Source organism: Diplotaxodon limnothrissa, linkage group LG4 (assembly GCF_057381915.1).
Source record: "Diplotaxodon limnothrissa isolate DT_005_m linkage group LG4, D_limnothrissa_male_GT1.1, whole genome shotgun sequence".
Lineage (NCBI taxonomy): Eukaryota > Metazoa > Chordata > Actinopteri > Cichliformes > Cichlidae > Diplotaxodon > Diplotaxodon limnothrissa.
In genome coordinates this window covers 11383993-11672350 of record NC_140599.1, presented here as the reverse complement: position 1 = coordinate 11672350, position 288358 = coordinate 11383993, and the positions used below count along the sequence as shown (strand labels likewise).

The 288358-nt window shown below is 41.4% G+C and overlaps 11 protein-coding genes across 12 annotated transcripts in view; 4 read left to right on the top strand and 7 right to left on the bottom strand.

Annotated features, from left to right (window-relative positions):
* LOC146633359 (protein shisa-8) overlaps nt 1–7944 on the top strand; it is a 132494-nt gene extending 124550 nt beyond the window's left edge. Inside the window, exon 4 of the mRNA XM_085351451.1 lies at nt 7448–7944. Within this exon, the coding sequence (XP_085207577.1) occupies nt 7448–7944 (497 nt within the window). The remainder of the gene's footprint in view (nt 1–7447) is intronic.
* Nucleotides 7945–52609: 44665 nt separating this feature from the next.
* Nucleotides 52610–56969, bottom strand: desi1a (desumoylating isopeptidase 1a). The gene is made up of 6 exons (XM_085352185.1): nt 56811–56969; nt 56491–56512; nt 55959–56028; nt 54540–54649; nt 54291–54413; nt 52610–53614 (listed from the first exon to the last, which is right to left on the bottom strand). Exons 1-6 carry the CDS (start codon nt 56899–56901, stop codon nt 53524–53526), a joined length of 507 nt encoding a protein of 168 aa, XP_085208311.1. The 5' UTR covers nt 56902–56969; the 3' UTR covers nt 52610–53523.
* A 4348-nt stretch (nt 56970–61317) lies between these two features.
* Nucleotides 61318–73657, top strand: flii (FLII actin remodeling protein). The gene is made up of 31 exons (XM_085351450.1): nt 61318–61408; nt 62463–62573; nt 63075–63146; nt 63305–63385; nt 63514–63761; nt 63918–64021; nt 64105–64280; nt 64473–64630; nt 64762–64846; nt 65212–65359; nt 65487–65617; nt 66638–66745; nt 67107–67211; nt 67350–67529; nt 67618–67700; nt 67892–67966; nt 68147–68230; nt 68325–68496; nt 68829–68936; nt 69052–69243; nt 69369–69467; nt 69549–69638; nt 69746–69885; nt 69978–70197; nt 70319–70473; nt 70612–70672; nt 70770–70898; nt 71659–71765; nt 71888–71993; nt 72072–72137; nt 72216–73657. The coding sequence occupies exons 1-31, from the start codon at nt 61346–61348 to the stop codon at nt 72348–72350; spliced, it is 3792 nt and encodes a 1263-aa protein (XP_085207576.1). The 5' UTR covers nt 61318–61345; the 3' UTR covers nt 72351–73657.
* Nucleotides 73658–73860: 203 nt separating this feature from the next.
* On the bottom strand, nt 73861–108599 carry llgl1 (LLGL scribble cell polarity complex component 1). The gene is made up of 24 exons (XM_085351449.1): nt 108308–108599; nt 104288–104385; nt 90588–90669; nt 90298–90458; nt 89995–90141; nt 86976–87138; nt 86734–86869; nt 85632–85686; nt 85090–85244; nt 84774–84994; nt 84077–84144; nt 82232–82409; nt 80793–80897; nt 80241–80533; nt 79941–80091; nt 79718–79856; nt 79238–79551; nt 78897–79088; nt 78732–78804; nt 78336–78450; nt 77803–77867; nt 76947–77082; nt 76775–76857; nt 73861–75654 (listed from the first exon to the last, which is right to left on the bottom strand). Exons 1-23 carry the CDS (start codon nt 108386–108388, stop codon nt 76779–76781), a joined length of 3207 nt encoding a protein of 1068 aa, XP_085207575.1. The 5' UTR covers nt 108389–108599; the 3' UTR covers nt 73861–75654; nt 76775–76778.
* Nucleotides 108600–110829: 2230 nt separating this feature from the next.
* Nucleotides 110830–158133, bottom strand: myo15aa (myosin XVAa). Its single transcript, XM_085351847.1, has 67 exons — nt 156173–158133; nt 155550–155659; nt 152527–154358; nt 152085–152167; nt 151669–151732; nt 146676–146785; nt 146385–146459; nt 144098–144188; nt 143934–143939; nt 143590–143693; nt 143398–143461; nt 143198–143311; nt 142920–143081; nt 142562–142675; nt 138694–138752; nt 138289–138412; nt 137074–137169; nt 136515–136646; nt 136300–136425; nt 136104–136181; nt 135855–136009; nt 135719–135764; nt 135511–135635; nt 134256–134373; nt 133869–134044; nt 133434–133518; nt 133145–133198; nt 132902–132987; nt 132461–132584; nt 132172–132267; nt 131164–131399; nt 130832–131022; nt 130321–130393; nt 130001–130192; nt 129795–129907; nt 128030–128121; nt 126769–126904; nt 123535–123599; nt 122173–122310; nt 122002–122062; nt 120992–121139; nt 120806–120899; nt 120584–120704; nt 120363–120478; nt 120184–120243; nt 119844–119919; nt 119616–119731; nt 119399–119517; nt 119044–119185; nt 117376–117487; nt 117194–117268; nt 116839–117041; nt 116448–116572; nt 116259–116322; nt 116057–116129; nt 115792–115865; nt 115607–115689; nt 115381–115511; nt 115206–115300; nt 114821–114898; nt 114548–114644; nt 114270–114430; nt 113869–114002; nt 112552–112685; nt 112045–112178; nt 111611–111751; nt 110830–110931 (listed from the first exon to the last, which is right to left on the bottom strand). The coding sequence occupies exons 1-67, from the start codon at nt 158131–158133 to the stop codon at nt 110830–110832; spliced, it is 10875 nt and encodes a 3624-aa protein (XP_085207973.1).
* Nucleotides 158134–171524: 13391 nt separating this feature from the next.
* On the bottom strand, nt 171525–179451 carry drg2 (developmentally regulated GTP binding protein 2). Of its 2 annotated transcripts, XM_085352183.1 has the most exons (14): nt 179388–179451; nt 179079–179174; nt 178675–178835; nt 177270–177359; nt 177122–177182; nt 176736–176826; nt 176558–176630; nt 175599–175689; nt 175389–175486; nt 175128–175204; nt 174083–174171; nt 173908–173966; nt 172138–172191; nt 171525–171845 (listed from the first exon to the last, which is right to left on the bottom strand). In XM_085352183.1, exons 2-14 carry the CDS (start codon nt 179140–179142, stop codon nt 171759–171761), a joined length of 1095 nt encoding a protein of 364 aa, XP_085208309.1. In that variant the 5' UTR covers nt 179143–179174; nt 179388–179451; the 3' UTR covers nt 171525–171758. The 2 variants fall into 2 exon arrangements, with proteins under 2 accessions (XP_085208309.1, XP_085208310.1); XM_085352184.1 differs by lacking the exon at nt 179388–179451 and having other exon boundaries at nt 179079–179375.
* A 59-nt stretch (nt 179452–179510) lies between these two features.
* gfer (growth factor, augmenter of liver regeneration (ERV1 homolog, S. cerevisiae)) lies at nt 179511–180783 on the top strand. The gene is made up of 3 exons (XM_085352180.1): nt 179511–179910; nt 180150–180361; nt 180556–180783. The coding sequence occupies exons 1-3, from the start codon at nt 179692–179694 to the stop codon at nt 180716–180718; spliced, it is 594 nt and encodes a 197-aa protein (XP_085208306.1). The 5' UTR covers nt 179511–179691; the 3' UTR covers nt 180719–180783.
* A 2926-nt stretch (nt 180784–183709) lies between these two features.
* Nucleotides 183710–188905, top strand: syngr3a (synaptogyrin 3a). Its single transcript, XM_085352179.1, has 4 exons — nt 183710–183811; nt 185681–185915; nt 187812–187957; nt 188690–188905. The coding sequence occupies exons 1-4, from the start codon at nt 183710–183712 to the stop codon at nt 188903–188905; spliced, it is 699 nt and encodes a 232-aa protein (XP_085208305.1).
* Nucleotides 188906–194010: 5105 nt separating this feature from the next.
* On the bottom strand, nt 194011–202870 carry znf598 (zinc finger protein 598). Its single transcript, XM_085352178.1, has 12 exons — nt 202622–202870; nt 201193–201305; nt 200507–200636; nt 199646–199857; nt 199322–199539; nt 199134–199227; nt 198566–198753; nt 198385–198463; nt 197397–198283; nt 196387–196552; nt 196143–196290; nt 194011–195185 (listed from the first exon to the last, which is right to left on the bottom strand). The coding sequence occupies exons 1-12, from the start codon at nt 202793–202795 to the stop codon at nt 194811–194813; spliced, it is 2784 nt and encodes a 927-aa protein (XP_085208304.1). The 5' UTR covers nt 202796–202870; the 3' UTR covers nt 194011–194810.
* A 1170-nt stretch (nt 202871–204040) lies between these two features.
* On the bottom strand, nt 204041–207426 carry slc25a17 (solute carrier family 25 member 17). The gene is made up of 9 exons (XM_085352177.1): nt 207249–207426; nt 206762–206822; nt 206601–206667; nt 206297–206448; nt 205983–206099; nt 205720–205868; nt 205322–205417; nt 205097–205185; nt 204041–204349 (listed from the first exon to the last, which is right to left on the bottom strand). The coding sequence occupies exons 1-9, from the start codon at nt 207300–207302 to the stop codon at nt 204196–204198; spliced, it is 939 nt and encodes a 312-aa protein (XP_085208303.1). The 5' UTR covers nt 207303–207426; the 3' UTR covers nt 204041–204195.
* Nucleotides 207427–224514: 17088 nt separating this feature from the next.
* On the bottom strand, nt 224515–229173 carry LOC146633349 (PHD finger protein 12-like). Its single transcript, XM_085351448.1, has 5 exons — nt 229056–229173; nt 228846–228941; nt 227052–227134; nt 226736–226874; nt 224515–224987 (listed from the first exon to the last, which is right to left on the bottom strand). Exons 1-5 carry the CDS (start codon nt 229171–229173, stop codon nt 224515–224517), a joined length of 909 nt encoding a protein of 302 aa, XP_085207574.1.
* Nucleotides 229174–288358: the final 59185 nt, after the last annotated feature.

Genomic DNA, 288358 nt, shown 5'->3' with positions numbered 1-288358 from the left:
GTTCATCTTCTACATTTGAAATGCGTTTCTCCGTTTGCTCTACTCTCCCCACACAGTCAGATAATTTTTTCTGCATTTCGTTCATGGCTGCCACAACCTCATCTGCCTTGCTGGAAAACTTGGCCACAGCGCCCTCCAGCTTGTCCCAAAGTGCAGTTTGCGCGTTTGCAAGCTTGTTTTCAATACCTGCAAACTCCTCTCGTATGGCACGCTGCAACCTCTCCTCCATGTTGCCACTATCCGTGGGGTCGTGTTCGCTCATGGTGGCTGGCTTGTTAACTGCGCAGGTCTCAGACGCGCTAGCTTCACCGCCAAACACCGATATCTTGGTTTGCGTGGTTGACTTAGTCTTCTCCTTGGTAGTTTTACCGGGTCCAGGCATCGTGGGTCTATAATGTATTTCGTTTTCGTGTTTCGGAGCGTTTTTCCTTAATTTTAAGGATTTAGCAAAGTTTCTTGCAGGAGCAGTTCAGAGCTCGACCGATCACTACGGTGACGTCATCGGAAGTCCCCATTTTTGACTTTTCTGAGCCTGTCAAGTCCTTCTTTTGACCCATTTTGCCAAAGGAAAGGACATTAATAATTATGCACACCTGATATAGGGTGTTGATGTCATTAGACCACACCCCTTCTCATTACAGAGATGCACATCACCTAATATGCTTAATTGGTAGTAGGCTTTCGAGCCTATACAGCTTGGAGTAAGACAACATGCATGAAGAGGATGATGTGGACAAAATACTCATTTGCCTAATAATTCTGCACTCCCTGTAGTGGGTATAGGACAGGGGTGTCAAACTCAAATACGCAGTGGGCCAAAATTCAAAACTGGAACAAAGTCGCGGGCTAACATTAATATTTATTGAAAAAAAAATCTTCCTCCAGATATAAGAATGAATCTTTTCTTATGGACTCAAATAAGTTTTGCTGGAAAACTGAATATGGAACAAGCAAAGCTTAATACTAAACAATATATATACTAGCTGTATAATAGGTAATAGGTAGTAGGCCAGCTCTAATAGTAATTTGGTATGGCTTCGCGGGCCAAATGTAATTAGGCTGCGGGCCAAATTTGGCCCGTGGACCAGAGTTTGACACCTATGGTATAGGAGATGTTCAGCGAGACTGGACCGCACCAGAGAAAAAGGGCCCTCTCGTGGCTGCTTGCAGCTTTAATTAAATATGAAATTGAATACAGACAAACCAAACAGGTCCAACAAATTATTGAGCTAAGTGTGTGAATCCACACATACAGTTCACACTTGTGCATATTTGCAGACAGAGACACAGAAATGCAGACTAATCCTCATTTGTATCGTGCCAAAGTTAAATAAAAGCAGAACTCTTCTGCTAATCATTTGTTATAAATAGCCCCCAGTGCCTGTACTTTACTCATTTCTTGTTGGCGGCGCGGCAGTAGCACGCAGCGGCCACTCCGGAGCCAAAACTGGTGCTGCATTGTTTATTGTTTACGTTTTTGTGTGTAGCGTGCTTATTTTGCACTATGTATGGATAACGTCGCAACTGGTGTCGGTGTTCGTGCATACAACAGCCAGACACTTTTCAACCTAAATAACCTAGTTGACGACATCCAGGAGGGGCTGCGGGAAACGCTGCGTGAACTCGGCTTGCTCCGCGAACCAGGCCTCGAAGCCTCGGCGTTGCCTGATGCCGGCGGACGGAGGTGGAGACATCGGAAGCGTTGCGCGAGGAAGCGGAAGCGCGGCAAGCGGGCGGGAGTCTGTGCTAGGCTAAAAACAAACCCTAGCCGGCCGGCTCTACCGTCCATCATCTTATCCAACGTCTGCTCCCTGGATAACAAACTGGATTACATCCGACTCCAGCAGGCCACACAGCGTGAGATTAGAGACTGCTGTGTCTTTGTTTTCACAGAAACATGGCTCAGCGAAAGAGTACCGGACGCCGCTATTCAGCTAAACGGGCTGGCCTCGTTTCGCGCCGACAGAAATGCAGCTCTGTGCGGTAAGACTCGCGGTGGCGGCTTGTGTGTTTACATCAACGAGAAATGGTGCAAGAACTCTGTGCTAGTCTCTAGTTATTGCTCATCGCTGGTGGAGTTTGTGACTGTTAGATGCAGACCTTTTTACTTACCACGGGAATTCACCACTGTTTTCATTATCGGAGTGTACATTCCACCTAGCGCTAATGCTAAGGAAGCGCTATGGGAATTGTATACAAAGATCAGTGAACTGCAAAATACACACCCGGATGGACTGTTTATTGTTGCTGGGGACTTCAACCATGCAAATCTCAAGTCAGTGCTTCCTAGATTCCATCAGTATGTGGACTTTGCAACGAGGGGAGAAAACACGCTGGATCTTGTTTACACAAACATCCCCGGCGCATATCGGGCAGAGCCCCGCCCCCACCTCGGCTACTCAGACCACATCTCTGTTATGCTAATTCCAGCATACAGACCACTCGTCAGGCGATCAAAACCGGTTCTGAAGCAGGTGAAAACCTGGCCAGCAGGAGCCATCTCTGCTCTTCAGGACTGTTTTGAGAGCACTGACTGGAACATGTTTAGAGAGGCTGCAACTTACGGCGACTTCACTGACTTGGAGGAGTACACATCATCAGTGTCCAGCTATATCAACAAGTGCACCGATGACGTCACTGTCTCCAAGATCATCATCTCACGACCCAACCAGAAACCGTGGATTACTGCGGAAGTGCGTGCACTTCTAAGGACCCGAGACTCTGCCTTCAAAGAGGGAGATAAGGTGGCGCTTAGAAGAGCGAGGGCTGAACTTTCTCGGGCCATCAGAGAGGCGAAGCGCGCACACGCCCAGAGAATCCACAACCACTTTAAGGACAGCGGCGACACACGACGCATGTGGCAGGGCTTACAAGCCATCGCTAACTACAGGACGACACCACCTGCCTGTGACAGTGACGGCTCCCTCCCAGATGTGCTTAACAACTTCTATGCTCGGTTCGACAGGCAGAACGACGTGGCGGCGAGGAAGACCACCCCTCCTCCGAACGACCAGGTCCTGTGTCTCACTACAGCTGAGGTGAGGAAAACTCTACGCAGAGTCAATCCACGTAAAGCTGCTGGACCAGACAACATCCCAGGCAGAGTGCTCAGAGAATGTGCTGATCAGCTGGCAAATGTTCTCACCGACATCTTCAACATCTCTCTGAGCAGTGCCGTTGTCCCCACGTGCTTCAAGGCCACCACCATCGTCCCCGTGCCCAAGAAGTCTTCTGTGTCCTGTCTCAATGACTACCGCCCTATCGCACTTACACCCACCATCATGAAGTGCTTCGAACGGCTCGTCATGAGACACATCAAGACCCTGCTGCCCCCCTCACTGGACCCAATGCAATTTGCATACCGCCATAACCGCTCAACGGACGACGCCATCTCCACTGCACTCCATCTTGCCCTGACACACTTGGACAAGAAGGACTCACACGTCCAAATGCTGTACATAGATTTCAGCTCAGCATTTAACACGATCATCCCCCAACAACTGATCGGAAAGCTGAGCCTGTTAGGCCTGAACACCTCCCTCTGCAACTGGATCCTGGACTTTCTGACCGGAAGGCCTCAGTCAGTACGGATTGGGAACTGCACCTCCAGCACCACCACACTGAGCACTGGGGCCCCACAAGGCTGTGTGCTCAGTCCTCTGCTGTTCACACTGCTGACTCATGACTGTGTAGCAACACACAGTTCAAATCACATCATTAAATTCGCTGATGACACGACCGTGGTGGGTCTCATTAGCAAGAACGACGAGTCAGCGTACAGAGAGGAAGTGCAGAGACTAACGGACTGGTGTAAGGACAACAACCTGTCTCTGAATGTTGACAAGACAAAAGAGATGGTTGTTGACTTTAGGAGGACACGAGGCGACCACTCACCGCTGAGCATCAACGGCTCCTCTGTGGAGATCGTTGACAGCACCAAATTCCTGGGCGTACACCTGGAGAAGGACCTCGGCTGGTCCCTCAACACCAGCTCCCTGCACAAGAAAGCCCAACAGCGTCTCTTCTTTCTGAGAAGACTGAGAAAGGCCCGGCTTCCACCACCGATCCTGACCACCTTCTATAGAGGAACTATTGAGAGCATCCTGAGCGGCTGCATCACTGTCTGGTTTGGGAGCTGTGCCATATCAGACCGCAAGACCCTACAGCGGATAGTGGGAACAGCAGAGAAGATCATCGGGGTCTCTCTACCCTCTATTGAGGACATCTACACCACACACTGCATTCGCAAAGCCACCAGCATTGTGGCTGATCGGACACACCCCTCTCACACACTCTTTACACTCCTGCCATCTGGAAAAAGGTACCGAAGCATTCGGGCATGCACATCCAGACTGTGCAACAGCTTTTTTCCACAAGCCATCCGTCTCCTCAGCAAAAAGGGACTGACTGATAAACACGCACATACACACACATACACTAACATTATCACTCAGCTTAACTCAAATACCTCAAAACATTGAGACTGGACTGACTAACCAACACAAAGCGCAAACACACTGACCTACACCACCAAACCATCGCACACACCAACCTGTAAATGCTCTTTTGCACAATATTATTACTAGATATATTATATATTTTATTTTTTTTTGCACTAACTTGTCTTGTAGCACCTTGGTTCCTGGAGGAACGTTGTTTCGCCTCACTGTGTATTTTTAAACTGTATATGGTTGAAGTGACAATAAAGTTGAACTTGAACTTGAACTTGAAGTATTTTCTGTTCCTCTACAGAATTAACAGACTGAAAATGGCTGTAGTGCTGTTGGAATACTTGATGGTGCACTGAGAAATGCTAGAACCTGCTTAAATCCTTGAGCCAGCATGGAGAATTTTTCTGAGGGAGTAGATAATTTCCTGTAACTCTGTCTTCGTCGCCAACAGCTGCTGTTGAAGTACCCTAGAGTTACACAATGGACGCACAAAAGGGTTCAATAAGCAATTACAGCACTGTGATAGTGCTGGACAGCTTCCTGACATGTGTGAATGTGAGACTCGCCCTCTAGGTGTTTTTCTGGAAAGGCAAACATAAGGAAATGGTTTTAGTCATCTTGGCTAGAATATATTATTGAAATTGACAGATTTAGCTATGGAGCAGAAAAGTGGCCCTTGGCTAAACTTTTCATACAGTAAATAAATCAATAAATTTGGGGTCTGCAGCCACAAACGCCCACACACAGCCATCCACTGTCAAATTCAACAGTATAACGAGAAAAACAGATGCACAAGACTAACTTGATACAACAGGGGCTGAAAGCATGATGTTACGTCACGAGGAAATGAAATGTACATTTAAGAGAGGCTGATTTAGAGCAATGAAGTCAGAAAAGGTGAAGGGGCAAGAAAAAATAATAAAAATCATACAGCAGAATATTTTTCAAATATTTTTTTCTCTCCAGGAAAAGGGACCGATAAAATAGGGCCAAGCAAACAAGGTTGTAAGTGTCTTTAGGGCAGAGCATGTATGAGGGAAGTGGTGGCGGTGGTGGTGGTGTTGGGGGCGGTGGTGATGACCAAACAGCAGAGTCGAGTTCCACTCAGAGAGCTCACACTAATCTGACTCGACATGCTGAACCGGGTCTATTTTTATTCCTTACAAATCACTCCTTTTGCTCGGGACTCGCTCATGCCACTTTTTCCCCATAGTTTGTTGCTTGTATTTTTATTTTTCTCTTCTGCCTTACATCTATGGTCAGCGGGCACACAGATCAAAGAGCAAAGAGCAAATAGCAATCATACAAATGCTCACAAATTCTTTCTTTTTATTGGCTACCTGTTAATTTATCTGGAATTTGGTGACTGATAATAAAAAGATATTCTCTGACATTACAAACCATATAGCTTCTTTAAAAAAATTGCAAAAAATGAATAAATATTTGAATGCTCAAAGTATAAAAATATATGAGGTGGGTGGTGGTCTGGTGGTGGGGGTCCACATTCATATATCAAACCAAAAACAGTCTATATTTGACATTTGTTCATTGTTAGGACCACCTTTGAATCATCTATATCCACACATGAATAATCACTATATTTACTGGAAAATTATATGTTGTTACATGGGCACAGTTACATAGTGAGTGAGTCTAAAGAGAAACTTGATGACAATCAGGGTTAATTTGATCATTTCCATATGTCCATGTCTACTTTTGCACATAGTGAAGTGACTGTAATAAAGCGCCTTGTAAACAGTATAGATCAGTAATGAATGTATCAGTCTTTGATTTACTTTTGTTGCCGTTACTGATCAATTGGACAGCCTGATACAAATGTTTAGGATAGTACAGCACTATCCGGTCTTTAAGTCTAACGTCATTAGCCATGTCTGGGCCCAAACTCCGCTGCAGGTCTCAAAGTCAAACAATCACTGCGACATCACTAAGAGTTGAAGAACTGTCTAAATTCTTTCATCTGTAATAAAATGTGGCTTGTCTACCAGGTGTAACAATTAAGTTTAACATCCAAGCATCATTGAAAGCAGAATTTATTAAATTTAACAGAGATAGAAGTTAGCAGGAAATTAGCTCGCTAGTTTCCACCTAAACATGATATACCATGTTCTGACTCAGGGATTTCAGAAAAATAATTAAACATACAGCTCTGCTATCAAACTTCTGACACAAATGAAGATAGAAAACTACGGGTCGCGGGGGCAGCAGCCTAAGCAACAATTAAGTTTAATATCCAGGCATCCATGAAAACAGAATTTACTAAATTTAAGTTAGCTCGCTCGTTTCCACCTAAACATGACATACCATGTTCTGACTGAGAGATTTCTTAAAATTTTAAAACATACAGCTCTGCTATCACTTCCAACATAAATGAAGACAGAAAACTAAACAGCAGTGTCGTTTTGTAGGATTACTGAAATTTGGCTAGCTGGTATGTAATGACGTGCTATGTGATCGCTAGCAACACAGCTATGTTAGCATAACATAAACACAGTGAAGCTGGAGGACGAACGCTAACTTTTTCCACTGGATAAAAGTTGGGGGTTCCCGATGGTTAGGGACAAATGCAATTGCATGGCAGGGTGCTGTAAACGGACCGAACTTCAGTCAGGAGAACAACTGAGATAATCCATCCACAATACGAGGTTAGCCATTAATATACTGCTGGCATGGGCTGGGCTGTAGTTACATCATAAGGTTTTAAAAACTGAGCTTTAAAATGAATAGCGGTAATAGAAACCAAAAGAGGCCGACAGTGATGACTGTTTTAGGGGCTTGTTGAGATTAAATAGAACAAGATACAAACCATGAAAACATGTTCAAAACACAACAGCCTTATTAAACGCAGAGTTGGTTGGGCCCAGAAGCAAGATCATGTCATCACTTAAAGACCGGATAGAACTGAATATGGTAATATTGTAATTATATAATATCAAAATATAACCACCTCTTTGTCTTGTTCTGTCCTTTTCATCTAGACACAACTCCAAGAGACTACTACAAGAGCTACCCAATGGTAGACTACACCCACCGCCAGTCTCCTCCCACCTTCCAGCCTATCAACTTCCACCCCAAGGACAAGCCCTTCCTCCCACCACCAGATGTCCATGCACCTTTAGCCATTACCATCAACGCCTCCCAGATCCCCAAACCTAAGATCTCCAAGACCAACACTCACCCACTCACCTCCAGCTCAGCCTTCAAAGCATGGGACCCAAGTAAGAGCCACATTCAGCACCCGGCAGCCTCCCACATGGGCCTTGGCGGGCAACAGCATCACCCTATCCAACAGCAGCAGCACCAGACACTGCACCAACAGAACAGCAGGCGCCAGGCCTACTCCAACAAGAGGCAGTTCAGCATTGAAACGCTGCCCGAGCTCTTCTCGCAGCCGCTGGGCTACGGCCATTCGCCGCATATGCACCCCAAGCACAAGGGACTGGCCACTAACAGCAAAACAGAGGTCACTGTGTGAACATGGGGCAGGATTGATGAACAGACAGAAGACAAAAATGGAGCAGTTGAGGGGAAATGTTCTAATATCTTTTATATCCTCAGTTATAATGGTGTGCTGGAGCAAGCAAATATCGTATCTGGAATTTTTTTAACTCTGCATTTTCCTTGTCATTGTTACCAAGAATAACAATAATGTGAGTGATATTTGTGTACTTTTATGACCACTAAAGCAAAACAGATAAGTTGCAGATAAGCTGTGAAGGTGGTGGATTAGTGGATTATTTGCTTTGACTCTTTGAACCCAGCAGCATCTCTAAATAATTGAGTGGCAGTTGGCACAGCTCTCTCCTCCGTCTCCTCTCAAGCCCCTTGTACCTCGGTGACATTTTGCTCAGGTGCCGAGTGCCCTTCCACTATGTACAAATGTTCAAATTCAACTCATACACGCTTTACCCCTCAAACTGGCCCAGACTCTAACACTGACAGGAGAGGAGGGTAGAGGAGTGTGTCCCCCAAGACTCTAGCTTCCCATCAGTAGACACAATGCCATTGTGTTGTCACCACTCATTGCCCTCCAGCCCTCCAAAGAATGAGATATCAGCCTCGCAATTCATACTAGAGTGGAGGGCAGGATAGTGTGGGAGGGATTCATCTCATTCCAGGCGCAAGTGAGATGAGAAAGATAAGAATAAATGAGGAATGCATACACATGTACATACTACACACTTGTCAAAAATTATACAAGGTTCCCAGCAGTGTCAAGGGACCACAGAAAACCCCACCTCCATCCGAAAAACTGGGCAAATGAACAGGCTGGCCCTTTAGTTATTTGTGGCAGCATGTTGAACAGCAAATTTCAGTCACAGTCTCTTGTGACGTGGTGGATATTTTTACCTCTACATGAAGCCGAGGATGTGTTACAATACCTAGAAAAGGGGCAAAGGGATCATCCCGAAATGTCATTGCAAAGTCAGTGAATTCTTTCCATTTCACAAATGCATCACAGAAAAGTCAGTTAATCCTGCACATTAGTACAGACATGGATTTTCTCTGACCCCAGAATTTCGCTTTGTTATTTTTGGTGCCATACATTTGCAAAGATACATTTTCATAATTAGACACTAATGATTAACATAATTCTGGATGTAGGAAGAGAGTGATGTGATGCATTCAGAAACCTTTTTCCCTGCTGTTTGATGCATGGAGATATTTCTGCAAAACTAACATAATCTGAAAGGCTGAAACCAACTGTACATAGTACACTGCAGTTTACTTCACTTCCTCTTAACAAAGTGCTCAAACACTATAAGTTAATAACTGCTTCCACGTGCATACACAGCAGCATAAATCAGTGGATTTCTGGGAGATAACGCTTCAAACTGTTGAATACTGACATAAAAAATTAACCAGGTATAAATCGAGAGATTTATACCAAGGGCCAAAAGTAGAAATTAATACCCATTGATAATACCCATTGATAATCATAATAATACCCATAATCATTAATACCCATTGATAATCATACGTGGTAACGTAACAACCCGTAACAACCCGTCGATGCTCATTCTACATTTTAATAAATAAATTATATCTTTTTATCTTAGAAAAAATCCCTTTTTGTTTCAATTTGGTTTGCTGTCTCTCTATGTTTGGTGAACACAGGAGTTCTGCACCAGCTAATTGTTAATTTATCTTATTTATAGGTTGTGTCTTCTTAGCTAGCTTGCTAGCCATGAATAATAGCATTTAAAAAAAATACATTAAACAAAACAAATGTTAGTTATCAGCTTTATCATGAGTGTAGTTAGCCATCAACTCTTTTTTCACTTTTAGTTAATCTTAGAAAAACCTTTTTGAAGATTTTCACCAAATTCTTGCAACAATGTCAGCTAGCATAAATTTGGCATGACCCTTACAGGCACAATAGCTAAACACAAGGAAATAATGGAAATTTGCCCATGTTAAAAGTTCCAACCATAAAAGGCACCTTTTGTACCTTTACCTAATTGCTATTCCAGAGGAGTAACTAGAAATACTGTTTTTTTAAAGTAGAATTTCTTGAGTAGTTTGCCAAATAGCAGTTTTTTGATAGCTTAAGTATAAAAAAATGCAATAATGCTTTCATCCTTCAAAATCCCTTACCATCCCACCACTTATTTCCAATTCCTCCTCCTCAATATAGACCAATCCAACAGCCAGTCTGACTCACTGATTGAATTCACCTTCATTTGTTATCACTGGGACACCAGCTATTCCGCAGTGCATATGCCTGGCTCATGCTACAGCGCATCCGGCAGGTGGTGGAACCTCATCAAACAGCACCGCTTAACAGAGTCGCACATTATTTGGCACTTTTTCTCTCTTTCCCTCCCTTTCTGTCTCTCCATCTATCTCTCTTCTTTCACTCTGTATCTCACTTGCTTTCTCTTACTTGTAGTGTCCTAGCAGACTTTCTTCTACTGCCCGACCTCCCTTTGTGCATCCATATCCAGGAAGGGTTGAGCAGTGGGTACGAAGCACTCTCCCTGATGTTTGGTACCCACTGCTCCAAGCTGTTGTAAACGTGATAGCCTCACTGGGTCTTCATAGTGTGTTTGAGCATGTACAAGGAGAAAACTATAATTAATGACAGAGCCAGTCAAAGCATGGCAGGCTCCAGATTCATCCTCACTACACCACACCGCACAAGCGCTCACACAAAAACGATTACATTCATACGCACATGCACAAGCTAGCATCCACAAACACAAGCTGTGGCATCAATGACCAAATGCTTTGCAATATATTATTCATATCTGGAGATTTGCTGATGCCAAGCTTAAAGAAGTAAAGTGGATTTTATGTAAGACAGATTTAAATTTTTAAGAAGATTTTGTTTGTTTGTTTTACTTGCCAGCAGAAATGTCAGTCAGCCAAATTCCCCAATTTGCATCTCAATTTTATTGGAGCTGTGAATGTGCACAAGCAAATAAAATGAGCAGCAGGGTAAAACTTTAACGAGCAAGAATCAAGTAGCAGTATAATGCTCGCTTGTAATGCTGCAATGGCTTCTCCACTTTACCTCTCCAAGATGTGAAAAACCTGTTAGGCAAGCTGTTGGACTGGTGGTAGGGGATGGCATGCTTTTATAATAGGGGATCAGTAGAGAATGGGGATCATGAATACAAAAGCATCAATGGGATATGCATGCTGTGAATATGCATCAAACACATCTGTGCTTATGCTTTCGCCAGCACTGCACAGTATTCAGTGCACCACAGTGCCGCAGCTTCTCTTGCGTGGCTTCACCATCTCTTTGACTTTTATTTTCTCGAGGTGCCACATTTTTTAGTGGGTCACTTCATATGAAAAGCTTTCTGGCCTCTAAAATCCCTACCAAACCGTTCTGTGGGCTCTCTCCCTAATCAGTCGGAATGCATAAGAGGTTGAGAATAAATAAGGAATGACAGCGAGTAAACAAGCAATATGCATCAGTGAAGCAATAAGCGCTAAACCTCCCTCGCCCTATCTCTCTCTTTCTGTTTGCCTATTTGGAAGCCTCCTCAGAGTTTAAGGCTGGGTGCTAATAAGGGCACGGGTGTCAAAAACGACGCAGAGCTGAGTGAAAGAATGAGCTGTGCAGAGGGCTTGAGACAAAAAAATGAAGGCGATGAGATGAGAAAAGAGAAACGTGGCTGTACGAACACAGCCGATATCGCGATGGTTGTTTTTCATTCTGACTTGTCTGGGTGGTCTAAAAACATTCATTCTGGGTCTTATCTCTGTGCATTCAAGCAACCAGCTATCAAAAACGCTTTGTGACTGTAGCTGGGAGTCGAATATGGTGTTTACTCTGATTTGCACAACAACAAAATCAGGAACTGGACCTTGTACTCACTGCCTGGCCTCAGAGGGCGTGAAGCTTGTGCTACCCAACAACTCGGAGGTTGAACAGAATGCCAACACAGGCTCCAGGATTTGCAATTAAGGAGCAGAGTTAGTCCTTCAGGACAAGCAAAGCCTGAGGACAGGCTACCAGCAAAGTGAAAGAGACTGGCAACTTGAAAGCTTTGCTCGGATTTTGTTAGCTGTCATGTCTCGCGGAGATGGCTGACAGCGAGCGCTGTGAACGCCTGCTTCTTGAATTGTTCATTTTGTGAGATCCGTATCACAGCTGCAATCTTGCTGATGTACTGGAAAACAATGGCACCTTTCAGTGTTAATTTCCCAATGGACAGCGAATGGACAGTGAAGGATGTGTTTTTACATCAACGATGGATGAACCTTAATGACTCCCTTCAAGCAAATGACATACATGTACCAACATCCACACACAGCTGAAACAAGACACAAGAGCCACAGACGTATAACGCTACTTATATCCTAAACACAAAGTCTCCAACTTTGTGATATGAAGCAGGACCAAAAGCCTTGAATCAGGAGAAACTGAGTACACCTAACTGATGCTTAAACATCCAAAACGGTGAGAATGCTGGGACTGCTTTGGATCATCAGCTTAGAGTGAATTTACTCAATCTCTCCTGATTACGACAGACTGTGGCATTGCTCGCTCGAGTCAGAGCTAACTGACTGTTGTTTGTAAAACTTCCTCTCTATAAAAGAATCATCAAGTATTCTACGGCAGGTTATCTGAATGCAACCTGGTAGACATACTTGGGCTCCATGATCCCGAGCAATATATAGATTATGTTGTATGGTTCGATTGTTTCTTTGTTTTCTGTCCGTTTTTGTACGGTGTTTTTCAATGATTGACCAACGGAAAAATTTTGAAGAGCTTCCAGATTTCATGGCCGCACCCCTTGCCCCCGCCCCTCGCAATCACCTAGCACATGCCATACAATGTAACGTCAAGCAGATGAATTACATTATATGCCATGTGTTTGAAGCTTGTACGGTATACATGCACTCATATATTTAATGTTAAATGATATTGCATTGTATCCAAGTGCTTTGCCAACACATTCGCTGAAAGTGAAAGGAAGACTCAGCGGTTTCTTGTACAGCTTTTGCATCTGCAAAAAAAAAAAAAAAGACAAAGACAAAAAAAAAAGTAATGCGTCGTCTCATAATAATTTGTAATAGGCAGCAATAGGCTGCCTTGGATTGCTATGTAATACTTGTGTTTATATGTATCCTATACCATTTGTCTGCTGTGAAATTCGTTGACTACTCAGCTTACATAAGGGCTTTTTATAGATATATAAAAGCAGACTGGGCAATCTGACGTCACTCTGTAACTCAAGACAAATTTCTCCAGATTTTTTGTTTTTATGTTTGTTTTTTTAGGGATGAAGGGATATGAACAGAATTTTCACGCATACAAAATGCTATATAATAAAGTTTTGACTGCCAAACTACAATGTCTATAGGCACTCATACTGCATTGGCCCATGTGTCTTGTTTGAATAAATCTTTCAAGAAATATAGCATTTGTTAATCGTACCTGTGTCTGCTGGCTGTTTCTTTCTAAGAGTCATGTTGCTTTAGGAAACTGTTTATCTCACACCTTTTAGCAACATTATTTGCCTAAATCTCAGGGGGAGATGAGACTGCATACAGAGCTGAAGTTCAGAGGCTGTCAGATTGGTGTGCAGACAACAACCTGGACCTCAATACCACCAAAACAAAAGAACTGGTAGTTGACTTCAGAAGGAGGAAGTCCGAGCTGCAGCCTGTCAGCATCAACGGGGAGTGCGTGGAAAGGGTCTCCAGTTTCAAGTTTCTGGGTGTGCACATAGACACAGACCTCCAATGGAGCTCTAACACCTCTGCGGTCTTAAAGAAGGCCCAACAGCGTCTCCACTTTCTGAGAATCCTCAGAAAAATGGACCTGAAGAAGGAGCTGCTGACCGTCTTCTACCGCTGCTCCATTGAAAGTGTGCTGACATATTGCATCGGTGTGTGGTTCTCCAGCTGCACCACAGCACACAGAAAGGCACTCCAGAGGGTCATCAACATGGCCCAAAAAATCATTGGACATCCTCTTCCCTCCCTGAAGGACCTGTACAGCACTCGCTGTCTCAAGAGGGCACGCAGCATCCTACGGGACTGCACACACCCAGGACACCGGGTGTTTAAGCTGCTGCCGTCTGGCAGGAGGTTCAGGCTGCTGAGGTCCCGAACAAATAGACTCAAGGACAGCTTTTACAACAGGGCAATAGCCCTGATCAATGTAAATAGCTGACCTGACTGGATACCTCCCTGGACTTTTTAGGGGGAGTTTACAATGTTTAAAACGATAACAATAATATTTATATTTATAACAAGGTGCAATAATAATTAATGTGCAATAATAACAGTGTGCAATACACATACACTTATTCTTCTTTTTTATACTAAGTTAATATACTGTGTTGTGTTGTTTGTTACGTTGTGATGTGTCATATCGTGTCGTGTTGTGTTATATGTAGTGCCGACGTAGGACAGTTTTTCCAATTTCATTGTACTACTGTACTATGTATGACTGTGCAATGACAATAAAGAGTTATCTTATCTTATCTTATCTAAATGATATAGCAGGCATGGTAAACAGACAGTTAATTCTAAAGTTTTACCTAATGGGATGTAATAAAAATCATCTGGTCCTTAAAAAAGTACAACCTCTAATGAATTATGGACTTTCTAATACTTGAAAATGCCCATTTAACCTTTCCCAGATTGATGGGTAGTAGACTGCCTCCTTAGGATCATTGCTAATTTCTTCCCTCCTTGGCATAAAGCTCAATGCTCCCGCAAACTGCCAAAACTTCTGCTTTTATAGACGTGCTCACACTTGCTGATGATCAATTAATCAAGTCCACTTCACTAGCAGCATCTGGCTGCTATTTAGCCTCTAAATTCCTATGGAAGTAGTGAGGATATTCTTGGTTCTTTACACACTGATTCTACATCTTGATGACACAGTGTAATATGTTTTGTATTTACCTAATTTAGATGATTTCTTTTCTGTCCTTATACATAAAACTGAAAGAGCATGTAGTTTTCTTTTTTTAACTTTGACATATGGAGTATGTACTACAGTATAAAAAACTCAGCAGCAATTTAGCTTAACTTTGCATGAAGACAGGAAAAAGTCTGCCTTTGCACAAAAGTTAGAAAATCCAATATCTACCACTGACCCTTACGGTGTGTTCACACCGAACGCGATAGACGCGAACAGAGCGTCAGGTTTACATGTAAAGTCAATGGGAAAGCGCAATGACCCGCGATTGCGGCTCCCGCGAAAATTCGGAAGCAGATTTGCGTCGCCAAAACGCCTGAAACGCACGTCAGTCTAGTGCGTTTGGAGCGTTTGACTCGCGAAAAAAACCACGCGCGTGAGTTTTTGTGTTGCATTTTGTGCATACGCGCGTTACGCGTCTACCGCTCGAGTTGGAAAAATCTGAACTCCAGCGTCAAACCGCGCTGCGACAACCAATCAGGAGCCTGGTGACGTGGCTGTGACTTAAGTCAAAGGGGCAGATCCAGCCAAAGCCCTTCATTCTTCAATGGAAGGAAGGCTAATCAACGCCGTAGCAAACGTAGCTGTACGACACCAGCTGCTTTCTGTACCGAGACAGGAATATAAAGGACCGAGCTTGGAGGAAGATATGTAAAGAGATCGGGCAACCTGGTAAGTTCATTCATTTCTCTTTTGAAAGTTTTCGCTGACCCGGGGAAGCCGCACAAAAGGTAGCAAGCCACCGCTATTTTCCTACTGACGTACAAATACCGTTCTGCTTTTATGCATGTTGTCATATAGGAATATATTTTGTTTATTAATAAACAGCACACAGTGGTCCCGCTCATCCGTCACTGCTTCGCTTTTTCGCTGATTTTCTTTTTCTTTTCTTACACTGTACAGCATTGCATTCTGCAGCCTGATTGACAAATCTCCGCGCTTGCCAAATTCATCAAGTTTGATTTTGATAACCATCACGTCCAATAGAAAAAACAGCACAAAAATACCCATAACTATGACCCTCATTCGGAAATAGACACCTGTAACGGTGTGTTCACACCGAACGCAATAGACGCGAACGAAAACGCCCCAAACGCCCCTAATTTGACGCGTGCACATTCGCACCTCAACGTGTGTCCAAGAAAAATCCATCGCGCCTCAAAATTGCATATTTTGACGCGCGTGAACCGGAAATGTGGGATGGATGTGGGAGGAAGTTGTGCCAGACCGGTATCTTCGCGATTCAAACGCTTCAAACGCGCTAGACTGACGCGCGTTTCAGGCATTTTCGCAACGCAATCGCGGGTCATCGTGCTTTTCCATTGACTTTACATGTAAACCTGACGCTCTGTTTGCGTCTATCGCGTTCGGTGTGAACACACCGTTAAGCATGTTTATTAGCAGTTATAGCATGTTTGTTTACTTGTACACACTTGTATGTTTGTAACATATAAAATCCTCATTTTTTACATTTATTTTGGTACTGCAAATGATTGCACAGAGTCCATGAAAGATACTGCGATGCCATCAAATAGTTGGTAGATTCCCATATTGTATCCTTGAGTTCGACATTTTGGCTGTCAGCACCTTGGGTTTGAAACCTGATGTATGAGGGGTTGATCCACTGCATATTCATCAGGCAGACACTACTGACTCATCAGTATCAAAGCAGTCACACAAATTAAGTATACTTTTAGTAAGTAATTTTACCGAAATTTTGACCACAATTTATGAAATTAAGTAAGTAAATTAAGCAATTAACTAACAACACAGATTTATTAGGAATGTGTTTACTTATTTCATAGTGAGCAACACTGTTTTTTTTCTCAGCAGCAAGAATGAAGATTGAAGATACGTCCACATTTTTCACAACCAGAGTCTACATCCATCTTTTGTTTGGTCAGAATAGAGCAGGAGCTTTCAAAAACTAATGTCCTAGTCTAACAGTATCTAAGGTAGCCCAGGCACAACAATCCATAAGGACACAGAATGTGCCAAAGATCAAAAACTAGCCACAGTAGCTTAAAACAGTAGCCTATCCCAGCTGTCTTAGGGCAAGAGGCAGGGTACACCCTGGACAGGTCGCCAATCTGTCGCAGGGCTATGCCATTAGACAGTTCCTGCAGTTTTGTAATTAAAATGGAACTTGCTTCTAGTACCTGTCAATTCACAGGATGAAGCATTTCACTAACGTCACACCTCAAACAGACCAGTAGCTGTGACCTTACTCCCCAGTTTAAGCTGGACAAGATAGATTGATTTGTGACTGTGATCTTGGAATTCTTGACAGAATCAGTACATTCATCAGGCAGCTCAAACTGACCAGCACCAGACTCTTGGTGTATAGCTTACTGTAACCATCCATCCATTTTCTTAACCACTTGTCCAATTCAAATAACACGGTGGGCTGGAAGCTATCCCATCATAGGGCAAGAGACGGGCTCATCCTTGACTTGCTGCCAGCCTCCAGTCTATTGCAACTGCTGCAGCTAATCTATCGGAAAACTGAACAAGGTCATAGTTGGTGCAGGTGTCAGAAAACATCCTGGGATTTGCAAAAACTAAGTCACTTAAAGGAGAAGGGAGGGAAATGGGTTCAAGAGCAGGGTAAATTATAGCACTGAGTGTCACAAACTGATGATGAAAATAAGTACAGGATTACACAAGAATTAAGGTTTCCCCCAAAATTTCCTGCTTAATTAGTTTTGACAACAACACTCATGGCAGCTCTAGCAAGGAAACTGCCAAAAGATCTGCTTCAAGCTTTCATATGACCCAGTTTAGAGTTCCCAAGCATGAATCCCTGCAGAATATTCTCTCAGGTTTATTGGTAAATGACACATTCAAACCTCCAAATACAGAAAGTCAGAAAATCTAACAAAAACACATACCAGCAGGACAGAATGTAAAAAAAGAGTAAAAAATCTTTACCCCATCCTTTCACATATCTGTATTTTCTGCCTCTCTTCTCTGCTTTCTTGTCTCACACAACAACAAAGTCTGGGTCTCCCAAAGAAGCGTGTTGCCATTTAATTTGTTCTGACATTGTTTGGGATCTGACTATGTTTGCCGTGGGTTATAACCGAGCTGGCAGTGCTGTGTTTTAAGTGTGCAATGTCCTCTGACTGCATGTGAAACTGTTTGCGTTGTCTCGTCTCTTTAAAAGATCAATTCTTTTTGAGAGCAAATCTCGATTTTTAATACAAACTACTCACTTAGGCCATTATCTTCAATTACTAAAAGCTAAGTATGGCTGTATGGGAAAAGCAAAAGGTGAAAAGCAGCTATTCAAGGTTGCGCCAGTGCTTTGGCTCACCTGGAGGTAATATCAATGTCTTTACCACATCAGGTCCTATTTCAGTTAGAGCAACTCGGATAGGATGACCTGTCACAGGGTTTAACACAAAACAAACAGAACAAAAGAGACTTGCTGTCAAAACAGGAAAGCGACGCTGTTTCTGAGAAGAAGACAACAAAAAAACACACAGCAGGGGTGTCATGCAAACAGTTACAAACTAAGTTTTGCTCATAAAAGAGTTGTAGAAATATCCCAGGCAGGGCAAAAAAGGGGCATTACTAAATTAAGGGTTTATCTTTTCTTTAATTTATGGATTTAAATAAGGCCGACTTCTGAGGAGTAGTGAACCCTTTGTTTTTAAACTACTGCTCTATGATTGTTTTGAATCTTTAAATCGAGCAACACCCTGTTAAACATACAGTGTTTTCATTAAATATTTAATTGGAAATATTCATAAAAGGTGTTTAATGCAGTGAGGTGAACAGAAAATAATCCATATATGCAAAAATAATCCAAGTCTGCACTTTGATCAACGATTCAAGATATTTTATTGTCATCATGCAGTCGCATTACGAAATTCTGTGCAGTAGTTCTCAACTTAAAATATCAACTAAACACAATAAAAAAAATACACAATAATGGTAAATGGCCTGTATTTGTATAGCGCTTTACTAGTCCCTAAGGACCCCAAAGCGCTTTACATATCCAGTCATCCACCCAGTCACACACTGGTGATGGCAAGCTACATTGTAGCCACAGCCACCTTGGGGTGCACTGACAGAGGCGAGGCTGCCGGACACTGGCGCCACCGGGCCCTCTGACCACCACCAGTAGGCAACGGGTGAAGTGTCTTGCCCAAGGACACAACGACCGAGACTGTCCAAGCCGGGGCTCGAACCGGCAACCTTCCGATTCCAAGGAAAACTCCCAACTCTTGAGCCACGATCGCCCTGAGATGTGTCGAAGCATGCAAAGAAATGGCTTAACTGTTTGTCACACTTATAGTCACTTATTGTTATTGTTATTATTCATTGCGCTTTTGTTGTCAGTGTTCCTGAATGTGCTGTTTGTATTTGTGTTTAAATGAATAATTCAGTAGGAATAACTGATGAGAGGAAACATAAAATTAGGAAAAGAGCAAATATTTATTTAACTAATGACCACTGAAGATGGTTTTCCCTAGACAAGACAGTGTGTGTGTGTGTGTGTGTGTGTGTGTGTGTGTGTGTGTGTGAGAGAGAGAGAGAGAGAGAGAGAACGCCACTGATGAAGGCTCTAACAGGAAAGGTCAAAACCCTGTGTTCTTCACATCTGTCACCCACCTACTACTACTGAGCCACTGGACCAAAGGTAATAAACAGGTCAACACAAATACACTGAAAAGTTTTGTTTTCACTGTTACTTATTGAATTTTGGTTTGAGTGTTTGTAAGTATTACACATTTTGGTGTACAGAGCCGATACTCTTTGTTTATTTTTATATTAGGCAATGTCTTGAAATCAGAATGACACAAAACTGTTACTCTGACAGTTTCACATGGTTCGACTGTTTGGTGGGCAGCATAAAGAAGCAGGGGAGGACAAGCCAGTCATGGTAACAGACAATCACTGTAATCGACACATCAACGGCATTAAATAAAATACTTCATATGGGGTTATTAAATCATCACTTGTAAGAATTCAGTGTTTGAAATGGGTCCATTATGTTGACACACGTGTAAACCTTATGTCCCTTGTAATAGATTTTTCACATCAAACCAATTGCTTTGTATCACTAATAAACCCTAATGCTATAATATCCATACAATATAGGATCTACTTTCTGGGCATAGCATGCCAGGAAAATGAATGTCATGCCAGAGGAACAGCTCCAAAGGCGACGAGGGAGTAAGACAAGGAGGGAAAGGTTGCTTACTGTAGCTGCCTGGTTGTGGAACTAGTGCCTTAAGCGCAGAGCTTTGACCTTTAACAGTGGATCAATCACTGACAGTATGGTACATTATTTCAAAGAATATCACTTTAATTATTCCATATTTTATTTGCTTTACCTTTTTATTTTTTGGGGAGAAAATGTATTATTATGTCTTATAATATGAGTGAAAAGGTTTTTATTCCTATTAGAGTGTCCTGGATTACTCTCTGAGGCCTATACTCTAAGACTTCCATAACTCAGAAATGGCAAACCAGATTTAGTTGAAAAAATAAATGTCGGTTACATAATTATATTAATTACAATGATGGTTTTCTTTCTAATTGCTAATAGTTGGGGGTATTAGCAAGTAAAAACAAAATTATCTTTTCTGATTGTCTGGGGTTGGAGTTTGGTTAAGGGCTGAGGCTGACACTAATGATGACTCACAGCTCAGGGGGTGCTGATATATTCTAGCATACCTGTGTTTATGTGACCACCATTTATATATGTCCAAATTGCATTAATGGAATATGGTAGCGATTAATTCTTATGATGTTATAGCCATGTCAAAATTGAGCAACTGTATAAGCTGCCTTTATTTATTTGTGGTACCTTAGAGATATTATGACTTTACACATTTTCAGTAGCCTGCATGCATTCTATCAGATATCGATCAAAACATTAGACACACGCTGCAGCTCTGTCACATTCAGCAGGCACGTTAGGGAGGATTCCACCTTTCACGGTAGGCTGCCTGATGCTTCTGCGAGGAATGGTTTTACCGTGTCCGTCACAGTGACAACAACCAAACACTCACAGGACAAGCTAACCGAATTTCAATTAGTAATTTGCATGAACTGTCTGTTAGCTATGGTCAAATAAAACAGAATGATTCTGCACTCCAATAACCAATTTTTTTCTTCATTTTGAAGAACTCCAGAGTGACCAACTCACTTTGTTTTATATATATATATACCATATTTTTTGGACCATAAGGCGCACTGTTGATCAACGGGTCTGTTTTCATACATAACGTGCACCAGGTTATAAGGCGCATTAAGCGAAACAAAACAGTCAGATAAGTCAAAATTTACTCAACTCATTCTTCTTGCTTCCTCCACTTCTGAACCATTGATTCATTAATGCCGAATTCTCTCATAGCTGCTCTATTCCCATGTTGTTGCAGTATATTAATGACTAACCTTGTATTGTGGATGGATTATCTCAGTTGTTCTCCTGACTGAAGTTTGGTCCGTTTACAGCATCCTGCCATGCGATTGCATTTGTCCCTAACCATCGGGAACCCTCACGTTAACTTTTATCGAGTGGAACAAAGTTAGCATTCATCCTCCAGCTTCACTGTGTTTATGTTATGCTAACATAGCTGTGTCACTAGCGATCACGTAGCACATCATTATATACCAGCTAGCCCAACTTCAGTAACCCTACAAAAGTCACTGCTGTTTAGTTTTCTGTCTTCATTTATGTTGGAAGTGATAGCAGAGCTGTACGTTTTAAAATTTTAAGAAATCTTGCAGTCAGAACATGGTATGTCATGTTTAGGTGGAAACGAGCGAGCTAACTTAAATTTAGTAAATTCTGTTTTCATGGATGCCTGGATATTAAACTTAATTGTTGCACCTAGTAAAGCAGCAATGCTGATCATTTTATTAAAGTTGAAAGAATTTAGACAGTTTTTAACTCTCAGTGATGTCGCAGTGTCCGTTTAACTTTGGGAACTGAAGCGGATGGCGTTTTGGACCCAGATTACTCCGTGAGCCATAATGCTCCGACAATCCATCAAGCGGTGTGACGTCGTAGCTTACCAAAGTCGTAGTAAAACATTTTTTGACAGCTTTTTGAGCGCCGTGTACCACATAAAATCAGTTCGAGGTCAGTAAGCACAACCAAAATTCATACATAAGGCGCACCGGATTATAAGGCGCACTGTCGATTGTTGAGAAACAGGATTTGAAGTGCCTCCTATAGTGCGGAAAATACGGTATTTTTACAACTTGGTTTGACTGCTCCGTGAATCGCTACCTTATTGTGGTGGAGGGGTTTGTGTGTCCCGGGGATCCCAGGGGCTATGTTATCGGGGGACTTCCACCCCCTGGTAGGGTCTCCCATGGAAAATTGGTACCTGGGTGAGGGACCCAGGGACCTTGGGTGGGGAAGGAGCCAGAGCTAGTGCGTGAGATTGAGAGGTACAATAGAACAAAAAACATAATTACAGATTCAACAGCACTTCTTCCTATAGTTACTTGGATTCAGTCCTCACTATATTTAACTGAAAAACTGTAACTAATTGCTTCTACAGTAGGTTATGTCCTTACATCCTCAAATCCAGTTAAGAATGTCTGATTCAATTTATTTTCAACCCAAAGCACCCACTGAACATCTTTTAAATTAACAACTTAATTAATTTTGACAGTGATAATACGATCGCACATTTATCCTGGGAAAAAAGGACATAATGTAGATTAAACCTTTCATTATTTTCGACCTGAAGAAATGTGTTACGGTACATAAAGAGGATTAAAGTGACTTAGAGAAAAACAAGATTATGACGACATATGGTGGGCAATACTCTAACAAGATTTTGTATTCATAATGTTGCCCCGTGTGCATACAAACATTCAGCTAATGTTGTCCTTTATGTTCAAGGCCAAAAGAAATGGAGGAAAATAAGCATATCAAATGTGCAAGTAGCAAAACAGACAATCAATTCCTGCACCAAGTAACCCAGCCGAGAGGTACAGCAGGATGTAGATAAGTTACTGAGGGACAGCTAGTCTTATAAAATAAATGAAGTTTTAACAAAGCACTCTCCACAGAAATAAATGACTTCCACCTCCTGGTATTGCAAAAAGGCTTAAAAAATTTAGTTGTAATTTATTTACATTAAGTGCTGTTAACCCTTGTGTGGTTTTTGGGTGCAATGAACTCTTTGTTTAGTAAGCAAAAATGGCTGGTTTGTTCAGATACACAAACCAAGCATACCTAATAAGCTAGATTTCAATAAAGGTAAATATTTGGGGTACTTGGGAAAAAGTCAAGTGTTTGATGTGGGCATTTTTTCTGTGCAGCCCTCAGTCTTGGCGTGTGAAACTGGAACCCAGTCCTAAAAAACTGACACTCCCTGTTTAAATCTTCATTTGTCAAATCATTTTTTTAATGTTTTTTAATGTTTGTCCCTGTATATAATCACGTAAACTCAATCCCCCTTTGACTGATTTTACGTGACTATGATGGTTTTTTCCCTTACAAATGTAACAAATCAAACAAATTTGACTTTTATTTATACATGTGAAAAAATGGAAGTTATAGGAAACTTTCATATTAATGAAATCGGAGACACCACATCTGTGAATATGACAACACAATAATAACTCTATACAACTGCAATCACAAATAATAATTCACATACAATATAGGCACTCAGTGGATGTCTGTCATCGATATTGCTACTAAATAAAGATAAACATTAGAAACATTAAAAACACCACTGTCACATGGCCAAGTTAAACTCGGGGTTTTGAATTAGTCTTAGAAATTGAAAACAGCTGTCCAGAGATAAAATATAGTGTGTGTGTGTGTGTGTGTGTGTGTGTGTGTGTGTGTGTGTGCGTGCGTGCGTGCGTGTGTGTGTGCGTGTGTGTGTGAGTAAGCTGGCAGGGCAGTGGGCATCATCTCCAGCTGTCATAGGTGTCACAGTTCATTTGTGTGTCTCAAGGGTTTGGACCAAATCCATCACAGAGAGCAAAAAGCCAAATGCCACAAACCATGTCCACAATCTTTCTCTCTCTCTCTCTCTCTCACCTCTCCTGCTCTTTCTTTCGGCCTCTCTTGCCCCTGGCAGTCATCCTGGGGCTCAGTACCAGTATATAAATGTTCTTATTCAGGTCAGAGGATGCTGGAATATTACATTACCATTACTTATTCAGCCGCACTGCTAATGCTAATGCAGGGACTCTGCACTCTAGCAGCAAAAGCGAAACTGTGCAGCGACCCTTTTTCCACAGCAGACGTTCAGAGTGGTCACAGTCGGTAAAAGTACGGGTGTTACAAATATTCTGCTCAGTTCAAGTGTCCCATGTAAGCCACAGTGAGGCAGCATGCACAGCGTAAGGACAGCAAAACAGAAGCTATCGTTAAGTTTGTTTTCTGTGAAAAAGGACACTTACTTTAAGTTTAGTTACAGAAGTTGTTGGGCACGTTTGTAAAGAAAGGTGCATTGCACTTGCTACCGGGTGCTCCAAAAGCAAAGATTGCTAGCTCAACAGCAAGCAACCATAAGTATCTTAGTAACATGGTTAACAGCTTTTCAAGCTGAACGAGTAAGTACTGTTAGGCTTATTGTTTTTACCTTTACACTCCACAGCAGCACTGTTTTGGCTGTTAATGTTGCTACTGTCATCGATTAGCAGGCAATAAGCAAAATGTTAGCAACAACACGATGATTATCTTTGAACATTTGGAGACCAAAGTTTCCGTGACTTACATTTGTCATATATTTACCAGAGACATGGCTGAAAAGCAATGCAAATATTCTTAAGACCCAGCAAAAATATGTTGTGTTAAACTTGCATTTTGTCAACAAACTATTAGTTCGTGCTGGTTAGCTGCTGTAGAGCTTTCACACTGATTGGTTTTATCTAGGAAAGCCAATGTAGCATTCATATTTTTACATTTATGGGTAAACTTAAAATAAAGGAATGCCTAAGAGCACATCAGCAGGGATACAGTAACAGTCTAAGAATTGATAGTCAACTAAAAACGACTGAAACTGAAATAGAAAAAATAAAGGCACGTTTAGTGCAGTATGTCCAGCCAAAATAGTCTTCCCATTGCAATATGGAGGCGGCACATGGCATTTTACCAGCTCACCTTTGTGCATCCCACCAGAGAATGGATTTTAACCAGCACCTGAAAGAACCTGATAAGACAGGAACTGTCACTCACCACAGCTGATAATGACTGGACAGAAAACCAAATGAATGAAGGAGGGGAAAAAAACATCAAAAGGGCAGAGGAGGTGGAGAGAAGGGTGGGAGGAGGAAGTAGAATGGGTGGAAATACTCCCTCTCTGGAGAAATATTGTTAAAAAAGAGAATGATCTCAGGAATGAAACTGCGTCAGATAATAGCAGGAGACGAAAGGAAGGACAAAAGAAATGTGAGAGAAAAGGGAGATGACATTTCCAGCTCTGTAGAGGGGAAAAAGGCAAAGAGGCATGCAGAACTAACAGAATGTAACCTTAGAAAGGCAGACATGAGAAGAAACAGAGGAAAGATTTAAGTCTGGTGCTGCAGGAGAGAGACAGACAGCAGGAGTGTGTAGGTTAATCCAGCTAATGCTGTGGTTTAGTGGGGAGTACGCAGCTGGAAATAGGGCCATGGAGATCTGAGGAAGTGCTGAGCCTGGTGATTCCGTAGGCTAAGTGAGAGCCAAAAGCATGTGGGTTTTAGTGCCTTTCATTTCCAATCAGTGGGCAGTCAACAAAGCTGTTTCATAACACCTTCAGACCCATGCTACTTATTTCATTTTTTTACTCCCACTATTCTGTTTTATCATTAGGAGCACAATTATGATAATTGTGCCTTTTTTGTTTTGACTGCTCTTCACTGTTTTGTAAGACCCAATGAAGCAAAGTTTAGGTTTGAATGAATGCATATTGGCAACTGCTTTATCAAAGCAAATGTATGCAGAGCGGGCCCTATAATCACATGAGCAGCAGTGCTATACTGTATATCATCATCTGTCAATTCATGTGCACAAACAAAAAGAAAGACACTCAGGGCAGAAACGTTGGCATTTCACACATACATACACACATTTCCAGCTCTTTTATTCATGCAATATGCACTCATTAGCATATCATTTTCCCTCTTTCTGGCCCAAACATACATTTCTTTTTCCTTCTTTTTCTTAAGTCAATCCATTTTTCTCTTGTAAAAGCCCACACACAGCCTAATCAGTCACACACACACACACACAAGCATCTGCAGCTCTGCAGGCCTGTCCAGTAAGTGCTCCGTCAATCTGGTGTGTCTGCAACCAGCTGGAAACACACAGTCTGGAGGGTAACAAGCTGACAAAATAAGTTCAAGTGTGCGTGGGTGTTGCATGGATTTGTAATATTACTGCAAAACAATACAGAATAAAATATGGCAGTTATTCAGTACATGTGTTAAACAATACAATAATGAAAATACCTAATGGAGACCTATACCGAAAAAAGAAAGAGGAGGCATTTATGTATTTAAAAATTACTTTGAAATTTCCCTGTAAGTGGACTGTTAATTATTGACTAGCTATTTTATAATTACTATAATTAAGTATAGTAAGACCAGATCAGACAATATTGAAATGGGTTGAGAGGGCTAATTGTGCTTTGGACTAATTAAATAAAAATAAGATATTTCTGATTTTTGAGCAGATGTAATGGCACAGCATTTTAGTGAGAACCTAAACCTAAAAAGACAAATTAGTACAGCTTCAGCTTTACTGAATCATTGTTATAAGGTTGTGTTTTTGTTTTAAATCTCTTATTAATGGTTTTGAATAACATAAGAATGTCTGTTTGATAGTACTTAAGGAAGGGAAGGAGGGAGAAAATGCTGATGTATGCTAAATGACACGAGAACTGAAGTGAAAATCAGTGGCAACAGATAAATCCAAATGTAAAATTTTTAAACAAATTAATGTCGATTTAGGTTCAAATCATCATCAGCATGTACGGGGGAGGTCAGGAGAGAGGTAGGTACAAGAGTAAGTTTCTACAGCCATCTGTGAAGATGGAGGCTTATCGTGACAGAGAACAAAACAAAATTACAAATATATGGAATATGTAGCTCTGGTTAATCTGCTGTATTTACACTGATGTAAATATCATCAAGGAAATCTTTTGTGATTACACGTTACACCAGTATACAAGTTTCACAGTACGTTGAGTGTCATTATACGTGATAATAAAAATGGTAAAATTCTGTAATATCATGCGTAAAATCAAATACTAAGACTGTTACTTTACCATAAAAATTGTATACCTATAAAAAAAAGATTACTTTTACTACAGATTATAAAGAGAGGACCTTTGATAGTCAAGAGCGCAGCTGGTTGAAAAAGTATAAAAATCGAATGCACTGTTATGTGTGTATCTGAATCCATACAAAGGACACGAATAAAGCTTGACAGATATACACAAAACTTCAAAATCTGCACTAAAAAAAGGCAGGACAGTAAATGAGATGAATAGTGCTAGAAAAGGGAAAGTTAGCAAAAAAAGATCAGGTGAAGGATGGAAAGTGAGGGATCAGAGGTCTCTTAGATAGATGTCCCCCATCAATCTGCTCCATCCACTGCTTCATAAACTCAATTAAACTGCAGGCCTCCTGAGGTGGAACGATCTCTTACTCCATCTATCTAAATCTCACTCTCCAGCCATCGCTCTGCTCTAACGGGGAAATCTACCGTGCTTTGCCACTAATTCGCTGCCCTATCCCTCTTCAATGCCACACCATGCTTAAATTGTCAGAGGGACTATAAGATAAGGGATTAAAAACATCACTAGATCATCTGTTCGATACTAATTATCAAATATTAGATCCTGTTTGTGCAGCAGTTCAGTTCTGATGTATGACCGTTTCATGTCTTTAATTGTCACATTAAGGAGTTTATATTACGGAAGCTGGATTTTTATTTCCACTATGAAAGGTCAGATTAAATTTGTATTCAGGAGCTGATTAAAAGCAATATAAAAGAAAAATAGAGACAAGCTCTCATGACGACTGGATAAAAGGTTTAAAAAAAAGAAGAAGCTAGAATCTATACATGTCCTTTAAAGGAGAAATGATAGGAGATGGAGAGGTGGGCAAAGGCAGCACATAAAACCTGATGGATTGATAGAGTCAAGACTTACTGCACAAAATTAATTAACCTTAAGGAAATTCATGGCGATTGGACACATCCATAATTGCTCTGGCTGGATCAGCAAATGAGCCAGCAATGGTGGAGGCTTTATCACAGATACAGTGTAAGAGGGTTTGTGTGTGTTTTTGTGTGTCTCTCTGATGGATGCTGTTTTAAATCAGCTCTCCAAAGTGCCTTATTTCCAGTCAGTCAGTCAGTAAACCACCAGGGAACAGCCCGCTCTCTGGGACCTGATTGTCAGCTGGAGGGGTTCTTCCCATATGTTACCGGTTATTCTTCCAGTAAGTAGCTTTTTTGCTAGCCACTCTTACTTCACACTCATATTGTGTGACTTCCTGCTGACTAGCTGGGAGTTCTGTCCTGGCATCCTTGAAGTTGCTGGTAAATCTCCAGCTTCTGACTTCTACTTGACCTTCATGACTTGCTTTGCGGCAACGTGGCTTTAGGGATGTGAGTCTGGTCCCAGAGGATGAATCCTATTCATTTCGGATTCTTCTAGTATCCACATTATGTCCACTTTTTTTCCTCTAGATGAAGCTGCCCGGACAGAATTTTATTTTGCTGTATGTACCCAACTACCTGCCATGCCTCATTATATGCCGGTGTGCATAAGTACAGCATCAGCCACAAAAACAGTTGTATCCTCATGTATTCTCTTATTTCTTCACCTAAACACTTGCCTCAGTACAAAACGTACAGCATAAAAATGTATTTGATACATCTCATTTACTTTACTGCTAATCCTTAAGTAAAGAAAAAATAAGGAAAAGGCCAGAAAAGTTCATTTTGACATCACTGCCTGACTGCAGAGGTTCTTATTACTAATGTTAGCAAAAACTGGAAACTGGAAACAGAAAGAATATCTCAGATTTAATCTAAATGTCTTACTTCCTTAGATTTAATTTAAAGAGAGACTCGTCTAACCGACAGAGCAATTCAATACATTCAACAACAAGTAAAGACAATGCAATCATAATTGAATCCTGCCAATCTCCGCAGTCTCTTTGTATATTAGTCTCCTGGTGAACTGATATCCCACCACTACAGCTCCTCAGTATTGCAGGAGCAGTGACTTTTCCACTCAATTGCCACCATTTATCAGCCTCATCTGAAGCTTTTATGTTCCTTCTCCACAACAGCTAACCTGTCTCCTATAGTGATTAGTTAAAACTGCTCTTTTTAAAGACTAAAGTGCAAATTACAGTTGACTGAATGAATACATTTAAAAAACAAGTCAGTTTACAAGTGTAATGGGGAAGTCTTTAGGACCCAGGGGACCCAATGGAGGGTATAAAAGAGGAAGTAGCAGCAGGTGCTCTTCATTTCCACTGACGAGCGGCTGTGAACAATGGTTGTGTGAGTAGGTGAAGAGCCTGAGAAGTTTTAATTGTCTGCTACACAAACAGTTGTTGTAAACCTCTACAGCAGAGGTTCGAGGTACAGGCTGTTTTTCTTTTAAATTTGTTGAAATGTATTTGATGTTTTAGTAGTGATTTTCACAAGATAAGCCAAGATAAGCCAGGTGTGCAGCAAACACAGTTGTCTGCTGGAGGTATGTTAACTTAATATATTTGACATTAAAAAAAGTATATTGATGCACTATAATCTAATTTATATTGTATTGCCTCCTGCAGGGCAGGCTGCACATGTGAATTTGTCGCTGTTTTTTTTTTTTCCCTCCTTCTCCTTGTTGTTGTGTTTTTGGTTTTGGTAGGGTCACCTTTTAAAACTGTTTTTTTTTATGCCGGGTTTGTTTTTATTTCTACTGGGCTGGTGCAATATTAGTCGGGCAATGTGCAATCCCTGAGTGGGACTCTTACCTTAGGGGAATTAGGATCTTTAGAGGTGCTCTGTGTGGATTTGCAGTGAATAAGTTTTTATTAAGAGTGATTTTTAGTGCCACCGATTATTGCCTGAACTAGCACTTAGTGCATGCGATAAGTGTTCTGTTGGGCTCGTATTTATTTGGGGTGGATTTGTTTCTTTTAAAGCAACGAGCATCTGGGACCGCCAAGGGAGAGCAAGCCCTCAGGTGATAGTGTTATTGGTGCAACCTGCCAGCAATGCAACTATCTTGTGGTCGTTAGTGACCTTTTTACCATTTTGATGTTTTAGGCCTTTTGCAAACCCTTTGTGTTCTTTTAAAATAATAAATTTTAACATATCTGACTGATATTGACCCTCTTGTCCTGTTTATTCTGGGCTCGTTCCTGTGAGAGCTTTGGGCCTGAAAGTTTGCACAAGTAGTATAGAGGCCCTTAGCGGTTACTCGGTGGCTTTCGCTCGCTACACAAGTCAGGGGTCAAAAACACCCAGTTTTCTTTTTTCCCCCTTCTTTTTCTTTTCTCTCACTAATGATTTTCTGAGACCACCAATTTCAGCATATCAAGGTTGTAATTAAATGAAGTGAAAATAAGTGTGCGCATATAATGTTAATTATCTTTTTAACTACCAATGAAATGTACCATATCATACATTTATCTTCTTTTCCTTTGATCTTAAAAGGTATTTAACGAATACAGCGATTAAATGTGTCCTTCACATTTGTCCAAAATGTGTAAGTTATAGAAAAACAAATAAAAGTATTAAAAATAATCATGATCATAAATAAGTGTTTTTGCTTCACGTCATCATTTAATGTCACATTTAGAGACATAGCCATATTCCTATTTGTACTTTAAAAGATAATTAAAATTCAACTTAAACAAATCAATATTTCCATAAATACTAATTCTATCACTGTTTATTACTAACATTTGTGTTAACACAAAAAAATGTAATTTTGTACACTTAAAAACATATTTTTTCAGTATTCTTCACAATATTATTTCCATTTATGTTCAATAAAGAAAACAAAGAAAAGTAAACACAATCAACTTTGTGCAAGTTTTAAAAAAAAAAAAACATATGTTATCAAAGCCAAAAAGCCCAAAAGTGTGGAAAAATGTCTCATTTTAACAGCTAAAGAAACTGATCAAGACAAAACACAGTTGTAAGAGTTTGTACTTGTGTCTTGGAGTATGTCTCTTTCGTGGTCTCGTGTTTGTATAACGCAGAGGTTTGGTTTCTGCTTTGATTTTATCGTTTTACCTTATTGTGTTTCTAGTTCTGTCAGTGTTTCGAGTCACTCAGTTTAAGATAAGATAACCTTTATTAGTCCCACACATGGGAAATTTGTTTTGTCACAGCAGGAAGTGGACAGTGCAAAAGTTGAGGCAAAAATTAGAATACAATAAGAATAAATACAGTACACAACTGTACAGAATAGAATAAAATAAAATACTATATACAGTAGAATAAAATAAAATAAATATACAATAAGATAAAAATAGAATACAAATACTATATACAACTGAGTAAAAATACAACGATGACAGAAAGGATTATTGCACTTAGTATTATTGCACATGTATGGATGTGTGTGCTTGATCAGTTAAAGTCTTTATTATGGAGTCTGACAGCAGTGGGGAGGAAAGACCTGCGAAATCTCTCCGTCCCACACCGTGGGTGCCGCAGTCTCCCACTGAAGGAGCTGCTCAGTGCTGTCACAGTCTGCTGCATGGGGTGGGAGATGTTGTCCATCAGGGATGACAGCTTAGCCGCCGTTCTCCTGTCACTCACCACCTCCACTGGGTCCAGAGGGCATCCTAGAACAGAGCTGGCCCTTCGGATCACCCTGTTCAGTCTCTTCCTGTCCCCAGCAGAGATGCTGCCGCCCCAGCAGACCACGCCATAAAAGATAGCAGAAGCCACAACAGAGTCATAGAATTTCTTCAGGAGTGGGCCCTCCACTCCAAACGACCTGAGTCTCCGCAGCAGGTACAGCCTGCTCTGCCCTTTCCTGTAGAGGGCGTCTGAGTTATGAGTCCAGTCCAGTCTATTGTTCAGATGAACACCAAGGTACCTGTAGCTGTCCACAGCCTCAATGTCCATACCCTGGATGTTCAGTGGTTGCAGTGGAGAATGCTTGTGCCTGCGGAAGTCTACCACCAGTTCCTTGGTTTTACTGGCGTTGATCTGGAGGTAGTTCAGCTGGCACCAGTCCACAAAGTCTTGGGTCAGACCTCTGTACTCCTTGTCGTCCCCATCAGTGATTAGATTAGGTAAGATTAGATAAGTGATAAGATTAGAGGTACGAAATCACAGACGGCTGTCATCACTCCTGGAACATTCACTTTCTTTCTGGATTTCATACATTACAATAACTTGTGAATTGGAATTGATTATGAGCCAGATGAACATTCAGGCGCTCAACCTGACTCTGTGCCTAAGTTCTTGCATTAGACTTCATGAGGGTCTCCACCAAACAATGGTCTAAAGCAGCAACTACAACCCACTGCAACAAGTTTCAAAAGCCAACAGGGAAGTCACAAAAGCTACGGGTCATCCATATTGGCTCAAATAGTCAAGGAAAAAGGTCTGCTTGGTAAATAGAAAGGCCAAAGTATGTGGAGGCGGACTCAGCAGGTTCCTAAACCATTCCATGCATTTCTAGTGGTTTTATTTTTAACAGTTAGCAAGTAAGTTAACTATAACTTGGTATTTAGCAGTACAAATACCACACTCAAAGCATTATTGAAAAGACATTTCCTAGAATGACATTACAATTGCTTTCACATCTACTCTTCCCTGCTACACCAGCACAAGTACGCAATAAAAACGTCTGCATGAACATTAGAAATCAGTAACTTCAGTAAAGAAGCAAAAAAATCAACTAATCAAGAGTTCTGAGAGACTGCAGGCTCATAATAAACCATCTGTCACGTTTCTCCCACACATTTTTCACTCAGAGCGCTATCTGTTTTTAATGGTACGTCAGATTAGATTTACATTTAGATTTACAAAGTGCCGTTGCTCTGATTTCCCATGCAGGTCCCACCTTTTAATCAGCCACACCTGACAATACATTTGGCACCTGTGAACAGCTGAATTCATTTATTACACTCAGCGTTGCCATTAGTTGGCCTGTCGCTCCCTCTGTGACACAATGAACAATCCAATCCAATTCACCAGACTTTAAATCAATTCAGGCCAACTGTCTTTGTGATTGCTAAATGGGAAACAATATTGCCAAGGCTTTCAAGCACATAATTATCATTGTTTTAGAAAATAAATGGATGCCACCCCCTCTCATAGTTGTTGATTGGGGCTCAGAACACTTTAATACTTGATGCTTTAGAAAATGGATGGATGAATGGATGGAACATGCCGTTATATAAGTCGAAGTCGGGCCAATACTATTGGAGCAGTCATCTAAAACACGGAGAGCTAGCAGTGAGTTGAGTGAAGGTAACGAATGTAGCCATCAAATGTAGCCATCATCTTATCAGCTGGTAAATCCTGCAATACGTTTGAGTTTTTTCCAACTTTCTCTCTTCGTTTCCATCTTTCTTGACTTCTCCGCCTCTTCTGGAGCGCGTGAGTGCAGGAGTGTGGGGGCGGCTACGTGTACAGGCTGAGAGAGTGAGTGTCTGCTGTTTTGGGGTCAGATTGAGAAGAGCCGGCTGCTGTGTTTGGCTTATTTCAGTTCCAATTAAAGCAGCAGCATTTGACAGCAGCAGAATACAAAGTCAGAGATACTGCAGCTCACTGCCAGTCGTATTAACCCTGCCATCAGATTCTCTGTTTGTTTGTTTTTCTTCTCCACCCTCTGTCCCTGTAGGAAGATCGGTCTTGCATGATCTTGGCTTTGGCGAGGTGGGGGGGAGAGAACGCCACAATGCAGCAGCAACGAGGAAATGACTAACGCGACTAAAGCGTGAACATTGTTAGAAACGTTTAAAGCAGGGAGCCACGTTGATTAAGGCTTTGGGGAAAATACCAAAATGACAAAGAAATGTGAAGATGTGCGGGGCGATGACAGAGCCATGCAGCGTGCGGGAAGCCTTGCATAATTACAGACAGCCAAACATAGCATGAAGACTTGAATCTGTGCAACACTGGCTGTGTTTTTTTTTTACATATGCATCTGCCCCCTCAAGTCTGTTTGTATGTGCGTCTCTCTTTAATTCTGTTTGTGTGTCCCCCTCTTCTTGTTCTCTTGACTCAGCTCCCTTTTTGCCTCTCTCTCTCACTCCCTGTGTGTGGCTCTGTATCTTTTGCTTGCTGGGCTGACACTTAGTTGCTCAGGGCTACTTGTTACAGCTCATAAGGAAAGTCAACTGTACAGCACAGGCGCGCTCTCTGTGGCTCCCTGGCTCTTTGCTCACATTTGAGAAAACATCACACATCTCCACGGAGCCGGTTTAAAGTTTCATACATTCTGGGTAACCACACCACAGTTTCAATTACCTTGCTCAGCTGTCTAAAGTGATGGCTTTCAAATCCCTTTCCTTAACCAGTGATTCTGCAGTCATGGATCGGTAATTAAGAGATGCTTCATTTTTACCAGTGCATAGTGCAGTGTGGTCTTGGACGCTTCTACGGGGATAATGTTCGGGGTTCTAACCTTGCAAAATGTTCTCTGTAGCTTATCTAAAGGTGGCAGATATCTTAACCGTAACAAAACATTGGAGATATTCCTAAACAATCATATTTTGGTGATGAAACTGTTTGAGAGGAATAATTAATGGAGGATTCAATAAAAGCATATGCAATTTGGTCTGCATTCTTCATATAATGATATTCCTAATGTGATTTGTGCGGAAATTTTGAGTAACTACCCGATTTGCACTTCTCTTTCATTGATAGTTTATGTGAGAAAAAATGCTTTTTAGGCCATCATACATCTTGAGATGAATGCAGTCAGCAGCCACTGCCCTTAAATCACTTCAAAGCCCAGTTTTATTCCTTGGGGCTTTGTTGTCATGCAAGAATGAGAAGCTAAAGATGCCAAACAGAGTTTGCATTCGTCTTGACTAAAGGAGAATGTCTTCAAAAAGATCAAAGTGGTTGCGAGATCATCATCACTCATTCATGACTGCTGGAAGCCTGTCTGAGACTTTTTCAAATGATATACGGTACTTTGGATTAACGCCTGTGCGGTTTCCTGTGGTAAGACGACTGCGGCTTGTAGCACAAGAAGATACATATGAGACTCCAACTTTTCTAACCATATTGTTTTGGAGTTTATACTCAAGAAATTTAGGATTCAGAAGAATGTCGATTATCCATTGGGAACAGATGTTCTCAAAAGTTGTTTTTTTAATATTACAACTTGTCTTTACACTATTTTGGGAACATACTTTGCCTCCAACAGCCAGGACTTCTCCTCCTGCTTCTCACTTTTGCTTTTTTGTGCATTCTTTTTTTTCTTGTCATAAGGACATTTCTTTATTATGAATTGTTTTCAGGTGATCTTTTTAATGTTCTTGTGATCAGTCTCTACTGCTTTTTAGAATTAGTTGCCTACCACTGCAACCCATGTGGCACCCATTTTTGCTCATTGTCTTCTTTGCTTTTTCAATTTTTCTTCCATATTGTTTAACCTTTCAACTCAACACCAGGACTCTCTGTAATTGTTTCTCAAAGGTCAGAAAACGCAGTTTGCTTGAGTAGTCAAATGCTGCACTTATAATCCTCATTCCACCTGCTGGAAATGCAGAGCACCAACCTAGCAGCCTCTCACCCTGACTCCAGGATGGGAGAGCTTTTCAGTTCTCTGTTGACCCGGTGAAACAAATTCTGTCAGGATGTTGTTGCGTGTCATGCCCTCATCTCTCCAATGGACAGGCTCCAAAATGATCCACTGCCCACCTGCCCATGCAAATGATTACCTTTGGTCCCAACTCGAGCTACCTGTAACAGAAATTGTGTGTGTTAGCTCTGAGTGAGAGCGTGTTCAATGGCTATAACACTTCAGTTAGCAATGATGTTGAAGGAAATTGCCTTCCCGGGTTTCCTCCGTGGCGTGAGCGATAAGCAGAGTTCTGTCCTTTCCTTCTAAGATTCCTAATTATTTAAAGTAACACTCAGGTATGCCATTCAGCTGGGTTAGTTACGACGTCGGGAGCAGCTTGGGAGAACAAGGAAACACAGACTGCTTCAGGTTGTCTTCCCAAATCGACTCAAAGGTTTATTTGATACACAGCAGTTTATATAGAGGAAAAAAGGTTCGTGTGTCAGCAAGTTCTCAGTTCAAACCAGTACAGACCAAATAAGGAAACGTCTTCCTGCCTTGTGAGCAAAGAAGTATCCTGTGTGTAGTTTATCAGTTCAGCTACAATTTATGATCATCCCAGCAAAATACACAGAATACAGAGTTCTTTCATTAGTGAATTCTGAAACGAACCACCTGGCCTTTAACGAGCCTCCTTCTAAGAGATAAGGAAGGGAGGATGGGAGTAAGGAAGTGGTCTCATCTCTGTGGTGTTTTCGACCTTGAGGTACCAGCTTGTGAGTCTTACACCTTAATTCTTGGGTCACAGAGAAAGAGAAAAACAACTAGTAGATGGGCCTTATTGAGTAACAGAGTTTTCCTGCATAATGTCACTATAAAACAATATCCAGTAAATGCTACCATGGTACTAAAATACCTAACAGATGTTATTGTCTTTGTCGGGTTGACACTTTCTCTGTGTGTATGTGTGTACTCGTACACTCTACTAGACTTGTAGTGAAGACCACCTAAACCAAGACCAAGACAATACCAAGACCAGAGGGTATTGAGACCAAGACAAGACAAAAAAGTCTTTAAACTGCAGTCAGATGCTGCTTCGTTTACGGGTGTCAGGCATATTTATGTGTTGTTGCTTTCGCACAGCCCTCCTCACCGCTGTCTACTGCCTTACTCACTTACTGAGAGGACAGACACACGCTCCACTTGACTGTCGCGTCTCTCACCCTCTCTGTTTTTCACATAATGATGTTGTCCTATATCCTCGCATGTGATTGGCCACAATATGGAGGGATTGGAGCATAGCTGAGCCACTGTGTGAGAGCTGAGCAGCGAAAGGAAATTAAGTGAGGAGCCGGCTCTCACTCAATGGGCGTCGACTCTTCTGATTCACTACAAAGCACTCTGTAAGCACGGCTCTTAGAGCTGATGCTTTTGAAATGAATGAAAGATTTATTAGGCTGTGTTTAGAGTTTTGTTAAAAAAAATGACTTCATATAGGAAAATATATATATCACATATGCAGGACACCTTAAACTAGTTGTTTTAATTAAGCAGCAAGGCAGAACAAAGTTGGGGCTGTATCAAGACACGAGGACTAAACCCCAATTCAACCAGACCCAGAACTGATCCGGAATTAAAACAGGACTACAACAGTAACCAAGACAGAACCAGAATCAGAACTAGATGATAGTAGCACTAAAAATCATCATAGACCTGACCAACACTTACCGGTATTTTTTAATTCTACCAAAGTACAATATTTAGATTGAGAAAAGTTTATATAATTATTTAGCCTTGTTGTGCAAACAAGCCTGCATAACTTAATAAATGTAGAATTTGAAAAGTAACAAATGGTATCTAAAAAGAAACACTAGGTACGAGATACATGTTCTGATGAGTTTTGGCAAACAACCATTTGACTAACATGTGTCTCACCTGCTCTTGTTTCCTGTCTGTTCCTCTCTCCCTTTCTCTCTGTGCTGACAATCAAGCCAAACACCAACATCATCAAATATACAGTTGAAACCAGATATTTACAAACTCTTCAGATAAAAACACAAACACTTTTTTAATTGTAACATTAAATCAGACTAAATGTTTTTTTTTGATTGATAAATATAAAAAACATGTTTGTTAACTTTAAGAGTAAAGAGAGAAACTATCTGTATTTCTTAATTGTAAATGGCACCAAATTGTATTCAAAACTGAGCCACACTTATGGAGGTCTACAATTCTTTTTCTGGTGTTTTGGTTGAAATCTCTTGATTTTCCCATGTCAAAGAACCAGGCTCTGTGTTTTGCCTTATATGCATCCAAAGGTGTGCCACCAATTTACTCACATGGACTCTACTAACCAATCAGAAGCTTCTTCAGCTCAGAGTGGAATCGTCTGGAGTTTTCTTATTAATTAACAATAAGCTTAGTGTACAGGGAGTGCAGAATTATTAGTCAAGTTGTATTTTTGAGGAATAATGTTATTATTGAACAACAACCATGTTCTCAGTGAACCCAAAAAACTCATTAATATCAAAGCTGAATGTTTTTGGAAGTAGTTTTTAGTTTGTTTTTAGTTTTAGCTATTTTAGGGGGATATCTGTGTGTGCAGGTGACTATTACTGTGCATAATTATTAGGCAACTTAACAAAAAACAAATATATACCCATTTCAATTATTTATTTTTACCAGTGAAACCAATATAACATCTCCACATTCACAAAATATACATTTCTGACATTCAAAAACAAAACAAAAACAAATCAGCGACCAATATAGCCACCTTTCTTTGCAAGGACACTCAAAAGCCTGCCATCCATGGATTCTGTCAGTGTTTTGATCTGTTCACCATCAACATTGCGTGCAGCAGCAACCACAGCCTCCCAGACACTGTTCAGAGAGGTGTACTGTTTTCCCTCCTTGTAAATCTCACATTTGATGATGGACCACAGGTTCTCAATGGGGTTCAGATCAGGTGAACAAGGTGGCCATGTCATTGGTGGCAAGTGGCATCTTGGCAGCTGCACGCTTGACTTTTCTCAGTTCATGGGCAGTTATTTTGCGCCTTGGTTTTTCCACACGCTTCTTGCGACCCTGTTGACTATTTTGAATGAAACGCTTGATTGTTCGATGATCACGCTTCAGAAGCTTTGCAATTTTGAGACTGCTGCATCCCTCTGCAAGATATCTCACTATTTTTGACTTTTCTGAGCCTGTCAAGTCCTTCTTTTGACCCATTTTGCCAAAGGAAAGGACGTTGCCTAATAATTATGCACACCTGATATAGGGTGTTGATGTCATTAGACCACACCCCTTCTCATTACAGAGTTGCACATCACCTAATATGCTTAATTGGTAGTAGGCTTTCGAGCCCACAGCTTGGAGTAAGACAACATGCATGAAGATGATGATGTGGACAAAATACTCATTTGCCTAATAATTCTGCACTCCCTGTATATGTGCTCTTAAATTTGATGAAAGTGATAAAAAAAAAATAGACAGCTCTCTCTTTTTAGTCGCTTTTTAGAAAAAAAGTTGCTGAGGGGGTCTGAAAACTCGCTAAATATAGCAACAAAGTCGCTAAGTTGGCAACACTGCACATGCTAAGTGCTGTGCTCAGTCGCCTAGTGCCTGAGCTCGGATCATACCAAAATTAGGGAGAATTTACGACTGTGCGCTATGTGCTTCGAATAATGTGTGCAGTTTTTGTTTTATACAGTTGTCAGTAAGGCATCTAACTATGAAACAAATTACACTCCAAAAGACCCCGGGCTTCTAAAAAAATGACCCCGGCTTAAGCCCAGTAAGCCTGAATCTAGGACCTTCTTGCTATGAGGCAACAGCACTAACCACCATGCCACCAATCCAGGCTGAATGAAAGTAGGAAAGCTATGATTTCTGTATGTTTTTGTCCTTGACAGGTTAAACCACAATAAATACCAATAGCATACATTTGGTGTGTGTGTAGTTGTCTGCGTCTTGACTTCAGTGATTTTCTTACAGTTTAAAATCTCATGTGATCTTTTGAATTTCATGAGTCCAGCAACTAACCACTCTTACTAGATTGTATCACGTTATCTCAACAAGAACAAATTAAGTTATTGAATTTCTTACAGATCCTACATGATTTGATTACGTTCACCATAGAAACATGAAATTATTTTATTCAAATTACAAGTTAGACTTTTGTAAATGTAACAACCACCTCTACCAGCCATCTCTACCTTTTTCGGTATACTGAAAAACGTAGAGGCGGCTGCTCGACTCGACTGAGATGGATGCCTTCCTCAAACCACGATCCAAAGCGCACAAGACAAAATCACATTAGATCCAGCAGTGTTTGATCTATCAACGTTATGAATGCAGTTTCAACACAGTTAGATGTGCAGATTTTAAATAACGTAAGCGTTCAGCATGCGCAGATACTCTGAGCTGAGGCATTAGGGTTGGCTCTGTATGTTCCCATTTGGGTTCATGATATGAATGACGCTACGGGTCATCAAGAGCAGTGAAGTCCCAGAATCAACCCCTCGAGAGTTAATTATAAGACCACTGGGTTGTGTCATGTTGTGATGTGGATGCAAAATCCTCTCAGCTAAATGTAATGGAGGGAAAACTCGTGATATCATCTTTTAATGTTTTACAGCAATAACATAGTGACTCCCATTCATATATATATATATATATATATATACATGCATACACACAAACAGTTGGTACAAAGTTTGTTTGAAAAGTTTCCATTACCCGCAGCCGTTTCTGTCTTTGATTGTTTTGACAGTTCGGCATGACAGTGATATCTTTTGTTACTGAGGCTGCAACTCACACTACCACTTACAGAAGAAAGAAGAGCAGCGAAAAAGTGTCAGCGTGGATGGTTTTTATTTTCTACTTTTCTGCTTTTTTTAGTTGGTGATGACAAGCACAATTACATATCTGAAGTCGCAGCGTATATGAAAAAAGTGTCTTTGTATTCTTCATAGAGGATCTGAAATGTAAATACGCTCTATCACTGACAGCGACAGACAGTCTATCTTTCATTCTGTTTCCAGTCTCGGTGCTGAGGTGTATTATGTGAGCTGTCAGATTCTGTGACCTCATTTTGGAATTAAAGCTTTATTGCCTCCAAAATATCTTTCACACACCGGCGAATCGACTCTGACGCAGCAATGCATAATTTATTCCTTAAAAGTGCGTGCTAATCCGTACGCCCGTGTTGGCACCTTCCATAAAGTGTGGTAATTACAGGTTGGGGACTTCTACGCATTTGTAGGCAGTATTTATGTAGCGGATGCTGCAGGACAAAAGGAAACACAGTGTGCAATTTTTCATCCTTATTCTATTTTCAGTGACAATTTTTTCCAACCCTTCTCAAGGTTTTTTCATATGCGGGGTTGCAGAGATTGTCCTCAAGAGGACTCCTACCCTACTGAACAGCTCATCATGTCTCCAAAATCTTGTAAATTCTGTCTTTTTGACTCTGGGATGTTCTTCCTGTCAGAGATTCACTTGTCTTCGGCTGTTTTTCAAACCTCAGGGCTCAGGGAACATTTTCTACAGCTCCTTCACTGTATTTCATATATTTTTACCAGTCATTACAGGATGACTCATCAAACTCTCTACATGTTTTTGTGGTAATCCACCAGTCCACAGCTAACTGTGGAGAGACAGCTGGATCAGGTGGCCAAGTATATGAAACCATGCTTAATGTCCTGCATTAGTTACTGGTTCTTATTTGCACATTAGCCTTCCCTGTGTGGTATGATTCAGTTCAACTTTGCCTGTTTTTGGTAGTAATGGCAGCAATTTTCTCTATATTCCTTCTGCTGCAGACACTACCCCCTCAGTGTAGGTGGGAATCTTAGCTGATCGTCACTGCAGCACTGTTCGAAAATGTCGTGACATAAACACAATCCAGACAGGAAAAGTGAAGGTTATTGAACAGGTGGTGTTCCTGATTCGCGGTCTATGGCTGTTTATCACAGTAAACAAACAAGAAAGGGTGAAGGCAGGAAAACACAAACACAGGAGTTTGATTTCGCATATCACACATCCCACACATTTAACAGCAGTCCACTTCTGAATGACGATTCTTTTTGTCCTGCCGATGGTCTGCAGCTGCATCTAAAAGCTGAACTATAGTGGTGCCAAAAAACAAGAACAAAAATGAGGGAGGAAGCAAGCCAGCAAGTAGATATGAGGCAAAACTATGTAAGCTACAATGCTACAAATGTGATTATTTTATAGCAAAGCTGCTGTCAAATTTCTCCTGTTTTGCCTTCTCTGGCCCAACCTAACATCATGTTTTACCAGGACTACTTCTACATTCAGAGTGCTGCTTCTTCTTCTCCCATCAAATAAAGCATCTTCACAGCTGACTCTCCAGTGTGCATTCATCCGATGCATTCAAGTTGAGGGTACATGTGTCACATCTTTTCACGGGGTCTAAAATTTGTACTGACATCCCTAGTTACAGGTTGCATGAGTGCAAAGAGATCTTTCTCAGCCTCTCTGGCTGCGTCCACATCAGTGAGCACAAGGCATGAATGCTGTTGATGTGTCAGGTTATGGCGTTGCTTTAGAATGTAAGTAAGAAAGTCGGCCGACTTAAATGAATAAATACTGTGCTCTTCCAAATTTAATGCACACACGTATAGAACTGTTGTACTGTCCTCTCTTAAAAGAACAGGTTGGCATTTCTGGAGACCTTTTCCCCTTTTTGCCAAGAATTAGACAATAATGTTCAAATTACATTTAGGTCTATGGGAAAAGTGTTTTCAATTTCAGGCTCCAGCTGTAATACAAACATTACCCTGCCGGGTTGTTCTGTCCTATAAATCTGCCTCCAAAAGCATTCAGTGGCCCTTATCAAAGTAGAGATTTTTTTTTACAAATCCCGAGGACACATCGCATCTTATAATGATACCATAAAAACACAACCCTGTTCTAATGTAACGATGACTATAGCAGCTGCAACGTCTGTGCCCAGAACATTACATGTGGGAGCTACTGCTCTGAGCTGGTGCCATCAAGTGGAAAATGAGAGTAATGAAAAATGATCTGCTGCTCTAATCCTACAAAGTTACTCTGTGGATTAAAGCACATTATTACTGGGTCGACATGGCTGATACAGTCTTGTTATTTTATTTTTATTTTTTATCTCTATTTAACTACATAAAACAAGTCGTTATGTATTGTTGGTTAATTACAAGGCAAGTCTCAGATACTGTTATGCTTTCTTTTTTGAACTGCATTGGAAGTTACACTGTATATTTTCAAAATAAATTTTCTTTTCTTTTCAAAATAAAATTAGCTATGTACTATATTTAAGTATAGACTGCACATAAAAAACTGACCCAACGTTTGTGGATTTTACTCTAAATGATAACTGAGGTTATAAATTAAGTGAGCAGTAGGGTCATTTAACTTCCATTCTTTTAGATGTTTCCAGCCTGTAGTAGCCTCTTGCTGGATGTGCAGAAGCATGCAGGTTTAAAGCACTTTCACATCTTTGAAAGTTATCCATCTTTTATATGCAGTCGATGACTGACTGAGTGTTTATTCTGCCCTGGAGCATTTCCCTCTTGCTCTCTGTCTACTTTCCTACTATTCTGCCAAATAGAGGCAATGAATATGTTTGACATAGTGGGAAATTGGTGCAGAGCTACATGAAGACATGCTTGCCCATTTATTAGGAAGTCTGTTGGGGTAGCTTAGCATAAATAGTGGAAACAAATAGTGCTCAAATGTATCAAGCTTCACTAACCATCATATCCAATGCCCTCTTATTAGCACATTTATGTTTTATCTGTAGAAGTACGGAGCAGCAGCTGACTGGCTCCTGGCTGAAGCACGTTATCAGTGATTGCATCAGTGTTATTTCTTAAAGCAAGATTATGATGATCAAATTTCAAGATGGCAAAATAGGACACAAAGCACACAGAATTAATCTCTTGCACACACAGATGGGTATACAGGTAAAAACACCTGAGTTCATACCCATTTTCCACTTGGGACCAACCAAGGGCGTTCAAGGAACCTGACTGATGCAGCAGAAGGCCTTGAGGACACTTCACGTGTCCACGCCTTTATGCATCTATGTATTTATGCGAGGACATGGCACTTATCCTGGCCTTGGTTTTACATAGACAAGGAGCACACAGATGCTGTTGACCCAAGTGATTTCAAATCCGTGACCTGGCCAGCTGGTGGGCCTCCCCCCTTTGGCTGCCCTCAGAGGGAGATGACAAGGTGGTTAAGGAAATAGAGAAGGTGGATAGAGGTGGATTCAAGAAAACCTAGAGACAAACAGCATCAGAGCATGATGGGTAAAAAGCAAAAGGGTCACACGTGTTATTTGGCTTTCCTGTGGAACACTGTGTCAAACTCTGGCAACATGCTTTCATTTCAGTGTTATTCTAACAAAAAAAATTTATGTCTTAGAGCATTATGCAAACACATAAGACGCAATTTTGTGCAGGACTCAGAAATGAGCTAACTCTGCATTTGACCATGCAACAGCCATAAACCCAATGACATTCAGAAACTCTCGACCTTAAATGCTTGCACTTTGCATAACTGCATTTCTCAGAGTTTTCTTTTAAAAATGGTGTACTCGAGTACTTTGTAATGGCTGAAAAGTCTTAGGCCATTAGAGCTACAAACCAAAATGGATAATAGAAAATGATACAGGTTGAGGAACAAGGTCAAGGAAGTTAGAGGAGGAGAAGGAGGCAAGTAGAGAAATGAGAGGAGGCTCAGAAAGCGAAGGAGGTGCAGCGAGGCAGAAACTCATAGGTAATTAAGGATTTTGAGAAAAAGTCAACTAGGATGGAAAAAGAATGGAGTTGGGGAAACAAAGCAAAGGAAGGGAATGAAGGTCTGAAGAGAAACAGGCAAGAAATAAAGACTAAGAAGGTAAGTAATCCACTGTTTGCTAAAGGTATGTTATTGAAAAAAAGATGCCGGTAATAAATAGATGACTGATGAGATGCTGAAGAGCGAATTCAGAGGGAGACTGTTGTAAACACAGGGATGTATGGTAGAAAGAAAAGAATTGGAAAAGTGGAAAGAGGGACTACAGGGGCTGCGACAAACTGACAGTCATTTAAAGTGACACTTACAGCAAAGATGAAACCATGTCTGGTCAAGCGTGGCCAGACAAGAATAATCATCGCACTTACTGATGTGGCTACAGCATTTAGCCTGATCCCTCTGAGAACAGCCTAATAAATGTGGAGAAAGCTGTTGTAACCACACAATAAAGTACCTACAAGCAATACACATTTTAATGAATAATTTCAACGCCAGACACATTTATTCTACTGCCTCAGTTGTGTGTAAGTAATTTGGTCCAGTAATGCAATATTTTGTTGTAGGTGTCCGGAAATACTTGAGCCTGTTGCTGGAATGTGATGAATCAGAGACTCAAAGCTGCGCTGTGCAGACGATTTTGCAACACGTTGTGTTTTTTAAGTGCTCCAGATAAGATTTGGATTGCCTTCCTGCAAAACACCACATTCAGTTACCCCCAAAACCAGGAACTTGGTATTCCGCTGCTATGTTCATTAATTATTTCTTGCAGGGTAACCTTCAAAAATGGTACATGAATCCCTTAATTATGCACACCAGTGCTAAATGAAACATTAGGCCATGGGGATCTCCCCTGCAAAACCTTCAGGAGAGCTTTTACAAACTAGTTCCCTGTCTCTTACTTTTGCTCACACCCTGATGCAGACATCAGCTCTCATGTATACTTGGTAGAGCAAATCAGGGCCCTGTACTACAGAGTGAGTTCACCATATCCTGTTATGGATAAGCAGTCACAACTCCCAACTTAGATTAGAGATCTGATCTAGATTGTCATATTAAAATTTTTAGTTTTCTACAGTTTATTTTCTTCTATCTATTCACTGCAACTGAGAAGTAATACTTACCTCTTTAACATTCATGGAGCCTCACTTCTTCAAAGGGATAGAATAGATGATAGAGAGAAGTAAGACAAAGAGGACAAGATAGGAGAGAGCAGAGAGGAGAGCCGGATCTGGCTTCCCACACCTCCCCCTGGATCGGGCTGTACGCCCTACCTCCCCACTGGCTCCCAGAAAAGGGAAGAAGAGCAGAGGGGAGAAGAGCGGAACATTTTTCTTTTCTTTTCTTTTATTCCTCCTTTTAGTTTCACTACCATGAGGTTAACTGCACAGTCCCCAGGAGGCCCTGAGACAGCTGTATCAGTCAACCAGCAAAACTTCTAATGTTGTGTTTTACCCTTTTGACGCCCCCTTGAGGCAGACCAGCCACGGGTTGATCAATCCTGGGCGGGTGTTTCGCGGTTAGCTGACTGCCTTAGCTGCCCAAGTGATGTCAGCCTTTTTTAGCCATAGCCAGTGACTGGTCCTCTCAGCAGTGTTAGCTAATTCTCTTATAGCCTGCCGTTGCACCTGTCCTCTGATCCCAATCTCTCTAAGCTTAAACATCACAGATCATTACAGATCTGTGATGTTTAAGTCTATGCAAAATCAGTTTGTGTAGTTTTACATCTTACATGTTTCATTTGCACTTTACACCTCAAACTGTCAAAAAAGCAATTGAGAAAATAGCGTCATTATATCTAAATAACTTTATTTGATCAGCGAGATTAAACGCCGTCCTCCTCTCATGCTGAAAAAGAAAACCATTACCAATCAGGCATTTCAAATCTAATGGAACTACAATTTAAAATCAGTCTTCTGCTAAGTTTTCTGTTATATGATATAACATTGGTTCATCCCTTGAGTTAGTTGCCTTTTTTTAATGCATGAATCATTCATAGATTGCTGTTAAGTGGCAACCAGAAAATGATCAGGTACAAAGATTGGACTGAAAATAAGTGAAAAAGAAAATCAACCGATGTTCAAAGGAACACTTTGAAAGAGCTTCAGAAAGCCTGGAGAACTATTGCTGAAGACGACTTTAAAAAGTGACAAAGTTTTGATCCTTGGATGCATATTCTGAGAAAGGAGGGGTGGCTCAAGTCTTTTGTGCAGTACTATATAATGTGTTACTGTATTATAAGTCATATTTTCTTTCTTTTTTTTATTTTATCAGCCACATTAAATATATTAACTTGTTTGGCTTAAAATCTTCAGCCTTATCATTTCATATTTTAATGATAATGGTAAAATGAACAACTCACAGTTATAAGAGACCCTAAAGAAAGAAAAGCCAAGTCACCTCTGTATGCCATGGAAGGATGTGTCACCACAGCAGGAGGTTTGGTGTGACTCACCAGCTTTTATCACACAGGTGCCATGCTTACAACTTTGGCCCTGCCTGAGAGTATCCTTGAAGTAAAAGAGAAGGTTAACGTTTGTCAAATGTCACACGCTCTCTTATAATCGTGTCACTAACTCAACTGATTCAGATACCCAGCCGCAGGGAGCAAGGACGGGCTAGGTCTGCATGCATTTATTTTCCTCTCACTTAGGAGGGATGCTGGTCGAAAGGCCATTGAGAAAGTCTGCTGCACATCTGTTTGCACAACAGTTTTGCTCCACAGCGAGAAGTCGGCCATCTGGAAAAGTGATATCTTTTTTGCCATCGTAACACGCAGCACAGGGGTTAGCTGACAAACTGACAGCACAGTACAGAGGAGGTCTTGTATATTTTTGTGCTGGTTAAATTGCTGAAGAATGATGAACTTTAATTGTTGCATATGAGTTTTGTTTAAAAGTTAAAAGTAAATTACCGTAGCGCTTTAGGTGTATAAAGCTCACACATTAATGTGTGTTCTGTGCATTTTCCCTTTTTTACTCTGCGTTTTCCAAGAAATGACCCACAATTGCTGAGGATCACTGACCTTCAAAGCTCACACTTATGATGGAGCACTTGCTCAGTAGGACATCAGTCATTTGTTAGTGGTTGAGGGCCTTTTACGGCAATTAGCAGTTTAATTGCCATGCTCACCCCAATGCTAATTCACTTGGCAGATGCTTGCATAACTGCAATGAATTGCAAGAAAGCAATTTACTTTAAAAGTCAGTTCATTTATTAAATATATAATATGTCCAAAAATCATCAGCATCACACCTGGGAGCTTTAGGAAATAAGTGTATAGCGATATCTCGCAGTACTGTTAGGTCAGTGGGGGTCCAGTAACTGCTGGGGGTCTCCATGGAAGTTGATCCCACCATGATGATGATTGTGGGTGAAGAGAAATGGACAGGAATCCAATGAAATATTTAGATGAACTCAAACATTTTAATAATGGATTGCATTTATATAGCGCTTTTCTAGGCACCCAAAGCTTTACAGTTCCACTCTCACGTTCACACACTGGTGCAGGCAAACCACAGCCACACTAGTAGGCGGTAGGGTAAAGTGTCTTGTTGGGGGATCGGACTGACAACCTTCCGGTTACAGATGAGCTTCCCAACCTCCTGAATCACGGTCGCCCCAATTTTACAACACAAACTGAACCATCACTGAATGACTTTGATAAGCACTGGCATAGATGGTTTTAAAATAACTGAAACTCAGGTTGTTTAATCTAAACAAATACACTTGATTCTTTTAACTCATGATTACGGTTTCTACAAAAATATTTCCTCTAAATCTTGTGGGTGGCTGTCCGAGTGCAGCTACACCTGCTTGAGATCAGCTCCTCCTCTGTCTCAACAGCAAGTTCCACTCATGGTTGCTCCCATCACTATGCTGCCATCTCACATGTACAGGCAGGCAGGCACAGAGAGCCAGGGACAGGTGAGACACTTGGAGGTAGTGACAGGTGTAATTAGACTTTTATTGATAAAGGTGCTTGAAACTGTTGGATGCTTCAGGCCAAATGAAAGAAAAACTTCTTTTTGAGTCTAAAAATCAATCTGCTGTTATCTTCTTTGTAGTTTACCTTTGTGTAACTGTGCTGTGAGGCTTTGCTGATCAGTGAACTTAAATCACTTCCAGTGAATCATAATTCCAAAGACTCAGGCGAGCAAAGTGCAAGTAAAGACCAAATGCTTCATTAGGAAATTATCTCCAGAGGAACTGTTAGTGTTTGTTCATGCCATTATACACTATATTAGTATTTGCTGCTGTACCGTCACACGTATATGAACTTGAGTCACATCCCATTCTTATTCCCTAGGGTTTAATATGCCAGCTCAGCTCTTCTGGGAAGGCTTTCCACAAGGTTTAGAAATTTCTTACAGAAGCACATTTTGATGTCAGACAATGACGTTGGACTAGAAGCCTGGCTCGCATGTGCAGTCAGGTTCCCAAACTGTTCCCACAAAGTTGGGAGCATGAAATTGTCCAAAATGGTATGCTGAAGCATTAAGAGTTCCTTTCACTGGAACTAAGGGCCTGAGCCCAACTCTTGAAAAACAACCCGAGACCACAAACCTCCCTCCACCAAACTTTACACTTGGTACGATGCAGTCAAGTACTGTTCTCCTGGCAACCACCAGAGCGTCATCCCTCCAGTGAACGCATGTCCCCTGCTCTACTGTCCAGTGGTAGCGTGCTTTGCAAACAATGATAGGTAGTGAGGAAATTTCCCGACTGGACTTGTTGCACAGGTGGACCTATCCTGGTATCATCCTGGATTTCAATGATCTCCTGAAAGCGACCCATTCTTTCACAAAATGTTTGTAGAAGCAGTCTGCATGCCTGATTTTATACACCTGTGGCCATTAAAGTAATTGGAACACCTGAATTTAATGATTTGGATGGGTGAGTGAATACTTTAGGCGATATAGTACATCTTTGCTGTGAAGCAAACTGAACAGTCTGTGTAGCACGTCTTAATAGAAACTTAAATGAATGTAGTTTCTGCACATGTTCACTCTACTTTGCATAGTTCATGCAAAGAGATTACCAAAGGTTTAATCACTCCACACTTTCATGTTTCTGTGCTGTTTATCATTATTAGTCTTTGAAATGCCAGCCTAAGTGTCAGTATTACGGTTTTATGCACAGCGGCAACAACAGCAACTGTTCTTTCTGCTACTCCTTCAAACCCAGTAAGCTCCTGTTCGCACACTGCAGTCTCCCAGCATTCACGTGAATGTATATTATCGCCGCACACATTCAATTTTTATATGTAAAAGAGGGCAAATTCTACCACCTACTGAATAGATGGTAGCATTGCAGCTTGTCTGATAGCCATCATCATCATCTCAAGCATAATGTGCTGAAGATTGCTGACGACATGGTCCAGTACCTGCATCCTGTTAGAGAACTGTACGTAAAACACAAACACACGAGCGAACACAGCTGCTGAACATCTGTATATTCATAAACTCTTTGTTATCTTCTCCCATCTGTGTCTCTGCATGTGTATAGTCAGAGTCTGATGCTGTCTGATTTTGCCACTCTGGCTCCTCCATTCACACACATTCAGTTTTACAGCGTTAATCGTGTTTTTTTTAAAGCACTTTCCTCACAGATGTACACAGTGGTATCACGTGCTCTCACTCTGGGTTTTATTCCTGTTGAAACAGAAAGCATCAAACTGAATAGGGTAAAGACCAGGCTTACATTAAGAAGCCCCCAGAGGCCAAAGGTCAAAGCTGAAATGAACATCAGCGGCAGTGCAGCTGTGGGAGAGAAAGGTCCTATGGATCTATGTATGCCTATGAAAAAGTATAAAAAAAAAGGCAAAATGCTACATTTATGGGGTAAAATAATTAAAAAGAAAATACAACTAGTATTTGCAGTCAATGGCTTTATGTATAGGTAGAATTACAAAAAAACAATCACACAAACAATACAAACAATATGCATAAATATATCTATCATAGTTATTAGTTAAATCAGGAAATAATATCCATAAACATCTGTTGCAAGTTCACATTACAGGTAGCAGCCAGCAACAACAAAAATCAGAGCAACGAAGGGTGACTTTTAAAAACATTTCAGCGGTCGGGTTATTATATGAGTTAGTTGATTAGTAGAAGGCAGATTTACAGAACTCAGAATCACCTGAGTTTTTCAAAAGTTCACTGAAGAGAAATATTCCAAACGTGTACGGTTAAAGCTTTGCAAAGGTCAGCTTAAACTCTAAAAGAAAGTTTTAAAAAGCTTGCAGGTCCAGTTAGCTTGTGCGCGTGCAACAAAGAAAGAGTCGAGCCACAGGTGCCGTGCCAAAGTGATGGAGATAGTGTGTGCAGGGTTTGTTTATCACAGGAACACGTGAGGAGAGTTAATGCTGGTTTAATCACTCGGTGAGAATTTGTTTTTTCTGTGCTTCTTTCACCCATCACTCTGTTTAAGCAGAGAAAAGTTAGTAAGTTCAAATGTGGGTTACGTGTTTAACATCGGCTTAACAGATTGACACCTACTAAATGCATTATATTGAAGTTAGCTGTGTGTGCACTTACTGATATTAAATCTGAATATTTCTGATAGTTTACGGTAAATGTTCTAATGAGTGTTGCTTCTTACTACTTTTAGTTCCTTTCTCTTCACGTAGGATCAGATGCTTATAACGCAGCCTGCACGGCGCATTACCTTGCGTGCTATATGGAAACCACGTCACCTGCCAACAGTGTAACTACAGCCAAGCAGAGGGGAATGAAGGCACAGAGGTGTATTGTATTTTTAAACACACTCTGGTGGTTGTTAAAGGACTCGAGCGGGAAGTTATTAAGAGTACAGGTCAACTTTGCCTGCAAATGTGGATGTGCTATCGTTTGGAATTACTGTCATGGCATCTGGATCACAGGCAGTTGTAAAAATATATCTATATAAGAAAATGTATCTATGATCAGCATCTATTTCTAGAGTTAATTCAGACCACGAAGCACCTATGACAACTTTCTGTCAAAGCGGGACTGAGATGCGCATCGCTTTCAGTAGACTCGACACCAAAACAAGGTTATTTCTCAAAATGTTTCGGCCTAATCGGAAACAGCCAAACGCACTGCTTTGTTCTTTGTTTTTAAGAAGACAGAGAGAGACTGTGTGGAAAGTTAGTTTACAGCACTGTGGAACTCTGCTGCCTGTAATCATCTCTGCAATTAACTATTGAAAGCCAGGGATTACTTGCATATACAGAGAATTTACAGTCCTGCTGTAGATGTGCACACATAAGAACAAGTTTAAGCAGTAGTCAACTCCATAGACTGTATATAAAAACAGATGTAGCCTCCAGATCTGACGACTGAAGCAGAACTGCATTTCTTTTCTAATCGCCAGCAGGAGGCGACTCATAGGCTACGTTCACACTGCAGGCGAAAGCGCATCAAATCCGATTTTTTTGACCCTATGCGACCCATATCCGATCATGGTATGACAGTGTGAACGGCACAAATCCGATATTTTCAAATCCGACCTCACTTTCGTATGTAGTACTGAATCCGATACATATCCGATGTTTTAGAAAGCGACTGCTGTTTGAACGGTCAGGTCGAATTAAATCCGTCTTTTACGTCACTGACACAAGACAGACGCCAATTATCAGCTCCGGAGTAGCGCCCGAGAACACATCGTGAACGCTTCCTGGCCATCCAGTGTAGATGTTAGTGAAACTGTTGGGAAGACAACGTGAACATTTTATTTGTACTGTATAATCTGCACATTCTGACAGAAATCTGCAGCTATCCTTTGAAGCACCGCTCCTCTAAAACAGCAATAAGGATCATTATTAGGTTATTTACATTATTATGTAAATAACAAAATAACTTAAAGCAAAAATTGGGAAACGTAAAGTCCGAAGTCTTTATATTAACGGCCATCAGTCAAACAATACTGTTTGCTCTGGGTCTAAACAGAGCGAGTTGTGTGTGACGTCTTCTTTTGCGCATGCGGGCCGCTTTGAGGGTTCACAGTAGAGCGCGTTTGCTGTCGCATTTTAGTTGTAGTGTGAACAAGCAGACAAAAAAAAAAAAAAAAAAAAAAAAATTGGCTTTGATCAAAAAATCGGAATTGAGCATTAAGACCTGCAGTGTGAACGTAGCCATAGTCAGGTAAAAGAAGCCTGACTGTGTAGAATTATAGTACTGATCACATCATCTATTATCACAGTAAACACTGTCTGAGGAGTTTATAGTCTCATTTACGGTCTTTTTAAAAAAAAAAAAAAAAAAAACACGGAATTTAACTGTTAACAAGTCTGGGTACAAAAAAGGGTGTGGCCAAAACGCGCAATTGGAGGCTTCTACTGGTGACCTCTCAAGCCAATCCACCACCACGGCTACAATCATATTTTATATACAGTCTATACACTCTAGTCTTACAACCTTGGCGTGGTATAGACAATCAATCACCTGCTGTATGTTACATCGCACTCTGTGACAAATGGAGCGATCATGTAAGTAGGCATCCACATTAGTTGACCTAAATACAAACAAAGACAAAGATTACAGGTACAAAAGAACAGAAGATGGAAAATTAACAACATAAAAGTGCAAAATCAAAACATGATTGACCAAAATGGAAAAAAAAAAAAAAAAAAACCTCTCCATTAATCAGCCATTGTGTTCATGTCAGTCTTTATCCACTGGAAATTGATATGCTGAGATTTCAATCCACTGTAGTCAGCAGCAGAAGATCCTCAGAGGTGAGTGTTATTAAAAATATTAGTCGTGCAAACGGAGCGAGAAAATTGTGATCAAACATGTGACCAAATGAATTTCAGCTTTAAGATAAAAGAGCATTTTGTACCTCAGTACAAAACTAAGTTATATCGTAGGTGGATTAGTTACAGCTACCACATGAGCTGTTCTTAATACTACAAAGTCTGTTTTTTTAAAGTCAAAACAATGTTTCAGTGCTTCAAACCTCTTCTATACAAAACATGACTCAACATACTCGACGGCTTTTCACTCCTGAAAAGCTAAAGTGTCAAATAATACCCCCCCAATCCCAAGTCATTCATTATATTATATATTAGTGATGTATATGAAGAAAGAAAAAAAGAACGATTGAGACTTCACACTGCCTGACTACACTGGAATACCTCGAGATTACTCTGCACTCTCTCAGGTTACATGTTTCGTCCCCCGTTGATGACGTTTCCTCCCGGAGGGGCGATGTGAATAGAGTCCAGGATGGGCCGCAGTATTTGTCCAAATGGTCTAAAGATGGAGAGATTTCATTTGACATTTTAAAAACACATAAGCACAATGACTGCCCCATTTTTAACCCAATAACTCCCTCCAACATATTTACTTTTATGCATCAGCAGATGTGAAGCAAATCTCTGCAGGGATGTTTAAAGTATAGGAGCAATAGCAACAGCCTAAGGTAGTGCTGCCTGTTCCCTTTTCATGCAGTCACACTGAATTTGTGGTAAAAGCTTGTGCCTCTGCTATGACTGCCCTTGTTGTTGGCTAAAAAAGGCTCAAACTGAGCTTTCATAATAATTAAATACCACAAAAAGTTCAACCAGGGCAAAGTACAAACAACTCCACTGCAGGCTGCACTATATTAACATTTAGTGGGCAAATTTAAAATCTCTTCCTCTTCATCCAAGACTGTATGGCAACATATCAAAGCTACACTGTAGTTTATAATTAATGCTTAATAATAAACAACATTTCATAATTTAGCTGCGATCATGACTAATAGTACATAACTTCACTGCAATTGGAGGTCTAGACGACTAATGTGGCGTTCAAAGACTTGCCGCCTTGTTCAGATTTCAATGGGACACATTCACAGTCATGGGGTGAGCAGTGGTGAGCAGGGACATTATTAATACCACAGACTCAAATGAAGCGAATGTAAGCTGACAGCCCGAGTTTCACTCACGTAGAGAGGACTTCAGATGGAAGGTCGGTGATGTAGGACGGGATAGGCCTGCCAGTCAGGAACTGAGCCACCTCGTTGGTGAAAGTGTTGCAGTTGTGCTCAAACAGACGATACCTGTCACCTCTGAACAACAACAACAAAAAAACTCAGTAACATGGAAAGTTCAAATAATAAACCTGACTATCTCCTGATTATACATTACTTATGTAAGGAGCTTGGAGCTTTTCTGTATGCGGGAAAGAAACTGACCTGTATGTGCTTTCTCCCAGGGAAGAGAGGTAATCCATGAAGATCTCCTCAGAGACTTCAGTCTCACCGAGCTCCACCACTGTGTCAGGAGGCCCCAGCATAGTCCCACCCTGCCAAAAACAAAGAAAATGTGTCATAAAACAGAAACATGATTAAAGAGTAAATCAGTGATGGTCTGAGGAAGCTGCTGCACTATTAGCTTCTATTGTTTTAATTTTATTATGCATGTCTAAAACAACTCTCGCTAGTAAGCATAAAATGGGATTACCTGCATAAAGAAATGTTAGATAAATAAAAAAAATAAAGAGGTCTTCTTGAGTCAATTTTCTGTATTTGTGATACACGCTTAAGTTAGTTAGCAAGCCACAGAGCCAATGCTAACTTGGCCAACTTTACTAGCTACCTTACCGTGTTACCTTACTTCCAAGGTGGGAAAAATGCTAAGCTAATAAGCTAATTGTTATGACTGAGGTTTTGTTTTTTGTTTTTTTGGGGGAAAAAAATAAATTAAAAAAAAAAAAAAAATCAGGAAAAGATGATTGAATTCACATCATTTATTTGGTCTTGGAAAAAAGTAAAATACTTCAACTTACAGGTAAGAATATGCAATCAGCCAAAACATTAAAACAACCCATTTATATTATTTTTAACTAATTTATTATTTTTAATAGGTGGACTTTTGTCATGATAATAAAGCTGTGGTAGCAGACCATAGATGTATGAAATGTATATTATACGATATACTATGATCTAAATTATTAGGCAAATTTGAACATTTCTTTACTGATAGTATGTGTGTGTGTGTGTGTATGTATATGTATATATATATATAAAATGGTATGTACTACTTTCATATGTATGAGTAGTACATATAGATATAGTTAAATTCTATGTAGGTATGGAGCGTCTCTCTGTGTTAGCGTTGTGCAGGCTGGTGACCTGCTTCTCACCCAACAGCAGTTGGTATAGGTTCCTCAACCCATCACCCCACGAATAAATAAAGAAAATGGATAGAACTTCATTTCTTGAGTTCTTTTGTAGAATATCACCTACCCAATTGTACTTTTTCTTTCTTGACAAGTGTCACACTGGTCTCAGGCGTTGTGATTTGCCTTCTTTGCACAGCTTTTGTTTGTTTCTTTGTTTCCCCCTGCTCGCTATCATGACATCACAAACATCTGGTCGATTCATTTGTGGCCCCAAGGGACAAACATACAAATGTTTGTTTCGGGACAACAACCATTTCAAAACTCAGGGTATACTTTGTAAGTCCTGCAAAAATGAAAGGTACTGCAGAAATGAGAGGCAGCCGACACACGTCTAAAACACCTTCAAAAATTATTTTCCACATGTGTGCAGCAGTCTGGGAGAAGGCTGAGGTGTTTGGTGATATAAGTGAAATGGACGTCACATCCTTACCGGAGAACAGCTGGAGATCCCCTCCCCTCCAAAGAAGAACTCATCACCATATGCCACTATAGCTGTGTGCCTGCAAAATTATTACATTGGTAAATCCAGGTCAGAGCATCTCAGTGGCATAACAGCATATTTAAAATTACATTAGCACCATTCATGACGCTTAATCCACTTTGGCACACCAAATAACACAATACAGTCACGGTGCATTTTACAAACTACCGAATACAACAATTATAAGGACTAAAAATCCATCCATAGACAGACGAGTGGATGAGTGAGCAACTAGCTGTTTATTTAGTGTTAAAATATCATATGTATCTGCCTAATCTTTTTAATTATAGCTCACTTGGTCAGTTCACATACATCCCCAGACACCTTCATTAATAAATACAAACAGGCAGACCACCAGGAGGTGTTTTGACCATTTTTAATGCCACTGCCGTCTTCCCTGGGACCAGAATTAGGTCAGTGGCCTACACCTGATGTATCTACAGTAAAAGCTGTGTTTTCGTGATAAGGAGGTTACACTTACCATATCCCATCCAGCTGCTTTCCTGCAATAGAAAAGGGGGGGGATTAATGCATGCAAGGCAGGAGATGGTCGCTAATGCAAGAAGCCGGTAAAACAAGAGATGAGCCATTTCTAATGATGTACGGGTGCAAGTCGATTAAGTTCGCCATTTATTTTAAACCAAACAATATTTATAAAAGTCCCTTGACCTTGATATTTTAACCAGAGAACAGCAACATCTACTTTAGACGACCGTCAAAGAAGGCTTCTCCAGTCGGTTATCATCACTTATTTGTCCCCCAAGGCCAGACTGCATCAGTATTTGTCTGCAGGCTACTTACCCAACATTATAGGACTAAGGCTCCGAGCCATTCCTCTGGACAAATCATAAATATACAGTTGTACATTGTATCGCGTAGGATTCTTGTCCATAACTCAAACTCAGAAATTTTATTTTTCTATTTTTCCTTAGCTAGCTAAGCCACAGAGCTTTCTCAACATACGCTCCTGCGAGGTTCTAAACGAAAGGAATGATGTCAGGCCTTTAAATAGCCCAAGCACTTCCGCTTTCACTGCTTTCAAAATAAGAACGGCTGGCGAGAATCTTTAATGAAAGGTCGACTGTTTTCTTGTGAGATTGCTTTATTTTGAAGGATCTCTGTGGCTCTTCCGATTTTAGTTCGCTGTCTGTGAATGACTTGACAGAATTTTAATTTGATAACACAAAGCTTGTGTTTTTATTTCGAATAGAAAATAATTACAAGGTTTATCAAGATTAAATAAACGCTTCGGTAGCCTGATAGCTGACACTAATATCACCCAGAAAAGGGAGCCATTTTTAAAAATATATTTAATATATTTAAAAATATATTTTTAAAAATATATTTTTAAAAATTCGTTTATTTATTTAAACAAAAATAAGGACCACAATATATAAATATATCACCTCTATACAGAGATTTCTACAGGTTTTGGCTTGTTAGCGAGAAAAATGTAGAAAAAGTGGGACACAAGTGAGTCCTTGGATTTGTTATGATCAGTGGTAACCACTGGAGGGCGCTGTATTCCGAGACAAGATATGAGACAATGGCCGTGTGTGCAAAGGAAATGATGATAGATAAGAAGTTTAGCCCCGAGGGAGCTGTAATTTGTTTACATTTTTTAGCAGACCATATTAGTTTAAATCCAGCAGAAATAAAAGGAGATAACTGACTGGTGGATATTTTTCTCCATAATGTAGAGAATACAGCTTGTTGGAGGTTGCTGCGTCCTTACCCCCTTTTTTTTTTTTTGAGAAAGCAGGTGAAATTATACAAAAAAAAGTGCTGCAATTAGGAGGAAGAAATTATGAAGGTTCTCTCTAGAAAATTCGACCTGGTTAAGAAGAGAGGCAATGTGGGATTCCTGGCAGAAGAAGTGGGACACAGATATTAAACAAGGGCAACAAACTGCAGGAACTGGGATGAAGGGTCGAAAAAAGAAATTAGATGAGAGCAAATGTTTTATTTTCACTCTGCACTAAAGACTGTAAAGAAAAAATGTACTTTTGTGGGTTACAGTGAGCCATTTTTATGTTGACTGATATTTGCCATGCTTGGTTTTAATTGAATACACCAAGTATTATATATATTTTTTTAAAAACACCCAGCACGCCCCTGCGGGCGGTTTATCCTTCAAGCTCGGGTCCTCTACCAGAGGCCCGGGAGCTTGAGGGTCCTGCGCAGTATCTTAGCTGTTCCCAGGACTGCGCTCTTCTGGACAGAGATCTCCAATGTTGTTCCCGGGATCTGCTGGAGCCACCCGCCTAGCTTGGGAGTCACCGCACCTAGTGCTCCGATTACCACCGTTACCTTCACCCTCCACAGAGAAGAGCTCGAGAGGATATATATATATATATATATATATATATATATATATATATATATATATATATATATATATATATATATATATATATATGGTCTTGCAGCTGAGACTGCAAGACCAGACTGACCAACCTGTGCACTGCCTGGATTGATTACAAGAAGGCCTATGACTCAATGCCCCACAGCTGGATACTGGAATGCCTAGAATTGTACAAGATCAATAGGACCCTAAGAGCCTTCATCAGGAACTCAATGGGGATGTGGCGTACAACACTAGAGGCCAACTCCAAGCCCATAGCACAAGTCACCATCAATTGCGGGATCTACCAAGGAGATGCTCTGTCCCCACTGCTGTTCTGCATAGGCCTGAACCCCCTCAGTGAGATCATTAACAAGACTGGCTACGGATACCGACTACAGAACGAAGCAGTTGTCAGCCACCTCCTGTACATGGATGACATCAAGCTGTATGCCAAGAGTGAACGAGACATCGATTCACTGATCCACACTACCAGGCTATACAGCAATGACATTGGAATGTCATTCGGACTGGAGAAGTGTAGTCGGATGGTAACAAAGAGAGGGAAGGTAGTCAGAACAGGGGGGATTGAACTACCAGAAGGCAAAATTGCAGACATAGAGGACAGTTACAAGTACCTGGGGATCCCGCAGGCGAATGGGAACCATGAAGAGGCCGCTAGAAAGGCTGCAACCACCAAGTACCTGCAGAGGGTCAGGCAAGTCCTGAGGAGTCAGCTGAATGGTAAGAACAAGATCCGGGCCATCAACACGTACGCCCTGCCCGTGATCAGGTACCCTGCTGGGGTAATAGGCTGGCCAAAGGAGGAGATAGAAACCACTGACATAAAGACAAGAAAGCTCCTTACCATGCATGGAGGGTTTCACCCCAAGTCCAGCACCCTGAGGCTGTACGCTAAGCGGAAGGAAGGGGGCCGGGGACTGGTGAGTGTCAGCACCACAGTCCAGGATGAGACAAGGAACATCCAAGAATACATTGGGAAGATGGCCCCAACTGACCGAGTGCTCAGTGAATACCTCAGGCAGCAGAAACCCAAGAAAGAGGAGGGAGACGAGGAACCATCATGGAAGGACAGGCCCCTGCACGGTATGTACCACCGGCAGATAGAGGAGGTGGCTGATATCCAGAAATCCTACCAGTGGCTGGACAAAGCTGGACTGAAAGACAGCACAGAGGCACTAATCATGGCAGCACAAGAACAAGCTCTGAGCACAAGATCCATAGAGGCTGGGGTCTATCACACCAGGCAAGACCCCAGGTGCAGGCTGTGTAAAGATGCCCCAGAGACAATCCAGCACATAACAGCAGGGTGCAAGATGCTAGCAGGCAAGGCATACATGGAACGCCATAACCAAGTGGCCGGCATAGTGTACAGGAACATCTGTGCCGAGTATAATCTGGAAGTCCCGAGGTCAAAATGGGAGATGCCCCCAAGGGTGGTGGAGAATGACCGAGCTAAGATCCTGTGGGACTTCCAGATACAGACGGACAAAATGGTGGTGGCTAACCAACCGGACATAGTGGTGGTAGACAAACAGAAGAAGACGGCCGTAGTGATCGATGTAGCGGTTCCGAATGACAGCAATATCAGGAAGAAGGAACACGAGAAGCTGGAGAAATACCAAGGGCTCAGAGAAGAGCTCGAGAGGATGTGGAGGGTGAAGGTAACGGTGGTCCCCGTGGTAATCGGAGCACTAGGTGCAGCTAGGCGAGTGGCTCCAGCAGATCCCGGGAATAACATCGGAGATCTCTGTCCAGAAGAGCGCAGTCCTGGGAACAGCTAAGATACAGCGCAGGACCCTCAAGCTCCCAGGCCTCTGGTAGAGGACCCGAGCTTGAAGGATAAACCGCCCGCAGGGGCGTGCTGGGTGTTTTTTATATAAACACCCAGCACGCCCCTGCGGGCGGTTTATCCTTCAAGCTCGGGTCCTCTACCAGAGGCCTGGGAGCTTGAGGGTCCTGCGCAGTATCTTAGCTGTTCCCAGGACTGCGCTCTTCTGGACAGAGATTTCCGATGTTGTTCCCGGGATCTGCTGGAGCCACTCGCCTAGCTTGGGAGTCACCGCACCTAGTGCTCCGATTACCACGGGGACCACCGTTACCTTCACCCTCCACATCCTCTCGAGCTCTTCTCTGAGCCCTTGGTATTTCTCCAGCTTCTCGTGTTCCTTCTTCCTGATATTGCTGTCATTCGGAACCGCTACATCGATCACTACGGCCGCCTTCTTCTGTTTGTCTACCACCACTATGTCCGGTTGGTTAGCCACCACCATTTTGTCCGTCTGTATCTGGAAGTCCCACAGGATCTTAGCTCGGTCATTCTCCACCACCCTTGGGGGCATCTCCCATTTTGACCTCGGGACTTCCAGGTTGTACTCAGCACAGATGTTCCTGTACACTATGCCGGCCACTTGGTTATGGCGTTCCATGTATGCCTTGCCTGCTAGCATCTTGCACCCTGCTGTTATGTGCTGGATTGTCTCTGGGGCATCTTTACACAGCCTGCACCTGGGGTCTTGCCTGGTGTGATAGACCCCTGGTGTGATATATATATATATATATATATATATATATATATATATATATATATATATATATATATATATATATATATATATGTATTGTTTTTAGATTTTTACTTTTTAATTGTTGACCTTCTTATGTATTTATTGGGGTTGTGTTTGACTTTTTTTTTTACTGTTTTTGCAGCAAATTCACAATTTTGGGGATTTAATCATTTGATGATCCGCGTATTAGATTTGGAGTAGATTTTCCCCTGGATGCCCTTCCTGGTACTCCACTCATCCATGCTTGGGACAGCTGTTACTCAGTGGGTGTACGTTAGGTGGCGACATGCCACTCATCGCGTTGGTTTGCGACACGGAAAAAGAATAAGAAAAAGAAACGGCAGTCTTTTCAGCCACAACCCTCTTTTGACCAAAATAGAGCAGCAGACATCAAATAGTTAGAAATGGCTGCCACCGGAGTTCTTCCCTTTATACGGGGGGTAGACCTCAGTGGAAACGACTTTAAAGTAAGGATTTTTAAACAGCATTCACTGATTTTCACACCCTCCGATGTTTAGTAAATACGACGTTAGCGTGGCTGGAGCGACTTCAGTCATTCTCAGAGCAACAAACGGCAGGGCTAGCTATAAACTAGCTTAGCTTAACGTTACTAGCATTGGGCGTTAGCCAGTTGTCAGAGTGACACAGTCTGCTCTCAGCCACCACCGCCCAGTTTGGTGGTTAACACAGTTCTTATTTGACGTGTTGGTTTGCGAATGATATATATTTTTAGCTCGTCAGCTAGCGTTAATATTATTTTTGTGAAGTTGTTGATGAGCCAGGTCTTCTTTTCACCGTCATGTTAGCTAAGTAATCTAGCCACACTTATGGCTAACTAAATGTCTGTTACAGAAGCTCAAGCTCCGTGTTGTAACTTGTCAGAAAGTGAAGTTGACAAACAGCGTCAGCTAACTAATAGAGCCTGCTGTTGATTTTAGGTTGCGACACCCTTTTGTGAGCTTATTTTGGGAGAGTGGAAAAAACAGCCCGATTGACAGCTGCGATCACCTGGCATGTATTTGTCCTGACACAACTATTTACGTATCCCCGTCAAAGTATTGGAAATATGCTGCTTAAACAACTGAGTTATCTGTTAGTCGATCGGTGGCTTTTGATTGAAATCTGCCAGTACATGAAGAGATCATTTCCTTATATTCCAAATGCTTTAGCATATGTAGACCTAGCATTTCTCTTCCTTGATGTGTGCACTTTTCATCTGTTAAAAAAAATCAAGATTAATGCTATCTGCCCATTTGTATGAAAATGTGCCACTGTCACTTTTTATGCAACCTGAACATGCGTGCAGTTCGTTCCTATAATTGGCAATGAGATTGTTAGAGTATATTTTGGGGGAAGTTGTTTAAAAATATAATCTTTCTCTGGTAGCATGTCTGCGATTTTGTTTCAGGTGTTTCAGTGCTTTGGTAAATCCTGAAAAATTCAGCCCCCCTGCGCTATAACAAAGTAAGTTCTTGCATTGTTGCTGTCAAAAGTCATGTATTTTTGTGTCATCTCATTCAGGGTGGATACTTCCCAGAGCACGTTAAGTGTATGAGCAGCCTGCGATGGCTGAAACTGAACAGGACAGGACTGTGTTACCTCCCAGAGGAGCTGGCCTCTCTGCAGAAGCTGGTGAGACATCCTGACTAGTTAGGAGCATCCTCATACATGAAGTCATTTATGTCATTATATGTGTGTATGTGCATCTAAAATTCAATTAGATAAGAATTTTTTGTGAGTAGACCTCGTTGTAATGGCCACAGTCTTTTTGTTTTACATCTGTACTGTGCAGTTTTCCAAAGATAAAAGGATCAAGGAACTGTTTATTTTATCAAGTGAGGTAGATATTCGTGCAAGAAAATTATTTATACAGGAGATGAGACAGATCAAAGCTCAATATATTTTCATTTTGTCCTTGCTGGATTCAACTTTGTATTTGTGGTCACATGAACAAGTTTAAACTGTGTTTGAAGTCAAAACATAGAAGTATTTAATCTGATAGCAGGTAACTACAAGGGCGCAATCAGCAGATTGATTTGCTTGTGAAACACGCACACATACCCTGTATTCTCATGACTTGTGAAGACCAAAGTATAGCAGTGACATGTGTCTGTGTGTATTTTCCCTTTTTAGGAGCACCTTTCAGTGAGTCACAACAACCTGACCACTTTACATGGGGAACTGTCCAGCTTACCGAATCTACGGGTAACTAAAAAAACATAAAAACCGCATGCCTTTAAAAAAAAATAGAAAAAATGGAAATGATGTTCCACCCATACATTAAAAAACAGAGCTCCTGCCACATGATTGCTTCTTTCTTTGTACACCAGTGTGTAATCTAGTATTCTAAATTTTGTCTGCAGGCAGTGGTAGCCAGAGCCAACAATCTGAAAAATTCTGGAGTCCCAGATGACATCTTTCAGCTCGATGACCTCTCTGTGCTGGTACACAAACGTCTCTTAACTCTCATACTTTCAACATACCCTTAAATTTAACACTAACATTTTGAGCATGAATCGGTTTCTTCCAGTCCACTACTTTTTCTTTATTTATTCACATTCTCCTCCACCAGGACCTGAGCTACAATCAGCTGACAGAGATCCCCAGGGACCTGGAGAACAGCAAGAACATGCTGGTGCTCAATCTGAGCCACAACAGCATCGACTCCATCCCCAACCAGTTGTTCATCAATCTGACAGACCTGCTGTATCTGGACCTGAGTGACAACAAACTGGACAGCTTGCCACCCCAGATGAGACGCCTGGTGCACCTGCAGACTCTGATTCTAAACAACAACCCGCTGATGCATGCCCAGTTGCGGTAAAAAAAAAAAGATTTAATATTGCATCATTTTTTGCCAACCTCTGTTCAATTTAACAGTCACCTTATACCTTTAAACAAACATCCAGAAAGGATGATTTTATCTTTTAAACCTCCTTACTGATTTTAGTGCTTCTTCTTTTATTGTCTGAGCAGTCAGCTCCCAGCAATGGTGGCATTACAGACTCTGCACCTGAGGAACACCCAGAGAACACAGAGCAACATGCCCACCAGCCTGGAGGGACTAACACAATTAGCAGGTAACACCATAAACACACACACCTATCGGCGTTTTGCAAACATGTGTTCTCTGTTTCATATTCTATTCTTTTCTCCCTCCAAGATGTTGACCTTTCATGTAATGACCTGACTCGAGTACCAGAGTGCCTGTATTCACTGAGCAGTCTGAAGAGGCTGAACCTGAGCAGTAATCAGATTTCTGAGCTCTCGCTCTGCATCGACCAGTGGACCCAGCTGGAGACGCTTAACCTAAGCCGCAACCAGCTCACCTCACTGCCTGTAAGGACCATGAGCAGGCAGCTGCCATTTTTATATTCTATTCTATTCTGTTAACTAACATTAGAAGCACAAGCAGAAACAAATTTGTTGCTTTAGTATCCTGCAGAGGGGAAGCGGAGACACAGGAAAAAGAAATGTATTTCATGTGGAATTTCCCATAATATAAAGTTTGGTTTTGTTTTCTCCAACCAGTCTGCCATCTGCAAGCTGTCCAAACTGAAGAAGCTGTACCTCAACTCCAACAAACTGGACTTTGATGGGGTTCCACCCGGAGTGGGCAAACTGTCCAACCTCACTGAATTCATGGCTGCTAACAACAACCTGGAACTCATCCCTGAGGGACTCTGCAGGTCAGTTTAACCCATAAACAAACACACAGTTTTTGGGCAATCAGCTGACACTTAAAATAATTTAGTTTACATTGCTCATTCCAGTTTACACCAAGAAATATTAAAGCTTCTTGTGTTTTTGTGTTGTCCAGGTGTGGCAAGCTGAAGAAGCTGGTGCTGAATAAAAACCGTCTGGTTACATTACCTGAGGCTATCCACTTCTTGACAGACTTAGAGGTACAGTACTCTAGTAAAGTAATCAGATTATATTAAAATTAAAATACCTTTACACACAATGTTTGTAATATTTGGCTAAATGGAGCATAACCGTGGTTGTGATCCTTTTATTGGCGGAAAAAACCCCAGCAAGCTTGAGTCATGACTGAAGAGACAGTCCAGGAAGAAGTTTGAGCAGTGAATGTAATGAGATGGAACTATGTAATGATATTTTTCTTAAACAAATTAGAATCGTGATTGACCTTGTAACAAACAAATGGTTTATTAAATATGCCTTGGTTTTTTTTTTTTTCCCCTGCTGTAATTTAGGAAAAGAATCTCTGCCTGAAACGCACTCACAAACACACTCCCGTCTCTCTCTGTAGGTGCTTGATGTGCGTGAGAACCCCAACCTCGTGATGCCTCCTAAACCAGTCGACCGCGCAGCAGAGTGGTACAACATTGACTTCTCCCTACAGAACCAGCTCCGTCTGGCCGGAGCCTCCCCTGCTACCGTTGCAGCCGCAGGAGGAGGTAAGACAGCTTCTAAATATGAATGAATGTATTGGTAACAACAGTATGTTTTGTTGTTTCCTTCTTTGCATACATCTTGATCATTTCCTGGAGGCTCAGATCTGCATCTTTGTACACATTTGTCCAGGAGCCAGCCCCCGGGATCCCATGGCAAGGAGGATGCGACTGAGGAGGAGGAAGGACTGTTCTCAGGATGATCAAGCAAAGCAAGTGCTGAAGGGCATGAGTGATGTCGCACATGAGAAGAAGAATTTGGAGGTAAGGCAAAAGACAAGTTAAGGACATCAAACAGATCCTGGAACTTCACACAGAAGAAATAGGGATTTAAGTTCTGCATGACAGTTATTATTCATGTTATTGGAAGCTGTTGGAATTAAATTTACTAGTAATGCTTCAGGATTATTTGGCCTGTGAGTTTAGTCATTAATCATCAGTTGTTAGGTGGTTGCTAGGCAACATGATGGCGTCTTAATATATTATGTAACATGCAAGTATTGTGGATATAAATTAATTTCATTTGTTAAATATGTGTAAAATGTGCTATTTAGGTTAGCAATAAATGTTTTGCAGGTGCATAAATATTATAAATGAGTTGTTTTAGCCCTTTGGTAGGTTGTTACTAAGCAACATGATTGCATCAGAATAACATTAGGTGGTTATGACTTAGATTTTATTGTTGGAAGGTTATACAGTGTTATACAGGATAAGTAAATACAACAGAAGGGTATTTTAAACCTATTGATAGGTGGTTGTTAGGTAATGTGATGACATCATGATGTGTGATATAGATAACAACCCACAGTGGTTCCCTCAGATTACTGCAGCCCTGTGGTGTAAACACACCTAAAGCTGGGGTTGTGCTTCACACGTCCACAGGTCCACTCAGATCCACGTGATTTAAATGTAATCATCAGACAGTGAGCGCAATGGTCAGTATGGATGTCTGTTTTTTGGACTTATCTGCAAAGAATTTAATGACACTGTACCAACTATACATGTGGTCCAGGCGGTGGACTTCGTATGGTAGGAATGACTGCTCAGCTGCTGGGTCTCCAACTGTTTGTCTGTGTGCACAGCAGAGTATAATCAAGGCCTAAGGTTTACAGTAATCTGATAAGTGAGTAAGTTCAGCCTACTCCAACTTAAAGTCAGGTTATTCGGCTATATTAAGTAATTGTTGTCGTGTGAATGTCTTTATATTTCATCTAAACATAATCTAAACGACTGGTAGAAGAAATGGCTGCGTAATCCTTACAAAGAAATCCTTTAATTTTGCAGGAAAACGGGGATTTGAAATATGGTGATTTAAAAGTCCGGCGCTGGGACAAGAGCCTAGAGAAGCCTCAGCTGGACTACTCGGAGTTCTATATGGAGGATGTGGGGCAGGTAATGTGTGTGTGTGTGTGTATATATAAACACCTAACTCCAACAATCAGCAACTCCTACTTCCTATTTGTGTTTAAATGACTGTTTACAGTCTGCATCACATGGAGTCCTGCTGGCTCCTCAGAGTGCTGTATGCTGCACTTCACATTCTCTCAGAAGGCTTTCTCTCCACACTCCGACACAGCTGGGGGCAGTTTTAGGCTGGGTTTCTTGCCAAGGACATGCAGACTGGGCGAACTGGGGATCAAACCCCCTGTTGAGCCACATCCTCCCTTAAATGGGACAGAAAAGTGGTCAGTCGACAGTTTAGAGGTCTAAACTAAATGTAACCTTACATATTTCTGTTGTTGTTCTTCTCCAGATTCCAGGTGTGACAGTGTGGCAGATAGAGAACTTCATTCCCCTACAAGTGGACGAAGCTTTGCACGGCAAGTTCTACGAGGCCGACTGTTACATCATCCTCAAGGTAACGTGTCATTTAAGTGTGTTTGCCTCAGAGGAGTCTGATCAGCAAAACAAAGCGGGATAAACTCGTCTGTTTGGTCACGATAATGTGCAATATAAACAATATTCCAGTCATTAATCTTACAATTTTCAATTACAGACATATCTGGATGACAATGGGGCATTAAACTGGCAGATCTTCTACTGGATTGGTCAGGAAGCCACCCTGGACAAGAAGGCCGGCTCTGCAATCCATGCAGTCAACCTCAGAAATTTCCTGGGAGCAGAGTGCAGGACGATAAGGGAAGAGATGGGAGACGAGAGCGACGAGTTTACTGCCGTATGTAGAAACATTAAAACAACTACACGTACCTGTGTGAGCAGTTATTCGCTTTGTGCTGTCATAAAGGACCTTCTCTTGTGTTCAGGTTTTTAACAATGACATCTCTTACATCGAGGGAGGAACAGCCAGTGGATTTTACACTGTGGAAGAGACACAGTATCCACTAAGGTAGGCTGGAGCACCTTTTTACTTAGAAAATGACTCATTGCAATGTGCAGAAACACGTTAGCTTTAAACAGCTGCTCATATCTTTATGTTGAGCCTAATTTTGTGAGTGTATCAGCGGTAAATTCAAAGTACTGCGTCTGCTCAGGCTCAGAGCACTTTAACAGGCTCGAATGCTTTCATGTGTTTATCAGGTTGTACAGAGTCTACGGCAAGAAAAACATCAAACTGGAGTCTGTTCCTGTAAAGGCCTCGTCCCTCGATCCACGGTGACTTTGAACACACTCTTGCTGCAACACTCTCTGACACCCACCAGCTCTCTACACATTCCAGCACAGTTGACACACAATCATCATCCTCTTTATATCCTTAATCTTCAAGCTTTAATTTCTCCTATTGGAACTCGGAGCATTGTGTCCATAACATTCTGCGTTTTTCCTTATCGGCAGCTTCGTCTTCCTGTTGGATTCAGGCCTGGAAATCTTTATCTGGAGAGGAGCCAACGCTACTCTCAGCGCCACCACCAAGGCCAGGTGAGACGCTAACCGACGGTGTTAGAGACACTGTACCGATTATTACAGCCCAGAAAGTTGGTGAAATGTCATGTGATTTGTTGTCATCCTCCAGGTTATTTGCTGAAAAGATAAATAAGAACGAACGTAAGGGGAAGTCAGAGATCATCACCCTCATGCACAACCAGGAGCCTCCAGGATTCTGGGAGACGCTGGGAGGGCAGCCAGAGGAGATCAAGAAACACGTGCCAGATGACTTCACTCCAATAAGACCTAAACTATATAAAGTAAATATTTATTGATGTTTACATGCTGTGCATATCTTTTAGTTGAACTTCACATTAAGTTTTAAGGTGGCACAAGTGTAAAGTGTGTTGGTCAGTGTTGTAGGGGATGCAGACCTGAAGCTGCATGTGGGGTTTTTTTTTTGTTTGTTTGGTTTTTTGGAGGGGGGGTTGTTTGTTTGTTTACATCAGTTAACCGTAACCCTTCTGTAGCCTGAAAAATCATCTGCATGACAGCCCATATTTAATTTACAGCTCTTAGACATTACTCGGATATGAGAAAGACTCAAAGCAAAGATTCATCAGTGGCTTTTACTTTTTAATCTCTCTTTTAGGTGGGCTTGGGTCTTGGCTACCTGGAGCTGCCTCAGATTAACTACAAGCTCTCAGTCGAGCACAAAGATCACAAGGTCAAACTGGACGTCCTACCAGAGCTCAGACTGGTACGTCCATCTGCTGCAAATGAGCAGCAGTAAAGTCCTGTTTCACCTTTCTTCCCTTCATGGTGCACTCCATAAATTCACCCTCCTTTCCTTCTATGTCTGCCCCTTTCCTCAGTTGCAGTCCCTGCTGGACACAAAGTGCGTTTACATCCTGGACTGCTGGTCTGACGTCTTCATCTGGATCGGGAGGAAGTCTCCCCGTCTCGTCCGAGCCGCCGCGTTAAAGCTTGGTCAGGAGCTGTGCTCCATGCTGCACCGGCCCAAACACGCATGTGTCACCCGCAACCTGGAGGGCACAGAGTGCCAGGTAAACGTCTACTGAAGCCACTGCAGTTGAATACGGTTTAAATATCATTGTCACTTTTTAATCTACACTCTTTAAAACTATTTTCTTCCTGCTTAACCTCTCCTCTGCTTCATCCTCTTCCTCAGGTTTTCAAGTCCAAGTTTAAGAATTGGGATGATGTGCTGAAGGTGGACTACACCAGAGCAGCGGAGACTGTGCAACAGAAGGATAATCTGCAGGGCAAGGTCAGTGACACATGCTGACCAGCATCAGACTGTTTTTTGTTTTGTTTTTAATGCACAAGTTAAACTGTGCTCTTCTTTCAGGTGAAGAAGGATGCAGAGCAGAAAGACCAGATGAAAGCTGACCTCACAGCTCTCTTCCTTCCCAGACAGCCACCCATGCCCCTCACTGAGGTAACAACGCAGTGCAGTTGATTTCTACCTTTGATTGTTGTTGACTTTGTAAAGCACAGTAAAACAACATATTTACATCTCACATATTTACTGTATTACCTGTGTAGGCTGAACAGCTGATGGAGGAGTGGAACGAGGACCTGGATGGCATGGAAGGATTTGTGTTGGAGGGAAAGAAGTTTGCTCGCCTCCCCGAGGAGGAGTTTGGGCACTTCTACACCCAAGATTGTTATGTCTTCCTCTGCAGGTAGACAAGTCTTTCTGGGGCTGTAATGCTGGAATTGATTTCAAAGATGAAGAAAAACCTCATTTTACTGGTGACTTTCTGTGCTTTGTTAGATACTGGGTGCCTGTGGAGTACGAGGATGAAGAGAAGGAAAAGAAGGAGGGTGAGCAAGGAGCAGGGGGAGATGGGGAGGAGGAGGACAAACAGCCTGAGGAGGACTTCCAGTGTGTAGTTTATTTCTGGCAGGGCAGGCAGGCCTCCAACATGGGCTGGCTCACCTTCACCTTCTCCCTGCAGAAGAAGTTTGAGAGTCTTTTCCCTGGAAAACTGCAAGTACGAGCAAAGAGTTTAATCTAGTTTCTGGAATTTTGTTTTTCCAAAATAAGAAAAAAATGTTTACCACACTACATCCATCAGCATCACAATGACAGTCACGTCCTGTTTTGTTGTTTAGGTGGTGCGTATGACTCAGCAGCAGGAGAACCTCAAGTTCCTGTCCCACTTTAAGAGGAAGTTCATCATCCACAAAGGGAAGAGGAAACAGAACACCGACTCTGCCCAGCCCTCCCTCTACCACATACGCACCAATGGCAGCGCACTTTGCACCAGGCATGCAAAACCTGCTTCTTTTGTCCTCAGAAAAGTTTGAATGTTTTGACGCATGCCAGCTTCCACTCCCCCAGAAAGATCTTTTTTTTTTTTTTTTTTTTTTTAAAGCTAAACATGTTCCCTCCATCTCTCTCTTAGAACCATCCAGATTGGTACAGATTCCGGCAATCTCAACTCTGAGTTCTGCTACATACTCAAGGTTTGGATATAAAAAAAGAACATCTGTCATTCAAGCAACTTAATAAAGACAAAGCATGATTTCATGTGGATCCAATCCCAAAATGTGCTTTCTGCAGGTACCGTTTGAGAGCACAGATAATCAGGGCATCGTTTACACCTGGGTGGGCAGAGCCGCCGATCCCGATGAAGGAAAGCTGGCCGAGGACATCATGAACAGCATGTTCGACGACACGTACAGCAAGCAGGTGAGATCATGTGCAAGCATGGATCTTCACGGGTATTGTCGTCACCCTTCCAGACAGACAGGCGGTGTAGGCACCCAAGTTTGTGACTGCGGTAACTCAAGAGAAAGGCAAAATAGGAGTTTGAAATTGACACCGTAGGTGTGTCTACTGGGAGGCTGAGGGGGACCACTGGTACCCGCCAGTGTTTATTTATTTATTCTGCATACAGCTAATACAGTCAAGTAGAAACCTCTGCACACTTAACCTTTAACTTTGAGTTCAAGTGCTTTCATCCTTTACTACAGCTGCTCAGTGCTTACACAGCAGATACCTTTTTATAAATTCTTGATTTATTACATGTTCCATTACATTATAGAACATGATTTAATTTCAATTTAGTCTTTAATTCTTCGTAACCTGGCTGATATTTGTTATTTATCTGTATCAGCATCTGTAGAAGTGAGAAAGACGCAGGAGGAACACCCTTCAGCCATGTTACGGGTGCTGATGTTGCATAGTTTGTCCACCAGAGGGCACTCTATAACTTCCCGTGTTAGCAAAATCTGTATACTATATACTGTAACATTATCTTATTAAGGACTCACAAATAACTACACCCAGCAGTTGCTATGGAAACCTATTTGCGTGTCGTGTGTTTGAAAGAGGAAAACAAAAAGTCAGGCCTTTACCAGATTTGACAAATCTCTTTTAAACTCTCTAAAGAAGATTGTGTGCCTTCAGCAGTGGAAATGCAGTCACAGATCATTAATGTGTCTCCTAGGTGATTAATGAAGGGGAGGAGCCAGAGAACTTCTTCTGGGTCGGCATTGGTTCTCAGAAACCTTATGATGAAGACGCAGAGTACATGAAACACGCTCGTCTCTTCCGGTGAGTAACTGTTCGTGTTTTTACACATTACAGTATGAAACAGCTGCTTTTCTCTTTCACTCATCACATTGGTTCTATCTTTGTGGCGTTTTCCTCCTTTCCCCTCTACTCTTCTGCTTCAGGTGTTCAAACGAGAAAGGTTATTTCTCTGTGTCAGAGAAGTGCTCAGACTTCTGCCAGGATGACTTGGCTGATGATGACATCATGTTGCTGGATAACGGCAAAGAGGTAGAGACGATTAAGGATTGGTGTGTTGATGGACTTTGTTAGGTTTTATCATCATACTTGATATCATTTTTCCTTCAGGTGTACATGTGGGTTGGTACCCAGACTAGCCAGGTGGAGATCAAACTCAGTCTGAAAGCCTGCCAGGTGAGTAGGGGGAGTGCACTTTCTGTGTGCGTGCTTTGTGTTATCCACATCTTTGTAACTACTCCTCCTCCCTCTCAGGTTTACATCCAGCACATGCGCGCCAAGGAAACCGAACAACCGAGGAAGCTTCGGCTGGTGAGGAAGGGCAACGAGCCTCACTGCTTCACGCGCTGCTTCCACGCCTGGGGACCCTTCAAAACTCCCCCTGCATAGGCCAAACACTATCCCAATCACACACACTGCCAGAGAGTTCTCTACAGAAATCTATCCCAGCTTTACCCGAGACCCTTCCCCTCCATCCATGCTCAGCAGCCTTTTTGGTCAAGCGGCTGCTGGCTGCTAAGTATCTGATATAGACTGCAAATTACCCCCTCCCCTTTTTCCCCCAAGCTTTTTTATTTTCTTAGCAAGTCTGAATTAAAGAATTATGTTTTGAGATAAAAATGGGCTTTATGAAAACCTAAGGGAGCTGCACCATCTAACATATCGATCTGTTCTGCTGCTTTCACGTGGCTCGTGCTGCATGGTCGACGGTCGTCAGCGGGGAGGGCTAGGCGCTCCTTCACGCAGCTTAAGGCAGGGACTAGTGTGTATTCTCGTCGTCATTGAGGGACTGAACACGAAACAGCACTATAATAGTTTTTCTGAGGAATGTCATTTTATATATTATATATTTTTCATGAAGTGTGAGTGTCTACCCTGTGCGCCTTTGCTGAAATGGGGTCATCCCCTTTCCTGTCATCATATTAGTATACTTTTGCGCTCACCTCCTGATCCTGTTAAGAGCATGATGGACAGTAATTGAAGTAAAGTAACACAGTCACGTTTATTTGGCCAAAGAAATCTTGTCAAGGTCAGAGCAAAGTCTTGTTTTGGTTTTTTTGTAATGTTTGAGGACTGATGTTTGTGCAATTGGTGAAGATCGGGAGTTTCTGAAACTGAACAATACTGTATTCTTCATCACAGGCTGCTTTTAACTTGTCAAATGTTTATTTTCTGGAGAGAATCCGAAGAAAGAAGATTTCTTTCCAAATTTAAAAAAAAAAAAAAAAAAATAGAATGTGTACCTACATTTGAAAAAGTAAATGCATGATATTTAAAATGCTACAGGTTTAAAACTTTAGGCGCATGTTTGCTTTTCAAATAGCTTCCTTATTGGGACAGAACTCTGAAATGGGAGAGCTCGAGCATTGTATCGTGACTTCTGGTTCTGCTAATCTTTGAGTTGTTAAAGCACTTTTTAAAAATCATTGCAGCCGGCGCCGTCAAACTAAACTGCTGCAGTGCTTCTAATGATCATGTGACCTGTGTTGGATGTTGGCACTGGTGCAGGCAAAACCCAGTCTGTGTTCCCAGATGGCTGCAACTTCCATCATTTTGGTTAATATTGTGTGGGGTGTATGCCTGTCTGTGTGTTTGAGTCCTGCACACATACATGTGTGTATCTGAAAATTTGCACATGCTCCTGATGCCACCTGCAGATGCTTTATTTATGTATTTTATATAAAAATAAAATTTCACATCACATCTTTGTCCATCTGGTCTTTTCTTTTTTTAAAGCATCAGCTCTTCAAACTGAGGCATTTTCAAGCAAGGTGTCAAACCTCTTAAGCGCTCTAATAAAGCAGAGGTGATTTGTAAGCACAAACCAAACTTGAGTTTGAGTGTAAATAATTTTATTAACATTCAATTCTTCATCAGCCAAACTGCTAAATGACCCGATTAATAAATTCCTACACACGAAACTGACAAAAATAGAAACAGATTCATCTTAAATGTGGATTAAGAAGGTAAATCGTGCCAGCTGTAGCATGAAAGGGTTAATTATGTGCATCAACCAGTACGCCGAGAGGGGGGAAAAAGCTAACATTTTAAAAAGGCATTAACATGACTCCTACCTGCTGAGCTAAATTAGTTAGTGGTGACGTGTGTTAAAGTGAGGGAACAGAGTGGTTTTAAGGTTATGACAGTTTCAAATACTTCCCTCTTTTCTTGTGTGAACCCAGATATAGATGCTGTATACATTTGTTTCTATATACAGTAAAACGTCTTTTAAAAAAAACACAAGGGGGGTAAAAATACTAGCAATCAAAGCTCTGTGTGTAACCAACACTATGCAGAATGCACCAACTCAGAGACCCCCCCTCCAAAAAAGTAGTCCCACTCCACTTCCACGCTAACTTTGCTTAGCTTGCAACACTTCCCTGAGTCCCGCCCGAAGGTTTCTGCATGCTGCGATGAAGGAGGAGGGTTCAGGAGAGAGACCCACTTTCCACCTTCATCCACATGTTTGAATTATTGACAAAATATATTTTAAATTTCAAACAGGCTGACACTGCACAGTAACCTCACATCACATGGCCCCGCTGACTCCCACTGTAGTCGGGGACAGTGATGCCACGGGGGTCCTTTATAAGAGGTGTTAACGTGGGAGGGAAAGCAGATGTTCTGCCACAGTCACTAACACGAGGATGGTAATTCTGTGTTTATTACCCCTGTGACATCACTGCCCGGCTCTTTAGCAATAAAGATATTTCAAAAGTTAAAAAATAAATCACCAAAATCTGCCCTCTGCCCCAGCTGGTTCCCTTTGTAGTCACAGTATGAATTTTTAATATTTCCTCACTTCATTCATCAATGAAAATATCTTCACTTTCTCCAAAAGCCATAGAAAAGTTTGCAATACAAAAACACCTCCACTGTCCCACACTCAGCTTCCTCTTCAGTACCCACAGAGTGGAGAGAGCTTCTCAGAGCCTGCTGCCGATTTCAGCGCTGCCTCGACCCCCACAGGTGAAAAAGTCAGCTGCCTTTGTTGGCACCTATAGAGAAATGCTACAACTTTAAGACTCATACTCAAAATACTTCATTTGCTATTCTGTCTTCAACACTACAGTGCTCTCCTTCAGGCTTTGCTGGACAATCTCGGTTCTTTTTAAACGGGTTATTCACAGGACGCGTCAGGAAGAGCGGTCCATCGCATCCGCTCATGTGCTGAAGATCAAGAAGGGAATTTGGCAACTGCAAAACCTCAGGCCGAGCCAGGCGCGCCACAGGCTGCAGGTGGAGGGAAAAAAGTGACCATCGAGTCTCCGCTGTAGACTGTGACGGCTCTTTCCTCGAATGCTGAGCTGAAGGGCCGATAACAGATGAACACAAAGACCTCAAAGACGGACGTTTCAGTTTGAGCTCTTGAAATCAGAACCATCAGCTCCAAGGCCGACCCCACGCCACACTGTGCCCACTTTGTGTCTCCACATCGGAGGAAACGACATGTTTCCAAAGGGGTTCCAGAAGAAGACAATAGAGAATTTGTTCTTCCAGCAGGAGGAACCACAACAAGTGTTTTTAACGTTGGATTCTGTGTCTGGAGTAAGACTTTCATCCCAGCTTGTGCCAGGTAAACAAGAGAGTGCAGAGTGCTGGCAGGGGGCTCCACTGTGGGCTGATGGGAGATGTTTGTGGTCCAGCACTGAAATCCAATCCATCACGACCACCTGAGCCCCTCCCTGTAATACTGAAATAAACAAATACATAATTACAAGCAAATTCACAATAAATCGGCTCAACTAACAAACCAAACACACAACACATTGAGCTCCATGAAGCTAACTCCTAATTCAGAACAAGCTAATGACTTAGTCACACAAGGAAAAAAATGAATTAAAAAATAAATACTGAACAGCAGCCGTCTCACATCCACAAAAGAAGAAAAGATTTCCAAATGTTTACTTATGTAATGTTTCTGTCTGTGTACACCGCAACACGTGATTTTCAATGATTTATCAGTTATTTGCTGTAATATCTGAAACAGACTGCAACTGAATGGGGTCAAGTTGGCAATTACATGCAGTGTAACACCGTCTTATGGCAACATTTACAGCAGTTTTCAGTCACACTGTTAGTACGACTGACAATCTTGCTTTGCACAAAAAACAAAAAAAAACCTGAAGTCATATTTATTTATTTTGGGAGGGGTGACGACAGATGTTGAGTTTCCTTTGTCAAATCTGTGCAAAGATATTTTTTGAGCACCACAAGAGGGAAGCAGAGACTTAAAATAAATACTATCCTGTCATAAATAATAAGCTTATAATCTAAATCAAGTAAACGAGCTCTTATTTGTGAAACCCCAGTGTCTTAAGGAAACCCGCTGAGGACACTCGTGTTGGTCACAGCTGCAGAAAATCTGATTGATGTGAAGTAAAAGTTGCAAATGTTTGAAATAATAACCAGAACAGTGAGGAAAAAAGAAAAAAGTTCATGAGCCCGTTCCGTGTACTTTATAATGACAGTAACCAAAAATACTGAGCTACAGCTTGAAGCTTCAGTGCGCCTCGGTGCAAAGGTTTTCAGCTCGACTGGCTTTCAGAGACACATAGTTTGGGTGGAAACAGTGTGGACGGCTCGTTATTGGAATGCAGCGCTCAGACAGAGCGGCTCTTTGAAGTTTGCACAGTCTGGATGCGCTCCATTAGAAACAGGTGTGTGTGTGTGTGTGTGTGTGTGTGTGTGTGTGTGTGTGTGTGTGTGTGTGTGTGTGTGTGTGTGTGTGTGTGTCCACTCGCTCTGATACCCTCACCATAGAGGTGGACGGGCTTCAAGGACTATGAGGTTAATAAACCAATGTTTCTCACCTGTTCAGTTGATGAGGATGCCAGTCGATCGTCCTTCCTCTTCTTTGATATTCTTCAGGTTATTTTCTGCCTCGTCCACACTTCTGTAGCACGGACACGCAAATTATTTATCGTCTTTGCCGATAATACATTTAATAAGTGTGTGTGTGTGTGTGTGTGTGTGTGTACCTACGTTAGGAAATCCCTGACGTCTTCCACGGTGAGTTCTGCTGTCGAGTCGAGGGTGAGGTCAGCACAGCTAAGGGGGGAGTCCAGTGGGGTGTCCAGGATTGGCGAGGACAAGCAGCTGGGAGGCTCTTCTGTTTGCCCTGCAAGGGACAAATCCAGAGATTCATCTACGTCCGATAGAGAGTGACAGAGAGTGACTGATTGGTCGCCCCAGAAAACAAATGATTTAAATATGGCGAACAGATTGATATTTATAAAGCACTTTACTGTATTCTGTAGACTTGTAACCACAAGCCACATCTGAACAGCCGGAAACAAACCACCACCACTCTCTCCTCCAGTAACTTGCTCATTATTGTGTGTTGAGCTGGATTTTACTGTTTTCTCCTCATTAGAAATATTTGCATGTGATCAAAACATTTAAACATCTGCGCCCTGCTACACTGTCTGAAGACACTGGAGCTGCTCTGATGTGCCAAAATTGACATTGTCTTGTACAAAGACAGTAAAAATTGCCCCAATGTATCATAATCTAGGATAATGTGTTGGTGCCTGCGTGTAAAGTTCTTAATGACCTAGTCCCAGGTGAAAGGCCTGCTGGTCTCCACAGCAACCACAGTTTCCTGCTGTGGAAGGTGGTTTTGGATAGGAGAGGCGAGTGGGGCATACTGAATGGTTACCGTGGAGACCAGAGGGGGGGGGACCCCTGCTAAGGCACGGTCAGGGTTGTAAGAGGTTTACAGAAAGAAGAGAGAGTGATGAAGAGGAAGAATAAGCGAGAGGAGAAAGAAAAAAAAAAGGAGAGAAGGGCAGGAGGAAGAAGTGTGTGTGTGTGTGTGTGTGTGTGTCCCCAGACCTACCCTCAGCCTGACCCATCTGGTTCTTGTGGGTTCCGTTGGCCTGAGGCTGCACTGTCGTACCATCGCTGTGGACACACACACACAAGCATGCACCATTTACTTTGGCAGTCGATGGAATAATACAGCAATAACAATAAAATGATCATTTCTTTGGTTTCACATGAGAAATCATAATGAACAGTCACAGCTTAGTGGTTTTCAGTGCGGTGTCCAGAGACCTCCCAGGGACTTACACTGGTCCTGGGAAATGTTGCAAATCAGTAACAATGACACTGAATTTTTTAATTTTTTTTATTATTTATGATATATTTATTAGCACGTATATTCTGATAAAGGATTAATCCATATAGCCAACCCTAGTTTAACTGGATCCTCAGATCTAGAACCAAATTTCAGCAAAGAAGGATCTGCTTCCCTTTCGCCTTTTCATAACACACCCGTTAAAGTTTTGAACACACTCGCTCATAATCACAGAGTAAAAGCAGCCTGAGATTTAATGATGCTTACAATCGGAGTGTGTGTGTGTGTGTTACCTGGTGGGTGTGGGCTCTAATGGTCGGTCGAGCTGAACGAAGCAGAGCGGTTCAGTGAGGACCTTGGCGGAGAGAGAGAACCTCTCGTATTCTGAAGGAGAGATCAGGTAAAACCCTGCAGAGAAGAACAATTTTTTTATATTAGTGAGTGAAACCATCCTTTTAGTCATACGCTGACCTTTCTGAACATACATAGCTTTCATTTTATGTTGCCTCCACATTTAATTTAATTTTTTCCTGCACTACCTCATGTGTGTGTATATCAGAGACAAGGAGGCAAATGTTATCGTGATGAAAATCTAAAAGCAAAAAATAATAATGAAAGAAATCCCACTCTGCTCTTTAGGTGTCTTGAAATAACTTCTTTCACTTTAAATTCAAGCATATTCTTCTCACCCTGTCCATTCCTGGTAAAGACACATGATGCAATGCCACTGATGTCTTCCTTACGGATGCAGTCATAACGCACCTGAGGACACATAAAACACAGTTATGACTCACAAAAACACATTTGAAAGCACACGCTGCTGTCAAGCTCTTGATCAAACCCTGAGGCTGCACCTGTGGTCGGAGGGCAGGAATACTAAAGAGGTGCATGTCCCCGAGGTTGGTCAGACAGACGAGTGTGTGTTCGCTGTAATCCTCCTGAGCTGTGGAGCTGAAGACCACCATGGCAACCTTCCTCACCCGACAGCCTTCATGTGCAGTCAGCTTAAACTTAGTCTTAGCGCTGACTTTGGGAAGAGAGAACACCTGGAATTAAGCAGAGGAGGAAGAAAGGTACGATTTAAAACAATATACAAGTAACAGACCACGTTTTAAGCCCAGATCCATTACAAACTTAAAAAAAATGACGATAAAAATGTAAATACAGACTTTGTGATGTTGTTTCCAGACGATACCTTGAGCTGCTCCTCCGAAGCGATCAGGACAGAGTGAGCGTTGGTCATATCAGGCGCGATGGCGAGGTCTTGAGAGGCTTCGTACGGGTCTGGTAAAGGTTTCCCCCGACCGTCCAGCACGCAGATCGACACCACAGGCGCTCTGTGCATCAGCTGAATCTCTTTACCCAGCACTGCCTCCACGCACACACTGCTCTCACTCGCACCGCCACGCTCACACACTCGCCCCGAACCCACACCGGGCACCTCCAGAGCGTAGGCGTACACACTGCCCGAGTTGGTGCCTGCCCATAGCGTGGGGCCGTGGTGTGTACCTAAGTAAGACCGAGCGTGTTGTTAGCGCGGCACAAACGATAAACGACAACCTTCCTTAGCTCAATCCTGACATTTTCTCCAACAAACAAATGCAGTTCAAACAGTTTAAGAAAAAGTGAATGAAGTAAAGAGAGTGGAAATATGTTGAAAAGTAAGTAAACGCACCATCACGTAGAAATGTGTCTGCAAAGCAGACACACCGGACCACTCCAGAGAGCGAGTCATCTGCTGACCGCGGCTCTATCCGCCTCTGCACCGGAGCTACTTCCTCCTGCTCCGCTAGAGCAGCATTTGCCTCTTGAACCTATACACACATACAATACATAGTATAAATAGTATAGACAGTGTTCTTTTTGGACAGTTTACTCTCAGACACACAGTCTCTCACCTTGCTGGTGGGCGTAGTGATGGTGCGTTTCTTTCCTGAAACCCTGCTTTTGCGGATGCGTCTGAAGCTCTGTCGTAGGGACTTCTTCAAGGACTTGACTCTTGACAGGGGACCCTCCATTGCTAAGGAGTCATTAGGGTGTAAGGTACACCTAGGAGAGCATAAAGAGCACCAGAATGAATGTAAAGACAGCGGGAAAATGGGTTAAGCAGGGACTAAGTAGATCTTCATTATGCCAAAAATACTCAGGCTTTGCCCGATAACCAAAGAATACAAATCACATGACTGTGTGCGCCTAACCTTGCCAGCACAGCATTTCGTCTGTGGTAGTCAAAAAGGCCAAAACCATGACTCGTCCCAAAGGCGATCAGGTTCCACTCGGCATGCAGTGCCACTGCCGTCACAGAGGCCGGGGGCAAGCACTGCACCACCACCAGCGGCTGAAAGCCCGGGGGGAAAGGTGCGGGTTTAGAGCGCGGTTCCAGCCTGTCGTGGCCCTTCCAGGTGAAGCCCTCCCTGTCGTACAGCAGATCAACCACTGACACGTCGACCAAGTGGTCCGAACGCTCATCACTCAGACCCAGCACGATCACCTAGAAACAGTAAAGAAACACCGTGGCTCATTTTGGGGTTTTTTTTTTTTTTCAAGCAATTCAGTTTTGTTTACATATCCCCAATTCACAATAATAAAAAGAAATAAACCAACAATCACACAAGGCCCTATAAGCAAACACTTGGAAAATGACTAAAATTAGATTTCAGTTTTTCTATGATATAATTAATGAAACAAACTTACTTAATGTTGGTTTTATTTTTTTTAATAACTTGTGACAGTGTGTTTTTGATCTTCACCTGTCCGGCGGTTCCGGCCACCACCAGCTTGTTGCTGTACTTGCACAGACTTATCTTCTGGATGCCAAGCCTGGGGTCGTCACTGTAGGGGTCAAAACAGCCCACCTAAACACACACACATTGGATTTAATTCATTTGAATATAAAACCACTTTCTTGTAAGTTGTTAACATTAAACCATTTTGAATACTGTGCCTTTCTAGATGATCAAAGCAAAACTGAACTATGCAGTGAGTGACACTAAGCCACGCAAAGTTACACTGAAGATTACTTCCCACACACTTCAAGTTCATCATAAATATCCCCATGGAAAAGTGCTAGGAAGTGAGCTGCAAATCAGTTAATGAAATGTACCTATGTCAGAAATTATCTTATAAACTCTACCTGACTTCACAAGCAGACCTTTTTTGGAAACTTGTAAAAACTGCATCATCAATGTAAAACATTTTGTCTTAATGGCCCAATTACAAATTTAGTTTAATGCCAAAATGCCCTCCTGATGGTTTCCTCCTCCTTTAAAGGCCTCTCTCCTCTTACTATCAACCAAATGCCAGGACAGTCCCTACTTTACCCTGACAGTCTCTGCAAATGCGCATTAATCTGTCCGTCACACACGCACACAGTAGGAATCCCTCTCACATTGGAGTTTTGTCTTAGCAAAACAAGGAGTAAGAGAAGCTTGTCACACACACACAGCAGAAAGAGTGGGATGATGGGTCTGGTTTTCATTACAGAGCAGAAAAAAGGGAAAGGCTCTTCATCCCATATGAGGGCCACATTCCTGAACATGCAGCTCTGTTACCACAGGATACACGAGGAGATGTGTTTGTAAGGCAGTTAAAGAGCGAAGAGGAAGAAAAGAAGTGAGCAGAAGGAACTTGCCATTCTGTCTATCAGCATGTACAAATACTTCATCTATTTTCTACTGGTGTGATGCCTCTATTTTTTTTCTCCATTCATATCAAATCCCAGATATAATGTGCTCTTATCCTGATCACATGCCCGAGCACTGAGAAACATTTCTGACTGTAGAAACCGTTTCTTTAAAATCTCCCGTCTCCGTTTCCTGACTAATGAAGCCAAACAGCTCAGCTAGATTCCCCTTGACACAAAATTCTGCCTCCAGACTGTGAATCACTTCATTTGAATGTATTTCTGCACAGAAAACTGTCCATTAAACCAGAAACAGACTGCGGTTTACGCTGGAGTCGAGTTTTAATAAGAGGAACAATGGGGTGGGTCAGTCTCAAATCCAAACACATGAAAACAATCAGAAAATTAGGGCCACAGATGCAGCATTACAGGGCTGCATGTGTGCGAAAGACAGATTGCTTTTATTCCCTCAGCTTGTAAAACCAGACCCTGTGTCTGAACTCTGAGGAGAGACTTATATTTATGTCCATTTCACCTCCTTTCGTGAAAAGCCTCATTGCTTCTCACCTTCCTGAACGGAGGCCATTCTTCCTCCTCTTGCTGCATATCGGGGTCGTTGCTGGGGTCCTGCGGGTCATCGCTAGGGTCGCAGTCGGTGTGGAAGACGTTGGCTGTGCTGAGTTTGTACAGCGGAGTGAGGGCGACACCCGAAGCATCCCAGAATCGCACCGTGCCATCCTCATGGCTGTAATCACAACAGATTTAAAATAAATAACAATCACAGAAAATTCAACAACTGCTCCCTTTAACAGCCATCTATAACAGCTAGTGACCAGTTTAAACTATTAGTCTATTATGTCCAGCTAGTCAGGTGCCATGTTCAAAGTGATGTTGGTGCATCAAGACAGCAATAAAAAGGCAATAAGATAGCAGATTCACCTGATTCCATCAGTTTATGACTGAATGGGATCACGTGATAATGTGGCGATTGACTGGGAAAAACTGGCATAGAAATGACTACATAAGTTGCCGTGTTCATACAGAGACAATCAAATCATGGGTCAGTCACACTGCAGTAAAAATTAGATGGCAACCTCATTATCACTAGTGAAAAAAATAAAATAAAATAAAAAAATAAAAATCAGTGTCTGCTCAATGACTGAATTTGTTCCACTTTTACTGGCTGGATACGTAGTTGCTAGTTTTCAGGTTGCCTGCTATGGCAGTTGAAGCACTCGTGGTCTGACGTGAATCGATTGGAATCACTCTCAGACTGACTGGCAAAAGTTTGCAAATAATCACCATCTAATTTATAAATGCAGACAGACTGTCAACACATTGCAATCAGTCAGAGAAAATCCTCCACACGTAGTGGTACAGTTGTTGCAGAATAACACAAGCACTCAGTAACTTGCTTTTATATATGAAAATAACCAAAATACAACCAGCTGGCAACTGGCTGAGTCGAGTACCCTGCAGCAAAGCAGCGCAGCCCAGACGAGTTGCGCTCATTAATCAAATTGATCGCAACATGTTGGCAATCCTTCCGTGCTTGTAAATTGGTCAGCATTTATTTGATTGCCTTCACCGAACTGTATGAGAGTGACTGCAGTCAGTCCCAGTCAGAGCATGATGGTTTGCAGACATGTTATTTCTCAACGACCTGTGCAACCACATTGCAATCCAAAAAAGTTACCCAGAGGTTGAGAGTGTTGCAAGCTCAACCTCTGCATGACCAGCTGGTCACTATGCTAAACAAACTTGTAAGTAATAATTTCCTTTTTAATTCTGAATTTTAGGTCGCTATATAAAATGTTTAATAGATACACTAACCAATTTATCCACTACCCACTTCAACAGTTATTTATACTCTTAGCTAGCTATTCAAACCTGTCACTTTCTGACCATCAAGTTTTTAAAATCATATAAGTGTTTATCTGCTGCAATCCATTGCTTTTAGTTAACTCATCTTTGGTGATGGAAACAAGTTCCTGTACTTTAAACAATGGAGAGAAACACAAAGGACAAAGAAAGAGAAAAACAAGGATAACGTCAGTCAGTTTGTTGCTAACAAAACTAACAGCGGCATCAAAATTCTCCTCCTGCTTTCACGCTATTCTCAGTTTTCAAATTGTCTTTAAACCACTTCTATTACATAACTCTTTTTATTGCACTTTAGGCCAATGCAAGCTCTGTCAAGTGTGCGGTTGGCAACACCAACAGTTTCACGGGATTTCCCCTTCACCATTTTTTTGAATGCAGGATATCCTTTCTTCACGCTGCTTTTAGTGACCTAATCTTACTAGAAAGCATCAGATTTACGTTATGGGAAAAAACAAGAGACCTGAATTCACTTGCAGGGTAGACATGTGCAAAGAGTGTATGTGTGTGTGCGTGTGTGTGTGTAAATACCCTGTCAATAGCAGTTCTTGTTGTTTAGGTGGAGGTGCCAGATTTTTCCCCCCACATATCGGCCAGCTCTGTACACACAAACAATAAATAAATAATCATTCTGAACCAAGCTAGGACTCATCATTTTTCACATCAACATATTTTCTCATGAACTCGTCTTAAAAGTTAGAGCAGAAAAATGTACCATAGAGATTCACACTCTCATAAAGGATCTGCCAATCTGATTTGGCCTCACATAGACAAACAAAGAGCCATGATGAAGAGCGTAACAGCTGTGTGTCCGTGTGTGTTGCTAATCTCCCACTGATCGCACAACCGATCTAAGCCACAGAGCTTTTGAAAAGCCTTTAACTGTCTACACCTGCTCTTAAAGCTCACACACTACCAGTGGCTCATGGTTACATTCCTGATTGTTTCCTCTTCTCATTGCTGGGCTGAGAGCCTGTGACTTATTACTTCCATTTACATGCAAATAGCCTCCTCTGATCAATTTACAACTGTTCTTGCCTTTGAGATTTGAAACAAGCAATTTTAATATAAATCCAAGTAAAACGTCAGCTGATGGGTCAGACTTTGTCTAAGGTGTTTTCAGGTTAAGCCTCTTATGAGGATCTCGGATTTCCTGCGACTGAATATCCCGTGTATAAACCAATTTGCTAAATAATCCTGTCATTCACAGTGCCAATGAGCTTCTTACCCTGTGTGTGTGCTGCCGGCTTTGCTGTGCTTTGCCAGCGTTGACCAGCCTCTCCCAGAGTTTAGGAGGGACGCTGGAGATGTGGCAGGAGCAGGTGATGGCTGACGAGTGAAGAGGAGCAAGATAGGGAGTGGGCATAGAGGGCCATCCGGGGGTCTGGAGGTCAATTACAACCAGTTCTTCTTCTAGTAACACCACTACAGCAGATGGCTCATCAAACTCTATAAGAAGAAAAGATCACACAGGGGATAAAGGATTGATACTCGTGAAAATGTTACCTTACATACACCATCTTTAACACAGGTCAGATTCTGACCTCTCTCTTGCTCCACACTGTGGACGGTGAAGAAATCAATCACTCGAGATGTGAAATCGAGGGTGACGTGATCTTTGTCCTGTTGGATCGTTAGACAGTGGCGGTCACCATAACTGGCTCTGGGCATCCCTCCACTGTATAAAAGCACTGGAGAACTACAGTGAGAAACACAGATTAGCTACTTTTCTACCGCACAATTTTTTTCTATTTTCACTCTGCATCACTGCATTCTTTTACATTAACTTGCAAACAAAAAGTTAACTTCTCTCTTTATTATGTTTTAATAGTATTTTTCTCACCACAGATAATAGTTACATGATGTGGTAAATTATACCTTTTAGATTTACAAAACTAGGAAAATAATCAGCAATTGCATAAATATAGGGATGCAAAAGAAAAGACCAATAAAAATAAAATGAAAATGAATCTGAGAAAACAGTCATAAGTGAAAATTCGCCAGCGCTGATTCCAAATGACCTGTTTGATAGAAGGACTCAAACACACTTTAACAGGAAGGTTGCAAAACGAGGTTTAACACTCACCCTGCTTGTGTTGTCCTCCAAAGGATTTTGCTGATGGCTTTACAGGGAAATGGACCTGTGATAGACAATTACAAAAGAAAGAAGAAAAAGAAGACTATTAAAAGCTACCAGAGATCCTTTTTAGTCCAAGAGAGGGCAAATGAAAGGGGCCGTCTGTTAGACAGCACTCAGGGTACTCCACGGGAATATTAAATAATTTACAGCCAACACAGACAGAAACCGTGTAAATGGTAAATGGTAAATGGCCTGTATTTGTATAGCGCTTTTCTAGTCCCTAAGGACCCCAAAGCGCTTTACACAACCTGTCATCCACCCATTCACACACACATTCACACACTGGTGATGGCAAGCTACAATGTAGCCACAGCCACCCTGGGGCGCACTGACAGAGGCGAGGCTGCCGGACACTGGCGCCACCGGGCCCTCTGACCACCACCACTAGTAGTGGTCTGTTCTTAACATAGTATCAAATCTTAAGCAGCAAAACCATTACAGAATCCACCACAACTCGAGGAAGCTGTAACACTTTCCAGGAAGGGTTCTTCCGAGTTCATAACTGTAATAGAAGTACGAGTTCAGCATTCACACCCAAAGTAATTTAGGTGCGAAGTTCTCTCAGGTTCTCTTTAAAGTGAAGTTTTAGTCCATTTTATTTCAATGCTTCTGTTACTACAGGAAAAATAAAAGGGTAAGCATGAAAAGTCTCTATATGGTTTGTGGCTCTTCATCTATTCTCTACACGTCTGCAGCGTGGTAGAGAGAATTAACTAAGATGCAGAACAGAGTTTTATCACGTTAGAGCTCATTACTGAACAAAAGTTAAATGCTTTAGAAATGTTTATGATCATGAAAGAAATGTAAAATGACAGGTAAAAAGATTCTGAAAACAATTTGCATGACTGGGAAAAATGCATCTAACACAGCCTGTGTGTGGAGCCACAGCGAGCTCTCAGCTGAAGCACTTATTCTCATCACTGTGGAGTCCACTGTCCGTCACTGGTTCCACTCTGTCCTCCAGACCTGAGAATGTTTCACTCCTACACTTGAAATGCAAATGTGTGGAGTGTGTGACATGTGATGTATGCATGTGTGCATTTCTCACCGTAGGGGATAGTGGAGGACACTGGCTGGTGATTGCAGGTGCTGCCACTGGTAACAGCCCAAACTGAATAGCCTCCATCGTTATGGGAACAGACAAATAAGTTTCCAGAGCGTTCCCATACCAGACTCTCCAGTTGCTGGGGGGAGGGTCATAGACACACAGTCATCACTGCAGGTCATCTAGCTATAACATCACCCTGAAAACTGGGAGCAAGAACAATGAGCACCAACTGTAACAGGTACCTGTTTGCCCAGGAAGAGCTGCTCAGCGTGACGAATGCTCAGATCCCACAGGACCACCAGGCCTCGGCTGTAGCCAATCAGAATCTTCCCTGACTGTTGAGGGTGTTCCTGAAGAGCTTCCACCGGCCCCAGAGATTTCCCACATCTGTAGTCATCTGGCAGACTGGGTAAATGAAAACAAACATTATCCATTATCCCACATCTGTAGCTTCCCGCTTTACTGTGATCCACACGGCTGTAAATTACATTTATCTACACATCCTGACGAGGTCAGACATCTGTCTGATGAAACAATTATCCAATGACACGAGAGATACCAGAGGACAGAGTCACCTGGTTCCATGCGAGAGAAATTCTGTGTTTTGGTTACACTGTACAGACACAGTAAACAGCTGAGTTTGAAAAACAAAACAACAACAGCTACATCCTCAAACTGGTTTAGTGTTTGTTATCATCTGAAATTATGGTGTGTGGAGGGAGAGGGTAAATAATGCAGTACACATACGGCGCAACAGAGTTTCGGAAACAGTGCAAGGAGATTATACAAAATGTTGAAGTCACTGCAGCAAATACACAAAGCTGTTCTTTGCACCGAAACACCCCAAAGCAAAAGTGCTAAAACATGTATAATCAGCACAGAGCAAAGACCCAAGTTGCTGAAGTTTGAGAACAAGACATTCCTCTGAGCCAGAGCAGGAATGTAGAGCAGGACACACCCTTGAGATGTCAGAGGATTCCCTCAGCGAAGGAAGAAGAAAGGAGACGAAACAGCCAAGACAGAGAGAGAAAATGAAGTGATAAAGAAAGAAAGTACTGCAGCTTTATGGACTTTAATGCAGATGAAACAAGGATCAATGAACAGCAGCGCCGGGTGAAGCGTACACACACACACACATATATAACTTCTGTCTGCTGTTGTAGGCTTCACTGAGGAAGATCCTCTCCGGAAGCACAGCGGCAGAAACATTCCCAACAAAGCATTCCATTGTCTCTGTCGCCCTGTTCATAAGTATTTTTAGGGAATCCAGCATCCTGCCATAGAGTCCTAGAGATGATCCTGTGTACGCTTGTGTGTGTGTGTGTGTGTGTGTGTGTGTGTGTGTGTTGAAACACTTCCCCAACCGGAATACTGTGTTTTGGCATTTGGTACAAAGCTTTACTGTCTAAAACCTCCCCTCCTTTGCGCACAAACACACTCTCTCACACACACACACACACGCACGCACGCACGCACGCACGCACGCACGCACGCACGCACGCACGCACGCACGCCTTATCAGCGCCCTCGTTAGGCTTCAGTTCTGCTTACTTCCCTCGACAAGCCTGGTTAATGAGGGGTTTGGCCAAGCAGTCACACAGTCACAGCAGAATGAAAAAGAAACAACAGTAGTACTGATACACAGCCAGTGTGGCAGCACAGCAAAGCTCAAACATGAACCACAAAGTAGTCTGTGGTATGTAGGGAGGCAAAAAAAATCACGTTTGTTTTCTGTCAGATATCATACAACATTCTGCATTTCCTTTCTTCTATGATAACAATTGAATTCCTTTACGTGCGTGATGATCGGTGTTTGTGCTCCACTCTCACTGTGTTTTGTTCTAGTTCACTGCTGAGCTCTCACATCACTGCTTGCCACAGTGAGGCTCCACCATCATTAAGGGGGAGGGGGTAAAAACACCTTACAAATAACAGCCCTGAAGTAACATAGCCGTCTTTCAGGTGTCTGTATATCTAGTTAACACTGCTTTGTTAGCAAGTTCCTTTGCAGCCTTTACAACTGATATCATGGTGCAACCCCCAGTCTGAAACAAGGCGTTTTTAGCTTTTCTTTAAGGCCACCCTTCCTCTAAACCTTTCTAATTCTAATGGTTGGCTGCTATTAGCATAGAGAAGGTTTTCATCAGCAGGTGGTTGGAGCTACTGTGCTCACAGCCACAGCCTGAGAGGACCAATATTAACGTTATTCCCCTCACTCTGATATCTTAGACAAAAGAAGAAAAAAAAAACCCACAAAAATGAGGCTCAACTTTGGCCATATTTAATACCACTGTAATAATATTATATTATATAAACCACTGTCATAATATGGCAGAAAATGAAGAATTAAAGCTGAAAACCCTCACACATAATTAAAGAAGGTTTTCTAATCTGCACTGGTTTAAAACAAACAAACAAAAAATCCATTATGTGACATTACCTTTGTTCAAATGAACTCTACACACACAAACCTCCTATGTGAAAACAAAAGCGCTGAAGGGAAAAAACACACGTACATTTTTAATAAGCTTCACAGAACATGTCTGTTAAAAAACTGTGCAAGTGAGTTACCGGAACAAAGCCAAAATTAGGTAATAGGCTGCTTTGTTAGGTCAACTTTACTGTCATGACTGATTTGATCATTTTATTCTGCAAGTAAAAGCAGCCATATCTTCATTTTTAGTGCTCCTCACTCACACTACGGTGTGTAATTATTTTTGACTTGTCGGTTTTTTTTGGGTTTTTTTAAAAGCTAAATAAATTAATATATAAAACATCTGACAGCGTTTAATGGAGCCTGAACCCAGTGAACCTGACCTGCCTGCTGCTGCTAGGGTCAGTGGGGATATTTGTATCCGCATGTGTGTGAGCTGCTCAGCTGGAGCTGTGAGTGGAGGAAGCTGAAGTGTTTAATGTTTACAGGAACGCTCACTGTGATGGAGGACGGAGAAGAGTGGAGAACAAGGATGGTGAAGAAAAGTCAAAAGATTTAAGCATGTGAAGCTATTTACAAGGATAATTTCATATTCTCTAATAAATATCTGCAAAATAAAAAATATAACCCTTCCACATGTGTTGACAGTTAGACAATAAGGCTATGTATTCCATTCCAATATCAGCTTAGCTGCTGTATCCACCAGATTCTTTTGTTTAACAGTGTAAGTTAACAAAAAAAGACACAGATTTATTGCTTGATCTGTACTTGGGTTGTCTCTTTGTTCATGTTTTTTTGTATTAATTCCTTTTGTGTAACAATCTCACCTGTGTGTGATCTGATCCTGGAGCAGTGTCTGGTTATCTTTCAGCGAGAGGCTGGGCACCTCTAGGAAGTAGACGCCTCCTCCCTCTGTTCCAACGCAGAGGAGGTCACATGACTTCAGCAAGAGGAGGACAGTCACCCGAGTGGCACTGAGAGAAAGGAAATTAGGAAAATTTATGATACTCAAAATTCTAACAGGCACAACCAACAACAAGTTGGGGTGTGAAAGAAGGCGAGACATGATTACAGACTTTCAAAAGTTCCCAATTTTCATTCAGGTTTCTGTAAAGAGGACTCTTGTGTACCTGCAGCTCTCGATGCCAGGTCTGCCGGGCAGATTGTAGGTGTTCACTTCCTGTAGAGAAACCACGCCCTCTTTCTTAACCCCACCGACCTCTCTCAGGGGTCCGGCCACCAGCTCCCACAGGTGGATTGTGTTGTCATCCAACAGTGACAGCAGACGACCCTTGGGAGAAAAGAATTAATATATGATGTGTGCCATGACTCACTGCCGAAACCTTAACTTAATTTTTAATGTTTTGGAGGGGTTTTTTTTTTTAACATTTTTAAACATTCAGGAGAAAATTGAGCTCACCTGTCCAGGCAGGAAGTGGATTTGTGTGACAGCAGTGGTGTCATTGTGCAGACCTGTGAACTCCACACCAGGCGCCCCATAGCTGCAGGTATCCCATTAAAGAAATACACAACTTGGCATTCAGACATTTAGACTGGCATGAGCAGTGGGCTAAAGTTAAGATGTCACAAAGCAGCATACTTACTGTCTAGAGCTACAGACACGGAGGGGAAAAAAAAAAGATTGGAAGGAGGGAATCTCTGTTCTTCTGTATAATTTGTGTCCACTACTCCCTTTAAAGAGAAGATTCACTGCAAATCAATAAATGTTTGGAACAATGGTCCTTCATCCCTCCAGAGACGTGCACTGAGGCTGTTCTGGCTGCACACCTTACCAAGACACTTCATATACTACAAGTTTCCACCTTAATCCAAACTAAACTTTCTGCTTCCACCAGTCAGTAAAGTTGCATTTTACCTCTTTGTCATTCCAGGCTTGGCTTTTTCCATGTATAATGTTTTCTTTTAGACCAGGAGTGTCAAACATATTGCCAGGGGGTCCCGGCTGCTCCTGGTCTTTCAAAAATATGGTCATTTCAAACGGAGGAGGATAAAATTTGAACCTTTAACGGCAATTTCATCAGTCTTACAATCGTCTTGCTGACAAAGACATAACCCATGGCGTGTCATTGCATAAAAGACAAATTGTCATCATTTTATTTTTCGTGTTCAAACTCATAGAAAATCAGAAAAGTACATTTTTTCAGTATCCTGAGATATCACATTATAGAGAAGATGCCTCTGGCCACAGCTGGTGCAGCAAGACATAATATAATTTCTGCAGGCAAAAAACTTGCATGAATTATTAGACACTGAGTGGTCTCAGCAGAGAGACGGGCAAAAGCACATTTTATTTTTTAAGTCAATGGCTAGTTATACACAAGAAGAACACTCCTAAAACAAAGCTTGAGAGGTTTAAAAACATAAACCTGGATATATCTGCCTCTCTGTCACATGCCCAAATTAACATTCCTGTTTAAAATATCATTCTTTTACTCCTTCCCATTTCCCTGCACATCAGTATAACACTGTGCACCAAGCGTGGCGCCAACTCTGCCAGGGCAAGCAATTAGACTCCCATCATGGTTTAAAAATATGCATGACTGGTACGGAACACCAGTGCTGTTAAAAGCAGATAACCAAACTGTGGATATTTTTAGTTTTTCAGAAAGGTCACGAGATAGAGGGGACCATAACATAGTCGTCTGTGTCCTCCTGTCTGTTTAGATGCATATATTCTGTAACAAAATTCAGCGTCCTCAGATACTACAAGACAATGTGAATACACAAAACAATCACGGCACAAAAAAAAAAAAAAAAAAAAGATGCACGTACACACCAGCAGGCAGAGGGGAGTACCTTAAAGTATCTCACTTTATTTAAAAAAAACTAAACAAACAAACAAAACTAGTGAGTAAGAGGACAGAGTGCTATAATTCTGAGCTGTAAACTAGACGCACACAGTTTAGGTGTAATAGAGGGGTGGAATTAGAACACTATAACAAAGCTCATAGCAATTATCAAAACCAGATGACGCAGATGCCTGAAACCACCACTGTGTACATATATGTACGTCTGAGCGTGTGTGTAATCAGCGGCAATCTCCGCAGTCACCCCTTTGTTAGCCCAGGAAATGAAGCCGAGCTGATAAAATAAAGATTACTCTCAAGATCTGTGACGACAACTGCACTAAATAGGACTAAATTGTGAGTTAGCGCGCATACACACACACACTCCTCACTAGAAGCTGCACACATATACACACACACGTGGTGCTTGGAAGCAATATCGACACACTTCAGCACACTGCTTACATAAGCCTGTAGGAATGTGGATTAAAAATGCAGAAAAATAAGAGGAAATCTGGGGAGTGCATGTTTGTATTCTACTGTGTGCACAGCGGGTTTTCTACATTCCTGTTTTATCTGAGGAAAAAGAAAAGATCAATATTATAATTACATTAATTTATACGTTTCTTTCCCTCACTTCCTATTCCCAGGACTCCAAATCCCCATAGTCAGGAATTTGTTAAGAAAGTCACAGATATTCGATCATCATCATTCTCACTGCTTTACTGCTCTATTGTCAGACGAGGGGGTGCAAAAAACAAACAAAACAAAAACAAAAAAAATCCTCCTACAACTTTCATAACTGTAAGTTCCATCCTCTTGTTTATGGAAGCTGTCTTCTTCCATCAGGAAGAACTTAAATCCCTCTTTTTCATTCCCTCACGACGCCGATCCCCTGGAGACCAAGCTGGGTGTTATACTGGCATTCCTGAGTGCTGTCACTTCCTGTCCCTGTGTTTTATACACGGCAGTAACAAGTCTCAGACAGCTGGAGGTGGAGGTGTGAGGAGGGCTTTCATTTGTGGGTCATGAACTGCCAGTGCAGATTTTTTTTTTTTTTTTTTAAGCCAAAGCTGTGAGTCAATTTGTGCGTGGCACAACAGCATGTGTGCTAAAATATTAAAAGGACTGAATTGCTGCATTACAACATCTGTGTTAAAAGCAGATTCAATGAGCAGAGTAGGCATCACGATCTAAAGAGGAGCAATAATGGAAAAAAGGTACAGAACCGCATTACCGCCAATGGGGAGAGGAAAAAAAATAATAACTTTAAATTTAAAGTTAGCTCTCCCAATCAGGAAGGTCTATGAAGATATGTCATCTCCTTGCCATCTGGAAGCAGGTAACAAGGAGGTGGCTGACAGTATTCGCTGCCCAACAGTTTGACATGAACACACTCATCCTGGTCTTTGTTCACGTTCACTGGTAGCTCTCTGATGCTTTTGAGTGTGCATGCTGCTCCATCTGCTTTCCTTTGTGAAGCTTCCGGATTGAATTTTGTGTTAGCTCTGTCAATCTTACTAAATTAAACTTGTGAGATACCCAAATTTTAAGTTATGGATGGCATTTTGTTCCCCTCCAGCAGCAGAAATAAGCTTCCACAGAAAGGTAAATTACCGAGGGACAAATTAAAAGTGCTCTGTTGTAACTTAAAGGTAAAAGTGAAAAAGCCGACAGGAGAATAAGTGAACGGAGAAAAATCACAGCTGTGTGGGAAAGATGAGAGGGACTGAAAAACAGACAGACAGCAGCGGTTTGTGCATATATTCCAGCTATGTCATGGTGACCACAGCTCATTCATCACAAATCTCGCAGCTCCCACACATTTAGGTTGGCTACGCAAAAACGAGTGCAAAGAAAGCTGTCAGCACATTGAGGGGGAAAAAAAAAAAAAAAAAAAAGAAGACCACTAATATTTAGGACTCTGTCAGAGACTTGACTTTTGGCTGGTCTGTAGCAGCTCAGACAGAAACCAGCCCAACACCACATAACCAGGAATAAAAACGTTTATCAATCAGGAGCAGTTAGAAAAATTAATAAGTAAAAATGTGTACACACACACACACACACACACACACACACACACACTTCCTGCTCCTGGTGTGTCAGCAGACAGCTGGTAGAGGGATTCCCAGGGATGATGTCACCCTGTTGCTTTGACCTCATTAAAAGTTTATGTGCATGTCTGAATTAAGCTCCCTCCCCCAAGAGGTCTGCTCATTGGCCAATAATACAAGCCCCCAAAAGCTGTGGGGTCATAATAAGTGAGTAAATGTGTCACCCTTCCTGCCTCTACAACTATGTGCCTGTGCTCACAGCTTTGTCATCTTCATTCCAGTAAACTCTGATTAATGACGAAACTTAAAATAAACATTAAGAAGTTTTAGCATAAGAGTCTACAGGCATGGTGGCACCTCTGAGTACTAGCCAAAAGCTAACAGGCTCACAATTTCTGATGTCTAGCAGGTATAATGTTCACCATGATCATAGTCTTACTTTAGCCTGTTAACATGCAAATGTTTGTCAAGAAGCACAAACCACAAGTGTGACTAAGGCTGATTGGGAATGTCGTTAGATTATTATTCAGAAGAGCTGGACCATTAAAATGTTGAGAAATCGCACTTAAAAAAACAAAAAAACAAAAACAAAGCACTGACGGTAAAAACAAAACAAAAAAAACAGGTGAGCTGAAAAGAAAATATTAAAAACCTACATATATTATTGATTTCAATAAAAGTTTCTTTAAAATGTGTTTGAATTCAATTTCCCCATCAACTCTAGTCCTGATCCCTTCAGAAGCATCAGGTAATTTGATATCCAATACCTTCATTTCCAGCAAGACAAAAGATAAAGCAATGCCAACAGGAATAAAGTGATCAGAGGGGAACTGATTAAACATTTATAGGAATAATGTACACACACACACACACACACACACACACACACACACACACACACACACTGAAGGCTCACTAGATATCCCTGGAGCTGCAGTGTTGATCCTCAAATGGTTTTGTATTCTGGGAAGCACAAATGTGCTCAACAGATCGAAGACATGGCAATCTGCCCATTATACGCACACATTTTATTTTTATACCCATGACTTGATATTGATGCTGATACACAAATAAGTAGGATTGTAATAAAATATGTAAGGATTTATCCTCTGGGGACCAGGAACATGTGCTGTAAAAGGTCATTTGGAAAGTGCTTCCTTTATCATGTACAAAATACGCTTCTGAGGCTCAGCTCTTTACCTCCTGAAAGCTCTTTTTTGAAATGAGCAGCATCAGAAGTTGGTGAGGGTGGTCTCTGCTTATGGAGGTACCCTTGGAAAACCTGAACCATGTCTTTATTGATCTATTACTGAGGTGTCAAAGCTTGTCATTAAGAGTACAGGTGGAGGACATCAAACGGCATCTTTATGGAGGAAAGAGTTAAACTATGTGCCTACCAAACGCAGGATAAGGTAAAGAGGAACGCCTGCAAAGTCTCAGGGTGCCTCACCAGATAAGGCAGAAGTTTCATCGACACTTCGAACACACACAAGGCTCTAACAGCAAAAACTAAAGGGAGTCAGACTTTAATACTCGTAAACAGAATGAAACGCTGACTCAAAGCAGAAACTTAAAGTCCTCCTCCATCCAGTCTGGAAAAAAAGTATAAACAGACACTCCAGCTGTGTAAAACCACTCCTAAACAGCATGCCAAGGGTTTAGAGAAAATTTTAAAGAAAAAGAACGACACCTGTTGAATGACAGACTGGTTGAACTGATCTATATGTTCTGTTTGTAGCATGCAAAGGTTTGCTTCACTGCTCACCAGAGGACAGAAAAGCACACAATGGAGGCCTACAGTAACTTATAATCACTGAATCACTGTCTCGTCCTCACACACGCATGCGCGCACACACACACGCACGCACAATTGCCCGCTGATGCAGAGAGAGTGCGTTAGCAAGGATAAAGCGATTTCACGGTCTGAATACAGACAAACAGAAGGCATTGTCTTCCATGTGGACACACAGGTAGCAGCAAACACACACCCACACCCACCCACAAACAGTGACAGAAGACATGTTCTTACTTCCTGCCTGACCCCATCACTAGACCTAAAGATGAAGTACAAATTAATCACACACAGAAAGAGAATTAAGGCCCTAAAAAAGGTTTAAAAAATATATTCCTAAAAGTTTCAGACTTTCAGGGAAGCTGAACTGATGAAAGACATCATTTATGTGCATTTTCTAACTCCTTCACCTCCCTACATGCATAGCAACACATGCACAAACTCTTCGTCTGGCAAAAGTCTACAACAAGACAAGCCAAACAACTCCACCCACCCACTAGAGAAACAATCTTGTCTCATTTGCATCCTTTCCCTCTGCTAGTACCTCTCCACCTCCCACACTCCCCTTTCTGTGCAGCCCCCTCAGTGCACGTTCTGTCACACCGAGGCAGTCAAACCTGAAGGAGTGGATGTACATGTACATTGGAGAATCACTACAAAACAGTACACGGTTTATTTTAACACTGCAAACATTAATGGTCCCAAGAAGATCAGCTGAACAAAATAACATCATTAGCAGGAACAAACAGCACAAGTCCAGCAATTCGAGTAGAGCATTTCTACCTAAGCCAGGTCTAGCTAGAGAAAACCCTCTACTAAAAGTAACATCAAAAAGAAATAGAAAAGGATGTTATTTATATGTACAACATATTGAGGGCTTTTGTTTTGCAACAATCCCACCTTTAAAAAGAACGCAAGTTTAAGGCAAAAGCCAACAAGATACATTAGCAAAGCTAACGTACAGAAAACCTAAAATAAACTTAACTAAAAATTGTACAATTCCTGATGTTTAGGTGATGCAGGTCACCAGGTTTGCAGTACACTGACTGAAACTTTACACTACTCTATTGTAAATAACACCTGATTTCGGACATAGTGACTATGGGCATGTTAATGTTGTCATTAGTCTTTTTTTTGGCTGAAATTACAGCCTCAAACCCAGAAGCATAGCTGCTGATTAATTCACAAAAGAAAAAACAAAAAAGGAAAGGAAATTTTAAAAAAAATTAATAAAAATTGTGCTTTGAGTGTTACTTATGTAAAGATGTAAACATAGCTTTAACAGGTTTATTATCTGCAATGCCAGAGCCAGTAACACTGGGAGGTAATGGCTTACAAATACAACTCAAAGTAAAGCTACCAAGTAGCTAATGCTGCCATAATGCTCTCTTTAATTCAGTCACCTTACCCTGCTCATTCAGCAAATCAGACAACTTTGATTTGTCAGTTCAGATAAATGTTTTCCTTTTCATGCCTCAACTCTATTATAGAACCCATCCAATCTGCTCTACTTGGTAAGCCCGCACAGTCTTTATCCCCGCAGACAGACTCCTGCAACTTGTTGCCAACTGGGCGAGCGAGTGTGTGCACATTAATTCATGTGTGTGGGTGTAAAAGCAGGCAGGGACTAAAAGCAGAGAATGAGGCGTGAGGAGGGTGAAGGCAGAGAGAGCAGAAGGGGTGGGGTTAAAAGGTCCTGCAATTCTTCAGGAATATCAATGAGGAGCTAGGAATAGTCGGGAAACCAAGTGACACAGAAAGTGAAAAAGAAAAAACAAAGACAAAAGTATGATAGGAGGAGGGAGAAACTAAAAATATTGTAGAGAGAAAAGTACTTTATAAGACATCCGTATAAGCAAGCAGAGAGTAGGCTGTGTGTGGGTGATTGGGGGAGGAGAAGGTAGGAGGTAAAGGATAGGAGGAGTGTTCCAGATTAAATCAAAGTCTAACTTGATCTCAACTATACCAATGAATATTTGCATTGATTTGTTCAACACAAACAAAAATAATGCAGCTTACATAAAATGGTATACCCTCTCTGCAGACTCCCCTGCAACACAGACCACACAGTTGTGCATAAAAACACAAATGCATATAACTTGATCAAAAGCTGGAGACTGATGATGGGGAAATGGCAGGAGAAGCTGAAGCTGTACTACAATTAGAAGGGAAACTGATGGCACCAACAAGCACAAAGGAAATGCACCGTTTTCACCACCAACTACACAGACATGAGCACTCGCATTAAACTAAAACAGCTGTCAGAATAAAATCAACTCATCATGAGAAGAAATTAAGAAAACAGGGATTTTATTTTATTTTTATTTTTTTTTAAAATCCAGTCAGTGTGACATTGCAACAGTGCATGACTCATGGTGTTAAAGACAGATTTCTCTTGAATTCCCGAAAAAAGAAAAAAAATAATCAGTGAACAACCCTGTGGTCTAAACTAAGCTGGACTATGGTGACTTCAGTACAGATAAAAATACTGAATAAAGATGCAAATATAAAGTGTCAGATAGGAACTGATGAATCAGAACAACAACAGGCAATTGACCAGCAGGATGTCAGCGAGACAGATGCAGAGCCATCAGCTGAAGCACACTCACAAACACACAGATCAAAGCTCTGCTGCCCGAGTGTGTAAATATTAGCTCGTCCTGGCTGCTAGATGGCCGGTCCTTTTGATAAATGGTCAGAGTGTCTGTGCGACTGAGCACGTACCACATTGTCTAGAAGTAATCAGAGCCCTGGCTTGTCATTCTGAAATAAATGTGTTCATCGCAAAGAGGTTCTGTAATACTGTAGGTAGCATTTTCTGACCTTTTTACCTTTAACCGATGCATTTCTTACCAAACTCTAATGTCTGATGTGCTTAGCTGCAGACTTTTAAACCCCTCCAGTGTGCAAGTACTTCTCATCCCAGGCAACTGCAATGGTCGTCTTGGAAACCATTTCAAAAGCGCCCTTTATTAAGACTCGACTCAGCAACAAAGCTCTTACTCACCCGATCTGCACACACGCACACACACAATGAGGGAGGGTTAACCCAGGGCAACGCAACATGCATTCCATGACAGGAGACAGACTCCTAAGTCGCCCCACCACCCCCACAGATGATAGGGGGGGAAAAAAAACCAACAAAAAAAAACCCCTCCACGCTACATTGTCCCCTTCCCTCTGCTGAGCCCCAGTCTGTGGTCGAAGCAGAAACTCTGAGGGTGTAATATGACCCTGCCTTTATAAACACAGAACGAGAGAAGGAGAAAAGGAGAGGGAGCAAGTGAGAAACTTGAACGAGAGGCTGAATGTGAACAAGAGGAGAGGAGGAGACGTGGTGCCAGGACGGAGAGCATGAGTTCAAATGAAACGAGTACCTCAAATTTAGCAATTTTCTACTCTTCTTTTGTGAATACTCTCTAGTCCTACTACTCAGCACGCTCTCTGCACAGTTCAGGCATCAGCGTCAGAAAGGAGGACTGCACATCTGGCTCTACAGGGCTGTGAATGCGTACTACAGTACAGGTATGCTGGCAACCACTTCTAGGTCAAACCAAAGTCAGTGAGCCTGTCAGATTAACAAGGAATGTGGACACTCACTCACATACACAAACCTGAAACTCATTCTCACTGCTTGTCTGTCTAGTTTACCCCCAACCTTGAATTCGGAAGTGGAATAAAACGGTGTTGCTTTCTTCAAGTTTATTATTTGTTGTATATCACTGTAAATGTTAAAACAAACAAGTAGTAGGCTTTGAGAGATTAAAGGGAAATTCCAATGAATTTCCCACTAAAGTGGCTGTTGTGGCTCAAAGTGTCATGCAGATCCCTGTAGTGTCTACAGAGATTTGGGGAAATGAAGAGTTTCTGGGGAAAACCATAAGATGACCTTAACACCAGTGTATTCATTAGTAAACAGCAGTTTGTTTCACTCATAATTCTCTGAAGAAACCAGATCTTAGACACGCAGTTAAAATCAAACAGAAAACAAGATGCAGATGACCGGAGGCTGAGACTCAAAGACAACAGGACACTCACGAAAAACAACAAACCTAAGGAAACTGGTGCTGCTGCTCTCACATTGTTCTTATTGATACCAAATGTGGTGGATCTACAGATAGGAACACCACCAGATGGAAATCTACAAATAATTAACCTGCCACTTTGTTAAAAAAATACCAGCTGGACATGGTGTTTCACCTCCACACAAAAAAAAGCTCCTGCTCAGCTTCTCACGGTCTAAATAAAAGCATTTACAACTAAACCTACACTATTAAAACACCACACTCAAATTCAGCGAGCTCTTAAGAACCACCCATTCTTTCACAAATGTTTGTAAAGCCAGACTGCATGACTTGGGTGATTGAATTTATACACCTGTGGCAACGAAACTGAAAACACCTGAATTCAAAGACTGAGGTGTGGCCCAATACTTTTGTCCTTGTAGTGTATGGTTTGGCTCTTTTTTCTCTTGCTTGAATGGAAAGCAGTGATTAGCCAGCGGGTTGGCCAAGTTTTCTGTGACCCCTCATTTCTAAGAATCTCTACTGAAGATCAAACGTCATCCAACACCAAAAGTCACAGCTGCCACATTACTGTAACTCCATCAGCTTAATATAAAAATCATTAGCTGCAGCTCTTTGTGACAAACATTCTTCCAAGGGAAAAAACAAACAAACATCTCACTGCCATCAAGTGTTTAGTTTTTTAACATTTAGGAGAACTCTCAGATTTGGGCACCATAAAACTTTTTTTAAACAACTTACAACTTTAGCTCAGGGGTCGGCAATTAATTCGCCCAAGGGGCCACATGAGAAACTGGGATGTTGTAGAGGACTGCACCAAAAAGCTGACCTCAATATTAATTTTATATCTTTATTAGCTTATTGGTCCAGCCCTCTAAAACAGTGTCTCGTGTAACTACCTGGGAAAGTTAACCAGCTTTAGGTGGTCCTGAGCCACAGGCTGAAGTTCTAATGCAATGTAGGTAAATGTTCTCCAGCAGCTGGAATCTTGTTAAAAGGCAGGGTGAGGGCAGGTTCGTTTTGCTAGATACAGACATTTCGCCGTGGACTGGAGTTATTTTTGCCTCCCCCCCCACTGTCTGTTTCACACTCCCTTGTCTTCACTGCTGCCGTTTATCTCCATCTCACCATTCCCCCCTCGATCCATCCCTCTCTGCAGTGCAAGTGCCTGGTACCACCAGTTTCTCTCTCTCTCCTCCCATCTGAATGTGAAAGAGTCGATTCTCCAGCATAATGCACACACAGCCGGCAGCCTCCCTTCACACACACACACACACACACACACACACACACACACACACACACACACACACACACACACTATAATCTGCGCAGAAACACCTTTAATGCAAGTTTTAACATATCCCAGCGTTTCGTTTTCCACCTAAGGTCTTACTCTGGTGAAGTTCACCTGTCTGATCGATGAAAGGGAGGAAAGCCCAACTCTGGGCAATCCTGAATACAACACCGCAGCAGCAGACTGCTACTCACTCTAGAAGCTACGGCATAAATACGGCAGAGTTGAATGCCACAGAGATAACAGACATCAACAACATGTCACGGAGCTGCTGGTGTGGATGAAGCACTAGCCTCAGAGCTGCTGGAATTTCTGACACAACCGACACACTGAGCCAGATTATGGCTTTGTCATAATGCATATCATGAGCCAAACCCGATACAGATTCCCAGCACAGCTTCACTCGGCTCATCCGGCATTACTCAAACAGAGTGAACGTCACACTGCCACTCCCTGGGTCGGGGGGTTAAGATTCCCCCACTGACCGCACACCAAGAAATGCATTTAAGGTATTCTAAGCCTCTGAGGATGAAATCCTCTTCAAGCATCTAAATTCTGTTGCAACAAAGATGATGTTGTTTATCAGTTTTTCTTTTCCAGGCTTTGTGTCAGTCTCATACTTCTTGTTGACCATCCTTTTGGCTGTGATTAGAGCAGGGCGATATGGCCAAAAATATTTATCACGATATATATTTGAAAATTTGCGATAACGATATAACTGACGATATAATTGATGCGAGACAAAATACAACTCCACAACATTACTAGCGCAAAAAGACAACCTTCCATTTATTTTCACTTAAACAAGAAGCTGGTTTTTATGTACATTAAAGCTTTATAAAAATGTAACAGTGCAAATGCAAATTCCTTGCTGAAAGTTTAACCAAAAGGCATTTCCAGTAGAAATGGGCTGACATATCCTGAGCATAACCATGTATAATATCCACTGAAGTTAAAAAGAGGTGCTTTGCAACATTAAACTGCAGTGTGCAGTACGCATTTTTCGGACCATAAGGTGCACGGGATTATAAGGCACATTAAGCGAAACAAAGCAGTCAGATAAATCAAACTTTATTAAACTCATTCTTCTTGCTTCCTCCACTTCTGTACCATTGATTCATTAATGTTGAATTCTCTGGCAGCTGCTCTATTCCCATGTTGTTGCAGTATATTAATGACTAACCTCGTATTGTGGATGGATTATCTCAGTTGTTCTCCTGACTGAAGTTTGGTCCGTTTACAGTATCCTGCCATGCGATTGCATTTGTCTCTAACCATGAAGAACCTTCACGTTAACTTTTATAAGTGGAAAAGTGTTAGTGTTCGTCCTCCAGCTTCACTGTTTATGTTATGCTAACATAGCTGTGTCGCTAGCGATCACGTAGCACATCATTATATACCAGCTAGCCCAACTTCAGTAACCCTACAAACGTCACTGCTGTTTAGTTTCCTGTCTTCATTTATGTTGGAAGTGATAGCAGAGCTGTACGTTTGATTTTTTTCAGAAATCTCTCAGTCAGAACATGCTATATCATGCTTAGGTAACTAGCGAAACTAGCGAGCTAACTTCCGCTAGCTTCCTGCTAACTTCTAACTCCGTTAAATGTAATAACTTTTGTTTTCATGGATGCCTGGAAGTTAAACTTTATAGTTACACCTGGTAAAGCAGCAATGCTGATCGTTTTATTAAAGATGAAAGAATTTAGACAGTTTTTAACTCTAAGTGATGCTGCAGTGTTGTTTGACCTGAAGCATACGGAGTTTAGGACCCAGATTACTCCCAGATTTAAGAGCATCTTAGAACGGCCGCTTGCATGTTCTGCAAAAAAATGTGCTTTGTTGTGTATCTGACGGACAAACACCAAACCAGTTCCACATCACGGAAGTTGCACCATTTTTACAAACCAATTCTGGTTCATCTGTTTCACTCAACAATCGGCCATGTGCGTATGAAAACAAAGGCACTGCGCATGCGCGTTTTACTCCCATTCTATCGCGATATTTCATTTTCCTATCGTTGCCTAACATTATACCGGTATTACCGTGAACGGTATAATATGGCCCAGCCCTAGCTGTGATGACATTTTTTGCCAGCAACTTACTTGGGGATGCAAGTACATGTGACCAGATGATGCTACTGATGGTAAATAACCCCCCCCACTTCAATCATATCTTATAACCCACTTGTCAGAATGTGAGTGCAAGTAAAATTTCAGTTATTTAGAGAAATAATTATAGTAAAATTGAGGGTTTCTTCACAACCTCTCTGGTCACAGGCTGCGTCACATGGTAGGCTTCTTTCTAGAAACACAGTTGGCGTGGTAAATATATGTGACTAATGTCACAACTTAAAAAAAAAACAAAAAAAACAAAAACATGGAACATGAAAATCTAGAGACACACTGGTCCACCCACCCACCCACCCACCCACACTTCTACCAAACTGATGTTATGTAAACAGCTCTTCTGCAAATCCCGACTGATCAGACATTCCTCCACATTTAAAAAAAAAAAAAAAAAAAGTGGAGCTTGAGAAAGACAGACCATAAGATATAGTTCTATTGAAAAGCAATGAAGAGTATGATCACTGTAGACCTGGTGTAATAACAGCAGCTGAAAGAATGACTAGCTGTCATCCCACAACATGTGCATTTTCACTAAAGAGCATGAAAAAAAAGACACATCCATGAAACACTTCTGCCACAAACCCACAGCTAAAGCAAAACGGTATCTGCACTGCAGCGAGATAAGCAGAGCAGCACTTCAAAAGATGTAAACTGACAGCAGTGAAAAAGAAACAGTCTCTGTAATCTTATCCGAGGTACTCCTAGATCTTTTCCTGTCCCCAAAATCTTTATCAGCTTCATGACACAACCTAAAATATGATAAATTATAATCTGTTTGACACAAACACAAGTCAGTCACCTCAGCTTTGTGTTAGATCACTTGTAGTATGCATGCCTTGACTAATACAGCATGACCACTTTGAGACTTGGACTACAATATGATCTGTTAATCTAGTCTAATGCGATGTATTCATTTAAAAAGTGTGATGCTGTTGTTTCTTATTTGAAAATGTCAATCCTTACCAAGCCCCCAAAACAACTTCTGCAGATGCATGAGCTCACTGACAGAAGGATACATTTTGATGGCTCCTGACTTTGTCCCGATGGCCATGAGCTGCAACTTGGGGTCAAAGGCCAAAGCACTGGGCTGATGGGGGAACCCATGCTCCACAGTCTGTGAGAGAAAGCCAGGCAGAGAAAGGGTAGAGAAGACAAACTGATGAGACAGATTTATCAAATGCCACAAGAAATACAACAACAAGTACACTTGCATTTATTTTTCCAGACTTTCCTCCATAAATGCACCCAGTTCTGTCTGAGAGTTTGCGTGTCATTTTCTGCTCATCAGACTCGCTGAATATAGTCAGCGAGGCGTCTAAAAGGGAGGACTCCCTTAATAAAGTTACAGGAAAGTAGTTTAAAAAGTACTGATGGCAGCAGCATTGCTTTATTGTAATGTGCTGCAGACCTTGTTAAATTGGGTTGAAATAAAATTTCAGCTTTTTTCTCTCCAAGCCCATGTCAGGAGATGGTGAGACAGCTGGAGAAGTGTTTATGTCAACAAAGAAAAAGGGAACAGAAACCAGTAGAGAGACACCTAAAACTGGTTTAAAAACAGGTTGTGGAGGTCTTCGAGGTTTCGGCATGGCTAACTGAAAAAACTGAGCCTGGCTGTTTGCTTGAACTCAGACATAACGTAAAACATTAACTCCTTCTGTCTTTAAAGTGCCGGTGCAGTGCGATCTGTCTCTATCACACAAACACAGTCACATCAAAACAACCCTCCTGAAGAGAGACAACGTCTGTGACAGTCTGGCAGCTGCTGCCAAACATTACAAAAGTGTGTGTGTGTGTGTGTGTGTGTGTGTGTGTTACAGCAAAACAAACAGTCCATGGACTTTCATCAGAGATTCAAACAAAGAATCATCATTTGGTTAACATGAACATAAGCTGTTTAAGTGTCTCCCCACCTAAAAACTGTGAGGTCTGTAAGTATTTGAACAAAGACAACATTTTTGCAGCTTTGGCCTCTTTACAACTCAAAGAAGATATGATTCAAGTGTAGACTTTCAGTTTTCTTTTCAAGGCGTTTAACAAAAGTGTTGCATTAACTGTTTATGGATTACAGTAAGTTTTATACACAGTCCCTCATTTTCAGAGAGTCCAAATTAATTGGATGGGCAGGTGAAGCCTGTTCCCTCATTATTCCATAACAAAATAGCAGATAAAAGATCAGTAGTTGATGTCCCATTTGGTACCTGTTTATTGGAATTATGGGTAAGAGATAAATAGAGATGTCAGTGCAAGTGAAGGAGAAAGCTGAAAAAGTAAAATAAACCAATTAGAGAAACAGCAAAAACTTTAGAAGTGACCAAACAATCTGACACATACTTAGAAAAGCCGAAAGGCCTCAAAGACCACAGAAGACAACTAAAATGTTTCATGACAGAACTACTTTCAACATCTAACCGAGCAACAAGAACACTCCTTTGGAAGGGAGGTGCATCATCGCCACAGTCTAGTCTGACAGAAACAGCAGGATGAACTGTGACATGTACAGGACCAGAGCCTCTGCTCAGATCTAGCTGAAAACTGACCAGATGGTACTTCACAGTGAAGACAGTTAATGACCCAAAGCAGACTGCAAAAGCATCCCAAGAGTTTGTCAAGGAAAAATAAATATCAACTGATCTCATCCCAACAGAGCATGTCATTTTAGTTACTGAAGGAAGACCCTTGAACAAGCAGGAACTGAAGCTGGCTGCAGCAGAGGCCGAGGGGAGCGTCTCATGGTGGGAAATGTAGCATTTCATGATCTCCATGGATTCCTTAAATCCCTCATTTTTTTTCCAATTTATTTTCAGTCTCTAAAAATGGATGACTGTGAAAAATATGGCTGTGAATTCTAAATAGTTAACGCAGCACTTTTGTTGAACCTATTAAAATGACCCTGAAAGTCTGCACTTCAACCACATCCCGGTTGTTTGATTTTAAATCCTCTGTGATGGTGTATGGAAGAAAAACTACAACAGAAAATGATGTCTTTGTCCAACAAATAATGGCCCTAACTGTACTCTCCTACCACAAAGGCATTTATCTAGTGGGCGATTCTCTCAGATGTCTCGTTTGGTTAGACATAATACAAAATATATTTATCAGATATGACTCGGCACTACACCAACTCTTGTTAAATCACTCTCGTCAACACATTTCTGATAGCTGTGTAACGGCAACAATGATGTCAAACTGATTGCTCTGGAGTTTTTGCCCGCCTGAGCCACATTCACACAAAAGCTTACTTCCACATAGGATATCATCAGGAATAAGTAACAGAAAAACAAAGAAAAAAAAAAAAAACAATAACTGATCACACCTCATTTTTGAGAAGTTAACAAGAGCAATTACTTTCAAATTTGTGAGAGTTGTTTTATCCCATAACTAAATTAAATGAACAAAACAAACACCTGATCATTCTATTACCAAAAGACATGCTTGCTGATTAATTTTCAGTCAGATCCACCAGCTGACAAATCGACTATTTGCTGTGGCTCTAAGGAAAGCCACAATCTAAAACCGTTCAATGGCAAACTCAATGAGGGCCTCGACTGGAATGCAGATACTGAGGCGGGATGGTGTAAGGACAGTTTGTCAAAGCGCTCATGTCACTGTGCTGGCCACAGTGAGCAATCTCATTCATGCTACTCAGACAACTGAGGTTACCCAAGTCTGCAAGGTCATGCAAGTACGACTCTAGGAGCCACGAAAGGCTGATTAATATTTTCCAGGACATGCGCTGGTTCGTGTTTTTTTATATTACTTATTCTTTCATTTGCTAAAATGGCTTAAAAGAGGACTCTTTTTACTTCAGACTTGAAGTACTTAATTCTGGAGAAATAAATCTACTGTAGTGCTGATTCTTAACGATCATCAGTCATCATCGTGTTGTTTGCACCGCAGTCCTAAACAATCCTGCTGAGAAGGGTTAATGTCATTATCACATCCAGCGTGCAGGACAAACTTGATTCTTTTAACATTTAAAAGGTTCAGACAGCCCGGCTCTCTGGGACACTTTCTGAGACACAGCATGCAGACCATGCCTTCATCTAACCTGAGTTCAAGGCCACTGCAGTGCTCAGTATGAGCTTAGAAACAACCTGTTAGGTAAGTTACTACAGCTGACACTGGATATGCAGAATTATCAGTACATTCCACAGATCTGGGTGGTGCAAGCTGCTTTTATGTTCCCACCGGCGGAGCAACAGTGATCTGGGTGACAAGATTCAGCTTATACTGAAAGTGGAATGAGCTCTTACATTGACTGTCCAGAGGGGAAACCCACTATCACCACCACTGAATGTTACCACAGGACGCTCAGATTTACTGTACATGAACTGGTTCATATCCATGTGGATGTGATGCCAGCATGAAACCTGACACTCGTGGCTGCACCCAAAGACCCCCAAGAACTGGAACAAGGGGTATGAGGACTCTGCATAACAAAAAGCAGCAGAGATTTAAAAAAAAAAAAACCTGCTCGCAGAGTTCTGGCAGCTTCTACTAAAACCAGACGAGAGGAGTAAAAAGTGCCATCACGCTGAGAGACACCCCTGCTCATTGCATGACAGATGGGTCACACCACACGAAGCATCAAACTGCTGGAAAAGCATGTATTGTAATTTAATCCCGTTAATCTGCATGCTGATAATCCCCAACACCCACACAATCCTCTGTTGCTGGTTAATTACAGCAATATTAGCGCTACAGTTTTCCTTGATTGCTGCTCGGTGCTCACTTTGAGCGAGGTCCTGGTTTGGGTGAGGGGTAATTAACACGCCGTGAAAACAACTCAACAGCTACTAAACACACATCAACAAAGCGCCCTGCAAACACACCACCCGCACTTCACAGCTAATCTGTTTTTCTGTCCGCGAAGTAGGACAGAAAACAGCAAGCGCAAGAGGAGTGGCCGGACTTCAGCTGCAAAGTACTGGCTTTTTTATATATCCATACTTAAAAAATAAGTCTGTTAGTTTAGGGGAACCAGGCGAGAGGAGGAATACCATCTCCCTCTCTTTCCTCTTGTCCCGTTACTTTACCTTGTTGAAGGCGAAAAGCTCCTGTTTTATCTTCTCTCTCTGCGGGTCGGTGCCCTGCCGACGAAACCTAAACTTCATCATCTTCAAGCCGGTCACGGGGGAGGCAGGACCGAGGGGACAGAGAGGGTAACACGGAGGTATCAACCCGAGCTTCTCGGCGGGACTAGAGGCGGTTCGGCGCAGTCGGAAGATGCTAAGCTAGCTAACGGACTAGCCCATGCAGGCTGAAAGCGGGGGTACAACACTACTGCCTCTGCTGCGGCTCTCCTCCCTCCTCTCCCTCCTGGTGCTGTTTAGGTCCTGGTGGGTTTGACCACAGCAGCCCCCCTCCCTTCCCTCCTCTTCCCGGTTCACACGGATCCCGTTATTGGTAACCAATAGGGACGAGGAAATCTGCGAGCAATTACTCAGCAACGCCTACACAACCAAGGGCTCGCGAGACGGATGCTCGGTTTGTAGCACAGGATACACCGGCGGTATGTCCCAGCTGCTTGAGTTTGTACACTGCGACAACTGGGAGTTCCTTTAAACAAAATGGAACGGCCAGAGATTAAATAGCCAATAACGGCTAACTTTTCTCACTCGAAACTGTGGAGAAAATGTAAATATTTTACCTTAACTATCCGGTTGTTCAGTCTGACGTCACTAGCCGTGTCTGGGTCTAAACTCCGCTGCAGGTCCATATATCAAACGATCACTATGGCATTACTGAGAGTTGAAAAACTGTCTAAAGTCTTTCATCTTTAATAAAATGATCAGCGTTCTGCTCTACCAGGTGTAACAATTGAGTTTAACATCCAGGCATCCATGAAAACGGAATTTATGACATTTAACGGAGTTAGAAGTTAGCAGGGAGTTAGCTCGCTAGCTTCTATCTAAATACAATATAGCATGTCCTGACTGCGGGGTTTTGGAAACAAATTAAAACGTACAGCTCTGTTATCACTTCCAGCATAAATGAAGACAGAAAACTAAACAGCAGTGACGTTTGTAGGGTTACTGAAGTTGGGCTAGCTGGTATATAATGATGTGCTAGGTGACCGCTAGCGACACAGCTATGTTAGCATAATATAAACAAGCTAACTTTTTTTCCACTCGATAAAAGTTACCGTGAGTGTTCTCGGTGGTCAGGAACAAATGTAATCGCATGGCAGGATGCTGTAAAAGGACCAAACTTCAGCCAGGAGAACAACTGAGATAATCCATCCACAATACGAGGTTAGTCATTCATATACTGCTGCATGGGCTGGGCTGTAGTTACATCCTAAGGTTTTAAAGACTGAGCTTAAATAAATGATTAGTGGTAATAAAAGCCGAGGGAGGTCAACAGTGATCACTGACTGTTTTAGGAGCTTTTTAAGATCAAATAGAAGAAAATACAAAACATTAAACATGTTAACAACACAAAAGCCATATTAAACGCAGCTACTTTAGACCCGGAAGTAGGATTCGTCGCGTCATCACTGAACAACCGGATTGTAAATTTGTTTTTTTAAGATGTCAAAAACTGGGTTTAAGATAAATAATGGAAGCAGACAGATTCAATCATGTTTGAATGACTACTTCAAACATGATTATACGTCCTGTTTAGGAAGAAAAACATGAAAAGAATGGTAACTCTGACCATTAATTGAAGGTTATAATTAGCATATATTTTATTTTAATTATATTTTACTAGTTGGGTTTTTTTTAGTAGTATTGTATTCACCAATGATTTTCCATACTCTTTAATTCCACCTAACTCATATACATTGCTGTGTATTTGCTAAAAAATAAAGTACTCACACACCACTACTGTTATACTAAAGCTTTAATTTATTATTCACATGCAATAATTATGTAAAACTGCTATTTGCAAAAAAATTTATTGTAAAAATAAAATATTTAAGTTAGTGCAAACTCTTAGTGATGTGGCCTCAAAGCTTATGTGCCAAAAAGACTTTGCCCCTTGGCAAAGCAGAGAATAAGAGATGTGTCAGAAAAAGTTCTTTATCCTATCAAACCAAAAGTTTCCATTAATGTCAAAACCAAGATGAGGTTATAAGGGTTTGTTTGTTATACAGCAATAAACTGGCGCCACCATTACACTAAATTAATGTTGTCCCAAGAACAAAGCAAATCATGCTATTCTTCTAAAGAGGGGGCATGGAAACAAGGAGACATTAACCCTTATAGTTATATTGGACAAGATCTTAAACATTTCTGGATGATTATGTAAAACTATAAACATTAAAGATTAAGGCATTCATTCAAGTTTCTCCTAAAACTAGAATGTGACTGACATGAATGACATTTTATGTGCCAAATCATTCATTAAGAAAACAGCTGATCAATTAAGAAAAAATAACATTTTCATGGCCATAATGGAAAAGCACTTTTTCAAAATCATCACAATAAACAAGTTATCAACTTACATAACAGTGCCTTTACATACAAAAATAACCTGTCTTACGAATAGAGGTAGAGTACATTTTTAAGGCATAAACTGTGATTTCTATGTATATGTCATCCTCGTGTTTGTGCTATAGGAGGGTGATTTCACTTGGTGGCAATGTGAGTCTCTTCTCTCTGACTGACAGCATGTTCTCCACGTGCATGGCGATGACTCGGCAAAGCTCCAGGCCCTGGAAAACATCATATAGCATAACATCATTTAGACCCTTAAAGAAACAACACTGGACTTAAGATGAAGAGTGAATATAGACTGCTCAGTGGTACAGTTAGGGGCGAAAGGGGCAAAAGTTTGTGGACACTTTTTCCTTTTGTAATTTTTCTTGTGTACACCATCAGAGTGAATTTCAAATGAATCAATATTTGATTGAAGTCCAGACTTTCAGATTGATGCAGATTCAAACTGCAGATTATAACACATTAACTGCAAAAGCAACCCAAAAGTTTCTCAAGGCAAAGAAATGGGATATCTTTCTGAAACCAATAAAGCATGCTCTTCAGTTTTCAAATGCAAAACTGAAGGCAGAGACCCACAAATAAGCAGCAACTGAATGTGGTTGGAGTAAAAGCCTGGGGGAGCATCTCAAGAGAGAAAACTAAGCATTTGGTGATGACCCTGGGTTGTAGACTTCAAGCTGTCGTTGACTGCGAAAGATTTTCGCAAATGGGGTACTGCGTATAAAAATCACTTTAATTCCTTAAAAGTTGATGCAACACTTTCATTAAACACCTTGAATTAAAGCTAAAAGTCTGCACCTCAGTCACATGTTGACTGCAGAAATGTGTCACTGTAAATACAGACACTGTTACACACACACATCTAAATCTTCCATCTATGTCTTATACACCCACCTGCTCCAGCTGCAGCTGTGTGACACGCTGGTTAAGCAGGTCTCCTATCATGATCTCCACATATGGGTAACTGGAGCCAGATGTTGGCCTCTGAGTGCGAGTTGATTGAATCTCCTTCAGAGGAAAACGCACCATAGTCTCCTAATCACACACAAACACACCAATGTGCATATAAATAGGCATTCAGGGGACACACAGACATAAAATATAAAATTAAATATCTCAAGTTTTAAAGGTTATATTTTCTCTTGCACAGATTTTTTTTTTATTTGTAATTTAGATTTTATTAAAAAATGATGGATGGGAGAGCCAGTAAACACCATAACCAAGAGGGGGAGCCAAAAGCTTTGTTGAAATATAATAAAATTCCTGCCTTTTTTGTATTTTTCAATCACAATAGATCAGTAAAAGGGTAAAATGCTTGTTTGACTCACATGTGTGTCCTTGTTAAGAAAATGAAGCCCGTTCAGATTAACAGCCAGGATGCATGGGGCGTGGACGGACGAAGAGCCAGAACTCTGGATGTAGAAGAAGGAGGAGCCAAACATGGGGAAGGCACTGACCAGACCTGGGCAAAAACACACCAAAGCTCACTTCTGATAAGCTGCCGCATTCAAATTGCGAGGTAAAGATGTTTACAGAAAATGTCGCGACAACTCAGCGTGCTTTTGAACATTTTCTTTCCCACTGGTCCAACAAAAATGCTCTAAGAAGACACCTTGCTGCACTCATATCAACTTAGAACTGCTATTTGGGATCAGAATAAGCCTTTTTTTTGTTTACCAGATGTTTCAGATGTTTATCCTAATAGAATTGTGACAGAACATGCAATGGGCTTTGCTATTAACAATACAAAAGTTATTAATATTATAGGACATATGTAAAAGTTAAATGGCCAAATTGTGAGTATCTTTCACACTCACAAAGAACTGTTGTCTTACCAAGGAACTGCGCACGGGCCTGGTGTGGGTTTAAGGGCTGGACCTGCTGCATGTGTTGTGTTGTCATGTTCAGCCACTGCTGTGAACCCTGTTTGCTGTAGAACTGCGGAGGGATACACTCCTGCACCTCACGGCTAACACACACGCACACACAAAGAGGGAACAAGGTGTAATTGAGAGACAGCAGATCAAATTATACATGTGCATGTTAGGTGTATTTTTCTGTGCAAGCCGACAATGTGCAAAGCAGAGTATGGTGGCCCTGAGAGGTCAAAAAGACTGCAGCATAAGAAAAGGCCAGAAAAATACAAAAATGCTACAAAAGCACATAAAAACACAAAAATGCACAATGAAATTAAAAAAGAAACACACAACAGATGTAAAGCAAAAATAAAAAATAAAAAGATAAATAGCACAGTGGAAGTTGGGGGAAAAAAGCTCCCAAAACACAACAAAAGTGTTTTTTTAGCAGAAAATCTTACAGAACAGCTGTGGAAATGAGAGAAACAGAGACATCCACAGGATTCGACTGAGACACAGAACCTGAGGATTTGTAGCTGTTGTGAGGAAGTAAAGTTGTAATTGAATGATACATATAACACTGTAGATGAATGTTTTATATTAGTTGTTCAACATACCATGTAATGGTCTAACCTGATGAATTTTCATTGTGTTTTGTGTGCTTTTGGAACATTTTTCTATTTGTGTTCTTTTACGTTGCAGTACGTTTGACCTCTCAGGGATACCGTACATTCTCTTCCACTGCTTCTCCAACCTGTAGGTTTCCCCAAGGTTCAGTCCTGGGTCTACTATTATTGTCTTACTACATTTTAAAGAGTGTTGTTATATAAAACCCTTAGGTAACTAACTTAGTCCCTGGATGCAGCAGCAACCTTCTCAGCCCTTTGTGATATAGCCACAATATCAGAAATAGTAGAAAAGGGATATCTGGGCCAAACGTGCTCTTCTGTAAGTCAGCCATGTCTTACTGTTTGGAAAAAATTAAGCTACTAAAAGTCTCAATCACTGGTTTCTTTAGATAACTTTAATTTAAATCACTTTGAATCAATTTAATTCCTAAAAAGTGAATGGAACACTTTCATTAAACCGTTTGAATTAAAGCTAAAAGTCTGCACTTCAGTCACATGTTGATTGCATAGATATGATTAGATATGATGGGTGACAAAAAATCAACATAAACCTACCTTTAATTTGTCCCTTGTATCACTAGTAACTTGCCCAAAAGTAATTGATATGCAAGTGTGAGTTGGTACATTAGCATGCAAAAGGTTTCCAACAACAAATGGATATATTTACAGGGTGGGGAGGTAGATGGTGTCTTTGGCACGATGCTGTAGGGCAGCCAGCCTGGTAATCTGCTGCAGATGCTGTTCACTGGGCTTACCCTGAGGAACCACACTCAGCAAGGCCTTCAGGTAGTCTGGCAACACCTTGAAAAGAGATGCACAATGTGCATTAGTCCGTCTTGTTTCTATGACAAATATCAACTGATGAGAAGACGAAACAAGATGTACTTCTATGCACACCGCCCGACCACAAAAAAAAAAAAACCCTCATCAGGTGGTGATGACGTATGTGGCCACAAAAAAAAAGATGTCAGCTATCCAATGAAATATTAGGATGTCACAAATTTTTAGCACGTGAGCTAAAATTTCAGGACTGCTTCAATCTACAGCTCTGTGAAATGAGATTTATACCTGGTTATAGTGCATGGTGACATAAAGTTCATTGTCAAGTTTGAGAGCTAGACTCCATATAACCCGTCTGAACCAAAGACTGTAGTTGGCATCCACGGGCTCGGCCTCTGTAGCGATGTCCAGGATGTACTCTCGCTTGTTCAGGGGACGTACATTCTGACCTACACAGAAAGACACTTTAGTAACCATCTATTATCCAAAACGTGTAACAATATCTAACTCGGCAAAAGGAAATGTTAGCATTTTAGAGCTCCACTAAAACAAGAGATCCTTGTTACCCTTGTGTGTGACCAGAAAGACGGCATGTTCATCCAGTGCCTCCATTCTTTGGAGTCCCATCTCAAAGCAAAGCTCCTCGATCACATCCAAAGCAACCTGATAAGGAAAAAGCAAATATGCCACTACAGGCTACAAATTTGGCATCTGTGTTTTACATTTAGAGACTGCAGCCATTCTGTGTGTGTGTGTGTGTGTGTGTGTGTGTGTGTGTGTGTGTGTGTGTGTGTGTGTGTGTGTGTGTGTGTGTGTGTGTGTGTGTGTTTTCCACTCACAGAGCATGTCTTGATTTTTAAGTGCCTTTCGATGCCACCTGGGAGCAGGAACAGCTGTCTCTTGGAGCTACGCCCGGCCTGTACACGGACAACAAATCAGAGGGAAACGTCACACACTGCTATCCACAGCTGTTACTGAGAAGTCATGTAGCAAAGTCACATCTGAACATGACAGACAGACACCACAATATGAAAGATATCGCTGTAGATTAATTAGCACGGCCTGATCTACCTGATAAAGGAGACTATACAGGACTATCCCGATTGTTTTTCCGTATTTTTAAACACCTGTTGACACTTTAAGTTAATAAATGTTAGCAATCCCTACAATTTTGACATATTTCAAGCCACAAAGGAACACTGTGTAGCTTATTTACAAACTAACCATCATTGCTTTGAGTTCCATGCTGTTGGGATACTGCACACGCCCGCCATACTGAAAAGTCCTCCTCAGATTCTGCTCGCATGCCTTGGCAATACCTGTCAATTGGAAGAGCAGCTAGTAAACACTTTAGACCAGTGAAGATCAAAAGAGATGGACTGATGAACACGATGCCCACCTTGGTATTGCAAACCAGGGCTGGCACATGCATCCTGGAGAAACGTCAACAGAAACGGCTTCATAACATCAGAGCACCGATGGAAAGATGTGAGAATATACATCAGCCGCCATCCTCTCTGACAGCTGTCCCTGCACACAGAGAAGCGCGCACACAGCCACAGATTAAAGCCTCTCCACGATCATGTCACCGCTCTTTAAGAACAAGCGAGCGCTGGAAGCCTTACGATTTGGAGCTGGTGTTGACAATAACTTGTTTCATCACTTGGCAGTAGGCTTCATCCTTCATCAGGCCATGGTCACCACTTAACTAGATTTGTTTAAGCACATGCATGAAGAAAAACATAAAATCACACACACAGACCTCGTCTTAGTATTACAATGGATAGACAATTTGCTGATGTAAGCATACCTTTAATATAGTGGTGACCAGGTCCTGCTCGGTCTGGCCTTTCATTGGGAAGTCTCCCATAAACTTCATTATAGCTGGGCAAAAGAAACAGAAGGAGCTGGACCACATCTTTTCAGATGTATTTCGTTTAAAGCACATTAATGCTTTTATACTAAAAATAAACTAAAAATAAACACAAAGAAACACGAAATATATGCGTATTTTATGCTGCTATCTTCTGCTTCAACCTCCTATGTTTCTTTTCGTTTCCACACTCTGCTCTCACCTAAGAAGATGTCAGCAGCCACTCGGTTCATCCCACTGTCTGAGAAGTCGATCAGTGACTCCTGGATTGGAGACTAGAAAGAGAAACAAGATGTTAAACCAGAACACGATGGCAAGAAAAACATTTTAGATGTCTGTGCACAGGCACAGAGAAACATATCCTATATATTTGAACACAGAGACATGATTGTGATTTGAATTACCTTGGAGAATTTGACCATGTCAGCAGGGTCCCTGAGCTCCTTCCCCTTTTTCGCTTTCTGATCACTGTGGGGAAAAGCAGACAATCAACTCTTGGTTATTTATTTATCACCGTAAGTGCAAATTTTAGCTTTACATTGAACCCTTCTAACTCTTTTTTGTTTTTGACACTGCACATGTGTGTGTCTGACCTCCTGTTCCTCTGCGCTTCTCGGAAGTACTTCTTGGCAAACTCAACCATGTGGTACTGGCTGCTGTGCAGAGGCAGGTCGTCCAGTTCGACACCCAGGCTGTCTCCATAGATCTCATTCACTACCTGAGACACACACAAATCCACAGCATGAGGAGCAAAAGCAAGAGTGCCACTTACTGGGAGCACCAACAGTGTAATTATCTAAAAAATATTTCCATTTCTGCTAACCAAAGCATTCCAATGTATGCTGTATAAACACTGGCTAATACCATAATGTAAGGGTACTTTTCATGTTGAGCTCTGTAGGTTACACTAGCCTTTAATCTATTATTCTGACAGTGGGAAGCTTGAAAAAGCAGAAAAAAAGAGGAAAAAAATGCAGTTAGCACCTCGGTAGAGAGGTCGAGCTCATGAGCAGCTACAGCTGAGCCCATCGCAACGGCAACAGCAGCAGAGGCAGCGACTCGTCCCTGCCGGTCTCGGGGCTCCACGCGTTCAGGAGGCAGGACCAAGAAGTCCGGAGCAGCCACAGGACGGATGAACTCGCTGGGGAACACTCCAGACTTTCCATACACGGCGCCGAACCGCCAGCCTACACACATGCACACACACAAAATAAGTAAAAGGTTGCACACAAAATAGAGACTCTTCAATGTCGTAAATATTTTGCGTCACACAACCAACATAAATAAACTCCAAAATGTTAGAAGAAAGCTAGAATAAGAAAGGTCACGCCACACGCACCAAACTCAGCGGTGTTTCTCTTTAGCTCCTCCAGAAGCATCACCTTCTTCCTCACAATGCAGCCATAACGTTTACCTGAGATACAACCACACAATGAAATGGGCACTGTGAAATAATTCAGAGGCAGAACGCAGATCTATCACTGTGACAATTTTCAGTGTTGGATTGTTCCTGTATCTCACCAGCCTCCAGTCCGTCCATGTGCTGGAGTCTGATGATGTCGCCTTTGTGGAAGTTGAGCTGAGTCCTGTCCTCAGTGATGTAGTTCCTCACTGCCACCACATACTCCGAGTCCTGACAAAGACAGGGCACGCTGACATCCAGCAGAGAGCCAAAGAACATTTGTGCCAAGAAAATCCCTTTCCTCACTCACTGCTTAATGTCCACTTTGAATTCATGGGTTTGTCAGCGCTACTCACTGTAGGTTTGTTTTAAAGTTTATAAACTTAAATAGTTATTCCTGCGTACTGATCACATCTCCATAAGTAAAAAATAAAGAAATAAAGGTAGTGATATTTTATAGTTAAAGTGCCATATAATACAGTACTGTATAAAAGTCTTAAGCCACACTTCATGGTTTTGTATTTTACAAAGAAAATGGGAAATATGTGCATTGATTTATTGAAACATGTGCAAGCATACAAGAAATACAGGATTTGTGTGACCATTTTTATTCTTCAGCACAGCCTGAAATCATCAGGCAAGCTTTGTTTAAGTAGTCTGCAGCTCCAAACCATGACGGAGCCTCCACCATGCTTTAGATGGCTGGAGACGCTCAGTGTTGTACATCTCTCCCGACCTCCTCCTCCGTACATACTGATGATGATTTGAACCGATCATTTGAAATGTGGATTCATCAGTGCATAACACCTGTTGTCACTGACTTTTAGTCCACTTCTTGGGTTATTTGGCACACTTCAGTCTTTTCTCCCCGTTTCCGTTCCTTAAGAATGGCTTCCACTCAAACCATTTCTGATGAGGTCACGTGTCAGGACACACTGCACACCATGCCGGTATACACCCAGGTTTCAGCTAGCAGCTCTTTGGGAAGGACCTGTTTGGTGTAAAATTGCTAATTGCTATTTCATGTCTGTTGTCTTTGGAATTTTTTGAAGATCCAGCTCCAGAAATGGGGATTTTCATTTTTTTTATTTTTTTTACAGGCTGCTAGAAACAAAGTGCCTGTTTGGTTTTTTTGTTGTTGTTTTTTTTTTTTTGCTAAGTTGTGTGTCACATGTAGACAAAATACAGACTTATCCTTTGACTCAGGCGCCTTTTTTGGTGCTTGAATGATTCAGAGGTCAGTGTTAAGTGGCTTAACAAACAAAACAAAAAATTCCTCTGAAAATGGTCAGGTACAAGGAGTGAAAATGAGGGAAAAAGAAGAAAATGTCCAAAGAAAAACTCTAAAAGTATTGCTCAAAACCACTTTAAAAAAAATACAAGTCTGGCTTCTTGGAAGCAAAATATTAAAAAAAATTATTTTTGCACATAATTTTAAGACACTGAAAACTGAGCCAGTTTCACACGTGGATAAAGAGCACTACACACCCTGTGAACGCGCTTAGATGTCAATGTTATGGCATCAGTATAAATTTGGATTACACCTGAAATTTCATCTTTTTAAAGTAAAAAAATAAATAAATAGAAAGTTAATAAAAAAAACACTCAAATCAAAGAGGACATGGAGTAAAGCCCATGCATACATATATTTAAAAAAAAATTATATGAGTTTTTTTTACACAGTAATGTTATCTAATTTAATTGTGCCAATCAGTATGCATTACAAAAACTCATCCATTCATAATTCACACTTCGTCACACGCAGACACTGACAACATTCCTCTGACCTTCTTAAGCTCTGTGAGGAAGTAGTCGGTCATGTGCTTGACGTGCGGGGCTTTGGCGGAGAACAAGATCAGCTTCTCATTAGTCAGGTTGAACTCAAGCATGTTCTTAGATGGAATAGACACAAACAGGATGTCTGAATAGCTGCAAAGGAAGTGATACGCCAAACCAGGAAGTCAACTTAAAGTCATAGTTCAAAGCAATCAGGCATTTGACATGTATACACAGAAAGTTAAATAAGATCTATGACCAGATCTTCTTTTTAGCATCTGATTTGTGTTTTTAAAACAAGAAAATGCATTTAAAACAATCTAACTTACAGGGTTTTTTAACAGGAATATGTTGTATGAGACTCACCTGTAAGGCCTCAGCACTCTGAAGTAGTCTGAAGCAGAAGAGCTGCTCTTCACCATCTTCAGCAGCTTGATACCTTTATGAGACACGGACAACACCTGCACACCTGTCCCGACACTGCCCTGGAAAACACACACAACCATATACACACACCACAATATAAACACATGAAACTATTTATTAATTCAGTTTATCTATGCCAAGCAAAACAACAGCTCACAGAGGCTGGAAAGAGGCGAGAGAAGTAGATCTCCCATTCGTCTCTAGCCACGGTGACCACCTTCTTCTTCACGTTCTCATTGTATGTTCCTGAAACCTGATCCACCTTGTTCTCCGCTGTCACAGAAACAGAGGATCAGTAAAGGTTTGAACTCCTGAGAACCAACAGAGAGCGTCACATAGATGCAAGTAAGTCATAAACCTTAAAGCATGCATGCTAGTTTCATACCCAACAGGTCTTTCATCTTCTGTCTCTCCTCCTGCGTGATGCGTATGCAAGCCTCAGAAAAGGTGTCATGTACAATCTGGGAAGACACAGCCAGGAATAGGAATGTGCTAATGGGAAACACTTGGAGTGAAAAATAACTACATCACAGACACTATTTTAGCATTTTAATATTAATGAATCATGACCATCTGAACTACTGCCATAATTACTGTTAACTAGACCAGCTGGAAGACACCCTGAGGTCTCTATGATAATTTACACAAGTTTACACAAAGAATTGCATAAAAGCAAAATAAATAAAGATGATGAATATTGACAGTTATTGGATTTATAAACCAACCTGTCTGAAGATCAGATCCAGGATCAGTGGATTGTTCAAGTTCTCTTTAGGATAAAAAACCTGTAAATGGAGGACAGACATAAATAAACTGTATTTTTATGTAAATGATTATATTGACGTTGGAGTTTACAGCTCCATTTTTTGTACTTAGCTAAAAAAAAACTGAGGTAAAAACAAACCTCTTTCCTCATGTAGAGTTTCCACGGGACGTTGGAATAAGTGTAATATTCATCACTGGTTCTGCTGTGGAGCTGAGTCTGAATGATCTCCTCCTCAACTGGCAACTCTCTGGAGACTGGAAGCAAGAACATTCATTTATTTATTTATATCATGAACAATACACACCTGTATCAGTCTAATCTGGAGCTTATTCACAGGTATTTCTACAGTGTAAATTTACCTGGAGGAGGGGCGGGGCTTATGTTGGAGCTAGATGGCCCTTGGGGGCGAGGCTTGGCTTTCTGGCTAGTCTTGTGTCCCCTGTCTTCTTTAGATTGGGCGGACGAAGTCTTTCTGTGAGTCTGAGATATGGAAAATGGTTAGATATTGTTTTGCCGTGTGTGTGTGTGTGTGTGTGTGTGTGTGTGTGTGTGTGTGTGTGGTAGGTGTGGAGTTAGGATACCGGTTGTGGTGGGTTTGCCATTTGATCTTTAAGGATCTCCATCGCTTCATCATGAGGGTCTGGCTTCTTTCCAAACAACTTTCCATCACTTCTCCTACACACACCACAGTAGTCAGAACAGATTAAATACCACAGAGTATGACAGTCGTCAATATCTCACATCATCGTGTGTGTGTGTGTGTTAACCTTTGCGTGGGAGATCCAGAGGAAGATGTTGTGCCTTCAGGCTGGTGCTGTTTGATAATGTCTTTAATATCATGGCTGGGGTCCAAGTGCTCAGTGTTACTCACAGTGGAGCGGACCACATCCTCAGGAGGGGGGCCACGTAATGGACCTGGAATAAAAAGTTTGATTACACACGAACCCGGTTTGTTCAGGGTTCATCCCTAACCCCTGTAGCCACAGTGTTAGGATGCCTGGGTCGTTGAACCAGGGTTTTGAGTTTATATATTATTTATCATTTCTAGTCTTTGGTTTCTTTGTTAGAGTCATGTCTTATGGTTTGTCTCTGTGTAATCCTTAGTTGCTGTCTCCCCTGTCCGCTATATCCCCGTGTCCAGTCAGTGTCTGTGTCTGCCCTGGTCCCACGTCTCTGTTCCCTCTGTTGTAGTGCCTGCATGTGAGTCTGTGTCTTTTGTTCAGTCTGTGTTATGTGTTTCCTGTTTTACTTTGAAGGTCTCTGTCTTATCTCAGTGTGTTCAGTTTACGCTTCCTTGTCTCGTCAGTTCTGATTTCCCCCAGCTGTGCTCTCCTTCTGTGTCTCATTCCCCTCGTTACTTCCCAGTGTATTTAAACCCTGTGTTTCTCTGAGTCAGTGTTGCGTTGTCCCTCATGCTGTGTGGATCTCCCTGTGGCTCACTGTGAGGTTTGTTTATGAGTTTCCAGTTTAGTTTAGGTTGCTTTTTTATGACTTTCCCCTGCCAGCAAATAAAGCTCAGTTTTTTTGTGTTTAAACCTCATGCCTGAGTGCCTGCATTTTGGGTCCAACTCCTGCCTGCCACACAGCGACTCATGACACACAGGGAGAAATCCTTAAAGTGATAATCATATACTTATTTAAGGACAGTTACTCAATTCTGCATTTTCAATTATTGCAGTGGGCTTTCCAACCACAAATCACTATGCTGCAATGCACCAATATTTTTTATTTCCACTCTTTTTTGATTCAGAAACTGCACAGCAAGTGTACCACATACTCGTTTTCCGTTGAACAGCGGCAGCGCTTGGCTTGTGCAGAGACGCCTCACTCTCTTTGGTCTGCAGGAAAAACAACAATAAGTGATACGGCTTCAAGATTATATTTCAGATTTGCATGCATAAAGTGTATTGAACGTTACATCAACACAGCAGCGTGTGTGTTTACTCACAGGACTGGCTGTGCGTGAGCGCTGTTGTGAGTGCGCGTGATAGTATGAGGGTGGTGACTGTGGGGCTGGAGCAGCTGGGGGGAAAGAAGACAACATTTGCTGCTGGATTGCTATGGCCTGCATCGTCATCTGCTGGGCCTGCAACACAAACAATCCAACATATATTCAATATTTAGTAAACAACAGTTTATACCTATGTTTAAAACATATTCATCTTTTATGGTTTAACTTAATGTTTAGGTTAACTGTGTCAATTTGTAACTTGATATCATTTGTTTAGGCAAGACATTTGATGTCAGGAGTCAGTAAAGTAATGTGGTACATTTGTAAAGTTGTCAATTTTCACTCAATAAATGAATTAACTGCTTAGATTATCCAAGTATTTTGGTAGTACAGCCTTTAGCGTCATGTGTACTGTGACATACAAATGTGAAAGTGGTACTGATTATGGTATCTTTCACTTAAACATTAGTTTAAGGGCTCAGAGTGCAGCATTATCTTTTTAGCATTTGACTGCATAAAGACAGTTTTATCATACTTCATTTGCTCGTACAGCCATGTGAAAAAGACTCTGTGCAGTCCTGTAAAAAAAGTTCACCATTAATGTTTCCATTGAAATTGAGAGGGTAAGTAGCAGCAAATCAAATGTAATGGATTAGCTGATCATCAGCAAGTGTGAGCACATCTATAAAATCAGATGTTTTGGCGCTTTGCTGCTCTGGTGCATTCACGAGTTAAGGTCAGACAGTGCAATACTCAGAAGAACTGCAAAACACCCATTAGCTACATGTAAGCCTCTGCAGCCATCAGTTAGCATGTTAAATATGAATATTAGGTAAGTTGGAAAGTTGGAAATATACTGAACAAGTCTAAAAAACCAACAAACAAAAAACTAGATTGTTGTGTCATATTTTTGGTGCAGAAAGAAAATACAATGTGATGTCTGTCTACATGAGGCAGCTAAAACTTGGCCTAAACCGGGTCATTCAACAGGACATTGATCCCCAGCATAGCAGCACATCTACAACAGAATGGCTGAAAAAGAAAAGAATCAATGTGTTGCAATGGTCCAGTGAAACCTGACTGAAAAGCTGTGATGTGACCTTAAGAGAAAGCATAAACAAACCCCAGTGAACTGAAACAACGCTGTAAAGAAGAGCGGGCCAAAATTCCTCCACAACTATGTGACAAACCGGTCACACAGAAAATGATTACTTCAAGTTATTGCTGCTAGATGTGTTCCTACAAACTACTGAATCATTAGGTGTAAGTGTTGCACAGTCTCTCTTTTACACAGAACTGTATCGGCCAGTACGAACAGTGGTTTTAATATCAGAGTTGTTCAGAGAAATGATGTCAGACCAGAATGATGGCTTGTTGGTTGATGATGGCTTGTTGCTGCTGAGTCAGTACCACTTGCTCCGATCCTGGAGAAGCACAAACATATAACTGTTATGTTGTTGCTGCACTAAGAGCACAAGAAACAGAATTATCTGTTTAAAACAAACCACACGAATGAACTTTGCAACCCCACATAAAAAACAAACACAAAAAAACTTGAAACTGGCTTTAATTAAAGAAAAAAGAAATAAAGGAGTCCATCATGCCCAAACACTTCAGGCCAAACATGCTGGAAAACCTAACACACATCCTTTTATTCTACCTGGCACACCTGTCATAACAGGCAAGCCTGGAACCACAGGCGTGGCTGGGAGTGAGGGCGCCGCAGGCAGACCCGGGACAACAGACACATTGGAAGCGACATCGGTATCAACAGCAGGGGCAGCAGCGGGGGTGCGAGTGGGTGACTGCGTGGGTGCTACACGACTAGAAGGAGTGGTGGCAGAAAACGATTGCTGACGGTGGTAGGGGTGTTGGGGTCGGTTGTATTGGTGGTATTGTTGTTGTTGCTGCTGTTGTTGATGTTGCTCGTGATGATGGTGGTGGGAGGGGATTGGCATAGCAGGGATTGGGGGCATCATTCCTCCTGCTACTGGAAGCACTGGCACAGCTTGAGGAGTAGCAGGCAGGGAAAAGGAAGATAGACAGGTCTTAAGTGGCAGTTAGTCCACACATTGTTAGTGACTGGGAAATATTTCACATTTTACGACAAACAAGGTATGATCAAGTTCAGATTCAGAAATAAAATATGTCAGAGTGGTCGTTATTAGCCACACTGATGCTGTGGTTCATAGAACATCAATATTAATGTGTTTATTACTCCCCAACTTTGACCCAGACAAATCCTGCTGAGTGTGTAATGGAAAACCTGTTTCAGCTTTTCTAATCTCTGTGTTCTGCTGGTATGTGACTGTAACATCTTGTACAAAGAGTACAAAGTGTGTGCGTGTGTGAAGATGGGAAGCAACAGGTTCAAATCTAACTGTAAACTCTGTTCAAGGCCATGAGGCACTTTCCGTGTCTTTGTTATCAGGCAGGTGCTGACATGACTACGACAAGAAAAGTCCTTAAAGCTGAGCAAACAACTTCTGTATTCATACAATTTGTATGAAGAAGCTGTTATGTTTTTCTGCTCTGTATCAGTGCTGGTGTGAAGATGTTTGTGCTGTATTTATCGCTTTGAAAAACCGTGTTAATTATGTTGAAAAATAATTTTAATTATAGTTTTCATCAACAACCTTGTTTTTTCGAATGAGAACAATAACTTAATAAAAACTTATGCAGGACGACAAAATCTATGATAAAATGTATTGATGCATTCAACAAATAAAAAACAAGATGAAAACATTCTGGAGAGACGAGATCCAATCAGAACTAATTAAGTTGTACAGAAAAGCGAGTTTGGAAGTGATCCAAGCAGAACTAATCTTGTGCTGTGAGGTTGGACACGCACGTCTGAGCCGCCCCAGGGAAACTACAACCAGCTCCCATGCTCCCCGATTCTCATGAAAACACGACAAAATGTCAACGCTTGGGAGGAAGAGAAGAGTAGACACATGTACACATTTTACATTTGATGGCAAGGAAAATAAGACACTTTGTAAATCGTGTTGAGCAAATCTCATCAGTGAAAACACAACCAACTTCCCCAATTTGCTGGGCAGCTTTTGACTTCATCATGAGCTATTTAGTCGACTAAAACTAAATGACATCATAGTCAAGTCTGTGACTACAACTAAATCAAAATTTGCTGTCAAAATTAACACTGTTGCAAAGGGTCTTTCTACAAATCTCAGAAATTAGTTTCATGCCAATGTTCGGTTTATTTTTCAGCTTTACGCTGGAGCCATTGTAAAATTAACATTTTTACTATTGAGTAAAGTAGTAGTAACTGTTAGAGCACATCAGTGGAATGATATTACTGGCCAATATCAGCTATTTGTCACACTTATAACATAACGGCTGACAAATGAGAATGTAACAAAAAAGTAAAGACAGGTGAAACATGCTTCAATCGTGTCCTGGGAGTTGACGTTGTTTAGGTCGTCCAGCAGAGGGCAACACACATGTTTGAAACACCATAAGCATAACAACCAGTTTATCTAATCAGACTCAGGAAATATGCAAGCAAGTAAATAAGCAAGCGCTAGGGAAATCTGTTTGTTCATGTGTCTGAAAGGGGGAAAAAAAGCATTGGTGATATATCAGGATATCAGATTTTTAAATCACCAAATATTGTTATCAGTGTTGGTCTTAAAAGTCCAATATTTCTCTACAGTATGTGCTGTTTGATACTGTATGGTTTCCTCTTTTTAGATTTGCGTTTTGAACACATGTCAGGTCAAAATCTCAATTTGTCCAATACCCTGCTTTAGAAGTAAAGCAAACATGCTTGCTGATGATAAACATCAAACCAGTGTAACATCAGCATGTTGGCACTGTCACTATGTGAGTTTTGCTCAGTGCCGTAAGCCTGGCATCAGTACATTAGAGGGGAAAAAAGAGGAAACTGTGAAGGTAAAATAATAAATAAAAATTCTGGAATTTTACAGTCGAGCACACAAGAGCCAGTAAAAATAGTACCAGGTACTTAACATTACTAGATGTGTGGAAAGTGATCAATTTGTAATGACTGGTGTTTAAGAGAAATAACAGTCACCTGTTATAGTGAATGGCTTTTAATGTATTATCTATGAGGACAGTCAATACAGCCAACAGCTCAAAGTTAAACTTTTAAAGTTCAGGTCTGTTCATTGCCTTTAAGATACCAATAAAGAAATACTCTGTCTGCCTGTTACTATGGGAATGAAAGTAGGTTGATAATAAAGCATCACCAAAACATTTTAAATGCGTTATTATTAATTTATTGAGGAGGAGCTTACAAAGGAGAAACAAAGGGAAACTCTATTAGCCTGAGACAAAAGCCAATGATTTAGGAGCGCTTAGGTTAAGCTGAATTATTAATGTCAGTGCAGAGAGAGTGAGCTGTGAGGACAAAAGAAATGTCTGAAAATGAAAAGTCCAGCAAAATATTCACAGACAAAAAGGGAGAAAGGTGCCACTAATTCTGGAAACAGCAATATCCGCTTAGACACAAAATATAGGCAGCAAAAAAAATAGAAGTCCAGAGACAAACATATGGCCAATCAGCACTGACACACATAACAACAAATACACACAGCACTCAGTGTTTACCTCCAGGATGTATTCCTGGTGGATAAGGCCGGCTGGAAGCTGGACGACTCTCTCCCTCTTCCCTTCCTTCTCCTGTGATGCCTATACCTCCTCCTCCCTTCATCCTTTCTGACAAACTTCCACTCTTCTCCATGTCCTGGTGAGCAAAGAGCAGCAGGAGACTCAGCAGAAGGAAAGGGATGCTTATAGTTGAGAAACTGGAGTTTAAGGGGCATGAAGTGGAAAAAGAAAAGGTGTCAGAAGCAGGGAGGGAAGGAGAGGGACTAAGACAACAAGCAAGAGGGAGTGAACTGGATTGGTTGATTTAGACCCTCTCTGAGCCAGAGCTGCAGGAACAGTATACTCTCCAGGAAGTACCGTACACGCAGGAGGAGAGGCTCCAGCATAAAGACACTAAATGGACTACAACAAAATTCACCACTACATGACAGACCTCATTCTCCTGAGCTGACTGAAATTCTCAGCTACTTTGTTTCCAGTGTCAGATGATTTTAAAGCCAAAACTGCTCAAGAAAATCTAAACAGGTCTATCAAGACTTCTGCCAAACACAGATATTATGTTTTTATTTTAACTATTGCCATTGATATATACTACTCAAAGCCCTAAAACATTCCTGATGCAACCTTTCCTGTGCAACCCGAGTGATGAGGACGCTGAACTCGTTTTGTTTCCACTAATAAACAAAAGATGAAGCTATGAGCGGAATCTTTTCCCCACACGGTGACTCGTTTATGCTGACTGCTGCTGCGGTCATATACGGTAGGTCACTCGGTAACCTAATCAGCCGTCCCGTGTGCTCCATTCATACCCAAACACAAGCCGAGGATCACATGCTCAATTCCTCCATCAGCACTCTTCTGTTCACACTCAGAGGACAGATCAATGACACAGAGCTACAACTATCCACCTGTATTATTACTTTTCTTTTAGGTCGGCAATTAACTGATTGGTCTTATAATATAATTAATATAACTGAACAAAGAAGTAATAAGCTTTGAGTTGCAGTGGCAGGAAAGCACTTGCAGCTCTACATAGACACATTTATAGTGAAAAGTCTTTGTCAAAATGAAAGCAGTGGCAATGCAGTAATATGGTCATCTGTCGAGTATTTCACCTGGTAGATGACTTAAAAGATTATACCAAGCAATCATTTATTACTATTTTGCGTGTTAGTTTCATAGCACTACAGCAATTTTAAAAACAAAGAGGAAATAGTTGGTTGACATGTGTAGTTTATGAGAAATCAGGACGAGCACTCACCGTGCTGCTGTCCGACAGCACAGGGTCAAACAGGCTGTCCAGGTAGCGGTCCATCCCTCTCTGAGGCTGACCCTCGCTCAATGTTTCTGACTCTGAACACAGACAAACAGCAATAATGCTTTAAACATTGTATTTTCAGTGTTTTTAGTGCACAGAAACTGTCATGTTTGATATTTTCTTTCTTTTAATCAAGCATGTTTTATCAGGTGATCAGGTTTACTTTAACTGTAGAGAAAAGGTTGTTAGTCACTGATCAAAATGTCTTATTCTCAAAAATGCAACCTAAGTCAGTTCATTGTTTTTTCACGGTTTTGATTGTCACATTTGTTGCAGAAACCTTGATTAATTGATCCAGCTTTTTATCTACGTCTCTCTCTCTCTTCGGACAACACACAGGAAACTGTTTCAAGATCACAAGACTTTCAAACTTTCCCAACTCTTCCATTTTTGTTGCCAAAGTGCAGCTCTGTGACAAGCAGGACATGGACCCACATCCAGGGCTCATGAAACAGCGTGTAAACTCAAACAGCAGCTGTAGTGCTGAATGCTTTCAAATGATACAAAGATACAAAACAAGAGCACAGCTGAAGCAAAGGGCCCAAAACTAGGAAACGTAGGGGAAACACTGAACAAAGGAAACACACAACCTGGATGATGCGACAAGGAACAGATGGAGACTCACACAATACAAACACACCAGATAATGTGGGAAACGAAGACAATAACCTAATGAAAACACAAACACAAGACACAGAAAAACAAGTGCTTGCAAAATGAACCAGGAAGTAACTAATTAGAGTTAGAAACATACAACACAGTGGTGAGGACTAGGTGAGCATACATCATAACCAAAACTCTAATAAACAAAACTACTTAAATACAGAAACTTGTACAAACAATTATTCAACTGCATTAATGTAAGAGACATTCCGGTCATGTGATTAAAATTATTCAAATTAAAGCTTTAATTAAAGCTTTAATGAACTTCTCCAAAAAAGGTTATCATCAACAAATACATTACTTTGTTGGGCACCTTTTAACTGTTAAAATCTACAATAAGACATTCCGGTAATTTCCTAATAAGAAGCCAAAAGCATCCAGCTCAGTTATGAATCCACTGCTTTCTTTAAGTCCCATCAAAGAACATCAGAGGGATTGGCTGTCATGATGGTAAAATAGTGCCTACTCTTCCTACACCACACACGTAGCCCATCCAGAGGTCAATACAGGTCCACTTTAGTCTCATCAGTCCATAAACAGACTCACAGCACCCTGCAGGCCTATCCATGTGTTTTCTTGCATATCAAAAATGCAGTGGCAAATATGCAAGGATCAAGCTTGCTTCATTAGTGTTCCTCTTATAGACTGTGTACTCAAACTAGCACAAGTTTTAAATTTGCATATAATCCTGCTAACTGTATCTCTTGGAACCCAGAGTGAGTTGGAAACCTGAAACCTCTGATTTCACGACTCAAAAAAGCTATTTTCTGAGTGCCATCCTTGGTACTCAGCTTTAAACATCTGGACAGGTGGGATTCATCTATAACACAGCTGAAGCATTTGTTAAACACAAAGAGCATAAAAGTTTTGGGTTCAGCAGTTTGGGAGTGATACACGCTAGTAAGTAGTTAAAAACAACAGCCGATGGGGGCTTCAATTCACAGAAAGATTAGTTTGTACATTTGATCAGATCATTTGAAAATCTTTAATTTGTAAGTGCTTAAAAATTCAGTTATGCAGTTAAGAGTTAACTGTGTGTGTGTACCGTGGCTGTAGTAACCATCTGAATCAGGCAGGCTGTAGGCTGGTCTGCTGCTGCTGAGAGGAAGGGAGGAAGGAAGCTCCTCATCTGAGTCAAAGCCACTGCCAAACAAAGCACTGAGAGATGAGAGGAGAGAGGAGTAATGTGCCACGTGGTGTAGCTTTAGTCACGTGAGTAATGAACTGCATGTGTGCATCTTGCATACTAACAGGCTGGCATTAGCTCTGACTTTAGCTGGGTTGTCAGTGCTGATGATGAAGTAACTCTTCTGCTTTGGGAAGTCCATAGGAAGCTCCATATCTGCAATCAGGTCCATGACATAGTCATGACCAGCTAACTCCACCCACTGACCCTGCTCCTTCATCAGAATTGAACTCCCCCTCCACCAGTCAGACACTCCCCTGCAAGATGCATGATTCAGATGTTCACAATATCTATACACACGTGTTAAAACTACTCTCTAAACATTATCATGGCATGTTCAGATGTTTACATTAAATGTTATGGAGCTAAAAATACAAAACCAAACCTGTGACGCAGAATGTTTCCTGCTAAATCCTCTCCATTGGTCCAGGAATGGACAGGACACAGGAAGGACCCTCCTGCAGGGAGAGATAAATTAATAAAAATGCAACAAATAGTTCCTTTGCTGCTTTAAATTACACTCATTAACTAACAAACTGTGTTAATTGCGCAATACAAAGCACATGAGCCCCACAGTCACATCACCTGATCCTGAATGACAATGAATAATCAATGATCTGGGGATGTAATTGATCCTACACAATAAAAGCAATGCCAGGTCGTCCCTCTTTCTTTTCTCTGAGGTGTGTGCCAGTTTAGACCCCAGGTGTGAAAGACTTCCTAAATATTTGAACAGCTCCTGGTTTTTTTCCTCAAAAGAAAGATACTGATTGTAAAGGAAAATGTTGTGAATTTTTTATTTACTTTGCTTGAATCGTTTGGAGTTCTTGGAAAAGAGCAAAGAAGCAGACCGATGAAAAGTTGAACAACGCAACATTAAGCAGGTGAGATATTACCATCAAGACAGTGCACGTGCAACACCATGTTAGCCTTCTTCCTATTGGCGGTCCACTCAAGCAGCGACAGCGGATACGTCCGCGCAGTCTCGGGGGCGGAGCCTGATCCCAGCTGCATCTTCTGATTCGCTTGGATGAGTCTGTGCTGCAGCAGCACCTGCCAGCCAGCAGGAGCGTGGTCCGACACGAACCTGGAGCAGAGGTGAAATGAGGTTCAACAGTGGAGTAGAAGTCTCTTACTTACAGCATATAGCTTCTTAACATGTGTTTTTTTTAACCTCTCAAACTATTTGCTAAATAATTAGTTGCGAGGTCATTTTATGATTTCTCACTTGAGCAGATATTTGTCCATCTTGGCCGATGGGGCGAAGCAGCAGACACATGCCAGCAGCAGCAGCCAGCCTCTCTCTGCATTCTCAGAGTTTATGTTCCTCCACACCTGGTTGACAACCTGAGCCAGGATCTCATCTCGTAACCCTGGCGACGACAAGCCTCTCTGGACGATGTAATTCCCAAACATGTTTTCCTGCGCCCCATTCAGATGAGGGTCCCCCATAAACCGTAATACCTGAAGAAAACAGAATCCAGGTGAAAGCTGTAACAACTAACTCTGTCGGTTTTACAGCTTTATGGCAGTCTGGTGACGTATTTGTGTGTGTTTTTGTAGGTTTGTCCTACAAACACGAGAAAATAGAAGAGACTTTTTTATTCTGCTGTTAAATCTTTTACAATGTAAAAAGCATGTTCCAAATTTCTTATTTGCTTCCCAGTTAGTAGCAGAACCTCATAATTAGAGGATGGTTTGCTTCTGTGTAACGAGAGTAACATAATGACATGATGCAAGTGTGTCTCTGTGAAACTGTTATCATTTTAAATTACTGCAGTGCTCAAGAATATTCAGGGTAAATGGGAAACTTAAACTGATGTTTTATGATGCTTTCATTACAACCTGTTATGGCATAGTTGTGACGTCGTAGGGCGTTGCATTAAAAAAGTGTATGACACTTGATATGATTTCTTGAAGTTTGTGTTCAAGGTTAAATTTGACCTTCGGCACTAACAATGAAGATTAAGGTCAAATGCTTAGCTAACTTACGTACTCATTTCCCCAAGACCTGCTATACTGTTGAGAGGTTTGAAGACGATTCATAAAAACTGGGTAATAGGAAGGTTTTTACTGATTTTCACATTTGACCTTGACCTTGGGGCGATTTCCACCCAACTGAAATCAGCTCGAGCTCTTCGATGTTTCAAAACTGTGCACGACGGACAGACAAACAACCAAAAAGAACAGTTTACATAGTCTCTGCCTTTTAAGGGGAGAACAAAGATCACCCTACCATGTTGAAAAGCTCCAGAGCCTCCCCTCTCAGGTCGTCCTCCACACGGGTCAGAGATGACTCCAGAGGAGCCATCAACATCCCAAACTTTGGCTCCTACCGCAACAAAAGATTTGCTGTGTTTAATAAACAGCTTTTCAAACAAATCTACCTAAAACCTTTCAAAATTATGTTATAACCGATAAATCTAAACACAAACTTCAACAGCTGTCCTCAAATCTGAGTAACCACGCACATACACAGTATGTTACACAGCATATGACGACATGCTGATGCACGTGCATCTCACCCTGAAGTAAATCTGAACATAGCGGAAGAAAGGGTAGTTGTTGATGTCCAGAGGCAACGTGAGTTCAGCATCATCCTGGATATGAGGAGCCTGAAGCAGAGCCAAGCAGTCTGAGTGCAACTCCCTCCGGACTGAAGGGAGTAACAGACAAGGTTAAACGAGGAGTCAGCCAGGAGTAATGCAAGAGCACCAAAAACTTACATGTACAAAATCCTAAAACTTTTTTACATTCCTTGACAATTTTTCAGTGTCTGGTTTATTTATTAGATGATGGGCCTCCTGCTCCACCCTGTCAGAACTGTTCGTATCATTTCTTAATTTGATACTGTCAGTGCTGATGAGATAAGACACATTCAAACAGCTGGCTGGAGCACTCACACACACATGAATAATCTATGTGCATGTGATGCACACTGACGGGAAAGACGGACAGACGTCTACACACCTCCTGCTGTCTGCAGCAAAGCGCCCAGCTCTGCAGGGATCACCAAGTGGGTCACATTAACCACCTCCCTTTTGGTCAGCTCCTGAAAGAAACACCACTTTTAATCTATCTGCAAACTAACAATGAGGTTAGAAGAGCTCTAACATAGGCTGCTGGTTTGAACTCATGCCAGTGTGCAAAAACAAAAACACGGATGCTTTTCTCATTGAAGTCTTGTCTTAGCTAGTCCTTCATCTTACCATCTCTCTCCTCCTCCTCTCCTCTTCTGCTTTCCTCCTGGCTTCAAACTTCATCTTCAATGAGATCCCAAAAACACACGGTCAGTGTTTTAATGTAAATCCAGAGCAGAAAGACTCAAAAGCACAAAGCAGGCTTAAGGGTGGGTCATATTTGAAATTATTTTCTTAGAAATGAAGAAAACATGAAGATGTTTGAAAGGACACTGCATCAAATACATGTGTTACTTAAAAAAAATCACAGGCAGAAGGTATAGACATCAGTCCAACAAACCACAGTATCTCAGTGTACCTTAATGTACTGCTTCCGGTTGACATACATGTGGACCAGAGAGCGGAAACGGACCAGACTCTCCCTCATTTTCACATAGCGTTTCCTAGAAGATGAAGAGAATCTCAGTACAATGAATCCTAATGCACTGATTGTTGATCTTGTTTCCTAACATTTGCCACATTCACAGAGGTAAACTTCACAAGCATGCTACAAGCTCAAGCACAACAGTTCACTGAAAGCTTTATTTCTTAATTATAGTGATTTTAATGTAAAGACACAATTTACATTTTCTTTACCTCACTGCCCTTTTAACCTAAACTATGTGGTTGAGCACATACTGGAATTCAGAATCATTACATTGAAAGAATGCAGGACTCCAATCAGAATCTGAATTTGCGTTTTGTTTTATAATAAAATCTACTGAAAATGTAAGATCTCTGTGGGACACCTCACCTAACGAGGAAGCCTAGGCAGTGTGCCTGAAACCTGCTGATTTTGTTGCGGAATTCAACGTAGCGTTTCCTGACGAAGAACATGCGAGTGTAACGCTGCAGGGTGAGGGCGGCAAGATGACGAGAGCGCTCTCGCTTACACTCCAGCAGCTGGTAGATGTCCTCCTTTAGGAACAACTGCCATTCATACACACACACATATAAGTGCAATTATTCAAATACATGTGTGAGTTCATGCAAAAAAAAAAAGATATAACATTGATCCAACAAACCATAGTATCTCAAATTTCAAGCTACAAAGCAGGAAAACAATCTCTACTCAGCCATTAGACCAGCAGTTGGTGCTGGGTCTGTCTTTAACTGTGAGGCTTAATGTGAACAAGCTCACCTTTGTGACTCCAACATGGTAGGCTCCTGGTCGGAGAGGACACAGTTTACCGAGCAACAACACACAGTTCTCTCCATTTGCCACAGGAAGTGTCTGTATCCCCGCCAGGGACTTGTACCTGACAGAGACACACATTCAAATTAGGGGTGCTCAGTCGATAATAGTGATTTTTAAAAAAGAAGTACTGATATAAATTGATACTGACTGTGTCGCAATTCAGACACGTAATATGGACAGAGGTATTGGGTCACGATCAGCTGTTAAACTGTTGTTTAACAGTTGCATTGTTTAGGAGCCAAAGTAGCTCAGACCATGCAAAGTTACAGAGCAGGGTCGCCAACTTACACCAAAGCTCTTGGAGTACTGGCAGCTTCACTTCATGGCTCTCCATAGCTGAAGGCCATGCTTTAAGCATTAGATCACCAGACACAATGCCAAGTGCTAGGCGGAGTAAATCATGCCACCACTGAACTCTGAAGCAGTGGAAAATAGTTCTGTGGCATAACAAATCACATTCCTCTATCAGGCAGTCTGATGGATGAGTCTGGGTTTGAACACCAAACTGCATTGTGCCAACTGTAAAATTTGGTGGAGGAAGGAAAACGCATTATGGACGCATTAACAGACACATTATGAATGGCTGTGGATTTATAATGGGATGTAATAAAGGCTCCTGTAGGTATAATGTGTACGTGTCCTCATAGTCAATGTAGTGTATATTGAGTGAAATGTGTAATTATTCTTTTTGTGTGCTTTTATGGTTGTGGTTGTGGTTACAGAATCTTCCATAGTTCATTTTTTTTTGGCCAAATAAGACAACACCATAAACAAAGTTACACATGAATTAAAATTTTAAACTTTGGTGGCATGGCTTTGTACTGGGAGGGCAGCAGCAAGACCCCACCAAAGAGCAGCGCAATGACAGCAGCTATGACACTGATTAAGTCAGACAAAGCATGAGAAGAAGAAAATTAGTTAAAGTTGGGTTGCAAAGTGACTTGCAGAGACACGTGCAACTGTGGACCAGTTGAAGTAGCTTAAATAAGGCATGACATATGATATTTGCAAATCAGAAGAGCATCAGCTATGAGTTGCCACTTCGCGGTCTGCTCAGTTATTGCTGGGATTTTCTGTTATAGAAGGTTCTCCTCTGCCTCAGCTGTGAGATCAATTATCTTCATTTTTTTTGGGAACACAAAGTCCTGAATAGCTTCACAAACTCAACAAATACGCTGAGGATCAGAGTTCATGTTACCTGAACAGGAAGACATAGAATGGCATTCTGATTGGATATCCCTCTTTGCGGATCCTAATGGTCTCCATGACACCAGAGTGCCGCAGCTGGCTGTTCACCAGCTCGTCCTCAAACACACCTGGTTGCTAAAGACAGGTGTCCAAAAGCTCAGAAACACTAATGTATGTGCAGGTAAATAACTTTAAATATATGACGCTTCAAGATCTACCTTCATGTTATTTGGCTTAATGCAGCGAACGAAATAAGGATTGCACCTGAAATGGAACAACAAAAACATGATAATTTTTTTTTAATGAAAACAATAAAAACCAATTATGATCTGAGAGAGAACATGTGTACTTCACCTCTCCATCTTCTCCACCAGCTCCAGCAGGGACTGTTGAAACTTGCTGCTGACGGTGGGAGCTTGGTATTTTCTGGTGACTGTGCTGCTCTTCCTTATGTGACCTCTCTGCTGACCCGTGGCCTCTGCATGAACCAGGAAGAGGTTCGATACCATCTGGAAACACACAAATGCACAGATTAATACAGACTTTACAAAAACATTGCTTAGCGATTGTGTCGATTAGATTAAGTTTTAAGACCAAGCCGACCTTGTTCTTGCTCTGAATGAACAGGTCCAGGACATCCTGACGCACCTGATCGTAGTTCTTATCCAGGAATTTGTAAACCTGCATCAGTGACAGATGATCACTCTGTTTGTCATTACAGTTCACCACATTTTCAATACTTCAATGAATTATAATACAATGAAACTAGCCAAGAGAATCTCAGTGAGGAGCTTAGTACCTGGTAAGTGACCCGCCCGGCAAAATGCTTAATTGTGAACTCTGGGACCGGCATCTTTGGCTTCATGTACAGTGGATTACTGCCATGGTGATAGTGACACTTTTGAAGAAAAGTGTTGTCTGTTGCCTGTCAACAAATTACCACACCAAAAGTCCCAGTTTTATAATCCATATAAGGAATCTGAAAGTCTGTCAGTACTTTCTCCTCATCCTCACCTGCGGGAAACCGCTCTGGTCATCCAGAATCCTCAGTATCCCATGAGGCTTAGTGGCAATGAGGTCGATGCAGGGCTGGTTGTCGTTGAATGTGATGTCCTGCCATGGGATCTGCTCCCTGCTGTACTCCTCCTTCAACAGGATCACATAAAAGATCATAAAATATTAGTTGCATTATTACCTAAGCCAGATGTTGGCAACCTGCAGCTCACGAGGTACAGGTTAGGGTTACCTATTAATACATATACTATATGCAATACATTCATTTATCCTCCCCCAGTTACATCTGTCATCCACCCGTCTATCCCTCATCCCCCAAGTGCTGCTCTTTTACTCCTGCTGTTTGGTAGGAGGAGGTAAATTGGCTGTTTTGATGTTGAACGTTGCCAACGCCTGAAATAAGCAAAGGATTCACATGTTTATATGCCACTAATCTACACTTAATGAGATCCATTTGCGTGCATATGATGCCTCAAATATGTGCATTTTTTGTCCTCAATTGTTATAGGACAAGTGCGTGAGTGTGTGCTTTTCATCGGCAAGTGTGACGTGGACTCACCTGTTCCTCTCTGAATACGATCCTGTTAAAGAAGAGTTGCAGGTACTCGTTTGCATAATTAATGCAAAGCTGCTCGAAGCTGTTGAGGACCAGATCCTGTTGTCCCACACACACACACACACACACACACACACACACACACACACACACACACACACACACACACACACATATATGGTAATTCTGTCTCATCATCATGCCTACAAAGTGATTATCTGGACGTCCCTCTGAGTATCTTTAACGTGCAACATTGTTAAGCCCTCCTTCCTTCCTTCCCTGCTGATAATAATCTGAATCTTTTCTCTTATAGTTATAAGTTATGTCAATAAAAGCTTTGACTGCATTACTGGGAATGCGATGGATTATTTCAAATGCTTTAGCTTTAGCTGTCAGTCTTACATCTGACTTTAGAGTACTTCGGTATACAGAGGAGTTCATATTCAACATAGTAACTGCAAGGCGTCCAGGCCCCGTGGCTGGAAAACAAGCCGAATCATCACCCCTGCACCACATGTTTAACAGCTGGTATCAGGTGTTTGTGTTGATAAGCTGCTCGTGCACCGCAAATTTGCACACCTAAACTGTCCTAAGAGAAGAGGCTTCCTTCTGTGAGCCTTTCCAAACAGGCCACACTTGTTCAGTCTTTTTTATAACTATACTGTCATGAACATTAACATTCAACATCCTAACTGAGGCCTGTAGAGTTGAGATGGAGCTCTTGGGTTTTTGCAGTTTTTCTGAATATTGCACGGTATGACCTCAGGGTGAATTTGCTGGGTCGTTCACTCCTGTGTCGATTGGCAGCAGTTTTTAATACTTTCCACTTGTGACTAATCATTCTCATGATGTAGTGTGAGTGAAAGGTTGCTGCTTCAATTCCAGCCAAAGCCACAAATCCCCTTTGGGGTGGTGTCATGAAGGGTATCTGGTGCAAAACTCTAATGAATCAAAGATGTAGAGCTGCCGGCTGCGACGACCCCATGTGGCAAAGGAGCAGCTGAAAGTAGCATTCCTATAATTCCTATAGAAGAAGTAAAGCTGCCTCTTCATTTTGGCTTAATAATTATTAAATAAATAATGACAAGGTGCAATATATCATGCGCTGTTATTCATCTGTGATTAAGTTTAAAGTAATTTTAGAACCTACTAAGGATTCATTGCATTCTAGTTTTTTCTGAGGGGTTTAAGGTCAAACATACAACAAGGCTCCGTTACCTCAAATCCGTAAATGTCCAGGATGGAGATGGAGAGGGTGTGTTGGTGAGGGTACACCTGACCATTGATCCTCTCTGTTAACCAGCGGAAGAGCAGCGAATATAGGATCTTGGCAACAGCATCTCTGGATGTGTGTGAGTGGTGGGCAGCGAGTGACACAATGATATAAGAAATTAAAAAGGAGAAAGAAAACATATGCATTGTTATTAGCAAGAATTTTATTAGGTAAGACTTTAAGACAAAAGGGATTTTAAGATTGCATATGTGTTAGTAATTTAGTGCACATGTATTAGTGTGCATGCATACATAATGATAAAGATGCAAACATGTTATTTAAATAAATTAACGGTAATAAATGTAATGATTTTTTATGCACGGCATGTTCTGTGTGTAGCTGTCTCTCACCTGGCATCAATAGCACTTTCTACACTCAGAGGGGTGTAGATCTTGTCCCTCATTGTTTCCTGTGAAAAAACATTAAGTCAGCACGTTTTAAGCAGGCGTCTACCTGATAATATAGAGTCTCAAGCCTCCTTTCATCTTGGTTTGAAGTTGAAAGGCTTTAAGTTCAAATTAAAAATGGAATTGCACCCAAATTTCCTGCTAATGTGCCCCTCATTGGTGCCTGTTCAGTAACTGTGGTGAGGCTCTCATCTTGGGCTGACAGATCAGGTGGTCTTATCCTCCACCTGCTTCCTGCTTCTTCCAGTCTGTTTTTCCTTTTTTTTTCCTGCACTGTAATATATATTTTATAGAAGCAGAACTTTTTCTTCTGCAATTGAAGAATCACAACAGGACGCCATAAGTTCTGGGCTGAAGAGTTAGGCTTTTCACCCTTTGTTTTTACTGAACTGCTTCCTATTTAACTTCTTTTCCTATATTTGTATCCACTCCTTTGCATCCTTTCAGCTCTTCCCTTCTTCCCTTTCTTCTACTCTCTTATTCATTGATTCGGGTGTCTTAAACTTGAGATCTGATCAGATAAAGAATGCTTTGAGACTTGAGACCCTCTCTTGCCAAACACACTTAATTATCACACACACACACGTGTGCGCTCACACAAAGACACTAATGTGTACACATGATTCCTCCAGTGAGAGGAAATGAGTGGGTACGACCCACCCCTCTCCTGTTACTCAGGCACCTTTGTAATTAGGAATTCAATTATACAAAAGGTCCTTGGTTAGTGTATAGGAGCATGTGTATGTGGAAGATATAAGGTGGGTGATAATTAGATGTTTCTCTCTTTTAATTCTCCCATCACCCTCATTCCTCACCAGAGGCAGCACCAGAGGGGTCAGGACGAGTTGAATCAGCCCTTAAACCGGACAGAGAAACTACTGGACACTTACACATAAAAGAAAATGGATCCAAAAAACGAAATACTAAGAGGAGAAATACTTTGCTTAACAAAAAAAATATGTTTTTTTTCTACTTTGTTCATGGATATGATGGAAATTAAGCAAACAAGGAAATACACAAATAGGTGGATGACCAACTGGAACACTTGTATGGACAGTGGGATATTTTAATTGTTCCTTTCCTGGATTTGGTATGGATTCACTTCATTTCCTAGCTGGATGATAATGACCACATCAATAGCTCATGTACTGGTAATTAAGGATAACTGAACAGCAAATGCGATGGAGGATCCTCTCTTTTTTTGGCTATTGTAAGTCACGTGCAAGTCCTTTAACTGCGCTGTTAACACTGACAGTTCCTTCAAAAGCTCCATCAAACTTTCTGGAGCTGTGAAATCTCTTATGCTGCTTTAAAATAATAAAGGAGATAAGTTCAAGTAAAGCCAGGCTTCTGCAAAGGTTTTTATGCTCTCTGGTTTTAATACTTACTGGTATTGTGACACTTCTCCACACTCAGTTTGGGTTAGTTTGGAATTAATAACAAAAATAGTTTGTTTTTTAATCACACTTGACCATGTGGGCAACAATAAGGAAAAATGGAACCAAATTTATTTATTTGTACTGCAAACAATCTAGGTTTTAAAATTGTCACCACCTAACTGTTTACTGTTTTTAAAGAAGTTCCTTCAGAGCATAAAAAAAATGACCAATTTACCATCCTGTCCCAGTTTGAATTCAATGGACCTCAAGAAAGTTCACATGAAAACAAAACAGCATTTCTTCTTTATGCAGGAGAATGTGTAAGGTATAGAAATGAAGACACTAAGATGCAAACAGCAAAGCCTCGTGGAAATAAGTAACTGCGTTCTTTGGACAAAGAGGATTCCCAGCTGGTTAGATTCAAAAACCAGAAGCATAAAAAGCTGAAATCACAACAAAAGCATGACTGACAGATTCATGCCCTGGAGCTATAAGCTGAATGTGGCTGTTCATCTCTGCAGCACACTAAAAATAAAAGAAGTAAAAAGATGCTTTCCCTTTTAAAATAGCATAGCTCAGTCTAAATACTATATATGAATTTTTTCTGTGTCCTCTGATGTATCGAGGATGTGTGGATGTGTGCAGCCATTTACATTCATGCTTTCCCCCTTGCGAGTCTCCAGCGCTGTGGGCTGCCTCCTGTTCTGGGTTGGAAAAATTAAACCAGTGTGAAAGTGCCCTCAAATTGCATTCTAACTGCAGACCACCAGATGGCTGCAAAAAAGACATTCAGACCTATAGAGGCCTATAAGAAAGAGGACTTTCTGACTTGACCACTCTATACAATTTCCTGCTGAGTTGATGGTTTCAGTCACTCGTTTTAGGAGTCTCCATTTAATGATTAGTTATTAATAATCTCTGGCTCTCTTCCACAGTCTGTCTTTTGTCCTGTCTCCACCGCTCAGGCCCAAACGGTCACAGCAGATGGCTGCTCCTCCCTGAGGCTCTTTCTGCTGGAAGTTTCTTCCTGTAAAAAGGGAGTTTTCCCTTCCCACTGTTCCCAAGTGTTTGCTAACAGAGGGTTATTGTTGTTCTCTGTTTCCTCTGTGTTATTTTAGGGTCTTTAGCTTACAATATAAAGTGTCTTGGGGCAACTGTTGTGATTTGATCCATATATAAAATAAAACTGAATAGAACTGAATTAATTTAGACTGACCCGTCCTTGTTTTTTGGTTTGTTTTTTTTTATATATATTGTCTGTGCATCATACTTTTTTGCCCCTTTTGCCTTCACTGGCTGAGGCAGATGGCTGCCCTTCCTGATCTTGGTCCTGGTGAGAGACATTTCCTCCTCAATGATGTCAAGAGCTTAATCAAATTGTGCTGTTTGTGTATAATGTTGCAAAGTCTTGTTTTCACCATGTGAAAGTGATACAGATCATTAAAAGTGACCTATTAAAGGCACATCTGCATTTATTTGAATACCACTAATACACCAACAAAGGTAAAAGCTAAAGTTGCAAAACTCAGTTTTAGACTTTTTTTTCATGCTGTACATTCACTTGAGGATGTCTGCCATTTTGCTGGTAGTTTATCAGCTGGGTCAAAAAAGTTACTGGGTTGAATGTTTGGCTCTTAATAAAGGAATCAAAACTTTTTTTAAAAAAAGGGAACAATTTTAATCAGACTCCTCCAATAAATCTTTGATAAACTGAGTCACTCTCCTGCACTACACAGAGCTATGAGCTGTCCTAGATTTAAACTAAATCAGCAGTGAAGTCCTTCGATAAATAATCATGCACCTCCTTCACAAATGCTGAAGGCTCTCCTAGTTTACAGGCTGCTATATGCACATGTTTGATTTGTTTTTCAATTCTTTCACTTCTAAATTCATTGTTCTGTTTAAGGCCTTAAAACGCAAACATATACAAAGTATCTTCCAATGTTTTGCACTCCAATATATTTAAATTCCCCTTTAAAACATGGCATGGTTCATTGGAATTGATAACCAAATACTCCACAAAACCCCCTGCTTTATAGAAATAGTCAGGTTGGATAGAAACGATCCTAATAACCGACCAGAGGAGGTCAGGATGAGAAAAGAACCATCCAAGCAGGTCGATGACAGCAGTTTGCCTCTTTCTTGTCTTTCATTCTTTCACTCTGTGTGTGGCATCAACACATGTGTCTCCTTTGTGTCTGCGTAAGCAACACTCTGGGCGATACAATGCCTTTAATGTAACCACAGCTGTGTAAGTAAGGTAGAAACGCTGGCATAGTGCCACATCACCTTCCTGTTGACAATGTAGAAAAATCACCTCCAGGTTCAGGAATGTCACAGACTGCAGTGCTATGCTTGTTGTTTTCAAGCACTGAACGAACAAAAGACAGAACATCAGTGCACATGCAGACGGGACACGGTTTGATACTGACTGTGACTTTGTAGGTGACGGCTTTCTGTAGTCCTTCTGGTGAGATCTGCAGCAGCTCTGCGACTACTCTGATCTCCTGAGTGCTAACCACTGACGCCACCTCCTGGCCATCAGCCTGCAGTTCAGGAGGAAAATAGAAATGCAAAAAGAAAAGAAAAAAGAAAAGAAGAATTACCTGTGGGAAAATCTTTGCTGCTTATCTTACATAGTTTTTATTGTCCTGATAAAGTTTAGTTTATTTTAGAATTTAACTCATTAGTCTAGGTGACTGAACACTTTGCACCTTATTATTATATTAATCAAAATTTAAAAAAAGGGATGACATACGAGAAAAACCTGAGAAATAAAATAATTCACACCTCATGCCTCTGAAAGTAAACATTGCCCAGGTGCAGTATGGAAGACAGGACTCTAAAGATGGACGACTGGTCATCCGCAGTGAAGTGAAGGATTTCCATGGCAGAAAGCAGACGTAGAAAGTCCTCTGCATCGTTCTTCCCTTTTATCCCACAATCCTCTCCCTGTGTGCAGAACGAGAAGACCAGCAGTGCTAAACGTGACCCGAGAAGGATTTTTGGAAGGGTCGTGACCCAAAATCACTGACAATGATGATGATCAAACTCAAACTATCTTCTACCTGGTTGAGGTAATAGTAGGTTTCAGCTTCTTGTAGATAGAAGGCCTGCTTCTGCTGCGAAGGAAGACCTGCCAGCATCTCGTAGAAGATGTGATAGTTCCTCTCATTTTTGGCCTGAAGCACACGCGGCACATTTACAGCAACACTTCCATATACAGAAATAAACAAGCTATCGAGACCTTTGTGTCAGCTTGCCTCACCTGAAAGACGATGCGGGATTTTTCCAGCAGATACTGAGAGGTTATGGCACCACTGATCCTACCACTGGGAAAACAAGGAATCAGAAAACACACGTGAAAAAGAAGCAGCTTCAGAAGTAAAAGAAGCTGGAGTGAGATCAGAGCAGAGGTCAAAGTTTTGCTTGTTGCTTTTTAAAAAAAACAACAACTCACTTCTCCATAAAGACCTCAATGTACTTCCCAAAGCGACTGGAATTATCGTTCCGCACGGTTTTGGCATTTCCAAAAGATTCCAGAAGAGGAGCTGCCTCAAGTATCTATCAGGGATGCCAAACACACAAACAATATATAAACCTTTATCAGATCGCCTTATAAAGGGAGCAGTAACTGTAACTGTACAACACACAGGAAAGAAGCTGTTTCAGTGGGAATGTCTGGCCAAATGAATCATAGAAAAACACACCACGGCAAAACACAGTAACCTGATATTCTTATGGCCATTGATGAAAATTACTTGTAAAATATAAAACACGCAGCATGCAGAAAACCCCAACTACCTCAATCTGCACCCAAGGAAAGCCACCGGAGATACAGGCAAATAAAAAATATGCACAAGCACATTAGTCGTCATTACAAGAAGGAAAACTTTGAGTGTCTTAGTTTGCAAATATCCAACTCTGATGGCAGTTCTTTATTCATGTCAGGAAGTGTGTGTGCATACCTGTTGCGCAAGATTAGTTTTGTGAAGTACAGCTGCTAGGTAGCGAAGGATGAGTTTGGTGGACTCGGTTTTTCCAGACCCACTCTCCCCACTGAAACACAGTAACAGAGTCTCACTGGGAATACAGAAAACCCATCAACACGGCAATGAAAACAATCAAGAACTGCCCCAGTGCTCAGCTGAGCTGGAGACAACTTTTCCTCAGATAACCAGCACCTGGAAAGTTTGAATATTAGTGCATACAAACTGAGCTTATCAAACATTACAATGCCCAGTTTTTAATGTTTAAAATCTGTGTGTGCTTTTTCAAAGCCCAGATACAAAAAGCTTTATTGTTATACAGCCATGATGGGTTAATTATGAGGTGCCATTTCCATAAAGGAACACTTTGGAAACACTGATCTCAGTGGAAAGAAATGATGCTGATATCTACACAGATATGGACTGGGCAATGTGCTCAATGAAATGATGGCACATCAAGTGATAGAAATGATTCCATGCATGCCTGACTACGTCGGGGGGTGTTCCTAATGAGACAGATGGTGTCCTGGGGGATCTCTTCCCAGATCTGGGCCAAGGCATCACTGAGCTCCTGGACCGTCTGAGGTGCAGTCTGGCAGCGTCGGATGGACTGAAACATAATGTCCCAGAGGTGTTCTATTGGATTTAGGTCAGGCAAACGTGGGGGCCAGTGAATGGTATCAGATCCTTCATCCTCCAGGAACTGCCTACATACTCTTGGTACATGAGTTGAGCAGCAGGAGGAATCCAGTATCCACTGCACCAGAGTTGGGTGTATCAGTGGGTCCAAGGATTTCATCCCGATATGTAACGCCAGTCATGGTGTCAGTGCCTAGCCTGTAGAGGTGTGTCCTCCATGGATATGCCCCCCCAGACCATCCCTGACCCACCACCAAACCAGTCATGCTGACATCCCAGAAGTTTAACTAACTTGATGGTATACTCTGAATAAAAAGTGTTCCTTTTATTTTTGAGCAGTGTAAAAGATTATATTCTTTAATGGTAGGCAAAAATAACTCTGAACTATTTTGATCATCTGCATTCTACTAGTGGAAATACAAAAACAGGTTTGATGCAAGGAAAAGCTCACCAAGTGTGAACATTACCCTGAATTAGAGCACAGCTTCTCAGGACTTCCAGAAATCATTTAGAGCGTCCATTATTTGATCCTTTTCACCTCTGTGGTGGTGCTTGCAGAGTGTTTGACTTAATTGACTAAGTGATGTGAGACAAGGCTAATCTTGCATTAGGCAAGGCTTCGGTTCCACTTTTGCATTAAACCACCTGAAAGAGTTTCACACACATGCACACACAGGTCCATTGATCTACCATTGCCAAGCACTAAATACCACCATTATGTAAGCTTGGCCAAAGGGTGTGTGTGTGTGTGTGTGTGTGTGTGTGTGTGTGTGTGTGTGTGTGTGTGTGTGTGTGTGTGCATTTAGGGATGCTGGCACCTTCACCGCATTCCAGCATAGGGTTTCAGCTCAATGGCTGCTTAGCTAAAAACAGGACCATTATTGGTCACTGTACACCAGACCTCAGTTACCCCTTAACACATACTAACTGAAACACAAAGACACACTTGCAAGCACACAGCCCGCACAAATGTACTCACACACAAACACACACACACACCTCTGAAACATAACCTGCTCCAACTCAGACCTGGCTGGGCTTTCCTTACAGGTGTCTCCTTCCGAATACGGCTAAAGTGTTCCAGGTTTGTGAGGGCGTGTGCATGTGTGAGTGTGCGTTTATGTGTATATTATGAGTGTCTTTTGTCATATCCAAAAGCATAGACCTATGTTTGTGCAAACCTCTGGATGTCGGTGTGTTTGTTTTCACAGATGAGCGCAGCCACTAAATGAAGTCACACTCAAGTGTTGGTAAATTTAACTTCACTGGTTTATGTGCGTGTGTGTGTGTTTGTGTGTGTGTGTGTTTTTTCTTCCAAGAGATCAGTTCTGACATGGAGCAAAACACTCCATCTTAAGTTTGCTGGCCAGTAAACCACAGACAGACACTCATGAATTTACAAACACTAATCCATCTGTAGATGGAAACCTTTAACCAAGAAGCTTCACGGACAACCTTGAAAGGTTACCAATGATATATCAAAGGATACAAAAGAAAAGCTTCACATTGCAAGACTCAGATGTTAAAAATACAATGCACCGTATAATTAACTGCATGCACGTCTCTGTTGTCTGATTCATATTTACAGAGAAAGTGACTGAAGAAACAATGAGAGTCAGCCTCTTACCTGATTATTATGACCTGTTTTTTTTTGGCATCCATCATTTGGGAATGAGCAGCGTTTGCTATGGCAAACAAATGCCTGAAGGAGAAAGAGATACACAACAAGCCTTCAGACTCTTAAAGGAAGCGCAACAAAGTATTCTGCTTCCCTCTTTCTGCACTTTAATCCTCTGTTGCTGACAGTTATTTACAGCTGTCAGCATGGATGAAACATACTTAATAATTTGACATTTATTGTTTTGTTTTTTAAATATAAGGTTCACGGTTCAACAATTTTAGAGTGAAAATAACTTACGGAGGGTTTTCTCCCAAGGCACAGCCCTTGTACATGAGCACCATGTCTGTCCCATAGGTGTTTTGCATCTTATAGGGGTTCACAGACACCAGAATGCTGCCTATGTATGTCTGGACAAAAAAGAAAGAAGAGGTTCACAAAGAAAGTAATTTTACCATAATGATCATAGTGTATGTGTGTAGGAACATGTGTCTGTGTACCCTATCTATCCCTTAACACGTGGACCAATCTGAACAAAAACTTTTCATGAACATTGTCACACATACCACAATTATTAATATATGTTTTAAAAACACTTATTATAAATCCCAATTCTTTTGATTTTCTGTGTTACTATATGTGCATTTCACTATCCCCCTGCAAATGCTATCTTTCACTGTTTGTCACGTTCAACATACAGGGAGTGCAGAATTATTAGGCAAATGAGTATTTTGTCCACATCATCCTCTTCATGCATGTTGTCTTACTCCAAGCTGTATAGGCTCGAAAGCCTACTACCAATTAAGCATATTAGGTGATGTGCATCTCTGTAATGAGAAGGGGTGTGGTCTAATGACATCAACACCCTATATCAGGTGTGCATAATTATTAGGCAACGTCCTTTCCTTTGGCAAAATGGGTCAAAAGAAGGACTTGACAGGCTCAGAAAAGTCAAAAATAGTGAGATATCTTGCAGAGGGATGCAGCAGTCTCAAAATTGCAAAGCTTTGAAGCGTGATCATCGAACAATCAAGCGTTTCATTCAAAATAGTCAACAGGGTCGCAAGAAGCGTGTGGAAAAACCAAGGCGCAAAATAACTGCCCATGAACTGAGAAAAGTCAAGCGTGCAGCTGCCAAGATGCCACTTGCCACCAGTTTGGCCATATTTCAGAGCTGCAACATCACTGGAGTGCCCAAAAGCACAAGGTGTGCAATACTCAGAGACATGGCCAAGGTAAGAAAGGCTGAAAGACGACCACCACTGAACAAGACACACAAGCTGAAACGTCAAGACTGGGCCAAGAAATATCTCAAGACTGGTTTTTCTAAGGTTTTATGGACTGATGAAATGAGAGTGAGTCTTGATGGGCCAGATGGATGGGCCCGTGGCTGGATTGGTAAAGGGCAGAGAGCTCCAGTCCGACTCAGACGCCAGCAAGGTGGAGGTGGAGTACTGGTTTGGGCTGGTATCATCAAAGATGAGCTTGTGGGGCCTTTTCGGGTTGAGGATGGAGTCAAGCTCAACTCCCAGTCCTACTGCCAGTTTCTGGAAGACACCTTCTTCAAGCAGTGGTACAGGAAGAAGTCTGCATCCTTCAAGAAAAACATGATTTTCATGCAGGACAATGCTCCATCACACGCGTCCAAGTACTCCACAGCGTGGCTGGCAAGAAAGGGTATAAAAGAAGAAAAACTAATGACATGGCCACCTTGTTCACCTGATCTGAACCCCATTGAGAACCTGTGGTCCATCATCAAATGTGAGATTTACAAGGAGGGGAAACAGTACACCTCTCTGAACAGTGTCTGGGAGGCTGTGGTTGCTGCTGCACGCAATGTTGATGGTGAACAGATCAAAACACTGACAGGATCCATGGATGGCAGGCTTTTGAGTGTCCTTGCAAAGAAAGGTGGCTATATTGGTCGCTGATTTGTTTTTGTTTTGTTTTTGAATGTCAGAAATGTATATTTGTGAATGTGGAGATGTTATATTGGTTTCACTGGTAAAAATAAATAATTGAAATGGGTATATATTTGTTTTTTGTTAAGTTGCCTAATAATTATGCACAGTAATAGTCACCTGCACACACAGATATCCCCCTAAAATAGCTAAAACTAAAAACAAACTAAAAACGACTTCCAAAAACATTCAGCTTTGATATTAATGATTTTTTTTGGGTTCATTGAGAACATGGTTGTTGTTCAATAATAACATTATTCCTCAAAAATACAACTTGCCTAATAATTCTGCACTCCCTGTACATCACCTGCGTGGAATTTAAAAGACATCAAAATTTGTATCTGTCGTACGGTGGCCCTGAGAGGCCAAACGGACTGCAACTTAAGAAAACACCAGCAATAAGAAAAACGCTGCAAAAGGACACAAAACACAACAGAAACAGGAAAAACGACAACGGAAATAGGAAAAAACAGATATCCAAAAGCACAAGGGAAGTGTTTCTGGGGAGATCTGACGGACCAGCTGCAGGAACCAAAATATGTTAAGAATTGCGCTGGAAGACACTTAACAGAAGTGGAGGATCTATCGGTTTTGTGAGGAAAGAAAAGATGAGAGCTAAGTGTGTTAGCCTAACTATTAGCCTAAAAATCCGTCATCAGTATTATATGAATCATGATAAAACACGCCTACCATGTTTTGGGTTCCTGGAACTGGTCTGTCGGGTTATTGTCTCCCCAGAAACACTTCCCTTGTGTTTTTTCCTATTTCTGTTGTGTTTTGTGTGCTTTTGCAGCATTTTTCTTATTGCTGGTGTTTTCTTAAGTTGCAGTCCATTTGGCCTCTCAGGGCCACCGTACTGTCATCATTTAGTCACCACCAAATATTGAATAAAGAATTACAAAAAAAATCCTGAAATATCATAGACATTTAACTTGACAGGCGATGTTTTTGGTGACCAGGACTGCATGAACCCCACAGCTATGGCATTATTTTTGTGCCACTATTCTGAGCGCACGTAAAAAAAATTGCAGGTGCAAGTGTTGCATTTTGAGGAGAAATTTATTTTGAGAGAAGAAAAGCTAAATTAGAGTGAACAAAATTCATTGCTGCTTGCAAAAATGTATTTCAGTGTTTGCTATTATCCACACACACACACACACACACACACACACACACACAATAGCAGCCCCTCTCGCTCAGTTTTTGCATTTGCGCTCGCTCGCAATGTGTTGCTCGCGCTCTCAACATTTCTGCCTGTGCATGCTCAACTCTTTCTGTACACCGCTATATTTGTGCCACAAAACCAGCCAATCACAGACTTGGATGCAAAAAAAATCTGATTGGCTGTTTTGGTCTCCAATCAGTTCGAAATGATGAAATGCAATATCCCAGAATCCATTTCGTCCAAAACTCAAACGAGGCAGTGGCGGAGGAACACAGAGTGGAGGAGTTTGAAATATTACTCTTTCTGGGTCACAAAATAAACTTTTAAGATATTTTCATGCGAGAATGGTGCTGTGTAAACTTCAAATATCTGTTTGATTTATCAAGACATCACATATTTGCATAAGTGCTCTAACGTTTTCGGAGATGCCTGTTACCCACCAGCTGACCGCATAGCTGGACTGGCCGTTGGGCATACCGGACATTTGCCCGGTGGGCCGATGGTGATTTTTCATTTTTATGTTTGTTTTTGTAACAATATAAACAATGAAAGGTGGTGGATTAGCCAGTTGGTCATGATCAACTCTGGGCTGGACCAATTACAATACATCCGTATTGAGGGGAAAAGGAACGCACAGCTCCTCTTCTTCTCTCATTCTCTCCCCCTCCCTCTCCTGTTGCTATTTCAATCATGAAACTGATCAATGATCAGCTGATCGTCTCTCTTGTTTGTTTATCGCCCACTTTGCACCAGAAACAGGAAACCAGCGGATGTCGCGCTAAACAACAGCAGCACGTTCAAGCTTGATAAGCTGTTGTTAGAATTTATTTAATATTACTTTCTAGTATCAGCTGATGTTTGCTGGAGCCACAGCTGTAAAAGCTGCTGGTCATGATATCGGTTTGGATATGTGGTGAGAGGGAAACATGAAGGTGATACAAATCATACATATATACCAACAAGACAGTGTACATCACTGTCACAACAGCGTTTGTTTTAGTTGAAAGGCTTTATGGTTTTTCCTATAATACCTGGTGGTGCAGTCGGCCGATTTTTTGTCAGTTCAGCTTTTTATATTATGTTTAACCCGAGTGACCACCAGGTCAGCTGGTGGGTAACAGGCATCTCCGAAAACGTTAGAGCACTTATGCAAATATGTGATGTCTTGATAAATCGAGCAGATATTTGAAGTTAACACAGCACCATTCTCGCATGAAAATATCTTAAAAGTTTATTTTGTGACCCAGAAAGAGTAATATTTCAAACTCCGCCACTCTGTGTTCCTCCGCCACTGCCTCGTTTGAGTTTTGGACGAAATGGATTCTGGGATATTGCATTTCGTCATTTCGAACTGATTGGAGACCAAAACAGCCAATCAGATTTTTTTTGCATCCAAGTCTGTGATTGGCTGGTTTTGTGGCACAAATATAGCGGTGTACAGAAAGAGTTGAGCATGCACAGGCAGAAATGTTGAGAGCGCGAGCAACACATTGCGAGCGAGCACAAATGCAAAAACTGAGCGAGAGGGGCTGCTATTGTGTGTGTGTGTGTGTGTGTGTGGATAATAGCAAACACTGAAATACATTTTTTGCAAGCAGCAATGAATTTTGTTCACTCTAATTTAGCTTTTCTTCACTCAAAATAAATTTCTCCTCAAAATGCAACACCTGCACCTGCAATTTGTTTTTACATGCGCTCAGAATAGTGGCACAAAAATAACGCCATACACAGCAAGTACTGCTAAAGGCAGCAGACGTAGGTTAAATGATCAGCCTGTGGGTCAATTTAGATGTACAGCCAAGATGTAAATCCATCTGGCTACAATGTGTATTAAAACTGGTATCTAAAATTATTGACCAAAGAATTAAATACATGCACTATGTCCCTTTTATAACTCTTGATTCCAGGTTAAAAATGTACACTTTTTGGTGTAACCCAAGGTTTACAGGTCAGGTTTTGTTTGTCTTTCAAACTCAATGTAGTTTGTGAAGTAGCCATAGATGTTTATAGACAACGTTTTTGTCATCCAACTAAATAAAAATTAAGGAAAATTTTAAGACAACAAGATAACTTGACCATACATGAGTGCTGCAAAGACAAAAACAAAAAAACATCCTTAGGGTTGTTTTTGCAATGTGTGTATTGCTTAAATACTTTAAATACTTACATAAATAACCTCTCTCTCAAACCTTTTCCTTATGTTCAGCAGAACAGCCACTTCATGCATGTCACTAGGGGAAAGAAGCAATTAGAGTATTATTTATGGGGTTATGAACAAAAAAAGCAACCCAAAACCACACTATTTTTTCATGTTTGAGTTCAACTGAATTTAAATTGAGCTTTTTTTTTTCTTACAGCCAAATACTTTCTCCACCCTTTCATCATTCTTTAGTTATAAAGGTGTTATAAAATGTGTTGTGCAACACTGCCTGCTGAGCACAATGCATTGCCTCCATAATCTGATAACCAAAAATATGACTTAAATATATACAAATACTGAACAACCAGACAGTGTTCAAGGTCCCCACTGCTTTGTTCTAAGTGTAACTGTGGTGTACTGTGGCATTTTTGTTTTTAACTTACTCTAGCTGTGTCATATCTTCAACACCATTTTCCTCTCTTTGCTCCCGCTGAACCATTGTGGGCAGGCTTCTGATTGCATACATCTAAAACAAGCACAGACATTCAGAAATTAAATGCAAGTACATGTTACAAGAACACATTCACTCACAAGGAACTGTTGATTCTCTTACTTTTGAATTATTATTAGTTGCTTACCCTCAAACTTTATGAAAAACATTTCAGAAATTTTTACCTTTTTTGCTGTTTAGCAAAACATTCTGCTTTTTCAAAACAAAAACATCAAGACATACCTAATCATTTATGGAACTTTTTCACTCTAATGTTACACTAGATATTTCGAACTCACTGCATAAACAAAAGCACTTCACAGGTTGACACCATGACAATTTTAGCCATTGTGGATACATAGTTTTGTCATGCCACATTCGTTTTTAGAAATTACCTTGTCAAACCACTGCCCATGTGGTTCCCCCTCCCTGCGGAGATTCCATTCTCCTTGCTCATTCCCCAAGCCTTCCTGTCCCATCAAGCTGCGGGGGTCCAGCAGCTCCCCTTCACCATACATGGACCACTTATTTAAGTTTTGGACTGTCCCATGAGGTAAAACCCTCTCTGCCCCCCACACATCTTCATCTTGTTGGGCTTCAACTCCAGCGTTCTGTGCCCAGTGCTGTCTAGGGCCAGATCCTTGCACCTGGGGTGATACTACTGCATATGAGGAGGGTAGGCGAAAGGAGGCCCCCCGAAGGTGAGGGTTCTGCAAAGCACCAGATAGGTTGAGTGTTCGAGGTTCTGGTGCTTTGGGGGCACCGAGTCGTGTCATGATATTGCCATCAGGGAGGCGGTATTTCGCCCCACGAAGGTTTGGGTTTTTTGATAAGGCATTAGATAGGTCAAGCGCTTTGGGTGTCGAAGCCGGCTGAGGGCGGGTCATGAGAGTTCCGTCTGGCAAACGGTAAGTGGCAGATCGGAGGTTCTGGTTGCGAAGAGCATTGGAAAGGTCAAGTGAGCGCGGTTGAGAGGCATCAGTAGATCCAGGCTGCTTAAATAATGATGTGTTTGGAAGCCTATAAGAGGCACCACGGATGTTGGTTTTTAACAATGCACCAGAAAGGACAGGGCCGGAAGAAGCAGAGGAAGAAGGTTGAGCTTGGTTCCGTGAGAACAATGAAGATCCTTCTGGGAGCTGAAACTTTGCCTTACGCAAGTTAGCATTCATCAGGGCGCTAGAAAGCCCAGGGGAGGCTACTGAGCTCTCTGCACTCTGCGTCTGCTCTCCTGGACGTGTGAGAAATGAACTGTCTGGTAATCGATAAGAGGCGTTACGAACATTAGCATTGAGAAGAGCAGAGGAGAGTGTAGAAGAGGAAAGGGAGGGTGCAGGTGTGGACTCTGTCCTGGTAACAAGTGTACCATCAGGTAAACGATATGTGGCTTGTCGCAAATTGGGATTGAGCAAAGCAGAGGACAGCATAGGGGAAGACAGTGGAGATGGACCTGAGACATGTTCAGCAGGTTCATTTCTTGTGACAAAAGAGCCATCGGGTAGTCTATAGGTCGCCCGATGTAGGCTTTGGTTCTGTAAGGCATTAGAGAGCATCCCACTGCTAACACCACCTACACTATCAGTGTTAACTGGAGTCTCAACAGGGCCCCGGGACATTGTCAAAGTGCCACCTGGAAGCTTGAACATGGATCCCTGGATGTGTGAAGTTCGCAATCCACCTGAGAGAAGTGGGGAGCTACCTCTGACACCTCCTTGTTGTTGTGGGGAAGGTGGAGGAGCAGGTGAGCCTGGCAATGTGGGGGAGGGTTGTCGCTGAAATGGTGAAGCAAAAGAAGCATTACGTAGCTGAGAGGTCAGCATAGCAGGGGACAACTGTGGGGAGGAAGGGACAGAAGGGGCAAGAGGGACTGCTGCTTCAGGTGGCGTGAGAACTGTTGTATAGAGGTTGGCATTGCGTTGCAGAGGAAATGAGTAGGAGGCACTCCGTAGGCGTGAGTTCTGCATTAAAGCATTGGATAGACCAGCAGTGGGATACTGGGGCATCATCTGGCTCTCCTGTACATTAGCTGATATCTCCTCCTGTCCACCAGGCATGACAGGTAACGGGCTCCTCTGAAAAGCTGTGGTGTTGCTGACATTGTGCAGGTAAGGGTTCTGGAGTGTGCGTCCAAGATTAGGTGATGAGGGTGTAAGTTGAGGGAGGCTCTGAGAGTAAATCTCATGTTGTGTTTGTGGGGAGCTGGGCCTTTGTAAAGGTGAAGTGTGAGCTATAGTGGAGTAAGGGAGAGGAGAGGTAGGAAAGGGTGAGCCTACAATTTGACCGTTTGGTAAAGCATTTGTAAGCATTGGAGATGGGCCTGGCTCCATCAATGTATAGTCATAATGAGTGATATTCTGTGATGGTGGAAAAGTAGCAAGAGAAATATTAGCATTAGGAACAGGAGGCTGAAAAGATGCTGGTCTGAAACCATGGGGACTCATTGCTCTGTGAGGCAAAGGGGAGGGTGGATGAGACAAATGGTGCATGGGAGATGCAGAACGGGACAGCATTGGAGATTGTTGCTGCAAGGGCTGTGGAGATGGAGGTGTACTCTGAAGCCGGCGCACTGATGGCTGGGAAGAAAGAGGGCCACTCTGTTTCAATGATTGCTGTGGAGGGGCAGGGGGACCTGGAGGAGGTGCTCTGAATGACTGCCTAGACTGAAGAGAGGACTGGTTTCTGGGCATTCGGACTAATGGCTGCCCTCTACCTACAGGTCTGTGGAATCCTCGTTGGGGGGTACCAATTCGCTTGGACTCCCTTAACCCTGTAGGCCGGGAGCCTGCCCTGGCTAACATCGGTGTTCCAGCTATATCCTCTATCTGACCTGAAAGAGGGGCGGGACCACTATGGATGGAGGACCTAAATGGGGCAACATGCTGAGTAACAGGGGCCCCGTGTCGACTGTGTCTCTGTAAGTAGGGGTTGGCTGGAGACGGTTTCACAGCCCCCATGGGCACATGACTTCGAATCCCTGCACCACCTCTCATTCTGCGAGTAGAGGAGCGGGTGGGGAGGGGTCTACTGGTGATGCGCGACGGCGATGGAGAAGGAGGGCGATGGGGAGAGGTGGGGCGGAAGGATCGCGGAGGCGACTCAGCTCTTTCAGGTTGAGTCGGGCTCCTTCTTTGTGAATGTGGCTGGGGTGGAGAGGGGGAACGCCTCATCTTAGATGTCTGTTTTCTTCCTCTGAACAATTGTGGTCTGGTAGAAGGCAAATGGACTGCATCTGGTGGAGGTTGCTGTCTAAAGGAGAGTCTTGGGGAAGGTGGTGGGCTTGCTCTCTTCCTTAGCGATCCCCGGGGAGAAGCTAGCGGGCTGGAAATTGGGGATTGGGGTCGGACAGATGAAGGTGCTCGACGCAACCGAATATCTCCCCTCTCTTTTGTCATTGAAGGTTGAGTTCTCACTGACATACCTCTCCTATGTTGTAGTGGAGAAGAAGGTGGTGGGCTGTGTGGTCTGCGCCTGTTAACTGGGGATGTTGGCCTTTGACCTGGCACTGGGGCCCGCTGACTGAGCACCCGCCTATGAGGGTGAGGAGAGAGGTGTAGGTCAGACCGGATGCCTGTTTGGAAGTCCATGTGATGTGGTGAAAGGCGAGATGAAGGAGGCGCCATTGCCCTAGTTGATCCCAGCCTCAGTGATAGCTGTGGGGATGGAAGGGGACTCATTCGGCGCACTGGCCTAGGTGAGGCAACAGGTGAATGTAGCTGTGAATGCATCATTGGCTGCACTGGTGGACCCAGTGGTGTCATTTGAACCATCTGGAATGTCTGTGGGTCTTGTGCAAGGGGATCTTGATAGACTTGTGAGGAGAACTGAGGTGGCAGGGGAGATGGGGTCAGATGACTAGGAGAAACAGGGAAAGGAGGGTAAGTGTGCTGAGGGAAAGGAATGTGTTCTTGTTGAATGCTTGCGGCTGTAAGAAAAGGGGCGTGTCCAGCAAGAATGGAAGTGTGTTGTTGGTTCATGACAGTAGGGTAATTTGGCTGTGTAGGATGATATGTGTGGATGGGTTGCTCATATTGTATATCTGACATCATCTCCTGATTGTTGAGGGCCAGAACTGGGGAGGGAGGAGGAACCATAGGGGATGGGGGACGAGAATGAAGAGGAGGTGGTGGCAATGTTTCCACCTCTAGTCTGTCTTTTCCAAATAACCTAACCTGGGGCCTGGGAAACCTGAACTGCTGTGTAGGAACTGGCTCAGGTAGAGGATAAGACAGCTGTTCTTGTCCATATAGCTGCCCAATCTCAACTGGAATCAGCCCAGAATCCATATGGAAAGGTTGCTGATAATGATTATAAGTAGGAGCAAGCTGTGGATATCCCAGCATTGGGTCATTATATAGACCGGAAACAAAACCATTTCCACCGTTCATCAGTCCATAAGAGTCTGAAAGGCCAAAGGCAGATCCCACATTGTGGTCAAAGTATTCTTCATATGGCCAAGGGTCATATGGGTCAGAGAAACCATTTATGGCATCACCATAATAGCCATATGGTTCTGACTCTATTGCATATAGCATTCCATCCTCACCATAGTAGTACTCCACCCCTTCATCACCATAGTAATCGTCATACTCATCCTCATAGTAGCCATAAGGGTAATCATAGTAATCCATTTCATCATCATAGTAAAACTCGTCATCGTAATAAAAGTTGCCTTCCTCATCATAGTAACCATATTCATCTTCCCACTCATCATCATCATAGTAATCCATTTCCTCTCCAAAAGGGTCATATGGGTCATAGGCAATTGGTTGTCTACCAAAGCCTCTAGGCCTCCACCTGTCATGGTAATCATCCTCATATCCATGCTCATTATCATCATACTCATATTCTCCATTGTAATAATGTGTCTGTCTCCCTCTAGTGTCCCTGTTGGCAAATGACAAGCGCTTTCGGCCTCGTCCTCCAGCCCTTGCACCAAATTGACCATGGCCCTTTGAAGTCAGGAACCTCCCTGTCAACCAGTTTGTTGCTGCAGCTATCCTCCCTAACATCGAACTTTTAGCCTTAAAGCCTGGTGTGGTTTTCTTTTTGCCAAACATGCCTTTGAACTTCCCTCCTAGTCCCTTTGCCTCTGTTGCCATGTTTCCTTTACCCCCTAAACTGGATAGATTTATTGTCTTTTTAGGTGGTGTGGTTTCTTTTGCATTGTTGTCTTTTTTATTAAGCAAGCTGAAGCCAGACAAGCCTGGCTTTTTGTCAGCAGACTTTGCCCCAAAACCAGCAAAAAGCTTACTGGTGCCTAGAAGTGGTTTACTACCAGCAGCTGGTTTCTTTTTTTTGGAGAGTCGTAGGAAGAGACGGGATGTGCTTTTAAGGTTTCTCTTTGGTTTTGCCTTCTCTGGCTGCTGTTGTTTAGAGGGAAAACTGAAAGGGGATGCCTTTCCTGTAAGGCCTGTTATGGCTTTGGAAGCTCCTTTCAGGTGAGATTTCACATCGGGTGTCTTCTGTACTTTTGCTGCTCCTAAGGTCTTCTTCTGCCCCTCTGCAGCAAATCCCATCATGGCCTTAGACGCTCCTTTAATGTGTACATCACTCATCTTTTTCAGGTTTACTGCACCCATTCCTTTTTTGATTTGTGGCTTTCCATCATCACTCTCATCATCTGATGGAGGAGGCTGTTTAGAAGGAGGCTTAAAACCCTTTACAGCCATGGCCTTGGATGCACCTTTAAGAGCTGCTTTCCCTTTCCCTTTATCTGGTTTCTTGGTCACTACTTCTTCCTCACTGTCACCACTTTCTTCTTCCTCAGTCGTCATCTCCTCTTCTTCTTCCTCCGACCCCTCCTCCGACTCACTGACAGGTTTCTTTCCTTTTCCCTTCTTTCCATCATCCTTTCCTTTCCCCTTAGCTGGGGGCTCCTCCACCTTCTTCCCCCCTTTCTTGTCATCTTTTCCTCCTTTTTTATCATCCTTCCCTCCCTTCTTTGGTTCCTCTGACTTGCCTTTCTTGGCAGCTGATTTTGGGTCACCTTTTTTGGGTGGCATGATGAATTCTGAGTCAAATCATTTCAAAGAAGGTCAGGAAGTTCCCAAACGCATGCTGGACAGGGCAGCATTAATGTAAATGTTGATATGCAGCATTGAGAAGAGCAGTTTAAACAGAAGCGACATCCTCTCATCCCCAGTTGCTTTCATGTCTTCTCTCCTTTTTCCTCCATCCGATCTGTCAGTGTGACACCACAAACACACACTTCAGGATACTCTGTCTCGAGTCAGTTGTTCTATAATGCACACCAAGATAAACACAAACCACAGTCCTTCAAAAGACGATCTAGTAACAGAGTCGGAATCTCAGCCATCAGTGCTCGCTCGCATTACAATACGTCCTCAATCCTCGGCAAAAGAGCTGTTTTCTAAGCACAAAAAGAGAAACAAACCTCCTTTCCAGGAGTATTGCAAAAAAAAAACAAAAAACCCCCCAAAAACTCCCCAAACTGCAGATGCTTACTGATTTTCAAATATCACATATGGAAAAAAAAATCGTGCTGATTGTTTCCAAGTTTTACCCACTTACTGAGTTTTTCCACTTAACATCTAAAATAAGAAAATAATCCATCATGGCAAAGCAAGTTCCTGGTCCCGATGGTCTGTATGGGTTTGTAAGTAATTTCCCAGGTTCACACGACAGATAAAAGACCCTGCTATCCCACTGACAGACTCTGTGTAGTCCTTTGTGTGTCTCCCATTGTCAGTTCGTCCTGTGAGTCCAGCAGTGAATCCTCATCTTGGCCACCGCACCAACTTTAGCGCAATGCTCCCCCCAACAAGGAGAGCCGATGCAAGTGCGTCAGAGTGAGTCTCCGTGTCAAGGGATGTCCTCTTCTTTGTCTCAGAATGAGTGTGCACAAGTGTTGCGTTTGCGGTTGTATCCACCCACAACCGCGTCAGCTTGCCTTTGTGACCTCCTGCAACCTTCTCCATCTCTCTCTGGTTACTGAAACTTCCACAGCCCAGTTCACCTCAACACGAGGCCTCTTCCGCATCTCAATCCAGTTGCATGACATAGGAGCATATATAGAAATATAGAAATATATTGTATGTCTGTGCGTGCATGTGCATCAGAATATGAGTCTCCCCAGTTACAATTGAAAAGGGGAACCATAATGTCCCAGCTATACTGGCTTGGGGTAACACTATCTGCTGCCTCACTTCTGTATGAATAATGCAAGCTGGCTGAGCTGTTGCTAAACTGTATCTGAGAGGCAAAGCTTCAAATAGCTTAACCACACACATACACGCACACAGACACACACACAAGAAGCAGCATGGACCACAGCTGAGAGTGATGCCTTCTATTAGGTTCCTACAGTGCATATGCACAATACATTTTATGGAAAAAGACACCATTCAAGGATCTAAAATGTCAACTAAAAAAGCAAGTAAGGATTTAGGAAAGATTTAAGAAAATCAAGTCGCTTTGCTTCTTATTGATATTGCCCAGATCTTTTAAAAACTCAGTCCGCTTCGTGACCATAAACTGGCTATTATGCATCTTTCTAAATATTAATGATGGCTGCTATGAGGCAAACTAAAGAACAGCCAAACAACAAAAACCTTTTTATTATTTTCCCCCTCATTATTGTGGCATGTTGGCATATTTAAACTGGTAAAAACACAAACACATACATACATGTATGGGCTGTCAGTAGATGCACAATGGGAAGTGCAAAAGACTGAGAGAATTACAAAAGTGTCTGTCGTGGATTCATTGATGATGGGCTGATATTCCAGGAGGTCATCTCAGTGGCAGATATGAATGTTTAATGACTGCCCTGTGTTCTTTCTACGTAGCATGGATAAAACATTCAGCAAGGGCTCCTCTAAATATATCACAAAGGGTCAACCCCACCCAGGCCCGCTGCCCAACCAATATATTATACATACTGCTGTCAGGGGTTAACAGCCAGACATCATACAGCAGATGGAAAGTAATGGTTTAATACTGGCATTTACAACCATTCATCTACAAGGAAAATTACAATGAACAAAATAAGGATTGTGGTTATTAATGCCAACCACAGTTAACAGGTTGACCTCTAACTTTTCTAACCACTGAATTGGAATGACTAATAGTCTTGACCTGAGAGTACATCCAAGCAGAAATGGGTATCACGTTTCCTCGAAGGCAGTGACCATAGCACACTCTAAACTGTCTGCAGCCTGTGCAGCAATAACAACAGCAGTTGTCGGTATCATCTAACTGCCGGTAGAGATAAGAGGGTGAAGACAGGACAGAGAACGGGCCCAGAGGAAAGTTCAAAAGTTCCTTCCATGTGAACACTGTTGGTCACCAGGCAGGTAACAAGACACACAAAATGCTCTATTTGATATGTGTGATATGCATCTGCTGTCTGACTGATGTGGCCTGCTGACTGAGTGAATGTGCAATGAACAGAGCACAAGTGACAGAAATGACTGAGGTGGAAAAAGAGGGGAGGTAGAAGGCATGTAAAAGACAGAATCTGTAATAGTGTGTAAACTGCAGATTACTCCAAATAAACTATGGATTACTATGTGGTGATAGGTGTCCCTCAGAGAAAACTGTTATTGAGAAGAAGTGAAAACGAGGAGCGGCAGGAAAGGAAGATAGAGAGTGAACGAGAGATGACGATCAAGTCTTTTCATCCGTGTGCCAACCACTGACAACAGGCTTTCAGTGAACCCACTTACTGATACAAGACTAATAAAGGAGATCACCTGAGCAGAGCATATATAGCCAACAAGCTCATTCAGTGAGTGGGGGCACGTGCGCACACACACACACACACACACACACACTAGTGTTACAGGGGCAATTTATTTGCAGGAAAAGCAGCAGCGTTTATTATGATTGCATTAGTTAATTGCTACATGCATCTACACCTCAGGGGTTTCAACCAACTGGACAGCACTGGAAACAGTGAAGAAGGGTATACGTTTTTGGACTTTTAAATGTATTTGAATACATTTTTCCTGTTGATAAAGACTTCCCCAATGGCCATTCATATTATCAGTCACATTCATACAGCACTTTAATCTAAGCACTTAAGAGCTTTATTTACCTTGCACTCAAAACTATGGCATATTTAGCATCACTACCTGAGCACATGGAGGAGAACATGCACACTGATAGGCCCAGAGACCAAGACATGTGAACCCTGAACCTTGATGAACATCATGTCATTTTCACAATAACAATGTTAATTATCTTAGCATCTTGGCTTAGCATGTTAGCATGTTAACATTTACTACATAGCAGCACTAAACACAAAGTTTAGATGACATCATTAGTTTTGCTCACAAGCCATAAATATAATATAAACAGACCAAAGTAATGGATCTACAATTGACCTTTAAACAAACACAATGCTGGAGATGATCACGCAACCTGCTATACAGTCAAAGTGACAGAATAATACTCCACAGTGACATATTTGCTTATGAAACATGGGTGTAAAACATAAAGAGGAAAATGACTGACAGAAAGAAACACAGAGTTAAGGAGGGAGAGTGTCCTTCAGACTGAAGGAAAGACAGGAGGATGAGGAGGCTGGATTCAGGTTTCCTGTAAGCCTTTAAGCCCCATTCAGGTCTTAACCTGCGCTGTCAGACTTGACAATGCAGGAAATGCCAGCAGCTAGTAACTCACTGAAGATTTGTCTCAGTGGATCAGACATCATTTCTTGGTTGGTTTGACTGCTTGAACAGACTCACTAAAGATAAGACACACACTTTGACTTGTTTAATGTTACTGGGTGTAAATGTTCTGGCTATTCACTTATGTACCCTGCTTATCGCTCTGTAAAAAACTGAGCTTTTACCACAAAGTGGTAAAGAAAATAAATGCATAATAAAATATGTACAAGTTCAGACTTTACACAGACATTTAGAAAATTAGTCATAATTTTCACAAAAAGAACAGACCTCGAGAAAAGAGAGAATACTTCACAGCTTTGTAAATATTTTTGATGAAGTAATACTGACAAACTTCCTGCAGTACATGCACGGATGTAGTTTTGAAGATTGCACATACTAAGTATAACCCCCAAACCTCATGTTCAATAAGCCTAGAAGTCTAGAATTAAAGTTTGGGCCAATCCTAGGTCTTCAGTGTAAAACCAGCCAACTATGTTTTATATTTCTACATTCTACAGAGAATGAAACAATCACAAACATTGTGGTGCAGAGGCAGGGCCCAGGGCTGTTGGCTAAACCCAATAGCTGTATTCCAAAACTGGGACTTTCATATGAGGCCTCAGTGTGTGAGGCTTATATTAAATATAAGATGTAATTCTGTACTTGTGATTGATCCCTATGACCAGAATGAAGAGAAGTCATTAGTTTCTCAATAACAGGGTCCAACTTTATCCTTGCAAACAACTAAAGTGAACCTTTGAATGTCAAAAACTGATAAAGGTTATGCAGGCTGAGAATATTCTGCTTTGATGTGAGGTTTTTTAAAGCATTTATAATGTTATCTTTAAAAGAATTGAGCGTGAGCATGCTTTCTTTTCAGATAATAATTATATTATGTGGGCGATTATCCATGACAATGGAAAATTGACCAATTATAGCCTCCTAAGATCCAAGGAAAAAGGATCTTCCCATTGAACTTTTTGATTTCCTGCCTCTTTGGAGCTAAAAGAGGCCACCCAAACACATGAGATGTCAGTGGAAAGCTCAGGATGTCCTCTATTTAGTACATCAGGATCAGTATGGTAGCTCAAATAAGTCAAAATATATAGACCAAAAACACATGAATGACATGACAGAGGACATGAATGAATAGACTGGTTCTTATATATACCATTTTGTCATCAGACCACACGAAGCAGAATGCCTGTGCGCTCTCCGACCTTATTTTCAAAAACATTCCTTATAAAGATACTTGCAATGACCCATCAGCTCATTCAAACAGCAACACTGACGTAGGTGCCCTTGATTCCCTTTAACGGTTTTAATTTCGTCATTGCAACACTATTGTTTGTCTATTGAGGAGCCGAAAGACAGTTAAAAACTTGTTTAAAAAAACTAAAAAGGTCTTTAGTTCCTCCTACAGAAGGCATCAGCAGATCCAGATTTGCATGAGGACACACAAACACAAACTCACAGTGCTAAATCAACACGAGCCACTGTTACAGTATTGTAACTCCTCCAGTACTGTCACAAAGAGATCTGACACTTTGTGCTACAAATTTTACTTTAAAACTGTAACTGTGAAAATAACATCTTTTTTAACAACTGTTAGGTTCCTCACTGGGACTTCTCTTTAACAAGTTTTCCACAAAGTTGTAAAAGTTTAACCGACTAAAGATATACAAGTGCAAATATTTGTTAGTTGGAACACAGCAGCTAAAAATAATTCACTATACAGCGATTTGTGCCAAATTTAAAAACACAGTTTTAAAGCCTTAAATGGCATCTGCTATTTCACCGATCTCCCTTTTTCTTTTTCCACAGAAAGCAGCAGCACAAGTGGATAAAACATCTCATGACAGTGAAGTTGATGGCCCTTCTTTAGTTATAAAAGCACAATAAGCCCCTGGCTTTTAAGTAGCTTACCTCATCTGTTAATCTGAGTGACTGTGACTGATATTCAGATCATCTGTTTGCTACGAAAATCCATCAATTTATGAACCAACCCACCCACCGTCTGGAATAAAACCACTAAACTCGCCGACTCCTCTGTGCATGGACCGACTCCTCTTCTGGACATTTATATAGTGGCCACACACACGCACAGACACACAAAGTTCACCTCGCTTCTCTGAAATGAAATGAGCAGATCGAATGGTAAACATAACTTCTGATATTTCAGTATCCACCTGTACATCTACAGAACAAAGGCACAACAGGGAGCAGAGAGAGAACAGTGGTGATTCAGACATATGCTTTTTTTTTTGCTGTCCCACGCATCATTAGCGCAGTGATTGGGTTTCTAGGTAAACACGCTGCACTTACAAATGTCAACGTGCAGCATTACCCAGCTTCCTGTCCCAATAAAGTGTTTAAGCAAACAACCGGGTGGATCCTTTGTGTATTAATGGCAGGACTGGCACACAAGCATCCTCTCCTTACCACACTCACAAACACATATCACGCTATCATCATTGCCAAAGCGTGTCTTAACGTCAGAGCCCAGAGAGTTATTTGTTATAAATCCTGTGCGGTGACAATAGCTGTGAGACATTTGTGTGTGTGTGTGCGTTTCTCTGTTGGGGTGCCTTTTCAGAAGTTGTCTCTCTCTTTCAAACACACACACAGACATAAATCACAAGATTGTAGCTCTGATCATATATATATATATATATATATATATATATATATATATATATATATATATATATATATATATATATATATATATATATATATGTGTGTGTGTGTGTGTGTGTGTGTGTGTGTGTGTGTGTGTGTGTGTGTGTGTGTATCGACACATTCTGCAGATGCCAGAATAATAGAGCGCGATAGGATGCCTATGATAACAATAGCATCACAACAGAGCCTCACAGACCTGAGAATATCTTTCACATCAGATGATATCTGCAGAAGTAACGATACTAATGATAAAATGACGAACTCTATTAACTCTGTTTTTACAGGAAAATTATATTTTTGGGACAAAATATCAACATTGCATTGCTTCCTTCCACGTTTGGATTCTTGCTTTGAAGTTCAGCAGGTCATCTTAAACTGAATAGATATTTGCACCATCTGATTCACAGATGTACCTAATAAAGTGGCAAATGGCTATAATTCTAACACAACAGTTCCTGCTTTCCATTTTCTTCTTTACTTAAATGTTTTTTTTAAACAGGAAACACGACAGTTATGTGAAAACTGCATTCACTTGGTTACTTTTTAGGTTTGTTGAAATATTTCATGACTTTGTGAGTATTTCAAATTAAAATAACATTTAAAGCGGGCCAATAGGAATCGGATTTGCGAGGGAAATTACTAAGTGTGTTTAACTGTTAATGATTCAATCTGTGCTTTTAACAAAACAGAAACTGGGCTTGCATGTGAGAAGAGAGAATACAATGCTGGATTCGTTTCTCTGTACCGGGCCTGCTTCTTTATGGATGTCACTGATGCTTTAGACAGAGAAACAACTGGACCACTTATTACTGGCCTTAAAAGGCATATAAGTCACACAAAGGCAAATGTCTGTTAGCAGTCTGCCATTCTTTACCTTACAAAAGTACACATGATCAATACAAACAATGTCTATAGAAACTAACATCCACAGATATTACTGCAGAGTGTTTTATATAACTTAGTGCAAAAGGTAAAACTCTATTCTTGTAGCAGCTGAGCAAACATTTTCTGACAACTGAAGTAGTGGTAATATGAGTAGTTAAATATGTCTTGCTGTCTATAGAGACATGAAACTGCACAAATGTTTCTTTAACTAAGGATAAAAACATCAAAAGCAATGAGACATTTGTATTTTGTAATCATATTCTTCTTAATCTTTCACAGCTAGAATATTTTTTCATTTTAAAAAGTATTTCAAAAAAGGTGAACTTACATATTCTGTATCCATGAAAAGTCTCAATCCTTTTTTTCATGGTTATGGGAAACATGGGACAGGCTCCAAGTGGAAGAAAATGGCATATATCTCTTGAAAATAAGATATTCAATATCTCAAATCATTGGAATATTTCTTAAGGTCAATGAAGGATCAAAATACAGAAATGTCCAACTTCTAAAAAGTTAATTTGCACATTCAACACTTGGTTTGATCTCTTATGGTTGAACCAATTGGCTAAAACAATATAGACCCTTTCACAATGTCCAATTTTTTTTATATTTTTTTTAATTTTTTTTTGCCTGTCCCGTTTGGCTCTTTTGCCATCAGAATTGTTGCCTAAAGGCAAAGAAAGATGCCCAACGGATTTACTTTACCAAATTGACCATCCCAGCCTTGCCGTAATGGTCCATTTGATTCACCTTTTATTGTTTATTTTATTTTCACTTACTGAATATGGGACAGACTTGACTGGGGGAAAGAAGGGGAGAAAGAAAGAGGGAAAGAGAAACAGCTGAGAAGAGGGACGGGGGAGAAGGGCAAAAACCAAAAACCAACAGAATGAGCAGAAAAAGAAAAAAAGAAAAAAAGAAAAAAAATGCATATATCAATCACCTGGGTCACCTGCTGAGAAAGAAAAAAGAAAACAAGCAGAAGAGAACAAGAGTAATAGAATAAACAACATCACAATGATATATGGGAATATGACAGTAAATACTAAATGTTAAACATTATTGTGCAGCACATAAGATCAACAGAGCACAGTGTGCTTTGAGGTAGGAGCCAAAAAGGGTGTAGTTTGTGGGTGTGATCACCCGTGTGTACACCTGTGAGCATGGACGCGCTTGTTTTTTGTTTTTTAAAAGGTTCCTTCATGTAATGATCTGCTAGAGGGTTTTTTTTTTGTTTTATAATAATTTTTTTTTATACTGTCAGATAAATTCAACTGTTGCTCTCATTTGGCAACTTTTAAACATTTAGATTTCTTTGTAGGTGACATTTAGTCATCTTCTGTTTGTTAACTTTTCACTGCAGTAAACACAGTGATAACTGGACTCTTAACTCAAGTATGCAACTTCATGTAGTGAGCAAAATGAAGCACAAGAGGGCAGGAGAGACAACGTGATCCAGGCTCTCAGATCAACGCTTGAGTTCTGTATGTTGTTTTGTACATTTGTAATTTTACACTTTTTGTCAAATGTGATTATTCACAGTGTGATTTTGTCTGTAATTATTTTTCAAGGCACCCTAAAAAAATATTTATTAAAAAAAGCAAAGCTTGGTTCCCACTAACTACTATTCAACTTAGCGTCTCGTGAGACTTGCATGTCTGCTTACTATTTTTAATGAAGTTTTCTCAGCCCATACAGTCAGGTATGTAGGTTTTTTGTAAAGTGACACATGTTTCTGTACTTTTGCCCCTGCACACCACCGCAATGGATTTTAAATCAAGCAATCGTGATGTGACTGGAGTGTAGACTTTCAGCTTTAATTCAAAGGGGATAACATTATCGTTGGATTAACATTCATGAAGGCTCAAAATAATTTAAACCATCGACTAACGTGCAGCTTCATGGACAGACGAGACCTGTGGACGGTTAAAGACATTTAAAGTTTATTCCAAGTCTTGAGCTTGCATTTAGCAGCTCTTCACTGGAATTTTTCAATGAGGCCCAGAGATCAATGCAAATGAAAGAGCCATCAGTGGGCTGAAATAGAAGAAAATAAACCTATTAGAGATAGATAGAAGAAGGTTTAGGAGTGGCCAAATCAATAATGATGGCCTGAAGGACCAGATAAGACAGCTAAAGTGCACAATCACAGAGTTATTTTCATGTCAGGAAACACAATTTCACAGCATCTAACCAAATCATTGTCAAAGTCTACAATCCACATCACCTGCCCAGTTCTGAAAAAAACATCTTTAGACAAATGAAACCACGTGTACCAGAACACTGGGAAGAGAGTATGGAAGATGACACAAACAGCTCCCGATCCAAACCATAATACAATGTCTTTAAGTCATGGTGGAGGCAATATTATGGTGTGAATGCTAACTGAATCAAGTCAGTTTGGGTTTGTTTTTTTGAGTAATGTGACTGCTGATGTAAGTACCAGGAGGACTGTCAAGTGTACAGAGTTATATTATTATTATTTTATCTGCTCAGATTCAGCCAAACGCTGCTAAACCGACTCCTCTTCAAAGTGCAGCTGGATAATGACCCAAAGCAAACTACAAAAGCAACCCAAGAGTCTCTCAAAGACAAGGAAAAGAAATCAGATATTCTTCAAAGACCAAGTCAGTCACCCGATATCAACCCAACAGAGCGTGCTTTTCAATTACCAAATACAAAACTGAATGCAGAACAACCCACAAACAGGCAGCAACTGAAGGTGGCTACTTCAATTTATTTCCAGCTTCTGAAAATGGAGGAATATTTAAAAATAGTTGCAATTCCTAAATAGACAATGCAACACTTTTGCTAAATCCTTTGAATTAAAGTTGAAAGTTGGTATATCTTAAATGTTGGACTTCAAATCCACTATAATGGTGTTGAGAAGCAAAATTGCAATAAAAGGTCACTGTCCAAAAACCTCACTGTACCCTTCTTTAAGTAAAATTTGTGAAAAACTGTTATCTGCGTAAATAAACATAGTCTACCTCATTTAGGGAGTTACAAATATATTACAGATTATTATAGTCAACTAAAACTAAACCAAAAACTGAAAGGGTGAATATATTAAACTAAATTTAAAAAAAATCTAAACTAGACTATATTTAAAAAAAAAAAATTACTTTGTACTTACAATCTAACTAAAATAAAAATATACAATTCATCAACACAAGGTACCTGAAGATCCTTTGGTGCATTTGTTTATCAAAACTGGGACAAGGAAATTGTGAGTGAAGCCTTTGTCCCTGTTAAAAGGTGTTATGGACTTCTTAAATCCTTTCCCTGACAAATACCTCACTGTACCATCAGTCCTGCCTCTAAACACTTTGCCATGGCAAGATTTAAGACACACAAGACACTGAATAGCTTTGTCTTTGATATCTGTACTGTACATATTTATTATAAAATGCTGCAGTACTTTAGCTTATGTTAAAACAAGCTATTTATTGATTAGCAAGCCATGCTAGGCTAAAGGATACTGCTATTCAAAACTAGCAAATTAGCATGTTAACGCTACACTCTGCTCGATAGCTAAAACAACAGACAAATATTTTCATCACATTAACTTCATTGTACCTCTGTCTCTGTTATCTTTTCCCCCTCTTCTTTTCTTTTTGTCTTCTTCTGTTTTGGCAGTTTTGACATTGTCATAATGCTTTCAGGGGTCACAAAACTCAATACCCCATTATTATATTAAAACTAAACCAAAAACTGAAAGTGTGAATGACTATTATAATAAAATGAATTAGGAATAAATAAATAAATAAATAGATGCAGACTATATAACGTAATTAAATTTTATTATCTAAAAAAATACAATTCCAGAGAGCAGGTTTAGTCTAATAATATTATTATTACTGTACAGTTAAATAATGTGGGATTATTTTTCCAGATTAATGGTTAATAGTATTTATAGTGAAAGTCACACCTTTTTTTCCTTCCCTCGCTTGTGCTGCCCCCTGGTGGGCTGACTTTGCATACCATGGTTAAAAACTGTCTCTGACACTAATATAAATCACAATAAAGCTAAACGTTTCCAAAGAGTAAATACTAAACTAAAACAAACAACCTCAGTCTAAACTAAAAACAGAAAAAAATATATAAGAACAGAAAAAAATTACAGACTATGATAGCTGCAGTAGAGAGACAGGAAAGACTTTTAGTGTGAAAAACAGCCACACTGTCTCAGCAGGTCATGACCCTGGCCCTCATGTTATGATTGTCTTATCTCAAAGGTAAGATGCACTTTTGGTTTCAGTTAACCACAAGGTGCAGCAGTTGTGGAGCTATAGATGCGTTGGTGACTCATAGGTAACCCAGTCAAGTGTTTCTAACGGTTATTCACCAAGCTGTGAAAAAAGTTATTTACATCCAGGAATTACAAGCTACTTCTTCCTCTCACACACTAAATGTGCTCTCTCAGCTCATTGCTTTAAACAGCTAATGAACAAGGACACAACTCTAGCTCATGGACACCTGCACCCCACACACTCACTCACGCTTAGCCATGCCATATGGAGCCAAACAGCATCAAGTGTCATACCTGCACCACTCAGCACACACCCAGCCAACAGTACCTTTGTTTCTGTTTCTGCACCACGATATCATCCCACCATCTCTCCTCTCCTGCTCAGGTAATTTCAAAGCAGAATGTCTCCATCCATGACACACTCGATGAGACATCTTTAAGGCATCTTGAAGTACAACCCTGTCAACTCACAGCCCCCCTCTCTCTTTCTAGTATAAAGCATCCACTCAGTCCTCGTCTCCTAGACTGAAGAGATGCTTGTGAATTTTTAATGGCCCTATTATGCTTGTGTGTGCGCGAGTGAATGGGGTCCATTGGCTGGGAGTCCACACTTTCTGAAAGACAAATGGTCAGCTTGCTTTGGAGCGTTGGATACAGCTATACAAACAATTCGGCTGCAAGGAGGCAGTATGGGAGGGGGAGCTCAGAGGGGACATCCCCATCAGCTACTGTGCACCTGAAGGATTCATGTGACAAAAACATTTTAAAGTCACAGCTGGCCTTTTGTGATAGTCTTTATCACTGTTAGTTAGACCTTTGTAGGATTCCCATTTATTTGGGACCACCACTACGCCTTTCTACTTAAAAGGGAGTTGCCTGTGGCTTTAGTGCAAATCTAATTTGACACATACGAAGGGAAAAGACTTGCCTTTTCTCACCCTTGACCTTAAGCTTATGATGATGTAGGCATGCAGTTTGGTTCATACATTTTTGGACAATGACAATTTTTGTTATTTTGGCCTACTTCTCGACTTTTCAAAGAAGAGCTTTGAAGAAATGTGGAGAACTATTCCTGAAGACTGAGGTGGTCACATCAAATACTGACTTTCAAGTTTGTTAGAATTGTTGAAACACTGTTTTTGCCCTATATACTCCATTTACACTTATGTGTGTGCATAAATTACTGCAGCCATTTTACCCAGAAAATATGAAACTATTCAAAAAATAAAGGGTGGTTTGAGGTTTTTGGATAGTACTATTGCTTGCTACATAGCTTGAATTGCTTAATAATGCACTTAAACTGAAAACTATTAATTCTTTAAAAATAAATGGTATGAAGTCCAAAACACAATCATAATTACAACAGAAATATGAGTAAAAGCAGAAAGTAGAATAAAATAGAACCGCTAGTGCTGCTATAAGTTTGTTTACTCGGCTTATAAATTCAAAGGCATCATTGCTCTGACAATGGAAAAAGTTCACATGACAAAACAAATTCATTAAAAATAATTGCATGTTCACATAATGAACTTTTGAGCCTCATTCTGCTGGATGGTCTCTTCCTGCTAAAAGGGAGTTCTTCCTTCCCACCACAGCTGAATGTCACTCATTAGGATTTTCTGATTGTTGGCGTTCTCTTTACAAATCACCTTGAGACGACTTTTGTGGTGAACCTGTGCTATGCAAATACAATTTAACTGGATTATTATTGCTATAAATGACCAAATTCAAAGTCAGACAATAAAATGCCAAAAAGTAATCTTTACTTTGACAAAAGAAGTGTAACAAAAAAATAAATAAAAAAATAAAAATAATAATAAAGGACACAAAAACATACATGTTTGCATGCGCCTCAATCTAAGATTGAGATAAGGCTACAAATAAAACACACATAAAAAGACTGGAAATGTTGTATGGACTTTATTTTATCCATGTTCTCTCTGAATCAATGCATCTTGTGTTCTCTTTATCTTAATCAAAAGGTAAAATGCACCATTTTCTGTCCTTATCCAATTCTTGTAAGGTCTTTGATTCACTGCCTCTCTTAATTTCCATATACAAAATAAGGATGGTGGGTATTATTTTGTTTTTATTCTCTACTATACAGTTTATTTTTTCCTCCTCTCCTGGCGAGTTCCTCCTCTGTCCAAACAGAAGCTTTTCTTCTTCTTTTCTTTTACTTCTTAACAATTTGGATGACATCCTCGTGCTCCATGATGTGCGTTAGGCCCACTCTCTGAGGGCTGTACTTGGTACTGGTTCCCTAAAAGACCGAGAGACAACACATTTTAGTTCCCCTTCAATCAAAGGGCTTCATGTTCAAGTGTAAACTGTATATTTATTTGCCTTCTCTGCTCTATGTTTCAAAATGAGAATTTTGCTTTACATCTCTAGTAGAAAGAAAGTGTCTGTTCTAAATGCCCTGTGACCAGGACGTCAGCAGACTATGTTTACTCTAGTCAAGAGTACAATTGTACAGAGTTAGCTCAAACGGTTCATAGGACAAGCAGAAAATGTGTCTCTGAAGATTGTTGACCCTGGAAACTTGAACTTACCCAAACCAGGGCATATTTGAACTGGCTGGCTAAAGTTCTGTGGATTCGATGACACTGCAAGTATTTAAAGACAAAAATTAGACTGTGCACATACAGTGGGGCAAAAAAGTATTTAGTCAGCCACCGATTGTGCAAGTTCCCCCACCTAAAATGATGACAGAGGTCAGTAATTTGCACCAGAGGTACACTTCAACTGTGAGAGACAGAATGTGAAAAAAAAAAAAAATCCATGAATCCACATGGTAGGATTTGTAAAGAATTTATTCGTAAATCAGGGTGGAAAATAAGTATTTGGTCAATAACAAAAATACAACTCAATACTTTGTAACACAACCTTTGTTGGCAATAACAGAGGTCAAACGTTTACTATAGGTCTTTACCAGGTTTGCACACACAGTAGCTGGTATTTTGGCCCATTCCTCCATGCAGATCTTCTCGAGAGCAGTGATGTTTTGGGGCTGTCGCCGAGCAACACGGACTTTCAACTCCCACCACAGATTTTCTATGGGGTTGAGGTCTGGAGACTGGCTAGGCCACTCCAGGACTTTCAAATGCTTCTTACGGAGCCACTCCTTTGTTGCCCGGGCGGTGTGTTTTGGATCATTGTCATGTTGGAAGACCCAGCCTCGTTTCATCTTCAAAGTTCTCACTGATGGAAGGAGGTTTTGGGTCAAAATCTCACGATACATGGCCCCATTCATTCTGTCCTTAACACGGATCAGTCGTCCTGTCCCCTTGGCAGAAAAACAGCCCCATAGCATGATGTTTCCACCCCCATGCTTCACAGTAGGTATGGTGTTCTTGGGATGCAACTCAGTATTCTTCTTCCTCCAAACACGACGAGTTGAGTTTATACCAAAAAGTCCTACTTTGGTTTCATCTGACCACATGACATTCTCCCAATCCTCTGCTGTATCATCCATGTGCTCTCTGGCAAACTTCAGACGGGCCTGGACATGCACTGGCTTCAGCAGCGGAACACGTCTGGCACTGCGGGATTTGATTCCCTGCCGTTGTAGTGTGTTACTGATGGTGACCTTTGTTACTTTGGTCCCAGCTCTCTGCAGGTCATTCACCAGGTCCCCCCGTGTGGTTCTGGGATCTTTGCTCACCGTTCTCATGATCATTGTGACCCCACGGGATGAGATCTTGCGTGGAGCCCCAGATCGAGGGAGATTATCAGTGGTCTTGTATGTCTTCCATTTTCTGATGATTGCTCCCACAGTTGATTTTTTCACACCAAGCTGCTTGCCTATTGTAGATTCACTCTTCCCAGTCTGGTGCAGGTCTACAATACTTTTCCTGGTGTCCTTCGAAAGCTCTTTGGTCTTGGCCATGGCGGCGTTTGGAGTCTGACTGTTTGAGGCTGTGGACAGGTGTCTTTTATACAGATGATGAGTTCAAACAGGTGCCATTCATACAGGTAACGAGTGGGGGACAGAAAAGCTTCTTACAGAAGACGTTACAGGTCTGTGAGAGCCAGAGATTTTCCTTGTTTGAGGTGACCAAATACTTATTTTCCACCCTAATTTACGAATAAATTCTTTACAAATCCTACCATGTGAATTCATGGATTTTTTTTTCACATTCTGTCTCTCACAGTTGAAGTGTACCTCTGGTGCAAATTACTGACCTCTGTCATCATTTTAAGTGGGGGAACTTGCACAATCGGTGGCTGACTAAATACTTTTTTGCCCCACTGTACACATAGTTTGCTTCTAACTTATTATGCGTGTAAAAGCATCTGACTTGAAAATGCGCTTTCCTTACCACATGTTCTACACTTGCTCCTCTTCTCATGATGATGGCATCATTAAAGTCAGGGCGCTCTAACAGAGAAAGCAGAAAAGGGTAAATTAATTTAGATCTAGTGTATATTCATCCATGTAAGACAAAAGTCTCACAAATGACTAAGAGAAAAATACATGTGTGCACATGTGGATACCTCCTCTTTTCTTTGTATAAATGCAGATCAGAGCCAGATATTCCCACAACCTTTCCAGAAGGTAATCCAGATTCAGCTTCATCCCACAACTGAAACATACAGTCAGAAAAATAGGATACTTTTACCTCCTTCATACAAACAGAAAAGGTGTGAAGTGACTGCTCTCATTTGAGAAAAAAAAACAAAACAAACAAACTCTGTGAATCCCTCCAACCTTCTAATTAAGCTGAAAATGGGACCAAAGAGGCAAAATAAAGGAATTCCTTCTGTGCTGCTGCAACTACACGAGCATGAGTGAATCACAATTATAAGTTGCATTGTTTTACTTAAGCCAGCAGGTTTTATGTGTCTGTTTCTTGTATTTTAAAAGTGACTAAAGAAACTGGACTGTGCACATACAAAGTTTTTATATAATATAAAAATGTCATATCGCAATATCATTGCTATAGCAACGTCATGTGTTTAGATTCCCAGGCATGTCCCCCATGATTACAATTACTTAGTAATAAGGCACTTAAAGGGAGCTATTTCAGAGACCTTCAACTAGTCAAAATACTTTTTAAAGGTAAACAAAGGAGACGACGAGTGCCACTGGAGCCCACACAAGCTTAGCTTCATGTGGATAGAAGTTACTAACACAACTTAAGCTGCTTTAGAGTTCACATTTGCATCATGCTTTATATTATATTACATTATATCCATTATATCATGGATATAATGCTGCTGCTGGCACTCAAATTAGGTGGTGTCATCAGTGGCAGCTCACTGGAAAAGGAGGATGGAAAATATCCTTCATTTAATGACACGAACAAACACTGGTTCCTGCAAACATCAATAAAACGTTGCATTTTTTTCCCCCTTCATTGTCGGAAATTGTGAGCGTTATTGCAAAGTTTCTTAAAATATCATGATTTGATTTGGACTCTACTCTGGAGCCAGTTAGCTAACTTACATTGATTGATTGATTGATTGGCAATTTATTTCAACATGTGAACAACAACATTATGGTGTTTATTTCTTGTGAACCTGTGGAAAGATATCTGACCTGATGACAACACTGTGAGGTCTGCGTGCTAGGCGGTCCACTTCCTCAATGGAGATTTGATCCACCTTATTGTACACCTGTGAACACACACACACACACACACACACACACACACACACACACAGTCAAAGTTCAAGAGATTTGCCCAATATCTCAAAATTATTTCCCTTTTGTTATGAGTCAAAAAACAGAAAATCATCTCAAATCTCTCTAAAATGACAAGGAAGCTTCTAAATAAGTCCAAGGCTTTAACTGACTCACATATAGACAAGGCATGTAAACTCTGTTCCCAACAATGACGTCAATGAACTCGTCTGGTGTGCAATCCTCCCTGAAGAGAACCTCTGCATTAAAGATTTCTGAGGAGCAGAATTAAAGGAATAACCAGACACTTCTGCAGCCTACTCACAAATTATGTCACAGAAATGCTAACTGGGCTAAATGTACATCAAAGAGATCAACGAAGGATACTATATTCATGAAGTATGAGCTGAACGAGCTTCTCCGAGCACTGGGTGAGAGGAACTGTGGAGTTGAAGGAGAGGCCGCCACCTTTCTTGGGCTACAGGGGAAGAAAAAAAAAGCACATTTGCGCTGAAATTAATGTTTGTTTTCCAGCTTCAAAAATACCAGTGATACATAACGTGGTCATTTGTGGTATATCGTGATGTCTGTAGCTAAAAGCAGAATCGCACATCACAAAGAATCACTTAGAGGAAAACATCAAATCACTGCTTTGTGCATATAGGGTATTATTAGTATAGTTATTCAGACTTTTGCAGAGGAGAGACAGTGGCTATACTGGACAAAGGATGCTGAATATGGAGCTGCAAGGCAGGAGGCAAAGAGGAAAACCTGAGAGGAGACTCAAGTGAAGGAGGACATGTAGAGAGTTGGTATGACAGAGGAGGATGCTAAAGACAGGGTTAGATGGAGGCAGATGATCTGCTGTGAACTCCAAAAGGACCAGCTGTACAATAATAAAAAGATTATTATAGTTAAAGTATAGTTAGAGTTATTCGGTGTTAATAATATCTCAGTTCAATTAGGTAACTCAAAGATAACTCTGCCGTCCAGGATGTTTGATATTTGCACCGTCTCAGACAGTCAACTCTATTTATTTAATGTGCACCATGAAAGATTAACTCCGGTAACTCAAACTGGCAGGAATTTAGAACAGATGTATTGATAAAAATATAAATATCTGCAAATGTTTAGTGTATTGATAATGTATTGCAAGAGTCAGGGAAAGAGCAGACTGCTGTGTTGATATTTTGCTAAACCCCTTCAGTAGTTATTGCCACCATCAAATCAACATTTACATATAGAGAACAAACAGCCAAATGGCTGTTAGTGGATGCTGTTTACAATCTTCTTATTTCAGTTATTCCAACTGTGAGACAAAAAAAAGACAAATATACACACTGTACCTTGAAATAAATATTGGGTTTTGTTCTGTTGAGTCTGATGCCCACTGACTCCAACTCCTTTTCTAGAAGTGCCCTAAAAACAAACAAAAAACCAAACAAAGAATATGTTTGGATAAGAATTCTAAATAAACACTTGTGTGTCCCTGAAACTCCATCCAAGCTCTCCAAACTCACAAACCTCTGAACATCTCCTTTGGTGGCATCCAACATCATGACGACAACATCTGCCGTCCTGGCAACAGCGATCACCTGTCGACCTCTACCCTTGCCTATAAGAAGTATAAAAGTTAGAGATCAGCTTAACACAACAACTACAAATTAAGGTCTTTTATTCATGTTTTTTTCCACAGTTTTTAGAAGCACTTACTTCCACAGGTATGATTTGGTTTTCCCTTTCCCCACAATATTAAACACAGCAACAAATACATGTAAAATCATATTCATCTGTTTATAAATAATTCTAACCACAACTATAAAAACCACACCCTTATACCTAAATATTAAAGTCTCTGTACACTTTAAATTTAAAGCGACAAAATATAAAAATATAAATCCTAAGTGTACCTTGAGCAGCACCCTCAATGATTCCCGGCAGATCTAGCAGCTGGATGTTGGCCCCTTTATACTGAGGGAAAACAGAGTAGAAGAGTTTCAAGATACAGCGCTTAACACACTGTATGTGTCAAAATATTTTTAATGTAGATGTGTGTACCTCTATGACACCAGGTATGCAGGTGAGGGTTGTAAACTCATAGGAAGCAGCTTCACTTTCCGTTGATGTCATCAAGCTAAGGAAGGTGGACTGCAGAACACAGCAGAGAATGAAAGTGTCAACGTTAGTCAAAGATGGTGTTTTAGTATGTTACGCAGCCTTTTGACATGTTTGTAGTGTTACAAAGGCAAAGTGAGTCCTTCTCTCTCACATGAAACACTGTGTACTCCAGAGTTCTTCTGTTACTTGCTTCAGCCACCAAAATGCGCCAAGCCTTACACGTGAATTATACTTCTGCATCAGATCTATGCCATAAAAGAAACCCCATTCTAACCCTATGCTGCAACCTTCTACATAACCTGATGTTCACCTGCAGGGGCAGCAGGTGACCCTGACACCCTCCTCCAGCTTATCTAAGGAAACACTGAGGCCTTCCCAAGCCAGCTGAAAGATGGGCCTCAGACCTCCTCCCATGCCTGAAACACATCACCTACGTATGGTCCAGGAGGCAACCCAGTCAGATGCCTGAACCATCTGTCCAGAGCTTGTGGCCACAGTGGAGGATCAGAACACGAGCTGGTAAATCAACAGCTTTACTTTCACGATCAGCTCTCTCTTCACCACAACCGACTACCAGTCTGTTATAGTACTGATGCAGCACCAATTAAACTGTCAATCTCTCGCCCCACTATTCCCTTACTTATTAGCAAGACCCTGAAATTCCCACTTGTCCCAGCTTTGGAGTGAGCACTCCACATTTTTCTGGTAGAGAACCATGGCCTTGGACCTGGAAATGCTAATTCTTTTTTCCATCGCCTTGTACTCGGCTGCAAAGCTCCCTAAACAAGCTCGAGGTTGCTGCTCAATGAAGCCAAAGAATATCATCATCCAGCAGAGACGAGATTCTGAGACCACCAACTAGCTATGCCTATGAATTCTGTCCATATAAATCACAAAGACTCCCCTTAACACTAATTTAAACAACAAATAAGAGTTATGGCATGCAACTAAATTTTATTTTGGCCTCAGCTTTGTCATAAGGGCTAAGCAATCAGAACAAACTGGACTGAAGGGTTTTTTAAAGAGACAGGACTTAAAGCTAAGCCCTTCAGAGGGTGACAAGAGGTGTTGCTACAAAGTACAAGCAAACATTAATGCTCAAAATTACCCTTTTTAAAGCCTTTAAAAGTTATTCCAGAAAAAATTCCAAAATAAATTAGGATCCAGCAAATGATCAGAATAAGGCATGCTTCAAGGAAACCTGAACATACTAAAATTTACCCTGCTTTCTCGTGGTAGGATTATGGAAAAATAAAGACATTATTAGAGGAAGACAAGCACAAACTCCTTTATCTTCTACGTCCAGACCAGGAAACACAACCCACCGTCCACCATGTTGACATACCTTACCCACAGAGGGGAAACCGATGAGAGCGACACGGGCATCTCCTGATTTCATGACATCGAACCCCTCCCCTTTGGCCCCTGCTGACTTGGAGGGCTCCAGAAGTTGAGCTCTGTATTTGGCTAGCTTGGCTTTGAGCAAACCCAGATGGTACTCAGTGGCTGGAAGTAAGAGTGAATGGAAAGGGGGGATAATGGAGCTGTTAATGCTGCAATTAAAATAACAACAATACAGTTGTTTTTAGATTGTACTTAACATATGCATAAACAAAATGTGGAAATAAGACTAAATATTGATTCGTCTTGAGGTATAATGCAACACTCATAGCTGACAAACACACACAGCTGGGTACAAGTTGGTCCATTGTGGCGCTAACAGTTAGCGCTGCGACTTCTCCCTCTCACCTTTGTTTTTCTGTGTTCGAGAAATTTCTTTCTCTATTTCCGCGATTTTCTCCAGGATTCCCATGGCTGAAGTTCAGACAGGTGTCAACGCTTACACTGTTAAAAAAATCAGCAAATAAAAAAAAAAAAGAAACGTGTCACTCCAGAGTTGTTAGCTTTGTTAGCCGCCCGGCTAACCGGGCAACTAGTAACACTTTAACAGTTGAGAAACAAAAACAGAGAGTGAGGATATGATAAAGCAAGCGAGCACCCGAATACAACACGGGTAATGTCAACAGCTTAAATTATTGAAATACTGTAGAAAATTACACTTTAGCAGAGGATACACTCAACAGCATGCACAGTTAACCGACATCACCAACCGGAACACGGTCCGTTCCAGTGAAATGTCCGGGAGGAAACAAGAAAACTCGGGGAAACTTTTACCGCGTGTGTCGATGTCGTTACATCTGTCGGGGAAGTGACCGCTTGTGACCATGACACTGTCGCCACGGTAGAGGAAATATTAAAGAGCAATTACCCGTCCACTAAGAGGCATTTGCATTTTAAACAGCTATACGTCCATGCCTGTCAAGTGTTCAGTTAGCGGTATTAGCTTATACGTAAAGTAAGCATGGCTGCGCCCACGGGACCGAGAGGATCACAGGTGCCCTCTGCGTTTGAAGGATTCCCCTTTCCAATGGCTAGCAGACCACCGGAGGACAGCTCCGGTAAAGAGCAGGAGCAGACCGGGGATGTGAAAAAGAAGCCATGCAGGGCTTGTACGGACTTTAAATCGTGGATAAAGATGCAGAAGAAGCAGGCGACAACTGCTAGTGGTGGTACCGCACAGGTGACACAATGGAGTCAGGCTGGAAACTTGACAAATTACTTCGACGGTGTAAAGTTTATGATGTCGTAACATTGCGATTCACTGTTTTAAGATTTGGTTGTGATGGCAGCCAGCAAACTGGAGAGATATCAATATGTATTTGTGATAACCAAACAACCATAAATCATTCATTCAGACGGGGCAGCAGGCCACTAGTCTCTCTTGAATTCATCAGGTGACTGTCTGTGTTGATCCTGCAGGAGACAAAAGCTGCAGATTCAGAGCCACAAGATCCCCAGTGTCCGCTGGACAGGGAAGAGCTGGGCCGCAGCACTTGGTCCTTTCTGCACACTATGGCCGCGTATTACCCGGATCATCCATCTACCACTCAGCAGCAAGAGATGGGGCAGTTCATCAACATTTTCTCCAAGTTCTTCCCATGTGATGAATGTGCACAAGACCTCAGGGACAGGTCAGAACCACACGAGTGCTGCCAGATTTAATGTACAGGGCTGAAAGTCACATATCGGCACTTGCGCACATCTTCACACATAAAGGATCTTAGAAATGATTCGGCATATTTTACTCTTTTATTTACCACCCTCACACTTTCAGATGCTTTAGGATGAAATGCCACGATCACCAAACCACATTTCCTCTCCACAGATTGAAAACCAATCAGCCAGACACTAGCAGCCGCCACGCTCTTTCTCAGTGGTTCTGTCGTCTTCACAACAACATCAACGTCAGGTTGGGGAAGCCTGAGTTTGACTGTTCCCGTGTGGATGAGAGGTGGAGAGATGGATGGAAAGATGGCTCCTGTGATTGAGTGATTGTGCTGAGAGAGATTTGAAGACTCGAGTAAACCCCGTCGTCGGTATAAAACACCACTAAACTGAGCTCATGTTTGAGTGTTGGGTTTTTCTGGTTTTGTTTTAATATAGTATAATTAATCTATTAATAAAATTAAAGATTACATAATAGTTTTCCTCAGTGTTTCTTGAGTTCAGATCCTTTCAGTTCAGTTTTATTTGTAAAGCACTGAAACATAAAAACAGTTTTCTGCAATATTATAGAGAGAAACTCAAAACACTAAACTCAAGATTCTGGGTTATATTATAATCCTCTCCTTGTTGGAAGTGCTTAACCAGGTATGACTCTCACTTGACCATTAGAGCAAAGACACCTGTGTATTGGTTCGTTATCACCAACCTTCAGTGCTGTGGAAACATATCGAGTCATCATTTCTTTATATTTTGCTTCCCAAGAGCCAGATTTTCTTGTAATTTTTCAAAGTGGTCCTAAGCAATAGTTCTCCAGGCTTTCTGAAAGTCTTTCAAAGTTTATCTTTGGACATCCAAAGTAAAGCTGGGAATGTCCTTCAAGAAACCTGGAGAACTATTAATGAAGACTACTCAAAGCAGGGGTGGGTAACTCCAGGCCTCAAGGGTCGGTGTCCTGCAGGTTTTAGATCTCACCCTGGGTTAACACACCTGAATCACATGATTAGTTCATTACCAGGCCTCTGGAGAACTTCAAGACATGTTGAGGAGGTAATTTAGCCATTTAAATTGTCTGTGTTGGATCAAGGATACATCTAAAACCTTTAGGACACTGGACCTTGAGGCCTGGAGTTCCCCCACCCCTTACCCACAGAAAAGACAAGAAAGCTGCCTAAGAGAGTTCAGACTGTGTTGAAGAATAAAGGCAGTCATAGGAAATATTAACTTTCATTTTGTCTTGTATACTATATTTTCATGTATTTTTGCATGTTTCAGTATATCACTGCACCTATTTCCCATTTTCCCAGCAAAATATAGAGAAATGAAGAGTCAAGACTTTTGTTAAAGTACTGTAAATTTTGGACCAGTAAAATTTCTAAATTTCTGTCATTTCATTTTTTACTATACACTATGCAGTGTTTTGTCTGCTGGTCTGACAAAGTAATCACTCAACAGAAATCACTAGACTGTGTAAACGTGTGACAGAAATGTGTCTGTTTTCCAGAGGGAATAAAACATGTCTAATCAAAATGATTGCATTTGTGAAAATTTAAGCACACTGACTCAAAAGACTACATAAAAGCTCTTATTTTGAAGAGTTCTTATATTTGTTTTACTGATCATATAATTTTTTTCTCTATTTATGCCATATTCTCCTGCCATATCTTGTCTAGAATTATTTCCTTTATAACCCTAGTGTCATCACACATTCAGTTTATTTCCTCAAACATAGACTATTAAACTACAAAAAACATTAGTGACTTCTAGTGGTGTCAGCCATAAATGCACCTCATTGTATAAATCAACACATCTACTGCTTCAGTGGCCTTTCTCAGAACACTTTACATAAAACAATTCACTGAATATTAAAAATGGCACATTTGTTTTTCTCCAGGTGTAATAATATAATATTTTTTAGTATTCACAATGCACTGGTTGTACAGCCAAGTTGCATTTATTTAATTTATGTAGTATTTATTGAATCACAAACCACGTGTCCTCAGGCAGTGTACATAAATTTACCAGGAATGACTTGTAAACCTGTGCTGGGATTTTTAGTAAGGCTGATAATGTTGATTTTTATGGTTCAGTCATCATTGAGGATTCATGAATGAATAAATATCCCATGATGAGACACTTGTGACTATACTTTCTGTGGTATTTGGCATTCCTGTACCATCATAAGACTTTTCTTTATTCCATATTTCATAATCGCAGAGTGTTTGTGACTGGGGCACGCACAGTCTCACCCACTGTATTGTTTATAGCCTGCTTAGCTGGATGCTAACTTATATGAAACTCCTGGAATAGTTGTAAACCTGTAGATTTAGATGGTGCTCAGGACAACAAAGACATATGCTCAGGGTTAGGAGATTTAAGCAAAGTTTACTAGTAATTCAAAACAGTAATTTTATAGAATAAAATCCAGTTCATCCACGTAAAATATCTGAGGTGCCAAAAGCTCCAAAAGCTCACTGATTGCATTACCAACAACCAACCTAACCTTAACCTTTTTAGCAGACGATAAGTGGTAATGTGTGCTTAACATTACAAAACATGCCAAATTTAAACCTCCTAAACAGAGAGCTTGAAACACTAAAATGGAAATCCCACAATGCATCTGTTAATTTAAAATTTACAAGAAAGGTTTTATACTTGATTTAATGTCGGACAGTCCTCCACAGGCTCCCAGAATGCATTGTTGTTTGTAGAAGTTTACTGTATTTTTAAAAATACAGCATAAAATAATAATAAAATCATGTAGTTCTTACAGTAATTTGTAATAGCGCTCTTTAATAACCTTATCCCAGATTGGGTTTCCTTTCTTTTAAACTTTTATTTGTTTACATAAAGTTTGGCCAAAGATTTGGGAAAAGTATGGCAACATAAGCTGTCCCACACGGGTATTGTGTACTCTGTTTTTGCCATTATTAATCCCACTAACCTACTGCAAAAGCCCTTTGAGGTCAAACATAAATGTGTATTTCATTAACCTGTTCTATTTTGAACCAACAACATTGGTCCAAGTGGCCTCCATCGTTTTATCCCCGCTCTCACGCTATCCTCCTATAATTGTATTCCATTATCCTGTTTTATTCCTGTGTAACAACATTAAAGTGAGCTCTGGCATAAATGGCCTATCCCGCTCGTCCGTAGCGTGGGCACGTTCTGGCTCCTGCACGTTCTCCACCGAGCGCCCGCGCGCCGTTTGGGAGCGCGCAGGACCCGTCCCTACAGCAGCGAGCAGCAGCGCATCCATCCTGCCGTGGAGCCGGGAGCGTGGAGCCGCGAGGAGCGCACACACAGAGCGACAGAAGATGGACGGAGTGGGATCGTTCGGAGCGGGCCGGTCCGGGTCCACTATCGACCCGATTACCTTCGCCAAGCAGCCGCAGACCATCCTCAGAGTGCTGTCCTGGGTGAGAGCGGGTTTTCACGGTGCTGCCGTGTGTGTGTGTGCGGGGGGTGGGGGGTGGGGGGTCCTCTCTGTTGTCGTTGCTGCGCGAAACCAGTGACGTGTTTTCCCTGTAAATACAGGCTCGAGAAATCCACTAAAAGCTGATAAGGATGCGGTGTAAATGGAGACATGAAATCAATGTTAATGCTGGGGATGATTTACAGAAATGTGCTGTACAGGGTGTAACCAGGGCCTGGTGCTTATCTGACACCGTGACCAGTGATTTCACTACAGATGTGTGTGTTTGTGAGGTGTAAACGACCTCTCCTCACCTATTCTCTTTCCCTTTTTTTCCTTTTTTTTTTTACATGCCACCTGCCAGTGTTTAACAAACACTGAGCAGCAGACCGGGTTGTGCTGAAAATAAGAGAGGCACATCCATATTCACTCATCAGCATTCACGTTTCTGGGCAATTGTGCTACTTATTTACGGTCCCATTGACCTACCACTTCTTATTTATCATTTCACCTGTCGTTTACACTGTTAAGTCACAATTTTCAGCTCATGATTTTGCTGATTTACCCCTACACTGCCGTCGCCGTTCGTCATCCCACCTGTGATTGGTCCGCGATCGTCGTTACGCACGGAGGGCCACGAGAAGCTTCGTGCCCTGACGTTTCGTGTAGGCTAAACGCATCACCTCTGGGTGACACAGAGAAGGTCTTCCTCAGTGGTGCCAGGGCCTCAAAAGGAAGCCAGTGGATCGTATGCAATTAATGTCATCATCATCACGTGATTTTAAAGAATTTGACTGGATGCAGAGGTTGCCACGTCGAGTTAAGATACGCGCTGTGATGTACTTATGCAGAAAAAGCTGCCTCACTTTATAGCTGTGGCCACTCAAGATGGAGCCTTTTAAACTCTGCTTGATATACGTTAAGGTAGCCCTGTGCTTCCAGCCCCATGTGGTACTTCCCACCACTGCAGTGGCAGTTTACAGAAGACAGTATACCAGGAATCTATTTCAGGAGGAGGGGGAAATGAATTCTAGTCTGTAGTGGGAATCCACAGTAAACAGGCAATTAGGTTAATGCCCTTTCCTCTCGTTTGTTTAAAAAAAAAAGCTATTCGTCAGTTAGAAATCTCACAGCAGGATTTTTTTAATTAAGGAAGAAGCGAATCAAAGTTTAGAGCAGGCAGGTAAAAGGAGAAGCCAACCCTTAAAAAGACATATTGTTTTTAAGCAGCTTTTATTTTTTTTATCACAACGATTCACTAAAAGCACCCGAGTGTGCGTCTACTCAGATTAAATCCACACATGTGATTAGTTTAAAATGTGGACCTGACATTATTCCTTTGTGTGTCCCCTCCACCTCTGTCATATGACCCACAAGCCCCCCCCCCCAGTAGGAGTGCATTTTTTCTTTGTGAGTGTGTGTGTCAGTCACATGGCCCTACTCTGCCATGAGTGTTAGTCAGCTGATCAACAGAGGGAAGAAGAAAGGCTGAAAATGAACTTGAGAAATTTAAGTTGGAGTTTATGGTAGTAGGTTTACGTGCAGTTACACACACACTGCCTCGGGACTGTGTGATTCTTTAGGGGAAGCGAAGCATCCACCTCTTCCAGTCGGTCAGAGAGAAAGAGGGGAAATTAGGTTAATGCCTTTTGGTTTGAGTATGCTCAGAGAGATGCTTTTGAGTAGTGTAGCCACAATCCCGCTTCCAGTGAGTCTGCAAGCAGTGTTTGTTTGCTGGATAGACAGAAAACTGAAACAGTATCGCTTTAAATGGTAATCTGTTTTTGTTGTTTTCTTTAATCTAGCTCTTCCTTCCTGTCGCTCACTTTGTTCTGACTCTGACTCCACCCTCTACTTTCCCTTCGAACAACAGATATTTTCCTTGGTGGTCTTCGCCTCCATCGTGAACGAGGGTTATGTCAACATGGGCAGCGAGCGACTCCACTGCATCTTCAATAAGAACACAGACGCGTGCAACTACGGCGTGTTCGTGGGCCTGGTTGGCCTGCTGGCATGCTCCTTCTTCTTCCTGCTTGACTACAAGTTCTCCTCCATCAGCTCTGTTAAAGACAGGAAGAAGGCTGTAATGCTTGAGATCGGCTTCTCAGGTGAGGATGTGACATGTGATGGGAGGTCTTGTTCGCAGACACAAGCAAACAGGGAAGGCACAGAGCATTTCTTCCAGGCTGTCCTGGTGTGTCTGAGTTATGGCAGCTACAGGAAGTGATTCGTTTTTAAAAGGTCTTGCTGTGAGAAAAAATGAAGAAATCAAACAAAATACATCATCACTAGTGCATAATGCCAAACCGCGTAATGGGACTGTGCACTGGATGTTTTTGGAAAATGTACTTTTAATCTAAATGGTTCGGCACTTTTGTGGTTAAAGTCCTATCTTTTAAATAGGACCTTTTGTGTTAAGTTGGGGTCGGCTTCATCCTCTGTGGCTCCTCTGCTTTGGGGTGTGCCACAGGGATCTATTCTTGGGCCGTTATTGTTTTCATTGTACCTCTTGCCTCTTGGCGCGATTTTCCGAAAGCATAAAGTGCTATTCCATCTATACGCAGATGACTGCCAGCTCTACTTACCTTTTAGTCATTCTGATAGTCTCCCAACTGGACCTCTGCTTGACTGCCTTACTGATGTCAAAGCATGGATGGCAAAAAACTTTTTAAATTTTAATGATCGGAAGACAGAAGCAATTTTATTTGGCCCAAATCGTTCTTCTCATACTCTGGATGTTGATCTTGCAGCTTTGACTTCCCAACTAAAGAGTTCGATCACAAATCTTGGAGTTAAAATTGATTCTGCACTCACCTTTGATGACCATGTAAACGGGGTGGTAAAATCAGCATTTTATCACCTCAGACGTTTATCAAAGGTTAAGCCCTTTCTTTCCAAGTGTGACTTGGAAAGTGTTATTCATGCCTTTATTACCTCACGTTTAGATTATTGTAATTCTCTTTTAATAGGGGTTGGGCAGGGCACTTTGTCACGCTTGCAATTAGTGCAAAATGCTGCGGCACGATTTTTAACTGGCAGAACAAAATTTGATCACATCACTCCGATTTTGGCCTCTTTACACTGGCTTCCAATTTAATTCAGGATCCGTTTTAAAGTCCTTTTATTGGCTTTTAAATCTCTAAATGGTCTGGCACCTGTTTATTTGTCTGACTTGTTGAAGCCCCACGTCCCCACTCGTTCCCTTCGGTCAGCTGAGCAGTTGCTGCTTTCGGTCCCAAAGTCACGGCTGAAACTTAGAGGAGACCGAGCGTTCTCTGTTGCTGTGCCAATGCTTTGGAATAACCTTCCTCTCCATATTAGACAGGCTACATCAGTGCCAGTTTTTAAGTCTTTATTAACCCTCGGAGGCTTTAAGTCAAAAAAGCTTTTTTTGACTTAAAGCCTCCGAGGGTTAAAAACCTATTTTTATTCCCTGGCTTTTAACTCTGTGGGTAACTGATTGGTGTTGATCATGTCCATAACTTTATGACCACAGCACACTGTTGAATCTGTGCCAGGTAGAGTTAGGGCAGTTCTGAAGAACAAATGGGGTCCAACATAGTACCAGCAAAGTGTACCTAAATAAGTTGGTTGATGAGTGGATAAAACCAATTATATACATGACTAGCATTGATTTCCTTGCTCAAATCAGATCTGCACTTTGACAAATCACAGGCTAACCACTGAATGCCTAAAGGGTCTGAAACTGAAGTGAGTGAACGAAGCCTGGAATCATGATTCAAAAGGCCGGAGTTCCCCAAAAATAACAAAAATGCTACAGATACCAGCTTGCTTCTTTATTTCAAATAACATTCAAAGGAATGAAACCTGTCACCTGAATTTAAGTTTTAAATAGTATTAAGGAGCATTTTATGTTTCTAAAAGGGAACAAAGAAGTGCTTCCAGTCCAAAAATTGGAGAAATCAACACCTACAGGTGCTCTTTCATCTATGTGGAACGCTAACGTTGAATAAACTATTAATTGCTCTGCTGGTTTCTGACAGGTTTCTGGACCTTTCTATACTTTGTAAGTTTCTGCTTCCTCGCCAATCAGTGGTCTCGGACCAGAGCTGAAGAACTGCCACTCAACCAAGGAGCAGATGCCGCTCGGGCAGCAATCGCCTTCTCTTTCTTCTCCATAATCACCTGGGTAAGCCCCTCCAACCACCTAAAAGCAAAACCACCTTTAACCCCAAGAGCTGAGGCTGGAAATCTTTCTATCTGAGTTGATTCCATGTCTAAAGTTAATTATGAAACTCCAGCAGCAACTGGCCTTATGAGGCATTGATGTACGTATTTATTGAGACTTTGGACTTTCAAAAAGTTTCTTTTTTTTTATTGTAATAGCTGTACTGATTTTCCTAAATGCTACCTCTGACATTGCCTTTATAAAATATAAATAAAAACTAATCAGAAGTTACAAAACTGTAATAACTGCCTGGCTCACAGTATACCAAAACCTGCTAAAGCACTTCTCGATTAGCACATACTGCAGTGTAGCTAGTTTAAGTCTAACTATAGAAATGTTATTTGTTTTAAGGCTTTTCTTTTGGACTCTCTCTTGGCTTCTTCTTGAAGTTTTATTGGTTTCCATGATGGGCTGTTTTGTTAGCTGTAAACTCAGTTCACTATTTTCCCTTCTTCTTTCTGACATTTTGTTGGCACAGACAAGCTACCTAGCTTGTATAACTAGCTAGCCAGCTTACCTATAAATTAGCTGGCTTTATTTCTACTAAATTCTATAAAATAAATGATAAAATTCTTCTTTTTAAAACCTTTGTTGCTAAAGTGTAGTTATAATGTGCTTTTATGATTAGGAATACCTCACATTGAGTCTCAGACTCACTTTTCCCTCTCTGTGGCCCTTTTCCCGGTCCTCCAGGCTGGTCTAACAGTGCGTGCGGTCCAGAAGTATCTGCTCGGCACAGACATGACACTGTTCACCACCGAACACATGGACGGTGGCGCACCCACCCAGCCATACCCCTCCAACTCTCCGGGAGGCGGCGGCACCACCATCGAGACCACGGAGACCTACCAGAGCCCACCATTCACCGAAAACAACGCAGCACCCACATACCAGGTTCCCATTTACTAGAAAGGATAGACCTGGTGATGGTGGTGGAAGAAGAAGAAGACGACAGGGGAGAGGGATGCAGATAAGAGGAAACTGCTTTCTGTGATGTTACACGTGCAGTTGTTTATGTTGATCCGGGCTGAGTTTTCAGTAAGCGTTGAATTAGCGGCCTCTGATTCCTCATTTCTTCCTCTTGGTACCTTTTCCTTCCCGAACATTCCAGTTTTATCGTCACTTTTGTACGCCTCTCTGTGGAGCAAGGCCACAGCACAGGTACGAGAGCTGATAAATCAAAAAGAAAAACAAGTGGAGGAAATGCAGAGCAGGAGGCCACTTTTGCCGACTTCAAACGCATTTTGACAAAAAATAAGTATGAAAAAAAAAGTGATCAACAAGTCAGTGACTCCACCACAACAAAGCAGTATTAGATCCCTAAAAATAGTGCAGGAGGCACTCGCATCCAGAGAGCACCCTTGTCTTATTCTTTTCATTTATTCCAAATCCCCTTTCATGCCAAACACTGCAGGGAATCGTTTTTCTTTTTCTTTTTTTTGGTTGTTGTTTTTCTTTTTCTTTTTTAGCTAGAGTCTGGTCTTTCCTCGTATGTTCCCTGCTGCAGTTAGAAACCATCATCTGCATTAAATCTGCATGTTTCCAAACTTAGAGATCAACTAAGTGCCATACTGTACTGTGTGTTTCAGACAGTGACTTAATTTAGTAGTTTTCCACATGCTGTAAAGAAAAGAAAAACAAAAAAAACACAACGGCAATGTTTTTGTGACCAAGTGCAATATTTCACATTCTTATGTAAGTAGGTAGATGCAGTACTGTAGGTAAACTAGTTTAGGTCAATTTCAGGTGCTGTCTCAAATCACATGCAATTCTTTGGATTGTGCTGATAAGTCTCGGCGATCTGACCACCCTGGTGATGTTTTGCAGGAAATGGAAGTTGTATCAGATGATCAAAGCGCTCCAGAGAGAGAGAGAAAGAGGGAATTTCTCTTCCATGGAAGCTGAGCTATTATATATATAATTAGAAAAGTTCAAATTGTGCTATATCATCCTTTCAGACATGTTTTAGTCTCCCTTAATGAAATCTATCGCACATTTTAAAGCAAACGACACTCACGGTGCAAAATATAAATGGTACAGTGTCACCCTGACTGAGCCGGTGTGATTTTGGGGGTCAGCCTGATTACACTTCAAATTCAGTGTGGAAACCTTCATCCTTATTGAATCACCATTCAGTCTGGTATATTTCTGTGCCTGGCATGAATGGATTATTAAATGGACCTAATGGGCTCCTGCGCTGGAAGTGATTATTAATCCTGGAAAGTCAGTTACATGACTATTAAAAACACACACACACACACAAACTGATCAGGAGTTTGGGGGGAGGGTGGGGGCTTTTACAGCCTGTGCCCAGGGGGCCTTTGTCTCACAATCAATCCACGGTGCCAGGGAATGTATTCAGTGTGTTATTTGAGACAGCGCCCTGTGCTGACTGCTGTGTGTACAAAAATCAGGAGAGTGGGAGATATTCTGGGTAAATTATGTAGGTCCGTTTATGTTTACGTTTTAGAAGCTGCCAAACTGCCCTGTGTTCTTATTGCTGTCTTCTGATTACCACGTTACTACTACGTTACTACTATGTTGTTAATAGGATCTTCTGGAGGGGGGGGCAAAAGAAAGAATATAGTTGGGGGGTGTTACAGATCGCTCGCTGGCTAATTCATTGATCCTGCAATCCCGCCACATTAAGGAGAGAGCGGCGGGTTGGGGTGTAATAATTAGTTGCCATGACGACAGGGTTGTGTGGATGTTGGTCACCAGGGGCCCTGATGTAGATAGTACCCATGCCAACCATGTCGGTGTGTAGCAGTGTCTGTGCTGTGCTTCGCGTGCACGCTCTCATCAGTGAATCTGTGGTGTCGTGTGGTGTGTGTGCGACCGTGCGAGTGTGTCCACGTGCACCATCGTCGTGCACGAGGGACGTGTAAGTCTGCACGCTTGTGTCCAAAGCCGTGAGTGTGTGCAGTCAGTTGGGTTCTGTGCTGCATCGAAGTTTGTTTTTTCTTTAACGTGCATTTATCAGAGAGGGGGAATCACGAGCGTGCTACGATATTTAATCATTTTGCCTCAGTAAAAACACTATTTAACCTCAGTGTCACTGATAAGGTATACATAATGCAAAGCAAATTAACTGGGCCAAATCTAAAAGAATTCTAGTTAAAGTGACACACATGACCAGTCGAAAGCCTTGCTTGCTGTTCTAATGGATCCAGTGTAAATGGTTATCTCTGCTGCGGCAGGACAACTGAAGCAATCATCATAATAAGGAAAGAAAATTGTTTGTTATATATCGAATGCTGTGTCACTCCGACTCTGATAGGATGTTTTAGAAAGACTGGCAGCATCGGTGAAGCTGACAGGATCATTTTATACGTTTGTAACCGCCAATGTATCCATACTTTAAATTTACTTTCTGATTCCTCAGTTGTAGTTTTGCACAAGTGTGTACACACATTAAAAAAAAAAAAACAACTTAAAGTATTATTAAAAATCCAGATCCGGCCCTTGATTTCATGGACTGGAGCTACAGGAAGCCAACAGACTGAAAATGTTAACTACTGTAGATATGTAGTTATAGAAAAAAAACTCTTATTCTGCAATAATAGAATTTCTGTGTGTCCTCAGTTCCAGCACTCAAATGAATAACACTGATCTACCTGTGATCTTTAAAAAAAACCCAGTTTTACTCACCTCGCCGTCTGTCAGCGAGTGTTAAGTTAAGCATGTCTTTAAAACCGTGGGATAATCCAACAGTCCTGTCTTTCAGAGTTTTATTTTGGGACAGGGTGCAACGCCACTGGCTGCTGGACTACAGCTAGAATAGGGGACAGGAGGAGTACCGTTAAGTCTATTTGTAAGAGTTAAAGGACTACACTTTGTGTTTTAGCCCACCAGCTGCAAATTGTGCACAGATCCCCTACTTTTCACACGGGCTGGTCTTAGTTTATTTGAAAATGCTTTGAATATGTTCTCACAGACTCCAGCTTGGTTTACGTGTTGTTTGTTTGTTCAGATTTATCTGTTAAGGACGCTGGCTTACCATAAACCACAACCTGCTAATAAATAAAAACTTTGAAAAAATATTTAATCATAAATATAGGGTTTTTTTTATACTATTTTTGACACCATTTTTCTAGAGGAGACATTTGACATAGTTGAAAGCAGCTTTGTTGCTGGTGGAGTCTGCCATTGCCATTCTGAGAAATCGGATTTAAGCAGCTATGGATACAGTTTAAGTTCAGTTTATGGCATGAGTTTTGAAAATAGTCTGTCGTTATGTGTTAGAAAGCACCGATGTAGTCCTTTAAGTCTTCAGTGTTGCCGGGATGGTAGTGAACAGATAACTGTGGTTGGGTGAGAGGTGCTGCTGGGGTGTTACTGGGTAGATTGGGTTGCTGTCAGGTCAGGTTGTATTGATGTTCTCAGTGCTTCAGTCTCTTCTTCAGTCACTGTGGTAGATAATAATAATAATAATACAAGCATTCTCTGTGTTTCGTGCTCTGGCCCATGTACACCACCGTGGTATTGGTTTGATTGTAAAATTCAGTATGTTATTGAAGTAAATGAAATTATTGTGTGATGCTGTTCAGGGTCTGATGTGTCCACTACTACAGAAAATTTAAAAAACAACAACAAATAAATAAATTTATGTCAATAATGCATATTTATAACTAGAAAGCACTCTCTGTTGGAAATACTTTGTCCGATCACTCTTAAAGGGGCTAAAATCAGTCGTTCATGCCATTAATCTGTTAGACCGAGGTCATAAAGAAGGCATGTCATATAGTATAATGCGTTGTATGGATACATCAACCAAGAATTCAAGTGAACATTGATTTTATGGCGTGTTACCCCTTAAACATTTCTTCTGAGTTGCTTCTTCCTTTCCTGAAGGTGTTTGACCTCTTCAGTGTAAAAACGCGTGTACAGAGATGTGTATCACTGTCTATTACCTGAATGTCTCTGGACTGCAGTCTGACCATCACTCCAATAAAAAAGAAACCATGTTCTGGACTGGCTGTTTGTGTCCCTGGGTTTCGTGGGTGAGGACCTGTGACTTTGTGAATGGGTGAATGACTGAATGTAGTGTAAAGTGCTTTGGGCTCCTTAGGGACTAAGTAAAGTGCTATACAAATACAGGCCATTTACCATTTACTTTATTTTCCATATACACACTATTTCCCTGGGCTTTCCAAAGCTTTAGAGAATGGAAGCTGTGCCAACCCCTACACTTCTTCAATAAGAAAGCTCTAATTGTGCACCAGATAACTTAACTTTAGAGGGAAATCATTCACAGGTGGATACAAGTACCAAAACTGGTACAAAACCTGTTTTATTATTGCTTTTCTGATCCATTTTCAGTATAGTTAGACTTGCACTGCACTTGCTTTTTATGTGATCTTGGTGTCAAATCAAACATGAAGACGTTTTTTGTTTGTGCTTAAATAATGTGCCATCATGTGTGTGGGGTGTAGTAGTACATATATTAGATCTCCTTATGCTCCTCACTAGTTACCCAAAATACAGCAAGCTAAATGTTGGAACCACGATAGCACTACGATTCATAAAACTAAGGGTTAAAAGGTCATTCGTGAGCCTGCACAGCACTGTGTCAGCAGACCACTGGAGCAATATAATGAAAAATGGTTAAAAAAAACAAACAAACTGCCATCAAGTCAAACATGGAGAACTTTGCAGTGTCAACAGAAACTGTGTTTTTGGCAGCAGGTCAAAAATAGAGCAGTCTACTCTGTGAAAACTAGTCTGCCACTTTAATACACAGACACCCTGCTGACAACAGTACAAGCATGACAAAGAGATGAGTAGATAATCCATTACCTTTCAATTTGTGTCAGTGCTTGATTTTACTTGAGTACGCAGACCGAGTGTGGGTGGAAACAACGATGCCTTCAGCTGAATTTGTTCATCATAACCAAATGTGTAGTCAGAAGTGGAGATCTCAATTGTTACCATCTTGTTTCTCCCATGTTTAAAAAGACAATTTGAACAAAACTGTTGAGAAATATACAACAAGACTCATTGTTCAGTTCTTTAATTTCCTTTTGAAACCTTGTGCAACATCATGGCCACATTTGTACCAGTCCATAAACAAAATTATGAAATCTACTGGTGAGTTGTGCAAACGGAATAAAAGAGAATGGGGTTTATTGAAAGAAAAAAAAAAAAAAGCATTCAACTGATGAATCCATAATTTGTTCCAATTTCTGAAGCAGCTCACTTTCTGACACACCATCCTGAATGAGGAGTCCATTCACTGACACTGTTGACAGGCCTGCATAGAGCAATGAACAATTAAAAGCAATTAGACAGCTATAAATATAAAGCTAAATATTCAAACTGAACCTCTTATTTAACCAAGCAGCACAGCTGGAGACTCATGCAGACTTTATCAACTTGCCAGAGCAAGGTAAAAAAGAAAGAAAGAAAAGAAAATCAATATAATATCAGCATTAGGGAGCGTTGCATTCTTCAAGTAAAGCCCTGGCTCGCCTCTCCGCTTTCATTAAATAAATTTAGAGTTCTGATTAGACGTTGCCGGTGCCAGTGCCAGCTGGGGACGTCCTCAAGCGATGAGAGTTGAAAGAAGATATAAGATGTGGCGACCCTGTGCATCTTGAATTGTAAACCAATCACATAAACCTATCAATATTAATCCCCATCAAAGTGGAAACACCATGAACCATCTTCTTTTGCTACACTAGGCCTCCGACTCCTCCCAGAGGAAATGAGCGGCTGCTTTCCCACACCGGCTGCTGCGTGGCTGTGTCAGAACCACAGAACTGAATTCGCCTCGCAATGGCAAACGGACCAGAGGAAGGCTGAGAAAGGGGGGCTAGCTGATGATGCGGCTAATCGACTGCAAAGAGGGGAACTCCTCGCTCTCCGTGATGTGCAGGGTCTTGTGGGAGTTGAAGTCTTTGGGGGCCAGCACCTGTCTGCAAGTGGGGCACACCCGGCAGTCCAGCTCAGCTGCCATGTTAACCGCTGTAGCAGGCGTCTGCCAGGCATTCTTCTTGTTTTTATTTTTCTTTCCTCCTCCAGCCCCAGACTGCTTCTCCAGTGCCTTACAGTCTCCGTGCGCAGTCAGAAGCTCCTGCTGCTTGCCCGTGTCTGGTAAGAGCACAAGCAGCTCATTGAAGATGCGGTTAAAGCCATCCCCAAGCAGGTCCTTACAGCTGCGGTGGTACTGGGCTGCTGATATCACACCCTGGAAAGACAGAAAGGACATATGAGCAAAGTAAACAAACAGGAAGTGCCAAATGTGAGGAGCAGGTTCTTTCAGTGGGCTTCTTCTCGTTTGTCATTCATGTTAAATAAAGACAGTCTTGGGAAAAGGTAAGCCCTAACAAAATAACCACTGGGCTAAACATTTTTCACTCAACACATGGAAGCATTATTATTATTATATTATTAATAATAATTAATATAATGCAGAAATCAGCTGCAGTTTTGTTTTACTGATCGACTACACAGTCCTACAACCAGGGGAGTGGCACTTTACATCCACATCTGTCCGAACTAGAGCAAAATATAGAGGTGAAGGCTTTAATGTAATCCAATCAAAGGTATTTAAATTTATTATGTTTGGCCAAAAGAAATCGGATTCAGAGAGAAAATAAAGTTGCAGCCATAAAAATCCGGTAGTACATGCACATACGTATTCACATTTTTAGCTGGCAGCACATTTCTTTATAAATGTGGAAAATCATGACATCATTATAATGAATTCTCTTGATCTACTCTATGGTAATCACGCACACTACCCTCCTGACTCTGATTAACGGTGCTGAATAATGGTTGTGTTTATGTGCAAGATTACGATGATGTACGCTAACCTTTGACCTTCATAATCACTTTATCCTCATTTGAGGATGATAAAGCAGTGACAGTTATTATTTATTATGTCATAATTGATGTATAAGACCAAATACAACTAAATTCTTACTGATTTAAGTCAAAGTGAACTAGAATTTAAAAAATAAAATAAAAGTCTGTCCCTGAGATACTACTTCTCACAACTCTTGGAGGGATGCACAACCTTAACACAGAGCTGTAACCACTTCAGGGGCATTTAAAGGGGATGGGGAACAAAAAACAAAAAACAAAAAAAACCCAGACACAATATCCATACCAACAGAGTATTTAGCTCTTATGTAGTGAGTACCTGTCTGAACTGGGCAGAGTAGTTTTTGAACTGGTTGAATTTTGATTCGTCATCATTGAGGTACTTCCTAATGGACTGGATCAGCTCCAGGTTCCTCTCGCGGAAGTCCTCTGGCACCAGGTAACCATTGCTCGGCACTTTGGGAGGCCTGGGAACAGACAAAAAACACTAAGTACCAACAAGGCCAACCAAAAACCTTTGTGTCAAGCAGTGATCATGTAATGTAGAAAAACGAGAGGCTCACAGGTTGACTACTGGGGGTGTAGACTCCACCACATTGCTGTTGAGGGGGATCCCTGTGAACCCTGGGGGAGGTTTAGGGGCTGACATACCCAGGCCAGGTGGAGGCAGGGGCATGGTGGAGGATGGGGCTGGAGCTGAGGCTTTCATTGGGAAAGAGGTCTTAAAGCCTGAAAAACAAAGAGATCGTGAACTTTGAATGATGCAGTACCAACTCTGAAAAACAGTTCTCAGGGTTTTAACTATAAAACCAACACCGCAGTGTTCAAACAAAATGCTTATTTGTGAGGCATTTATACGGTTTTACAATAGTATAACATCATTACATCATTAATTTGATGAAAACCGAAAATTAAGTCAAATCAAAGCTCAGAGCTCAGGGTTTAAATATTCACCTAAGAACATTTTGAAGAGCATGTTCACAGCCGGGTATAAAAAAGTTTTAACCAGTTTCCCTCTTTACAACAACTGTGTGGTGGGTGACTTGTTTGTTGTTGTTGTTTTTTTAAATTTAGGGATGTGGGTGCTTTATAGTAACATCTGGCTAAAAAACAAACAAACAAAAAACCCCAAACCAAACCAAAACATTAGATTAGCCAAACCGTTCACTAAATGAGGAGTCAAACTCTATGACTCTTCTTTTATATGAAGTCTATGGAAAACCTTAGCTGTCTACCTTTTTACCACTGCTTGCCGGACCGCTCTCATATCAATCAAATATCATATTGCCTAATAATGAAACATTCTTGGTTTCCATAATTCTTATTGACTCTGTTTATTGTAAGAGCTAAGTTGGAGAGTTTGCAAATGATTTCCAGGAAGTCTTCCCCACCGCTTCTTTGTGATGGCAGCTATCAGTCATTAAAGCAGCTGTACATTCAGTTTTAAATGTATTAGTCGTTTGTAGTTTGAGGTCCTGTAAAAAAGACCTGTATGGTGGATATATTGGGTGGAAAGAAGCAACAGTACATGTAAATTGATGATAAATGAATACTGTGGATTGTTATTCCGTACCTGGTGGTGGATTTTTGGTCATGAGGGCAGGGAACTCCTCCTCTTGTTCATCTGCAGGCTCCGCATTGGGATGATTTGTTACGGGAGCGTCATCTTTGCTAGTGGGTGGCGATTGCTCAGCGTAGCCGTTAGCCAGCCCACTTGTAAGTGCCGCTGTCACAGGACCGGAAAGCGGTTTGTTCCACGTTTTCTCAGGAACATTTTCCTTTTGTGCCGTTGTTTCCACTGAGACTGGATTTACAGTTGTTCCCAGGTCTGATGTTGTAGTTGCAGATGTAGGGGGAGCAGTTGGGTTCTTCGGTTTTTTCTTCTTGTTGGCTTTTGGGGTCGGGAGATCGGTGTTGGGGGTTGGATTTGAAGCGCTCGGGGTCACAGCTGGGTTTGAGGATTTGCTGCTGCCTGCTTTAACAGTTAGCAGAGAGGAAATATCCAACATGGTGGGCACTGAGCGGAACTCCTGCTGCGTCATTCCTCCGCTTTCATCGTCGGAATGAAGGGGAGAGTAATTTGACAACGCTTTCCCGTTCTCACCCACTTTCTTTTTCCTCCGTGAAGACGACGAGGATGAGGAGGAAAGGAGCTGAGGGCCAGAGGATACAGAGGAAAGGGGTGGGGGAGGTCTGGAGGAAGGAGTAGGCTGAGTGTTGGGTTTAGCTGCAGATGTGTGGTTGGACCAAGCAGAGGTGGTACCAGCTGCAGGTTTGGGGGCCCGGACTCTGGAGACGAGAGCAGGGAAATCCTCTTCTTGAAAAGAGGACGTCTTCTTAGGCTGTGCAGAGTAAGCTGGAGTCATGGGGGTTGTGAGCGTGGCAGTTGACAGGCTGGGGAAGTCGTCCTCCTTTAAAGCTACGTGGGATGGTGCAGTCACTGCAGGAGCTGGCTTTACACTGCAGGGACAAACAAAAAACAGCACAAATAACAGATTTGTGTCACACTATGCTCACATACACACTGAATAATGAAAACGTTGTACTCTGATGAAGCTTACACAGCTGCAGCAGCTGTGGCTCCCAAAGCTGGGAAGTCATCTTCTACATCTCGCGGGTTCTGGCTCTTCATTGTTTTTACTGTTAAAGAGGCAGAAATAAATACACTAAAACTAGCAGACAAATACGCCTGACATCTAGCAACCATAACCATTATGTATGTTTTTTCAGTTTACTTTTTACCTGGAGGTTTGCTCGCTTGTTTGGCATGTCCGATCGGGTGTCTGAGCTCTTCTGGTTCTGGTCTCTCGGCCCTCTCCTCTCTGCAGTGTTTGGGAGCGCTCCTCTCCTGCACTGCTGCTCTCTCTTCTTGTCTTCGCATTGCAATGGATGCCCTCAAAGCAGCTTCCACCTGCCTGTCTTCCTCATTTCTGTGCAGACAAGCAGACAAAACGGTAAAAAGCAAGAAACTACTCCCACTCTAACAGCTGCTGAAGTTTTTTTAAAGTAATATACAGATACACAAGCACGCAAACACAGTAACAGCACAATGTGAGACACCCAGGTGCAACAATGCCGTGCAGTCATTCTTCAAATGTTTTCCATGTCTGTCTCTCAATACAAGTGGATGCTCTGCAGTCCAGTACTCATGCATATAACTGCACCCATCCATCTTTTTATATCCTGCAAAATTTCCATGTCACAGACAAAGACGAATGTACCCTTTAACAACAGCCATCTCTTCCAATTCTGACAGCTCCACCACTAATGCTCCCTTCCAATTAACTCGGAGCTGGTCATTTATACTCACCTCGAGTACCTCCAGCTTTTCTGTCCCCCGTGAGGCCTTCCCCTTCCTCCTCGGTTGTGACGCACCTCCTCGTAGTCCTCGCCTGTCACCATACCTGTAAGAACGCATGTGTTTTGATCATCTCAAATGCCAAACAGAAATCCTGGTGGTATGGCAATACAAAAACACCACCGTCTCGACCGACCGACCTTCATTTCGCCTCTGCTGTCTTGGGGCGTAGTTAAACTGCAGGTCGATGTGGCGGTTCTGTCGAGCCTCTGCTCGGTTCTTGCTGTGTGCTGCAGCCTTGTGAGCCTTGTAGTCAATCTCGGAGCGAAACGCGTGAGTGAACTGTTCTGTGGCGCAGCGACCTTCCTCGCACAGATAGTGACTCTCTCTGAAGTGCTCACTCAGATACTGGTAATCACTGTTGGTAGCACGGTTAAAAACAAAAGTCTGGTTTAATATTCTTCTACATTAGGTAACAAAAACAAAGGAGGGTTTGTGTGGATGGGTGAAAGGGTCACACACACCTGTAGTACTCCTGAGAGCCGTCTGCGTCACAGAAGTGGCAAAAGTAGTGATCCCTACGCAGGTGTTTCAGCAGCTCATCGTTATCAAGGTAACGGTCATCGCAGAACTTGCAGAGCGGGTGGCCTCTGTGACTGGTGTCATCTGGGTCTCCATGCGCTCTGTGACGTGCCAGCTCCTTACGATTATACCACTTCCGTTCATGGGAAAAGATCTGCAGGGAAAGAGTAACTTTTAAAGTAAATAATTATTCAGGAGATCAGCAAACAAAGCTCTTTATCAGGATATTGACATCTGTCTTCTTTATATCTGGCTTCCTTCAACCAGCCCTTATTTGCCTGCAAATGTAAGTCTGTCCAACTCACCATTTTTATATGCAACAGCAACAAATGCATAAAAAAATAATTGCAAAATTTGTAAATCTGACTTAATGGTACAAGCAAAACCGTTTAAGTTAATGACCTGATGCACAGCACTTTCAGTTATCAACAGACAACTTGAACAACGCTACGGTTTCTCATTCGGTGTGAAAAGCAATACATCAAATAACAACCTTAAAAAGGAGGGTGAATTTAATACAATTCAACAACTGTATTGTGTAAGTGCTTTTGTTACCATTTAGTAGCAGATACTGTTGTCAAGGACAATGACCGAATGCCTTCAAACTGAAATAGAGTAACTAACTAAACATTCATATTTATATCTGAACACTGTTGGTGGTAGCTCCAGTAAATTAAAAGGAAAAAGACCAAAAAGAACCGTTTGTGCTACAAAGTTTCCATGTACATTTGGCCAGTCATGTAATACTGAGAACCCGATCAGACACCCCTTTATTTACTCTTTAGGGATGATGATGATGATACCTTTAGATGCTTTGTGCAGAGCTTGCAGCAGAAAAGCTCATGCTGCTTCCTCATGTGCTGCTCAAGCTCCTCAAACCTGGAGAAAACCTTGGGCTCCGAGCAGCGGAGACACTCGGGCAACAGCAGATGCCTGACAGACACACATCGAGGAAAAGTTCAGTCGGAGTCAAGTAAAAATCAAAAGGGGCATGAAAGGCAGTTGGATACAGCAGGAAAAACCCAAAATTCAAGCCAAGTTTTTGTTTAGTTAAATGACAGATCAGATTGAGGAGACTTCCTGCTAAAGCAAGTCATTTACACATTTGCAAATAAAAGCGCTCACTTTAGTCATCACACAAACTTAGACTCACTTTAAAAGCAATCAAAACAAGAACACAGCATGGAGTGTTCAAGAAGATAACACTAAAGGCTTTAAAAGCTGACTTTTAGTTATACCGGTTTATACACATGCTTGTATACATTTACAATATGACCATATACTGAGACAGCAAGAGCACCATCTCTAACCACACATAGCATTAGTTAATACCAGCATGGCTCTCTATACACATTTCCATTGTATTTTTCAAGCAACAGTTCAGCTATATTAACTGTAATTCTCTTACTGCTATTTCTGGGTTTTGTAGTATAAATGAACTGAAATGCCAAAGAGCAACACAAGCACAAAGAATAGAGACATCTAGTACCTGTACTGGGCATAGATCTTCTCATCCACAAAATAGATGTCATACTTTTTCTCACAGTGGAACTGCTGATAGGGCAGAGAATGAAAGGCTTCCAGTTTTTTCACAAACACCACCTGAAAACAACATGACAGTCTTATTAGTAATAACCTGTGGTAACTGGAGGAAGATGATTGTTTTAGAAATAGAAAGCATACCAGTGATGTCACACAAACACCTACTGTAATATCACATGAAATGATGCACGAGCAAAACCACGTCAGTACAGAGGATGCATACTTGGTACGCGTCTAATCTAGGCAATTCAACACAGTTTGACATTACAACATCCAGCTGTTGGGAAAGTTTACGTCCGCTCATCATGGCCATGAATGTCGTGTTAATTTAGTGCTGAAAGGTTGAAATGCTCTCTGTAATCCTGGCTGGATATTTGACTACTATTCTTGACAAAATTGTTAGACTTCAATCAAATTAGTCAGTCTCAGAGTTGTTTTCTAAGCACAGTCAACAAATGCTCAGTGGGGCTGAAGTAGGGACTTTGGGAAGGCCATTCCAGAGGCTTATTACTAACCTGCTTTATCTATTCTAAATCCAGTTTTCATGTGTGTTTGGGATCATTGTCCTACTGGAACTGTGTCCACATTTAACCCTATCTTGTTTTATCAAAGTCATTAAAGATGTGTGCTATACAATCATTTTACCCTGGAGAAAGAACGAAATCATTTATAGCCCCAAACGACCATGACATTAATTCCCATAGTGAGTGGATGTAAACTTCTGATCACAGGTGTATTTGGCCTTTAGGGGAGTGAGGCCGGGGCCACCGTCCACTTGTTTTGACTCATTCCGTCATCTGCAATCAAGATTCGGAATTTATTCAGGGCTGACAGTAGGCAGACATCACAATGACCTCTAAAACTATATCAATTAAACATTTATCACAACCCAGTAATAACAGGTAGCATACCAGCGCCGCTAAAGCTCATGCTAAATTGAGAGGTGACAGCTAACGTGTTCAATTAAAAATGTATTATAGAGTTTACTGTCACCCTGGCTAAATGAGGTATACCCATAAACGTCGGATAGACAAGCACTCTGTCATCAGCTCAATTATAAAATCCGGCTTCTAAACCAACTCTTTCTGACCAGTGTCAGTCTAACAGATAAGCTAACTTATGCACTTGCTAATATTCGCTAGTTAGCTTAGCTAAGTTAATGACAGCTAAGAAAAAGTGTTCTCCACAGTGGGTACGCACAATGAGCTGCCACCTCTTTTTTCCCCTGGTGACTATTTTAATTGATTCTGAACACAGTTAGGATGCCAACACACAACTTGTGCCTACTTTTATAGAGTAAAAACTATGAGAACGCTACGGCCTAGCTAATGCCACAAGGCTCCATCCTCGGGTTAACGTAGCAGAAGAACGCGCACCTTGTCGAGCTCCTCCCGGCAGACGGCGCAGTACTTCTGATCGCACAGCACCCTCATCTTGGTGGAGCAGCGGTAACAAACGGGATGGTCGCATTTTCCCAAGGCGAAGATCTCGACCTCTTGGCAGCACAGAACACAGTTCTTCTCCGCGTCTTTTGTCGTTGTTGAGTCCATCTTGGTGAAAAGGCACAAGTCAAGCTTAATAGTTATTTGGGAGCGCCACAGAGCTGAGGTGCTTACGTAATTATGAAAGTCTACTGCCGCGTCACGTAAGTGTTACACCAGCGATCAACACACCACAGGGATGGACTGAGCGCACGCTGCAGCGGTGCTTTTACCCATCACACCTTGTGGGATCTGTGCGAGCCCCACGTGCGTACCTTGGTGGGAACCGGTAAATGTGCTGATAGGAGGTGTTGTACTTTGGAAAACATTCATTAAAGCTGCGGCTAAAAACAGCAGACTGAAGCTACAATTCACGCGGGCCCACCTTGGAATATATATATGTGTATATACATATGTATGGGAAGGAGGATCTTGAAGTTGATGCATGCGCATATATATATATATATATATATATATATAAATATAATTTTTATTTTAAATCGTTGTATGGTCTAGATCATGCTGGTGGTGTATATTTTCTTGCCACACTTTAGGCCCATTAATACCTACTGCTTCCAGTTCACCTATGCATCAACTTCAAGATCCTCCTTCCCACTTTCACAGACCTTCATAACCTTGCTCCTTAGTATTTATCTGATATTCAATGTCTTTTGTCTATTCCACTTGGGACTCCATGGGACTCAGAACCTTTAGTTGCCCTGCCCAAATACTTTGCAATGCACTTCCACCTGATACAGTTTCCTTTAAGGCCTTCAATGTCTGTAAAATGCCCTCATCTTAAAAACTATACCTGCCACCAGGTCATAATAAAACTGCTGCTTAAAATGTTTGTTTGCTGAGGGCCATTCCAAACCAAGCCTGTCATCTGAATCAAACACATCCATGTTGAAAGTAGCTGTGTTAATAAAGCTTTGGTTTTTAACATGAATTCTTGTGCTTACGTTTTTCTAATTGCCTCTTAAAATCTTTGTATCCACACACTCATCTTTTTTATTCTGCTGCTGGTAAACAGGAAGTTATTCCTACAGTTATTCCTACAGTCAGGTCCACCAAGGATTTTCTATTTGTGCTTCTAAAGAGATGAGTCAATGCCGTAACCCAGATCTTGGTGCTCTCTTGTGTCTATGGATGACTTGGAGACAGAACCCAGAGAGACAGAAGAACTTTTCTGATTTGGCTGTTTCCAAAAAACACCCAAAACTTTGCACTTCTCATCTTCCACATAATCAAACATTACCTCTTTACCTATAAATTCCCAAAGGACTCTTTAGTTTGTAATGTTTTATTGGATGGCTTACGCAAGTTACAGTTTCACCTTTTTAAAAAAGTGACTGGTGTCCAGGCAGGTGAAGCCCCCGTCACTCATACAGTCTGTCAGCAGTGATTTCCATTGCTCATCTGTCCTTTATTGTGGTCAAGTGTGCAGGATTGTTAAGTGTCTTTGTAAGCTAGCGCCTCTTGTAGTGGTTGTTGCTCAGTCCCATCACTCTGAAGGTGCAGCTTGCGATCTTCTCGTAGAGAAGGAACATGAGAGCAGCAGTCAGCACCGTCTGCAGCAGTTTTGCTTCAAGGCCTTTAAAAAGACCCAACATGCCATACTTCCTACAGAAGAAAACCAGCATGAAAACGTTAAAGAACAAGAGGTGAAAGAGCAAAATTATTAATATTCAGTAACTCAGATGATACATCACGAGGGCCCAGTGATGAATGCCCATACTCCATATAAAGCATACTCCCTAATTCATAAGGTTCGATCAAGGAATTAAACCAGGGATTATTTGCTTGTTATGCTGGATATAATTAATCTAATTGTTAAAATATAAATGCAGAGATTATTCAGTGTGTTTTCCTGATGAGTTCTCTAGAGTCTGATTGTACAGTTAGTTGTATATAATTATTACAGATGTGTATGGTAATGCATTTGCAATGGTTTCTGTTGTAAATAAATAAAAAAAAATAACGCAAAAAAAACAAACAAACAGAGCAGCTTCTGTATGCATACAGATTTTTTTAAATACCAAATGGAGCTATTTTTTTCATCTTGTTCTTCATAGTAATTCTAACCCATGTTGCCTAGTATGCTCTGTTTAAATGCGGTCACCCAAAATCAAACAGATTCTAATGTGGATGTAACAAAACCCAAAACCATATTTAGGGTTCCCATCCAGCCATTTTCCTCTCCTTATCCAATTCAATCACCACTTTTTCATAGAACGACAGCCAGACACAGGCAAAACCTCAGAGAACACGCTAGTCAGATGGCGGCTTCAAACCCAGGACCTTCTAACCCATATGTCATGGTGGCAATTTGCACTGCAAGTATGTTAATATGCGTGTGTAAACACTTACCTCACCCTGTTGACCAGCAGACACTTTATAGTTCTGAGACTGGACAGCAGCTTTGACTTCTCTGTCGATGTGTTGTTGTACTGTCCAAACTGTGGTGATTGAACAAAAAAGAAAAGCATCTCTGAGATTAATGTTTTCTTTGTTACAGGTTCATACATTCACAAATCTAGCTACTAAAAGATTATATGTGTCACTTTAAAAGTGATCAACAGAATGCAGACATACCCTAAGAATGGACTGTATAGTCTGCAGTGGGTATGTCACAGTGGTGGCGATGGCTTTGGCGATGGCCCCGATCACAAAGACCTCCAGTGATGACAGCTTTGGGCAGAAAGAAGAACCTGAATCTTTTGTGTATCATCAGAGGAACAAACGTATCCCAAAGGTGAAAGTTTTGAGTTCAGATGACCTCAGTAACAGGTGTAGTTTAAAGTTTTACTCTGCCTATCAGATTTTCCTTAGCTAATAAACATACCAACAAACGCTGCGGTAGTGTCCAAAAAAGTCTCAAAACGTGGTGTTCAAAAGATCAGGGAACACATGCAGAGCCACTGAACAAATCATGTGAACAGAATTACCAACCAGACAATGTCTGCATACTTCCCTTCCCTTTTCTTACTCACCTCCTTGGGAATGCCTCTCCTCAGCTGCCTCTTCAGGCCCTCATAAATCATGAATTGGATAGCGGGGTTTAGCACCAGCAGCAGGGACGGGAAGGTCCCGTTCCACAGTGCTGCGATGCCCTCGTCACGGATGATCTGCACAAATGCATCTGCAAAATCAAAACAATTTGGAAACAAACGCGCGAAAGAGAGAATTTGTAGTATGCACATGTGTAGAAGGTTTGCACAAATACTCATTAGAAGAAAAATGTAAGGTCATTTACCCAGAATCCCAGAGTAGTTGGTGGGATGGATGTCTTCATTGTGAAACTTAGAGCCCTGGAGCTTCAGTCTGGTATTGACAACCCACAAAGGGGTGGTGACAAGTACATTTACAACCCCTGGAGAGACAAAGAGGCAGATGAAATTGAATCTTTACTACCGGTTTCAGCATTTAGAAATGTAAATAATGTAAACTGGTTTTATACACTGTGCAGAATAGGCTACTAAATAGGAGTTCACGCTAGTCATTCTTAGGACAAAGGTATGAGGGACTCGTCTGAAATTAGATGGCAGATCTTGCCAATGACCACCTCACCTGCTGCGATGCCTATGATCAAGTCAGTGCTTGGTGCTGACTGTTTTCCTTTCAGCCAGCTAGCCTTGAGGCAGTGGAAGCAGTAGAAATAGACAAAGTTGGAACAGCACAGGCTGCAGATGACAGGGAACCAACCTCTATAGGGTGCCAGTCTGAATTAGGGGGCAGAGGTAAACACAGGAACACATCTTAGCAGCCTTCTACTGCTTGAAAGACTGTATTTTGATGTTTGAGGGGATGCGTGCAAATTTATTAAAATAGTTTTGGCTTGAAACACATTGAGATTTTCACTATTTATACTCACAATCCTTCCTCTTTCACAATTTCTGCCAGAATGGCTGGAGTTGATTTGGCTTTCCTGTTTTCATCCACTGAACACAAACAGATGGGGATTTTCTTTCAGTAAAAACAAAACAAAAAACCCCAAAACTTTTGGAAATGAGACTGTGATTTCTGCTCTCTTACCCTGGAGCCGTAGTCTGGCAGTATCAAGAGGGAAGAACACTGTCATTGCAGTCACACTTCCCTAAAGGGGCAACAGTAAAAAATCCATGGCATGCCATTTTTTTGACATATGGAACAAATCCTCGAATGAACCCCATATAAAAATCAAGCAAGTTACAGGAACATACATGTAAACGGTTTAAAATGCACACTAGGATCTAAAATAAGACGTTTTATATATGATTGTTATTCAGTATTCAATTCGGTGCGTATAATAAGTTACACGTACATAAACATTTCGCCGAATAAAGAGGTTATTATTATTGTAAACACTTCCACATTTACAGCTACATTATCTACTATTTATTGTTTTTGGTAAAGTTGGGAGTGGAAATTGTTATTTTGAACTGAGCTCTGTTTGGATAAAGCATATAAGAAGTGACGCTACAGCAACTCCCATTTGTGACTTAAAATTAAGCAGCGCATACTGAAACTAAGATCAACTTACCACTGCTCCTGAGACAGCATGAACCAAACTCTCATACGAGAAAACCTCGCTCATTGTCACCGCCAAATTGAGTCTGTTACATTCAATAATATTCAATATTGCCTTGACAGCCTAATAATTATTATTACAGCCTCCTTTCTCTTGCTAGCTGTTCTTGTTTGCCTCTCTCTAATAAACAGCTCGCTTCCTCGTTTCAGACTCGCGCGATGGCTTTAGGGAAATGTAGTTCTCTTCGCCCTACACGTTCCTGTTTGAACTTCAGGATTTCCTTACAGAGATTGGATAAAACCAGGGGTGATTTTAGCCCATTTTTGGGGTTGCTTCAGCACCCCCGAAATGAATCAAAGCACCCCCAAATATTTCTTACTTTTTTGACAATACTTGCTACTACACACTACTAAAAATATAAAAAAGCATGCAGTACTTGGTTGAGATGTAACATTTTAACAACAAAAGTATAGATACCCCCCCGTCCCAAAATGGTTTGTTCCAGTTCGGCTCGCACCTACTCTGGCTCTTGCGCCGTCGTTGCTGCCAGAGCGATGGTGGCTGAGACGCAGCGGTCGGAGGTGTAAGTGCCTGGTTTAAAACGGGACATGTTAACTGCATTTAACCTTCAGTTACTTTTTATTTAGTTAGGTAGGAGTCAGGCCATGTTTCTTTTTAGCTGAAAAACATTACACCCAGGTAACCTGCAGTATTGAAAACGTGTTTTGCGACAATGTTAGCTACCCTACAATCCATCCTACTGTGTAGTAAAATCAGCGACATTTGACTGTCCTGTTGTTCCCATTGAAATTTATACAGCCTATTTAAAATCTAAAATTTAAAATTGTCCTAAGAAAAGAACCAGGTAAGAAAACAGACAGGGAACAGTGACAGGCAAAACAGAAACTGCTAAACTGTTTGTGAGAGTTGACCACCAAAAGTATTTGCCAACTTTAAGGTGAGGCAACACAGGTTAAAATGAAAGGAATAAATCTGCAGAGCCATAGTAGTATCTGCAGTAAAGATATTTTCATACATTGTACCATAGGCAAAGTTGCCTCCATTTTTATAATTTTCTTTTAATCAATAATTTGTACATTTCAAGGACTCTATTTTTGGAGTCTATTTTCATATATCTGTATTTTATTATACATACGATGTAGCTTGCCATCACCAGTGTGTGAATGGGTGGATGACTGGATGTGTAAAACACTTTGGGGTCCTTAGGGACTAGTAAAGCGCTATACAAATACAGACCATTTACCATACACATTAACTCATTCACTGCCAGCCATTTTCAAATCAGGTAACTCCCCACTGCCAGGGTTTTTGTGCATTTTTAAGTAAGTAAGTAACGTAAGTTCAACGTAAGTTTTTCAATTGACGTCTATAGCCGTCAATGGCAGTGAATGAGTTAAAAGTGAATCTCTGTCCAAAAAATGCACTCAGTTTACTTCTTACTCACTATGATCACCATTCATCATTTTCCCCCAGTAAAGTAATTAAGGTTAGGATATGTTGTTTGTTTGTTTGTTTTTTAAATTCCAATCCATTCTTCGTTTGCAGCATTTAAATAACCTTTATCAGATTTGATGGTTTTGTTACAGACTTTAAAAAAAAAAGTGTTTTGCTTTTCTTTCACAAATGTGGGGATTAAATTGTGTTAAAATGTACAAAACAGTGATGTCATATTTTGTGACGTGGACCCAGGCACAGAGAGACTTGATGAATTTAAGAATCTTATGATTTAATAAAGAAATTTGCAGACTTGCACAGAGAGGGTAAAATTATGATGACTGATAATGGAGATGAAGACAACAGATGATGAGGCCAGGGAGGAACAGGGGTTTAAATGCACCAAGGAGACAGGGAACTCAGGACAACTGGAGTGGAATGCAGGGACTAACAGAGACAGGGAAGAAGTCTCATCGTGACGAGTAAAGTTTATCTTGCCTGGCTGAGCAGCTCTGGGTGCTCAGCACCCCCAAAGCTCTGATCCTAGAATTGCCCCTGGATAAAACAATGCTTTGTAGGATCTCCTGTAACTTTCCACTTTACTGTGCTATAGATACAACATGTGGGTTTGGCTACAGAGCTTTATGCATCAGTTTCTCATACAGTCACTGACCACTTTATTAAGTGCTAGTAGGGAGACCGGGGATAGTTGTAACGTGGGTCAATTGTAACACTTCCAATTTCTGCAATCAGGGCTAAGTTTCAAATGATGTGATAACGCCATACATGCCCAATTCAGTTCTTCTATCACATAAAACAATAATAATAATAAAATAGTCAGATGTCTATTCATATTAATGTACAGAATTCACCTGCTTGCTGCTACTACTGTACATTCACCCAATGTACATACTATATATATATATATATATATATATATATCGTCCGTAGTGCTGCATTAACATCATCTAGCAGACCTTCTGAGGGTACTTCACGAACAATCGATTACCGACACTAACAAGCCTTATCGTTGCACCCCTAATATATATATAAATAGATTATTTCGGTGGTTATATTATTGAAAGTATAGTTTCACCTCAGCACATTTACAATTATATCTATTTTGTAGCACATAGAAATGTTTAGTTAATATTTACAGACAGACACATTTTCCCCGTAACTGTGTTGTTACTCCAACATTTGTTGAAAATGTATTTTATGAAATGCTGAGCAGGATTTCTAGTATGTGGAATATTATTGCCACCCCACTGTGCTAATGTGATTAAATACTAATAATGATTACTAAAAAAATTCAATAATAAATCAATAATAACTATTTCTTGATTGAACTATAATGTAAGCGCAGTGCTGGTGTACAGGGGCTTTATATGCCTTATCTATATCAAGCTTTTAGCCAAATATAAGCAGAGATATTTGTATCTTTCTTAAAAATCCAGATCCTTACAGATTATTTGAGAAATGGATCAACAGCTATCACTACTTGAAGCACTCTAAGTCCTGCAATGGAAAAATATCCCTTATTTCAGCTTTGATCACACACTTTGGTTCTCCAGTTGTAGGAATGTTTAGCTGATGTAGAGTTTAGAAATGTGTTATCATAGAAAGTAGAATTATTGTAGAGACATTGTTTGTAGAGTAATAAAGGCCTTATTGTGTTGTGAATTTAGCAGTAGATTTTAGAGGGCTTCTCCCCCATTGAGTGGAAATTCCCCAGAGGATGCAAGGGGGGGGGTTATGACCTCTAGGAAGATATCTTCACCCACAGTGTTTTAACTGTCACGCACACACATCCACACGCACACTCACTCATGTGCACTCACACATACACACAGGTATGCGTACACAGTCACACACGAGCACTCACATAGACACGTGGGAACGTGCACATGTAGGCATTCACGTGCTCGTGCACATAGACAAAGACAGAGTTTGCAGCACACCGTGGGGGGTTTTATGATGGGGTTACTTCTATAAAGCTGGCTGTAACTAACAAAGGGGTGAAGATTTTTGGAGAGGGACACCGGCCTCATCTTCCCTTCTAGAAGTGCATGCTTAAATGAAGATGAGTAAAGATGAATGAAGATGAATAAAGTTTTGTAAAAATGACTACTGAGTCCGGTGCCATCTCTGGATGCTCGAGGAATAAAAAGAACCGGGGTAAAACTGATTTCTCAACACAGTGCAGAGCAATGGCCAAGAAAAGGACAGACTTCCCCGAGTGAAAAAAAAAAATGAAGAGAAAAGCTGGTGATGATCCAGAGCAGCTGGTCTCAGGAAATGAAGAAAAACCCTGATCACCTTCTCTACAGAAACAAGGTATAATATACGGAGTGTGAACATTCTCAAAACTGTATTGTATATAGATTTTTTTTTTTATTGTGTAAATTTAATTTTTGTAAAACTAAGTGTTGTATGTTCACCAGTATGATAATGATGAAGCAGTAGTCTCGGTTAACGTGGTTTTATTAACCAGCACAGCAGCAGAGAACTTACATGCTTGGATTCCTTAAACGAATGGCGCCTATACCACTCAAAACATACACACACCTACTCGGAGGTACGGCAAGTGGATTAGGACAAAATACCAAACTAACTGTTAGGGTCCCTGGGTCGTTGACCCAGTGTTTTGTGTTTTTGGTTCTTTGATTTTGTTATTTCATTATATTCTAGCTTTGCTTTATGGGTTTTAGGATTATTCTTAGTTTAGGTTCTCTGGGTGGGATTTGGTTAGAGTTTTGGTGTTCTGGTTTTCTGTCTGTGTCATGTTGCTGTCTCCCCTGTCTGCTGTATCCCCACATCCAGTCAGTGTCTGTGTCTGCCCTGGTCCCACATCTCTGTTCCCTTTGTTATAGTGCCTGCCTGTGAGTCTGTGTTATGTTTCCTGTTTTACTTTGAAAGTCCATGTCTGATGTTAATGTGTCTGGTTTTGCTTCCCCTTGTCTCGTTAGGCCTGATTTGCCCCAGCTGTGTTTCCCTCCTGTTACCCATTCCCTGATTGCTCCCTCTGTGTATTTAAGCCCTGTGTTTCTCTGTGTCTGTGTCGCGATCTACCGTTTACTTTGCTGTGTGTTTTGTGCATCCACCGGTGTAAGTTTATTTTGAGGTTTTTCTAGTTATATGATGTTTGCGTTCAGCATTAAAGCTGTTTTGGTTTAAGTTCTGTCTCCGGAGTCTGCACCTTGGGTCCTATTCCTGTCTGCACGCAGCCACACCTAACACTAACAGCAGGTTATCTACATCCCCCTTCTTTAGTACTTCCCCAACCGGATATAAAGTTTAGTGCATATTGAATAATAAAACTCACAGCATAAAAGGTGACATACGCTGACCCTTAGGAACATTTAAATTTGCAAGCAGATGGAAGAAATAAACATGACAAAAATACCATTTTGCTGTATAAAGTAAAATATGATTACAACTGAAAAACACCTCAAACAGAATTTATCTTGAGGCATTGACATCAGTTACTGTTGGCTCAAACATCAAACCTGAAAATGTTCTGTGTTTTTTAACTAGCACCAAATTAATCCCTATATCTTGGATTTGGTTTGCACACACGACCAAAGCGTGTCCTGTAAGCACCATCACTCTTGGAAGGTCTTGGAGAATGCAAAACATCAGAAGAGCTCTCAACATGAGTGCTGTCTTTAAACTGTTCTACATCATTGTTTTCATCCACACCCTGCAGTCTATCATAATGATGATGATCAGTGTCTTCCTGAACAGTAACGGGCTCAGACATAGGCAATATGTGTCTGCGATTTCTCCTGTAAGTGTTTCCATCTGACTGTACCAGGTAGGATCTAGGTTCTTTACAAAGTTCCTTGACCACACCTGTGCGGTCATAACCCTGTGGGGTCTGTAACCTCACTACTTGTCCTTCGTTGAGAGGTGGAAGTGGTCGGCTGGATCTGTCATAACAGACCTTCTGAGTCAGTCTCTTGTTGAGTAGTTGGGCTTTCACTCTCTCAGATTCACGGTGTTGTGGTTCGAGCAGTTTCGTTGTGATTGGGAGCGTAGTTCGAGTCTGTCTGGATAGAAGTCGTTCTGCAGAAGAACCCAGGTTCACATCACGTGGAACATTCCTGAGATTCAGCAGGTTGAGAAATACATCAGTGCCATCTCTGTGTGATTTCTCCATCAGCTGTTTAGCACTGCGCACTGCTCTCTCAGCAAGCCCATTGGATTGAGGATACTCTGGACTGCTGGTGACATGTTGAAAGTCCCACTGTGAAGCGAAGTCTTTGAAACGCTGGCTTGTAAACTGCCTTCCATTGTCTGAGATCAGAGTGTGTGGAGCACCATGAACTGAGAAGTGTCTTTTCAGCTTCTTGATGACTGTCGCCGATGTCAAATCCTTTAGCAGGTCAATCTCAAACCAGCCTGAGTATGAGTCGGCTACTACTAAATAGTGCCACTCAAAGACATCTGCAGCCACAGTTGACCAAGGAAGCTCTGGAACTTCATGAAGATGAAGGGGCTCTTTTTGTTTAGTGCTGTTACACACCGAGCAGGAAGTAACTGTTTGCTCAATATCTCTTGACATGAACGGCCAGAAGACAATCCCCGTGCTCTCCGCTTGGTAGCTTCTACGCCGGGATGTCCTCTGTGCACGATGGTGATGTAGTCTCCTTGCAGTGATTTTGGGATCACAGCTTTGGAACCTTTAAGAATGATGCCGTCATCCACAATCAGCTCATCCCTGAAAGGAAAATATGGATGAACTGCTGAGGGAAGGTTGTGGAGTCGTTGTGGCCAACCATGTTTGATGAGCGAGCTGAGTGCTTGCAGTGTCTCATCCTCAGCTGTGTGTCCTTTAAGTTCCTCCAGGCGTGAAGAAGAGATGCAGCTCACCGTCATGACATCAAAGTTGTCCTCTTCTTCAGACTGCTGGAAAGTGGAGCTGTTGGGAGAGACAGTGTGTCAGCCAGATACATGTGTTTTCCACATTTATATGTGAGGGTGATGTTGTATTTTTGGAGCCGTAACAACATCCTCTGTAATCTGGCTGGTGCAGCGTGAATAGGTTTCTTTAGTATGGTGACTAGTGGCTGATGGTCTGTTTCTACGACCACAGGCTTGCCATAAATGTAGTCATGAAACTTTGTACATGCAAAAACAACAGCCAGCAGCTCCTTTTCTATCTGAGCATATCTGGTTTCAGTGTCTGTCAGAGTACGTGAAGCATACGCCACAGGTCGCCCTTCCTGTAAGCAAGCTGCACCAAGACCATACTGTGATGCATCGCACGTTAGTGTCACAGGTTTGCTGACATTGTAATATGACAGAACAGGTGGATTAGACATGTGCTCTTTAAGTGCTTCGAACGCAGTCTGATGCTGTGTGTCCCACATCCACTCGCTGTCCTTGTGTGTGAGCTGTCGCAGAGGAGCTGACAGATGGCTGAAGTTTGGAATGAATTTTCCAAGATAATTGACCATCCCCAGGAACCTCTGCAGGGCTTGGACATCTGTTGGAACCGGCATCTCTTTGATTGCGGCTTTCTTGGAAGGGTCTGCTTTAAGCCCCTCGCTTGTGAAAATGTGTCCGACATAACTGACCTGATTCAGCCAGAATTTGCACTTTAATGGGTTTAGTCGCAGGTTTACTTCTCTGGCACGATCAAGGACTTTTCTCAGGTTGTCGTCATGTTCTTTCATGGTTCTTCCACCGATGAGTATATCTTCAACAATGATGGCACATGGATATCCAGCGAATATCTGCTCCATGGCTCTCTGAAACACCTCGCTGGCAGCGTTAAGACCAAAAGGCATTCTGAGGAACCTGAAACGACCAAAACAAGTGCTGAAGGTGGTTAGCATGGATGATTTCTGATCCAATGACACCTGCCAAAAAGAGTTCTTAGCATCCAAAACAGAGAACACAGTAGCATTTGACATTATTGCAGCCACTTCTTCTACTGTGCGCATGGGATGGTGTGGTCTTTTCAGAGCAGTGTTTAAATCTCGAGGATTTATGCATATCCTGGTTTCATCTTTGCCCTTCTTGTTGGTGGCTACCATGGAAGACACCCAGTCTGTCGGCTCTGAGACGGGAGTAATGATGCCTAATTTCTCCATCCTGACCAGCTCTGCCTTGACCCTGTCTTTCATGGCCAAAGGGATGCGATGTGCTGGGTGAACAACTGGTTTCACATCTGGGTTCAGTGTCATGCGATAGGTGACTGGCAACCTCCCAAGCTCATCAGAAAATAAGTCGCTGTATTCTGTGATAAGCTGTTGTGACAGGTCATCTGCAGACGTGCTCAATTGGTGGACGTCATTGCTGAATGATACAAGCCCCATTTCTCTGCATGCACACAGTCCAAGTATTGGCTGTACATCTTCATTAATAACAAAGAATGATAACACATGTGGCTGTCCATGCAGAAAACACTGCAGCTTAATTACACCTGAGGTTTGAATCTTGCTGCCTCCAAATGCTATTAGGTTAACGGACTTGGGGTGTGCTTTCATTTGTTTATCTGCTCTTACAATGTTAACCGTTTTCTTGGGAAGCACATTACATTTAGCACCTGTGTCCACCTTCATCTCAACAGGAATCCCATTAATCTGTACGGTGACAAAAACTTCCTCTTTGTGTTCCACATGCACATCAGTCGCATGGATTGCATATTGAAGATTTACACCATCAACGTAGAAGGTGTCATCTCCGCTGTGATCAGCTTGTTCTGGTTCCACATGATGAACTGACTTTCTGCGTCTTGCTACGTTTTGGGTAGGCTGAACAGCTCTGCACCGTTTCTTAAAATGATTCCACTTTTTGCATGCATGACATGCCCAAAAGCTGGACATTTGCTCTTTTTTGCAGCATGAGCGCCCCCACAGTTAGTACAGTTAGTAACATGCCGTGTTTCAGACCTGTCTCCTTGTATTTTCATTTTATCTCCTCTGTGCTTTCTTGTAAATTTGGGCTGGAGCACATCAACATTTGATGCAGATTGTTGAGGAAAAGCAAGTGGTTTATTATGCTCTTCAGTCATTTCATGAATCTGGCAGACAGATATGGCTTTTGCTAGCGTTAAATCACTATCACGCAGTAGCACTTTCCTTAAATTGTCATTGTTGATGCCACAAACTAGTCTGTCTCTTATTAGTTCTTCACTCAGATCGCCAAATCTGCAGCTTTTTGCTTTAATCCGTAAATCACTTACATAGGATTCAACAGTCTCGCCAGTCCTCTGATTCCGCGTGTTGAACTTGTGTCTTTCCATCGTGACGTTGGTTTGAGGGCTGCACATCTGTCTGAATTTCTTTTTGAGACACTCAGGATCCTCCTTCGATTCTGCAGGAATGAGAACTCGTCCTCCATCACCGGGCTCTCTCACTTCTGGCGCGTAAACAAAAGACCGCTCTCGTTCTATAGCTTCGGGACCTGCTAAGTTGAGCAATATGTAGGCTTGTGTGCGCGCTGGCTTGTCAGAGTGTGCCGCCGCTATAAAAATGTCATACTCTTGCTCAAAAATGCGCCAATTTTCAGCAACATTACCATAGAAAACAAGCGGGTCGGGCCTCCTGAATCCCTCCGCCATGTTGTCTGCAGTCCGGATACAAAAAAACGCACACACAAAAAAGACTTGAGGCGGGAAGAAAAAATACCCTCAACTACGAAGTACGTGTTCTATCCCATCTGACACCATGTTGTATGTTCACCAGTATGATAATGATGAAGCAGTAGTCTCGGTTAACGTGGTTTTATTAACCAGCACAGCAGCAGAGAACTTACATGCTTGGATTCCTTAAACGAATGGCGCCTATACCACTCAAAACATACACACCTACTCGGAGGTATGGCAAGCGGATTAGGACAAAATACCAAACTAACAGCAGGTTATCTACACTAAGGTTCCACGTGTCACTGTTGAAGTGGGGCATTAATCAGTGTGACGCCACTTGTAAACATGTTGCATGTGTGGGGTTTCCCAGCCTGAGCTGCATGGACTCCACACTGGTGAGGCACACTTTCTATAGCTCCTCTCCCTGTACTAAATTATACGTTTAAATTTGGTGTATTTGTCTTTGCTAAGTATTAGTTCTTTTGGCTAAAAGCTCCCAAAGTGTTTTTGATTGCTTTGAATGAGAAAAATAGTAATTGGAACTGCATTTTATCTGTTACACCATCCGTTTATGTGTTCCTTACTTGTGCTAAACCTTCAGTTGTTCATCGTGCTTATTTGTGGGTCCTGCTGACTTCAGAAACTGAAAAGCACACTCTGAGATCAGGTGACTGACTTAACCATTAAAATTATCCCAGATATGACAGAACTTGTAAAAACAGTCTTGACTTGGTGAAACGGGAAGGCTTGGCAGCAGTTCAAGGCAAACAAGGAACATGAAAAGTGTCAGGAGAGGCAACATCATTGGGAAGGTTACTTTTCAAATGTATCCCACTACAGATTACAGAATACATGCCCTAAAATGTATTTTGTAACGTATTCCGTTACGTTACTCATTGAGAGTAACGTATTCTGAATACTTTGGAATACTTGAGATATTATCATGCTTTTTACAACTACATGAATGTACTATTTCTGTGTGATTTATTACTATTACTGAAGGTACTCACCATTTTTGCAGCGATCTCATATAGAAAACTATTCCTCGCTTATATAAAACAGGTCCGCGGCTCCGAACCGTAGTAAAAGGACCTCTGGCTAATACGTCGGGTTCGTGTCGGGCTCGTAGCCGAAAACTAGCTTTACTTTGTTGTCTGGGTCAATTTTGCTAGCGAGAGACAGAGAGAGGCGTTGAAAGGCTGCTCCAACAAAACTTATTGTTTCGGAGGAAAACACGCACACATTGTACAGTCGAGTCTTAATAGCTTACTTACAGCTGGGCTCGTCAGGCACTCTTCTTGGCTGCAGTGGTTATTATTATATTTACATGCTTCCAGCTCCCGTTTCTGCTCAGTGACAGCTCGTACTTTTCCACTCTCCTTTTTCTCCCTCCCTCGCTCACAGACACATAACGGGTATGGCAGTCCATTCTCCCTGCAGCACGGACTACACTGCCCATGAGGCTACATTCTTTAGGGCGATGCCTGTAACACTCTGCTATTGCCTTCATATTAAATAATTTCTTGCATAATAATTTTTAAAAATATTTCTTCATGTCATTAGAGGTGACATGGGCCACGAGATTGAGACACAGGCATAAGAGCCTCTTAATGCGTGTTTTGTTTGGGTTTCCACCAGCGTGGAATTACCAAAAATAGAGAGGGCATAACCTAACATATGGAACAGGAAAAGACCACCGTGTAATCCCTTTATTTCAACAAAGTAACTGTATTCTGAATACCACCTTTTTAAACGGTAATTGTAACGGAATACAGTTACTCATATTTTGTATTTTAAATACGTAGCATTGGTACATGTATTGCGTTACTCCCCAACACTGAGTGTAACACCATGCAGCTTGCTGCTTTCCACGTCGCTCCACTCAAGCCCTCTCTCCACAGCTCTTCAGCTCTGCAGCAGCAGCTTTGGCAAAAGGACACCAAGGTGAATTTAAGCAAAGTGAGTATGCAAGCGAGGGAGCCAAGGTTGAGTAATGAGTCCAGTGCAACGATTTGGCGACAACTGAGGAAACAGGATAGGAAACAGGAATGTAGCCAGAATGAAATCAGCCTGGCTGCATTCAGGTGTGTAGTTCGCTAGCCGGTGTATAATTAACAATGGGCTAGACTAAACTGGTGTAAGTTGTCAGGTGGACTAAAGCAATGTAGCTATATAGTGTGAAGCACCCAGATACACCAGATTACATAAATAGTAAAATGTTGTGTCAAGTGGTGTAACTAAAGCGTAGTTGTTTGTGAAGAATGTGCAACATTTGAGTTTAAAAGTAAATCATATCAAAGATATAATCATGCTAGAGACAACAATGTTTTTTAAAGCTGTCATTTCTAAACAGTTAATGTACCAACTTTGTGAAAGCCCTAATGTGTGACACCTTAATAACTGTATTTGCATCTGTTGCTGCTTCCTGTATTTTTGAATTAAACAACCATGAGGTACAGAAATGAAAACAAAACACATCTCTGTTTATTTCTGTTCCAACCCACAGTCTGCTTTTCATGGAGCACGTCATCACTTTGTCCATTTTTATTTATTTATTTTTTTGTCCTGAAACAAGCCGAGCCCACCAGCATTCTGAATGAACAGTATGATGACCAGGTCCGCGTCGACCTCATTGATAAACTCTTGATTCCAAATGTGCTCTGCCCAATCATAGGCATTGGTTGCTACCAACAACAAGAAATAAAGCAGGGCTGAACCATTTTCTAATAGGGGAGGGAGGGTAACGCTATGCAATATATTCATTTTTTAGAATTTATATTCAACGTTAATTGCAGCTAGGCTCAAAGTGTTAATGCTAGCTTATTTTAATAAACAACATGTCATATGCAAACAACTAGGGTGTGGCAAAGATTATTTTAGGGTGGCACATGCCCACCCAATGCCACCCCTGTAGATCCACCCCTGTCAGTACTGAACTTGCTGTCTCAGAAAGTGAAAACCAAACTAGAGCTCAAAGTGGACCTAAAACAAGGCTGAAAATAACAGGCATAAACACTGAGTTTGTTCTTAGAAACTTTCTGTATTCACAGGTTTGAACAGACAAGCAGGTACAGGCAAAGAGTATGGAACGCCAGGACTGCCATAATGAATTAATTAAATACACCATTAAATAATTAATTAAATGTGGCAATAATTAATTAAAATTGGAATTAATTAAATAAATAGTTATGATATATGTAATTAATTAATTATTGACACATTTAATTAATTATTTATGTATTTCACGTTTTAATTAATTATTGACACATTTAATTAATTATTTAATGATATATTTATTTATTTCATTTTGGCAGTCCTGACGCCTGGCTCTCATCATGAAATAATTTTATCTGTCAGCCTCACCCATCAAACTCAGGGGGCGGGGTTAACGCTGATCGAGTCAAAACCATTGCTTTGGCCTGGTGGCCATTGTTTCTAGCACACAACAACCGGCATGTGGAAGCTAACAGAACTGAACTTTGAAAAACCCTGTTTGTGTGTTACCAAATACAGTTTTAATATTTTTTTAGCCGAGAATGTAGTGGTTTAATCTTCATGTGTCTGGTCGGTTTGTCAAGATACAGCCTCTTTGCAAAAGTGTTTCGATGATTTCGGAGATGTCGTCCCAGTCTCACGGCAAAGCGTGGGATAGACCCGCTCGCCTCACAAGCAATCCCACCGACAAAGCGCAGGCCCCGGTACACAGCTGTAGTAACCCCCGCTGACTTCTTTTACTGAGGTTATATTTATCGGTGTTTTATTTCCTGATGTTCTTATGTGTCCTACGTGTTTCAGTCGCCAATTCTGAATTATAACTAACATTAAAAACATGTTTAAGGAGGAGAGAGAGCAAATAAATCTGTTTAACATCTGATCTTTGGGTTTTTGTTCAGTAATCAGCGTGACCTGTGTATAAACGCATAAAAGAGATAACGTTGGTGTTTCCGTCATGTAGTAACTGCTGGCTTTAACTGTACAAAGGTTGTTCGACACTATGAAACACATACAGACTTCATGATGTTCGGCTAATATTTTTATTGTGAATATTAATCATGCTGACCTCGCTCTGTACACCACGCAGCGAGGTCAGCATATCCACGATATCCTCAGCTCCATGAGTTAACACAAAGTTTCCCAGCTGACTATCTAACTGCCAACTATTCCAGAGACGTGAAAATATACAGCATAAAGAAAAGTGTAAGAGACTCAGCAGCAGATTAGAATAACAGTTTGTGGCGTGAATAAGACACGGCGGGACCACGGAGCAACGTTCAGAGTCATCTTTATTTACATCTCACCACACCACAACACCCCCAAACCCCTCAGTCCCCGTGTTTTTAACTAGGCGGGCGTGATTAAGGATGCCGTGCAGGTGCGTCCGCCCTCCCTGCACGGCACCGCAGACCACGCCCCACCACATACCCCCATCGCCCGATTGAGGCCGGGGAGCCATCCGGCCGAACCTACTCCCCCACCGAGAGTGGGAGAGGGAATCAGCCCGGACAGCTGGCACCCCCAGGCCCCGGCCAAGCGACGGGGAGGTGCGAGTTCAGGCGGCCGCCCGCGAATCCAGCGGCGCAGGCAAAGCTGGTTCGGAAGTCGGACACGTGACAGGTGCACCCGGCACGGCCGGCACAAGCGTGAGCCCCAGCTCACAGGTGGCTGGGCAGAGGTGTGGCGTGTACAGGCCTCTGGTGGTGGTGAGGCCGTTCTGGCGAGCACGGCGATCTCAAGCGTGGCGCCCGCCTCGCTCGCCAGTTCCACTCGAGCAAGCTCCCCTGGCACTGGGACCTCCAGCTCCTTGCGCGGCCCCTCCGTCACCGCTGTCGCTCCCTGCTGGAGCAGCCCATAGCGCGACTCCTCCGTCACTACTGCTCCCTCCGCCGCCACTCCCGGCTCGAGCAGCCCCTCGTGCAGCTCCTCTTTCTCCAACCGGCGCAGACCCTCGCGCACCTCGTCTGCCGCCTCCGGTTGGAGCGGCTCATCCACCACTCCCGGCAGGAGCAGCCCTTCACCTGGCTGTTCCCCCTCCTCCGGCAGGCGCAGATCCCCGCGCGCCTCGTCTGCCACCTCCGGCTGCTGAGGTGCCTCACGCGGCTCCTCCACCGCTTCACTGTCCTCGGGACACACCTGTGGGGGTGGCGCCCAGAGCAGCGCCGCCAGCTCCCCAATCCTTTCCAGGTGCCGCTCGGACTGGTCCTGCAGCTCTTCCTGCTGGCGACGCACCTCCGCCGCCTGCTCCCGCTGGGCGGCCGCCATTTCGGCCACCCTCTGGGCCAGCTCCTCCATTCCCTGGCTCCGATATGGACCCGCCGTGCTGCCTCCTGGGTTTCGGCACCAATGTGGCGTGAATAAGACACGGCGGGACCACGGAGCAACGTTCAGAGTCATCTTTATTTACATCTCACCACACCACAACACCCCCAAACCCTTCAGTCCCCGTGTTTTTAACTAGGCGGGCGTGATTAAGGATGCCGTGCAGGTGCGTCCGCCCTCCCTGCACGGCACCGCAGACCACGCCCCACCACACAGTTATACATTTAATAAATCACCAAATGAATCCAAGAAACGAGCAAACCTGTTCCGACAATTTGAATTTGTATTCCCTCAGCTGCAGACTCGCTGCTGTTTAAATGTTTGAAAAGGAAGATTAGATATAAACAAACGTCAAACATAGACTCAGTCTGCCTTCACATTTGATATGAGGCCAGCACGTATAGTGGCCTCAGCAGGCTATTACTGAAATACACGTGCTATATCATAAACTATGATATAAACAGGGAGGTCCTATTAACATGTTTAGTTTTAAAGGACACCTTCCTGCCTTTAGTCTCATTCATGAGCAGTATTAGTTTTCTTCTAACATCCAGAAGTCTGCACGATGTGTTTCATAGTTTGTAACAAGCCTTTGACAGGTAAACATAACATGACCGAAAAAGCAAAAAAAAAAAAAAAAAAAAAAAAAAAAGAGAGAGAGAGAGAGAGAGAGAGAGTGTTGACATAAGAAGAGAAAATGCTCTCAATTATGGAGACAGGCAAATGGTTCATTTATGTTTGATGTGTGTTTATTCCTCCCTAAATATCGTCGGTGAAGTTTGCCATGCACGTCAGATTTTCCTGCGCATTTTTATACCTCTGCCAACAGAGAGAGGAAAAAAAAAATCACATTCTAACAGACAGCTGGTGCTTAGAATACAGTTGAATAACTATTAAAAAACAGATGATATTTAGATGATAGTTCAGTCTAACACATGTGCCAGTGAACCATTAAACGTCTGTGAAACTATGCAGTTATGAAACGTAACTTTAACCTCAGCCAAACCGATTTGCTCAGTTGTAAATAAAACAGCGAAGTAAACGTGACCCGACAGACAGAACCTGAGTGAATGAAGTCCAGCGTTTAACCACTGAGAGCTAAAACTCAGCTGAGGTTTGAAAGCTGTGTGCCGGTGATTGGACATCAGCCGCTGATAAAGCTGGCTCGCCTATAAAGTGCTCTGTAAGGAAACAAGCTCCAGCAGCTCTGCGCTCGGGGAAAATACTATATTTACTTATCTTGTGCAGTTAAACTGTGACTATCACCAGGTAACGTAGGCGTGTTTCTTGAATTAGCAGCAGGTGTTAAACAGCTGACAGATGAGGAGGAGGATGCATGCAGGTAAACTGAGGGTCTGCTGAGCTGATCGCTGGTTTCGTGAGAAAAATGTCAGCTCGTTCTTTATGTTACAGAAGCACAGAGACACAAGACCAGGCGGAAAGAGACGATCGTTCGGTGAAAATGAGAATCTGCGAATGCAACATGTGGAACACGGAGAGTGGAATATGTAAACAAACCGGTTAATGTACCCCCTCGGTGCGCTCTGCATGCTAACTGTTAGCAGAGCTAGTGAAATCTCTGAAAACATCTGAGCACTTTTGCAAACATGTTCTATGTTGACAACCTGACCAGACATACCGACATTCGCGGCTAAAACACTGTTAAAAGTGTAGCTGGTGACAGAAAAACGGCCTGTGATTTGATCTGCATTCTGGGATAACTGGCTGCCCCAAGTCTACACAAGCAATCGATTTTCTAGGATCGACCTGTTTTGACTTACTTTGCACCGCAACCAATCAAATGTTAGAGAAGCTGCATGGGCAGCGTTAACCCCGCCCCCTGAGTTTGATGGGTGAGGCTGACAGATAAAATTATTTCATGACGAGAGCCAGGCGTCAGGACTGCCAAAATGAAATAAATAAATATATCATTAAATAATTAATTAAATGTGTCAATAATTAATTAAATGTGTCAATAATTAATTAAAATGTGAAATACATAAATAATTAATTAAATGTGTCAATAATTAATTAATTAAATGTGTCAATAATTAATTAAAATGTGAAATACATAAATAATTAATTAAATGTGTCAATAATTAATTAATTACATGTGTCATAACTATTTATTTAATTAATTAATTCCAATTTTAATTAATTATTGACACATTTAATTAATTATTTAATGGTGTATTTAATTAATTCATTATGGCAGTCCTGGCGTTCCATAAAAGAGTGCTTATATACACAGCAGCACAAGATGTTAAAATGAATGCTAAAACTATACGGTATTTACAGATGGACTACAGCGGAAAGTACAGACTAAGAACAAGTTTTATCACAAAACGTCTGGTACTCTACACAGTATCACAAATTCAATGAGCTGTACAGTTAAAAACCAAAAAATGGCAAATCTAAATGAAATCCAATGTTTCTCCAATCGAGAGGCACTGAATTAAAATGTATTTACATTATATATACATGTTATAGTGTATAAGCATGTATGTTTTCATACATATATAGCTACCTGTGGTGCAAAAGCAGCAAAAGAAATTAGAATGTATGGAATTGAATACTACAAAGGAAAAAAAACAAAAAATGTTTGTGCTAAATGGGCTGACTGACAAAAAGGTTACACCATACATAACTAATATACTGGCAAAAACAAAGATTGAGCGCAAGGAAGTAATGTTTGCTCAAAGACCTAACGGTCCTAACGGTTACGTCAGTCATTTAAAAGAAAAAAGAAAAAAAGAGATTGTCAATAATACTTCAAGTTCATGCAAAGATATAAACTATTAAAAAAAAAAAAAAGAACTTTTCCCTGTTGACCAACCAGCTGTGCAGCTTTCCCTTCGTCGTGACACAGAAGGTGCAAAATAAGAGGCAGGGCGGGGCTTCCTGTGCGGATTATGGAACAGAGTTAAAACGCAGTACGGGCACTTGGTGGGGAGGTACAGTCTCAGAGTCAGCCTCATCCTGGTTGGAAAAGCCGCTTGTTGTGGCAGTGCTGGGTGGTGGTGGTGTGGAGGTGTTAGCGGTGGTGGTGAGGGTGGTGGTGATGACACTGCTGCTGCTGGTGTTGGTGCTTGTGCAACTGGCAGCAGGTGTAGTGGCCTGCTCCTCTTTGGGCTGCTTACTGGCAAACTCAGTGATGCTAAAGACAAATTGGAGGCAGCCCAGTTTGATGTAGCTACCATGGTGGAGCAGCGCCGTGCCCTCCCAGCCTGCCCCGCTGCCTCCAATTAGACTGGAGCTACTCGCTTTGCAGCTACAAGACGGCTCAGCACCACCCTGACATTGGCTACTCATCACTCCTCCTACTGGCAACAACCCCACCATGGAGTTGGCTCCCTCGTCCTCTTCCCGTTTCTTACTGCGACCTACGCAAAGAAGAAATGCAGCAGGTCTGAGAAAGACGTCTGTCCAGACTAGTGTCACAGTAAACTCCATTAATGTGGAGACAATGCAACCATGAAAAGATTTCACTGATTACATTTTATCCACAAAATAAAAAATGAACACTTTGTTTTGAAAATGAGACTAAAATCATGTGGAAAGCTGAACTCTGGCAAACATGTTTTACACTCATCATCTATAAACAGTTTCAGAGAAATTTGATTTAATGCTGTTTCACACTGCAGCTCTTTACTAATCAAACATCTGTCCAAATGATCTTTAATAACAGATTAAGACTGGAAGCTTTATGTGATACAGCAACATTCAGACTTTACATAACGTGGTCTGCCACAGAACAAGTATATCTGGCTGCTCATTTTAGCACTTTATTTACCTTTCTCATTGCTACAATGCCACATGCACCAAGTTTACCACTGTACTGTACGTTTACTACATCCTTACTTTTACTTTGAAATTGCAATAGCTAATAATAAGCCAGCCCGTTCTTTCCCATTTGGTGTTTTCTCTACCAGCAGGCTCGCTGGCTAGATCGCCATTATGGATGGAGATGAATTCCAATACCAAACTCATGGTTTGTTTTTTTCCTGCACTTCAAGCTGGCACTCTAACCAGAACCTACAACAGACGGAGAACTGGTTCGTGTGCAGTTCTCACACAATGAGAATACAATGAGCTCACTGGGACTCAGAGCAGAACAAGAGCCAGCAGCTGCAGTCCAAGAACATGGGCTGACTGAAGACAGCTAATGATGATGTTCACTTATTTATTTTGGGGTGGCTGTAGCTCATGTGGCAGAGCAGGTCAGCCATTAATCAGAAGATTGGTGGTTCGATCCCAGGCTGCCTCCTGGCTGCATGCCAAATATTGTTGGGCAAGATACTAACCCCGTGTTTGCCTACTGGTGGTGGTCAGAGGGCCCGGTGGCGCCAGTGTCCGGCAGCCTCGCCTCTGTCAGTGTGCCCCAGGGCAGCTGTGGCTACAATGTAGCTTACCATTGCCTGTGTGTGTGAATGACTGAATGTAGTGTAAAGTGCTTTGGGGTCCTTAGAGACTGAGTAGAGCGCTATACAAATGCAGGCCATTTACCATTTATTTTAGTTTTATATTAAGCTAATATGTGTGTGTGTGAATGTGTGGATGACTGGATATGTAAAGCGCTTTGGAGTCCTTAGGGACTAGTAAAGCGCTATATAAATACAGGCCATTTACCATTTAATATTATTCACTTAAAAATAAGCACGTATAGCTCAGCACATCTCATAGGCTACTGTAAGGTATGAATTACAGCAAGAAGGTGATAAGTTTTCTTGTCATTGGTTCACTGCACTGCATAAACTAATTACATGTACCCATTAAGAATGACAAATGTGACCTTGACCACAATTTGAATGAAGAACACTAAAAGCTGTCCAATACTGCAGGAGCAGTGTCAGTGTAACAAACAGGACACTGACATTAAGCACATGGGGGGCTACACTTCCTGAAATTCTAGCCAAACTAAAAATGATTCTTTTCAGTATTAGAGTATAAATTAAAGTATTCCTTTAATTTACAGAAGCAATGATGTTATGATTTCTTCACAAATAGAATTTTAACTATTTTAACCAGGACACATACAGATGAGTGGCTAAGTGGATGAAGATGGTCAAACTGGGCACGCAGACCTGGGTTCCTTCAAGCCAATCCAAACAGATGACGGAGATGTACTTACGAATGATTCCTTGGACTTTGGCTACCAGGCCACCGGGTGGACATGGTGAGGTCTTCTCAGAGAAATCGCACGAGTACAGGACATTATCCACTGTGGTGCCATGCTCGCTATAGTTCAGAAGCTCATAATGCTTGGTATTCTGAAGGACGACAAACACACATAATTTACATCTTGGTCACTAACAACCACAGGAGTGTCTGTGAAGGTTCTCAGTCATCCAGGTCATCGTAGTCAAAGGAGCTTTGCAAGCTTCTTTGCAAGCTCCTTTGACAACCACAGGAGTGCTCTGCAGAGTGATGTAGTTTAACGGCCTCACCTCATCATAGAAAATACAGGCATGTTTCCCCGATACGTAGTTGCAGTGACCGTAGTTTGTAAGGCACACATCCATGTCAGCACCTTAAAGAAACAGTTAAAGACTTAAACACCCTTTCCCACAACACAAAGAATACAGATTTGCAACATGGATTTTTTTTCTGCAATATTGACGTGTCAAAATGTATTTTAATGACCTGCACTCCAATGTGACATATTGTGTTTTTGTTCAGTAGTTTTTATTCCACATGGTCCTGTTGTGACCCTCACAGGTCTAAGAACTTACTTTCACAGACAACTCGCTTAAAATACTCTGATTTAAAGATGACGGTATCAACTATCACTCAACCTGACTAATGATACAGAGATTGGGAGTTAGTACAGGCTCAGTATATTATTATATTATATTATACTCTGTTGTGTACTGCTGCATGTCGTGCAGAAGTACAGTCATGGTTAAAAGGATACCTTCTGTCAAGGTTTACATATTAGGACAAAATAAAAATTATCTTGTTTTTAGCAGGTCTTGAAATTAAATCTTGATATATAACCTCAAATGAACTATAAAATATGACACTACTGTCATGTATTTGACAAAAAAGAAGCCAAAATGCAGAATTAGTGTATGAAGCACTAAGCAAACCCCTGTTGCTTCCATATAAATAAAGATGACAAGTAGCTGATTAACTGATTATCAGCACGAGTGACCACCTCTATAAACTCAGAAGCATTCTGGTGTCTGTCGACATAATGCCAAAGAGGAAAGATGTCTTAAAGAATAAATGAGTGCTGCATGTCAGTATCTGAAGTTGCATGAAGCCAGTCCCAAACATGCTCATAATTCTACCATGAGAAAGATTATTCATTATTCAAGTGGAAAACATGCAAGACAGCTGCAAAATATTCCCAGGAGTTAAAGTCCAAAAACAGCCACCAAGGCTCAGGCAGTGCAATGACTCCAAGCATGTCAGCAAATCTGTCTGGTGGTTCTGCAAGCTGATGAACGATGGGGTGTTGTTAGTTTTTCCACACACTGCTTCTGCATCACTTCCCAGTTTTATATCTGTAGGAGTGATTAGCTCAGAGCCAAGACACCAAACCAGGGGCCCTGGTATACCTGCTGTGTTGGCAGCTTTGCGTGTCACCAGTAATACCATCACACAGCTATATCCATTCATGCTAGCTGTTACGGTGCATGTACGTGCTGCAGTATTCTTCTGAACAACAGGTGTTGCCCGTCCTCCAAATCAGCGCTGGTATAGAAGGAGAAGAAGTCAAAGTTGGAAGACAAGGAATTTTAAAGTTTTTGCAAAGTTTCAAAGTTTCAACATCTCCCTCTGTGAAACCTGTGAACCTCTAAACTTCTGTACTGATATGATGTTAGGATGCCATTAAAAACAGACTTTAACCCAGCTGCAGCAGCAATGCAACAACACACCAGATTATAAAAATGGAGAAGTGCATGACCAGCAGAGATGACAGCTTACAACATGCAACATCAACTTTGCTGTACGGTGACATTTGCCAGGCACCACACAGCAGGTATGATGGGGCCCTACCTATGTTCTACTTCGGTCTTACTAAACTTTAGTCACAAGGCAAGAATATAACCTAAATCAAACATGATTGACTTGAGTTTGGTGAACTGGTATAATTTCAAAAAACTACGTGAGACCAGCTTTAATGCTGTTCTCCTACGTGAACCTTTCCCACATCACAGGTGAAACCTAAGAGTGGCTCAGAGCCAGGGCACAGAATGCAGCAGGGTCAAAGTCACAGCGACTGAATGTCCTACCTGATCCTATGTGTAACGTCCTATAGCACATGCTGACAGCTGCTCCTCTTCCTGTCAGAGGGTAAAAGACCGCTCTGGCTTGCACCTTTTTCTGACCTGGAAGGAGGAGCGTGTAGGTTTTAATAATTAGAACAAAACAGCAATCAAACAGCAGAAAAACTGACTTCTTGACAAGTAAACAGACTAAACTGTAGTGCAAAGGTGTCTTACTGTTTGGGTGGGGTGCTGAGGTTTTTGGGGTAGTGCTGGTGGTGGGGGGAGGTTGAGTGCTGGGCACTTTGGGAGCAAAGAGCTGCTGGATCCTCTGATGTGCCAAGAGCTTGATCATCTCTGTATCCAGTTTGTCCAGCTCGATCGATGTGCACAAAAACACAAACACACACAACCGCTGAAAGCTAATTACATCTTCGTGTGCTTCATAGCAGAACACAGCAATATGAAGGCTCTTAAACTGTCACATGTGGCCGCAGAGTGACAAACTCACCCCCATCCTCCTCTTTTCCATCCTTCATGCAGCTGGACAGGTTGGTGATGGAGGGCAGTGTGTTGGGCAGCAGTGAGTCTGTCAGTGCAGGAGCAGCCTTTATGTCTGAGGGACAGGAGAGAAAAAAAAACAGACAAATTGATGAGATGAGATAAAAGAAGGACCAGAAAAAACACAGTTTTTGATAGTTCACTATAAAGGAAAAAAGTGCACAGGAACTATTACTGAGATAGAAGGCAAAGCAAGTTGTATCTGAATACCTTTTTTTTCTTCATAACTCAGTAACTGAAAATAAAATGTGCTCTTAAATGGCCATGTATCCTTTGGATAAATGGGGCTGCACGATACAAAATATGCAAGAAAATTGTTAGCACTATCGATTATGTCAGCAGTGAGTATTCAATTAATAGCAACAGTAAACATTCAAAAGAGAGAAAACTCAGGTCTTTTAAAATGAACTTTTCATTTGTTTCCACTTTAGAAAATGCTTGTTTTGATAGTTTAACAATACACAGTATCTGCCAAAAGAGCTCAACTCTTTCACTGTATTTACATCCCATATCACAATCACATTTCCACTTTCTTGAAGAAACATTTTCCTAAAGACAAAAAACTGATAAATTATTAAAAGTAGAAATAACAGAATCACAATTTTAAGTGATCTGCCAAATAAAATAAGCTATGCATCCCATCCATCCTAGACTGAGGCATGAAATAAAAAGGCCTTCTTCCCATCTGCTTGGAGCTCTTTCTTACATTATAAGGGGAAAAAAGAGTTCTGACAGTAACGCATCTCCTGGATGAAGCAGAGTTGGTCAGTGTGCACGCGTGTGAATAATAATGATAATAATGTACACTTTTATTGATCCCCGTGGGGAAATTCTTCTCTGCATTTGACCCATTCACTCAGTGAAGCAGTGGGCAGCCACCAGTGCAGCGCCCGGGGAGCAGCGTGTAGGGATGGTACCTTGCTCATACCTCAGGGTAGCCGTTCAGGGGATTCGAACCCCTGACCTTCCGATCATGGGGCAACCGCTCTACCTACTGAGCTATCCCTGCCCCTGCATGTGTGTTAAAGTGTGCGAGTGAATGTGTGTAAGCCTTCAAACAAGCATGTAATGGCTGCAGTGAAGAAAGGTGAGCATATAACCATTCTCAGTTCTGAGGCATTCTCTGTGCTTTAATGCAAAACAGACGTTATGAAAGTGGAGATGTTAATACTAATAATAATTCAGCCTAACAGCATGACTATTAACACAATTTCTTAAAGTTAAAAATGTATTTATATTAATTTAAATATGTAAAATAATGTTGCTATAGCCTCAAATTAAATGTTCTCTCATGCACACCATGGTCCCCTTACACGTATAATGAGGAGAGAGTAACATAATGATTACCGGTACTTGAGTATATTATTATTATTATTATTATTATTATTAGCTGTATAAAGTGATACATTTAGACTGCAGCTTTGACATTTCTGATGTGTACCTGGAGTAGGTGCTGATCCAAACATTACTGTGTCGTGCTCCTGGCTGCCTCTAGATGGTGCATCTGTGAAGGAACTGCTGGTGATTGAGAAGGAGGGCTTTTCATCGGTGCTCACACACTCCTCCTGGGGCTCTGTCTGGCTCCTGTGGTTCTGTTGGCCACTGTGGGGCCATATCGTGGGGGCAGTGGGGCAGTTCTGTTGGGCACATGCATTTACAGTGCTCTCGGGTTCCTTCTTAACCGTTTCTGTTCCTATGTGGTTCACCAGTCCAGAGGCAGAAGCTGATGGCGTTTTCCCAGCCTTCAGTCTGTTCTGTAGCTCAGCCTTTTTCATGTCCTCTGATGTTCCACTTGATTGTGTATTTTCTTCTCAAAGTGCCACTCTGTTGATGAGGCCTTCTGTTTGATGGATAGGTGTTGCATGATACTACACTGGAGAGCGATGACATCCTGAATCCAGCTGAAACTGAGTGGGGTTTCTCTCCATTGCAGCCGCTATTAGGAGCTGAAAGAGTCTCTTGAGGAGTCGCAGGGTCGGAGCAGAAACTGTAGAACTCTCGAGCTCTGCACCCTGAACTTCATCCTCAGGCCACCTGTATCAACACACTGAGAGATTTATTTAATATCATTTTCATCACAATCTTACTCTGCCAGCTGACGTGCCGGTCTTAATCATGCACGATTTGTCTCTTCTATATCAAAACTCAGCCAAACATCAAACATTCAGCGTAGTCATTCAAAACCTTATCTGTACTATTATAATCAGCAAAAACAGCGTTTTAATTACAGGCATGTATCATTATTTGCAAATCAAAATGATAAAACTCAATAACACGCTAAACAGGAAGCAAAAGTCCTCTGTGCGCGTCACAGCTCATTTGCATGTTCACACACAGTCTAAAAATAGCTCGCAGCGCTGCAGTGCGCTGTCGTCACACACAGGGTCACACAAAGCTCAGACAAAACTCTTTTATCTTATATTACAAAGACGTCTTATATTTACAATCACTGACAGGCCTGACAGATTCAGCACCTAACAAATTTCGACAAATTTAAAATAACGGGTCTTACCGAAGAAAGTCTCACTTTTTTGTAATCAATTAACCAGTATCTGTTTCCTCCAGAACAGCCTATGGCCTGATTTCTAAAATCCCTAACTCAATTTAACTGTGTCCAAAAAAGCACATCACACCGTTTCCAACGGTGAGGAGAATCGAACTCCTAGCTTATTTCAGGATGCCCTGTACCCCACAGATAAGCCAAACTGAACTAACCCTTTTCGCCGACAGGTCAAGACCGCGCGTCCACGGCCAGGAGGGAGCATAACCTCCGGGCTATGCGCTTCTTAGCATCTTCCAGTGCCGTCCTATAATAATTTATAAAAATTAGAAACAACAGTCAACACCCTAAAACAAGAGTCTGACTAAGGCAAGTGCCACCTAGAGGTCAATGGAGCCGTTTCCCTCACTTATAATCACACAGGACCACTGAAGGAAATTGCCGTCCCGGGTTTCCTCCGTGGCGTGAGCGATAAGCAGAGTTTTGTCCTTTCCTTCTAAGATTCCTAATTATTTAAAGTAACACTCAGGTATGCCGTTCAGCTGGGTTAGTTACAGCGCCGGGAGCAGCTTGGGAGAACAAGGAAACACAGACTGCTTCAGGTTGCCTTCCCAAATCAACTCAAAGGTTTATTTGATACACAGCAGTTTATATAGAGAAAAAAAGGTTCGTGTGTCAGCTTTCCCAGTTCAAACCGGTACAGACTAAATAAGGAAACGTCTTCCTGCCTTCTGAGCAAAGTATCCCTTGTGTAGTTTATCAGTTCAGCTATAATTTATGATCATCCCAGCAAAATACACTCCTAGACATAAAATACAGAGTTCTTTCATTAGTGAATTCTGAAACGAACCACCTAGCCTTTAACGAGCCTTTTCCAGGAGATAAAGAAAAAGGGAGGATGGGAGTAAGGAAGTGGTCTCATCTCTGTGGTGTTTTCGACCTTGGGGTACCAGCTTGTGAGTCCTACACATTAATTCTTGGGTCACAGAGAAAGAGAAAAACAACTAGTAGATTGGCCTTATTGAGTAACAGTTTTCCTGTATAAAACAATATCCTGTAAATGCTTACCGTGGTATCAAAATATCATAACAGTTCTCCCCTTTTATCATGAAATGATAACATAGTATAAAGACAGAATGTAATAACATAATATAAAGATAAATCATAAATGTGAAACAAATCATAAATGTAACTAGTCCTTCGAGTGAGCTTAATATCAAAAATTCCGAGAGCGTATACATGGTATCACACAACAGACAATAATCATCAAAAACATGCTGCAACGGTTACAAAGGCTACAATTAGTTTCTTCCATCTTCCAAACGTGTCCTGTAGCCACTTATGTAGCCACTGACCGTGACCTGCATTGGCAATTAGTTCTATCTGCAATGCTTCAAGTTTATTCATAGCTTGTGTGAATGAACCGTTAGGAGCGGTATTATTGGGAATGAAAGTACAGCATACATCAACGGTTACTAGACCACAGGTACCGGTCCAATTAACAGGTAAAGCTAATCTAAGAGTATTATTGCACATCCAATAAGCATGTGGGATTGCTCTAGTTAGGCGCGTGACCATGTGTGATTTAACTAACTCCCCCCAGTCAGTATCATTTAATACACCGTCTGGGGGAACAATGATCGATTCTCTGCTCGAACTTGAACTGTGTGTGTGTTCCTCCAGATATGATACAACTTCAGCCACAGAGACAGCTAGCCATGTCTCATTACAGCGTGCACCTGGGGAGTCAGAGAAGAATGTATAGTTATCCTTTGTATAATCTATGTGTGTGTCTGGGCCAGTTAACTTTAGTCTGCGCAGACATATCATACTAGTATTAAAATGGAGAGGGATCTGTCCTAAGGGCAGTGAGGGCTTTAACCTATTCTTAGGGCGTTTCATTGGGGCGCAGGTCCCTGCGGTGTCATTAGATAACTTCAATAATTCGCCTAATGGAGTCTCAGGGTTAGTTGGTGTGTGTGTGTGTCTAAGTAGGCAGTCGAGAGAGCTCAGAGTCAACTGTAAAGTGTCTTTAAAGAGAGCATTATCTCCGCCGATTTTCTCTAGTCCCTCAGTGAGGGGGAAACCGGATATGGGGTATCCTACTATTACCTGTTCTGGATTAGCCTTTGAACAGACATAACAGTTACTGTTTCCTAAATCACGAGCGGCTGTTCTGGCATTTTCATACCAGGCGTTAGCTCCTGCTCTAGAGGGTGCATAAAATGGTTTATTAGTGGCGTCTATGTTGTCATTTACTGATTTTAGGGAGCGTGAGGAGTGCATTAAGTAGGTGTCTTGCAAAATGGAGCATGAGGTATAGTCAGCAAAATATAACCTGCAGAAATGTGAACATGGTTGCAGTTTACAATACAAAATAGCAAAGAGAAATCCTAAGGTTAATGCGATAGATATGATAAATAACCTAAATATATAAGAAAGTATATAAGAAAAACAGTTCTTCAGTTGTCTCCTGGCCTGGTCCCAGGTTCGAGAGACACAGAATAAGCGTCGTATGATGACAATGGGCATTTCATTTTCTCCATTATCAGGATGAAATGAGTCTGGCTTTATCAGGTTAGACATCATGTGGTACTTTTGGCTTTCTGTTCCTGCTGGATGTTTGAGTACCTTGTTGTTGTTCTTTCAGACGTTGTGTGTTAATCAGTGATTGCGTGTGTGTATGTAACTTTTGGATCCGGGCGCTGGCTCGCCTGAGATGTCATCTACCCGTGTGTGTTTATTTGCTCTAGTTCCGGGCGCTGGCTCGCCGGAGATGTCGTCTGCTTGATCCGACGCCTGAGATGGTCCGATTGGGCTGGTCTTAACCCTGCTGGCATGAATCCACTGAGGTTGTCCGTCTGTGAGGATGCTGGTTCTTCGTCACTGCCAGTACAGTCTGGGGCTGGAACACGCGCGGCCTCCCAGAGAGTCCTTGGTTTTAGTGGCTTCTCCAACATGCATCTCCTTGTCTCCACTGGTGGAACTGTGGAGGGGAAAGGCTGAGAGAGACAAACTTTCTGATAGTTATTATTCAGTTTTTCTACCAGGTTGTGAACATCAGTGGACAATGCAATATACATCACCTTCTACTAGCGGTGCCCCTCTGGAAGCTGACCATGGTGTTGGAAATAGTCTTATTTCAAATGGAAATAATTTGGTTACTGCAGATTGAGTCATTCTAATCTCACACAGGACTTGAGTAAGTAATTTGACCCAGGTCATTAAAGTTTTAGCACACTTTTGAATTACTTCTAATGTGAATGAAGATCCTCTATCACTGTTAATCTGGTGAGGTATTCCGAATCTGGGTATTATTTCATTGCTCAACTTTTGACAGACTACTTCTGCAGTTTCTTTTGAGGTTGGATAAGCTTCTACTCATTTACTAAATTGATCCACTATTACCAGTAAGTACTTGATGCTTCCTTGCGCTGGCATATGTGTAAAATCAATTTGTAATGTATGAAATGGAAAATCTGGTTGTGGTAAATGCTGATGTTTCGCTTTTGATTTTCCTACATTAGTTCGTGCACATGTTAGACAGGTTGCTAATATGCTTTTACTGCATGTGATGTTTTCTCAATTACAAATCTTGATTTTATTGCCCCTATTACCCCTCTTTGTCCGACATGACTCACACAGTGAAAATGTCGGGCAAGGACTGGCATCAGGGAATATGGGAGGGCAATCAAACCCTTAAGATTTTGTATAGGCCATCTCTGTCATCTAAGGTACAGTCATTATTCTCCCAATAGGTGTAATCACATGCAGAGGCTTGCTCTTGTATGAATTTTAAATCAACATTTGTGTCTAAATAGTCTGGGAGTGTAACAAGTGGCAGCTGTAGGGGCACAGATAATACTTCCTGCGGAGGTGGGAGCTGTGATGCAGCTGCAGCCTTGGCTGTCACGTCTGCTAAGGCATTACCTGTTGCTTCGTCTGTGTCAGCTGTACTGTGTCCTTTCGTTTTTTTACAACTGCAACGGCCGATGGCAGCTGTATAGCCTGAAAAAGTCTTTTAACAAAATCACAATTTAGCAATTTATTTTCCATCAGCAGATCTAAATCCTCTCTGTCTCCACAATGTGCCAAAGTCATGCACAACGCCAAATGCATAGCGGCTGTCTGTGTAAATCGTCACATGCTTATCCAAATGTAGCTCACAGGCGCGTATTAAAGCCATGAGCTCTGCTTTTTGTGCTGAGTGAAATGGTAATGAGTGAGCCTCTAGTATGATGTCAGGCAATGTCACCACTGAATAGCCACAAAGAAATGAGTTGTCATTCGGCCTTGAACAGGACCCGTCCACATAAACCGTGGCTGAGTCTGAGATAGGTGTTTGCTCTAAATCTGGACGTGGTGCTGTGGATTCCTGTATACGTGTCATGCAGTCATGATCGTCAAGCCTGTCTGAGCCATCCTGTCGGTCAGAAGAACACAGCATAGGATCAATAAATGTGCTGGCGAATCAGGTGTGCTGCTCGCTTTTATAGTGAGATTTGCATGTGTTGTGTAGTTATGTTTGCTATAATGGTCGTGACCTGATGATTGGTGTGTAGAATAGTGTCATGTGAGAGTGTGAGCTTCTCGCAGTCCCTTATCATGATAGAGCAAGCTGCTACTGCCCTCAGGCAGGCCGGCATTCCTGAACAATTCAGGCAGCACCTTTGAGTGGCGGAGGTCAGCACTCCCTGTAATGCATTGAAAGAGGCAGTCATTTCTGTGGACCACAGTATTCGAGGAGGCTTGTCTTTTTTACAACAGTCACGCAGAATGTGGTCATGAAAAGAACAGTCTGGTATCCACTGTCTGCAATAGTTCACCATGCCCAGGAAGGACAACATTTCCTTCTGTGTAGTGGGACGAGGGACAGAGGTCACAGCTTTGACCCTGTCTGCAGTCATGGAACGTTTTCCGTGAGACAGTGTGAATCCCAAATATTGAACAGAAGTCTGACAGTACTGCATTTTCTTTGCAGATGCTTTGTGGCCAGTCTTTTTGAGGTGCTGGAGAAGCATGTGTGTAGCAGTTTGACATAGTTTTTCACTTTCAGCACAGAGGAGGAGGTCATCCACATGTGGATCAGGGTGCAGCCCTGGAGGAGTGAAGCACCATTGAGAAAGCAGCAGAGCTGTCTATCATGCCTTGGGGCAAACGAGTCCAAGTGTACTGCTTATTTCTATGTGTGAATGCAAATAACGGCTGTGTGTCACAGGTACTGAGAAAAAGGAGCGGAGCATAAATCCACCACGGTAAAATGTGTATGCAATGCATGTCAATATGCTGTGAACATCTGAAACGAGAGGTGGCAGAGGAATGTTGACTGCATTAATTTGCCTTAAGTCTTGTATGAAACGCCATACGCCAGGTTTGTTAGGCTTTGGCACAGGATTGACAGGAGTGTGGGCTTTATTACTCCTGTAGTCAATAAATCTCCTATGATGACATCTAGGGCTGCGGCTTTTTCGGCAGAAATGGGATGTTGCTTGACATATACTGGCTCGTTGTGTTTTAATAGGTGTACGTGATAAAGTCAATAAATCATATATCATTCTCACTTTTTGACCATAATGTCATATTCTGGTATTCAGCTGGCAATGTAACTGCAGAAATAGTACAGTGGATAGGGTAGGTTAGATCTATGTGTCGACATATTTCGTAACTTATGTCTGAGTTATGTAACAAAATCACTGTTTGGCCTTCACTTGTGTGAGCAGTTATCATGTTGTTGAACAGTGTGAGAGAAACAAAAGTGTGGCTCCCAGTCATGGGATTACCTGTTAGTGGCGTCTGTACACGTTTTTTTTTGGCACAGTGTGTGACATACAGTACCGGACAAAAAGGATGTTGAGTTCATTCTCTGCTGAGGGTCCAGCTGACACAGAGGATGTTCCTTCTCCATCATGTCGGTACATAGGGCAGAGAAAACATAAGCTGTTATCAGTGTCAGCAAACATTTCACCCTTTGTGTTAAATTAAATACACAAATTCATTTTTGCTTTGGGTGTCTGCGGCTGCTGGAAAACTGAGCTAAATTTGCACCTCTAGCTTGTCCAACAGTGCATAAAGCGTTTTATGAATACTAGGATAGATTCATCAGGCTTCTGTTTACACATAGTTACTGCATTTAAGTCAATTTTGTCTCTGGACATTGTTAGCAGGAATTTCTTTAGATTCTTAAAGAAATTGGTGATTTTGTCATTATTTACCCACAAAAACTCTGCAGTTGTGGATGCTTTATCATGCTTTGGGTCTGTTTGTTTACTACCGCGAGTGTTGGCGTGAGGACCTTTGTCATTCCGGCTTTGTTTTTCCTTTTTTCCTTTTAGATAAGTCTTTATTAAAGTTCGGGTAACAGGTATTTCTTTAGCTACCTCTAAACCTCTAGCTACGATATCGTGGCGTTTCATGTGGGTGTCTATTGTGGACACTGCCTGATGCAAAAGTTTTTCTTCATAGTCGTCTAAATTGTTTTTCATAAGTTCCTCACATTCTTCTTTCAAAAGTTTTTCTCTTTTTTTATGTTCTGCTAATTCTTCCTTGCGGCGTATATATTGTTTTTCCTGATCTTGTTTAAAGAGATGGCTAAGATCCGTTGCATGTGATTCAGATTTTCCGTCGCTTTCTTTTGAGCTGGTTGGATCAGAATGCTGACATTGTTTACGTGCAGCTGCTACAGCGACTATTAATTCGGTCTCATCGTAAGGGTGTGGGGCTGTAGGCTGAACGGCTGAACATGCAAGACTAGCTTTTCCTGCGGTAGGTTTATTTTCTATGCCAGAGCCTGCACTAGTTTTATTTGATGTAAAAGTATCTACACCTGGTTCCGGTCCCTTTTTCCATAGTGGTAACATTTGATGTATCACGTCGCGGCATTCTATCATATATTTTCTACAGGACTTTTTAAGCAGACTACTTTTCTTATCACAAATGATATTCAACATTTCTACTGACCTGTTTTCTGGCGATAATCGTTCGGGATAAGGCTCCGAAAAGAAATTAGAATGCATTGAACTTCTTAAGTTGTAAACAAAGTCAGTCACATAAGCACTCCCGCATGTTCTGGATACGTGATCATGGACGTCTTCACCGATTCGCGGACGTAGGTTACACGTAACCGGAAATGGGAGTTGTACTGAGCCGTTATTTGAGACTTTATTTTGTATTTTATTAATTTTTGGTTTTACAGGTATTTTAGATTTTTTATCGGACCTGTCTGTGGTCTTTGAATAATTCTGACTCATGTTCAGTGATTTCCAGAGGGGTTTACACGCTAGGAGGATTTAGGTTAGTATTTTCGCTGCGGCACAGCTGAGGTTACTTTAAATTTATTGCTAGCAATTTTTTGTTTGTGTGAGCAACTCTCACTTAGCGAGCAACTTCTCGCTTAACGAGCAACTTCTCGTAAAACAACAGGCAACTTCCTGTGTCTTTCTGCTTTTAATTTACTGCTTTTAACCCTTGTATGGTAATCGGGTCTGTGAGACCCGTTTTCAGTTTTCTTTCGTTTTTTTTTTTTTTTTTAACAAAATTAAATTTAATTATTTACTAGCTTTCTGTGGGTGAGCAACTTCTCACTTTTTAACGTACGTTTCAAGATAACAGGCAACTTCCTGTGTCACTCTTTGGTGAGCAACTTCTCACTTAACGAGAAGTATTTAAGACAACAGGCAACTTCCTGTGTCACTTTTTCTGAGTGAGCAACTTCTCACTTTTTAACGTACGTTTAATTAAACAATTAATTATTATTATTATTATTTTTTTTTAAACAAAATTAAAATATTCAAGACAACAGGCAACTTCCTGTGTCCACCAACACCACACAAGGGTTAATTTACTTTATTCGGGGACTGAGGAAGTCGTCAGTGTATCTCTCTGGATCACTAAGTGAAACTTCGTCAGCATATCCCGTTTCTTTATGGATCGATCACTGAGAGAGGCATAATACGGTCTTTATATAAATATGAAAGACGCATATTTACCTTCTGTCAGTCATCCCACTTCTGACACCAAAATTGAAGGAAATTGCCGTCCCGGGTTTCCTCCGTGGCGTGAGCGATAAGCAGAGTTTTGTCCTTTCCTTCTAAGATTCCTAATTATTTAAAGTAACACTCAGGTATGCCGTTCAGCTGGGTTAGTTACAGCGCCGGGAGCAGCTTGGGAGAACAAGGAAACACAGACTGCTTCAGGTTGCCTTCCCAAATCAACTCAAAGGTTTATTTGATACACAGCAGTTTATATAGAGAAAAAAAGGTTCGTGTGTCAGCTTTCCCAGTTCAAACCGGTACAGACTAAATAAGGAAACGTCTTCCTGCCTTCTGAGCAAAGTATCCCTTGTGTAGTTTATCAGTTCAGCTATAATTTATGATCATCCCAGCAAAATACACTCCTAGACATAAAATACAGAGTTCTTTCATTAGTGAATTCTGAAACGAACCACCTAGCCTTTAACGAGCCTTTTCCAGGAGATAAAGAAAAAGGGAGGATGGGAGTAAGGAAGTGGTCTCATCTCTGTGGTGTTTTCGACCTTGGGGTACCAGCTTGTGAGTCCTACACATTAATTCTTGGGTCACAGAGAAAGAGAAAAACAACTAGTAGATTGGCCTTATTGAGTAACAGTTTTCCTGTATAAAACAATATCCTGTAAATGCTTACCGTGGTATCAAAATATCATAACAACCACACTTATAACCAATTTGGACTTTAACCAACAACATGACCAATTCCCTACCAAACTACTTGAGCCTTTACTCAATTCCTTGGGACTCTAACCCAGCATTTCTTTCATACTTTTTAAACTTCATTAAAGACTCTTAGCCGACTTTAACTGCATAACACACACACGGGGATCCTCATCAAAATCAAAACAGACACCCACCAGTAATTTCAGTGAGTAGACTTTAATTTAGTCATATCCAATTTGGCACACTTTGGAAATAATTCAAAGTACCTTTAGATAAGCCGGCTTATGCCCACTCACATCAGACCACTGGCTCGTGCCTGTCCGTTCAACAACCTCAGACCGTCCAAACTTTTAAATTCCACCCCAATACCACAGGACGAGCCCCCAAAATGTTAAGGTTCAAAATATTGGGGATGGAGACAAGAGAAAAAACCACAATAACAACACTGGTCCGGTCGGGTTGAGTCAAACGATGATTTTAATGGTCACACACGTGGGAGATGGACACTGATGCAGTGAGCCTCAGATCTCAAAATGGTGGAGCATTGCTCAAACTCTTATAGCCTCTGGTGCCTCCACCTTATCATAAAAAGCCTAAACATTCACATGCTTTCTCTCACACAGCGCCTAAGCTACGACCTTGGCTCCCCGTCTATCTGCTCCTGCTGAGATGGGGCAGAAAACTCCAGCATGTTCCGTTCTCTTCTAATCAGACAAATAAGGCGATGACTTTCTGCAAACAGTATTTGTTATAACTCAGCAGTATAATGCATCATAAAACAATATCATTCATCCACAATAAATCAGCAGTCTAATGTAATGCAAATCAGTTTAACTAATGCAATAGTTATCAGCTTATTCTAATTCAGGAGAATAATGCCAACTAAAACTACATAATAATTCACAACCTTTACTTAGGGGTCTAACATGGCATAAAATAATATTATAATCTAATACAGCTCTCAGTCTTCATACAGACAGGACACGTTGCAGCGTAATTGCAGACAGGTGCGTGGGCCTGAGCTCCGCCCAGGCAGAATGACGAGTGGAAGAAAGCAGCAACACAATAAACATATGTAACCTTGCGGAGCCGGCCGGGCAGACATCGAGACCGTGACAGAGTGCAAAACTTTTATACTTGACAACACACACAAAAAAAACACAACAAAAATCAGAATGTTTGTGATTTGGATTTTTATTTAAAGGTGAAACCTTTTATCTTTTCTTTTCTTTTTTTTTTTGCCAGATTAGACATTTTGATTAATTTCATTGAAGTATTTTTTGTTTTACTTTGATGCTATAATTTAGCAATATTTAATACTATATTGCATCATGGCAAAACAACAGTCTCCTCAAGCTGCTTTATACTGTAAGGTGAAAACACTACAGAAAAAGCCAGAAAACCCCAATGATCCCCTTTGAGCAAGCACTGGGCGACAGTGGGGAGGAAAAACTCCCTTTAGGAAGAAACCTCCGGCAGAACCAGGCTCAAGAAGGGGCGGCCATCTGCTGCGACCGGTTGGGGGTGATGGAAAGAGAATAGAGGGAGACAAGATGAAGTATACTTCTAATGGCCTATTCCAATTGGTGGTAATACATCATAAGAATTGAGGAAAGGTGGTGTTGATGGAGACTCTGGGGAAGGCCTTCGTCTGCCAGGGTGTTTTGGAGGCACTGGAGGTGGATGAGGTTTAATCTGTGGAAAGATCTGAGACGGAGTCGGAGTCTCCTCATAACATCTCCCCATCACGCCTCTATGGACCACCGGTGCGAGCTTTTGTCCTTTCTGTCTTTCTAATTTAAGCTGGAGTTGAACGTCTTTCACTCTAGATTTTAGATGACCTATCTCTTTTTCTTCATTGGCAGCCTTTCTGATCATCTGGTTCACTGGTCCAATGAGCTCCTGTTTTTGTTTGAATAAAGCGTATTCGGAAGACTTTACCATATCATTGTACTGCTTTTTAAATGATTCCAGCTCCCGTGTTTTATCTAGTAAAGCTGCATCTAGATCCTTGCATCTGATACGTAGACAGTTCAGCTGTTTTTCAAGAAACTCCTTCGTTGTTCCAACAAAGGGGATGCCTTCCACACCGTCTACGTATTTCTTTTTCAAGTTGTGGAACATATCCCTAAATTCCACCTTTTCTTTTTCTCTGAAGTGACCTGCATGTGGAAATGCCTTTTCAAAGGACAAAACGCACTAGTACAATTCCTCTTGGAAGTGGCGCTTTTTCTTTTCCAGGCAATTCGTTTTTTGTGTGAATATTTCTGTTTGCTTTTTTGTGGCGCGCAGTTGCTCTTCCAGTGAGATCTTTTCAGCCAGTGCCTGATTGTGTGCCGTTTTTACTTTATGCCTGTCCACTGCTGTCTTTCTGTGTTCTTCCTTCTCTTTGCTTAGGGCCTTTTTTATGTCTTCATTTTTCTTTTTCAGAGAATCATTTTCATCTTCGACCACAGCCTTCATTTTCTTTTCAAAGGCCAGAGCCCTAATATTTCTCTGACATTTTTGTTTCATCTCCATTTGCTGGGCCGTTTTTTCGTAGATGGTCTTCCCCATTTGAGCTTTCTCATCTGTTAAATCATTCACAGTTTTACCCATGAATTCATTTAGGTCCTGCAGCTTCGCATTATGCGCCAAAATGTCCTCGATCCAAAACTGCGAGGGTTTATGTTCCTCCTCATGTTCATAGACTGCATTGATGCTCACACGTTTACCAATTTCCATTTTCCTCTCAAGCTTTGCAATATATTTATCATAAATGCCTATGACGATTTTTAACTTTGTTTCTGCAGCATATGCTTTGTCTGTGAGTTTTGATGTATTTTCGTCATAAAATTGCTGCATCCGATTTTTCTCCTCTTTGTGGCGTTTCACCAGTAAGTCGACGACTTGGCTGTTGTGAAACTGCTGACGCGCAAATTTTTCTTTTTCCGTTTCCAGCAGTGCTTGCAGCACTTCAACATCTTCTTCATGTTTCCTATTAAGTTCAGCGCGGAACTTTATGAGAGCTTCGTTGTCATCTTTTATCGAGTCCAACCTGTCTGAGATACTGGTCCTGTCGTCCACAACAGAAGACAGCATCTCATTATTCTGCCAAAGTTCTTTGTTTTCTTTAGTTAGATCCTCGATCCGTTTGTTCTTGATTGTGTCCTGTTTTTTGAAGTAGTCAAGCTCAGTTTTAAGCTTTTCAACTTCATCAATCATTGGCTGCAGTCTTTGGTCGAACTGTCTTCTTTCCTTTGTTTAGTTTTAGTTTTCAGGTTTATTTGTCATATGTGAGTTAGCACAGGGTCATCATTGCAATTAAATGTGTTTGACGAGCAGCAGTCACTCAGCAGCATGCACAGTAGGAGAAAATATATTAAAATAAAATGAAATAATAAAGAAAATAGAAAAATAGTAAGGAGCAAAATATTAGAGAGGCATGGTAAAAGAGAAAAGATGACTGAATATATATGTATCTATAAATATAAATATATGTACATTAGTGATTAAATAAGAAAATCTTGAAAAGAAATATGACGGGAGGGCAGATGGGATATTGCACAGGAATGAGCAGCAGAAAATTAAAGTATTGCACTTGTGACAAAGCTTGTGATCTTTCCTTCCTTCCATCCTTCTTTCCTTTGTGACAAAGCTTGTGATCCTTCCTTCCACCCTTCTTTCCTTTGTGACAATGCTTGTGATCCTTCCTTCCATCCTTCTTTCCTTTGTGACAATGCATGTGATCCTTCCTTCCATCCTTCTTTCCTCTGTGACAATGCATGTGATCCTTCCTTCCATCCTTCTTTCCTTTGTGACAATGCTTGTGATCCTTCCTTCCATCCTTCTTTCCTTTGTGACAATGCATGTGATCCTTCCTTCCATCCTTCTTTCCTCTGTGACAATGCATGTGATCCTTCCTTCCATCCTTCTTTCCTTTGTGACAAAGCTTGTGATCCTTCCTTCCATCCTTCTTTCCTTTGTGACAAAGCTTGTGATCCTTCCTTCCATCCTTCTTTCCTTTGTGACAATGCTTGTGATCCTTCCTTCCATCCTTCTTTCCTTTGTGACAAAGCTTGTGATCCTTCCTTCCATCCTTCTTTCCTTTGTGACAATGCTTGTGATCCTTCCTTCCATCCTTCTTTCCTTTGTGACAATGCATGTGATCCTTCCTTCCATCCTTCTTTCCTCTGTGACAATGCATGTGATCCTTCCTTCCATCCTTCTTTCCTTTGTGACAAAGCTTGTGATCCTTCCTTCCATCCTTCTTTCCTTTGTGACAAAGCTTGTGATCCTTCCTTCCATCCTTCTTTCCTTTGTGACAATGCTTGTGATCTTTCCTTCCATCCTTCTTTCCTTTATTTAGTTTCAGTTTTCAGATTTATTTGTCATATGCAAGTTAGCACAGGGTCAACATTGCAATTAAATGTGTTTGACGAGCAGCAGTCACTCAGCAGCATGCACAGTAGGAGAAAATATATTAAAATAAAATAAAATAATAAAGAAAATAGAAAAATAGTAAGGAGCAAAATATTAGAGAGACATGGTAAAAGAGAAAAGATGACTGAATATATATGTATCTATAAATATAAATATATGTACATTAGTGATTAAATAAGAAAATCTTGAAAAGAAATATGACGGGAGGGCAGATGGGATATTGCACAGGAATGAGCAGCAGAAAATTAAAGTATTGCACTTGTGACAAAGCTTGTGATCTTTCCTTCCTTCCATCCTTCTTTCCTTTGTGACAAAGCTTGTGATCCTTCCTTCCATCCTTCTTTCCTTTGTGACAATGCTTGTGATCCTTTCTTCCATCCTTCTTTCCTTTGGGACAATGCATGTGATCCTTCCTTCCATCCTTCTTTCCTTTGTGACAATGCATGTGATCCTTCCTTCCATCCTTCTTTCCTTTGTGACAAAGCTTGTGATCCTTCCTTTCATCCTTCTTTCCTTTGTGACAATGCTTGTGATCCTTTCTTCCATCCTTCTTTCCTTTGGGACAATGCATGTGATCCTTCCTTCCATCCTTCTTTCCTTTGTGACAATGCATGTGATCCTTCCTTCCATCCTTCTTTCCTTTGTGACAATGCATGTGATCTTTCCTTCCATCCTTCTTTCCTTTGTGACAAAGCTTGTGATCCTTCCTTCCATCCTTCTTTCCTTTGTGACAATGCTTGTGATCCTTCCTTCCATCCTTCTTTCCTTTGTGACAATGCATGTGATCCTTCCTTCGATCCTTCTTTCCTTTGTGACAATGCATGTGATCCTTCCTTCCATCCTTCTTTCCTTTGTGACAATGCATGTGATCCTTCCTTCCATCCTTCTTTCCTTTGTAACAATGCATGTGATCCTTCCCTCCTTCTTTCCTTTGTGACAAAGCTTGTGATCCTTCCTTCCATCCTTCTTTCCTTTGTGACAATGCTTGTGATCCTTCCTTCCATCCTTCTTTCCTTTGTAACAATGCATCCTTCTTTCCTTTGTGACAATGCATGTGATCCTTCCTTCCATCCTTCTTTCCTTTGTGACAAAGCTTGTGATCCTTCCTTCCATCCTTCTTTCCTTTGTGACAATGCTTGTGATCCTTCCTTCCATCCTTCTTTCCTTTGTAACAATGCATGTGATCCTTCCTTCCATCCTTCTTTCCTTTGTGACAATGCATGTGATCCTTCCTTCCATCCTTCTTTCCTTTGTGACAAAGCTTGTGATCCTTCCTTCCATCCTTCTTTCCTTAGTGACAATGCTTGTGATCTTTCCTTCCATCCTTCTTTCCTTTGTGACAATGCATGTGATCCTTCCTTCCATCCTTCTTTCCTTTGTGACAATGCATGTGATCCTTCCTTCCATCCTTCTTTCCTTTGTGACAAAGCTTGTGATCCTTCCTTCCATCCTCCTTTCCTTTGTGACAATGCTTGTGATCTTTCCTTCCATCCTTCTTTCCTTTGTTTAGTTTTAGTTTTCAGATTTATTTGTCATATGCAAGTTAGCACAGGGTCAACATTGCAATTAAATGTGTTTGACGAGCAGCAGTCACTCAGCAGCATGCACAGTAGGAGAAAATATATTAAAATAAAATAAAATAATAAAGAAATTAGAAAAATAGCAAGGAGCAAAATATTAGAGAGACATGGTAAAAGAGAAAAGATGACTGAATATATATGTATCTATAAATATAAATATATGTACATTAGTGATTAAATAAGAAAATCTTGAAAAGAAATATGACGGGAGGGCAGATGGGATATTGCACAGGAATGAGCAGCAGAAAATTAAAGTATTGCACTTGTGACAAAGCTTGTGATCTTTCCTTCCTTCCATCCTTCTTTCCTTTGTGACAAAGCTTGTGATCCTTCCTTCCATCCTTCTTTCCTTTGTGACAATGCATGTGATCCTTCCTTCCATCCTTCTTTCCTTTGTGACAATGCATGTGATCCTTCCTTCCATCCTTCTTTCCTTTGTGACAATGCATGTAATCCTTCCTTCCATCCTTCTTTCCTTTGTGACAATGCTTGTGATCCTTCCTTCCAACCTTCTTTCCTTTGTAACAATGCATGTGATCCTTCCTTCCATCCTTCTTTCCTTTGTGACAATGCATGTGATCCTTCCTTCCATCCTTCTTTCCTTTGTGACAATGCATGTGATCCTTCCTTCCATCCTTCTTTCCTTTGTGACAATGCATGTCATCCTGCCTTCCATTGTTCTTTCCTTTGTGACAATGCATGTGATCCTTCCTTCCATCCTTCTTTCCTTTGTGACAATGCTTGTGATCCTTCCTTCCATCCTTCTTTCCTTTGTGACAATGCATGTGATCCTTCCTTCCATCGTTCTTTCCTTTGTGACAATGCATGTGATTCTTCCTTCCATCCTTCTTTCCTTTGTGACATTGCATGTCATCCTGCCTTCCATCGTTCTTTCCTTTGTGACAATGCATGTGATCCTTCCTTCCATCCTTCTTTCCTTTGTGACAATGCATGTGATTCTTCCTTCCATCCTTCTTTCCTTTGTGACATTGCATGTCATCCTGCCTTCCATCGTTCTTTCCTTTGTGACAATGCATGTGATCCTTCCTTCCATCCTTCTTTCCTTTGTGACAATGCTTGTGATCCTTCCTTCCATCCTTCTTTCCTTTGTGACAATGCATGTGATCCTTCCATCCATCCTTCTTTCCTTTGTGACAAAGCTTGTCATCTTTCCTCCCATCCTTCTTTCCTTTGTGACAAAGCTTGTGATCCTTCCTTCCATCCTTCTTTCCTTTGTGACAAAGCTTGTGATCTTTCCTTCCATCCTTCTTTCCTTAGTTTAGTTTCAGTTTTCAGATTTATTTGTCATATGCAAGTTAGCACAGGGTCAACATTGCAATTAAATGTGTTTGACGAGCAGCAGTCACTCAGCAGCATGCACAGTAGGAGAAAATATATTAAAATAAAATAAAACAATAAAGAAAATAGAAAAATAGTAAGGAGCAAAATATTAGAGAGACATGGTAAAAGAGAAAAGATGACTGAATATATATGTATCTATAAATATAAATATATGTACATTAGTGATTAAATAAGAAAATCTTGAAAAGAAATATGACGGGAGGGCAGATGGGATATTGCACAGGAATGAGCAGCAGAAAATTAAAGTATTGCACTTGTGACAAAGCTTGTGATCTTTCCTTCCTTCCATCCTTCTTTCCTTTGTGACAAAGCTTGTGATCCTTCCTTCCATCCTTCTTTCCTTTGTGACAATGCATGTGATCCTTCCTTCCATCCTTCTTTCCTTTGTGACAATGCATGTCATCCTTCCTTCCATCCTTCTTTCCTTTGTGACAATGCATGTAATCCTTCCTTCCATCCTTCTTTCCTTTGTGACAATGCATGTGATCCTTCCTTCCATCCTTCTTTCCTTTGTAACAATGCATGTGATCCTTCCTTCCATCCTTCTTTCCTTTGTAACAATGCTTGTGATCCTTCCTTCCATCCTTCTTTCCTTTGTAACAATGCATGTGATCCTTCCTTCCATCCTTCTTTCCTTTGTGACAATGCATGTGATCCTTCCTTCCATCCTTCTTTCCTTTGTGACAATGCTTGTGATCCTTCCTTCCATCCTTCTTTCCTTTGTGACAATGCATGTGATCCTTCCTTCCATCCTTCTTTCCTTTGTGACAATGCATGTGATTCTTCCTTCCATCCTTCTTTCCTTTGTGACATTGCATGTCATCCTGCCTTCCATCGTTCTTTCCTTTGTGACAATGCATGTGATCCTTCCTTCCATCCTTCTTTCCTTTGTGACAATGCTTGTGATCCTTCCTTCCATCCTTCTTTCCTTTGTGACAATGCATGTGATCCTTCCATCCATCCTTCTTTCCTTTGTGACAAAGCTTGTCATCTTTCCTCCCATCCTTCTTTCCTTTGTGACAAAGCTTGTGATCCTTCCTTCCATCCTTCTTTCCTTTGTGACAAAGCTTGTGATCTTTCCTTCCATCCTTCTTTCCTTAGTTTAGTTTCAGTTTTCAGATTTATTTGTCATATGCAAGTTAGCACAGGGTCAACATTGCAATTAAATGTGTTTGACGAGCAGCAGTCACTCAGCAGCATGCACAGTAGGAGAAAATATATTAAAATAAAATAAAACAATAAAGAAAATAGAAAAATAGTAAGGAGCAAAATATTAGAGAGACATGGTAAAAGAGAAAAGATGACTGAATATATATGTATCTATAAATATAAATATATGTACATTAGTGATTAAATAAGAAAATCTTGAAAAGAAATATGACGGGAGGGCAGATGGGATATTGCACAGGAATGAGCAGCAGAAAATTAAAGTATTGCACTTGTGACAAAGCTTGTGATCTTTCCTTCCTTCCATCCTTCTTTCCTTTGTGACAAAGCTTGTGATCCTTCCTTCCATCCTTCTTTCCTTTGTGACAATGCATGTCATCCTTCCTTCCATCCTTCTTTCCTTTGTGACAATGCATGTCATCCTTCCTTCCATCCTTCTTTCCTTTGTGACAAAGCTTGTGATCCTTCCTTCCATCCTTCTTTCCTTTGTGACAATGCATGTGATCCTTCCTTCGATCCTTCTTTCCTTTGTGACAATGCATGTCATCCTTCCTTCCATCCTTCTTTCCTTTGTGACAATGCATGTGATCCTTCCTTCCATCCTTCTTTCCTTTGTGACAAAGCTTGTGATCCTTCCTTCCATTCTTCTTTCCTTTGTGACAAAGCTTGTGATCCTTCCTTCCATCCTTCTTTCCTTTGTGACAATGCATGTGATCCTTCCTTCCATCGTTCTTTCCTTTGTGACAATGCTTGTGATCCTTCCTTCCATCCTTCTTTCCTTTGTGACAATGCTTGTGATCCTTCCTTCCATCCTTCTTTCCTTTGTGACAATGCATGTGATCCTTCCTTCCATCCTTCTTTCCTTTGTGACAATGCATGTGATCCTTCCTTCCATCCTTCTTTCCTTTGTGACAATGCATGTGATCCTTCCTTCCATCCTTCTTTCCTTTGTGACAAAGCTTGTAATCCTTCCTTCCATCCTTCTTTCCTTTGTGACAAAGCTTGTGATCCATCCTTCCATCCTTCTTTCCTTTGTGACAATGCATGTGATCCTTCCTTCCATCCTTCTTTCCTTTGTGACAATGCATGTGATTCTTCCTTCCATCCTTCTTTCCTTTGTGACAAAGCTTGTGATCCTTCCTTCCATCCTTCTTTCCTTTGTGACAAAGCTTGTGATCCATCCTTCCATCCTTCTTTCCTTTGTGACAATGCATGTGATCCTTCCTTCCATCCTTCTTTCCTTTGTGACAATGCATGTGATTCTTCCTTCCATCCTTCTTTCCTTTGTGACAATGCATGTGATTCTTCCTTCCATCCTTCTTTCTTTTGTGACATTGCATGTCATCCTGCCTTCCATCGTTCTTTCCTTTGTGACAATGCATGTGATCCTTCCTTCCATCCTTCTTTCCTTTGTGACAATGCATGTGATCCTTCCTTCCATCCTTCTTTCCTTTGTGACAATGCTTGTGATCCTTCCTTCCATCCTTCTTTCCTTTGTGACAATGCATGTGATCCTTCCTTCCATACTTCTTTCCTTTGTGACAATGCATGTGATTCTTCCTTCCATCCTTCTTTCTTTTGTGACATTGCATGTCATCCTGCCTTCCATCGTTCTTTCCTTTGTGACAATGCATGTGATCCTTCCTTCCATCCTTCTTTCCTTTGTGACAATGCATGTGATCCTTCCTTCCATCCTTCTTTCCTTTGTGACAATGCTTGTGATCCTTCCTTCCATCCTTCTTTCCTTTGTGACAATGCATGTGATCCTTCCTTCCATACTTCTTTCCTTTGTGACAATGCTTGTGATTCTTCCTTCCATCCTTCTTTCCTTTGTGACAATGCATGTGATCCTTCCTTCCATCCTTCTTTCCTTTGTGACAATGCATGTGATTCTTCCTTCCATCCTTCTTTCCTTTGTGACATTGCATGTCATCCTGCCTTCCATCCTTCTTTCCTTTGTGACAATGCATGTGATCCTTCCTTCCATCCTTCTTTCCTTTGTGACAATGCTTGTGATCCTTCCTTCCATCCTTCTTTCCTTTGTGACAATGCATGTGATCCTTCCTTCCATCCTTCTTTCCTTTGTGACAATGCATGTGATTCTTCCTTCCATCCTTCTTTCCTTTGTGACATTGCATGTCATCCTGCCTTCCATCGTTCTTTCCTTTGTGACAATGCATGTGATCCTTCCTTCCATCCTTCTTTCCTTTGTGACAATGCTTGTGATCCTTCCTTCCATCCTTCTTTCCTTTGTGACAATGCTTGTGATCCTTCCTTCCTTCCATACTTCTTTCCTTTGTGACAATGCATGTGATCCTTCCATCCATCCTTCTTTCCTTTGTGACAAAGCTTGTCATCTTTCCTCCCATCCTTCTTTCCTTTGTGACAAAGCTTGTGATCCTTCCTTCCATCCTTCTTTCCTTTGTGACAAAGCTTGTGATCTTTCCTTCCATCCTTCTTTCCTTAGTTTAGTTTCAGTTTTCAGATTTATTTGTCATATGCAAGTTAGCACAGGGTCAACATTGCAATTAAATGTGTTTGACGAGCAGCAGTCACTCAGCAGCATGCACAGTAGGAGAAAATATATTAAAATAAAATAAAACAATAAAGAAAATAGAAAAATAGTAAGGAGCAAAATATTAGAGAGACATGGTAAAAGAGAAAAGATGACTGAATATATATGTATCTATAAATATAAATATATGTACATTAGTGATTAAATAAGAAAATCTTGAAAAGAAATATGACGGGAGGGCAGATGGGATATTGCACAGGAATGAGCAGCAGAAAATTAAAGTATTGCACTTGTGACAAAGCTTGTGATCTTTCCTTCCTTCCATCCTTCTTTCCTTTGTGACAAAGCTTGTGATCCTTCCTTCCATCCTTCTTTCCTTTGTGACAATGCATGTGATCCTTCCTTCCATCCTTCTTTCCTTTGTGACAATGCATGTCATCCTTCCTTCCATCCTTCTTTCCTTTGTGACAATGCATGTAATCCTTCCTTCCATCCTTCTTTCCTTTGTGACAATGCATGTGATCCTTCCTTCCATCCTTCTTTCCTTTGTAACAATGCATGTGATCCTTCCTTCCATCCTTCTTTCCTTTGTAACAATGCTTGTGATCCTTCCTTCCATCCTTCTTTCCTTTGTAACAATGCATGTGATCCTTCCTTCCATCCTTCTTTCCTTTGTGACAATGCATGTGATTCTTCCTTCCATCCTTCTTTCCTTTGTGACATTGCATGTCATCCTGCCTTCCATCGTTCTTTCCTTTGTGACAATGCATGTGATCCTTCCTTCCATCCTTCTTTCCTTTGTGACAATGCTTGTGATCCTTCCTTCCATCCTTCTTTCCTTTGTGACAATGCATGTGATCCTTCCATCCATCCTTCTTTCCTTTGTGACAAAGCTTGTCATCTTTCCTCCCATCCTTCTTTCCTTTGTGACAAAGCTTGTGATCCTTCCTTCCATCCTTCTTTCCTTTGTGACAAAGCTTGTGATCTTTCCTTCCATCCTTCTTTCCTTAGTTTAGTTTCAGTTTTCAGATTTATTTGTCATATGCAAGTTAGCACAGGGTCAACATTGCAATTAAATGTGTTTGACGAGCAGCAGTCACTCAGCAGCATGCACAGTAGGAGAAAATATATTAAAATAAAATAAAACAATAAAGAAAATAGAAAAATAGTAACGAGCAAAATATTAGAGAGACATGGTAAAAGAGAAAAGATGACTGAATATATATGTATCTATAAATATAAATATATGTACATTAGTGATTAAATAAGAAAATCTTGAAAAGAAATATGACGGGAGGGCAGATGGGATATTGCACAGGAATGAGCAGCAGAAAATTAAAGTATTGCACTTGTGACAAAGCTTGTGATCTTTCCTTCCTTCCATCCTTCTTTCCTTTGTGACAAAGCTTGTGATCCTTCCTTCCATCCTTCTTTCCTTTGTGACAATGCATGTCATCCTTCCTTCCATCCTTCTTTCCTTTGTGACAATGCATGTCATCCTTCCTTCCATCCTTCTTTCCTTTGTGACAAAGCTTGTGATCCTTCCTTCCATCCTTCTTTCCTTTGTGACAATGCATGTGATCCTTCCTTCGATCCTTCTTTCCTTTGTGACAATGCATGTCATCCTTCCTTCCATCCTTCTTTCCTTTGTGACAATGCATGTGATCCTTCCTTCCATCCTTCTTTCCTTTGTGACAAAGCTTGTGATCCTTCCTTCCATTCTTCTTTCCTTTGTGACAAAGCTTGTGATCCTTCCTTCCATCCTTCTTTCCTTTGTGACAATGCATGTGATCCTTCCTTCCATCGTTCTTTCCTTTGTGACAATGCTTGTGATCCTTCCTTCCATCCTTCTTTCCTTTGTGACAATGCATGTGATCCTTCCTTCCATCCTTCTTTCCTTTGTGACAATGCATGTGATCCTTCCTTCCATCCTTCTTTCCTTTGTGACAATGCATGTGATCCTTCCTTCCATCCTTCTTTCCTTTGTGACAATGCATGTGATCCTTCCTTCCATCCTTCTTTCCTTTGTGACAAAGCTTGTGATCCTTCCTTCCATCCTTCTTTCCTTTGTGACAAAGCTTGTGATCCATCCTTCCATCCTTCTTTCCTTTGTGACAATGCATGTGATCCTTCCTTCCATCCTTCTTTCCTTTGTGACAATGCATGTGATCCTTCCTTCCATCCTTCTTTCCTTTGTGACAATGCTTGTGATCCTTCCTTCCATCCTTCTTTCCTTTGTGACAATGCATGTGATTCTTCCTTCCATCCTTCTTTCCTTTGTGACATTGCATGTCATCCTGCCTTCCATCGTTCTTTCCTTTGTGACAATGCATGTGATCCTTCCTTCCATCCTTCTTTCCTTTGTGACAATGCTTGTGATCCTTCCTTCCATCCTTCTTTCCTTTGTGACAATGCTTGTGATCCTTCCTTCCTTCCATACTTCTTTCCTTTGTGACAATGCATGTGATCCTTCCATCCATCCTTCTTTCCTTTGTGACAAAGCTTGTCATCTTTCCTCCCATCCTTCTTTCCTTTGTGACAAAGCTTGTGATCCTTCCTTCCATCCTTCTTTCCTTTGTGACAAAGCTTGTGATCTTTCCTTCCATCCTTCTTTCCTTAGTTTAGTTTCAGTTTTCAGATTTATTTGTCATATGCAAGTTAGCACAGGGTCAACATTGCAATTAAATGTGTTTGACGAGCAGCAGTCACTCAGCAGCATGCACAGTAGGAGAAAATATATTAAAATAAAATAAAACAATAAAGAAAATAGAAAAATAGTAAGGAGCAAAATATTAGAGAGACATGGTAAAAGAGAAAAGATGACTGAATATATATGTATCTATAAATATAAATATATGTACATTAGTGATTAAATAAGAAAATCTTGAAAAGAAATATGACGGGAGGGCAGATGGGATATTGCACAGGAATGAGCAGCAGAAAATTAAAGTATTGCACTTGTGACAAAGCTTGTGATCTTTCCTTCCTTCCATCCTTCTTTCCTTTGTGACAAAGCTTGTGATCCTTCCTTCCATCCTTCTTTCCTTTGTGACAATGCATGTCATCCTTCCTTCCATCCTTCTTTCCTTTGTGACAATGCATGTGATCCTTCCTTCCATCCTTCTTTCCTTTGTGACAAAGCTTGTGATCCTTCCTTCGATCCTTCTTTCCTTTGTGACAAAGCTTGTGATCCTTCCTTCCATCCTTCTTTCCTTTGTGACAATGCATGTGATCCTTCCTTCGATCCTTCTTTCCTTTGTGACAATGCATGTCATCCTTCCTTCCATCCTTCTTTCCTTTGTGACAATGCATGTGATCCTTCCTTCCATCCTTCTTTCCTTTGTGACAAAGCTTGTGATCCTTCCTTCCATTCTTCTTTCCTTTGTGACAAAGCTTGTGATCCTTCCTTCCATCCTTCTTTCCTTTGTGACAATGCATGTGATCCTTCCTTCCATCCTTCTTTCCTTTGTGACAAAGTTTGTGATCCTTCCTTCCATCCTTCTTTCCTTTGTGACAATGCTTGTGATCCTTCCTTCCATCCTTCTTTCCTTGGTGACAATGCATGTGATCCTTCCTTCCATCCTTCTTTCCTTTGTTTAGTTTTAGTGAGAAGGGTCTGGCTGCAGCCACTGTGGAGCTCCACAGTAGCCGGAAGCACGTGACCTCCACAGTAGCCGGAAGCACGTGACCTCCACAGTAGCCGTAAACACGCATGGATACCGTGGAAGTCTTGCAAGTTGATCGCAAAGGTTAGTTAAGTCTTTCTTATATAAATTTGCCGTTAGTGATTTCATAATTCTAGGAATCGTCTAGTTTTCTTACAATGATCATGTTGCCACTTTTTTTGCGTTACAACAACATTCCTCCTTATTTTAATGTTTTTTCATCGTGCTCCATGGCAGAGAAACACACAGATATGCTTTTTCCTGGGCCTGGTTTTAGTAAGAGAGCTGGATTAACGGCTTCTGTGGGCGAGAAGAAGCAAAAACCACATTTTGCATTAGAGTATGATTTATTGTTGGCGTCAGAGATGCAAAATAACGAATACTTCAATACTGTACTTAAGTAGAATTTTCTGGTATCTTTACTTTACTGCTGTACTTTTTTGTGCCTACTGTATACTTCTTTAAACTTCTACTTCTCACATTTTAGCACGCGTATCTGTACTTTGTAATCCGTACATTTGTAAATCAGCACGCGTGCTTTGGACGCAAGATTACTTCAAAATTTTGTACATAAATTATATTTTAGACCCTGTACTTCTTACTTCGACTTGACTAAAAAGTCGAGCCAGTGCTTTCTAAACAGAGGTATCTAAACTGTAGTAAGGAACGTGTGTACTTGTGACACCTTTGGTTAGCGTCAACACTGCAAATTTCGTCACAAACAGATTTATATATTTATCAATACTTCTATTCGTCATTCTTTTCTGTACAGCTTTTTTATTGCCCAGATTTTAGTTAGCCTCTGTTCAATTGACTGTTATATGTCAATAGAAACATATCTCACAGATTAAAGTGTCTTTTAAAATATTTGGGGTTTTTTTTTCAAGAATTTTCTTCCCAAATCTATTACATGCCAAGTGTAAATTGTTATTTCTGCTAAAACCTTAACTTAAATGTGTATATGGTGTTTATCTGTTTCTCTCTGTGTTTTAGATGCACACATCAATCTGGAATTCAGGCTTAAAGCCAGAATTGCAGGAATGCAACACGTGTTGCAGAGGACTCTTTCACTGCCCTCTGTGCCCCACTTTCAGCCCTACTGTCAGGGCAAAGATTGAGGAGCATCTAAGTGTGCATATAAAAAATGCTTTGCCTTTAAAAGGTATGTTTGTATTAAATATACTTTATAGTTATAAATATGCACTTTTTTAAGCACTTCTGCAGTATCTTTGTTGACTTAAAAGTTGCTGTTGATATTGTACAGTTCAGTGCATTCATCTGCAACAAAAATAGTGTTTTTATAAAATATATTTTTATTTACTTTTCACCACTTTTCTTGACATAACTTTTGTGATCCATACCATTTTGCTTTCATTATTGAGGTTGGCTTGGATGTTTTTGTTAACATGTACAATCTGATTGTTAGACAAATTGATTGCATTCTATACAACTACATTTAAATTACATCTGTTTGTTTGTTTGTTTTTTTCTCTTACAGATAAAATGATATGCCGGTGCAGGCAGCCTTGTAGGACAACAGGACACTTTCACTGCCCTGTCTGTAAGATTACAATCATACGGCGTGGGGATATGGCAAGGCATTTATTGTCTTGTCAGCATTCTTCAATGCCAAGTCAGCCACCATTATCAGGACTGCTCCCCGCTGAACTCTTCGAGGAGACCCGTCTCCCCCCCCCAAGGTTTTGTCTTCGGTATCTGAACCATTTTCTGAGTCTTTGTTAGAACATTCATAAGCTCTACCCTCTGTGTTCAATAAAACTGCAGCTGATGGAAAGTCCATGAAAATGACATGCCCTCACTGTGGCCTTACTCTTCGTAGCTCTGGCAAGCTATTTGCACACTGGAGAGAGGAAGCCAAAGCTGTGCTTGAAGGACAACACGTGCCCATTTTCAGACTGAAAAAGCGCAAGTTCCAGGAAGTCAGTCAGGTCAGTATTCACTTTAAACAGTAGTGTAATTACATGGTTAGTGACATTTGAATAACTGTTAAAAAACTGTTCTGCAACAGAGAAATAACTATGTTTTCATCCCCATTTGCCTGACACAGGAGCCAGCAGTTGTTGAAGATCTGCGTCCTGCTGTGCAGTGGGCTGTCCAAAATAAGGCACATGTAACAATGCCCAAATATCTGTCCTTAAATCAAGGGGACCAGCAGAGGGTCTTAAGAGACATGTCAGAGGAAGAAGACACTGGAGCAAGGGACTTGTTCCTCTTTGTTTTTCAGTTTGCAAAGGACATGGAGCTCTTTTTGAAAGCATGTGCTGATGATCAGGGGCTAAGGGTCAGTGCTATGTTTGACATGTAATGGACAAATGAAGGCACTGGCTGTGTTTGTTTAATATGTTGTTGTTGTTGTTGTTGTTTTGTTTTTGCATAGTACAAAATTCCAATTAAACTTATTTCAAAATGTTGTTCACTTGATTCTGTGTCCATACTTATAATAAATGATTACAGTGAAACAGCATTAAATGTAAATGTAACAGCATTTTTTTAAACTTGTAATTTAAAAAATAAAAAGCTTATTGTTGATATTAACAGTAAAGAATTGTAATCAATAATATTTTTATACATTTTAAACATTAACACTCTGGGCTCTATCCTGGCTATCTGTGGACACTTCACTTATTCTTTTTTTTGACTACTGCACTGCAGTGGACCAAAACAATGACACAGGTTTGATCTTAAGGATCTAATAGTTATGTGTGTTGTGCATGACATTGCCACACAAATATGTATTTGCAAGATAGAGTAGAATAAATTATGACGCATGAAATATTACATAGGCTGCAGTGAATTTCTGTTGATACAGCCAATTGAGCTTTGAGTTTCCCAGTCAAACTTAGCTTTGAAGCACCTGCTAAAAACACTTTTACTCTTTTACATTTCATAACAAGACACCATAGCCAAAATATTAACAAAATATATATTATTAAAAAATTCAAAGCTGCACATACAGCAACAAACACCGTTAGTAAATGTGTCCTGGAGTTTATGCAGGTGCAGAAAGTGCTGCTGCTGTAAGTCAGCCTAACAGCTTACAGATCACTTATTTTTCTGGAAAGATGGTAGGAAGGGCATCACTGCTCATTTCTACAGTCTCCCAGATCTTGGAATACAATCCCTTTGTACCATGAAACCACTTCGCAGTACTAGGAGTCCACTAAAACCTATAAAGAGAGTGATCCTGGAAGAAATGGGGCACACACTAGTGACCTCAACAATTGCAAGACGGCCTTTTCCCCGATGCTCAGATGGGGAAAAAAGGGAAGTTTCATGAAAACATTAGGACTTTATCACCGTTTTACCAGAAAAGTTAATGGTAATATATAACCTAACTGGCTATAAAGAGTAAAACATTTAGATACAATTTTGATTTTGATGAAAAGGACTGGTGCTATTTTAAAGAGTCACGTCGGTAAAAGTAGATAAATGTTTTAAGAAATATACATTTTATAGCATTTTGTGAACATACACAAAAAGTGGCCATTTTTGGCAACAAACAAGCTGAGAGAGAGTTGTATATTTTTGGCTCTCCTTGAACAAAAATAATAGTGCATAATAATCAATGTTGATGTTAATCAATTAGATGTCCCAGACACTACTATTAATAATACAGCGGTGCCTCGTTTATCGCTGGTGTTACGTTCAAAAAATAACCCGCGGTAGGTGAAATCCATAGCCAACTTTATTTTTTACAATTATTACAGATGTTAAGACTGTAAAACCCCTCACTACATGCTTTATACACTTTTCTCAGACAGGAATGAACATTTTCACACTTTTCTCTTTGTTTAAACACTCTTAGAGTTCAAACCTTTGTAGAAACACAAGTCCAGTATTATGGAATGAAACCTAAAGGTGCATTTGAGGGTGCAAAACGTTTCGTCGGCATTGTTGTGTTTGTTTGGGAGAAAACTTCCAAACGTACAGTACAGCACTTCAGAGTTACACTGCTAGCGATCGAAGATTTATGTAAATTCGACAAGCTAAACGCATTCTGTACTGTACAGCGGGAGTCCCCAACCTTTTTTGCACCACAGACCACTTTAATGTCAGACAATATTTTCAGGGAACTACCTTTAAGGTGTCGCGGATAAATACAACAAAAGAATAAAAAAAAGAAACTGTGGTATTTTGTAAATATAATAATAAACGTGACTTGAGCTGTGCGCCAACAACAATGACAGTGACATCCTCCTCTCTGCTTCTTAACGCTCTCTGGTCGCTATGGTAACGCGTAAATAGTTCTTTCAAAATAAGACACACAACTACAACCATACATTTCACACCGGAGGATCAACCCTCGCGGAACGGTACCAAAGGACTCACGGACCGGGACCGGTCCGTGGGCCTATTAGGGACCGCTCCTGTACAGGAGACACTGGACTAGATTGATTGACAATGGTCTACAGCAATCAGAACGCACAACACGATGTACTGTAAAAATAATAATAAATCAGCGAAACAGCAAGTGTCACTTTTGGCCACGAACAATTTAGGGGATGGTGAATTTTTTTTGAACAAACCCAGAGTGTTAAAAAAAAAACCCCACTTAAAACCATTTTATAGTAACAAAAACGCAATTTAGTTTTCGCTGTCAAAGTCGATTTAACCGAAGTTACGTGTTTACGGCTAGTGTGGAGGTCACGTGTTTCCGGTTACTGTGGAGGTCACGTGTTTCCGGTTACTGTGGAGCTCCACAGTGGACAGTGGCTGCAGCCAGGTGCTCTTGGTTTTAGTTTTCAGATTTATTTGTCATATGCAAGTTAGCACAGGGTCAACATTGCAATTAAATGTGTTTGAATCAGAATCAGAATCAGAATCAGAATACTTTATTGATCCCTGGGGGAAATTATTTTTTGTTACAGTGCTCCATTTTAAACCAACATTAAGACAAGACAGACAATACGCTAACTAAGAATAGTACAATATATACATATATATACATACATACATACATAAGTCACTTATAAATAAATATTTGGAAAAGAAACATGTGTAGTTGTAGCAGCAAACAGTGTGTTAAGTGGATGCGTTGTACAGGGAGATGGCCACAGGCAGGAATGATTTCCTGTGTCGTTCAGTGGTGCTTTTCGGTAATCTCAGTCTCTCACTGAACGAGCTCCTGTGACTGACCAACATGTTTGACGAGCAGCAGTCACTCAGCAGCATGCACAGTAGGAGAAAATATATTAAAATAAAATAAAATAATAAAGAAAATAGAAAAATAGCAAGGAGCAAAATATTAGAGAGACATGGTAAAAGAGAAAAGATGACTGAATATATATGTATCTATAAATATAAATATATGTACATTAGTGATTAAATAAGAAAATCTTGAAAAGAAATATGACGGGAGGGCAGATGGGATATTGCACAGGAATGAGCAGCAGAAAATTAAAGTATTGCACTTGTGACAATGCTTGTGATCTTTCCTTCCTTCCATCCTTCTTTCCTTTGTGACAATGCTTGTGATCCTTCCTTCCATCCTTCTTTCCTTTGTAACAATGCATGTGATCCTTCCCTCCTTCTTTCCTTTGTGACAAAGCTTGTGATCCTTCCTTCCATCCTTCTTTCCTTTGTGACAATGCTTGTGATCCTTCCTTCCATCCTTCTTTCCTTTGTAACAATGCATGTGATCCTTCCTTCCATCCTTCTTTCCTTTGTGACAATGCATGTGATCCTTCCTTCCATCCTTCTTTCCTTTGTGACAAAGCTTGTGATCCTTTCTTCCATCCTTCTTTCCTTTGTGACAATGCTTGTGATCTTTCCTTCCATCCTTCTTTCCTTTGTGACAATGCATGTGATCCTTCCTTCCATCGTTCTTTCCTTTGTGACAATGCATGTGATCCTTCCTTCCATCCTTCTTTCCTTTGTGACAAAGCTTGTGATCCTTCCTTCCATCCTTCTTTCCTTTGTGACAATGCTTGTGATCTTTCCTTCCATCCTTCTTTCCTTTGTTTAGTTTTAGTTTTCAGATTTATTTGTCATATGCAAGTTAGCACAGGGTCAACATTGCAATTAAATGTGTTTGACGAGCAGCAGTCACTCAGCAGCATGCACAGTAGGAGAAAATATATTAAAATAAAATAAAATAATAAAGAAATTAGAAAAATAGCAAGGAGCAAAATATTAGAGAGACATGGTAAAAGAGAAAAGATGACTGAATATATATGTATCTATAAATATAAATATATGTACATTAGTGATTAAATAAGAAAATCTTGAAAAGAAATATGACGGGAGGGCAGATGGGATATTGCACAGGAATGAGCAGCAGAAAATTAAAGTATTGCACTTGTGACAAAGCTTGTGATCTTTCCTTCCTTCCATCCTTCTTTCCTTTGTGACAAAGCTTGTGATCCTTCCTTCCATCCTTCTTTCCTTTGTGACAAAGCTTGTGATCTTTCCTTCCTTCCATCCTTCTTTCCTTTGTGACAAAGCTTGTGATCCATCCTTCCTTCCTTCCATCCTTCTTTCCTTTGTGACAAAGCTTGTGATCCTTCCTTCCTTCCTTCCATCCTTCTTTCCTTTGTGACATTGCATGTGATCCTTCCTTCGATCCTTCTTTCCTTTGTGACAAAGCTTGTGATCCTTCCTTCCATCCTTCTTTCCTTTGTGACAAAGCTTGTGATCCATCCTTCCATCCTTCTTTCCTTTGTGACAATGCATGTGATCCTTCCTTCCATCCTTCTTTCCTTTGTGACAATGCATGTAATTCTTCCTTCCATCCTTCTTTCCTTTGTGACATTGCATGTCATCCATCCTTCCATCCTTCTTTCCTTTGTGACAATGCATGTGATCCTTCCTTCCATCCTTCTTTCCTTTGTGACAATGCATGTGATTCTTCCTTCCATCCTTCTTTCCTTTGTGACATTGCATGTCATCCTGCCTTCCATCGTTCTTTCCTTTGTGACAATGCATGTGATCCTTCCTTCCATCCTTCTTTCCTTTGTGACAATGCTTGTGATCCTTCCTTCCATCCTTCTTTCCTTTGTGACAATGCATGTGATCCTTCCTTCCATCCTTCTTTCCTTTGTGACAATGCATGTGATTCTTCCTTCCATCCTTCTTTCCTTTGTGACATTGCATGTCATCCTGCCTTCCATCGTTCTTTCCTTTGTGACAATGCATGTGATCCTTCCTTCCATCCTTCTTTCCTTTGTGACAATGCTTGTGATCCTTCCTTCCATCCTTCTTTCCTTTGTGACAATGCTTGTGATCCTTCCTTCCATCCTTCTTTCCTTTGTGACAATGCATGTGATTCTTCCTTCCATCCTTCTTTCCTTTGTGACATTGCATGTCATCCTGCCTTCCATCGTTCTTTCCTTTGTGACAATGCATGTGATCCTTCCTTCCATCCTTCTTTCCTTTGTGACAATGCATGTGATTCTTCCTTCCATCCTTCTTTCCTTTGTGACAATGCTTGTGATCCTTCCTTCCTTCCATCCTTCTTTCCTTTGTGACAATGCATGTGATCCTTCCATCCATCCTTCTTTCTTTTGTGACAAAGCTTGTGATCTTTCCTCCCATCCTTCTTTCCTTTGTGACAAAGCTTGTGATCCTTCCTTCCATCCTTCTTTCCTTTGTGACAAAGCTTGTGATCTTTCCTTCCATCCTTCTTTCCTTAGTTTAGTTTCAGTTTTCAGATTTATTTGTCATATGCAAGTTAGCACAGGGTCAACATTGCAATTAAATGTGTTTGACGAGCAGCAGTCACTCAGCAGCATGCACAGTAGGAGAAAATATATTAAAATAAAATAAAACAATAAAGAAAATAGAAAAATAGTAAGGAGCAAAATATTAGAGAGACATGGTAAAAGAGAAAAGATGACTGAATATATATGTATCTATAAATATAAATATATGTACATTAGTGATTAAATAAGAAAATCTTGAAAAGAAATATGACGGGAGGGCAGATGGGATATTGCACAGGAATGAGCAGCAGAAAATTAAAGTATTGCACTTGTGACAATGCTTGTGATCTTTCCTTCCTTCCATCCTTCTTTCCTTTGTGACAAAGCTTGTGATCCTTCCTTCCATCCTTCTTTCCTTTGTGACAATGCTTGTGATCCTTCCTTCCATCCTTCTTTCCTTTGTGACAATGCTTGTGATCCTTCCTTCCATCCTTCTTTCCTTTGTGACAATGCATGTGATCCTTCCTTCCATCCTTCTTTCCTTTGTGACAATGCATGTGATCCTTCCTTCCATCCTTCTTTCCTTTGTGACAATGCATGTGATTCTTCCTTCCATCCTACTTTCCTTTGTGACAATGCTTGTGATCCTTCCTTCCATCCTTCTTTCCTTTGTGACAAAGCTTGTGATCCTTCCTTCCATCCTTCTTTCCTTTGTGACAAAGCTTGTGATCCTTCCTTCCATCCTTCTTTCCTTTGTGACAAAGCTTGTGATCCATCCTTCCATCCTTCTTTCCTTTGTGACAATGCATGTGATCCTTCCTTCCATCCTTCTTTCCTTTGTGACAAAGCTTGTGATCCTTCCTTCCATCCTTCTTTCCTTTGTGACAAAGCTTGTGATCCATCCTTCCATCCTTCTTTCCTTTGTGACAATGCATGTCATCCTTCCTTCCATCCTTCTTTCCTTTGTGACAATGCATGTCATCCTTCCTTCCATCCTTCTTTCCTTTGTGACAAAGCTTGTGATCCTTCCTTCGATCCTTCTTTCCTTTGTGACAAAGCTTGTGATCCTTCCTTCCATCCTTCTTTCCTTTGTGACAATGCATGTGATCCTTCCTTCGATCCTTCTTTCCTTTGTGACAATGCATGTCATCCTTCCTTCCATCCTTCTTTCCTTTGTGACAATGCATGTAATTCTTCCTTCCATCCTTCTTTCCTTTGTGACATTGCATGTCATCCATCCTTCCATCCTTCTTTCCTTTGTGACAATGCATGTGATCCTTCCTTCCATCCTTCTTTCCTTTGTGACAATGCATGTGATTCTTCCTTCCATCCTTCTTTCCTTTGTGACATTGCATGTCATCCTGCCTTCCATCGTTCTTTCCTTTGTGACAATGCATGTGATCCTTCCTTCCATCCTTCTTTCCTTTGTGACAATGCTTGTGATCCTTCCTTCCATCCTTCTTTCCTTTGTGACAATGCATGTGATCCTTCCTTCCATCCTTCTTTCCTTTGTGACAATGTATGTGATTCTTCCTTCCATCCTTCTTTCCTTTGTGACATTGCATGTCATCCTGCCTTCCATCGTTCTTTCCTTTGTGACAATGCATGTGATCCTTCCTTCCATCCTTCTTTCCTTTGTGACAATGCTTGTGATCCTTCCTTCCATCCTTCTTTCCTTTGTGACAATGCTTGTGATCCTTCCTTCCATCCTTCTTTCCTTTGTGACAATGCATGTGATTCTTCCTTCCATCCTTCTTTCCTTTGTGACATTGCATGTCATCCTGCCTTCCATCGTTCTTTCCTTTGTGACAATGCATGTGATCCTTCCTTCCATCCTTCTTTCCTTTGTGACAATGCATGTGATTCTTCCTTCCATCCTTCTTTCCTTTGTGACATTGCATGTCATCCTGCCTTCCATCGTTCTTTCCTTTGTGACAATGCATGTGATCCTTCCTTCCATCCTTCTTTCCTTTGTGACAATGCTTGTGATCCTTCCTTCCATCCTTCTTTCCTTTGTGACAATGCTTGTGATCCTTCCTTCCATCCTTCTTTCCTTTGTGACAATGCATGTGATTCTTCCTTCCATCCTTCTTTCCTTTGTGACATTGCATGTCATCCTGCCTTCCATCGTTCTTTCCTTTGTGACATTGCATGTCATCCTGCCTTCCATCATTCTTTCCTTTGTGACAATGCATGTGATCCTTCCTTCCATCCTTCTTTCCTTTGTGACAATGCATGTGATTCTTCCTTCCATCCTTCTTTCCTTTGTGACATTGCATGTCATCCTGCCTTCCATCGTTCTTTCCTTTATGACAATGCATGTGATCCTTCCTTCCATCCTTCTTTCCTTTGTGACAATGCTTGTGATCCTTCCTTCCATCCTTCTTTCCTTTGTGACAATGCTTGTGATCCTTCCTTCCATCCTTCTTTCCTTTGTGACAATGCATGTGATTCTTCCTTCCATCCTTCTTTCCTTTGTGACATTGCATGTCATCCTGCCTTCCATCGTTCTTTCTTTTGTGACAATGCATGTGATCCTTCCTTCCATCCTTCTTTCCTTTGTGACAATGCATGTGATTCTTCCTTCCATCCTTCTTTCCTTTGTAACAATGCATGTGATCCTTCCCTCCTTCCTTCCTTTGTGACAATGCATGTGATCCTTCCTTCCATCCTTCTTTCCTTTGTGACAATGCTTGTGATCCTTCCTTCCATCCTTCTTTCATTTGTGACAATGCTTGTGATCCTTCCTTCCTTCCATCCTTCTTTCCTTTGTGACAATGCATGTGATCCTTCCTCCCATCCTTCTTTCCTTTGTGACAAAGCTTGTGATCCTTCCTTCCATCCTTCTTTCCTTTGTGACAAAGCTTGTGATCTTTCCTTCCATCCTTCTTTCCTTAGTTTAGTTTCAGTTTTCAGATTTATTTGTCATATGCAAGTTAGCACAGGGTCAACATTGCAATTAAATGTGTTTGACGAGCAGCAGTCACTCAGCAGCATGCACAGTAGGAGAAAATATATTAAAATAAAATAAAATAATAAAGAAAATAGAAAAATAGCAAGGAGCAAAATATTAGAGAGACATGGTAAAAGAGAAAAGATGACTGAATATATATGTATCTATAAATATAAATATATGTGATTAAATAAGAAAATCTTGGAAAGAAATATGACGGGAGGGCAGATGGGATATTGCACAGGAATGAGCAGCAGAAAATTAAAGTATTGCACTTGTGACAAAGCTTGTGATCTTTCCTTCCTTCCATCCTTCTTTCCTTTGTGACAAAGCTTGTGATCCTTCCTTCCTTCCTTCCATCCTTCTTTCCTTTGTGACAAAGCTTGTGATCCTTCCTTCCTTCCTTCCTTCCTTCCATCCTTCTTTCCTTTGTGACATTGCATGTGATCCTTCCTTCCATCCTTCTTTCCTTTGTGACAAAGCTTGTGATCCTTCCTTCCATCCTTCTTTCCTTTGTGACAAAGCTTGTGATCCATCCTTCCATCCTTCTTTCCTTTGTGACAATGCATGTGATCCTTCCTTCCATCCTTCTTTCCTTTGTGACAATGCATGTGATTCTTCCTTCCATCCTTCTTTCCTTTGTGACATTGCATGTGATCATTCCTTCCATCCTTCTTTCCTTTGTGACATTGCATGTCATCCTGCCTTCCATCCTTCTTTTCTTTGTGACATTGCATGTCATCCTGCCTTCCATCCTTCTTTCCTTTGTGACAATGCATGTGATCCTTCCTTCCATCCTTCTTTCCTTTGTGACATTGCATGTCATCCTGCCTTCCATCCTTCTTTTCTTTGTGACATTGCATGTCATCCTGCCTTCCATCGTTCTTTCCTTTGTGACAATGCATGTGATCCTTCCTTCCATCCTTCTTTCCTTTGTGACAATGCTTGTGATCCTTCCTTCCATCCTTCTTTCCTTTGTGACAATGCTTGTGATCCTTCCTTCCTTCCATCCTTCTTTCCTTTGTGACAATGCTCGTGATCCTTCCTTCCATCCTTCTTTCCTTTGTGACAATGCTTGTGATCCTTCCTTCCATCCTTCTTTCCTTTGTGACAATGCATGTGATCCTTCCATCCTTCCTTCTTTCCTTTGTGACAAAGCTTGTGATCTTTCCTCCCATCGTTCTTTCCTTTGTGACAATGCTTGTGATCCTTCCTTCCATCCTTCTTTCCTTTGTGACAAAGCTTGTGATCTTTCCTTCCATCCTTCTTTCCTTAGTTTAGTTTCAGTTTTCAGATTTATTTGTCATATGCAAGTTAGCAGAGGGTCAACATTGCAATTAAATGTGTTTGATGAGCAGCAGTCACTCAGCAGCATGCACAGTAGGAGAAAATATATTAAAATAAAATAAAACAATAAAGAAAATAGAAAAATAGTAAGGAGCAAAATATTAGAGAGACATGGTAAAAGAGAAAAGATGACTGAATATATATGTATCTATAAATATAAATATATGTACATTAGTGATTAAATAAGAAAATCTTGAAAAGAAATATGACGGGAGGGCAGATGGGATATTGCACAGGAATGAGCAGCAGAAAATTAAAGTATTGCACTTGTGACAAAGCTTGTGATCTTTCCTTCCTTCCATCCTTCTTTCCTTTGTGACAAAGCTTGTGATCCTTCCTTCCATCCTTCTTTCCTTTGTGACAATGCTTGTGATCCTTCCTTCCATCCTTCTTTCCTTTGTGACAATGCTTGTGATCCTTCCTTCCATCCTTCTTTCCTTTGTGACAATGCATGTGATCCTTCCTTCCATCCTTCTTTCCTTTGTGACAATGCATGTGATCCTTCCTTCCATCCTTCTTTCCTTTGTGACAAAGCTTGTGATCCTTCCTTCCATCCTTCTTTCCTTTGTGACAATGCTTGTGATCTTTCCTTCCATCCTTCTTTCCTTTGTGACAATGCATGTGATCCTTCCTTCCATCCTTCTTTCCTTTGTGACAATGCATGTGATCCTTCCTTCCATCCTTCTTTCCTTTGTGACAAAGCTTGTGATCCTTCCTTCCATCCTTCTTTCTTTTGTGACAATGCTTGTGATCTTTCCTTCCATCCTTCTTTCCTTTGTTTAGTTTTAGTTTTCAGATTTATTTATTTGTCATATGCAGCAGCATTTAGACAGGCTACAACAATTAAGGGCATAAAATGTAAGAACATAGAACATAAACTCAGTCTCTATGCGGATGATGTGTTGCTTTTTCTGCAAAACACACAAACCAACCTCTCTGAGGTAATTACTTTAATAAACTGGTTTTCAAGAGTTTCAGATTATTCAATTAACTGGCCAAAATCTACAGTTCTCCCCATTAACTGCTCCTTCCATAATTCTTCCTCTGCCCCACTGCAATCCGGAAATATTAAATATTTAGGTATTAATATCTCTCCTAAGCTTTCAGACTTAACTAAACTAAACCACATCCCACTTCTAAAGAAAGTAGAAGGCGATCTGACTAGATGGAAATCTTTACCCATATCACTCATGGGAAGGGTCGCCACTATAAAAATGATGATCTTGCCAAAAATAAATTACTTATTTTTGATGATCCCTAACAAACCATCACAAGATTGGTTCAGATCTCTGGATTCATATATTTCCAAATTCCTTTGGAAAGATAAACCCCCGCGTATTAGCTTAAAAACGCTACAAAGAACCAAGGATAGAGGAGGATTAGATCTGCCTAATTTTCACCAATACTTCTTAGCCAACAGGCTTCAGTTCATCTCAGAATGGTTAAAACATACCTTCTTAGTTGAGCCCTGGCTAGATGTTGAACAGGCACTATGCAAGGATCTAGAGATTTCAGACCTACCATTTATTAGCTCAAACATCAAAAGACATGAATGCTTTAAAAGTATCAACATCAGCTTTTCTCTAACAGCATGGTGGGAGTTTCTAAAAATAACGGAGTCTTCATTAATCCCATGCAAACGTACACCTATCTGGAATAACCCTGACATATTACAAAACAATAATATGATTAATTTCCCAGAATGGAGTTGTAAAGGAATTAAATACTTAGAACATATATTAGAGGGAACAGAATTTATTCCATTTGACAGACTAGTTGAACAATATGGGATCAACAAGACAAGGTTTTTAGAATATCAACAAATTAAATCCATAGTAAAAAAGAAATTTAACCTCAGTCAAGTTGAATTACAAACACCACTAAGTGCGGCACATTTTCTTACTCTTAAATCCCCCAAATTATTATCTAAAATATACAGAACACTTTCTAAATTAGATGAATCAATATCCCTTCCTACTGCAAAGTGGGAAGCAGATTTATCAGTCAACCTAGACCAAAACTTCTGGTCTCAGATTTGCTTAAAAACTTTTAAATTAATTAAAAATCCCAGTCTGCAATTAATACAATACAAAATACTTCATAGAGTGCACTATACAGGTCATCGGATGTTCAAGATGGGCTTTACATCTTCCAACAACTGCTCACACTGTCAAGGCAATACACCAGACAATTACATCCACGCTCTTTGGTTCTGTCCACCAGTGCAAAAGTTTTGGCGCGAGATATGTGAAGACTTATCAAAATGTCTGAAATGTAACATTCCAACCTCCCCCTTAGTGTGTTTACTGGGCAGCTTAGATAATGTCACTTCAGAAAAGAATATAGCCCATATGATCTTCACTGCCCTATGCATAGCCAAGAAAACAGTCCTCATGAACTGGAAAAATAAAAATAATCTTAATTCTAACCAATATAGAAATTATCTATTAGATTACATTAGTCTTGACACAGCCTCTGCCACCACATTAGATCAATTGCTCTGGGCCCCTTTTATCAGCTCCATCACCTAGTGGGGGTGGGGGGTCATAGTTTGGTCCCGCCTTCACTGTTGTGATTGGTGAGGGGGTAGGGACAGGCTTAGGGCGTCGGGGGGTTCCCCGGAGGCATCTTCCTTGGGGGGCTCAACCCGGGGTAGCGGTCACGTCCGGTTGAGGGCTCTGTTGGCTCTCAGGTGACTGTTTCCTCGCGGCTGCGTGCAGCGGGGCTAGGGGAGGGTCTGTGCTGACGGATGTGGGTTACTGACCTGGCAACCTGGCTGCCCCTGGGTGGGTCCGGGATGGGCGTGAGGTTCTGGGGGCGCTCCGTCTCTGGGCTGGGGCCCGGGCCGGGCCTCGGGGGCTCGGGTCCTGGTTGGTGTGTTGCCGGGGTTGTGGGCGGGTGGGTGCATGGGGGCCCGGCCCTGGAGCAGGGTGCCGCCGGTGCATCGAGCCACCTGGGGGGCTCTTCAACTGGTGGGGGGGATGGTCACATCTTGCAGGAGCTTTCTTCTCTCAGGAACTCTCTGCAGGAGGGGGAGATACAGGAGAGGTGGAGGAAGATCTCAGCCTGGGCGTTTACCGTCTTATGTAGTCTGGAAGATGTGTGGTTGGTGGGGTGGGTGCAGTTTTCTCTGTGGTGGGGTTGGGTGGACTGTCCAGGGCTCTGTGGAGCCGGGGGGCGCTACTGCACTGGGCCCCGGTCTGATGGGCCTGGGCCCCCCTTCCCTGGCGGGTCGCGGAGGGTGGGAGTGCCTACTGGGGTCAGCGGGGGAGCTGGCCCCAGGGAGGGGTTACCTGCCCCTCCCTTCCTTCCCTCCCCATCTCCAGCTGCCTCCCTCTTCCCGCTCCTCCACAACCACCCACACATGCAGGGCCTTGGAGTGGGGGTATGTCACCAGGGTGCAGAGGAGGCTACCCCCCCCCGTCCCCCCCCCCCCCCCCGTCCCCTTCTGGCTGCCTCTGCCTCAATTTTATCCCACAACTTAGACATTCACATTATTCACACTCTCATTACACATACATATAGGATCTTGGGGGTGGGCACAATCACGGAGTCCAAATCACCATCAGGGTGTATACCTCACCCCTGACGTCGTTGCCCACCTCTCAATTTTAAATACACTTAGTCATTGAGGGTTAGCAGGAGGGACTATGCGCTTACCTGCTGCTCCTTGGCAGGTAGCTCCATGCCCTCCTGGGTTTTAATTGCACCTTAGAACACATATGCATCAACACTACAATGAGCGGGTGGAGGGAGGTTTGGAGTCTTCTCCCACCCCCATTCTCTGCGGCCTGCTGGAGCGGGAGGGCTAGTAGGAGGAGTTGGCCGTCCGACTGCGGTCTGGGGTGTGGGGCCTCCCTGCTGCTGCGGAGTCGGGGTGGTCTGCCTCTCCCCACCGCAGGGAAAAGGGTAACACCACCTGGGTCTGGGTGCAATTCCCCCCTCCAGGGGCAAGGGTACCTAGACCCGGTTTGTAGAGTACGCTTGGGGAGTGTGATTGTGTGTACAGCGTCTCTTTATGTCTGTCTCCACGTTGGTTGAGTGTGGAGTGAGTGCATATGAGAGCATGAGGGTGGGAATGGATGTTTGTGTCTGTGTGTGCCTGTATGTCTGTGTCTATATGTCAGGTTGGGTATCAGACGCCACCTCTCTGGGGACACCTCAGGCCCTCCAAGGTTTGGAGGCCTATCTCCACCCACCACCACTTTCCCTGCCGGTGGCGGACTCCCTCAGGTGTCGGTGTGTTGGTGGTTCTTTGTGTCTGGGGGTGGGCGTCCGGGTACACACCGGCTCACTCCTTGGCGGCCGCTTGTCGGGGCCTGGGGCCTGGGGCTCGCTCGGGCCCCTTTGGAGGTGGGGTGCCCCCGGCCTCTCGGCCTAGGGCTCGGTCACTCAGGCGCAGCTGGGGGCCGGCGGAGCTCACGGGCGCGTCACTGCAACTCCCCCTGACTTCTGCTCCGCGGCTGCTGGGCGAGCCCTCATCTGGGACTCTCCTCAGCTCTTACTGGGACAGTGGCGCGGCTGCCCCTCTGTTGGTCTTCCATGGTCTCTTGTGTTCTGGGGGCCTCTGGATGTCTGGAGTTTTGATCTCCTCCATACCCGCTTCACACCCTGGAGGACGGGGCTGTGGCCCCCCCACACTCCCTAGCAGATCATTACATGGAGAAACCTTTGGAATGCAAGCATGCTGATCCACACAGGTATGCACACATGGGTATTCACAGACGCGGACTAAAGCTTTCTTGGCTGCTGCCTCAAAGCACACTGTGCGCTGTCTATCTTGCGTGCTGCACAATATCGTTTATTACTTAGTAAATACTGATATCTATGACTAGCTAGTTTATTGTGATGGTGCTTTGTTTTCTCTATTATTATGTTGCTCTTTGTTGTTTGCTGTCTCCTCTGTTTGTTTTTGTTTGTTTGTTTGTTTGTTTTTTTTTCTCCATACAGGTGACCCAGGAGTTTTTTTTTTTTTTTGTCTCTCTTCCCCCCCCTTCTCACCGTCTCTTCTCCCCTTTGGTTTTCTTTCTTTCTCTCCCCCTCTCTCTCTCATTCATTCCCCCTGTCGTATTTATTAAAAAAAAAAAAAAAAAAAAAAAAAATGACAAAGGATGAACTGAAGCTCTGCCATCACGTAATGTCGCATACTGCTGTTTCTGATGTCATTTAGAAAAAAAAAAAAAAAAAAAAAAAGACAATGCATGTGATTCTTCCTTCCATCCTTCTTTCCTTTGTGACATTGCATGTCATCCTGCCTTCCATCGTTCTTTCCTTTGTGACAATGCATGTGATCCTTCCTTCCATCCTTCTTTCCTTTGTGACAATGCTTGTGATCCTTCCTTCCATCCTTCTTTCCTTTGTGACAATGCTTGTGATCCTTCCTTCCATCCTTCTTTCCTTTGTGACAATGCATGTGATTCTTCCTTCCATCCTTCTTTCCTTTGTGACATTGCATGTCATCCTGCCTTCCATCGTTCTTTCCTTTGTGACAATGCATGTGATCCTTCCTTCCATCCTTCTTTCCTTTGTGACAATGCATGTGATTCTTCCTTCCATCCTTCTTTCCTTTGTGACATTGCATGTCATCCTGCCTTCCATCGTTCTTTCCTTTGTGACAATGCATGTGATCCTTCCTTCCATCCTTCTTTCCTTTGTGACAATGCATGTGATTCTTCCTTCCATCCTTCTTTCCTTTGTGACATTGCATGTCATCCTGCCTTCCATCGTTCTTTCCTTTGTGACAATGCATGTGATCCTTCCTTCCATCCTTCTTTCCTTTGTGACAATGCATGTGATCCTTCCTTCCATCCTTCTTTCCTTTGTGACAATGCATGTGATTCTTCCTTCCATCCTTCTTTCCTTTGTGACATTGCATGTCATCCTGCCTTCCATCGTTCTTTCCTTTGTGACAATGCATGTGATCCTTCCTTCCATCCTTCTTTCCTTTGTGACAATGCATGTGATTCTTCCTTCCATCCTTCTTTCCTTTGTGACATTGCATGTCATCCTGCCTTCCATCGTTCTTTCCTTTGTGACAATGCATGTGATCCTTCCTTCCATCCTTCTTTCCTTTGTGACAATGCATGTGATTCTTCCTTCCATCCTTCTTTCCTTTGTGACATTGCATGTCATCCTGCCTTCCATCGTTCTTTCCTTTGTGACAATGCATGTGATCCTTCCTTCCATCCTTCTTTCCTTTGTGACAATGCATGTGATTCTTCCTTCCATCCTTCTTTCCTTTGTGACAATGCTTGTGATCCTTCCTTCCTTCCTTCCTTCTTTCCTTTGTGACAATGCATGTGATCCTTCCATCCATCCTTCTTTCCTTTGTGACAAAGCTTGTGATCTTTCCTCCCATCCTTCTTTCCTTTGTGACAATGCATGTGATCCTTCCTTCCATCCTTCTTTCCTTTGTGACATTGCATGTCATCCTGCCTTCCATCCTTCTTTCCTTTGTGACAATGCATGTGATCCTTCCTTCCATCCTTCTTTCCTTTGTGACAATGCTTGTGATCCTTCCTTCCATCCTTCTTTCCTTTGTGACAATGCTTGTGATCCTTCCTTCCATCCTTCTTTCCTTTGTGACAATGCATGTGATTCTTCCTTCCATCCTTCTTTCCTTTGTGACATTGCATGTCATCCTGCCTTCCATCGTTCTTTCCTTTGTGACAATGCATGTGATCCTTCCTTCCATCCTTCTTTCCTTTGTGACAATGCATGTGATTCTTCCTTCCATCCTTCTTTCCTTTGTGACATTGCATGTCATCCTGCCTTCCATCGTTCTTTCCTTTGTGACAATGCATGTGATCCTTCCTTCCATCCTTCTTTCCTTTGTGACAATGCATGTGATCCTTCCTTCCATCGTTCTTTCCTTTTTGACAATGCATGTGATTCTTCCTTCCATCCTTCTTTCCTTTGTGACATTGCATGTCATCCTGCCTTCCATCGTTCTTTCCTTTGTGACAATGCATGTGATCCTTCCTTCCATCCTTCTTTCCTTTGTGACAATGCATGTGATCCTTCCTTCCATCGTTCTTTCCTTTGTGACATTGCATGTGATCCTTCCTTCCATCCTTCTTTCCTTTGTGACAATGCATGTGATTCTTCCTTCCATCCTTCTTTCCTTTGTGACAATGCTTGTGATCCTTCCTTCCTTCTATCCTTCTTTCCTTTGTGACAATGCATGTGATCCTTCCATCCATCCTTCTTTCCTTTGTGACAAAGCTTGTGATCTTTCCTCCCATCCTTCTTTCCTTTGTGACAAAGCTTGTGATCCTTCCTTCCATCCTTCTTTCCTTTGTGACAAAGCTTGTGATCTTTCCTTCCATCCTTCTTTCCTTAGTTTAGTTTCAGTTTTCAGATTTATTTGTCATATGCAAGTTAGCACAGGGTCAACATTGCAATTAAATGTGTTTGACGAGCAGCAGTCACTCAGCAGCATGCACAGTAGGAGAAAATATATTAAAATAAAATAAAACAATAAAGAAAATAGAAAAATAGTAAGGAGCAAAATATTAGAGAGACATGGTAAAAGAGAAAAGATGACTGAATATATATGTATCTATAAATATAAATATATGTACATTAGTGATTAAATAAGAAAATCTTGAAAAGAAATATGACGGGAGGGCAGATGGGATATTGCACAGGAATGAGCAGCAGAAAATTAAAGTATTGCACTTGTGACAAAGCTTGTGATCTTTCCTTCCTTCCATCCTTCTTTCCTTTGTGACAAAGCTTGTGATCCATCCTTCCATCCTTCTTTCCTTTGTGACAATGCATGTCATCCTGCCTTCCATCGTTCTTTCCTTTGTGACAATGCATGTGATCCTTCCTTCCATCCTTCTTTCCTTTGTGACAATGCTTGTGATCCTTCCTTCCATCCTTCTTTCCTTTGTGACAATGCATGTGATCCTTCCTTCCATCCTTCTTTCCTTTGTGACAATGCATGTGATTCTTCCTTCCATCCTTCTTTCCTTTGTGACATTGCATGTCATCCTGCCTTCCATCGTTCTTTCCTTTGTGACAATGCATGTGATCCTTCCTTCCATCCTTCTTTCCTTTGTGACAATGCATGTGATCCTTCCTTCCATCCTTCTTTCCTTTGTGACAATGCATGTGATCCTTCCTTCCATCCTTCTTTCCTTTGTGACAATGCATGTGATTCTTCCTTCCATCCTTCTTTCCTTTGTGACATTGCATGTCATCCTGCCTTCCATCGTTCTTTCCTTTGTGACAATGCATGTGATCCTTCCTTCCATCCTTCTTTCCTTTGTGACAATGCATGTGATCCTTCCTTCCATCGTTCTTTCCTTTGTGACAATGCATGTGATTCTTCCTTCCATCCTTCTTTCCTTTGTGACATTGCATGTCATCCTGCCTTCCATCGTTCTTTCCTTTGTGACAATGCATGTGATCCTTCCTTCCATCCTTCTTTACTTTGTGACAATGCATGTGATCCTTCCTTCCATCGTTCTTTCCTTTTTTGACAATGCATGTGATCCTTCCTTCCATCCTTCTCTCCTTTGTGACAATGCATGTGATTCTTCCTTCCATCCTTCTTTCCTTTGTGACAATGCTTGTGATCCTTCCTTCCTTCCTTCCTTCCTTCCTTCTTTCCTTTGTGACAATGCATGTGATCCTTCCATCCATCCTTCTTTCCTTTGTGACAAAGCTTGTGATCTTTCCTCCCATCCTTCTTTCCTTTGTGACAAAGCTTGTGATCCTTCCTTCCATCCTTCTTTCCTTTGTGACAAAGCTTGTGATCTTTCCTTCCATCCTTCTTTCCTTAGTTTAGTTTCAGTTTTCAGATTTATTTGTCATATGCAAGTTAGCACAGGGTCAACATTGCAATTAAATGTGTTTGACGAGCAGCAGTCACTCAGCAGCATGCACAGTAGGAGAAAATATATTAAAATAAAATAAAACAATAAAGAAAATAGAAAAATAGTAAAGAGCAAAATATTAGAGAGACATGGTAAAAGAGAAAAGATGACTGAATATATATGTATCTATAAATATAAATATATGTACATTAGTGATTAAATAAGAAAATCTTGAAAAGAAATATGACGGGAGGGCAGATGGGATATTGCATAGGAATGAGCAGCAGAAAATTAAAGTATTGCACTTGTGACAAAGCTTGTGATCTTTCCTTCCTTCCATCCTTCTTTCCTTTGTGACAAAGCTTGTGATCCATCCTTCCATCCTTCTTTCCTTTGTGACAATGCATGTCATCCTGCCTTCCATCGTTCTTTCCTTTGTGACAATGCATGTGATCCTTCCTTCCATCCTTCTTTCCTTTGTGACAATGCTTGTGATCCTTCCTTCCATCCTTCTTTCCTTTGTGACAATGCATGTGATCCTTCCTTCCATCCTTCTTTCCTTTGTGACAATGCATGTGATTCTTCCTTCCATCCTTCTTTCCTTTGTGACACTGCATGTCATCCTGCCTTCCATCGTTCTTTCCTTTGTGACAATGCATGTGATCCTTCCTTCCATCCTTCTTTCCTTTGTGACAATGCTTGTGATCCTTCCTTCCATCCTTCTTTCCTTTGTGACAATGCTTGTGATCCTTCCTTCCATCCTTCTTTCCTTTGTGACAATGCATGTGATTCTTCCTTCCATCCTTCTTTCCTTTGTGACATTGCATGTCATCCTGCCTTCCATCGTTCTTTCCTTTGTGACAATGCATGTGATCCTTCCTTCCATCCTTCTTTCCTTTGTGACAATGCCTGTGATCCTTCCTTCCATCCTTCTTTCCTTTGTGACAATGCTTGTGATCCTTCCTTCCATCCTTCTTTCCTTTGTGACATTGCATGTCATCCTGCCTTCCATCGTTCTTTCCTTTGTGACAATGCATGTGATCCTTCCTTCCATCCTTCTTTCCTTTGTGACAATGCCTGTGATCCTTCCTTCCATCCTTCTTTCCTTTGTGACAATGCTTGTGATCCTTCCTTCCATCCTTCTTTCCTTTGTGACAATGCTTGTGATCCTTCCTTCCATCCTTCTTTCCTTTGTGACAATGCATGTGATTCTTCCTTCCATCCTTCTTTCCTTTGTGACATTGCATGTCATCCTGCCTTCCATCGTTCTTTCCTTTGTGACAATGCATGTGATCCTTCCTTCCATCCTTCTTTCCTTTGTGACAACGCATGTGATTCTTCCTTCCATCCTTCTTTCCTTTGTGACATTGCATGTCATCCTGCCTTCCATCGTTCTTTCCTTTGTGACAATGCATGTGATCCTTCCTTCCATCCTTCTTTCCTTTGTGACAATGCTTGTGATCCTTCCTTCCATCCTTCTTTCCTTTGTGACAATGCTTGTGATCCTTCCTTCCTTCCATCCTTCTTTCCTTTGTGACAATGCATGTGATCCTTCCTCCCATCCTTCTTTCCTTTGTGACAAAGCTTGTGATCCTTCCATCCATCCTTCTTTCCTTTGTGACAAAGCTTGTGATCTTTCCTCCCATCCTTCTTTCCTTTGTGACAAAGCTTGTGATCCTTCCTTCCATCCTTCTTTCCTTTGTGACAAAGCTTGTGATCTTTCCTTCCATCCTTCTTTCCTTAGTTTAGTTTCAGTTTTCAGATTTATTTGTCATATGCAAGTTAGCACAGGGTCAACATTGCAATTAAATGTGTTTGACGAGCAGCAGTCACTCAGCAGCATGCACAGTAGGAGAAAATATATTAAAATAAAATAAAACAATAAAGAAAATAGAAAAATAGTAAGGAGCAAAATATTAGAGAGACATGGTAAAAGAGAAAAGATGACTGAATATATATGTATCTATAAATATAAATATATGTACATTAGTGATTAAATAAGAAAATCTTGAAAAGAAATATGACGGGAGGGCAGATGGGATATTGCACAGGAATGAGCAGCAGAAAATTAAAGTATTGCACTTGTGACAAAGCTTGTGATCTTTCCTTCCTTCCATCCTTCTTTCCTTTGTGACAAAGCTTGTGATCCATCCTTCCATCCTTCTTTCCTTTGTGACAATGCATGTCATCCTTCCTTCCATCGTTCTTTCCTTTGTGACAATGCATGTGATCCTTCCTTCCATCCTTCTTTCCTTTGTGACAATGCTTGTGATCCTTCCTTCCATCCTTCTTTCCTTTGTGACAATGCATGTGATCCTTCCTTCCATCCTTCTTTCCTTTGTGACAATGCATGTGATTCTTCCTTCCATCCTTCTTTCCTTTGTGACACTGCATGTCATCCTGCCTTCCATCGTTCTTTCCTTTGTGACAATGCATGTGATCCTTCCTTCCATCCTTCTTTCCTTTGTGACAATGCTTGTGATCCTTCCTTCCATCCTTCTTTCCTTTGTGACAATGCTTGTGATCCTTCCTTCCATCCTTCTTTCCTTTGTGACAATGCATGTGATTCTTCCTTCCATCCTTCTTTCCTTTGTGACATTGCATGTCATCCTGCCTTCCATCGTTCTTTCCTTTGTGACAATGCATGTGATCCTTCCTTCCATCCTTCTTTCCTTTGTGACAATGCTTGTGATCCTTCCTTCCATCCTTCTTTCCTTTGTGACAATGCTTGTGATCCTTCCTTCCATCCTTCTTTCCTTTGTGACAATGCATGTGATTCTTCCTTCCATCCTTCTTTCCTTTGTGACATTGCATGTCATCCTGCCTTCCATCGTTCTTTCCTTTGTGACAATGCATGTGATCCTTCCTTCCATCCTTCTTTCCTTTGTGACAACGCATGTGATTCTTCCTTCCATCCTTCTTTCCTTTGTGACATTGCATGTCATCCTGCCTTCCATCGTTCTTTCCTTTGTGACAATGCATGTGATCCTTCCTTCCATCCTTCTTTCCTTTGTGACAATGCTTGTGATCCTTCCTTCCATCCTTCTTTCCTTTGTGACAATGCTTGTGATCCTTCCTTCCTTCCATCCTTCTTTCCTTTGTGACAATGCATGTGATCCTTCCTCCCATCCTTCTTTCCTTTGTGACAAAGCTTGTGATCCTTCCTTCCATCCTTCTTTCCTTTGTGACAAAGCTTGTGATCTTTCCTCCCATCCTTCTTTCCTTTGTGACAAAGCTTGTGATCCTTCCTTCCATCCTTCTTTCCTTTGTGACAAAGCTTGTGATCTTTCCTTCCATCCTTCTTTCCTTAATTTAGTTTCAGTTTTCAGATTTATTTGTCATATGCAAGTTAGCACAGGGTCAACATTGCAATTAAATGTGTTTGACGAGCAGCAGTCACTCAGCAGCATGCACAGTAGGAGAAAATATATTAAAATAAAATAAAACAATAAAGAAAATAGAAAAATAGTAAGGAGCAAAATATTAGAGAGACATGGTAAAAGAGAAAAGATGACTGAATATATATGTATCTATAAATATAAATATATGTACATTAGTGATTAAATAAGAAAATCTTGAAAAGAAATATGACGGGAGGGCAGATGGGATATTGCACAGGAATGAGCAGCAGAAAATTAAAGTATTGCACTTGTGACAAAGCTTGTGATCTTTCCTTCCTTCCATCCTTCTTTCCTTTGTGACAAAGCTTGTGATCCTTCCTTCCATCCTTCTTTCCTTTGTGACAATGCATGTGATCCTTCCTTCCATCCTTCTTTCCTTTGTGACATTGCATGTCATCCTGCCTTCCATCCTTCTTTCCTTTGTGACAATGCATGTGATCCTTCCTTCCATCCTTCTTTCCTTTGTGACAATGCTTGTGATCCTTCCTTCCATCCTTCTTTCCTTTGTGACAATGCTTGTGATCCTTCCTTCCATCCTTCTTTCCTTTGTGACAATGCATGTGATTCTTCCTTCCATCCTTCTTTCCTTTGTGACATTGCATGTCATCCTGCCTTCCATCGTTCTTTCCTTTGTGACAATGCATGTGATCCTTCCTTCCATCCTTCTTTCCTTTGTGACAATGCATGTGATTCTTCCTTCCATCCTTCTTTCCTTTGTGACATTGCATGTCATCCTGCCTTCCATCGTTCTTTCCTTTGTGACAATGCATGTGATCCTTCCTTCCATCCTTCTTTCCTTTGTGACAATGCTTGTGATCCTTCCTTCCATCCTTCTTTCCTTTGTGACAATGCATGTGATCCTTCCTTCCATCCTTCTTTCCTTTGTGACAATGCATGTGATTCTTCCTTCCATCCTTCTTTCCTTTGTGACATTGCATGTCATCCTGCCTTCCATCGTTCTTTCCTTTGTGACAATGCATGTGATCCTTCCTTCCATCCTTCTTTCCTTTGTGACAATGCATGTGATCCTTCCTTCCATCCTTCTTTCCTTTGTGACAATGCATGTGATCCTTCCTTCCATCCTTCTTTCCTTTGTGACAATGCATGTGATTCTTCCTTCCATCCTTCTTTCCTTTGTGACATTGCATGTCATCCTGCCTTCCATCGTTCTTTCCTTTGTGACAATGCATGTGATCCTTCCTTCCATCCTTCTTTCCTTTGTGACAATGCATGTGATCCTTCCTTCCATCGTTCTTTCCTTTGTGACAATGCATGTGATTCTTCTTTCCATCCTTCTTTCCTTTGTGACATTGCATGTCATCCTGCCTTCCATCGTTCTTTCCTTTGTGACAATGCATGTGATCCTTCCTTCCATCCTTCTTTACTTTGTGACAATGCATGTGATCCTTCCTTCCATCCTTCTCTCCTTTGTGACAATGCATGTGATTCTTCCTTCCATCCTTCTTTCCTTTGTGACAATGCTTGTGATCCTTCCTTCCTTCCTTCCTTCCTTCCTTCTTTCCTTTGTGACAATGCATGTGATCCTTCCATCCATCCTTCTTTCCTTTGTGACAAAGCTTGTGATCTTTCCTCCCATCCTTCTTTCCTTTGTGACAAAGCTTGTGATCCTTCCTTCCATCCTTCTTTCCTTTGTGACAAAGCTTGTGATCTTTCCTTCCATCCTTCTTTCCTTAGTTTAGTTTCAGTTTTCAGATTTATTTGTCATATGCAAGTTAGCACAGGGTCAACATTGCAATTAAATGTGTTTGACGAGCAGCAGTCACTCAGCAGCATGCACAGTAGGAGAAAATATATTAAAATAAAATAAAACAATAAAGAAAATAGAAAAATAGTAAAGAGCAAAATATTAGAGAGACATGGTAAAAGAGAAAAGATGACTGAATATATATGTATCTATAAATATAAATATATGTACATTAGTGATTAAATAAGAAAATCTTGAAAAGAAATATGACGGGAGGGCAGATGGGATATTGCATAGGAATGAGCAGCAGAAAATTAAAGTATTGCACTTGTGACAAAGCTTGTGATCTTTCCTTCCTTCCATCCTTCTTTCCTTTGTGACAAAGCTTGTGATCCATCCTTCCATCCTTCTTTCCTTTGTGACAATGCATGTCATCCTGCCTTCCATCGTTCTTTCCTTTGTGACAATGCATGTGATCCTTCCTTCCATCCTTCTTTCCTTTGTGACAATGCTTGTGATCCTTCCTTCCATCCTTCTTTCCTTTGTGACAATGCATGTGATCCTTCCTTCCATCCTTCTTTCCTTTGTGACAATGCATGTGATTCTTCCTTCCATCCTTCTTTCCTTTGTGACACTGCATGTCATCCTGCCTTCCATCGTTCTTTCCTTTGTGACAATGCATGTGATCCTTCCTTCCATCCTTCTTTCCTTTGTGACAATGCTTGTGATCCTTCCTTCCATCCTTCTTTCCTTTGTGACAATGCTTGTGATCCTTCCTTCCATCCTTCTTTCCTTTGTGACAATGCATGTGATTCTTCCTTCCATCCTTCTTTCCTTTGTGACATTGCATGTCATCCTGCCTTCCATCGTTCTTTCCTTTGTGACAATGCATGTGATCCTTCCTTCCATCCTTCTTTCCTTTGTGACAATGCCTGTGATCCTTCCTTCCATCCTTCTTTCCTTTGTGACAATGCTTGTGATCCTTCCTTCCATCCTTCTTTCCTTTGTGACATTGCATGTCATCCTGCCTTCCATCGTTCTTTCCTTTGTGACAATGCATGTGATCCTTCCTTCCATCCTTCTTTCCTTTGTGACAATGCCTGTGATCCTTCCTTCCATCCTTCTTTCCTTTGTGACAATGCTTGTGATCCTTCCTTCCATCCTTCTTTCCTTTGTGACAATGCTTGTGATCCTTCCTTCCATCCTTCTTTCCTTTGTGACAATGCATGTGATTCTTCCTTCCATCCTTCTTTCCTTTGTGACATTGCATGTCATCCTGCCTTCCATCGTTCTTTCCTTTGTGACAATGCATGTGATCCTTCCTTCCATCCTTCTTTCCTTTGTGACAAAGCTTGTGATCTTTCCTCCCATCCTTCTTTCCTTTGTGACAAAGCTTGTGATCCTTCCTTCCATCCTTCTTTCCTTTGTGACAAAGCTTGTGATCTTTCCTTCCATCCTTCTTTCCTTAGTTTAGTTTCAGTTTTCAGATTTATTTGTCATATGCAAGTTAGCACAGGGTCAACATTGCAATTAAATGTGTTTGACGAGCAGCAGTCACTCAGCAGCATGCACAGTAGGAGAAAATATATTAAAATAAAATAAAACAATAAAGAAAATAGAAAAATAGTAAAGAGCAAAATATTAGAGAGACATGGTAAAAGAGAAAAGATGACTGAATATATATGTATCTATAAATATAAATATATGTACATTAGTGATTAAATAAGAAAATCTTGAAAAGAAATATGACGGGAGGGCAGATGGGATATTGCATAGGAATGAGCAGCAGAAAATTAAAGTATTGCACTTGTGACAAAGCTTGTGATCTTTCCTTCCTTCCATCCTTCTTTCCTTTGTGACAAAGCTTGTGATCCATCCTTCCATCCTTCTTTCCTTTGTGACAATGCATGTCATCCTGCCTTCCATCGTTCTTTCCTTTGTGACAATGCATGTGATCCTTCCTTCCATCCTTCTTTCCTTTGTGACAATGCTTGTGATCCTTCCTTCCATCCTTCTTTCCTTTGTGACAATGCATGTGATCCTTCCTTCCATCCTTCTTTCCTTTGTGACAATGCATGTGATTCTTCCTTCCATCCTTCTTTCCTTTGTGACACTGCATGTCATCCTGCCTTCCATCGTTCTTTCCTTTGTGACAATGCATGTGATCCTTCCTTCCATCCTTCTTTCCTTTGTGACAATGCTTGTGATCCTTCCTTCCATCCTTCTTTCCTTTGTGACAATGCTTGTGATCCTTCCTTCCATCCTTCTTTCCTTTGTGACAATGCATGTGATTCTTCCTTCCATCCTTCTTTCCTTTGTGACATTGCATGTCATCCTGCCTTCCATCGTTCTTTCCTTTGTGACAATGCATGTGATCCTTCCTTCCATCCTTCTTTCCTTTGTGACAATGCCTGTGATCCTTCCTTCCATCCTTCTTTCCTTTGTGACAATGCTTGTGATCCTTCCTTCCATCCTTCTTTCCTTTGTGACATTGCATGTCATCCTGCCTTCCATCGTTCTTTCCTTTGTGACAATGCATGTGATCCTTCCTTCCATCCTTCTTTCCTTTGTGACAATGCCTGTGATCCTTCCTTCCATCCTTCTTTCCTTTGTGACAATGCTTGTGATCCTTCCTTCCATCCTTCTTTCCTTTGTGACAATGCTTGTGATCCTTCCTTCCATCCTTCTTTCCTTTGTGACAATGCATGTGATTCTTCCTTCCATCCTTCTTTCCTTTGTGACATTGCATGTCATCCTGCCTTCCATCGTTCTTTCCTTTGTGACAATGCATGTGATCCTTCCTTCCATCCTTCTTTCCTTTGTGACAACGCATGTGATTCTTCCTTCCATCCTTCTTTCCTTTGTGACATTGCATGTCATCCTGCCTTCCATCGTTCTTTCCTTTGTGACAATGCATGTGATCCTTCCTTCCATCCTTCTTTCCTTTGTGACAATGCTTGTGATCCTTCCTTCCATCCTTCTTTCCTTTGTGACAATGCTTGTGATCCTTCCTTCCTTCCATCCTTCTTTCCTTTGTGACAATGCATGTGATCCTTCCTCCCATCCTTCTTTCCTTTGTGACAAAGCTTGTGATCCTTCCATCCATCCTTCTTTCCTTTGTGACAAAGCTTGTGATCTTTCCTCCCATCCTTCTTTCCTTTGTGACAAAGCTTGTGATCCTTCCTTCCATCCTTCTTTCCTTTGTGACAAAGCTTGTGATCTTTCCTTCCATCCTTCTTTCCTTAGTTTAGTTTCAGTTTTCAGATTTATTTGTCATATGCAAGTTAGCACAGGGTCAACATTGCAATTAAATGTGTTTGACGAGCAGCAGTCACTCAGCAGCATGCACAGTAGGAGAAAATATATTAAAATAAAATAAAACAATAAAGAAAATAGAAAAATAGTAAGGAGCAAAATATTAGAGAGACATGGTAAAAGAGAAAAGATGACTGAATATATATGTATCTATAAATATAAATATATGTACATTAGTGATTAAATAAGAAAATCTTGAAAAGAAATATGACGGGAGGGCAGATGGGATATTGCACAGGAATGAGCAGCAGAAAATTAAAGTATTGCACTTGTGACAAAGCTTGTGATCTTTCCTTCCTTCCATCCTTCTTTCCTTTGTGACAAAGCTTGTGATCCATCCTTCCATCCTTCTTTCCTTTGTGACAATGCATGTCATCCTTCCTTCCATCGTTCTTTCCTTTGTGACAATGCATGTGATCCTTCCTTCCATCCTTCTTTCCTTTGTGACAATGCTTGTGATCCTTCCTTCCATCCTTCTTTCCTTTGTGACAATGCATGTGATCCTTCCTTCCATCCTTCTTTCCTTTGTGACAATGCATGTGATTCTTCCTTCCATCCTTCTTTCCTTTGTGACACTGCATGTCATCCTGCCTTCCATCGTTCTTTCCTTTGTGACAATGCATGTGATCCTTCCTTCCATCCTTCTTTCCTTTGTGACAATGCTTGTGATCCTTCCTTCCATCCTTCTTTCCTTTGTGACAATGCTTGTGATCCTTCCTTCCATCCTTCTTTCCTTTGTGACAATGCATGTGATTCTTCCTTCCATCCTTCTTTCCTTTGTGACATTGCATGTCATCCTGCCTTCCATCGTTCTTTCCTTTGTGACAATGCATGTGATCCTTCCTTCCATCCTTCTTTCCTTTGTGACAACGCATGTGATTCTTCCTTCCATCCTTCTTTCCTTTGTGACATTGCATGTCATCCTGCCTTCCATCGTTCTTTCCTTTGTGACAATGCATGTGATCCTTCCTTCCATCCTTCTTTCCTTTGTGACAATGCTTGTGATCCTTCCTTCCATCCTTCTTTCCTTTGTGACAATGCTTGTGATCCTTCCTTCCTTCCATCCTTCTTTCCTTTGTGACAATGCATGTGATCCTTCCTCCCATCCTTCTTTCCTTTGTGACAAAGCTTGTGATCCTTCCATCCATCCTTCTTTCCTTTGTGACAAAGCTTGTGATCTTTCCTCCCATCCTTCTTTCCTTTGTGACAAAGCTTGTGATCCTTCCTTCCATCCTTCTTTCCTTTGTGACAAAGCTTGTGATCTTTCCTTCCATCCTTCTTTCCTTAGTTTAGTTTCAGTTTTCAGATTTATTTGTCATATGCAAGTTAGCACAGGGTCAACATTGCAATTAAATGTGTTTGACGAGCAGCAGTCACTCAGCAGCATGCACAGTAGGAGAAAATATATTAAAATAAAATAAAACAATAAAGAAAATAGAAAAATAGTAAGGAGCAAAATATTAGAGAGACATGGTAAAAGAGAAAAGATGACTGAATATATATGTATCTATAAATATAAATATATGTACATTAGTGATTAAATAAGAAAATCTTGAAAAGAAATATGACGGGAGGGCAGATGGGATATTGCACAGGAATGAGCAGCAGAAAATTAAAGTATTGCACTTGTGACAAAGCTTGTGATCTTTCCTTCCTTCCATCCTTCTTTCCTTTGTGACAAAGCTTGTGATCCATCCTTCCATCCTTCTTTCCTTTGTGACAATGCATGTCATCCTTCCTTCCATCGTTCTTTCCTTTGTGACAATGCATGTGATCCTTCCTTCCATCCTTCTTTCCTTTGTGACAATGCTTGTGATCCTTCCTTCCATCCTTCTTTCCTTTGTGACAATGCATGTGATCCTTCCTTCCATCCTTCTTTCCTTTGTGACAATGCATGTGATTCTTCCTTCCATCCTTCTTTCCTTTGTGACACTGCATGTCATCCTGCCTTCCATCGTTCTTTCCTTTGTGACAATGCATGTGATCCTTCCTTCCATCCTTCTTTCCTTTGTGACAATGCTTGTGATCCTTCCTTCCATCCTTCTTTCCTTTGTGACAATGCTTGTGATCCTTCCTTCCATCCTTCTTTCCTTTGTGACAATGCATGTGATTCTTCCTTCCATCCTTCTTTCCTTTGTGACATTGCATGTCATCCTGCCTTCCATCGTTCTTTCCTTTGTGACAATGCATGTGATCCTTCCTTCCATCCTTCTTTCCTTTGTGACAACGCATGTGATTCTTCCTTCCATCCTTCTTTCCTTTGTGACATTGCATGTCATCCTGCCTTCCATCGTTCTTTCCTTTGTGACAATGCATGTGATACTTCCTTCCATCCTTCTTTCCTTTGTGACAATGCTTGTGATCCTTCCTTCCATCCTTCTTTCCTTTGTGACAATGCTTGTGATCCTTCCTTCCTTCCATCCTTCTTTCCTTTGTGACAATGCATGTGATCCTTCCTCCCATCCTTCTTTCCTTTGTGACAAAGCTTGTGATCCTTCCTTCCATCCTTCTTTCCTTTGTGACAAAGCTTGTGATCTTTCCTCCCATCCTTCTTTCCTTTGTGACAAAGCTTGTGATCCTTCCTTCCATCCTTCTTTCCTTTGTGACAAAGCTTGTGATCTTTCCTTCCATCCTTCTTTCCTTAATTTAGTTTCAGTTTTCAGATTTATTTGTCATATGCAAGTTAGCACAGGGTCAACATTGCAATTAAATGTGTTTGACGAGCAGCAGTCACTCAGCAGCATGCACAGTAGGAGAAAATATATTAAAATAAAATAAAACAATAAAGAAAATAGAAAAATAGTAAGGAGCAAAATATTAGAGAGACATGGTAAAAGAGAAAAGATGACTGAATATATATGTATCTATAAATATAAATATATGTACATTAGTGATTAAATAAGAAAATCTTGAAAAGAAATATGACGGGAGGGCAGATGGGATATTGCACAGGAATGAGCAGCAGAAAATTAAAGTATTGCACTTGTGACAAAGCTTGTGATCTTTCCTTCCTTCCATCCTTCTTTCCTTTGTGACAAAGCTTGTGATCCTTCCTTCCATCCTTCTTTCCTTTGTGACAATGCATGTGATCCTTCCTTCCATCCTTCTTTCCTTTGTGACATTGCATGTCATCCTGCCTTCCATCCTTCTTTCCTTTGTGACAATGCATGTGATCCTTCCTTCCATCCTTCTTTCCTTTGTGACAATGCTTGTGATCCTTCCTTCCATCCTTCTTTCCTTTGTGACAATGCTTGTGATCCTTCCTTCCATCCTTCTTTCCTTTGTGACAATGCATGTGATTCTTCCTTCCATCCTTCTTTCCTTTGTGACATTGCATGTCATCCTGCCTTCCATCGTTCTTTCCTTTGTGACAATGCATGTGATCCTTCCTTCCATCCTTCTTTCCTTTGTGACAATGCATGTGATTCTTCCTTCCATCCTTCTTTCCTTTGTGACATTGCATGTCATCCTGCCTTCCATCGTTCTTTCCTTTGTGACAATGCATGTGATCCTTCCTTCCATCCTTCTTTCCTTTGTGACAATGCATGTGATCCTTCCTTCCATCGTTCTTTCCTTTTTGACAATGCATGTGATTCTTCCTTCCATCCTTCTTTCCTTTGTGACATTGCATGTCATCCTGCCTTCCATCGTTCTTTCCTTTGTGACAATGCATGTGATCCTTCCTTCCATCCTTCTTTACTTTGTGACAATGCATGTGATCCTTCCTTCCATCGTTCTTTCCTTTGTGACAATGCATGTGATCCTTCCTTCCATCCTTCTTTCCTTTGTGACAATGCATGTGATTCTTCCTTCCATCCTTCTTTCCTTTGTGACAATGCTTGTGATCCTTCCTTCCTTCCTTCCTTCTTTCCTT

Coding starts and splice junctions, on each gene's coding strand:
- myo15aa (XM_085351847.1), bottom strand. CDS start 158,133: ATGCCACCCAAAAAAGGTGACCCAAAATCAGCTGCCAAGAAAGGCAAG. Junction 138,753..142,561: donor CCGTCACCTACAAAGTCACA/GTCAGTATCAAA, acceptor GTTTTTTCACAG/GAAACAATGAGGGACAAGAT. Junction 116,130..116,258: donor ACATGGTCAAATTCTCCAAG/GTAATTCAAATC, acceptor TTCTCTTTCTAG/TCTCCAATCCAGGAGTCACT.
- flii (XM_085351450.1), top strand. CDS start 61,346: ATGGCTGCCACCGGAGTTCTTCCCTTTATACGGGGGGTAGACCTCAGT. Junction 64,847..65,211: donor ACTTCTTGACAGACTTAGAG/GTACAGTACTCT, acceptor CTCTCTCTGTAG/GTGCTTGATGTGCGTGAGAA. Junction 67,530..67,617: donor AGAGCGACGAGTTTACTGCC/GTATGTAGAAAC, acceptor TCTTGTGTTCAG/GTTTTTAACAATGACATCTC.
- desi1a (XM_085352185.1), bottom strand. CDS start 56,901: ATGGACAAGAATCCTACGCGATACAATGTACAACTGTATATTTATGAT. Junction 56,029..56,490: donor AAGCAGCTGGATGGGATATG/GTAAGTGTAACC, acceptor ATAATTTTGCAG/GCACACAGCTATAGTGGCAT. Junction 54,650..55,958: donor GGATCTCCAGCTGTTCTCCG/GTAAGGATGTGA, acceptor TGTTTTTGGCAG/GGTGGGACTATGCTGGGGCC.
- LOC146633349 (XM_085351448.1), bottom strand. CDS start 229,173: ATGATCAAGCTCTTGGCACATCAGAGGATCCAGCAGCTCTTTGCTCCC. Junction 226,875..227,051: donor CCTGTATTTTCTATGATGAG/GTGAGGCCGTTA, acceptor GTCGTCCTTCAG/AATACCAAGCATTATGAGCT. Junction 224,988..226,735: donor CAAAGTCCAAGGAATCATTC/GTAAGTACATCT, acceptor TTCTTTGCGTAG/GTCGCAGTAAGAAACGGGAA.
- slc25a17 (XM_085352177.1), bottom strand. CDS start 207,302: ATGAGCGAGGTTTTCTCGTATGAGAGTTTGGTTCATGCTGTCTCAGGA. Junction 206,668..206,761: donor TGCCAGACTACGGCTCCAGG/GTAAGAGAGCAG, acceptor GTTTGTGTTCAG/TGGATGAAAACAGGAAAGCC. Junction 205,186..205,321: donor CTATACAGTCCATTCTTAGG/GTATGTCTGCAT, acceptor CAATCACCACAG/TTTGGACAGTACAACAACAC.
- syngr3a (XM_085352179.1), top strand. CDS start 183,710: ATGGACGGAGTGGGATCGTTCGGAGCGGGCCGGTCCGGGTCCACTATC. Junction 183,812..185,680: donor TCCTCAGAGTGCTGTCCTGG/GTGAGAGCGGGT, acceptor TTCGAACAACAG/ATATTTTCCTTGGTGGTCTT. Junction 185,916..187,811: donor GCTTGAGATCGGCTTCTCAG/GTGAGGATGTGA, acceptor GGTTTCTGACAG/GTTTCTGGACCTTTCTATAC.
- znf598 (XM_085352178.1), bottom strand. CDS start 202,795: ATGGACTCAACAACGACAAAAGACGCGGAGAAGAACTGTGTTCTGTGC. Junction 200,637..201,192: donor AAGATCTATGCCCAGTACAG/GTACTAGATGTC, acceptor TGTGTCTGTCAG/GCATCTGCTGTTGCCCGAGT. Junction 198,464..198,565: donor ACAAGCGAGCAAACCTCCAG/GTAAAAAGTAAA, acceptor CCTCTTTAACAG/TAAAAACAATGAAGAGCCAG.
- gfer (XM_085352180.1), top strand. CDS start 179,692: ATGGCTGCGCCCACGGGACCGAGAGGATCACAGGTGCCCTCTGCGTTT. Junction 179,911..180,149: donor CTAGTGGTGGTACCGCACAG/GTGACACAATGG, acceptor TTGATCCTGCAG/GAGACAAAAGCTGCAGATTC. Junction 180,362..180,555: donor GCACAAGACCTCAGGGACAG/GTCAGAACCACA, acceptor TCCTCTCCACAG/ATTGAAAACCAATCAGCCAG.
- llgl1 (XM_085351449.1), bottom strand. CDS start 108,388: ATGATGAAGTTTAGGTTTCGTCGGCAGGGCACCGACCCGCAGAGAGAG. Junction 90,670..104,287: donor AAGTCAGGAGCCATCAAAAT/GTATCCTTCTGT, acceptor GGATACCTGCAG/CTATGGGGCGCCTGGTGTGG. Junction 90,142..90,297: donor CCTGGCATCGAGAGCTGCAG/GTACACAAGAGT, acceptor CCTTTCTCTCAG/TGCCACTCGGGTGACTGTCC.
- drg2 (XM_085352183.1), bottom strand. CDS start 179,142: ATGGGAATCCTGGAGAAAATCGCGGAAATAGAGAAAGAAATTTCTCGA. Junction 174,172..175,127: donor CCTCACAGTGTTGTCATCAG/GTCAGATATCTT, acceptor TGTATGTTTCAG/TTGTGGGATGAAGCTGAATC. Junction 173,967..174,082: donor TTATACAAAGAAAAGAGGAG/GTATCCACATGT, acceptor TTTCTCTGTTAG/AGCGCCCTGACTTTAATGAT.